The following is a 224,582-nucleotide window of genomic DNA, read 5'->3' on the forward strand; positions in this document are numbered from 1 at the left end:
AAATATATATATATACTTTGTGTTTATTTTAAAAAGTTTGAAATATACAGTCCTGATGACATTTATATTTTGTATATCTTTTACATAGGTTCACAGGTGTAGTATTTAATGTACAAAAACTAAATATGCATTTTTGTGACTCTAATTGCAGCGATAATGCCTTGCACAATATGTATCTGAAGCAGATTAGCTTGACTGATTTGCCAGTCACGCTTCATGGCATCCTCATTCCGTTTCCTAACCCTTATAATACTAGGTCAAAATACCCAAACATATTTTTTCTGAATTAAAATATTATATGATTTGTAATACATTAGCGTTTTTCAACACCAGAGACATTCCTGAAATGTTCTGATCTCTTTAAAAACGTTTAAGTGTGCCATTATATATATAGCATACTGTAAACAGTTCAGCAGTTTCAACTAGTGTAAGATACAATTTATGAAGGGAAAAAAAGGGTCGTATATGCTCAATTCTGTAAAACTTATTTTTCCTTCTAGCGTTATACTTTGAGGTTTGGCAAAGTCAGAGAACAATGGACTTGTTTACTTTCACTCAAGGCAGGAGAACAAGGACTGTTGTTCCCAGTGCTGCAGACACACTCCTTTTTTACTCTTGTCCTAGACTAGAGTGCCTGAGCCGCTTGCTAGCAGCGTACTGCTCCCTGGCTGACTTATGTCAGTCAGTATTGAAGTTTACTTGCATTCTAGCAACATCTGCATCTAGTATGGAAGTACTGCATCGAGATCTCATCAAAGTAGTGCCAGAAATCCTCAACAAATGGCATCGGAAGAGTTATTGCCATCATCTGACTCAGTTTGATGGGCCATCACAATGATGTGTACAGAGCCTGGCTTGTTCTTTCCCACAGTGTGAAAGAAGTGCAGATGCTACCCAGACTCTTTCTGAGAAGACTGTGTCCTTCATCCTGGAATTTTTTGCACCCTTTTCTAGGCTGTTGCTGGATGCGCAGGGTAGTAATGATGATAAATGGTACCTTTAAACAGCATGTCTAGGTTAAAAGGAGTAAAGAGGCTCTTCTACATTAGCCTAATCTCATCTTGCAAATTTTCTTCTTCTTCTGGAGAAACATAGTGTATTCAAAGGAATTTCAAAAATCATCCCAGGATTCATTAATGTACACATCTTCATATGTGAATGTAAAAAGGATTTCAGAGAGAGAGTAGGATTTTGTCCTAGTGAATTGTATGTTTGGCAATGTAGGGAAAATCAGCGGTGCTTAATTTGATAGTGATATGTTGTCTTATGCTTGTCATGCTGAGAACCCACACCTTTTTTCTTCTTTTTAGGGCCTTATTTTTCTTTCCTCTGCACAACTGCTTTTTTGCAGAATGAGAAAACAGACAGCCATGTGTTCTGAGCAATGTGCCCTCTATGGTAGGATCAGTAACTTTTCAGGCATGCCCATGTTGGATTGAGTGAGCGTTAGAGCCATAAATCCAAAACTGTATGCAGAATCGTGGCTGCCTGCATGGCAAAAATGTGCTCAGACTAATTTGTCCCATCTAAAATTCCTGGCACTTTCTGTGTGTGAGTATATATATGAAGGCTTCAAAAACATAAATAATTAATCAAAAACGGTTTGGATTTTATTGCAAAGTTATTACTAGAAAACACAGAAGGACAGAAAACCTTGAAGAAAATTCATACAATTTGGACAGAGGTAAAAATCTGTGTTTGAGTGAAAAATGAAGATTATTATAAATTTTTCTCTTTGCCCTAGTTTAGAGATTGCACTCCATTAAAGTCCATAGAACTAGAAAGATTTACAGTGAATTTGGAACATTATTTAAGATTGTTCTAACTATGAAAACTAGCAAACTGAAATGCCTTGCAAATTGACCTTTTAAATGCCTAAGTAGCCAGGCAACTTTAAATGCCTCTAGCTGAGGAAAGGGTAATATGAGAGAATGGTAAAATTATGGTTCTTTATTTCAGTCAATACTGACTGCAGTCAAACTTATTTCAATTACCTTCATGGTAATGTTATGGAGTTTTGTTCTGAAAAATGGTGGTGTGCTTTTGTTTTGAGAACGTAACACTACAGAACAGCTTCCCTCAATTAGTCAATGGATGTGTTTCTTTTGTTCACTTAAGTTTCTTTGATCACTTTTGACATATATCACGTTGAAAAACAGAGAAAGGATCAATTATCTACAACATTCCCTTATGTATGTAAGTTTAATGAACAGAAGATTTTTGAAATAAACTAATAGGACAAGTTCATTTTGTCAACATTTTCTGTGTTCATCTAATTGAAGACATTGGTTGTGATGCCTGAAAGTATCAAAACTGGTGATTTTTGTCTGTAGGTGGTTTTCTGGATATACTGATTTTAGAAACTTGCCACTAAGGCTGTTCAAATATTCTCTTCAAACATACCCATGATGGGGCCAGTGTACTGTGGTGAGGCTTTTTGTTCCCAGAGCTGTGATTACTGAACCATAACACTGGCTTTATTGTACGTGTTTGCTGTAGGAAGAGCTCTGAGTTCCCCCATACAATCTCTGAAAGGAAAATGCAGTCATCTTGGAAGCTCTCGGGCAAGGGAGGCTCTATATGCCTGCGCACAGGCACAGTCATAAAGGAGCAACAAATGACTGAAGTACAATTGGCCTGGTGTCACCTATGGAAGCTGATAGTTTTCTAAGTTGTTTTTTTTTTTTAATAATCTTTTATTATTCTTCCATATGCCATCTATATGCCATCTGCCCAGTGAGGTGGTGGAGTCACTGTCCCTGGAGGTGTTCAAGAAATGTGTGTATGTGGCACTGAAAGACATGGTTAGTAGGCATGGTGGTGATGGGCTGATGGTTGAACTAAGTGATCTCAGTGATCTTTTCCAACCAACTTTTATGATTCTATGATTCTATGATAAAGTCTTAATGCAGATACAAATTGTTCTTACCTGTGCTCTGAACGAGTCTAGGATATTGTTATGGCACGGTTAGTGACATTAATATTGAAATGCAGCAGGAAATTTTCAAGGTGTAAAAACCTTAAATGAAGTAACAGAGAGGACGCTTAAATCAACACCCTCTCACACACAAAAAGCCAGCTGCCCACTGACATATTTTCAAGCTGTCAGTGCTGGAGGATGTCACTGGGAATCAGCTGGCTGGTGCTTAACTGATGGAAGGGATTGTTCTGTATTGTGCTTGGAGATGGAGCCATTATCTTTCCTTCAAACTCTTAGGGAGAGGCAGAGACACCGAGTCAGTCAGACCATGCCTACAAATACTGCACAGCAGGCTACCCGAGCGTTTGAACACTGGGCTGGATCATGGCTTCTGATAGAGGCAGAAGGAGTAAAGGAAAAAAATGTGCTTTTAAGCTTCTAGACATCATTCCTCAAAGTCAGAGTATATTCTCACTAAATGTTTCATCTTTACAGTATTAGTGATAGACTTTTATGTATCTTTAAGATGTTACTGAGGGATGAATTTTGCATGTTCTCCATCAACAATACAATTATCTTTGACTATAATACATACTGTAAAGGAGTTAGCTGTTATATAGAGAGAAGAATTGGCAATCGGTGTAATGTGATTTTCCAGAACATTCAGAGCACCAGTTTATTTCTCCAGTTGTTTTTTTTTTTTTAAAGAATTTGTTTCTGTAAATAGGGATTTTGTATCCAATGGCTCAACAGCAGCTCAGCAAGCTCTACAGCAGCTCAGCAGGCAGGCCATTTCCCTTGGAGTTTTGTTATCTCTGGACCAAGCCTAAATTTCCTAGCATGCAAGAACTTATGCAATTCTCACACTGTTGCTATGCAAAGAATTCCTTTGGCTTTGAGATCTGTCATATACAGCTCTAGCTGTTACACTGTTGATACTCTCTATTGAACTAATCTGTTGCCATCTCTTTGATTGTTTAAATGCTCTTTAAACTGGAGGGCAGAATGCATTTGCTCTCAGTGCACTAAGTCAGCGCCCCTTTGGCCTTTCCATCCCTCCTTGATCCCAATGAATGTATATTTTTAGGTAGTTTACTGACATTGCTCTTTATGTATACGCCATACCATAAGACTTTCTACTTGTACCGACGTCAAAATATTTTGGAACAGCCTATTCTTAAAAATGCTGGTATTATTATTGCCATTCAAAAACATATTACATCTTAATCTATTGTTTTGCATCACTGAAAATACATTTTTTTCATCAACTGTTAATGGTGTATGTTATATAAAACTTGTTGCTCTTGCTTTCTGAAATGATGATTGATGTGCTTTGCCTCTACCCCTTGCCCACACACCTTTTCTGTTTTGCATAATACTTGTTGTCAGCAGAAGTGTATTCCTGATGTGTGTGGTTAATCCTGTTGTGTGGCTGTGGGAGCTCATACCTATGGGTGCCTTGCTAGCTATATTACTCTAAAATCAGCTGTATCAGATTTTCCCTGGAGTAGAACTTGAACCTTCAATGAGATCAAAGTGAAAGTGTGCAAATAAAAGTCAGAAGGAAAACATCAATTGAATAGGAGAGTGTAACACTTGTTAACGCTGTGGCTAGTTCTTTGCTTCTAATGGAAGGTCCATGTGTACTGCCTACTTCTTATCTCCTGAAACTTCCGGTAATGTGCTCTCTTTTCTCAATCAGCATCTTTGTATGTACCCTTTTCTCATTCTGTGAGCTTGTAGTAGCAAGAGATACTGAAATGTATGTTAGATTAATACCAGTCCTTCCTCTTTCTATATTTGATGGTATGGCGATTACTGAAGTATTTTAAGGTTTCATTTGTTAATCCTTTCAGTGGCAGCAGTTGGTTTTACCAGCAGGTACATGATAATGCTCATAGCACGAACATTCCTGAATGCACAACAGATTGGATCTTCCACCCACACAGGATTCCCAGCACTGAGCAAGGGGACACTGTCATGCTGCTGAAACATGGAGATTCCTGGAACATGAATGTAAACCAACATTTTGCTTGAGTATAACCAGAGCCAGCCTGTACTTCATCTTCACCGGTAGTGCCAGGAAGCCTGATGAGAGTACAAGAAAAATCAGTTCCTCAGAACAGGATATTTTTCACCAAAGTGGTACAAATTTACAGTCTTATGATCTTTTCTGGCTGGATGCCCTTCTCAAAGGACATCCGGGAAACAAACAGAAGTAGCACCTGTTCTAGAACAGGGTATCTCATGAATTTGGATCAGATCCATTTCTTGTGGTCTTACATTCCTTGCTATCTAGGGAAAAGTGGGGAAAAAATTCAACTACTAGTCGCTGTAACAAGTTAGTGTTTATAAGTGCTAGGAAGCACTCCTATCCAGGGACTGCTGCTTTATGCCTTTTTTTCCAGTAACCCCAATCTGTAGGTGTTTCTGTGGGAAGGTCCAGAATCTGATTTTTCCTAGTGATGCCTGTTTGTGTGGCCAAAAAATCATTGTGGCCAAGGTTCACTGAAAAATGACGTTGTAGGGAAAAATCCCTACATCTTACTTTTGAGTCTCAGACACTTGGGCTGTATTGCATGAGATGTTTCCCTTTACTAGGGAGTAGAGGGGATCCCAATACAAAATAGAAGGACGAGAGCAAACACTGCACAGATGCATAATACAGGTAAGAAATCTGTACTGGTTGATACCAATGAGTGAGTTAAAATGCCTTGACCAGTCACCCCAGTAAAGGAAAACATTATTTAATATTTGGTCTCAGTGGACTTCTACTTAGTAGCATGTCCCATCAGATTTCCCTAAAGCAGGTGACAGTAGCTGAAAGAATCTGTAGTTTCACCAAATCATATTCATAACAGAAAGTGACTTTTATTAAAGAAAATTGCTCTCACGTGTGCACTCTGTGAACATGACACTGCCAGTTGGCATAGTGACACAGAAAATTATGCTTAGTTTTACATCTACGTCATGAGATACCTACAGCAGGTCATCTCTTCTGGTACTATATATAGTATAGAGCTGCGTAGGATATTGTTGATGGAAGTGCACCACAGGCAAATATATGTGTGTGTATGGACTGTTTGTTTCTTTGCAGAATCCTTCTTGTTTTCACAAAGATATTCTGACTGTTCTGGAAGTTTGAATTTGATTTTTCAAAATCACCTGGATGCAGATAAACTACCTAAGCTGCTCCTGATAAGAAGTCACACAGAGAATTCTGAAACCAAAATATCTACTCAGAGAAGTAGCCTGCTACCAAAGGAGGTAAGATGTTCACATGCTGATTCTTAACTGTCATATCTCCTGTATATATAAATGCAAAGGCACTGGATCTTCTGGACCAAATGATAACATCCAAAGTGACACATTAGCATTTTTCCCTCAAAGAAGCCCCACAGTGTCCAGTGTAGCTGGTTTTGCTCTAAGATACCATACACTGTGTAGATGGGTACCACAATCAAACATATTGCAAACAAATAAATTGTCTTCAATATTGTGTGTAAACAGACTCTTGCCCCCCAAAATGGTACTGAAATACTATATACATTAAAAACAGCCTGTAGGTTAATGAGACCCAGAAGTTTCTGAAGGCTCATTTTCTTTTAAATAAGTGAATGCAATCAAAGCTTTTACTGACAAAAAATGTACTTATAGATGCCATATTTTCCTTCCAAATATTGTAAGCCTACTGTACAGTTCTGATTCTGATTTTGCCTCTTGATCTGCAGGAAAGAAAAAACAACATGAAAATTAGAGATAGCTAGAAAAATCCTTTGCTTAGGCACTGCAAAATGACGGGTGTTGGTTTCCCTGTGCATGGGTCTACTACTACTTTTGTAGTACTTTGACAGCTTAAGGTTAAACAAACAAAGCCACACTCTTGTCCATGCTGGGAAGCTGAACCTCCATTTCTCCCCTGTGTAGTATTACTCCTTCCCCACCAGTCCTTCCATGAGGAGGTAAAGATTCAACCACCCAAGCTGAAGGGAAATGGGTCCTGGGAAAACAGCTGCCTGGAAGCTTCTCTTCACTTTCCAGCTCCTCTTCTGCAGGCCACCAGAGCTGCAAAGCATGGGAGGTTTCCATGGCCATGCTCTGAGCAGCCAGAGAAAGGTCTGTTTGTGGTTTTCCTGCAACAGGTGCTATTTGGGGGCCAAATAATTTTAGAGGCTTTTTGCTTTTGTTCTGTGCAAAAAGCTTTTGCCTCTTTTGTGCAGGAGAACCCTCATCAATGGATTTTTGCCATTTTAATTCTTCTTGCAGCAAAATTTCACTGCAGCTTGGACAGAAAGTGAAGAATTCCGCATTCACTACTGAAAGGTAGCCAAAAGCTGAACTAGAGGTATAAAGAGCCAAGAAGAATTTAAAACTGTTTAATAATCTCCAGCCAGTGATCTGCCATCAACCCCAAGTTTTTAGAACTGACTGATTTCTTGAAGCTTGGCTCTGGGAAATAAACCAACTTGTTTCTGCAGTCATGAGTGGAAAGTGGTGATGGAAGTAATCTGCAAAATTCAGAAAAACAGTGGTCTGGTCATTTAAACATCACTATGCTGCTTGTACAACCTCCTATGAGCAGTTAAATGTTAGATATTCTGTTTTTCCTAGGAAGTGCCATTCAGCACTACCCATATGTCTTTTGGTCTAGACTGCTGTGTTTCATAGAAGGTATGCATTGATATATGTCTGAGAGAAGCAGGCTGATGTAGTGCTGCAGACACCATCTCGGTGGCTCTGTAACATTTGAGAAAAATCAAAGCTCACTAGTTCAGAGGGCTTGCTTTGCTTTTATGCACACAACACATGAGTATACACACTGATCTATTTTTTACTGCTTCCTTCTTGCTTCCGCTTTTAGTTCACTCTGTGGAAACATCTACAGTGGCGCCCATATACAGAATCAATCTGAGCTAAACTGAAACAAACAGTGGTATTACACTGGCCTTGAATCTCAACCAACATCCTGATGAAAGGAAATGTCAAGCCATTTCGGGGTAGGGAGTTGGACCATGTCATTTATTATTCATTTCAGCTAAAGCAGCCCTACTTCTTTCTTTTGATATTCTGTTCAACCACAATAAGTTTGGTGCTATATCTATAGGGCCAGTTTGAGTATGTTCATTTTTTTTCCCTGCCTACATTCTTTGATGATTTGGAGAAGCACATGCCATAGTAAGAAGACTTGGAATAAAATTGAAGGGGAGAGGAACATAGTCCTCAAATTCAGACCTCTGGTTTAGTCTAATTTGTTCAGATTGCCTTTTTTTATTTTTATTTCCCAGTGTCAAATTTGCTCAGATTAGTCTAATTTGCACAGTCTAGCAATACTAACTTTTCTAGATTATTCTAGCTAGGAAATGTGCAACAGTGGGTAAGTAATTCTGTATTTCTGTATTCACAGCTTGAAGAGTTCCTTTTTAAAAATTGAACATCCACAGAGATTCATCCGTGTACTTATATTTTGGGCCTGACCACTGCACTCTCTGTTAGTTCCCTGTTCTCATTTATCTTAATCCAAAGAACAGAAACAGCAGCAAGATGGAGCCCGGGACTGGGACTGTGTAGACCTCTGCTCAGGTTTTTTGGGAAGCAAGAGACAAATTAGCAAATCTTGCTCAAACCAGTGGGTCAGTTATCAAAGGGATTCATACTTGTTTATGTCTGCAGAAGTGAGTGAAGCACTTGCATAGTTTTGCAGGTCTGGACTTTCATTCCCCTTCTGCAAAATAGTGGTTATAATAATGCTTTCTTTGGCTGACATGTCTGTTTAGATTGTGTGTTAGTCACTGTAGACATAGCAGAGAGACCATGGGAACTCCCTTTCAGGGCAGAAGGTATTGCAACAAATCCAAAATCCACTGAAATCATTCGAAGTCTTTTCTAGCTTGGATCATGCCCCGTGTGTTTAAGATCAATTTTCACATTATATTTTCTATCACTGAATTTGGGAGAACAATGAAGAAGGAGCGTGGAAAAAGGGCCTGAACAGATGTAAAGAGAATTCTTTGACTAACAAATGTCTCCAAATTATCTCTGGCAAAATTTTCTGAGTGTTAGTTCTTGTTCTGGAAAAATGTTGTGGATATGCAAAAGGCCAACTGAACATCTCACAGGCTGTCATCAAAGAATCATAGAATCACAGAATGGCCTGGCTTGAAAAGGACCATAACGATCATCTAGTTTCAATCCCCCTGGGTTTGCAGGGTCACCAACCACTAGACCAGGCTGCCCAGAGCCACGTCCAGCCTGGCCTTGAATGCCTCCAGGGACGGGGCATCCACAACCTCCCTGGGCAACCTGTTCCAGTGCATCACCACCCTCTGTGTGAAAAACTTCCTCCTAATATCTAACTTAAATCTCCCCTGTCTCCGTTTAAAACCATTCCCCCTTGCCCTATTGCTATCCACCCATGTAAACAGTCGTACCCCCTCCTGTTTATACGTTCCCTTCAAGTACTGAAGGCCACAATGAAGTCTCCCCAGAGCCTTCTCTTCTCCAAGCTAAACAAGCCCAGTTCCCTCAACCTTTCTTCACAGGAGAGGTACTCCAGCCCTCCGATCATCTTGGTGGCCCTCCTCTGGACCTGTTCCAAGAGCTCCATATCCTTCTTGTTCTGGGGACCCCAGGCCTCGACACAGTACTCCAGATGGGGCCTCACAAGAGCCAAGTAGAGGGGGACAATCGCCTCCCTCTCCCTGCTGGCCACTCCTCTTTTAATGCAGCCCAGAACACAGTTGGCCTTCCGGGCTGCCAGCACACACTGCTGGCTCATGTCCAGCTTCTTGTCCACCAGGACCCCCAAGTCCTTCTCCTCAGGGCTGCTCTCAAGGAGTTCTTCCCCCAGTCTGAATAAATGCCTGGGATTGCCCCGGCCCAAGTGCAGCACCTTGCATTTGGCCTTGTTGAACCTCATTAGATTCTCAAGGGCCCGCTTCTCCAGCCTGTACAGGTCCCTCTGGATGGCTTCCCTTCCCCTTACTGTATTGACTGCACTGCTCAGCTTGGTGTCATCTGTAAACTTGCTGAGGGTGCACTTGATAAGAAGTGCACTCTTAGTAATTAAGAAAGCTCCAGAAAGAAGCTTTTTATTATCAAGCTAGTGGATAAAGTTATAAAAATATTGCTGAATCTACCATGTAGGGCACATTGGAGTCAAAACTGAGCTGGTCTCTGACTGTCTGCATTAACAGATTCCAGGCAGTAGATTCCAAATCTGCAATTCTTTATTTTCCTGCCTCTGATTAAGTTCTTGGATCCATATGACTCATATTTAGTTGCACTCTTCTCAGTTAAAATCACATATTTTATCAAGCAGTGGCAGCCACAGCTTGCACAATCAGATGTTCTAATGAAAGAAAGAAGTGGTAGGTGCTGCCAGCAGAGATCACAAAGCACGCTGAAAAGGAAGGCAAGATGTTGGCTGGAAAGTTTCTGTCTTTTTCCTTCTCTTTAGTAACCCTTTCCCTCTCCTGCTGACATTTTCTAACTCTGTAGAAGCTGCCAGATTGCAGATGGTTGCAGGGCCTGCGTAAACCAGAATAAAACAAGGAAGCTAATATCTGTAGGAGAGATTGGAACAGTAACAAATAAGACTGACCTGATTATTCAGGCATGGTCAGATATAATGCCAAATTCCATCTTCTGATATTTGCTGAGTGCTTTATAAACCAGTTCTGTGCAGAATGCAGTCAAAAAGCACTGCATCCCCTTTTGTCTCCTCTGCTGGGGCTCCAGTGGCTGGCAGGTGTTTTGGATCTCCTGGCCTTTGATCTTCGCTGTATTAGATACCTCAAACATAGCTTCCTGCGGGCAGCAATACCAAATCTGAAAATGTTTGCACACACAGTCATAAGTATAGATAGCTTGTTACCAAGGTGTTCAATTCCTATGCAGCCTCTATTCTGTTTAGAGGAAGATGTGTTGTTGCATGCGAGACCTGTAGTTTCAGCACTGTAACCTGTGTATGGAACACAAGCAAAGGGTCAGCACAGAGTTGCCAACAGCTGGTTCCAAGATTCATGCTGAGTTCACATTTCTTACCTCTTCTGATGCTTTTTCATTGAAAGTCTGTGCTGGAGAAAAAGTGTGGATATCACTAAACATTTAAAGAACACAGAAAGGGGAGAGGGCTGCTGAGTCACAGGCAGGTCACATCAACCTCTCCTAACTCCATGACACTAAAATAACCCTCCTCCAGGAGCAAGACCACAGCTGCAGTATGAGCCCTGCCTGCCTTGGTGGTTGTCAGTAGTACTGTGCACTTTGGGGCAAGGAGAAAAAAGTGAACAAGCAGAAAACCCACAGAAGTAGGAACTTGAGTTAATTCTGAAGTAACATTTCTAATTATCCTGGTCTCAAGAATATGTATCTATGCACTTCCTAAGCATTGATGGATTGGCCCTTCTGTGTTTTTTGGGTGGAGAGCAATGCCATTGTTCCCACTTTGTAGCTGGAAAGCAGAGGCACAGAGATACCCATGTTTTAAAGGCACTGACGTGTAATTCCAAAGACTTCTCAGGGGAGTTTGGTTTCCAAACCAAGTTTCAGGATCTGGCCCTCTGTTGTCTTTCCTCCCTCCCTGGCCAAACTGAGATTGCAGGGTGGAGAAGGAAACTGAACCCATACCTCTCACATCCACCATTACAGACACATCCAGCCATCCCCATCAACAAAGACTGGGACTTGGAACCTGTGAACTCATATTGTTGCAGCTCTTGAAGTTGTTTTCAAGTTAAGCGCAGCTAACCTGCATTTCTTTCTCAGGGGTGCTTGCTTTAAGGACAACATAGATTGCCTATGCACATGTTGAAAATGTATATATTCCTAGACTATTTTTCTTTCATTCTCTCTGTTGTAAGAGAGAATAAATGTGAATTCCTGATCTACTTCCTTGATCTGGAACATTTCTTGTTCTTCTAGTCTTGTTCCTTTTCAGTCAACTTTTTTTATTCAGTCTGCAAGAACTGCCTTCAACTTTTCTTGCACTCGTTATGGTGAATTCTGCCACGTCTGATTATGCTTTGAGTCGCCTCTAATACCATCCAGTCCTCTCAAAATAAGCAGTACACTTTGGATAAAAAACTCTCCATAGGATATCAAATGATGCAGAGCATATTTCCTACTGTTCTCCATCCTCCTCTTTTTGTATTTTGGTATACGTTATCTATTTTCAGCACTTCTGCAAAGAGGTCAGAGGTCTGCTGTATCTCTCTATGCCAACACCAAGTTATTTCCTAACAGGGGTACCCTGGGGCATGTCCACACAATGGAATGGAGCTGGAGTGAGCACTGACCTGAGAGGCGCTAAGCCACCAAATGTCACTTTGTAGTTGTCTCTGAGAAACTCAGCAGTGCTTAGTTATGGAATTAGCACCTGGGTCACAGCTAATGAGCCCTGCATGTTCACTTGGTGGCTCTGAAAGATGATTCTTCTAGAAGCTCTAGACATTCACAAAGGGACAATTAAATTGCTGTGTCTATTTATTACTCCTGTACACACATAAAGAAGAATCATCTATCCTTTTAGAAACTGGTCATTTTGCTTTGTATAGCAGTGGGCAGCAAATGCTAATGAGAGACCAAAAACCATCACACAGACTAAATGACATGTCTCCATCTGTGGACAAATTTAACTTGCATTGAAGTCCATGGGAGTTTTGCCAATGACCAGTAGAAACACTAGACGTTCCTCAGGAACAGACAAGCAGTAAAACTATATAGGGAAAAGCCCAGCAGAAAGCTGCACTTCAAATATGTAAAAGTGAGTCCTTCTTAAAAGGAATTCACTGTCTGGGCTTGCACAGCTGCTCAAGGGCAGCCCCCAGACTAACCCTAGGGCTGAGCTCTCCCTCCCTAGGACACAGTGCCAGATGATGCTCCTCAGTGTGTGCACTGAGCTACAGCAACTCCCCTGGCCCAGCTTCCTTCTGCATGGAGCATCCCTAGCCCCAGCTCATCTGGTAGTGGCAGATCACAGGTGAAGAGGGGTCAGTCCTTTGTCATGGCAAGGAAAAATGTCCTTAGCTGTTCCTAAAAGAGCTACTTGCCAGGGGGCAAGTGACACTTACAAACCTGAGTTCAAGCTGTCTGCAAGAGTAGGGATGCAAATTCAGCCTGTACAGGTGCAAAGCAGATTAGCCCCTGCTCTGTAACATGCTGCTACAAAGTCTTTGTGATACAACCTCATTCAAAGCTGCTAGTTTACTCTTTAGGTAAAGCAGAACCCTCCCCCCCTTTAAAGCCAAAATACACAAGTGCGGTACACAGAATCCTGCTGCTTAGCAGAGTCCAGTGCTGGGAATCCTGGCTTGATTAAAAAGTGTTTAAGTGCGTAATTTTGTTTTGGTAAAAATGAGCCATTATCTTAGATAACAAGAGATTACTCAGTGTTCAGCCAAATCGAAGATTCAGAAAATTATATTCTTTAAAACAGGGTAGACAAAAGCAAGAGGGTAAACATATGCTGGGAAATTGTTTAGAAACATCAGATTACCAGTAGACATGCATTTAACATGGAAGACACAAATCTAGAGGTGTATGGAGGGAACAGGTCTGGATAGTGCCAGCCACATACAAACACACACTGATCAGAATTTGCGGGCATAAGGAATACTATACAACATTAAATAGAAGAGGCAGGGCAACGGAAGAATTGTCCTTGTGCTGAAAGTTCCCACTGTAGGCAGAATCAGAGGGAAACCGTCTCTGGAAATGTTATAACTAAAATAAGTGTAACTACTGCATCTCCAAATACTCTAGTGTAATTTTCCACACCAAGAGGCATCCTACACTCCGCATTTCTTATAACTGTGGAGACAAATATTAAGAGACACTTCACTGAAAAATGAGATGTCTTCTTTCAAATGATCTCATAGGCTCAGTAAGTTTGAGAGATCAGCCGTGACTCATTTCTGAGTGAGTAGGTCATAGCAGTGGTACTAACTATAGTCTGGTATTGAAAGTATTGTGTGTGACCTCCTCCTAACATTGTGTGTTTACATATTTACCCTGGTGATGTTATATACATAGCTGTGGTCATTCGGTGCCTATGGGCCTCAGTACTGCCTGTGAAACTGGATAGCGTAAGCAGAAATGGAGGAGGAGGAGGATCTCACCCATTGACCATGAGATCCTCGCACACCTGATGCTTATTTGGCATGTTAGAGATCCAGAGCTTTAAGAAGCAGTGATTTGGTAAAGTGAATTCATGTTCTATGTCAGGATAACCATTGGACATCCCTCAGTAGAAGTATGACATGGTATCTGTGCTTGTTGTGGGTACCTGAGTACTACCAGGACTTTCCATAGCGGGGGGAAAATCACTTTGGTCTTCTGAAGAATGGCAGCATCTAAAAGTCCATCCCAGTAATGTCCTGTTTCTCGGGAAATGCCGGGACAGTTACATCCCATAACCTCATTAGTCTAGAGATGTAGACTAATAGTAAGCGAACCACACATATCTCAAAAGCGAAGCTATTTGGTGATCAGACTTTTCTATAATGTGCTGATTGATGTTTTTAGGCCCTGGCTTCCAGCATCAGTAACTCACTGACAGCAGTGAGCTTCCACTCACCAGGTGATAACTATGTCTAAGAGATATATTAATCTGGTTTTATTTTTGACACTATGTGTTTTGGTCTCGACTGGTACCTATTTCTCTCACTCTCACAATCTTTCTTTATTTCTCTCCTTGCCTGGCAGTCGAAAAAAAGCAAAAAAGGCACAAGTGGTGTCTTCCTGTTTGCCTCTTTGAGGAGACATAAAGGAGCTTTACACTATTTGTTGCAACAGGCAACCCCCATATAGATACAAATGCTCTACTGCATTCTGCTTCCCTGCATTTCTACTCCCGACAAGTCATCCTCTTGAGCTGTCAGCAAGTATTAAGTGCTCTGGAGAAACCAGGGATGTAATTGCTGCTATTTAAAATAGATATAGGGAATTACAATAATTGCCATTGTGCTTACCATCGTAATGCAGTATACGATTGAAAGTTTTCCTTAAAGCTTTTAAGTCTGGGCAATTCCTGCTCTCTTCTCACAGAGGTGAACACAGAATGAAAGATAAACCTTACACTTTTCTCACTGTTAATTATTTCCAGCACTTTATTTTTGAAGAGGGGAAATTGCTGAAAGTTGAAATTATGTGCTTGTCATAAGTCCAATTCTCATCGTGTTAACACACAGTATTTGGATTTAATTTACGTTTGTTCTGAACATTTTAAGCCTGCAGGTTGATCACGTTCAGCAAGTTTCCCTGACCTGTCATCTTCATCCCTTTCCGTGTACTTTTTTTTCTCTCCAGTTTACTGTAGTTAAAAAATCACGAAGGGCCATATGCACTTGTGGTCTCTTGACTTCCCCATACAAAGAATTCTTATATTTGTTGAGGTTTGCATGCAGCTAGGTTATGAATCTTTTCATTCAGTGAGCTCAGAGAGTGCTCTTGTGAAGATAGTCGGACATATGGGCAGTACGAGATCAGAGAAGTGCCCTACATATGGACTGCAACAAGACCAGTGAATGGGACGTGGCCTGAGTGCAGGAAACAACAGCCATTAGTCTGGAATATTCCTAATTGAATGTGACTCCTAACAAAATCACTGCTGTGAGTCACCCCAGTGCTGCAGCCTAAGTACTTTTCTCAATCAGACACAATAAAATATAATTGGAGTCAGGCTGTTGTTATTGATTAGAACATAATGCATTAGAGAACATCCTTTTTAATACATTCTATTTATAGTGTCTGCATCATGGAACAGTCATTACAGCTTTTCCATCCCTAGTGCTCACTCATGAGCAAAGCATTAAACATGCATTCCTGATAGCATACTAACTCACGCCTGTCAAGAATGACAGGGACTAAAGCCAACCCAAGAATTTAGCATTTAAGGAGGGAGCACTTGTGTCAGAATCTACCCAAGTGGAGTGAAATCCAGGGGAGGAGGGGAGTGATTTATCAAGGGACATTAATTTTCTCTATTTGGAAAATGCTACATGTTGAAGACAAGGTATGTGTGCTTGCATTATCAAAACATTCACAGGCAGATGGCACTCTGTGAGCCTTCTCTCCCTGCAAAAGAGGCTCCTAGCCCAGCTCCACAGCTTTCCCTTCAGTCACTCCACGGACCTGCAGCCCCAGGAGAAGCCTTTCTCAAATTGGCTTGCAGTGGAAAACAGGGCTTGTGTTCTGCCAGATTCACTTTGCCTTAAATGTAGTGCAAAAGAAAACAGAGGAACAGGTGTCAGTTGAACGAGGGATCTCTTAATGGGCACACGAGCAGGAAAGTACCTTTAGGCTAATGCAATGCAAGTGTGTGCACAATCAGAGAGAAACTCATGTGCTGAGAACATACACTTCCTACCCCTCACTGTGAATGCCACGGAGGGTTCCACTGGGCCACTGCTGTCCCCAGTGCTGTGGGTGCTGGTGGTGACAGCGCAGTGTCACCTGAAACCTCTGATACAGAGACTGCTTTCTGCAGAGGACACATAAAGTTGCCCTGTCAAGAATGAGGTGTACATTGGCCCAGACGGATGGTGAGACAGCACGAAGGGTTCCAGGGGAAAGAGCAATGTGCAGTGCTCCTGAACTAGTCCTTTGGGGCTAATGTGTGGTCACCTCACAGAGTCCCAGGGGTGAGGTCTGCAGGGGCACACTGTCATACAGGTAGCCAGAATCAGGGCCACCATTTTGCAAAGCAGATAAGCACACGATTAACTGCTTGAAGTTGAACGCTCAGTCAAGCATTTCACTAAACTGAAGCTGAAGGTGACAGTGAAGGAATAACTGAAAATCAAAATAAGAAGCATGTTACTGGAAACACTTGTGGCAATTCTTTCAAGTTACTATGTAGAGATCACTTATTTCTCACCTGCTTGCACCCTGCAGTAGCCATGCTGAGCTCAGCTGGACTGATTCACCTCAGAGGGCTCTGCATTTCAGTGGCAATTACTTCAGGAGTGTAATTTATTCTGATTGTTAGTAGTAATTGTCTCCTTTTCTGGCACATAAATTGAGCTGCATTTAAAAGTGAGTAGCAAACAGCAGTGGAACCCTACAACAAACTGTTATTTACTAACCTTGAGCAAATACAGCTTGCTCCAGATTGCACATCCTTCTGCTGCAGCAGACCCCAGACCCCGGAGCAGCATGTAGCAATGTGCACCTGTTATAAATAGTCACCAAGGGCTGTTTGAGAGTGTTCTGTAGGTACCAACAATCTTTTGCAGGATTAGCCCCATCGCCCATGACACAACATGAAATTATATTGGTATGATATATTAAATGGGATATTTTGAGGAGCCTGCCTCTCATTTATAGCAAAATAGGCAGCAAAAGCACCAATGGAGTCGATACAGAGTTTATACTTTCTGGGTTGTATAAAATGCTCACAGTGGCTGTGAACACCAGTCCCCTGCCACCAAAGGTAGCCATGTCCCTCAGCAACATGCAAAATTTCTATCCAGAGGGAAGAAGGCATGTCATTCCCACTGCACGGGTCAAAGTGTGGGAGGTGTGCAGGAGGGGGTAGAGCCCAGCTGGATAATCTCACATCAGAGCCCTGTAGGTCGCAGGAGAATGTGTGGGTCCCACTCCTCACTGGCTATGGTCTGTGAGGTTTTACTGAGCTGTATGCAGATCCACATGAAAGAACAGATCTTCTCTTTTGTGTCACCGGGGAATGGTTTGAAGACAGCAGCATCCTGTGGTCAGTGAAAAGGTAAGTAAGTGCTATCTTTTGGTCCACAAGCTGTGGGGTACTGGTTTTATCTTGAGCACTGTATAGTGTAAAGAGGTGGCTTATAGCCTCATGGGAGAGTGCTAGACAGCGCACCCAAACTGCTGTATAGTGAGGACAGGATCTGCGCAGGTGCACAAACTTTCACACAGCCACAAGCCAAAAGGCATACATCATCTCCAAGGGACGACAAGAGATCTCAGTGTTTTTTATGGGATAGAGCTGGGTTGACTATGGCTGTTAACTGAGGTGAGCCAAACCCAGGAGCTCCTCCTGGCCCACTGCTGGACAGAGAGGACACTGAATGGCCGTAAGTTGCTCCTCTTGAGCTCGCCTGTAGTGCCCAAACTCCCATGGGAATGGCAGATTCTTGCTTGGTGGATTTCTATCCCACTGCTGCTCTGACAGACTGACAGGCATCAGAGCGTGCAGCAGTCAAACGAAAGAGAAGGTCACTACAGAAGGAAGCCAGGAGATCAGGCGCTGCTCCAGGCACTGCTTCTGATATATAAAATATAATCCAATTGGCATGTGAGTCCCTGTATCTGCCAAACATTTCCCAAGAAGAGCTCAGGGTGGTCTCCAGGGCTGGACCGCTGGAAGGAAAAATAGCACTAATGGCAGCAAGATGGGGAAGCCTTGCCAAGTCCAGACAAAAATCATGTGTGTACCACTTTCCATGCCTCTGCAGAAAGCTCTGTTTTGTCTGTGAGAAAGGATCTACACGTGGACTCGGTCACGCACACAACCACTCATGCTCAGCTCAGGCACACGCAGCCCCAGACAGCTCACAGCTGCATCACTTTGCCCCCAGTGGTAGGCAGGACCTGGGGAGATGTCCAGCTGCATGCTGGCTGAGAGAACAACAAATACTGATGTCAGTCTGAGACATTTCCCAATATGTTTTGCCTTGTGTCCCTGCCTTGGCTGGTGGCCATTCAAGGGAGCTTTGTGAATGTGCAGTGGGGCCAGTCGTGTCCCTTTGGATGACAGTGTGAAATTAGATCTGTTTAACTGCACACCAAACGCCAGCCTGGTTCACAGAGGTCAGACCTGGAGGAGAATTCAAAAGTTTGTTTCAAGGAGACCGTTTGTTTATCTGGACTATCCTTTCAGACTAAAATAGAAGTGAGCATTAGCCGTGAAGAATGTTACCCCCTAGGTAAACGGATGAATTTAGGCTGCTTGAGAGACCAATTGCTGGCTGACCCAGTATCCCTGCCCATTTTCCCTCAGATGCCCCTTCCCAGTTATGTCTGTCCTCTTGCTGCAATGGCTCCGGAGTCAGCTGAACCTCATGCAGAGCAGTTCAGCATGTTAAAAACTCAGCAAATTAACCCATCAACAGAAAACAATTTCTCCTCCATCAGGCCAGGGCACTGACATGCCTTTTGTGCCAGATCTGATAGCCATCAGAAAGTGGTGGAGCCAAGTAAGTAAGAGCAGCAACTGTGGCAGTCTGCAGTTAAATCCATGTAGGCTCCCACACTGCGGCAACAGCCCCAGATGACAACAGAGTCACCTTCTGGTCTGGAACGGTGCGTATTCTGACCTGGTTTGTGACAGGTGAAAAGAGTGAGAGAAAAGTTTAATTCTAGCCTTAGATCTTACTGGTGTCCTGTGGTTAGTTTTGATTGAAATAATTTCCACATAAAAATACAATGGATTTGCTTCATTGGCTTTTTGTCCATTGGTGCCCAGCAGGCAGAAGGTGTTGAAATAAGAGACATCTTGTCCAGCTGGAGCAGTCCATTGATGTTCAGGATCACTTCAACCATTAAGAACAACTAATTAACATGAATCAAGTGTCCTTCACTGTAATCTTATTTACTCTACAAATACAACCCTTGATATCCTAAGGGCAATTGGAAGGAATGGGTACTTCCCATACTCAGCACCCGCAGCCTGCCATGCCAATGAGATCTGTACCCATGAAGCCTGGTTTCTGCTTCTCCCCAGAAATCCCACACTGGATTTTCTTTGGTTTTGGCTGTCAATGCATTTAGCACACGTTCTCATCCTGGGCACATGACTTGTTAGATTTCAGCGCCGCAACATGCTGTGCAGCCTGCATTAGTTGCTCCTCTTGTTTTCATGAGGTTTTGCTGACAGCAGCTGGTGGTTGCTCCTATTAAGTTGAGCACACCTCTGGTTTTGCAGTCATGTCCCTCATGCCACTTTTAAAGAACAATCATACTTTAGGACAGACAAAATTGTAAGGAGATGGTCGGGACTAGTGCACTCTACAAGACAGATCTTCAGGAGATGTGCAAAGGAACAGCCCCGAGCAGCCCTGTCTTCCTCTCACACACAGGGTGAACATTCACACTAATGAAACAAACTCATAGTCTACACATGGCTTGGTCCTACAGCGTCACTGTGTGATGCTGAAATGAGTGCCATGTACTTGATTCTGCTCTACAGTGTTTATGTTCTGGTTCCCTCACCTGTTCATGTCTGCTACAATTCTGATCTCTTAAACTACATTTTTTGTTTTCTTGTTTCTTTCCATTATGTTTTTGCCTACCAGGAAAGTGCCTTTTCCAGCTGCCACCTCCCTAAGCCTACATACAGCTCTGCATGCCCCTCTCCCTGTACACCCATTGACTTGCCTCTATGTCAAAGAAGACTGCTTGCCAAGATTCTGGGAGCGCTTTTGAACTGCGACAAAACACTTCGCACTGGCCTGAAATGTCAATATATGTGCGGGCTGAGAATTGCCAGTATTGGACGTTCAGTGGCCAAAAAACCTCCCTGCAACTCACAGGGACAACAATTATTTGGCAAAGAAGTTATACAACAAAATAAAATAAGATTGGATACAAAGCAGCACGCCAGCCCACTGGACTATTTTTCTTGTGAGAATGAAGATGACGAGTGGCACTGGAAACACTATGTCACCACCCCATGTCTGGTCTGGATCCTTGTGTTTGAGGAAAAAAGAACAATATTCGTCCTCACACAGTGTTCTGACAACTCATTCATTACCATTTTTGTCACATTCCAAAACTCTCTGCTGGGACACGGGATTGTGTGGTTACCACAGGAGTGGTTTCAGCGATGAAAGTAGGACTGTTCCAGTGGCTGGACACAACATCGTGCCCTCTGCTGTCGTGCCAGAAACTCAAAAGTTCAAAGGTATTTCACGGGTCATGTTACTTTGGCCACTTCTCCCCATCTAATATTGAAATCCAGTGTGTTTTTTGGAAGAGGCAGCTTCCCCTAATCCAGCAGGATTGTTTTCATTATAAACAAGTCTTGTGGAGCCAGAGCAGCACAGAGCCTGCAGCCACCCGCCCCTGCTCCAGCACTGCCGCAGCCACAGTGCATCCCGAGCCCCAGTGGAGCCAGCGTGGCCACAGCTTGAGCTGGTGTGGGAGCATGGAGGGGTGGGAACATGGCTCAGTTGTGACCAAGTGAGGGAGGGGAGGGCTGGGGTGGAGGGAAGCAGTGGAGTGGGCAGAGGGATGGGGACAGGGCAAGGATGGGCAGCTGGGATGGGGAAGAGATAGTGATCCAGGAAATCGTGAAAAGAAAAACAGAAGAGGGCAAATAAGGAGAGAGGGTGACTTCAGGCTCCTGGCAGGGAAATGAGATGCTGGCAAATTGAAGGAAATGTAGAATGGCAGCAGAGGGACACATGGAGGAGAGCAGAATCAGGGATGGCATGAGAACTGGTGGGAAAGCTATGGGCAGAAGAGGGATGGGACCAGAGAAAGTACGACTGGCAGAAGGTGAAAGGAGGCTGGGTTTGGGGAATAAGAACTGGGAGAATAAAAAGAATAAAAACATGCAAGAGGTTAAAGTAATGGAAAGTAATAAAGAATTTACATGTAGAGGCAAGGAATACTCTGTGACTGTTGGAGAATTCAGTTCATTCAGGCTTGTTCCAGCCAAGTCTCAGGATGGGCTAAGGAACCCATGTTAAACAAACTGCATTTTGAAAATTTACTTCCAATAATAATGAAGCAAGATGCTTGAAAAATGTTATACTTCCTGTAGCATAGAGGAGATATAAGGAAAGAAAAATAATAGACTTGTCCATAGCAAAAGTAATTACAACCATATGCTCACATAGTAGAACTATTTTTAGTGTTCTTTTTTTGTTGTTATTGTTCACTGTCAGATGAACTGCCAGAGATGAAAGAGACCACAGAACAATAAGGAATCGATTAACCTGTCTTTGCAGCACTATCTGCTGCTGAATACTTGTGCTTGTATGCTGTAGGATATATGTCTATACCACGTGTCCTTTGGGAGCAAATAAGGAGCTGAGGTGCAGTTTCACCATGGGCTTTAGCCAGACTGTCACTGCAGCACTGCCTCTGCTGAGCTGCAGGCCTCTGGGCTGCCCAAAAATCTCTTGGGGTGCCTCACCATGGAGCTGACCCCAGCCTCTGCACAACCTCGTGCTCACCAGCTCAAAGCAGGACCACAAAACAGGTGGCCCCACCCACAGCCCATGCAAGTCACACATCACTCATGCTGAGGTCATTTGCTGCTGAGTTGCCTGGAGCTGGGGTAACTTGCCTTGTGCTGAAGCAACTGCAAAGTCTCGCATGACTTCACCTGGCAGCATGCTTGCATCTGTACAACCAGTCACACACTTATGATTCTGCTGCATATGCTGAAGCAGTGAGGAATGGAAAGCCGTAATACTGTTCCATGTCTTGCCACATTTCAGTCATGGGTGCAGTCCAGCCCCATCAAAGCTTCTCTGGCATCAGATGAGGCACTCTCCCCTTGTGCATGCAGCTCATGGGCTTTGGCCAGAGCCTCCACCCTTCTCACGAGGATGAGGAAGGTGGGCTGTGCTGCCAAACCAGGAGGCTGGGGTGGGGAGCAATTCCCCACTTCTGCCTGGGCATCAGCCGGGAGGGAAGGGGGTGCTTTCCAGAGAGATCTCGCTGGCATGGCTCTCTCCATCTCCCAGGATGAGCAAAAGCAAATAAATACATTGCAAAAAAGCAGCCAGCTCTCCACATCCTCCAATAAAGACAAAGTGTCAGAACAGAGGCTTTAATCATGGATAAGCAGTGCCATGAGAGCAAGGCTGGGAATGGAGAGTAATCTTTCCACGAGTTGTCTTGCTTTTGTGAGCTTACAAAGTGCCTACCTGGCACGATGATCTAACTGGACTTGCACGAAGCATTTGACACTGTTCTCCTCAACATCCCCATCTCTAAATTGGAAAGACAAGGATTTGATGGAAGGACCACTCAGTGGAATAGGAATTGGCTGAATGGTTGCACTCAAAGAGTTGCAGTCTCAATGGCTCAATGTCCATGATCTCAATGAATGTCTCAATGTTGTCCTTCAGGGGTTTATATTGGGACCAGTACAATTTAACATATTTGTCAGTCATATGTACAGTGGGACTGAGTGCACCCTCAGCAAGTTCATGGATGACACCAAGCTGAGTGGCGTGGTCAACATGCTGGGGGGAAGGGATGCCGTCCAAAGGGACCTGGATAGGCTTGAGAGGTGTGCCAATGCAAGCATCATGAAATTCAACAAGGGCAAGTGCAAGGCCCAAACCTTGGCCAGAGCAATCCCAAGCACAAATACAGGCTAGGAAATGAATGGATAGGGAGCAGCCCTGCAGAGAAGGACTGTGCAGTTCTGGTACAGAAAAAGCTAGACAAGAGCCAGCCATGTGCCCTTGCAGCCTAGAAGGCCAACTGTATCCTGGGCTGCATCAAAAGAGGGGTTGGCCAGCAGGGAGAGGGAGGTGGTTGTCTCCCTCTGCTCTGTCCTTGTGAGGCCCCATATTGTAAGAGGTAGATTGTGTTTTTGCAGTGGAAGTTTCCAGTATTTTCTGTATGTAGTATAGGCTCTTACTGAACTTATAACCTTCTGGTGAAACAGTTAAGGCTGATGAATAGAGTGAAGCTGAGAATGGGGTGTTCTGACTCAGAAGATAAGAAAGATATGCAGGATGGGAAGACCCTAGTACAGGACAGTATGGGGAGAGCCGAGCACAGGACGGAACGGATGTACCAACTTTGAAATATTGCCTCCCTGTCAAAATGCAAACAAAACAGATATGCTGACTTTGAAATATCTTTTCCTCCTATCAAGGTACAAAGCAGAGCGGATGTGCTAACTCTGAAGTACTGGAGATATTTCAAAGTACAAAGCATACCAAAAGACAACAGTTTGGCAACAGCCCTTATATGGAGATGTATCGTAGCAACAGCATCGGGAAGACTGTGAGCCTGAGACACTTGACCAGTGAGCGCCAGGAGAGTTTTTACCTGTGTCAGGACTAGGGTATATAATGGATGACTTTCACTGACTAGATACGTAATCTCTCCCTTGCCATTAAGGGAGTGTGCGCCCATTACTGCTATAATGAATAAACTTTGCTGCTTTCACTAAGATCTTTGCCTGAACAGAAATCTTTGATTTTGTGTGTTTCTCACAGTCTGAAGGACTGCACTCAGGCCAGGGGCTACGAGATCAAGGAAGACATGCAGTTGTTGGAGTGGGTCCAGAGGAGGGCCACAGAGACTATCAGAAGGCTGGAGCACTTCTCCTATGAAGACAGGTGGAGGGAGTTGAGCTCATTCAGCCTGGAGAAGAGAAGGATCTGGGGAGACATCATTGCAGCCTTCCGGTACTTAAAGGGAGCCTACAGCAAAGCTGGGTAGGGACTCTTTATCAAGGAGTGTAATGACAGGACAAGAGGGCACTGTTTTAAAGTAAAAGAGGGGAAACTTAGACGGTTGGACATTTTTATTTTTTTTTTTACTCAGAGGGTGGTGAGGCAGTGGCACAGATTGCCCAGAGAAGCTGTGGATACTCCATCCCTGGAGGAGTTCAAGGCCAGGTTGGACGGGGTCCTGGGCAGCCTGATGTGGCAGCCCTGCCTATGGCAGGAGGGTTGGGATGAAACGGTCTCTAAAATTCTTTACAAACCAAGCCATTCTGTGATTCTACAATTCAATGCATGTACAGAGAACAGAGGGCAAGCAAGGCTGATGACAGCAACTAAAGCCTTCCCTACTTGGTTCCACTGACTCAATTCAGTGTCATTCTTCCCAGATGTGCCAGTGCCTCTCTCCTAATGGTTCTGAGGATGTCCTCTGCTAACAAAGCAGCTGTGTGCTAGCACTTGGGCTCCAGGTGGTGAGGATGCCCAAGGCCAAGGAGCACAGCTGAAAGCACAAGTGAGTACCATATGCTGCAGCTATCCTGCTCGGGAATTTATCTGTGCTTAAGTGTGTTGAAAGCTTTCAAAAACCAATAGCATATAGAGCAGTTAAGTACTCAACAGCATTTTAAATCTCTTGTTTATCATGTGTTACATCAGAGAGCCACTTTTAATGCCACATTCAAAGAGGTATGTAAGTCAGCATGCACTGAGATAATTGCTGTCCATTAGCACTGCAAACATACTAGAGGTGTGCTGAGAAGCCTGTTTGCAATGCTAAGTGGAGAGGCACTGCCAATAGCAGCAGCTCAATTAAAGAGAACATTAAAACAGAATTCTGTATAAGTCAAACTTGCCTGAGCAGCAAGCTCTTTTAGAAATCCAGCTGGAAGAAAGGGTTTTTGTTCCATGATGGTATAACAAGATCACTTAACAACATAAAAACAGAACATGTATTAGTTTAACTCCACAGAACACAAAAAAACAGTATGAATACCTGGTATTAAGAACAGAAATTCTTCTCTTCCAGGTAACCTGTGTATCTGATTTCAAAATCTCTGCTTACAGTCATACAAACAGCTTTATTTACTTCATAGCTGTCAAGGTCGTAGTGCCTTAACAAAAAACCTCTTGATCTCATTTTATTGGTCTTTCCTCAGGTGTTCTTAGGAAATGGTCTGGCTTATGGCATGGAATCTCATTAGAAACAGAATTCTGTTGACTGAAACAGATTGTAAATAAACCTGAGCACCAGCAGGCTGTTTCTTGTCACAGCCCACAACTTACAGCTGCGCTCATACATGCAGTTGTTGGAGCCTTATTTTGCAGAGATGCTGACACTTGCAGTTCCTGCTCGTGTCAGGAACAATTCTGGGTGCACAAACATTTTAAAAATCAGGTCAAATGGATTTTTCGGTATTGCTGGCCCCATTTCAAGAGCACCATGTTGGAGTGTTATGGCCAAAGAGAACCTGTTCCCTATGCACCTGCTCTGTGCTCCATTACAACAAATTGCTACTTGTTACTGTCATTATACGGATTTATTATTTTTAATTGGGTAGTGAAATGCCATAAAAATTGCCAGGCTTCCAGTATCCCACCAGCCCATTTCTTCCCCTTCTGCATCCTTGCATTTCCAATTAACTTATAAATTTGTTCTGAGCAAGATGTCTCCCAGAGCAGTACCTGTGGCCTACAGTGTGCACGGACTGCTTCTTAAGGGGCTTATGAAGAAAAAGCAAGCCAAGAAATGTGAGAAAAAAAGGTCTGCTTCTCCTCAGGGAAATGTCTGGTTCTCTGAAAACAGAGATGGAAAGCAGTGGGAAATCATAGCTTCTCTTCAGCAAGGCTGCCTGTAAGCTTACAGCCTAATGGCTTTGCCAAAGTGTGCTGTAGGGCTATCACTTCTGTTTCTCATTCACCCTTTTTGTTTGTTTGTTTTTATTTTGTTTTGCTTTATGTTGATTAAATGGCCATATATAGATGTTATGTCTTTTAACTATATTACTTGTAGATTTCCTTTCATTGGCTGATGCAGGACTAACCATTAAGGTAGGAATTCCCAGAGAATTATAGGTATTTCTGAACATAAGCAAACATCACTGGAACCATTAGCATCCGGAATAACCTGAAAAGCTCCCACATGTTTAATAAAAGAAAAGTTATATTTTTGTGATGAAAGGTCTGAAAGAGAGGAAACCTCCACTGATCAGGCTGGTTTAATCCCAGAAAAAGGCAGTTGCTTTCTGGAATAACTCCAAAATATGATGAGAAATAGGGATGAAAGCAACTTCAGGAGGAGTCTTAAATGTCAAGGCAAGATCATCCAGACTTGAAGCCCCTGAGAGAGCTCCGTTCCCATGCTTTGCTATCCCAGACATCAGAATCTTTCTCCAGAAGATAAACAGGACTTACAGTACTGCATTCTTAATTTGAAACTCTTCCTTCTTGTTTTACCCACCACTGTCTCAGGGAATTGGTTTCCCCTTTCTTCTTGCAGTATTTGCTGTCTCCAGATCTTTGTACCAAGGATCCTGCTCCAGGGCAGTGCTGTCTGTGTTACTGCTCCCTCTGCAGCTGAACACTGCCAGAAAGCTGTTGCCAGAAGTCTCCCTGCTGCAGCTTTTGACAAGCTCCCTGCACAAGATTTAGGATGACCTCTGTCCAGGCCTGCATACTGCATCTAAGCCATCAGTCCTATCAGAGCACAAACAGCACCAGATGGATGTAGAAAACTGCACACACCCCTCAATACACTTCAGCTCCTCTACCAAACCAACCCACATTTTTGTTGGCTTTTGGCTTCTTTGCGTAAAAACTGTAAAGTAAGTTTCATGGGCTAGGGAAATGCGGAAAGAAAGCACATAGAACCAGGTACAGTGGAGGCTTATTATCATGGATTATCACAAAACTGTGCTCTCAAGTATTTTAACCATGATAAATGTATCTGAAACAGATGGCAATCGTTTAAAATTTAACTCAGTCTCAGCCAGCTTGCAACACACATATTGTTTCCTATTGTCATATTGTGATTTAGTGCCTTATTTTATTTATGCAAAAGGGCTGAGTATGCATCTTGAATGGATTAACTTCACTTCTTACATAAAGTCACAAAATTGTCCACAGAGCTAACCTATACGAAAATGAAAATTGTTCTCTTGGTAATAACTCTTTCCCATAATTTTTTTTTTAATTCTAAAAATCTATCTTTACACTACATCTGAACTGCACAGATTTGCATTCTTGTTTATCCTTTTAACTACAACTAGGTTTTTGGTACTCAGAAAGAGGTACTGCGCATGAGCTCTCCTTTGCAACATTTGATTAACTGGCCCAGAGCTGTACTGCCATCATAGAAGACAAAATGCTTTATTAACACACAAATTAACAGGCTTCCAAACACCAGGGTCTCTAAAGAGGCCATGGGGGGAGTGAGAGTTTGATCTGTTGAGAGCCCCCCCCATCCACCACCTGAAGCCAATCTAGCATTAATGCGCTCTGCCACCTCCCATGTATTCAACAAACACTAATGGTCTCTGATTTTATCAGCTGTGTGTCCCTGTTTTAACTTCATCCCACACCAGATATCATCTGTTGTCCTGCTGCTCATGAGCAGCTTCAGACTGCCACAGACTGCTGCTGTGGGCTTGGGTTAAATTGGGAAGAATGGGGTTGATTGATCTCACTTGACCTGGTGGGGCAGGCAGTGCGCAGGTGCGCAGCAAATGACTGGAGAACAGGATCATTAAAGAGAGAAGGAGGGGGTAAAAGAGAGATGGGGGGAAAAAGTTAAGCTCTTGGAAATAAGTAAAAGAGAAACAATAATAAACTCCAAATAAAATGATTTGAGAATAATTTGCCCAAACTGGCATGGTAAGGAGAAAAGATAAGGCTTGATATTTCAGTGAAGCTTTCATCCAAAGCACTTCCTAATCATTATGAAAAAGAGGCAGTGCATGAGATGGGTAAATACGTCTCCTCCCACTTTTCAGGCAGAGGGTAATGACTGTGTAGGTGGTGGATTTGCTTGAGATCCTGTAGGAAACCCGTGCCCTCAGTGAATGAACCCACAGCAGCTCAGCTGAATCCCCACAGCAGAGGAAGGCATCGTTGCTGGAGTGAGCACAGTTGAGTCTCGGCTTTTCCTTCTCCCATGTGAGCACAACTTAGAGCAAGGCTTCCCAGTGCTCCTGGGTGCTTTCAGTACCTTCCAGCAGAAGATAAAATAGAGAATGGGGTAGGCCAAGAGAAAAAAGAACCACTGAGTGCAACAGTAAAGTAAAAACAGAAATAGTAGTCCTGAGAGAGGCAAGGCCCTGAATTTGTGCTGTCAGGCTCAGCATGGCCTTCAGCCCAGGAAACCAGGAGAGGGAGGGATGGATGTGCTCTTCCTATGCTGCTTTACTGCATCCTGCTGGGGGAAGATCCCATCTCTTCAACAACATGGACCTGGTGAAGGAGGAGGCAGAACAGTAAGTATTTGTGTGGGGAGAATTCATAAATTCTGCTCCCTTTTCTTTTCTTGAGCTATTATGCAGCAGCAATGGTGAGGCAAAGATCAGAGCTTTCTGATTTTTGTGAATCAGTCGCAGCCAAAATCTGGAAGGTGAATGTAATAGTCTGAAACCCAAAACCCTTCAAACTATTCTGGAGCAGTTCTGGGGTGGGATGCTTGGGAGAGCACCTCCGGCTATCATGAAGGTGTTCATGGCCTTCAAATGGAATTTGCATTTCCTCCTTTAATTCTTCCCTGTTAATGAGATTTTGCAGAGTTGCATCTTGGTACTAACACAGCAGAGGTCAAACGATTTCCTTCTGCTTCTTCTATGTAACAAGACGTTTAGCCATTTTATTTCCTTGGGAATTAGGCATCTAAGTATTTGGGAGCAAATGTTTGAGAAGATAAATCTTTCTTGCATTTACAAAAGTTCTGGTCAGTCCATCCACAGCCATCATCTGCCCTGAATCTTGCTGTTCTCAGCAATACGTCCTGTAGTCCCTTGCTGAGTCTGCAAGCTCAGAATCTCCCCTTTATATGAGAACTGCCAGCTGTGCAGCTTGGTAAGCAATGTGCTAGTGTGTGGGTAGCAGGGCCTTCCCCTGCTGCCATCTGCACAGCAGGGTGGAGAAAGTCAGGGACTCGCAGTCCCAGAGGGTGAAATGTGCTCAGATGTAAGTTAGGTGAAACCACATTTACACAGAAGGCTAAGAAAAGTAATCCCCCAAGCGATCCAATGCACTTGGGTGTAATCATTAGGGTGAGCTCTGTCCATCCTCCAGTCGCTTTTGGCTCTTTCACCACAAGCAGTTGGAAACACAGCTTTTTGGCAAAAGAACGAAATCATAGAATCACAGAATGGCTTGGGTTGGAAGGGACCTTAAGGATCATCCAGTCCCAACTCCCTGCCATGGGCAGGGCTGCTACCCACCAGCTCAGGCTGTCCAGGGCCCCATTCGACCTGGCCTTGAATTCCTCTAGAGATGAAGCATCCACAGCTTCTCTGGGCAGCCTGTGCCACTGCCTCACCACCTTCTGAGTGAAGAATTTTCTCCTAATGTCAAACCTAAATCACACTCCTTTGTTTTAAAACCATTCCTCTTGTCCTATTACTATCAGACTATAAACTTTCAGTACTATATTGTCTGGCTTTAAAACACGTGCTCACTTGCACTGCTTCTGGAGAGTAGGTTTTGGCAGATGGTTTGGCTTTTGTATCGTGTCCTTCTTGAGGACTGAGCTGACAGAGCAGAGGTGAGCTGCTTGTGCTGTGTCTCCCTTCTCCCTGACAGCTCCATACACACCGTAACATTTGCAACCGGCAGCTAACCTGACACAGTCTGAAGAAAATGACCTCAAAAAAAAACAAGCCCCCGCATGTGTGAAGGTGGAAAACAGCTGTGAACTCATGTGTTCTTTGGAGTAAAGTATAAAAATAGGCAGGAGCTATTAAGGTGGAATAGATCAAGAAAACTTTGACAGTTTTACTACATATCTGTGTTTCCTCACACTCCAAATTGCTGTTTTCTCACTTTAACGGCCAGATTAGTTTCTTCACTAGAATTTCTGTTGCAGCCAGCAGTCAGGAAAATGAGGGCACACAGAATCATGTTCTGAATTTGCTCTGTCTCCTGGCTGCTGGCTTCTACTGCCTACCTCTGCACTCCAGCTTCGACCCTGGACTTTCACTGCTCAGTCATTTCCTACCCTGATAAACTCTTCTTTCAAAATCAGATGCACTGCACTGTGTATTATTCCTATTAAGTGAGACCCTAGCCCTCTGCTAACAGAGCTGCAAATCAATACTGAAAAATATTTCCCACTTGCAACGGGTCATGGTACTTGGAGCAAGAGCTCCGTTGAATGGAGGTGAGCTCCCTGATTGCAATAGACATAAATCTTTTTAGGTGCTCCTACTGTGCTATCAATGACATTTTATAGTGCGTAGGTAAATTACCTAGTCCTAACTACTCAATATGCTCACACGGTCTTGAGCAATAGGTTTTTATCTTGGGTTCATGGAGTACTTCTAAAAGGTTTGTGAGAAGAAACAATGGAAAGCAGACCCACTGGCACTAGCAGAAAAGGCCAACTGCCAGTAAGAGGGTGGCAGTTCTCTGAGTTAATCCCTGGCTGGTCACAGAGGAGCCAAATGCCTTTCAACATGTGGCTATGGTGTCCCATATCATGGTGTTCTCAGAGCATAATTTTTTGGGCACCACTGCAACAAGTGCAAAAGATGGGCACTTGTGTTGAGTGTTTTTCTTGGGACTGACTTTTTGAATAATTGTTGCTAAGACTTTTCTTAATAGGGCTGAGATCTATCTTATTGAGTCAGTGATTTACAGGAACCATTAGATCATTCAATCTGTCTTCCTGCAAAACAGCAGACTATTACGCCGCATCCAGCTATTCCTATACTGAGTTCAGTGATTTATTTCTGACCCCAAACTGATGTGCTTAGCTAATGTTTCTGGTAAGAGACTAAAGATAACAGAAATTGAGACTCTGCCATGCCATTCAATATGTTCTGGGCTGTTTGGTTTACATATGTATGAATACAACCTTACACATACACAGGGCAGTATAGGCATATCTCTAACTTCTCACATGTGTTAGTTTGGCTTCATTTTCCAGCCACTGATTTTGTAGCACCATGTCTATTTAGTCATTTAAAACCCTACATATTTCTTCATGAAATGTGTTGTAGCCATGTCACCTTTTTTCATCATTAGACTCTTGAGGTCACTTTGTCTGATAGCTTGTTTCCTAGGATAGTGTCTTTCAGTCTGGCTTGTATCTCTTCTTCCTTCATGGAAAAATCTGCAATTTTGTGTGGAAGCCATTTTCACTGAGTGAGTCCAGTTCACCAACTGAGCAAAATCATTTTGGTTGACAGTTTTAGTTTGATCTTTATCTACTTCTTTTGTCTCAGCCACAAGTTTTAGCAGCAGCGATTTTATATTTATTTCTCGGTCTGCGACAAAAATGGTGGCTATTGGCAAACTTGATCTGAGGTCTGCAGAAGCACCCACGATGATCATCACTATTCAGTGATGATTCCTCACTAAAAAACAATTTTGAAATATGTGGTCACATAGACCTTTCTACAGGAGTGCCAGAGATTTTAAAACCAGAACGTTGCGTTTCAACACTGATTGCGTTACAGAGTTGGATGAAGTTTCAGTTTAAGGTCACATCTGTTATTAGGATTTTCAAAATCATGAAAAGTTACATATGTGCATGCTATTTTTATCTGCTGAACTCCTCAGTGGGTGAAATCAGCATTGTCTTACACTAATCATTTTAGCTGTGGATCCCTTGAATGAACTCTGGGTAGAAGGACATTTCTGCTGTTCCATGTATTACTGCTTTCCCTAAAAGTTTATTCTGTTATCACATGGCTTAAGAGAAGAATATAAACAAAGATTTAAATGTAACTTGTCCCTTGTCTTTTCTTTCCTGTTAACACAGGAAAATTATTTAAACATCTGAGTTATTTTTTCAATATATGTGGATAATTGCTAGTGAGCAATGAACCTGATCTTTAATTGCCTGCAGAGCAGATGGATTTTTTTTTCCAGTGTGTTTTTGGTTAAATTCACTCATGTGCTGGCATTATTAGAGCTCATGAAGGGAGCACAAAAGCCCATCACCCTGATGCTGCCTCTTGCTGTAATTACTCTCACACATTACATGATTGATTCTGATGGCAGGTTAGCTAGCTCTGATTCAAATGAAGGCAGGCTTAAAAATATCACCACAATTTTTTTTATTTATTGTTTTCCTGAGGAAAGCAGTAGTGAGGAACTCCAGAAACTATGAAATCATTTATTTTCCACCTAAACAGGCTTTTTGTGGGATACGTTTCCAACAGGAAAGAGGGTTCTCTCAGATTTATTGCCTGGATGCACAGTTTAAATTCAGTTTCCTCTCCCCCTCATCACACCGGTTTATTTCTGTAGAAATAAGCAATAATCTATGATCACAGCAGAAACTAGGGATCCAGACCCTTAGCATGCCTTCTACCACCAAGACAACAACTCCTGCTTAAAGCAGAGGCAAGGCATGTAGACAGAAGACTTTCTCAAGTGATAAAGAGGAAGCAAGTCTGGACTGGAAGACAGAAGAGACCAAATGCCATATGATTCATCTGTTCTGGTTAGTGAGATACTTCCTTGGGTAGGTAATTCAATGATTTACTAGAGACACTCTAAGGCTAGCTTGGTTTCTGCCAGAAGTTGAGTTGTCTCCAGGATACTTTGGCATGATGTACTGGTAATAGAAAGTGCTCCTTGGCAAGGCAGCAGATGACTTTTGGAACAGAGGCTGAACCTCTAGTCAAAAGAACAGGCAAGTCTCATTCTGCTGATCTTCCAATTGTAGAAGTTGAGGTAAAATCCTCATTTTGAGCAATTATTTTTTACTTTTAATGGGGCATCAGAGAGCCTCTCTGCTAGCTTGTAAACCTATGTCACATACAATCTGACTTCAAGCACTGTCAATGGGGATGAAATCTCTTTTCTGGAATGCTCCTGCAGAAATAAATATTTTATCATTGAAAATAAACCTTCCAGGACAAAGAGAACAGCTGGAGTTCATTGTTTTTTAACTTATGACAAACTCTCCTCATTACATTTTGCAGTATTAGCTTAACTTTCCTTACTTCCTGAGGAGAGAAAACATTACATCTGTCTTCCTGGTCAGGTTGCAACAATTTATTCATTTCCTAGGAATGCTAATTCTGCGCCTTTCTTCTTTCTGTTTTTATAGTGAAACCACTTGTGCAAAAGTTTTGGAACAGCCCAGAATATTTTAAAGCAATTCACACTTCGTATTTCATTATGCTGTCTCATTGCTCGGCTAAGAGCATCCAGATGAAGATGCTATGAAAGCCTGTCTTTATTATGAACATAACAATGCTCATGTGGGTAAATAAATATTTGTAGCAGTTACATCTCATAGGCTGTAAAGCTGATGTGATAATCTGAAGCAGCAGGTTGTTTTGGCCTCTGCTTCTTTTCTGTAAAACTCTATCATCATATGGATGTGCTCTGGTGCTCAGTGTTAGCACAACATGCATCAGATCTGCTTGCTAAGCAAGCAGTGCTACTTTGCAATGAACCTGAAATGTGTCTGGGATTTTCATTTTCCAAATGGATGCTTAGATATTGGCAAATTATGGAACAAACAACTTTTTAAAATGAAAATTTTATCCAGTGAGCCTTTGACTAACTATGCTGCCATGCAGTGCCTCTTTCAACCTTATTAGGTCTGCTTTCTCTGAAATACTATTAACAAACACAGGAATTAGTTGTTGAGCTGGACATGCTGTTAAACTGAGCCCTTATAATCTTTCTTTGAACAGATTAACAACAAATTTAAGCAAAAGCAATTTGTCCGAGAGAAAAGCTATGCCTACTTTTGGAAGAGATTGATTTTTTCATGGGCCAGATTTTTGTCTGTCTACCTGTCCATTTTGCCTCAGTATGATGCAAAACCTGTCAGTTAGCCCAAAGCGGATACAGAACCAGACTCGTTTTAAGAGTATGACTGAGTTTCCTTTGGGTCTTAGAGATTTGTTTGGTTCTACTCTTCCTCCTCATTCCCTCCCTGCCTCACCCAAGCAAGTGTATTTAGAGTGATCTCAGTCTTGCTTGCACAAACTAAATGTTTATAAGCATGCCACCCTATAAAAAATATGACTCTTCCCTCTTGTGCAGTTTCTAGCGAAATCACAAGTTGTGATTTTTTCAGTAAATATTCTGCAAATCCAACAGACACATGGCCAGTTGTTTGCATATTGCTGAGGGGAGAACTGAGCTGTCTGCAGCTGCTGGTAGGTCGAGCAAGGAAAGCAGAGGTCTGAAGCAGTGATTGAAAATGACTCCTGTCACTTTTGGCACGAATTCAGGGTACAGTAGTGCTGCACTTGGGATGTGACATTGCCTGTTTTCTGGGTCTTGAGGTCTTCCATTTCACCTCATGCTGCCTCAGCAATCATGAGTCAGCCACTGTAGCTTGTTTCAGTAGCAATGAGGCACTGCTCAGACTATCTGTTTAACATCCTGTTCTTCTTTGCTCCAATCCCCTGTTATTTGCTTAAAGAGATGCTCTGGAGTTCACTTGGGGTCTTATGGCTTTTGAAACACTGTCGATGAATTGAAGACACGCTTCCTAATAGGAGATTATTCATCCCTCTGACTTTGAATGGTGATGGCAGACGATGCATTATTCATGTACATTACAGAGCACAGAGGAAGGTGAGTGCATTTTGGAGGAACTGTGAGGGAACTTCAGACTGTAATACTATGTCATTAATTTTAGGAAGTTATCAAAGTATAGCTCAGGGGAAGGCTTTTCTTGGCGCTGCTCTTCCTGTAGTGACAGCAGAATGGAATGGAATAGCTGGAAAGGACCTTCAAAGACCATCCAGTCTCACTTCGTGACTACTTCAGTGATAGCCAAAAGGTAAATCTCATTCTTGAGGGCATTGTTCAAGTGCCTCTTGAGCACTGACAGGCATGGGGCATCAATCACCTCTCTAGGAAGCCTGTTTCAGGATTTGACCACCCTCATAGTGAAGAAATGTTTCCTAATGCCAATCTGACCCTCCCCTGTGCAGATTAGTGTTGTTCCTGTCCTGCCATTGGTGACCAAGAGCAGCTCCCTCTGTTTCCCCTCCTCAGATAGTTGCATAAATAAATAAAAACAAACCGGACTCCCCAGTGAAGGGAAGAAGAAATACCCTTGTGCTGTGCCACAGAAATTCCTGTTTGGAGCTCTGTTAGCTATTTCAGCCCCAGCACCTCTTCAAGCCCCGCAGGCAGCACTCAGCCTTTCTTGGTGACCTCCTTGTATTTGTGTGCAGCTGTCAAAGCAACAACCAGGGTTATACATGAAGCACAGCAGTAGCTTAACAGCAGAAAAAACAGTCCTCCCATTGAGGTCTTTGAAACACCTTTACCTGAGGTGGAGCTATGCTTCAGTGAACGACATCAGCACATCTAACTTCTGCCATAGCACTGCAGGCAAGGTAAGAGGTGTATGCCACACTGCAATTTTTCCTGTTTGTAGAATCAGAGCCTTGGTCTGCTTTTGAAGAGAAAAATAAAGACCTATGGGCACATTTTAGTCTGGTTCAGCAGCCAGGCCCAAAGACTCCCTGTAAATTCATTCACTGCAGCAGACCAGCTCTTTTATTTTTCATCCTGATCCCTGAAATAGTAGCAACCTCTTATTTAATTTCCCTGGCAACTGTATGGAAGGGAATAGAGTATTCCCTGCCATAGATATGCAGAGCAGTAACTGAACCTCATAATGAGCAATTTCAAAATATCATCAGTCTTTCCCACTGCAGGATATTTTTTTTATCAGTTCTCCCACAAAACCCTGCCCACAGTCAACTGTTTTTACACTCTCCCATTTGTTCCCACACAGGTTCCCGAACATTTGATTGTCACTCTGGTCAGACCCTTTGGTCTGCTGCAGCTGTTTTGTAACACTGCCAACGCTTTGCGTCCATGAACCTGAAACTTCCTTTATAGCTATGTGCATTAGCAGGAGGCTCAGGCCATTAGCTGAGCCCATCCCTGATATGGCAGCTTGAAAAATCTTCACCAATGATTTTTAGGCTATATCATAATACATGCCCTGCCTGCGCTCACATTATTTAAAATGCTTGTTTTTATCTCCAGGGAGAAATCAGTCTGCTGTAACATACTGCACTCAGTATGGCACTTGATGGTACTTAACACTGATTTATGAGATTAGGACATTTGAACAGACTGGACCATCACATTCCACCCATTTATTCCTACATGGAACACTATTATTGGGGAATTTGATTGGAAAACATTTGAGTAAAAAGCACACAGTTCTTTACTCTTTCTCTTGGCATTTGTTGTTGTGGGGGTAGGGCTCTTCTCCCAGGTAACTAGTGATAGGATGAGAGATAATGGCCTTAAGTTGCACCAGGGGAAGTTCAGGTTGGATGTTAGGAAAAATTTCTTCTCAGAAAGAATTTTAAAGCGTTGGAACAGCCTGCCCGGGAAAGTGATGGAGTCACCAGCCCTGGACGGTTTTCAAGAAAAGGGTAGCACTTGTGGACATTGTTTAGTTGGCATGGTGGTGATGGGAGGATTGTTGCATTAGATGATGCTAGAGGTCTTTTCTGACCTTAATGTTTCTATAATCCTATGATTCCCCACTTTACTCACGTGCTTAAAATGACAGTGTCTATTTTCTCACCTGAGAGCATGAAAGATTTCTCACTTGACTCTGACTCTCAGCCATTGGTTCCTACTGTGATATTTCTACACCAGTATGAAGCATCCCATGGAAGCTAGTGGTTTCTCCTTCTGAGGGAACCCAGTCATGAAATCCCTCACAATGCGTTGAAGACAGCAGTACGTGAGGAGTTGTAGTGTTCTCCTATGAAGAAACTGTAACTCCTGAAGTCTGAAGAAAGACCAAGATGCAAGCCTTTGGTATCTTCTTGAAGTCAAGACTGCCTCGTGAACACCAGCCAAACCAAAATGCATGTTTGTTGCTGCGCTGCCTTCCCCAGTGTTATATTGTTAATATCACCCAGTGTGAGCTGTTGAGTCATTTGTTCCTCTTTCCTGCTGTAGATGTGGGTTTTTCTCACTTGTCTCAGCCTACAGGGAATCTGAATTCACTTATTACTGTAGGAAAAATATATTTCCACTATATTTTGTTAAGATACTGCTCAGTTACTTCAGAAATGTATACCACTCCTCTTACTGGTTAACAATTACAGTTTAATCTGCAAGAAATGCTGAGACACCCAGCAGCTCCTACACTGTTTGCCTTAAAGCACGGCTCTCAGTCGTCCCAGCCCAAAGGCAGCAGCACAGTAGCTCTGGAAGTTCTACCCACTGGGCAATGGATGCAGCAATCCAGGCCCTGGGCTGGGGCAGACAGAGGCTGAAAGCAGGCAGTACTGTGCATGTTGTTGAGAATCACGGTTTTTCTATAGTCTTCAAGTCCCTGGGACTAAACTTAGCCCTTCTGGAAACTCAGTGCAGCCCCTGCTGAAGGATGGGCTGGGACAATAATTCTGTGTCTGCACCTGCATCCACGCTTACCTCAAAAGAGAGGTCTGAGACCAGGGTGGTCCTGCTAGTAAAACTGACATTTTTGTTTTATGCCAAGGCAAGGCTACATAGAACAGATAGCTTAGGATTATCAAACAGCCTGGTGAAGTGAAACCAGACCAATACAATTTGTATACCACACACACACCTATCCATCTGTATGAATAAAGAGTGCTGCCTGGTTTCTTCTCCAGACAGGTCACCACAAAGAAATGTGAGAGAAATTCATACTTTCTCACATATGCCGCAGTAAATGGGTTCTGACCACTGTCATGCACCCACCCAACAGGAAGGCACCTGGGCACTGACATGCCACATGGACATTGCTCACCTATCTGCACAAAATCATCAAAAGGCACAGCCACAGAAAGGACTCCTGCTCCACGTCAAAAGCATTGACCTACCAATACCATCTTTGCAAGTGGGTCTGATTGCCTTCTGTCTTGATGAGACCAAGTCAATTCTCTGCACACAACACTTCACCAGCCTTCTTCCCCGTTTTTTTGTTGCTCTTGACACTTACCTTCTGTCTTCACTGTATAAACCTGCCATTGTTATTAATGTCTCGCTCCTTGTTCCTTCCTGGCTTTACTTTATATGGAAAGAAAAGAGGAGCTGCCCCCTTGAAAAGAAATAAATGTTATTGAAACGAGGGGAAGGAAGCTCTATGGCTCCTGGGCTGCAATCCATGCAGAGGAGCTGCGCTCCCCACATTGCCTTCATGCTTCTTGGAGAGTCAGACAAGGCAGCCAGAGTCCTCAGGCTACCCACACCGCACAAGCTGCAAAACCTGGGAAAGTGTGTCAGGAATCTCCCAATACATAAGGCAGATGACTGCATTACAACAATAAAATCCTACTCTGGGCTCATTCTGCTTGTAGGTGACAGGTACGGATACAGCCCTATGATTTAGTGCATATGTGTCTAAGTGCAGTGCCAGAGAAATGCTCTATACACCAGAAATTGTGCTAATAGCTGGTGTATCTGATTGCCTGTAAAAGAAAAACCAGAGGTTTCCCTGGTTTGGACTGCTGTGAGATACAAGCAGCTCTACGTATTGGATGGACTGAGTCCAGAAAATAATCTCAGAGCACAGGGCAATGAGGACAAAATGTCAAAAAGATATTAACGTATTGGAGAACTGAGAAAGCAGGAAGTTTTATATTTATTCTTTTGAAAAAGCTGTTATGATAGCTCAGATGTATGTCTAGTCTATGTTGCATGATTATAAAAGGCATTACTTTATTGTTGAGACTGAAAATCAGCCAAGAAAGGCTCATTTCTATATACCTTACCAAAGCAGGATATAACAACTGGTGCACACATCATCAGAAATGCTAATCTCTGCTGAAGCAGCCAAAGTTATGGCTCCATGGACCTTTATTCTGATGCAGTGGTTGCTAAAGTGCCCCCTTCTTTCTTTTCACATTGGTGTCTCTCTCCTACACTGCACTTCCCTCCTCTGTTTCATCTGGCACAACTGGTTGTACAGTCACGTGATGGACTAGATCAGAGAGCTTATTTGTCTGAAAGCCAACTTGTGTTTACCTGGCCATGTTCCTTTTCAGCCAAACCAAAACCTTGACTTGCTGCATGATCTGGATACACAAACCTTTGTGCTAGCACGATGGAAGAGGCATTAAGTTGGGAAGGAGCCCGCAGAGGAACGCAGGGTGTTGTGTAAACTTCAACAGCACTGCTCTCAAAAGCAAGGAAACTATCTGTGCAACATTTCTAGTCTCTGAAATCATGACTAATCATAATGCTATCCCAGCCAATGATCATGAGTCTGTAGTTCCATTCAACATGTACTGAGAGATGCTAATGGCCCCCTCTCTGGGGCCTTACTTCTCTTGCTATATTGGTAATTATCTCTGAAGTTATTATGCAATAACTAAGTAATGTATGCTAATTCATGTATGTTCAGAAGGTGATGTAATCTGTCAATTTGTATTCACTTGCTGAAGCATTAAGACCAGCAGCAGCCATCTGGCCAGGTGGAGACTTATGAAAGCATCATTGTTTCCAAATTGAAGCAAAAATAGACAACATCCCCTATAGCAGGAGCCCAGAGAAAAACTGGTGCCATCATCAAATCAAGAAGAGAAAGAATAGAGGTGATGGAAAATAGCATAAAGTAACTAATTATTTCAGATGACCCAGCTCCCTGCAAGGCTTCCCCTTTATTATTATGGACTGCTAAGTCCATCCTTGCTACCAATCTCCTCCTGCAGCACGAGCCACAGTGAGCATTTGTTCCTCTCCCAGGCTGCAGGGGCTGTCAGTAGGAACATCAGCCCAGAGTAAAGCTCTCCCAGTGAAAGCCCTTCAAATGTGGGGAAGAAGGTGCTTGACCACGAAGATTTCCCTGAACCCACAGCACCACAGAAGTATGTAAGCACTCGTGCACTTGCCTACACCTACTCAGTGTCTTGATTTCTAAGGAGTTTTGCCACACGTTGGCCTCTGCTGTAGAAGATATCCTACAGCCTTGTCTTGTTCTTGTCTCAGCTCCCTTTTCCACCTTCATCTCAAAGACCTCCATCAGATGCATTTAGATCAGTACTTTGGCCGCTCTTCTACTCTGTAAGGGTATGTTAGTTGTAGCCCTTTGACAAAATGCTGTTCTGCACCACTTCTGACAATAGAAGAAGAGACAGAAATGCTCTAGGAGAGGTATATGTGACTCTCTGTAAGTAGCCTGCTTCTTATGGGGGTCTGTTCCCACAGGTAATCCAGTGGTTTTGCACCCCTGGTACTTCAGCCCAGCTGTCTATTATGCACCTATCCAAATCAAGTAAAACATGGATGGACAGCACTGCTAGTGAAAACAGCAAAAATTACAAGGTACTCATATCCTTGTGTTATTCAGGTTAGCTGTTATTTTGGGTTTAAATTATCTACCTCTAAAAAGACAGTTAACTGAGATTTTGTATGTTGATTTTCCAGTTGTTATCTGTCAACAGAGAGAAATGGGTCAGCACAGGAAGTGTCAGTGACATAACAGGTCTATTCTGCATCCAGATCTCTCTGCCTCCAGTACTAGGTTTGAATTAACCACAAAAGCAGTAGATTTTAACACCATAAAGAGTGATGGGCTAGAATAATACCAACGTATAGGATTATGCTTTCAAAGGAGAAGAAATGCAGGTGCTGTTTTTCTTTAAAGAATGATGCAGTGATGCTGCGGCCATGGGAGCAGGCAGGCTGCTCTCCCTCAGTCCAGCTGAGAACCTCGTTACCCATCTTTTGAAATATTTCAGCTGCAGAAGCAATATATTTACGTAACACATGTTCCAGACAAATAAAACAACTCTACTTTTAAAGAGAAGTTCTCTGTAGCTCCTGCTGCTGCTTAATCCTCACTCTTACAATTTGTTCTTTACCTATGAAGTGTGAACCATAGAAATATTAAAAGCAAAAAGAATGTTGGCCCTGCGGGGTCTACTCTGGAGGGGGCAGATTTTAGATCAGCCCAGAGCCAAGGGCTTGCCTTCACTCTAGTTTCTGCGTGAGATAAAGTTATGAGATTTGGCTGCTACATGGATAAAGATTTTGTCAGAAATTAGACTATTTGTTATTTTTATTTGTCTCCAGCAATGTGCCTGAATGTGCTTCATGCAACAAACACCACGGCACCTTTGCAGAAGACTGAAACCTTTAAGCAGGTCACAACATGGTTTCTTGTGGATGGATCACCAGCATGGGCATCTAGGCATGATACTGCCAATACCTCCTGTGATTTCACACTGCAGCTAAGATAATTATTATAACTGCTCTTTGGGAATCTCTAATGCACTGCAAGGAAGGAAAGCATGAGGTCTGGCAGGCGGAATGGGCCTGATTCAGCAAAGTGGTTGTGTGTCGCTGACATCAACGGGACTGCTTAGGGTCTTAATTGCCTTGTTGAATCTGAGCCAAAGAGGAAGAAAAGTGAGATGGTAAGCTGCAAGACTATGTAGCCTAAAACATTTGGATCCTTTATTGATAGGACTACTCTCCCCAACAATTCAGGGTGGTTTAGAAAAGCTTCACAGGGAGCATGTGCCTTACCTTCTGGCCCAGTTTAGCACACATTTTGGTGCTTGTGCAACATTATTTGTGTGGACAGTGCCATTTGTTTAGGAACAGAAAGACATGAGTGAAGTGCCACAATGGGCTGTTTGCAGGTCAGGGCTGCATTTCAATATCTACACCATTGCTACTAAGGTTATACAACTGCTAGAGACATCTGGACCTAACATTGAAATATTCTCTACAACCTGTGTACCTGTGAGTGTTTTTGTGCCAGAATACTTATTCTGAACCTCTTTAAAAGAAAGAACAATATGTTCAGCAAGTTATAAAATATTTTTAATAGTAAATAAACATCAGACAAGTAAAAGTTAACTATTCTAATATCAATGTTGAAATAACGTTTTTTTTCTCACTGGTTAGTCAGAACCTATAAAGAACGGCTGCATTTGTCCTAATTAATGGCCCATTTTCAGGAGAGGCTTTTAATTAACAGCTGACATTTATGCAGCACTACAATATGCTGTGCAATTATCACCTGGCCTACTTTGTGTGATTCAAATGCTCTTGGAGAAAAAGGTACAATGCCTACTTTAATGAAAATTTTATAGAACACAGTGGTGAGAGACTACTGAGAAAAAGAGAGGAAATAGAGCTGGATTGTCTGAGGGGCTTAGGGTGGCCTTTCCCAGTACAATTTACCTGGCCCAGTGGACTGGCTGCCTCTCAGAGATGTTCACACATCTCCCAGCTTGCCAGGGACATGTATTTCTAATCCACTCCAACTCCTCAAATTCTCTATGCCATGTCCATCACAGACAGCTGAGCTTGCACCAAGCTCAGCTAATACAGCTGAGGTTGGTGCTGCTAAGGCAGGATAGAATTCTGCCTGAAGTTTCCTCTGTCTGTTCTCCTTGTTGGCATTCCTGAGGCTTGCCAGCCAGCAACCTGGTCTGGTTCAATTCATGAGCCATGGGAACAAAACAAAAATGATTTGTACTAGAGCAGTTTACTGCTCGTGAGTAAGCTCAGCTGGGTGTGCAGCCATCCTCACTCCAAGGAAGAAGGAGAAAGGAGCATGGCACCACCACCGCTCAGCAGCGGCAAGGTGCTCATTTAAGCTGTACTGTAAATCGAGCTATGTTGTGAAATAAGAGCTTGTGTAGGAAGGTAAAACACACATGAACATATTTTTGTATTGTATACACTTTGTGCCAGAAAATGAATGTCCAGCGAAGTGATGGGGCTGGTAGCAGGGAAAGGTGTGACCAGGCCGCAGGGGCCTCCTGGCCCTATGGCAGCAGCCACACCAAGCCCATTCCTGCAGCACTGAGCTGCATTCAGAGGACTCTGGGGAGCAAGAACTTGTTTCATCCTGCCTCTTTAAACTGCTCTATATTGAATGCAAGAACTTCAAGGAGGCATTAAGGTTTAAATACATCAATATTTGCTGGGTCACCGAGAGACTAAGCAAACACTCAGCTGTGGCCATGCTGAACCTCTCCCCTACTCTCTGGCCTGATGAATATTTAATTATGCTACAGCAAGTGAAATAGCTTTTGCATGGATGCCTCGCTAACCCAGAGCACACCGTGGCCTGGTAATCAGAGACACGAGCTTGTTTTCCTGGGCAGAAGAGGGCCTTTGACACTCAATCAACACACAGTGGGATGGTAGGGAGCAATCCAGGAAGAGCTGACCCCTTTGTACACATGTCCAGTTGCAGCATCTTAGGTGGGAAACAACCCCAGCTGTGAGTGCTGACAGCTTTGGTTCATGGCAGGGACAGGCTGACACACAAGTGACTGATAAGGTTACAGTCCTGAGGTATGCACAGTGACTGCGCTGTCCCCAACCAGCCCTGATCCAATGAAATCAAACCAAATTTAACTTGGCATGCAGAGCTGCGTTTAGAAAGCTGCGACAGCTCAGGGTTATTTCAGAGATCTGTGGTGGGGACAGGAGAGACAGCTGGGGTGGCAGTCTCGTTAACCAGCGTGATATAAACTCTCCTTGTGAACTGGGGCTGTTGGGCACCAATGGGATTTGAGAGCCTCCAGGGTTAAGCAGCTGATCAGTGAGGAGAAACCGAGTATCATGATTTCAGATGTAGAAATTTAAATTTGAGAAAGAATTACAAAATACAATGCAGGTACCTCCGTTACTTTTGTGGATCTAGTCTTTTAAGTGTATGCTAGGCCATTGGCCTGTTATTCTTCCAAAAAGAGTCGATGACGTTTTCATAGTAAACATTACAGTTAAGGAACTATTTATGAATTGACCATGAGGTTATGTGTCGGTTAGTATCTAATAATTTCTGAGATGTCATTGGTTTGTTCAATGACTCTGAAAGGAGCTTGTAAAAATAGTTCCATGGAGCTCTGTATATATTGGAATTCAATATTTCAGTCTGGCAGCCTTGAGTCTAAGAGCGAGGCTTTGTTCTTTCAGTCAGCTCACAGCCATCAGCTATAGTGGAGTTGCATCAGGGTCAGCGATGGGAAACAAGAACATACTCAATAATTCAGGTGATGACCTGACTTTCCCATGGCTTAGCAATACAAGGAGAAAGTGTCCCTGAAACTAGTGGGATTCTTTGAGTAAGAATGAGAAACTGTTTGCAGGATTGTGCGTCTTTTTTCCTCTCGCTTTTTTTTGTTCTTACTGTACAACAAAGCATGCAGGAACTAGTGTCACTATCCTGCTGGTGGAATTTTCAACATGTAAGGAATCAAAAGAGGATCCTATTAGTCTTTCTGCAGTCCTCATTCCACAGTTGTAATATATCCTTTTCCAATCATCACAATATACATGGCACAATAGAACAGCAACAAGAGTGAGACAAACTATCAAACTTAAGGTCAGGCTTGTGCTCCTTTCTCAAACCACTGCTAGGTGGCAATATGTTCCCTAGAAAACCACCAGCTTCCTTCCAGGCACCACTCTGCCCTGCTCAGGACAGCCTGGGCATTGCTTCATCGAAGGAGAGAAGGCCTTGGAGCAGGGCTTGCTGAGGGCTGCTTCCTCCCCACAGATGTCTAATTTGGGACTGAGGATTATCAGAAAGAAATGCAGGACTGAATCCTGATGGAAAAATCTCTCCTCTGTGAACCGGAGAGGAAAAAATCTTTACATTGAATGAAGAGGCAAGCTTGCCTGGGGCAGTATTTGTGTACTGGAAATGCCTTAACGAGGGAATTAATGCCTCTATCGTATGAAGATATTGCCACCTGGGACTGGAATATTTCATACTGCTACAGGATTCTCTTAACAATTGAAAATTAAAAGTATCTGTTCAGAGTGCAAAGATTTTGTTTCTTCCAAACGTATGACAAATTGAAAAACTTTGCATGTTTATTAATAATATTTAATCAACCAGACCAACTATAGGACGTTTGTATTGACAGCTGGATTGAAAAACAGCTTTAGGGTGGAGAAGCATTTCCAAGTATATTTTACATCCATGCTTAAGTGAGTCATCTCACACATGTATATTAACAATAAGGGCCGGATAGTATCTGCATATCGCTTTGAACACACCTGATCTGCATTGAAACCCGCATTTACGTTCCTGGGTCTGCGTCCCCTAGAAGGGGAACTCACTGCGCTTTTCTCATTGCGATGGGGCAGGAGCTCCATGGGCTGGCTCCACCGCGATGTTAGCCAGAGGCTGGCGCACAGCGAGCGGCACCGCTCCGCGCCGGCAGCCGCAGCTCTACCTACTGCCCAGTGCTCCTCCGTCGCCATTATTTCCCCTCGGGTCCTGCTCTAACATCCATCGCTGCCCAGCAGGCCCCGGCTCCGTGGTGCGGGCTCTTGGGGCGCGGCGCCGGTTCCCGGTGGGGCCGGTTTCTTCGCAGCACCGCCCGTCCGTCCGGCAGAGGGAGGGGAGCGGCGGGGCCGTGCCGGGCTGACTGCGGGCAAGTCAGTGCCCACCTCTTCTCGGGGAACCCGGCGCGGGCTGGGGACGAGCAGTATCTTCGCGGGGTACCGGGCTCGGGGCCGGCCATGCGGGAGGGGCAGCTCCTAGCGGCACCTCAGTTGAGGCGGCATGTCGGGCGGAAGGAGCCTGGGTGCAGGCCGGGTGCCCTGGTTACTGGGCCGTTCCGCGCTGCTGGCGGCATCTCTGCCCGAAGTCGCGGTTAGGGATGCCGCCGCTTGCTCATCTTCAGCTTGGAGATCTCTGGTGTTATTCTGTGAGGAACTGCCGCCCCCTCCGGCTCTGTTCGGCACGGAGCTGGGGTACAGGGCTTCCTTTCCTTCGCTGTTGGTTTTATAGAAGAAAAACATATCCGTGCCAAAGATCCTTGCTTTGATCAGCTGAAGTGCTGCAGTGGTTTGCAGCTAGAATTAATTCACTTTCGTGCTTTGTATGGTTTAGGGTTTGGTGACTGAAAAGCTGGTTGTGGTCATTTCTGCGCTTGTGAAGTGTTGCATCTGTTCATCTAGTGGTGTCCAGAGCACACCCAGTGAACTTCGAGCTTTGTGTGAACTTGAAACCTGTGTTCTGACAGTGTTACTTGGGGTCCTTTGCTAACAGAGGGTTGCAAATAGAACCTCTTCAGATCAAGGCATTAGAAATAAAGTGTCTGCATGCTTTTTGCAGAAGGTGAGGGGTTCTTGCTCTCGCTCTCTGCTGTAAAATTCAGTCCATGTACTTACCACGTGAACAAACCCAAGTGCTACTGTGTAATAGCATGCATATTTATGGAAGGGCTTCTTTTATCAGCTGTTTTGTATCCTTGAAGGCCGTTATTTTTCACTGGACCTCACATAAGTGTGATTGGTTTACTAAATCTTGAAAGTAATTGAAATCTGATTAAAAGAGAACGTAATTGCACAGGAATCTAGACAGTTGAAGTCTAAACTCTAGCCTGCAGGGACCATTAAAAATATAATACTAAGCAGAGAATCAATAACTTGAAAATCACACAGTTTTGGGGATGACAAGTTGAGCTGTTCAGTAACACAGGAAAAACAAGAGGAAAAAGAAGTAGAAAGAGAAAAGCATAAGAGAATGTGTAAAAGAAAAGAGGCATAAAGGGTAAGCCAGACTAAAACTGAAATCGTTGACAATTTAACTTGCAGTGTTAAAATGCTTTTTCCAAAAAGTATTTTGTGTACACGATTTGAAGCAACTTCAGTTAGTTTGGCCATCTCTCTTGTTCGCTCAGCTTCTGGAAAGGTTAACATTGTTTCTATTGCTGACATGGAGAAATTGGGAGATCCGAATCCATTGTTCTTTTCTCAATGGTAGTATAATGGCTAGAAAACCCCATCTTTTGTAGGTCATTTCTAAAGCCCGATCTTAGAGGAATTACAAAGCTGTTTGAGGATCTTCACACTGAACTGAAGAGATTGTTAATCCTGCCTAATTCGTCTAGCATGTAGGTATCAAAGACAGTATACTAAAAATCTGAACAGGGTTCAGCAAGTTTGAGAGCTACAATGCCTGGAGAAAGGTGTGAGCCTTAGGTAGCTGCTGTTGACCTTAGCAGGAGTTCCCACTTTGTCTAGAAATGCCGTAATAAGGCACTTTTTCTGTTTGGGGGCATAGACTATCCCAAGATTTTTTTCTGTGTTTGTAAGTTATGTTTTGTGGGTAGGTTTTGTGCTACCACACCCATAGTCTGCTTAAGATTTGCCTGCTGCTTTCTTCCTGCAGAATTAAGCCAGCTGGAGAGGCTACTGCCCTCAGCTTGCCCCAGCTGGTAGTTGCTGGAATGGGAAGAACCTATCAGGTAAGGTGCTCATGTAAACCTGACCATTGCTGAACACCGTGTAAACACCAACACTGCTGAAGGAAAGAAGCATGTTGTATGAACAGATGGGGTAGATAGAGGCTCAATAACCTTCAGGTGAGGAGTTGTGACAATAGTTGGCACCAGCAGCCTGTTCAGCCAGTGCTGGGCTTCCACCTCCCAACTTTACCTCTCTTGCATCTGAAGCCAGGGTTCTGTGACTTCTCTTCACTGTCAGGTCCATGCTCTTTGTTTTGATTTTCATCTAGGCTGGCCCTCTTGAATCTTGCAGTTTATGAATTCCATTCCTCTGTTCAACATTGGATGTTTCCCTCCCCTCTTTTTTTCCCCCTTTCGCTCACCAACCGCTATCCTTGATTTCAGTGGTTGATGTTTATGATTATCACTCTTTTCATACAAATGGACTATTGTCATGCTTTCATTATATTCTTCCTTCACTCTCTGCTCTTCTGCCTACTTTCATGCTGTAGAGGCTGTCATGCTGCTCCTCAGCGCTGGGTAACTGCTTGTTTTCATGTGTTAGCCGGTCACTGTGGGAAGCTGGTGAAGCATCCAGCAGTCACGCTCACTGCACTCTGGTACAGATGGGTACCTTCCACACTGACTGGTGATGCATGCGCATGTTGAGCCATGAGTCATCTCACAGTCATCTTCAGTTGACCTCTTCTATCCCTTTTTCCATGCCCTGTCTTCTCAATTCTGTGCTTGTCACTGAAATTACAGCTGTTGGAGGTCTTTGTCAAGTTCTTCTTGAACTGTCAGCTACCCTTTAAGGGTTTGGCAGTGTCACATAAGTGCCTTTATAATGCTCTTTTGTTATACCATTTAAATATTTTCTTTCTCTTTATATTGCTTTTGTGGGTTTTGTACATGATATTCCTTTCTTTTCTGCTGTACTTCATCTTGGGATGCCTTTATCCAAGACCAAAAATTCAGCTGATGTCTTTTTGCAGATGACACATGGGTCTGTATCGGCACTTCATACCTGTCATCTCCTTCCCCAGGGAATGAGCATCTTTATTTCTCTGGTCTCCCACAGGTGCCCAGTAAGCTCTGCATGGTGAAAACACATCCCTGCATCTTTTATCCCCATTTTCTTTTTTCCTAATTTGTGTCAGTAATTCAGGCACTATTTTTGAGTTGGAGTTTCCCCTGCTTGCATATTTTAATTTGGAGATTATTTCTGTGTAACTGCTCTATGATGCATGCAGCTCACATTCGTTTCTGGGTTCCCAACGTCTAGTTCTCTGGTTTGTTTTAGTTCACAGGATCGTATGGGTTGGAAGGGACCTCCGGAAATCATCTGGCCCAACTCTCTTAAAGCAGGTTCCCTACAGCAGGTTACATAGGATACTGTCAGGGTGGTTTTGAATGTCTCCAGAGAATGAGACTCCACAGCCTCTCTGAGTGGCCTTGTGTCAGTGCTCTGTCACCCTCATAGGAAAGTTATTCCTCATATTCTTCCTGTGTTCCAGTGCGTGCCTGTTGCCCCTTGTTCCATCACTGGGCACCACTGAAAATAGCCTGGCCCCATCCACTTGACTTCTCCCCTTTAGATATTTACCAGCATTGATAAGATTGCCCCTCAGTCTTCTACTGTCCAGGCTGAACAGTCCCAGCTCTCTCAGCCATTCCCCATAAAGGAGGTGTTCCAGGCCCCTCATCATCTTTGTGGCCCTCTGCTGGACTCTCTGAAGTTCCCTGTCTTGAACTGGGGAGCCTGGAACTGGACACAGTACTCCAAATGTGGCCTCTCCAGGGCAGAGTAGAGGGGGAAGATCGCCTCCCTCAACCTGCTGACTGTGCTCTTTTTAATGCACTCTGGGCATCCATTGGCTTCTTGGCCACCAGGGCACTCTGCTGGCTCATGGCCAACCTGTTGTCCAGCAGGACACCCAGGTCCTTCTCTGCAGAGCTCTTTGCCAGCAGGCCAGCCCCTAACCTGTGCTGATGTATGTGGTTATTCCTCTCCAGGTGTAGGACTCTGCACTTGCCCTTGTCAAACCTTGTCAGGTTTTTTCCACCCATCTCCTCAGTCTGTCCAGGTCTCGCTGAATGACAGCACAGCCTTCTGGTGTGTCAGCCGCTCCTTCCAGCTTCATATCCTCAGCAAACTTGCTGAGGGTGCATTCTATCTCTTCATCCAGGTCATTGATGAAGATGTTCTCCCCATCTGAGAGTTTGCTAGGTATGTCCCATACCCACTGCTCTGGCCAGCCAAATTCATGCTCTCTGGCCATTGCAGCTGGCAGTGCTGATGGAGGTTGCTACTCAGTGTAGAGTGTTTTAAGAGAAAAACTGGCTAATGCAAGAGAATAATGGTATTTGGCAAGGACAAATATACTTGCTTGAGCATTGGGGTTTAATATTTTCTCAGAGAATCTGCTTGACTAGGGAAAACTTATTGTTTATTTATGGTAATATTTTTTATTAACATCATGAGAGCTGAATTTTAACTAAACAGTTACCGGAGATTTTCAGAAGGCCTCTGATAGATATGTGTAATAAATACATCCACAAAAAATATGAAATGCATGCCTATGTATGAATGTATGTATTTCTTCTGTACATTGTGTATCCTTTCTACTGAGTTGTTGACTTTCAGCATGTGTTTGTATTAATCCATGATCTTCTAGTCTGTGGTAAGTGTATTAAAAAATCATTTAAGGACTGTCTGGGATTTAAACTGTTGCTTTGTGTGACAGGTACAAAAACTGGTTACTGATGTAGCTGAAGATTGTGGAATGTATAACTCTTGATATCCATCCTCATGGCTTGTCTGTTCATTGTTACCGTTGATACGTTAAAGCTCTAGCAGTTTTTACAAACTGAAAATTGGTAATTGTCCAGAGTGTACTGTTGTCAGAAAGTTGACCGTTGTAAAATCATGCATAAATTGTGTGTGCTGCAGATGTTAATGGATATAGCATGTCTGACTTTCTCAAATTGGATGACGACTTCATTTCTGTAAATGTATCTAAATAGGCAATTATATTAAACCAAAAACTTTAGTATAAAAAATATATTTTGGCTTGCCCTGTGGCATTGTGCTGGTTAGTACAATTTACCCTCGCACTCCTTCATTTGCACTACAGAAAGTCCATCTCAGTCACGTTGTGGATTGCAAATGCTCCATACTTGGTGAAATTTTGAATGTTGTTTATTGAAGATCAGCAGAAATTCCTTTCGTTTGAGAGCGCTGAAGCTTAAATATCACGCTTTTCCTGAGTGATTAGCTTTCTCAGACTGAGCTGTTAAAATAATCCTGTATTTATTAGAGAAGTAGTGGGTGCTTCCCAGTGCTGTAAGAGGTAGGTTTAAAAAGAGTAATTTAGTGATAATACCTTGCATGAGTCATGATCAGGATGCAGTGATGTCCAATTTGTTTTTTAATCCGGCACTTGCTGATGCTCTTTATTACCATAGTGATATTATTAAAGAGCTGTTAATGCATATAACCACACAGTTAAAAATGACATTCTTGTTGGTTTTTTTTTGGTAGAATAAAATTTCCATATCTTAAGTCAGCTTTGCTTTGTACTTCCTTTGACAAGGAAAATCCAGGTAGTATAAAAGTGATCAAACAATTGTAAATTGCCAGGGACTTAGGTTAAGAACAGATGTTTTTCACCTTTTTATTTTTTTTCTCTTATTTTTTAATTTCAAGCCAATCATTGTGGTTTCCCAAATAATTAATCTAGTCTTTCCTTTTTTGAGGATTGGGGAAGATTTGTATTCAGTAAAAATTAGAAACTAATTGCTTTGCGTTGAATCAAGCATAGTACAAACTACAGTTTGCAACAGGAGCCTGCACCCATCCATGTTCTTAGTATTTGTTCTTTCTGGTGCAAAAACTAAAGGCTGGGTGCAAGTTTTGTTGCATGAATGCATATGTTGGAGAATGAAGTTTTAGAGCAACACTTTATTTTCAGTGCTTTATCTGGATTGTCGTAAATCAAAGCTGAGTGAATTAACGGTGCTTGTCATGTTATTCCCTTATGTACTTGATTTATTTATTTAGTTTTCTGGCACCTTGCTGTGTGAAATGAGTGCAAACATGGAAGACTGTTTCTATTCTGAGAGCCTGACTATAAAAAGAAGAATTTGGCTAAGAAATTGGCTTTGGTAACCTGTTTTCACTCTTAAGTAAAATTTTTGAAGAAGCGATTTTAGAACCTGATAGTGATGAAGGTGACGGCTGAGGAGTTGCAAATATTGGAATATGCTTAGATACAGAGCAGGAGGTTGATGTTATTTGTGGAATAATTAATCTTATATTCAGTCAGATTTTATCTTTATTACATTTTAATTAGCTTTATTAGCTTACATATGAGTGTGCAGAATTTGATCATGACAAATTAAAACCTTGAATTTCATAAGGAACTTGGATGAGACTTCAGTGTCTTATCAGATGTTAATTAGTGATTCCTTTACCTGCTCCCGTGTATATGATGTTATAATATATGGCTTTGTATAGGCCTTGCCAGCGTCTTTGTGAGATTGCAATGTGGCAGGACCAGTATTAATCTGTTGGCATAGGTGGCTTTCTTTGAAAGTTCCCCATATGACATACATTCTTCTGTATACTGCTATGGGGCTGCAGTGCAGACTCCTGCTCTATTTAGGTGGAGATTTTATCTGCCCCAACAAAAGCATTTTTCCACTTCAGTATTTGATGATACAAGCTAGTTGTGCACCTAACAGGATTGTTCACTTCTTTCATTCTAAAATTCTAAATTAAATGTATGTATTTAATGTGTATTTGCTCATACATTTATATAAAATAATGTTCTCAACAATTTCAGTTTATTATTAAAGCACCTCTGGAGCACCTCTCCTGTGAGGGAACTGGGCTTGTTTAGCTTGGAGAAGAGAAGGCTCCAGGGAGACCTCATAGTGGCCTTCAGTACTTGAAGGAAGCATATAAACAGGAGGGGGAATGATTGTTCACAAGGGTGGATAGTGATAGGACAAGGGGAAATGGTTTTAAGTTGAGACAGGGGAGATGTAGGTTAGATATTAGGAGGAAGTTTTTCACTCAGAGGGTGGTGACGCACTGGAACGTGTTGCCCAAGGAGGTTGTGGATGCCCCATCCCTGGAGGCATTCAAGGCCAGACTGGATGTGGCTCTGGGCAGCCTGGTCTAGTGGTTGGTGACTCTGCACTCAGCAGGGGGATTGAAACTAGATGATTGTTATGGTCCTTTTAAACCCAGGGCATTCTATGATTAGCTCTAGGTGACCTGGGTACAGCATAAAATATATCTGTCATCAAATTCCATCTCTGTTTTTGCTCTGGTTCACCTTAGAATTCACAGGGGCTTCTTGCCAGTTCTGGAAGAATCTTGTTTCTGCCAAATATGACTAACAGTCAGAGATGGTCTTTTCCTAGTTCTCCAAAAATTGAGCAAGCACCATGTTTTGTGAACAGTTGTATGAGTTAAAAAGGGACAAGAGGCAAAGATAGGGCTAGTCTAGCAACACGGCATGCCTTTTTATATGTCCTGTGAGGGTTCTTTTACGTCCCACTCTGACAGGCTTCTAAGACCATGATTTCTTTTTCAGACCAACTCTTCAATTCAGAGTTTACCCAGCTTCTTTCAAATAACTTATAAATCACTTTTTCCATTAGAACGCTTTCCATGTAAATAAAGCAGAGCCAAAGATCAAGAATAATGTTTTATGACTTCCTCTTTATTTCCTGGTGTACGTAGTTACTTTGTAGAGTGCAGACAGTGGAGGAATACGCCATGGGTGGACGTGCAAATAGACTACCAACATTATGTAGCTGTGTAGGAGGCAAGGGCTATGCTCAGTTCATAATACTGTTGTACAGTTCCTTCTTTAGGGTCCTCCTTTGATTCTGGTGCTCTGTGTTGAAATGAGATCAATTTAAAGAGGAACGAGCTACTGCAATGACTGTGAGAAACTTAAGGCTAACTGGGCATGGGCAGTATTACTAGTTGGGTGGAACATGACAAATGCGTTAATGGAATTAGGCTACAGGGAACTGAATTCAAGAAAAGGTTTTCAGTTTTTAATTTTCGTGTTCCTCAAGTATTTCACCCAGGAAAGTATTGCTATAATAGTTGCTTGTAGAAAAACAGGAGATCCACGTTCTGAAAACTAGAGGATTTGGTAGGATTTCTCCTCCAACATAGGTGTGGTTTTTTAATTCTATTTTAGTTAGCTGGCTTGTTTTGGAGGGGGAAGGAGTTGAAACGTTGCTGTAGAGTAAGCTGGTATAATAGAATATACAAGTATTTTACTGCATTTCTTGAGCATCTTCCATATTTCTGCAACAAAATGTGTTTTGGACAATTTTTACAAGAAAAGATTTTAAAGGGTGCTAATTTCTGTCTAAACTGCTGAAATCCCTGCATAAAATTCAACCTGTTAACTTTGTGGGAGTAGACTCCAGCTAAGAATTTCGTGAGTATTGTCTTTGTGTTAATTTTTATTGACCTCAGTGATGACATCACGTTGATATTAGTTTCTGTTGGGCTGCTTCTCCTTCTGTCAGAGGACTGAATTTCATCTCAAAGGAAAACATTTTTTTCTTACTGTTTCTTTTCAGAAATGGTAGTTCTACTGTGGAAAAATTTATTTCACACTACAAAGGGAAGGATACTACAGCAGAGATGGGCATCGCTGTATAATGGTACTCATGACTATGATGAAGAATTGATAAAGAAGAAACTTCAGCAGTTTGCTGGTGGATCCATCGACCTTTCCAAAGAACACTGTGGCATTGGAATACTTACCTTGAACAACTCCCAGCTAATGAATGCCTTCACAGGTATTAATTAGTTGATGAGGATGCTGGTGGTTGTTCCCCCCACCCCCCTCCTTTGCATAAACAAAGTGAAAAGCTGTGCCTTACCATTCCTTAGTTAAAAGAAGAAATGTTTGATTTTTAACCAGAGGTGTAGTGAATGTCCACTGTTCTGCATGATAGTTTTGCCCTGTACATCATAAATATAAGAAGTTCCCAATGACACTAAAAATGTCTGGTAGAACCTCTCTCTTTTTTTTCGGTGGGGATGGTTCTGATGCTATGCTATTCCTTATTTCTCATTTCATTTTGCCTCTACTGCTCTGGAAACATAAGGTATTTGTACAGAGAAGGGAAGATATTATGTAGATGTATTTGTAGGGAAAATAGAAAGGACAAGTTTGTGGTGGTGTTTTTTTTACCTAAAATCTTATCTCTAACTAATGCTTCTGCAGTCTGGTCTTTGTTTGCCTTGCATCTAAAATACCAGTGCCTTCTTAATGAAAGATCAGATGAGTTGCATATTCTCAGCTGTTGAAGATGGGAAGACTTCTTAAGCATATGCTTTTAAACTAGATAATACTTAGCTATCAAAACCATTTGTCGTCTTGTTAATTCTTTTTTTTTTTTTCCTGTTCTGTTTTCTTGCCCAGTTCTCTCTGTTCCTTTGCTGTCAGCAAATAAGTTTGCAACCCACTAGCAAAGCACAGAGCTGTTTACATGGTGAATGTCAATCTGCTCCTTCCAGTGATGATTGTTAGCTGAAAGGAATAAAACCTAGCAGAACAGCAGAATTTCTGGTAATTCAGCTGGATATCTCTGCAGTTACTTGTTTCTTCTTAAAAGCTCTTCTATAAAATCGTTGTCTAACTTGAGAAGATGCAGCTAAAAGACACTAGCATGGAGACTGTCCTGAATAACTCCCTGTCAGCATGCATGTTATTGTACAATCAGAATTACACTGTTTGCTCTTTTTCTACAGATTTTTTATTTTTGACTTGAAATAGATCTGTGCAAGGTACCGATTGTGGGCTGTGTGTTTGTAGCTTACTTGTTGTGGTAGTTGAAAGGGGTGTGAGAAATAAGAGGTAATAAAAAGAGAAAAGACAGAAAAATCCCAGTCTGCTGTGGAGATCAGATGTGATGTAAGCCAGGTTGCTTAGACTAAACTTAACTTAAAGCTGTGTTCCTTGTGTTCTGCATGCTTGACATGAGTCTCAACTGGTTTGTAGAGGTGTTGAGCAGTCACAGCTGCTATTTAGGCCACTGGTAGCTATGATTTGACTATACTGAGTGCTGTATAATGTTCATGTTCTAAAATCATACCGCACATCTAAAACTAGACAGCCAAAATTAGCAAATATTTTGTGGTTCAGTTAGTGTTCTGTAATGTAATGTCTTCTCTCTTCATATAATTGCTATGAAAATAATTAGTATACACCAATAGCTTAAATGTTCTAGTAGCAAACAAGAAGCTATAAAAACCCAGGAGGAAATAAATAGTTGTGTTTTTGTTGTGAACTCAGATTAGAAAATGAGCCTGGGACCAGGCAGTACTGTTTTACCATAGGATGTAGAACCCTGTAGAGAACAGTGCTTCATTTTGCTAGGTAATAGCCACAGAAATTTGCTCTGGGAGATCTTACTCTGGTGGTTCAGGAGATTACTGCTTCTTTCTACTGTGCACCTCTGCCAGATATTTTTGTTGTTGCAGTAGGGAGTGTAGAAGCAAAGTCATGCTGGCCCCTTGGATGCTGCAGATGACGATATGACAAACTAACGTACGCTACTCTTCATTTCATTTTAACGTTACTGTCTGTAAGCTGTAGATACTGAGGAACTAGTAAGCAATTTATCATTTTCCATTTGCTGCATATTGAGTAATACCCTTCAGGAGAAGTATGAAAAGGAATAGGATTTGCAAACCTTAAATTGCCCCAACAAGACCTGCTTGTCTTCATTTGCCAGAGCATGTAAAAGACGCTACCTAAATGAAATTCTGTTGATGCTGTGTCTCAGAGCTTCTTGAAAGTGGCAGATGTGAATTTATGATACACATATGCTTCCTTTAGAAAGCTGCAAAACATCATTAAACTGTTGAAAGAAATCCTGTTTGCTAGGCATTTATTTCACACAGCAGCTTTTTATCTCAAAGGAGAATTATGTTTATTCTAAGCTTGAGCAACACGTAGAACTGAAAATAGAACAAAATTATTGGCAGATTGCTCATGGGTGATGTGGAGGTTGTTACGCCTTTTTTCTCTTCTTAATTGGAATCTGATAGCTACCTGTTTGAAATGGTCTCTTTGGAAACAAGTGTTAATAATGTCAATTCAAGCCTAGTGGAGCCAATTTCAGCAACCCAACCTCTTGCTGAACTGAAGTTGAACTTTAAGGAAGAAAGAAGCCAGCCTGCATGAACTAGATAATAACGGTGATAAAGTCAATTCTAGAAAATAAAGTATTTATTGTTAGATTATAATTAAAATGCAAACAAGTGATGTATTTCAAGTAGATTTAGTGCTTTGTGGAGGATGAACTTACTAGTATCATACACTGAAGGACTAAGACTGGCAGAATGAGGATTTTCTTTAGCATTCTGTCCTTGTCACTGAATCAGATATACTGAGCAGTGTCTGTTGGTGAAATAATAGTTGTTGTCAGTGTACACAGTAATAGAAGAGGTCATTGCCCTGGAGAGGAAACAGGTGCTGGCCTTCTTCTCTTCTCTCCCCTGCTATTACACGCATCTGCCCGATACAGTTCTTTTGTGTATATTCAATTTTTCACTGTTAACTGAAAAAACTAGATGTTTGACTCTGTGGAAGGACTCAGTAGCTTACTGCTCTGATTATTAAGAGCACCATAAACAATGATTGTGCTGTATATTGACTTTGGCAAAGATCTGATGTCAGTCCAAATAACTTTATTATAAGAAAACCTGGGTAATATGCAAGAAGTTAAATCCAGGGGGGTGACATGCACTGATAATGGTCCTCTTAGTTCTTGCCTTCCTCAGGAACATTTTCAAAAAGTACCAAGACTAAGGTGGAGGTCCTTTACGGAGTATTCGTTCCTGACCTGGTGCTAACATGCTTGCTTTGTAAGGAACTGCAAGGAAAACAAGCAGGAAGAAAGAATCTCCCATGTCAGCATGGCTGCTATCAGGCAATTTTAGGACAAGATCAGTGCGTGCAGACCTAGGGTCAAAGGACCCAAGAGTTATAGAAGAAAGGGAAAGATTATTTGAGATGTTAATCCAGGGCATGCTTATATCTGAAAAAGATAGTCCTGCCCACTTACATCCTTGTCTAAGGAGAGTGGCACTCAGAGTATCATCAGCCTGTATGTAGCCTGTTTGTTGAAATTAATTTCTGTAAATATTTTGCCTTAAGAGTGCGTGAGAGTCATAGGTATTCAAAGAGAAAGATCGTGTAGTTAACATTGTGTAAGTTCAGTTGGTGTGGAGGATAGGAAAAGGGGTAATGGTTTTAAACTAAAAGAGGGTGATTTAGATTAAACATTAGGAAGAAATTTTCTAATACGAGGGTGGTGAGGCACTGGAACAGGTTGCCCAGAGAAGCTGTGGATGCCTCATCCCTGGAGGTGTTCAAGGCCAGGTTGGATCAGGCCCTGGGCAGCCTGAGCTGGTGGGGGGCAGCGCTGTCCATGGCAGGGGTCTTTAAGGTCCCTTCCAACCCGAATGATTCTGTGCTTCTATGATTCTAAGATGCTACTGTCTAGGACTAGCGCTAGAAACATAAGTATACAAATCCATGTCAGGAAGGGTTGTGGCCTGTAGTTGAAAACCCTTTTGGGTTCTAGACAGGAAAGCTGGTGAGGAAGTAATACAATAATTAGCTGTGTGGTAGAGATAAGGAAAGTTGTCCTCACTAGTTGGTCAGTCAGCAACAATTGAACAGGTTTTAATGGTATGTTATTGTGAAGCAGATTAAAAACAGATCTGTAACTGGAAGAGAGAGCTTTTCTTGCTGAAGAATGAATTCTTTTGGATGTCAGATATTAATTCACACTTTGGTGTTATGCAGGAAAAGATGAAAAGAATCACAGGCAAGGACTGTTGCAGCAATTGCTCAGATTCTATATATAGTTGTTGAAGACTGCAGGTGTGGTCAAAAGTCTCTAAATAGAGCCTGCCAATGCAAGTTGCTTTGAGTAGTGCATAAAAATTGTTTTCACTGAACAAACTACATTCTACCCTCAGCACCTTATGATGACACCTCTGAATTGTCCAACCTTCTCAATTCCACACTTTAAATGTGAGGTTTAACAAATTGTCTCACAACACTGATAATTTTACACCTTTCATTTTTTTTCCCAGTTTCTTTAGAGCAGAAATTATGTAATCTGAAGAAGTCTGTTTCATAACACTGGAGGTTAGCATAGTTATAACTGTCCGTAGTATGAGAAAGTTCTTTAACATATGAGAGTATTGTGTATAAGCTAGGAGTAAAGAGCTGGCAGTATTCAATCCCTACATTTGAAGCCTAGGGTATAATCTAAAAGAGATTTTTCCTAGGCAGATACCATAGAGGGAATAAAAGAAATTTCAGAAAGATTTTTAGAACTATTCTTTTAAAAGACAAAAGGTGCTTTGCTTCTATTTTCAAATCTTTTTTTATTATTTTTTGAATGGACAGTTGTCATTGACCTTCAGCATAATTTGCTCTTCAGCCTTTTTTTAATATATATATTTTTTAATATTTTCAGCTGAATATGCAGAGTGAAATGGCAGTGATGTTGAAATGACTAGGTGAGCTGATCTGAATAGACGAAAATAAGTTCAGATGTCCTGACTTCATGCAGTTATAAACAAAAATAAAATAAATATATACAAATTAAAAAAATCAATTTGTGTTTACCTCCTTGCACTTCTTTGTTTTGCTTTGATGAGTATAATGCAAATTGCAGAATACTCTTCAGAATTCTAAGTGCATTGCTGAATAAAAAAACATCAGTGCATGTGGGGGAGGGAGGGGAATTTAAGATGATGCTTTCCCTCGTGTTTTTAAGCCTATCATGCATTAATGTTAATTTAATGTAGATATTGAAAAATGTAATGTGAAACGTGCTGGTCATAATCATTTTGTTTTAAAAGTGTTGCTTTTCCCCTGCTGTAACAGGCACTATGATGCTAGAACTCCAGGAGAGAGTAACTGAACTGGAAAACTGGAAGGATGGCAAAGGCCTTATCATCCGTGGTGCAGGAAAGACTTTTTGTTCAGGATCTGATTTGAATGCTGTCAAAGCAATATCCAACTCCAAGGCAAGTAGTGTTAGAAAGACTTTGGAGAAAAATGAGCTTTCTGGTTTTCTGAGATCCCTTTCAAACAGATGTTTCATGGTGGTTATGCTGCAATTGTACATACAAGTCACAGGATGGAGCTTTTCATGGTTGAAGGAAATGCTGGCAGCCCCTTTAATCTACAACTTAACTATTATGGTAATGGATTCGTAACTCTGAATTTCTGTATTACATCTTCTTAGCCTTTTCTTTTTAAAGAGATGTATTTTCAGTTTCTCAGAACATTACATGGTACGCTGACACATAAAATAATGTGTGCTTCAGTAGTTTCACCTTCAAAAGCGGGGAGAAGTAATCATTTCTCATATATTCTCAGGCCCAAAACAAATTTCAGTAGCATGGCTGCTATTACGAGAACATTTCAGTTTTGTCAGCAAAGTGTTTGGACTTGGATAAAAAGTAAGCAGAGATGCAGTTCTTGTCCAGTTGAGCCTTAGCGTTGATTGTATCCAGTTAGAGGAGTTCTGAGTACCTCAGGGGTTGAAGAGATGAGGATTGGATGGCAGGTTTTCACTCATGCCACCTTGTCTGGACAACTTATACGTATGCTGTTGTTCTTTTTACGGGTTAATATATGGCAGTGTTTGACTTCATTAGCTGCAAGGGAAATGGGCCTTTCTGTGGTACTCTCACATCCTGATTTGAAATTGCGGTAACTGATAGGCTGGTGCTTTCTGTGCCTATTTCCAGTTACAGGATTTGACCATACAAATTAGTTTTTATTGAACGGTTTAGTCAAATCCTAATTTACATAGTATTGTCTTTAGAGATTGCTCCTGTTGATGAAATTAAGCATCATAAAAATGCCTGTCTGAAGTATTTCTGGCCTGGTAACGTAAGTAGGATGGTCCAGCTTTCAAAAGGTACAGTAGGCTTTGTTTCATCTGCAGAACATCCTGAGAGGTGTGCTTTTCCTGATATGGGGGGCTCCCTGCTTTATAAATACATTTTTTTTGAGGAATTTTCATTTTCTATGTTTATTAGCATTGGTTGTTTTTAAAATAGAAATATGTCATTGATTTTTTTTTTTATAACTGATCTTTTTTAATCTGAGTTTTTTCAATTTTGTATAGCATTATAGAAACAGAAAAGGAGAGAAAACCAAGCGTGGGCTTTTTTTTTTCTTATCTGCAGTCTAAGCTTTTGAAAACACACTCACTCACACATGCACACACACACACGCGCGTGCGCACACACACACCATAATAGCAGCAAGAAAAGCTTCTTTTTATTCAAAAGTGTAGCACTCCTTTTATGATACTTGTTATGTACTATTGCCATCTAAAGCTTACTCCCTTAATGCTGATTGGATATTTTTGCTGAGGCATGTAGCAGTGAAGCATGAAGCAGTATTTTCCATCTATTGACATATCAAAAGGTAGCTTATCGGATCATCTTAGTTCGCCATTTTTCTTGCGACACGGGTACATTCTTTGGTCGACTAGTCCTTGTTCCTTCGGGGAGGGGCCTTTCTTGTTACATGTCGTATCCTCGCAACCACCTATTACAACAAGCTTTCTTTCAAAGTTCTATGTTTAGTAATTCTCAGTGATTCTGCTTCCACCCTCTTCGATGTTTAATATTCTGTCTATATGTTTATATAAGTTACTTGGAGCTGCTGCAATGGGAGGTAGGTCTCATGTAAAGATTAAGAGCCCTAGCACAGAGATACCAGGCATAAGGAAGTGTTTGGTATCAGTTATAACTGTGTTGAAAACTCTCTGTGAGCACGTAGATCTCACATTAGGACTTAAATAAAAACGTAAGAGTCAACAGAAATAATCCAACAATACTTAAACCTGGTTGCTTTATGTTTCTTTTGGAGAGTTCAAATTATTTATTCAGAAGTGAGAGTTCCTTTACAATAGCTCACTCCTAAACCTTCTGTTGAGATTTAAGTCTTTATTTAATAAACTTTAATAGGATAGAGAATAGCATTTGCTGCTCTTTAGTCTTGGTGAGCTCTGCTTTCTAACTTGCTGCGGATCAGACAGTTTTGTTTGGTTTCAGGCTAAAAGATTAAGTTTTCTATCCACAAGTGTCTCTAGGATGTTTTGGGTTTGGTTGGTTTTTTGTGAGGCTGCTTCAGCCTATGGCTTTTAGCAATAACAGGTGATGCACTTGAGTGAGGGCAATCCCAGGCATGTATACAGTCTGAGAGAGGAACTCCTTGAGAGCAGCCCTGCTGAGAAGGGCTTAGAGGTCCTGGAAGGTGAAAGTCTTAACATGAGCCAGCAGCGTGTGCTTGCAGCCCAGAAGGCCAACAGTATCCTGAGCAGCATCAAAAGAGTAGTGGCTAACAGGGCAAGGGAGGGGATTGTCTGTCTCTACTCAGCCCTTGTGAGGCCCCATCTGGAGTACTGTGTCCAGGCCTGGGACCCCCAGCATGAGAACGATGTGGAGCTTTTGGAGAGGGTCTAGAGAAGGGCTGTGAGGATGACCGGAGGGCTGGAGCACCTCTCCTATGGAGGCAGAGGGAGCTGGTCTTCTTCAGTCTGGAGAAGAGAAGTCTGTGGTGAGACCTCATTGTGGGCTTCCAGTATTTAAAGGGAGATTGTAAACAGGAAAGAAATGAACTTTTTACTTAGGTAGATAGTGATAGGACAAGGGGGAATGGTTTTAAACTAAAGGAGGAGAGATTTAGGTTAGGTGTCGGGGGAATTTTTTCACAGTAACCTTATTATTATTATTTTTTTTTTAACAGTAAGACTTTCAAGTTAAGTTGGCCAAGACTCAACTGATTTCTTTTTTTTCTTTTTCAGGGTGTTTTCTGTTTAGACATTTTTCTATGTAATACACAGTAATCTACTACTTGATTACAGGAAGACCTTTATTTTTCTCAGCTCAGTCATAACTATGTTCATCAAGCTGGCCTGTTCTGGCATTAATCTTTCTTTCTCTATTTATGTACATCTTGAATTTCGGTATTAACTGAAGTGGTCAGCTTGAATGCAAGAACTTAGCTGCAATGAAGTGAAACTGCCTTTGTCTGAGGAGCTTCTTTGCAGCTGCATCCTTGTGTTTATAGTATGGGGAACTGTGCAAGTACATGTTTGAGAACTGATACCCTGAATAATTGTGTGAGTTTTGAACTTCCTGATGAGAAATGTTAAGGCAGCTATCATGGAAGATTTTATTGTTCCTTAATTTGGTGTCAAAATATTGCTGCTGATCTTAATGGATGTAGAAGGTGGCTGCAGTGAATAACAAAAGCCTCTGTTATAAACCAACATACTGAATTTTTCAAGCAGGCCTTTAACATAGCAAAGCTGTCTGCTAGAGATCTGCCCCTAAAAAACATAATGTTGTCTGGCTTTGGGCAGAGTAGGTCTTAGGAATATATTAATAATTAATAAATTAACAATAAATTGGCTGAAATTGGCCTATTCTTTTTGCAAGGCCCTATTCCAAGAGATAACAAAAACTTTCTGCATCTTTTCTTTCCCTGAGGTACGAGTCAGAAAGTTTTAATTAAGGCAGATTCTTTAATTTGACAACTGCTGTCAATGCAGAGATGTTTGTTCTTTTTCTTCCTGCCATTTTTTGAAAGACAAGCTGATACTGTTGCCTACTTTATTTTTTTTTTAGTCTGGATTAAATGATACGAGTGCAGTTCAGTTAATGTATATATACAACTGTGGTCATTCTGCATCACTTGGGTCAGTCATGTGTGTATTCCTGGTCAACACTGTATGCCTGGAAAAGAGCGTAAAGAACAGGGAAGGCAGGTAGATAATGATTTTGATTCAGTATATTTTCTTAGTATCCAGCAATTTATGACTTAACACTGGAGCTAAAGGTGTTCCTTTGTATTTAATAATCTGCAGATTTTCTATTCAGAAGCTGTCTGATTGTTCTTGCAGGTAGGCTTTTAGAGATTACAGTGTTGCATCCTGCTGCAGCCTGCTCCATAGTTTAACTGTACGTTGTAGGAAGAAGTATTTGTTGTGGGTCTGGCAGAAAATGACCTTATTTAAAGCTCCTTACTTCTTGTACTGGAAGAGAAAGGAATAGTTGTTTCCTAAGTCACTATCGTTTGCAAGCTGATGTTTAAAAACAAACAAACAAACAAAAAAAAACATGAGGGGGGAAGTAATGATCTTCTTCCCCCCCCCCCCCCCCTCTATTTAGCTGAAATGCTTTTGATCCAAATAATAAAAAAAAAATAGTTGGTAGGTTTTATCTTGTCTATAATTTTGTGAATTTGAAAAATTATGAAGTTTGCCGCTATCAATGGTCCTATATAGACCTTTAAAGCTCTTTATGGATGTTTACTTGGGAGAAGTGGGAAGAGGAAATTCGGAGGAAAGGCTGTAAAATTTCACATTACAGAAACTTGGTATTGCAATTATTTTAATAGTGTCTTAATTCTAACTGAAATTCTAATAAATGATTGAGAGGGTTTTTGTTTGTTTTTAACTCAGTCAATACTGAGTTTTCCTTTGGTGATTAGTGGGTTTGGGCTGGAATTTGAGCAAGATTAACCAAATAACAAACCCTGCTAGAGTGAATGTAATAAATGCTCATACGTACTCTGTTTAATTGTGTCACATTAGGATTACTTATCATTTTAAAATTTTCTATTCTTTATAGGATGGGATGAATATGTGCATGTTTATGCAAAATACCTTAACCAGACTTATGAGGTAATATATTTTCTTTACCCTTCTTTTTAAGTAATTATAATGATTGAAATTTGTTTTGGCTAGCTCTTTAATGAGATGTCTAAGCATGTAATTTTGAATCCCAGTGCTTGTACTTGCGTATGTTATTCAGGTAAGTATTTGTGGAGTTAAATTAAACATTGACAGTTTGTATTGTTAGTCTTTCCAGAGATTGGAACATAAAAAAAAAAAAACTGTAAGTTTATATGTGGAGGGCCAGGAGATAACTAGAGTTAAGGAAATCACAGTCTTCGAAGTATCTGAAGCTGATTTCTGTAAATCACTAGGAATCAGTTGTTCTTAACAAACAAGCAGAGCCAGCTTATACAGCCTACGCAGGTAACATTTATCTAACGTATTTATTTAATCTTCCCACTTCATAAGAAGAATGTATTCAGTTCTACCATCTGGTACTTCTGTTGTTTTTGTTTTTTTCTTTCCTTTAGATTTAGTTTCTTTTAAGAAATCACATTGCTATTGCGTTAATGTATAGTAGGTTCCATTTTTTGTCTGCTCAGGCCCCTGAAAAGATAATTAGTTTGTGTTTTCAAGTAGTATATATGAGAAAGTGTTGTGAGCTAACTTTGTTCAGTAAAACTGCCCTGGAGACTTATTATTACTAATACTGTATTGTAAGGAATCCTCGGGATCAGAATTAGCATCCATTTCTATAAGTTGGCCTCAGTATAATCAGGATTGATGTGGCAAAGCAAAGAGGAAGAAGACGTATGAAGATTAAGACCTCACCTCAGGGGTCTTGACTTAGAGTGTATTGCACTGTATTCCATTTGTAGTTCAGGTGGAGCACTTAATTGCTGTCTGGCCAAATCTATCTTACAGGGGATCAATCTCCATCAGAGAGAGCTGAGGCTAACTGTGCTCCTGAAGGAGGTGCCTCAAATGGATGAGATGAGTGTGGATGTAGGATACTTGGACCATATCTTCTGGTTCCCCATAGACCATAGGAATAATTAGATTTATTTCTTCTAGTGGGTTCCCTTGTGTGATTTATTATGTAAAGTGTACTGCAGTAAGTGGCCTTGGGCTGTAAGAAATTGTTGGTGCTTCTGTTAAAGTAGAAATAAAACCAAATACGCGACTGTGGTTGGGAAGGCTGACTTCTGAGTGTATTTTTAACACTGTGCAGTGAGTTAAATGTTTCTTCGTAGTAAAAGATGAAACACCTTTACCAGCATGAAAAGTCTAGAACTGACTGGTTATCTTCATTTCTTAGAGTACTTGGCTTATCCGAAGTCAGTCACTGTTTGAGTTTCACAATTAGAGAGGGTTTTCTCCCTATGTACTCTTCCTTACCTCTGTCCTTTAAATTACCTTGAATGTGACTGAATACAGCACCATCAAAGGTAGCAGGTTGTTGCCATCCTCAAAGGACAGTTTTGTCCTGCAAAAGAAGTTCTGCTGGTTGAAATGGTAGCACTGAGGTTTGAAGAAGCTGCTGAAGTTGTTACGCTGAATCTCATTATGTTTAGATAACCCAGCTGGGCAGTTCTTAAGGTCCTTGTCTACTGCTCTATGTACTGTACTGAGTTAGCGTTTAGTCTTCTGTTGCTGTCCTTCTTGCAGGTAATCTTCTCAGGTACAGTCTGTAGCATATATTTTTCCATAACATATTACATGATCTGCTTTGCTGTGATTCTGTTAGCTATTTCTGTCTTGCTGCTTCATCATGAGATCCCGTATAAATTGTGGAATAATCATTTCAGTGTAAGTGGAATTGGTATTGTGCTGATTATCTGCAAAGATATAGTTGTTTGAATAAGATGGAATAGTATGTTTTTCTGAGCTTTTACTATTGGGATAGTTTGTCTGAATCCTTATCATTTCTAGAACTTAACACATGAATTTTGCTCACAAAACTCTTTTGAATAGGTTGCCATTGATCAGCATTGCACTAGTCCAAGGAAAAGCTCTTGGAGGAGGAGCAGAACTTACCACAGCATGTGATTTCAGGTAAGACTAAGTTTGAGTAGTCACCACATTGTGTTGATGATTTAATGACTGTACCTATGAAATATAGGAAGCGTTACATGCTGCTTTTTCTTGGAGTCATGTCCATGAATTCCAAGGCATTAAGAATTTGGCCTGTTTCCTCGGTCAGTAAACTTCAGGAAACTCCATCTTTTGGTGTGATAGTACAGAGGAAAGGTGTTTTAGTGCTGAGTTATACAGTTAAAATGACTGTGTAAAAACAAGAGCAATTGAGCAACTCTCACTGAGCTGTCACTCTCACTATAGCCTCTGTATTGCAGCATTATAAATACTTGGTAAAAGGTGTCTTGTTTGACAACTGTAGTGTTGGCTGGAATGCACCTCAGAATCCTCTACGAGTTTACTGACAGAAAGTGGACCGTGTTATCCGTAAAGAAGAGTTTAAGGAATGTGAGCATAATGAAATGGAATCTTTTGGCTTTCTAAAATATATACTTTTTACTCTTACTCCAGCGATGTTGTTTGACATACTGTATAAATGTAATCATTGTCAAGTAGCTCTTATTTGCATAAGTGAGCAGCTGCAATTCCTCTGATGTGCTGCCATAATTTTCGCTATAACTACAGTTGTTGAATAATTTTCCACTGCTTTCTAACACACTCATCCAGTGCAACTAAATAATAGCAATTCAGAAGCAGCAAATGGGACTTAATTAATAACAGAAACAAGCTAGGGAAACATACTGTATGCTGTTATTGCTCCTGAATTTGAGGATTTCATACTTGGCAGCAAAATCCTGGTTCTTTTGAGGACTGTGAGTAGATACTAGTGGAATAGAAATTCTGTCTTGAATCAGTAGATGCCAAAAGAGGAACCTGAGAACAAACCAGAGAAGTTTGTTTTCTTCCTTGAATAAACTGGTCAGAGAGAATAAGTGAGTTGTGGCTGCTTTTGATTCTAAATTTTCTACTCTACTATTTTTTTTCCACAGTCAAACCACCAAAATGCTTGGTCCTGGCCTGAAAAGCTTTCTTATGTTTATCCATGCCAGTTTGTAATGCAGTAATTATATTGGTGTTGTTGAAGTGATTCACTTGAACCAAAATGGCTTATATGCCTTCTTAGAAATGTGCTCTGGTGGCATGAAATAATCTCTGCTGAAGTAGAAACGTGGACAAATTCAATTTTAAAATAGCTGATGTGGTTTAAGATATTACTGGTGTTAATAGACTGTTCTTCCAGTGGCAGTTCTTGTGGTTGATTGTCTCTTACTCAATTTTCCACTAGCTCTCATTTAAGACCTTTAGGGAGGTCTTGCATGAACTTTGGCACATTTATTGCTGATGTAAGGGCAATGATGAGAAGAGAAAGCATCTTAGGTTATTCCACCTTCTGTCTGGAAGAGGATGTCTTCTCAGGACATCTTCTTCAATCTTAGCTTGCTTATGGATTGTTCCAGCATGTCTCTCCATAAGAAGCAAGATCCTTTTAAGATCATAAACACTCAATTTGTTTTTTAAGTCATTCTCTAGACAAGTGTAAGGTAATTAAAATCTTTTCAGACTTTTTTCTGATATGAAAATTAGGAAGATGAAGCTTCTGCCACTATAATTATCTCACTTGTGTATTTCTGTAAATCTGAGCAATGTAAAACCATGCATGTATCAAACTTGCTTGGGCAGTGAAGCTTTTTAGTAGTTTCAAGAGATCTAGGCTTTTTTCAGTGTGCCACTGCTGTATATTTTCTCTTCTGAATCTGTGAAGGCAGCTGGGGGATTCTGCTGCCAAAACGCCAGTGTATGTTGTAGTTCTGCTAAACACTGCAACCATTTCAGTGAAATACACAAGTGACTGTGATGTTGAAGCTTTCGCCTGATTCAGGGATGCAATTTTACAAAAAAGTGAAACTAATTCTGTATGTGGAAACCTGAAGTAAGTCATGTTTTTGCAGAATGCATGAAGTTAAGGAGTGTGGAGTTTGCAGATTGGTTAAGGAATTTGAGCAAGACTTACAGAGGGGGCAATAAACTAATGATTAGGAATGGGGCAGAAATAGTTTGATAATGAATCCATCTGTACAATTAGTAGAACATGGTAATCTCTGAGCATATTCATATCAACAGTCTAGTGGCCAATAGCCAGAACAACCAATTTTGCATTCTCAATTGTCCTATCTTTGATTTCATACTGATGCCTTTGAGAAATCTCACTGGGAATCTGTCTAGGTCTTTTAGACACTTGTACATCTGTGAAAATCTGGCTGTAACTCTCTTGGCAGATGGACTTCACCGTACCTGAGCGTGTTTGAAAAATACACTTCCCTGGAACCTCCCTTTTTCTTCTCTAGTGCTACTGTAACCAGGATAGACCCATTGCAGTTCCACACGAATCAGATGTGAAAGGGGATATCTTCAGGCAGAGGGCAAAAGTAAAAAGACAAAAAGTCTTGAGGTGGAACGGATGTTGCAGAGTTGAATCACAAAGGGCCAATTTCATTGTTCTTGCTTGTGCTTAGCAGTATTTTACCTTGTAAAAAGCACCAATGATTTAAAGAAGCATTTGCTTTCTGAGCAGTCTCTTGCTGTCTATAGGAATGACAGGATCAAGCTTTTAATAAGGGAAGAAGCTTATACTGGTAGTACTGTGTTGATACCACATTGGCCTTGCTGTATTTAATCAGATGTTTTCTATATTTTTGTGAAACATGTAAGCATGCTTAATATTTTAAGGTGATAGGTGTGTTCCATTAAACACATAAGAAATGCACTGAAATACAGTACTGTTGAATAGCTTTCACTGTTTGTGTTCTTGTAATGATTTGTTTTTGTACTTCTACAAGCATGCATAAAATGGAATTTATACAAAATGACATGAGTAGAAGAGTACAGCCACTATACAAATGTGGGCCCACTTTGACTTCTCAGTTGTAGGCACTCGTCCTTTTATTAGTTTGGAGTTCATTTGTTGCTCCTTTAAAACAAGAAAACAAAAAATAACTCACCAAAACAAAAAAGAGCGCCTCAGTACTGGGCAGAGCATGGTATGAATGTTACAGTGTTATGGGAGGGAATTGACACATTCATGAGTTCTTGCAAAATCCAGGCTGACTTCACCACACGTGGCTCCATAAAAAAACATTGCTGCACATTGTCAGGAACAGAATCAGTAGCTAAATCTAAGAATGTGTTCTCACAACTCTAGGTGCTTGCTGTATGCCACCAAACACTTGTTTAGCTATATTAAAGTTCCCTCTCACATTTATATGTGTGAGTGTGTGTATACATCCACACATAAAACACCCTTCAAATCAGTTGGCAGTTTCAGAATTTCATTGCAGTCATGCATCGCTTCACATTTTTAGAACCCTGGGAGGTTTCTGAGTACAATTTTCTGATGAATTTTCAGAGCAATGGATTATAGAAGCAGGCTATGTGAAACATTTAAAACTAAGAATGCTGTTCTTATTTTTGACCTTGAACATTTCACATCTCGTTAAGTAATCACAGCACTACTAGAAAGGGATTTGAGAACCTGTACATTTATGGTTTTGTATTGCTTTTTCTTTATTACCAATTTTTAATTGGATTTGGAATCTCGTGTGTTTACAGTCTTTCACACAAAGGATTTTTTTATGTACAGTCTACAATTCAAATTGACCACTGATTTTACTGGAAATGTAAGTAACAGCAACTTAACATGAATTTGAGTTGAAGTTTTCTTTTTGAGGTCTTTTTTTTTTTTTGTAGAGATTTACTTCATTCCATTCTTTTTTTTTTTTTTTGGGAGGCCAAACCATCTTATTATGAATGAGTGAGATTTTTGTTTTCAGCATGTACTTGCCTTTAGACCACTAACGCTATGCAGCCCTATGTCCTTTCTGTATACAGCTAATTCTTTACTGTGCAGGAATATTAGAGATAGCCCAGACAGCAAAAAACTAGATAAGACATTTTAGGGAATGCAGAGTTGGATGCATGCTAACTCCTGCTGAGACACCAGGCTGTCATTCCGCTGTAGGGAAGCATTCTAGGTTCAAGAAGAATTAGTTTAGGAAGAGTAGAAATGCATGGAAATCATCCATTATGGTTGCATCTGTTAAATGACTCATCTCCAGTGCAGATAAACAGCCTCCGGGTATTTGACACTCTGCTGCTGGTTTTCACTGTCAAAATAATCTTCTTTTCCTTATTTTTAATATCAGATACCTCCACAAGTTGATTAATGTAAAGTCTGAGAAGCACTTACATATTCAAGTCTGCTGACTATGAGGTGCAGTTATGCTGAGCTGTGATTTCAAAAAAAAAAAAAAAAAAGGGCAAACTGACTGAACAGTTCACCTTGATGGAGGAGGAGGAGGGTGTCCCTGCTGCTCTTCTCAACTCACTGCTTACTCATGTGCCAAGCACCACTGAAAATGCCTGTATGAGTCAATTATCAAACCTAAAAGTAGCAGGCTAGATTTTTTTTTGTTTGTTTGTTTCTGTAGTGAGTTAGTGATTTGCAGAAAGCTAGATATGGCTAGAACCAATGTAAAGGTGGAACGAGGTGTCCAGGAGAGGATGGGAATACAATCTTTTGGCTTTAGGGAGCTGTTAGATTTGCCTCAGTTTTGCCCTGTTGAAAGAATATAAACAGAAGCACTCTTCCTCTTTAACACTCGGGGTAGCAATATAGTTGACATTGTAGATAGATACCTGAAGGATAGTTGTTCATGTCTGAGTTACAGTTCAATGAAGTGACCAAATAGTCCCCAAATGACTCAATCTCCTTGTTTGGTTGTTGTTGTTTTTTTAAATCAAATGTAAGGAGGTATTGCTGAATTAATCTTATTTCTTTGTAAACGTTGCCCTCACAATTTGTAACTTCCAGTCTTCTCCTTTATCCTCTCTTTTTCCCTCTAATCCAAAGCAGCCTGATATTGTAGTGAAGATTTGGAGCACTACTGGCTGGACCTCTGTGTTTCTGTTACTTCCTGACTTATCTAAAATCGTGTAAAACAAGAATGCAGACTCTTTGAACTTGTAAATGTGGGTAGATTCAGCTTCCCCCTTCCTCCTGGATTCTATAGTTTGTAAGAAACGAGTTGTTACTGCTGTAACTCATCAGTTACAGTAAGAGATAAATAAAACTTTAAATTCTTACATTAAATAAATTCCTATTTTCCTTAAATTGTTCTATGTTTTAAGAACCTATGGTTGAACATACCACCAGTTAACGATCTGAAGCTGTCTGCACTTTGCCATCAATATAGCTAATCTTTCATATTAAAAAGCTAAAAGTTGGAGAAGCTAGGCTACTGTTTGTGATGTTGTAGTTTAGTGTTAAAGTCTCCCCTCTTTCTAAGCCTGAGATATGCCCTTGTGACACCGCTCTCCCAACTCCAAAAAAAAAAAAAAAGCTCTGAAATCATACAATAGCTGGAAAGCTTGAAACAGCCACTGTGATCATTTAAAAAAAATTGGGTTCAGATCATTAGTGTGGTATCCTGACAAAACGGCAACAATGTGTTATAATTTAATCACCAGTGATATTAAATGATTTTGTTGCTGTAGTCAGAAATTGCTGCATAGGATGTGCAAATTCAGCATCAGTAGCACTGCACTCAGAGCTGAATTTTACCGTATCTTGTTCCCTTCGATTTTGCAAAAGTTTCTTAGTGTGAAGTCATGACAGTTTTTAAATCCCTCAGTGCTGAGGGTTGCAGAAATGTGATATATCAGACACATCCTAAAGTATTAAAGCAGTTCAGACCTTGTAACTCTTAGGGTTGATGTTAAGAAATGTTGTTACTTTCCAGTCAGCTGAGTTCAGTAGAACAAAGTGAATTTTGCCTGTTTGACATTTCAGATGCCAATCTCTGAGCCAGATTTTTGAAAAGGTCTCCCTCCCCTTTTATATATCAGCAGCAGAGGTGAGTAAAGAACATGCCCCTGAAATGTTCCTGCTTTAAGAAGCTTTTGAGTTTGGTCCAGGAGAATTTTGTTTGGCTTTCATTGGTCTTGATAAACATGTATGACAGAAATAACAGTTTGGGAAACTGAGGTTATTAATATAGGTTATTAATATGCTGAAAAGAAATGTTGCCTATAAATGGCTGTTTCTCATTGAAAAGATCTTGTGAAATATTACTGTGGATCTTTTCTAATAGAATTTTTTTCTCCAGTCAAAAAGGCATATCTGCTGTTGAAAGCCTTTATTTGAATGAAATCCAAACAGCTCTCGATACTTTTTCAGAAGACAAGATTCATGTAACATTTTAGGTTTCTAGCATGAGTAATTCTTGTGAGCCTTGTTTTGGCTTTCACTCGTGTTTTGAGGTTTTGGCAGCCTGTGAAGAATAGCTGAAACCTGCTTCATGAGCAAGACTAAAGGCCTGTGTCAAGATGGAAACTACTCTGGAAATAATTGTGTGATAATGGAGGCTGCAGTGTAAGTGTGGCTAGGACCCTCTGAGCTGACTCCAGGGCAACAGAAGTAAGTCATATCTGGGAATTAGAAGAGGAGGAGAGTCTTAGTAGGAGAGGCATCAGTACTTAAAACAAGGGAGGGAGAATGCAGTGGAACCCACAGTATATACTATACAGCTATAGTACAGCTGCAGGGAGGGAAAAAGCAACCCAAGCACCAATTTTGTATAGTGGGGCTTCAGTCCCACGTTGTGGTTCTGGTGATTTGTGGTAGGTTATCAGAGTTCATACAGCACACTTCAGTGGAGTTACAGCCCCTGGTATAGCTATCTTATAGCTATTTTATATCTATAGCTATTTTATTTTGTCTCTTCCATGTGCTTTTACAACATGCTGTGAGCCTTGCACGCTTTCTTAAAACTTTTCAAAGTCTCCTGCTGCTTTCTTGGTCTTCTGAGCTACCTTGAATGCTCAGGCATGAGAATGAGGATGAGGGGCTAGTTCCACATCTCATAGAACTTTTCCATCACATTGTAACCTGTAACAGGGCCACACAATGTCTGCATGTAGCATGTGGTGGTAGTCAGCATGACCTGCTGCTCTAGAGCTGAGCAGCCTGGCCAGCCCTCTGCTTGTGCCCCAGCACTTCTGGGGTGTGGGAACCACTTCCAAGCCTGGAAAATAGATTGATTCCTTTGAAGTTAGGTCAAATAATTTTCCGTCCTGACAGTTTTTTGAAAAATGACGGGGAAAAAAGAAGAAAAAATCTCTTTTTAGCTTCCTTTCCTGCTGCTTGTGGAGTTTTAATCAGTCATGCTTTTTTGGGTGCCTATTTCTTGTGCTGTGATCTGTCATCTAATTTGATTTTTTGTTCCTGTTACAGAATGAAAGTCTCTGTAATTTCCAATATTCAGCTTCATTTATACCTTTTAGATCAAATATAATTTTTTTATAGCACACTTTTCTCTTTTCTCTGTGAAGCCACAGGCAAGAAAGTGTCAGCCTGAGGTTACGAAAAAAAAAACCACATCTAAAACCCTTAATCCACAACTGCTAGGTGAACCTTCATCCTTAGCTGACTTTTGGGAGACTCTGGTTCAGAAGGTGATTGGAAGAGCCATCAGTATGGATTGCGGCAAGTATTACAATGAGCATCACCTGCAGAAGACTTTTAGGTGGCCCTACCTACCCTTCCTTGATGAGGCTGATTTATTTTTTTCTTCCGTAATCTCTCTCAAATTGACGGTCTTTCTGGCTCTGTTTTACCCACTCACCTCTGATCAGGGAACTGTTTCAGAAATAAAACTTCTTCCGTGTTCCAGTCATTCTTATGCAGTCATGTTCTGGACTGGTTTTAGTCTGGTTTAAATCCTGTTATTCAGTGGATCTTTTCCTAGTAATAGTATTATTTTTGTGCTTCTTCCTTTGAAATTAGTAATGTCTTTAAGTTGGCTTTGTTCTTTTTGGAGCCCACCTTCCATTGAGTGCCTCAAAGTTTGGGCAACAGACGGTGGAATTATCCTTACCTCAAACTCTTTATTCTTGGAAACCATATTCCTCCTGAAATGGCTTCTGCCTATTCAGCATTTTCAACTTCATTGTCTCTGTATTCCATCTCTGCTTGAATTTTTTGTTGCCTCTAGCTCTTCTTTTGATACTGTGCCTTCCTTTTTTTGACCCACAACTCCACTTTTCGGAATTTTATCATATACCAAGTAAATCTCTACATTTAGATGAAAATACAACGTTGTAAGGATAGGCAGCAGCAGATACAGTTGCTTTAAACTCAAGAAGGGTAGTGGTCGCAATCCAGTAATAAAGAAAAAATTGCTTACCCCTTTCTGAGGATCAGGGCTTGCTAACACTCCAAAGGAGGCAATCTCCAGGTAGAAATGCTTCCTTTGCAGCTGCCAGCCCTTAAATGAGGTTAGGGAGGGGTAGACCCATGGTCTGCTCCTTCTGGTCACACAGGTGAATTGCTTGCTCCTTTGCCCCCCGGGCTGGCTGTGCCCCTTCGCCAGGTGCTCAGTCGCTGGTTCAGGCTGTGACCTAATGGTTCCCGTACAGATGTTATTATCTTTTCCACATCTTACTTGACTCTGAGTTGATGTGAGAAAGCATGATAGGGTCATGGTTAGAAATGGTTAAGTTTCCCCATAAACGTGCTTCTCATTGTAAAGTCCATCAGCTCTGGGAAGTGGACTCAGGTTCCCTAGCTGACTCAGAAGTGTTAGCTCTGGCTCAAGATAACACATCTGTAACTAGGAGTCTATTTCTGGGTCCAGGTTTTGACCCTAATTCTTAGGGTTCTGGAAGATGCATTGGAAAAATCTGACTGGAGGACAGCAACAAAGTTAAAGGCAACGCATGCTAGGGAGATATGAGATGTTTTCTCTTGGGCTCCTTTATGTGAACATTGAGCAGGGGAAAGTGGGTACACTAAGAGTGTTACAGAGTAATTCAGGAACTATAAATAACATTCTGTATCATCTGTAAGGCAGTTTGAAAAGAGCTGTAAGAAAAGTGAGCTCTTGTGCTGGTGGGATTTGTTATGCTGGCCTTAAACCTACTCCTTTGACACTGAGTTTTAGAAAATACCTAGCACTGTCTGTACTTGGGAGAATTTTTTTTATTTTGGTTCTTGAATGTAATTTTAATGTATTTAAATCTCAAGTAAAGAAGATGTGTTTGTGGCTTTTTTAATCCCTGAAAGGATTTGAGAGGACTGACTGGATCTATATCTTTCCATTGCATTCCTGTAGTGAAGAGTACAGGTTAATGTTTATGAGCAGGAGAGATGATTCATGTGCACGGTGTCCTGTGACCTTAGTGAAATTTGGGATTGCAGACTAACATTTTGCCATTGTACATGCACAAGGGAAATGATTTCTCCAAACTCTTTCAAACCATTTTCTCTTTATTTTTATGTTCTCTAGCGGTTACCATTTAGGTATCTGTCAAGAGTATATTTATGACAAAAGAATTTTCAGAAAGAGCAAAGATATGAGAGTTTGTTTTCATGATGTCAGTCTGCATGGACTGTCATGGCTAATTCCGTTGTTTTGTCAGTTTTACAGTATTTTCACTTTGGAAGTCTTGCTTCATGTTACCACTGCTCTGAAGCAGCTATTGCTGTGATGCTTTTAATTGTTATATTCTTTCTCTGTGTTGGACAGAAACATGAGAGGCTCTCTGTGAGACAAGATATGGGAGAGGACCAGGGAGAATTAATACTAGTAAGTTGTGCTGGAAGAGCACCGAGCAATTATGGCTGACTGATTGCATTGTTAGTTTGAAAAATCTGCTAAATATAATTAGCAACGAGTCATTCATTAAGTTTATAATGGGGGCCTTTTGATCCCTTGAAAGCCTGTCTGATTAAGTGAAACTGAAGGACAGATGAAATTATGACTAACTATTCTCAGGATGAATCCATTTATTAGTATTTTCAGAGAAGTTGGATGTTTTCTTGGTGATTGTGGGTGTAGCTGAATTTCAGAAAAATCTTTAGCTGTTTTATGTAGATAATCCCTTTACAGAGTACCTGGATAATTGTTTGGGGGTGTAGTGATAAAGAGACCCTGCACTATATAGGCAGAGATGGATTAATTACTCTCGCTCGCTTTTTGGAGGAGATAGTCTTATTCTTGAGGGTTTAATTTTAACAGCATCTGTCAGGAAAGCTGAAATAAGGACAGGAAACTACTCATCATCAGCTTTGCTGGCTACCTAAATTGTTTTAGTATTATACTGCATATTTCTTCTGCAGAACATTCTTCCTGCAGTACCTTGCTACTTCAGGATGCATTTTTGATTGCGAAAATGACTTGTTAATTTGACTGCTGTTTTAGTGTGCATTTCATAGAATCATGGAATAGTTCTGGTTGGAAAAGACCTCTAAGATCATCAAGTCCAACCATTTCTATAATAACCGTGGAAAGCTTATGTGTAAGAATATGGAACAAAGCTAAAACTAGGTGGGTTTTTTCATTAAAAATGAAACTGATAAAAGTATTCCTAGCCTTTCTAATAAGATTTATAGTCCTAAGAATATTTTGAGAGACTAAATACTTATTCAAGACAGGTTGTCACTAATAGAATACAATATTACAATTTAATTGCAGTGTATTAAATTTCCAAGTTAGGTCTCCATTGGCATGAACTGAGCCTTCACTTTAGTAAGTACTGTTATATCAGGCTTTGTGTAGCTTTGCGAAGATGTGAAGGCAGTGGTTCATATTCAAGCCTTATTTTCAAGAGTATACTCAGAAATTGCTTTTGTTGTTAAAAGATTCTGGAGGAGGTAGGCATGAGTTTTATGGCAAACTGCCACAGAACTTTTGTATACAAGGCCTTCAGAATTTGACTTTGTAGTGTCCTAATGCTAAGAACATTCTGCAGTTTCTTGCATGCGTTAACTTCTGTACGTCCATGGTGGGGAGGGCAGAGTTTAGATACGTCAGCTAGGAAGGTATGTGGTATCTGGAATATTGTTCTGACCCTGAGATTTGACATGCAGATATCAGAAGTTGATTGAGCGTGAGATCACTTGCAGGGCCATCCCCCTGCTAAAGAAAATGGGGAGAAGGCACAAACCGCAGTTACGTGCTGCTACGTGAACCATTCAAGGTAGCATGCAGTGGTAGCAGTGGTTGACTGCTTCTGTGGTAGCCTTGCCCAAGTTTCAGGCCAGCTGCACTGATTGTAGGTTTGCTTGGCCCTTTTGTGGCTATAGTAAAAGCTTTGTTCTGTTGTTGGCTGAAGGCCCTTTTGCACACTTGCATCTCCTCAGGCACAGATGGACTCTAGTTCTAATGTGCCAAGATGGACAGTATGGGAGATTCCATCTACTCAGATCCTGTAGTTTGTACTGCACTGTAGGGACCCATGGCAGTGCTTTTTCCTCCTGAAAGAAACATATGGTGGCATCCACCTGCCCGCTTTTACCTCATCTGAAGTTGTGTTTTTCAGTCGTCTACTTCAAAGCTATTTTCTTTGCAAAGCCAGAGAAGTAGTGTGCTGTCTGGAAGATAATACTTGATTTATGTGGTGTGAGGAACCAAGCTGAAGTAAGAGACTTGTGTTCCCAAATCAGGGCTTTTGTTACACAGATAGAGGAACTGGTAGTTTATTTCTTACTCTGATGCTATAAATTCAATAGTCACGGTTCTCCCTTACTTTATTTTTACTTATTGCTCAAAAAAAAAAACCCTTAGTTGGCTAAAAGCACCCTATCTATTGCACATCTTTAGCAGCATTTTGCGCACTAAGAGCAGTGCTCTTTTTTCTTTTTCTTTTTTTTTTTTTTGGTGGGTTTTGCATGCATCTTCAAGAGGAGAAGGGGAAGGAAGTCAGAATATGGATGTTACTGGTCTAAATGTCTGCTGCCTGAGTCACAGACACATGCTGCAAGGACCCACCATCAACACTGGGATCTCCTGTGCCACTTGAGATGATGAAGAAGTGTAAGGAAGGTGGAGTGAGACTATGAGGCACAATGTGCAGGTGAGATGATGGGACAGGGATTATATTTTGAGTGATGGGAAGCTGCAGTAGAATAAGGGAAGAAGTGGCCAATGGACTCAGGGCTTTCAAGCTCACTTATAGCTCAGTGTAGATTTAAGAGCTGCTGCATCTGCTGATGGTCCTGGTGGTACTCACCAAGCAAAGGTACAAAATTGTGAACTAATGACTCATGAGCTTTTATCCCTTGCAGGCAAGGTCCTCAAGTTTTAATGCCCATCTGGCAAAACAGTTTCCATTTGCGTGATTAACACCATCCACAGGCAATGTAATGTCTGACCTCTAACAAATTCTAGAACTTACGCTTCCCAGCAGTGTTTCTTTTAAAAAGCTTCTTTGGCGACCTGTCAGCATTGCACAGTTGTTTCTTAATTTAACAAGAGTTGATTAAGCTGACGGCATATTGATCAACATGTTAGAAAAAATACAGACATCGGGAATGTTGCTGAATTGCGTATCAACTTTGTGCTTCTGTTGTTTGCTGGTTAAAACACAAGTTCAGTGATTGCCTTGATTCCTGTTCAGTGATTCCTTGATTACCTTCTTTCTGTTACAATTTTCCTGATTTTTTTTTTCTTTAATGTCTTTCTGTGCTTAAAATACTTGTGCACGTGGTTTGGATTGTTGTCTGAAAGCTTTTGATGTCAGTACTGCATTCTTGCTGGTTTCACAGAGTACTGAGCATCCTAAGGCCTTTGACTCTGTTTTTAGTCAGTACTTTGTAGAAACAAACAATCACGTTATATATTTACCAAAACTTAGAGAGTTATTACACAGAGTTACCAAAATGTGTGGAAGAAGTTAGCTAGCACATTCGGTCAGAGAACCTATATGACCCAAAGGCCTATTATTTGTGTTGGCTGAAGTTCTGAGAGCAAGTGGTGGGAGGCCAAAGTATTTGTGGGAGAGTTGAAAGTCAGCTCCTGCAGTTCTGGCTGCCTTCTCCAGGACAACTGTAGCTGAGAACCAGGTGCTGCAGCCCTGTGTGATACTGGCTGCCTCCCTCCTTGATGTGTCAGTGTCAGGCCAGATCATAGGAGAGGACTGGAAGTAAGGATCTGTGTCCTTATGTGACACCGAGAATCAAGCAGGGGTGGGAAAGAAATCCAGATTGCTGACAGCATGTTTAACATTTTAGGCATCCTTTTTTTCCATCATGGCATTCAGAAGCATAGTGGCAGAAACTTGTAAAATGCATAGTGTGGTATTTGTCATCAGTGCCTTTGCTTTGTCAGAATGCTGAATTTAATTCAAACCCAAGAAGTTCAGTAAATGAGGAAACGAGGGCCAGCACAGACTGTAAAACAGTCTGTATTCTACCCAAGGAGCTGATTATACCTATTGGAACAGTTCAGTAACAACAGAAGTGCTATAAAAAGCAGATTTGAAAAACTTAGATAATATATTTATGTTTGCATTACACTTTCAGCCTTCATTGTGTATGCTCTAGCTTCAAGTAGCTGGAAGGTGCATTAGTGCAGGAAGCATCACTCTTAGCTCAAAAGGAGTGCTGCCTTTAAGGAAGCAAGCGTGCCTGCTCAAGGATGGGGCTCATTTGGCTGCCTTGGTAGTGGCAAACATGGAGTTCTTCTCACATGCATTCTCAGTGATGCAATGTGACAGTTTGTGGCCACAACAAGATGTCAGTGAAGGAATCCTATCAAGGATGGAGGGTTTGTAACATTTAGTGGATCTGAGAATACTTTAAAATACACAGCAGGAACATTTGTTGCAGCTCATTTGCTTCAGGTGACAAACCCCAAATTGGATGCGGCCCCTGGTAGCTGTGCTCTCTTCCTAGAGGTGCTGTAGTGTTTGTAAAATGGAATTATAATGTTCTTAGGGAAGGTTTATGCTGCTCTTTGGTGCTTCTCTTACCTTAACTTTTCTTTGGTGTTTTAAGATGCAGGGATTTCACTGCTCTGAAGGATGTTTCTCTGCATCTGAAGTCCTTCAGTTACATTGTATACAAATCATGTTTGATAAATGTTTTTTCAGTATTGTCATGCAATAGATTTTCATTTTTCTTAGGACAGGGAAGGCATGTGTCCAGGAGCCTTCGACCTTCCCCTGGGATATAGGAGACCCAGATTTTAATTCTCTTGACCTGGAAGACAAATACAGGCAAACCAAGTCACATCAGAGACTCATTTTGTATTCATCTCCTGTTGTGTTTCAGACAGGGCCAGTAATAGATGAATAAGCTATAAACAGCTCAAGAATAGAATGGTGCTTCTGTCTTCTGTTTTTTGATGTCTGCAGCTTTGTGTTTAGTAGTGTTTGATATACTTTTTGTTACATAAATTCGTCTAACGTTAGATCAGATCTGTCATGTTTCAGAAGATAGACTCAACTCCTTTCATAAAATAAAAAGGGAAATACTTATGCAAGGCTGCAGCTGGTGACGTTTTGAGGCTGGTTCCAGGCTAGCTTAGCAGCAATCTTTGCCTTTTGGAATGTGCAAAATCTGTGTACAAGTCTCCTTTGCTTCCCCGAGCAGGATTGGAATTGTGCAGAGTAACTAAACAGAGTGTGATGGGCGGTTTCTAAAAGTAGTGGCATAGCTTAGGAGAGGATTCATAGTTGAAAAGCCAGAAAAACCACTGACACCCTTCTTAAGTTTGAAGGCAGCCAGAGACTACATTTACACCTTCTGTTGACCACTTAGTGTTCTCTGAGGAGTTTGTTGAAAGGTGCATTATATGGAGAGGTGAATCCCTGTGCGAGTCTGGAACTTGCAGCCGGACAACTCATTTTCCTTTCAACTCGTTTGGTTCCATTTTCTCTGAAGAAGGTGACAACTGAGCAGGGTCACATATTCTTTCCCACGCAATAAATTCTTTTTCTCTTGATGGTACTGAGGGATTGGCTATACTTCTAATGTAAAACTTGACTTTTTGTGTGAACTTCCAACTGTGTTGACAGAACTTACCAGATGAATCCACGCACTTTCCTACAGTGTATTCACTGACATGTCTGTCCCTAAGGCCCGAACCCAAGTGCCTAGACAATCTCAGATTCAACAAACATGGCACCATCTTACTGATCCATTGTGGCTGTGATATGAGGCTGCCTACGGATTGTCTAGCATCATGTGACTCGCTGTGTATGGCCACTTCTTTTTTTTAATGCTTCACATTGCTCGGTGTAGCTAGAACTAAGCCCTTAATAATGTTTTCATTATTGCTTTCCCAGTGGGACATTGGGTGTCAGCAAATTGCAAAGCTGCACCAAGCAAGAAAGGAATTTTAGAATACTTGGAGAATTTGAAGAGGAGAGACCTGAACTCCCTGGGATTTGCTGTATTTGGGAAGCACTTGCTCATGTTAGCTAAAAGCCGTTCTTCCCCTGCAACACTGTTCTCTTCTTTTTGTCATATAACCTTCCTCCACTATCTCCACAAAATGGCTTTCGTGCAATCTGGCATGTCAGCTGTTGCCTTTGTACATTGTATTGGGGGTGGGATAAAGTGTTGTAAGCTCTTCAGCCCTGGTGCTTTGTAATAAATCGTGAATGCTGATAGTGCTCTCATTAAGAAAAAAAAGCAACCAAACAAACTCACAATTAATAATAACTAAGCAGATTTGGGAACAGTGAGTTTCCAGTAGTTGTTCCACTTTTAAAGAAGATTTCCTTTTTTCTTTCCCTTTTTAAAGCTGTTTACCTTGGTATTTTCATTACAGAAAACTGCACTGTTAGGAAACAGACTCATGTGTAGGTCTTATTACATGATTTATCTTCAGAAAGCCAATTAGTGCTTGGATGGAATTTAATCTGCCTCACAGGTATGATTCACAACCCTTGTGTTAAAAGTAGCAGCAAGCAACCATGCCACAGAACCACATCTTAGGAATGAGAAGTACTGGCCTGCTTCTGTACATCTGTCCTTTATGTTTCTATTTTGAGAGGCTTTTTCCACTAACCCAATGTGTCAGTGTGAAGGCCGTGCAGAGAGTACCATCCACTGCAGGAGAGCTCCTCCAGGGAGAGAGCTTAATCAACCCTGGGGTGAATTCTTAAACAGGAAAGGTGACAGACTGTGGAAACAAAGCAAAGATGTGAAGTAGCTGAAAACAGGAATGTGACTCTGTCTCCTGGAGAGGAGCAATTCTATTACACACTGTAAGGCATAAGCAGAATTCTGTTATGCATTGTGAGGCATAAATAGAACATCCATCCTGACCTCCCTTACTGCATTGAGTAGTTAGAAAATCAAACTCAGGTGGACTCCCTACATTAGAAGAACAACAACAACAACAACAAATGTAATGAAGCACCACTGATGTAAAAATTAAGATTTTACAGCTCTGGCTGTAATTAGCAAACTGTCAGACGGCATTATCATTTGGAAGCAGAAGGGAGGAAATAGAAAAGTGAATGCCAGTGAGCTGAAAACTGAAGTCACTGGCCAGACTGACCTCTGAATGTCTGTTTTTCATTGACAGGTTGATGACGCCAGGCAGTGAGATTCGATTTGTCCATAAGCACATGGGCCTGGTGCCAGGCTGGGGAGGAGCTGCCAGGCTGGTGCGAATCGTTGGCAGTAGAGCTGCTCTCCAGCTGCTGAGTGGGGCTGACCAGGTGGACCCTGAAAGAGCGCTGCGCCTCGGGCTGTCAGAGGGGACCTTGTCTTCTTCAGATGAAAGTGGATCACTAGAAGAAGCTCAAGCCTGGCTGAGTCAGTACACAGAGGGTCCAGCTATTGTGATTCGGGCTGTGAAAAAGGTGGTTACAGCTGGAAGAGAGCTGCCACTGGAAGCTGCCTTAAGGACAGAGAGGGATGTTTTTGGAACTGTGTGGGGTGGGCCTGCCAATTTGGAGGCACTGGCTAGAAGGCAAAAGCATAAATGATGGTCAATACATAATAAATATTCTTGATATTTTACACAAGAAGCTTTCACCAAAGCAGACATTAGATTGAATCATTTAATGCCAGTTTAAAGGAACAAGTTCTTAACATTCCAGTCGTTCACGTCTGGCAGACATATTTGGTGTGCAACCACAGAGTAATCCCCAGAAGATTCTTTACTGTTCTAATCACCCACTGAATGGAGATTAGTGAAATACGTATGTAAAGGTAAATACTGTGTTTAGAATAGAATATAATTATTTTGGAATGAGGCTGAAGATTATTTTCTTTGGAGTAATTTTGTTTTTCTAACTGGTATGGAAATGAATTGCGTGAGAGATGAGAGGTTTCTTTATGGAACAGGTGTGCCCAAAGCTATAAAAGCTGAATTCCCTGACATATGGCCAGTGCCCTAAGGCAACTTTGAAGGTATGATAACCGGTGAGAGTATAGTTTTTTCATCTTCAGTCAGTTTGTGGTATAATCGCTCAGAAAGTATACAAGGATGTGTTACTTTTTAGTGGTGATTTTTACAGCAATAGTTCTAACTCACTGAAGAGCTTGTAGCCCTTGTTTGCTGTCATGGATCCGGATCTTTAAGTGCATTTAGGTGTCTGCTCGCAACTTTGGAGACCAGCTACCAAAATATGTCTCTGTGCATTGCCACAGCCTGGGTCTGTGCTGCTGGGCACATGCAAAGCAGCTGACCAGTGAGGTCAGCAGCTTCACTTTGAATTCTTCACTTTGGTGAATGTAATTATTCCCTTAGAATCTACTTGAAATTTTAGAAGACCGTGGTGTATAATTCTCCCAGATAAGATTTTTTTTTTTGACCGGATGGTCTCAATACTTCGTCATTTATGGGAGACTTGTCTGGAAAGACTTGTCTTCCTTTTACTAGTAGTGCATGTTTGGGCTATGAAAGACCAGACCACTTGGAACTCAATCTCCATGTGTATGGGATGTGTATGGGATGACAATGACATAGATGATGGAATCGAGTGTACTCTCAGCAAGTTTGCAGATGACACCAAGCTGAGCGGTGCAGTCGATACATTGGAAGGAAGGGAAGCCATCCAGAGGGACCTGGACAGGCTGGACAAGTGGGCCCATGAGAACCTAATGAGGTTCAACAATGCCAAATGCAAGGTGCTGCACTTGGGCCGGGGCAATCCCAGGCATTTATACAGACTGGGGGAAGAACTGCTTGAGAGCAGCCCTGAGGAGAAGGACTTGGGGGGTCCTGGTGGACAAGAAGCTGGACATGAGCCAGCAGTGTGCGCTGGCAGCCCGGAAGGCCAACTGTGTTCTGGGCTGCATTAAAAGAGGAGTGGTCAGGAGGGAGAGGGAGATGCTGGTCCCCATCTACTCGGCTCTTGTGAGGCCCCATCTGGAGTACTGTGTCCAGGCCTGGGGCCCCCAGCACAAGAAGGACGTGGAGCTCTTGGAACGAGTGCAGAGGAGGGCCACCAAGATGATCAGAGGGCTGGAGCATCTCTCCTATGAGGAAAGGTTGAGGGAACTGGGCTTGTTTAGCTTGGAGAAGAGAAGGCTCCAGGGAGACCTCATTGTGGCCTTCCAATACTTGAAGGGAGCGTATAAACAGGAGGGGGAATGATTGTTTGTGAGGGTAGATAGCGATAGGACAAGGGGGAATGGTTTTAAGTTGAGACAGGGGAGATTTAGGTTAGATATTAGGAGGAAGTTTTTCACACAGAGGGTGGTGACGCACTGGAACAGGTTGCCCAGGGAGGTTGTGGATGCCCCGTCCCTGGAGGCATTCAAGGCCAGGCTGGACGTGGCTCTGGGCAGCCTGGTCTAGTGGTTGGCGGCCCTGCACTTAGCAGGGGGGTTGAGACTTGATGATTTTTGAGGTCCTTTTCAACCCAGGCCATTCTATGATTCTATGGGAACCATTAGGTCATGCCCTGAACTAGTGATTGGGCACCTGCTGAAGGGACATAGCCAGCCCTGGGAGCACAGGTGGAAGCAATTCACCAGTGCAACCAGAAGGAGCGAACCCAGGGTCTACCCCTCCCTAACCTCATTTAAGGGCTGGCAGCCGCAAGGGAAGCATCTCTACTTGGAGATTACCTCCTTTAGGAGTTTCCAGGGAGCCCTGATCTTTGGAAGGGGGTAAGCTATTCCTTCTTCATTACAGGATTGTGACTGTTATCTTTCTTGGGTGATCTGAAACTGGTTAAAGGCAACTATATCAACTGTCTCCTGTTCTTACACCATGCTAGTGACTGTGTGAATAACTAAATTCAGCAGGGAGAGTTTTCCCTTTAGAAACTGAGACAGTCCCTGCTTTGGCCGATGATTCTTCATTTAGAATGCAACATGTGTCACAGCAGAATCACAGAATCATAGAATGGCCTGGGTTGAAAACGACCTCCAAGATCATCTGGTTTCAACCCCCCTGCTGAGTGCAGGGTCACCAACCACTAGACTGGGCTGCCCAGAGCCACATCCAGCCTGGCCTTGGATGCCTCCAGGGAGGAAAGTACAGGCATATCCCTAACTGAGAATTTCCTGTATGGGTGATTAGAAAGCACTTGTCTCTGTCTGGCAATGATGGGAGCTGGGCCTGGGACCCATGTACCCAAGGGGAGCATGTTAAGGAGGAAACTCTGGACTATTTGGCATTGACATGCATTCTTGCTCTGACCAAGTGTAAATAACATGCATAGTCCAAAGTTACTTAAGAAAAGGAAGTGATTCCTTGTATGGAAATCCAGTTATGATTTTCACAGTGTGGCAGGATTACAGTGCTTGAGATGGCAAGGTAACTGCATGTAGATTTGGGGATCCTGGGACAGATCAGTGATGGGAATTAGGCCCAGGTGGCCTGCTAAGATTCTGTAGCTTTTGAGTATATGCTATGTTCTGCTGAGTGTTTTATTATATGGCTTTCACAGTGGGGAGTGTATATAGCCTGAAGTAACCAAAACAAAAGATACGCTGAAGAAAGGGATGTGTTTTGAGCTGGCAGTTTGCAGAAGAGAAGTAACTTTGCCCTGTTTGATCCCTCCTTTCTGCCTTCACACAGTATGCTACTTTCGGAGGAAGATTTCACACCTCTATCCCAAAAATAATGTTTGTAATTTTTACTTCCGAGTTTGAGAAGAGATGGGAACAGGAACGTAGGGAGAGGACACTGTCTATTATGTGCTTCCTCTCCTTCCCTTTTTATCTAGCAGCTTCATGTTTGTTAGCCCTGTGCTGCTGGATGCTTTCGTATACCATAAAGGGTTTCAACCCCATGACTTAGGAAATAAAGATGCTTTAATGTAGTAAGGGAATGCTTGATTGCTTGGTAATGAAGCTGATGTGTTTTCATGAAGGTCCTCAAGTTTCCTGAAGGATTCCAGATTGCCCTTATCTCTGTACCTTCAAAGCATGCTTCAGTCCATGTTCCCCCAAGCCCTACTCAACTTTGTGAAGCAACAGCACTTCACATTGTCAGTCAAAAAAAATATGTGCTTTCTATGGCAAGTAAGTAGGTCTCTGCTAGCAGCAACAATAAATTTGCCATTGCTAATACTGTGATTATGGTTTTCTTTAAATGGCTGTGAATATTACTTAGAACCTAAGAAAGACCATTTGTATTAGCTATCCAGGTGTCAGGCTGTAAGACCCATTAGTATATTCTGTGAGTGGAGTGATAAAAAGGTAGGAAATTGCAGCAGAAATGCTGAATGTTCTATGTATATGGTTTGAACTAGACCTGTGCTGTCAGTAAGTGAAACTCGGTATGTACATCTACAGGAGCCCTCCTTCCAGTTTGATTAGTAGACATGGAGCTTCTCATTTCAGCAAATGCATTCCTCTAGCAATCCTTAGCATTTGTTTCTAAGAACAGGACAAGTAATTAACTAGTGCTAGGAACAGATAAGCCACTTTCAGAAAAGGTTACAGAAACTCATTTTGCTCTCTCTGTTGGAATCACAAATATACCAAACATTACTGTAGGAGATTTTCATAATTATAGGTCTTTGTTTTGATCGAAGATTTTGTGCGCAGCCTAATACTGTATTTTTCTTCTTCATTTAAAGAAAATAAGTACAGCCCTTATGAAAACCAGCCCAACTAAATTACTGTGAGTGCTATCATGAGGGCTCCAGACTGAGATTAAATGGAATCCCATTTTAGCAATTTGAAATCTAAGTGGTCAATTTCAGAGCGCTTGCTTGTCATCCTAAAGTGCCAAATACCTGTAACCAGCAGCTAATAGGCATTTATATTTTCTTTAAATTATTAAAGACTACAAGCTTCTTTTTTTTATTCTCCTTTAGAAATGTTCTAAAACTGAATAAGTGCTAAATGCACAAAATGAATTTGAAACCTATGTTCAGAATGGATCCTCCTGGTCTCCTAATTAAAAGGAGTGCTAGCTTTTGTGTTTTCTAGGGGCTGGTTTGCCAGCTCCCTCCTCAGCAAACAAGGTTTTGTATTCCATTGCAAAATGCCTGTCTTATTTCTTTCCTGTGTATATCGGGACAATCTGAGTACTTAAGGTGTACGGATTCTTAGCCATGTGTTGAAAGCTTGAATACTGTCACAGTGGGGATCACTTCTAGCAATACTAATACTTCCCCATGTTTGCTGCTACCCTGCCTTTGGCAGGAATATACTTACAGAAGAACAGTCCAGGTAAGCTAGGTGTTCTTGGTGAACACCTGCTTCATTAAAGAAAAATATGTTCATTGTGGCTGTAACTTGGCTAAAATAGATACGGAATAAGTTTCCTACTGAAGGCAATGGTTTAAATATAAGGTGGGAATTACTGGTTGCTACTTCTTCCTAGCATGATCTGGGGAGAGCCTTTGCCACTCTGATGATTAGCTGTTAAGCTCCCAGCAGCCTTACTTAAATTTTAGTAATTCACAGCTGCAGTCAACCCTGGGGAGCCAAAAGCAGCATGATGGGTGTTTGGCCTGAACAGAAGTCTGCTTCTGCTTTGGTCAAAAACCCCAGTGGATAATCGCAGATAAAATTCATTGTATATATATTTTTTGTACTGAAACTCCTCACATTAAGCATATAGCAGGTCCTGTACTTTGCGTCTTGCTTTAACAGTGCATAGCCTCACGCTAAGTGAAATGCATGTTGTATGGGAACTGCTGAGTCATAGCCTGAACCTCTGATTGAGCACCTGGAGGAAAGGTTCTGGTCAACCCTGGGAGCGCAGGTGAAAGCAATTCACCTGTGTGACTGTAAGCCTGGCTCATAGGCCCCTGGCCCCTCATAGGCCTCATTTAAGGGCTGACTGCCACTGAGGAAGGCTCTCTTTCTGGAGATCCCTCCTAGGTGGAAGCTTTTCCCTGCGAACCCAGAATCTTCTGATACGGGTGAGTGATCTCCTTCCCTTCCTTAGTAGCACCCTTCTATCATGCCGGTCCTTCCACCTCTTTTGTAACACCTTTTCCATCATGTTGATCTTTCCGATCACTACACATGCAAATACTGGAAGCATTCTTCCTGAGTATTTTACAGCACAAAGTTAGACTTTGATAAGAGCTAGTGTATGCTAACTCAAAACAGAAAGAAAGGTGACAGCTAACAAGTGAAAGAAACAGACTCCAAACTCTTTCCTTCCAAAGGTCACGTTACTTAGTTCATTATGGAACTGGAAGGTGAAAATCTGTGACAAAGAGTACCCCTTCCTAGCTGAGAAAGCAAGAAATATTCTTGCATCTAGCTCAGGCTCCTGTGCAGTTTCCTTTGTTCACTGACTCGTGTCTCACCTGTGGGCAGAGAAATCAGAAACAGGCACAGCTTTGCCCAGGAAAATGCATGTCAGCCTTTGTTACTGTAAGAATGTTTTAGAAATGTAAACCTACCATTCTTAAAAACCAGCCCATTCAATTCTCTTAAAATGACTGTATACCTTCAGCACCTTTTTGTTTGACGGTTGGAAATACTTAAGAATCAGGTATCAGCCCTTTCTATTCAGAGACACGTGCGCTAAGAACTAGGGTTTCATGAGCTTTATTTTAAAGGCTGAGCCCACAGAACAAATATTTCTTGTTTTGAAAAAAATGAGAATGTATTTCAAATACAAGTCCCCAGTTACCTGATCTCTGCAGCTATGAAGCTTTGCTATGAAGAACAGAGAATAGCAATCTAGTCCTTAACGTGTCTTCCATACTTTAAGGTCAAGTATGATTATTTTTGCTCTTTTATTTCAACACTTCTGCTGCTAATAAGAGTGTGTGATACTTTTGCCCACAACAGTGAAGTGAATTGATCAGCCCTTCAGATGAGAAGTGTAAAGCCTGTATAAGCAGTAAGGCTATTACTTCTGATTTTTCATTAGACAGACATACTCCTAGGCAGTATTCTGGTAGAATTACAGTCAGGAACTTAAGAACTTAAAGATGCCACTCAAAAGTGATCCTCACTTTTGGCAAGCAGAGGAAGCTGGTTTAAGATAGTTTTCTTTAAAGTTCCTCCAATTAAGTTCAATTAAATTGGAGACATATCTAAGATGGTTACTGATAAAATGTAGTTTTATTAAATTATAAATTCCGTAACAAAAACGAGACAGATCAAGAAAGACCTCAAAAACAGAACTACAAGGACTAGATGGCAAAGCCAATGAAAATGCCATGAAGGTAAGAATTTGCAACAAAAGTTAACAGCATTTTTACATTTCCATTGAAGGAAGGTAAATGCTTGCTCTTTGTCTAATAAAAACACATTTTAACTCCAAACTCACATCTATTTTTCTCACATTTAAATTAAGCATCCTGCTCACACCCAACATCTTGTCTGCTCCCACATTGCTTTAGTGTTCTTTTCATACATCAATCCATGCAGAAAGTAGTAAGACACTTAATGCAACAATCAGATAATGAAGACAATTCAAGTTGTACAGTAGGTATACATTGGCCAAAAAGGGACAGAATATCTTCAAGGGGAAAATGCTACAAAATAAACACAAGACATTTTCAAGAAAACTGGGTATTGCTAAGCAGCTTTCAACCCGTTAACAGGACAACCCAGTTTCTTACAGTTAGTCTTCCAGCTAAGACATGTTAAAAGACTTAAGTTAGGCCAAATCTGTTTCTTCCCTTCACCCCACCCTCCCACCAAACACACTGCTAGATTTGAGTGCAATGCCAATGTGGACAGAAAATATACAGATAGGAGACTGAGTTTTTAAATCGCAATGCTCCAGATTTAAACTTCAGTGACTGTGCACTGTCCATCTGGCCTCCTCGATCTTACACCTGCCACCCCTCCCCCTGCCACTGGTCTATCCGCTCCAGACTGGTTTGCGTTTGCATTTGAGTGTCTCTGCTGGGCAGAGGATGCGTGTTGCTCGAGGGGAGCAGACACATCCTCGCTATCGCTGCTAGCATCTGAATCGGTCTCCTCCACAGAGGTGTCAGGGGCTGGCACCCTACCAGAAGATGATGATTCGTGGTCCTCCTCTCCCTCTCCCCTATGACTCCTTTCAGCCATACTGTCTCCATTTATTTGTAAGTGGGCAAAAGAGTTCTCCAGGGAAGTGCTTGCATCAGGAGAGGGTGTCGAAGGACTCATGAGCTGACCATCCAGTGAGGGCAGGGGCCTAGCAGAAACAGGCACCAGCGGCTGTACAGCTGCAGCCCCCCCAGTCAGTGTGCTGTCGGCACCATCAGCAGAGCTCTCTCGTGCCAGGTTGACACTGTTAGTGTCACAGTCCAACCTAAGCCCAGCCACTCCCTTCTTTGGTATATCTATTATGTCCCGTTTTATTTTTCTGCGCCGTCCATGCTCATTTCTCCTATACTGAACCATGTTTTCAAGATCTGCTACGTATAAAAACCCAGCAATTAGCATTTCAGTGCTCTTTTTACCCTTGGAAAAGGCATCTTCCAGCTCTCTGCTGGTACGTTCATCATACTGCCACCAACCATTTCTCCCTTCATAGTACCAAGCATATTCTCCATTGCCTCTGCTTGCTGCTTTGAGTTCTTCTGGTGATAAAAGGGTTGGCTTGTCAAGAAAATCCTCCGGGATCTCCTGCCGGCAGAGCGCACAACGTTTCCCAAGCCAAGAAGCTCCCTTGACACATAGGTAGCAGAACACATGTTTACAAGGCAGGCTTACTGGATGGACACATGTCTGCAGACAGATAGCACATTCAGGGACTGTCAGGGAAGGTGCAGCGTTAGCACACGACTCATTTGTCTTCCTATTTGTGGGAAGCATGTTGATCGAATGATCTATTTCACCACAGCCAGCCATCCTGCAGAAGATCAAAGAGAGGTTTAAGTCAGTTTATTGTGTCAGCCTGAACTAGTACCTTTACCTTGCTGTCCGCATAATGAGATGTTTGCTTTAGATTAAGGTATCATTTATGAAGCTCAATTTCTAAAGAAACTGACAGGTTAAGATCCTGTTTCCGCAATCAACAGACTAAGCTGAATTTTGGGAGAATTTCTTTTGCTAATCACTAACCTTTAATTTTCTGCTTCATTTTTAATGAAATACCATGCCAAGCTTTGGAATTTCCTCCGTCCTCTTCTTGAAGCGGTACTGACTGATGAACTTCATGCAGACTAAAGGTACTACAAAACGTCCAGCCAGCCAGTTATTTTGGAGCATCCTCAGAAAATCTAAAGAAGCTATTCTTTTCCCAAGGGGTAGCCTAACCACAGAACCATCTATTTTCACAGTACTGCCGTTCATCAGTTTGATTAGGGGATTAACAGAACAGTACTTCAGACTAGGTTCTCATAGTACATAACGGAGTTGGCAGCAGCACCAGACTGTGTTTCCACCATTTGTTAATCACCATACACCCCAGTGTACCATTCCTCAGACAGGCTTGTAGCAGCCACAGGGCTACAGGAATAACTGGATTTAAAAACTGAAGGGGCTTTTTCAAAAGACATCTTGGCTTTCCTTTTCCTAAAAAGCAGGTGAACTCACTGATGTACCTCAAAAGGAATTGTTCCAGCCCAGCAGAAGGGGTACCATATTACAGGAGATGAAACACACAGCCAGAATCTGATTAGTTTGTGAAGTCATTGCCTCTCCCTTCTCTGGCCACGCCTTACTTCTGTCATTAAAGATGATTTTTCTAACCAACTGTATGAAAAGCGAGAGTAAGACCAAAGAATGCATAACTGTGCTGCTCTGGCATTTTGTAGGATTTCAGTAGGCGAAATACTCTAGCTTTGACATGCAAATACCTGCTCAAAGATGTTTTAGCCATGGCCATCTTTTACAGACCAGTTCGTGGTAATTTTCCCTTTTTATTCTTATTTATTTTCAATCAAAACAAAACACCAAATATCAAATGAGGGAGGAGAATAGGCTTTGGGAGATGGGGCCTGAAAAGGTGCCTTTTCCATTGTAAGTCTCCAAGGAACTTGGCAGAACAGGGCTCATATTCAACAAGACAGCCTTTCAGTAAAAACAACTGAAAATAGTTAATCCAAAATTATCACAGAAAGGTGGGTCGAAAGGAACCATCAGAGGTGATGCAGTCCCATTTTCTGCTCCACATGACCTAACCAACAATACTAGATCTCATCAGTCACGGCTTTGTCCAGATTCGTTTTTTTTTGAAATCTGCAAGGACAGTTGTATCACAGTCTGCCTGGACAGCCCCTTCCAGTGTTAGACATATTTATAGCAAAACACATTACCTCAGGAGAAAATCTCCAGTGTTAACTGTAAAAGCTTCTGCTGCTTCATCCAAATATACACTGGGATATTAAAAAAATTATAGATACAGAAACATATATAAGTGCTATTTACTTAAAATGTGTCTCTGTATTCTGTTTCCTTCTATCACTGTAATTTCCTCTCAGAAGGCCAATCTCTTTCTCTAATCCAATTATTTTAATCAAACCATTTTTAAAAGCTCTACAGCTCAGATTTTTCCTGAAGTAGCACATAATTGTATCCATCTATATTTCAGTTTTGTATCTAAATTTTTCTGAGATTAAACCCTAATCTGTGTACTAGTTCTTCAAGCATCTTACCAGATGCAGACACAAGCATTATCACCTGGTAATTGTCTTTACTGTACAGTACATATCTAAGCGCAAGATCTATGCTGGCAGTGTTGTGAACAAGTTGCTTTCTGGCAGCCTCACACGTTTCAGGTTATATCTGGGAACAGAACTTAACACCAAAATTATTTTTTTATTATGAGAAACTTATTAGAAAAAGGAAGGAAGAAAAGCTATTCAGATTTCAGAGCACCCATGGAAACAATTTGATCAGTATCTCACAACAAAAGAGCAGAAAGAGAAACCCATGTATTGATTAATTTGTGCCAACCACGGCTGAGGAAAAAGGATCTGAATTTTCAAATGTTCCCATAATAACATACTACTGTGGAAAAAAGGCACAGCAGCTTTTTGTTCCCATGCTACAGTTTTACAAAAGGCTTCCTTCCCCTAAATACATTTTACAAGCTGATGATAAAAGAGAAACAACCAATACTATATAACCTGTGTATCACGATTAAGAACTTGCAGACTGCTGGGATTAAAAATTAGTTTATTTTGACAAATCAAATTCTGGCATCATGAGCTAACTCAAGAGTAAACTAAAAGCAGTGAGGGTTCTCACCTGTTCTCTGCAAGCACAAGTCTGTAGCACTCGAACTCTGTTCAACCGGGCACCTATTAATTTGGGGGTTCTTTGATTCCTTAACAGATCAAAACCTTAATGCAACACAGCACATGAACGTAAAGAAAGGATAAATGTCTTATCTTGAAAGTCTTCAGTGATTTTTAATGACTTGAAAGAAAACAATTTGTGTGTAAAATTAATACAGCTGGAAAAATAACCCTTTATCTCTAACCAAGCACTCACTACCCAGCAACATAAACTCTTAATAAAAGATAAGCACAACTGCAGTTGCATGTGCTCAGAATGCAGGACAATTATGCATTTGAAGATTTAGATCAGCTAAGCTGAGACCGTCTCCCTTTTCGTTTCTGAAGAAAGTACCTAATTAATCCTTTACTGTTTAATTTTTTAAGTATCAGACCTAGTTCACAGTTGGCTTATAAGCTAGAGTGATGGCATATATGTAGTTTTCTATCGAACAGGTAGCCCTTTTGGAAGGAGGAAAAACATCTAGGGCTGCTGTTCTGCTAAGTTATGACTATAGAAGCACTTTCATTCCAGCTTTGTGGTATTAATAACTAAACAAAACTGAGTACAGAATATTTTCCCTGAAATTAACAGTAATACTTTAGAACAAGACTTAACCAAAAAAGGCTTCAGATTAAAATGGTTTTCAAATACTAAAATTCTGCTTTTTTGAAGGTTGGGTTAGTTTAATCATTTTGGCTAACAGAGAAAGTTACATTCTTGAATAAATTAAATCAAGCTCAGTGACACTTCCTAAAAATAAAATTATTTGCAGTGCTTTGATAAGCAGTTCAGGTATTTAAAAACAAACAAAAAAAAGCAACAAGCATTTGAACACTACATTTTAACATAAATACAGCCCAAAGCCAACTGGGAAGGAGCTGGTTTACAGTCTTGCCAGATCTCACATTCTCTCCTCTCACCTCTATTATTATTTTAATTTAAATTAATATTTCAACCTACATTTCCCTGGGAAAGCTTAGGGTGCCTTCAGCAACACATAAAATACACTGCTATGGACAAGGTAAAGCATAAGAGCGATATGAAAATTCCCCTGGCCTACTGAGACTCTGTCAGAAGACAAAGGAAATTCCCATAAAACCACCCCAAAACGGAGTAATTTTTCAGACTCCAGGTCAAATTCTAACTGCAACGAAGCAGTCCATCAAGGAGCTGGCACATATAAGCCCATTAACAAAACAACAGCAGCTTACTTTTTCTGAGTAATTCCTACTGGAGCATGTCACAGGACTAAGATGTCCTGATGTCCTCTCTTCAGATGTCTCCAGCTAGGATGGCAGATCCTCCTTCCAAAGGCTGGCTCATTCCTGACTTGTCCTGCCCAATGGTACACTACTGTGTTTCAGCTTCTCTGCACACTACTGGAAAGCAAACAGTATCATCGTTACAACAGTGTTGTACAGAGGTATGAGCAAGCAAAATACAACACCAGGGTCCTGTTACAGAAATGAAATTACTTAACCTTTCATTTACCTGACAAAGGCTATTTTCAGTGTACAGAAATTACCATCGGACTTCGTCTTATTTTTTGCAATTATCAATTTTGGCCCACAGTTTGACATCAATTATTTTGATGTCTTAATTTATGCAAGTTATCTTTTCCTGAGGTATTACAAAAGGCAATTATCTTTAGCTATACTAAGTCAATGCCTCATTTCCATAACGTAACTATGTACACAAAAGGAGAAACGAGATCAAAGTTAGGAGTATGCTACGTTAATGCAAATTTAGCCTCTAGTATATGACTTCTTGTATTCTGAGAATTTAAAGTGTAACAATAGCTCCCTAAATCCACATGCAGAAAAAACACTTCATATCACATTATCCCAAAGGACTATCTATCTAGTCTTGTATCTTGTCTCTCAACAGGCAGATGTTTGAGGAGAAAAACTGTGTGTGAACATGGGACCTTCCCTAGGCCTTCTCCACAATTCAAGCAGTCTGTTGCTTAGGGCTTTCCTTATAACATTTGCTCAAGGAAAGAATCATTTCAGCATAAATACAGTGCATATCAGACTTACGTACAGACTAGAGAAAAAATGGAGGAGCAATAAGTCTCTGAAAGAACATGGAGCACTTTGTATTATTACAGTCGTCTGTGCCACAGTCTATCAAACGATTGAACACTTAGCATTAATAACATCAGAATGAAATGTTCAAATGACTTCTGTCTAAGACACATAACTCAAAGGTTATTTTCTTTACAGCTGAGCTCCACATGGCATTCAATGCAGCTATTTTTAGAGATCGTTCCTAAGGAAAAAAATGCAAAAATTAACGTGCCTATCCATTTGTCCTAGCACCTTTTCAAAAGGGAGATGGATCTCCCCTCATCATTTCTTTACAGATCAATCTGGAGAGCTGCAATCACATTAAAATTCTGGCTCTACTAATCCGCTCAGACAAGATATGGTGTGTGCTATGATCAAAGAGACAGCTGCAACAAGCTCAGTGCTGTGAATGTGGCGTTCAGTCCTTCATCTTAGGGCTGGCTTTCTATGGTACATCTGTGGGCTTCACTCGAAGCCTTTTATCTATTACCTCTTGCAATCCACTATTAGAGGCGGTGCATTGTGAGACCAAATGTTATGTGGAGACGGATGAAGGAGATTGGGTCATTTCTGACAGATTTCTTGGGGGGAAAAAATGCATGCACATACTTAACGTATGTAATTATACCTAGAAGAATCCAATTAGGGCATAATTACAGGATTACGGCACAGCTACTTCATAACTGCTGCACAGCTATTAAAAAGAACTAGTTCAGATACTGACTTCAGGTAACCTCCACGCTTCATTACGTTGTTATTTAATAAGCCAGTCCTGGAAATTTTACTGAACGGGATAAAAGACACTTGTGGTTACACACACACCCCTACCTGGACTCCTGCTCCTTTGAAGTAAAGCGGCTGAGAGCCGTGTTCTATACTTAGCAATTAACTTCCTACGCTAGAAGAGCATCTAGTATGAGGAGTTACGCTATCTGTGGCAGCCTGCGAGCGTCCCTTCCTCCTGCACAGTCACCAAGCCCATAAGTCCTATTGCACACCCACTTGGAAACATTCAGCCCGCAACAGATGAAGGACAATTCCACCGACCAGGAACGGGAATTTGAACTTGGCATCACCAGCCGGACAATAACTGGTCCCACACCACGGCTCAGCCAGCGTTAACTGCTCCTTGTTTCCTTGGAAAGCTGTCAGGACACCTGCTGGGGGACCTTGGGCCAGCTTCTTCCACACCATGTTAGGATGCTGAAGCGGTGGCCCTCCCAGCATACCCGTCATCCAAACATGGTGCAAGATCTTTGATAAAACGTCAAGCTTTTACTGGGCCAAGATGGAATGACGCCATCTCTTGTCAGATCAGTCAGCTGCTGCCCATCAAATTCCCAGCAGCCTATCATAGCCAGGACAATTTTTTCACTTTTCTACTACTTTGGAGATAGGAAAAATAGCAACAATAAACAAATTGCCAGAAGCTTAAATAATTAAGAATCCAAACCCTAAATACAGGTGCAGTGTTTGTTACTTACAGCCCTAGCAAATCTCTGTAAATAAAGTTTAGCTTTTTAGAAAAAAAAAAAAAAACACACCATTGGTAAGTTCAGCTAAAGCCAGCTTCTCACTTGCTGAAGGCTATCACTTAAACCTTGCCTCAAATGAAAGGTGATCTCACAAATTCTGCAACAACCATGCAGACCACTTTACAACAGTTACCACAAATTCATTCTCTGTCTCTCCAGAGGCTGAAAATTGAACAGGTGCAGCACTATGAAAGAAATGATAAAAGGTAAACATTCTTCCGTGATACGATAGTTGACTGTTTCCATCAAGCTCCCTAACGTACACTTCAGTTACTGAGGAGGCAGGATGGGGAAAGGTAGAAAGAAGGGAAAAAGGATCCCAGAACTCTCCCTACAAGACAGAATGAGCCAAATACTGGGAAAGGAAGGAAGGATGGTGGTGATTTTTTGCACTGGTGGTGTTTTGTTTGATAAAAGAGAGAAAAAAATAACAATTAAAAAAAAAAAATCGCTCTCCCATCTGGAGGCCTATTATCATCAGTATAATATCAGCTAAAGGTATAGAACCTAACAGGTGTTTTTTAAACCACCACCAAGCATTGGACAGCAGGTAAATAACCGCACTGTCTCCTCTCTCTCTCTCTCTTAAACTTAGAATACTTTCAGAAATTACTGATGTGATAAGGTTTCAAATCCCCTGTCACTCCTTATACAGCATTACTACGCTTTAACTTAAAAAAGCTCATATATTGGTTTGGAACCCAGTCACAGAAAAATAGTCAAGGGCAGAACAGGCGACCATTTTGGTACTGAACTGCTACATATTTATTCAAAATGAGTTTCTTCTTTCGTGCTATAACTGGGAGCCCGCATCCTGTTTCATTTTATTTAAGTGGGGAAAGCCTCAGTTTCGCACTCAAATGGGAGGACAGTGACAAAATAACTGTGGGAAAACAAAAATGGGTTCATCTGATGCTATCAGTGTTTCTGAGAAAGAAATTAAGCACAGGAACATTGCTGCACATAAAGACTTGATTCACGTGCACAGAAGGAGACAAAAAAAATCAACAATTCCAATAAAGATTTTTCCCCGGCAACTCCAAGAGCTTTCCAAACCTTATTCAACAGCCTCCAAAAGTCCCGCAGCTCCATCTCTCTGGGTAAATGACAATTCCATTACATCTGCATTGATGTTGTGGACTTTGGAGGAAACAAGAAGAACAAAACTTTCGCTCAGCCATTTAAACAATTGGTACTTTGATTCGCTTGGAAAGAAGCCACAAGGTTAACCACACAGGACTACAAAGCAAGTTTTCACAAACATCAAATATTTAAGATTCACTCAAAATGACCAAATCAATATTCAGATTAACCGTGCCTTCGGCACTACCAGAAGCGATCACTTTTGGCGCTGGGCTTTTAGAGGCACTTTAAGGCCTATTTTTAAGCAACCCACTGCCCAGAGGCAGCAGCTAACAACGCGGCAGCGCCGTACCTTCAGCGCTACAAATGTTACAGAACGCTTTAAAGCTCCGCTCCCTATTCTTCCCTGTAATTACCCCCTGTACACTGCACACTGCGCTCCCAGCAACAAGCTCTGCCCTATTTCTACTTCATATCGCAGAAAAGTTGTGCGAAGACGGAAATAAGACACTTTGATTGGGGTTTCTACAGATGCGGAAAGCGGACATCCACAGCGGTTCGCATGAAAGTCTCGCATTTACGGAGCATTTCGCAACAATTTGTCAGCGGTGACAATACACACGGCACCAAGCGCAGGACCTATTTTCCCGTCCCACTTTACCACTCTCGACGGATGCAATTAAAAACCTCGAGCCCGGACCGTCAGCCGCAGGGAAACAAAAGCATCTGACGGCACCGCCGGCTGCTCCTCGCGCGCTTCCTGTTGTGCTCGGCGGCGTCCCCCGCTCCCCTCCGGCTGCGCAGCTCCGACGCCGACACCGGGCGGGCAGCAGCCGAGATCGGCCGCGCCGCCGGGCCCAGGCCGCGGCCCTACGCGATCCCGCACAGCCACCGCCTCCTCCCTCGGCGGCGAACGGCGGCGCCGCGGGACGTGGGCCCTAGCGACCAGCGGGGACCCATAGGCGGCACCCACCGCTCCTCCTCCTCCACCGCCGCAGGGCGCAGGGCCGCGGCAGGCCCGCTCCCCCCGCCGGCCTTTTGTTTGGGGCCGGTGTCTACCGCCCGGACAGGCCTCGGCTCCCGTCCCGGCTCGGCCCCGATCCCGGGCGGCCGCTGTCAGAGCGGCCTCTGGCCGCCTCCCTCCCGGGTACTCACCCGCCGGGCCGGGCCGGCTCGCGCCGCTCCGCCGCCACCTGCCGCCGCCTCCGCGGGACGCGCCGACGTCACGCGCGAAGCAGAGCGGGGGAGGCCGCGCCACCGTGACGCCGCGGAGCGGGAGGAGCCACAACCGGCTCCGCCGCTGGGGGAGCGCGCTCGGCTGACGCCATGGCGCCGCGCCGCCACGCCCCGCCCTCGTGCTGCCGCCATGGCGACGGGGCGGGAGCGGACGCTCCCACCGCCGCTGCTTCTGGGGGTTCGATGTCCCGCGGCCATCGAACGGAGATCACGTGAAAAGAAATAGCCCTGGAAAAGTGTTCTTAATAATAAATAAATCCGCGCCTGTGTTCCAGAGCCTGGCAGTTCAGATCGACTGAGAGAATGCAGTAGTGAACGCACTGTTTCATTTTACGCTCCGTGAAGAGATGGTTAAAGGCAATATCAGGTTGTGCCGAAGCTGGTAACCGAAGGACGGTACCTACACTAACATCAGCCCTCGTTGTCGGCTTCTATCTCAGTCCGAGCTCGTGTTGTGTGCGCATCTTTCTGTGCTAGCTCCTTTGGCACCAGCACATCCCCCGTGGTCCAGCGGTGGCTTCCTTAACGTGTATTAGCTGTACCTGTCTGCTGCAACGGAAAGCACCTCTGCTCCGTCCTTCTGCCTCTGCTTCTCTCACAGTTCTGTGCCCTCCTTTGTTTCTCTTTGTTACCGTTGCCTGCAGCGTCGTCAATCTGATGCTTGCTACTAAATTATTAATGAGCACAGTGGCTTGAAAAGTAAAAATTCACCAGACTAGTCCTGAAAAGACACCACCTCCCCTGGCAAGTGTCTTTCTATTTATAAAGACTTTTCTTCTGCTTCTTTAGATCTGTGTGATACTATGTAAACCTTTGCAGATATACTAGGAGCTCAATCCTTGCTGCACATGACGCAGATGGGGAAAGATGGGAGAAAACAGTCTCCTGCTGTGGTTTGAGTCTGTATCAAAACAGATTTTGGAGAAGCTCCAAGCTTCTCCAGGTCACAGTAGCAGCAAAAGAGTGGGTGATGTGTGAATCACAGGATCACAGAACAGCTTGGGTTGGAAGGGACCTCAAAGCCCACCCAGTTCCACCCCCCTACCATGGGCAGGGCTGACCCCCACTAGATCAGGCTGCCCAGGGCCCCATCCAACCTGGCCTTGAGCGCCTCCAGGGATGGGACATAAATGGGATGATGTATGGAATCGTGTCCCCTTTTACACACACCTACAGCTTCAGCAACCCCTCTGTACAGAACGAGAAGCTGTGAAGCCACCAATGTACCGCTAGAGTGACAGTGTACCCCTGGCTCCTCTGTGCAGGCGGCCAGAGGAGGGTCTGAGAAGTGAGTTCCAAAGTGGAAACGTATTAAAAGCAAAAATCCTGACAGCGTTTTGATGACACATTTGTTCCATGAAACCCTGTTGCTTATATCTCACTGTGTTCCTATCCTCTAAGCTGTTGTAGAGCTCCCCCCACGCGGCTCTAACATTTGCATTAAAGTGATACCTTACTACCATCACCGAGGACTGGCTGAGATATGGAAAATCTCAAAAATTCTTTCTTTTTAAAAGTTATATTTGTTGTTTCTACCGTACTCAACACAACCTTGTCCCTGATGCTATGGGTGTTTGAAGCACCAAGTGGCCTGGCAGCCGGTCCTGTGCTATGCAGCTCGTGTCAGGCCATTCCACTGGTCCCTGTCCCAGTCCCAGTCCCTGTCCCTGTCCCTGTCCCTGGTAGCACTGGCTCTCAGGAGTAGTCAGTGGTGAGTACTGTCACAGCAGTATGATAAACCGGTATGATGACAGTCATTGAGACAAAGGTACCTCTGCATCAGCTTCCTAAAAGTGCAGTTGTTTTGGTGAACTGCACGGCCTGGCTGGCTGTGAGGTGATCAGTGGGCCTCCAAAGCATAGTCTTGGGCTTACAACTTTGTTTTCATTTTGACTAGTTGGAAACTATCGAGGTCTGTCAGTAGTCTCCACTTACCGGACTTGCTGTGCTGTAGCTAAGCTGATTTCTAGTCACTATTTGAAGATTCTTAATAAAGTGCTAAGGCCTGAATTGACATATCAAATTCCAGCTACTGTACCTTGTATAATTTCTGTATTTTGCTTACATAATCTAGACATGTAGTGATGCCTGCCAAATAGACTGTTATTTAACAGTTTTGGAAGGATTGTGCTGTTTAGTCATAGGAACAATCCCATTTTGCTTTAAAAACAAAGAGTTGAATGATGCTGAGTAGGAGGAGTGCAAGAAGAGCTGAGGGTGAGTTCTCATTTCTCCTAACCTGTGACTCTCACTGGATCTGAACCCATCCTGTCTGTGAACTCACAGGGAGAGGTCTGTATTGTTTTGTTTTCATTTGGAGGCAGTAAAAAATTCCTCACGGCATACACACAAACTTATTTTATTGCCCCAATTGGCAGGAAAGGTAAAATGTTCTTCCACCAGTAAGTAAACGTTGACTTTTTCCATAACCTTGTCTGTCAGAATCATATCACAGTGTATGTTGCTGTTGAATTGAAATCATCCATATGGCAATGCAGACAAGCAGGAAAAAAAAAAATGAAAAAAAAAAAAAACAACAGCAAAAAAAGCCCCAACTACTGCCTTATGTACTTAAATCCCTTATTTTCCTTACAGCAGTTTTCCAGGATTAAAACCTACCTCAACATCTTCATCACTGACATGAATGAAGGGACAGAGTGCACCTCAGTAAGTTTCTTGACAATACATAACTGGAGGAGTGGCTGTGTTGCCAATCAGTGAGTCCTGGACAGACTGGAGAGTTGGGCAGAGAGGAAACTGATGAGCTTCAACAAGAGCAAGTGCAGAGTCCTACACCTGGGAGGAATAACCACATACATCAGCACAGGTTAGGGGCTGGCCTGCTGGAAAGGAGCTCTGCAGAGAAAGACCTGGGTGTCCTGCTGGACAGCAGGTTGGCCATGAGCCAGCAGAGTGCCCTTGTGGCCAAGAAGGCCAGTGGTTTCCTGGAGTGCATTAAGAAAAGTGTGGCCAGCAGGTTGAGGGAGGTTATCCTCCCGCTCTGTTCTGCCACATTTGGAGTACTGTGTCTAGTTCTGGGCTCCCCATTTCAAGATAGACAGGGAACTTCTAGAAAGAATCCAGCAGAGGGCTACAAAGATGATGAGGGGCCCGGAACACCTCCATTATGAGGAAAGGCTGAGAGACCTGGGACTGCTTAGCCTGGAGACTAGAAGACTGATGGGGAATCTTATCAATGCTTGTAAGTATCTAGAGGGGAGGAGTCAAGTGTATGGGGCCAAGGTCTTTTTGGTGGTGCCCAGTGACAGAGCAAGGGCACGAACTGGAACGTGAGAAGTTCCATATGAACACAGGGAAAAACTTTCCTGTGAAGGTGACAGAGCACTGGAACAAGCTGCCCAGAGAGGCAGTGAAGTCTCCTTCTCTGGAGATATTCAAAACCCTCCTGGACACTCTCCTCTGCAACCTACTCTAGGGAACTTGCTTTAGCAGGGAGTTGGACTAGATGATCTGCAGAGGACCCTTCCAACCCCTGCAATTCTGTGATTCTTTGTTTCTGTGTTTCTGTGATTTTCCCAGTAGTGAATCTTGTGTCCTAGACTCTAGACCACTAAAATCTCTTTCTCTTTAACTTCCTTCTAATCAAAAGAGAATATAGTATTTTAAAAATATAATCTTCATATTCATGAAGTTCAAAAAAATGAGAAGGTTATGTTCTGGGTTTCTTCTAATTTTGTCCCCTGAGTTTTACATCTTTTTAATGTGTATTTATGTAGCTATAATGCAGACTGTATTTTAACTGCAGACGAAGTTGAGTTTGTTCTATAATAATAAATTTTCAGAAATTACATCTTCTTGCAAACTACCTGGAGTCACAAGATTTTTGATAAAAAACTACTAGAGCTAGCACTATTATGACTACATTTTAATGGAAAGAAATCACAATATCACAAATATGTTGTTATGATCATCATCTTTCATTTAAAGAGTAATGAAACTGAAATTGCAATTTCCTTTTGTATCACTAGATGGTATATGGTAACTGTAGGGAAACTGAGCTCTTCAGAACAGTGTTGGTTGAAGATAGGTATTTCTTTCCCAGTCCAGCTAATGCACTGAGCAGACTCCTGGTTTGCAGAGTAAATGCATGCAAAACTATTCCTGACAAGAACTAAAACTTGTAGTTCTACTGAACAGCGCACTCAGTGGCTGAGTGGTTCTGTGCTCATGTATGCTGGGAAACTGCACACTAGATAGGTCTCTATCTTAGGATTACATTCAAAAAGTCTGTATTGAAATGCTTGAAAACATCTATCTTTTACTGTAAAATTGGCAAAGTCTTCAAACTGCGCGTATTAGGCCCTGTGAGCTTCCTTTTAGTGAGCTCTCAATAGATGTTTAAGTCCTTAAAAATGGAAATAGAGGTTTGTAATTTTAATTATGCCCATATAAAATCCGGTATGATTGCTATGCAAGCAGCTAGTTTTACACTAGAGGGTATGTTATTTTTTTTACAAGGAATATTTTTGAATGCTACAATAGCACAATCAAAACAGCATCTCCTACAGAAATTATAAAAGAAAACAAAAGGAATAAAAACAGTTGGGATATGAAAATAGAGGAAGTAAGGAAATAATAGAACAAACAAGTAGAACTCTATAAAAGTCTTTAAGTCTTTAAGGAATTAATGATGGGCTAAATGTGAATTTTAGCATCCTGAAAAAAATTCTGCATCTGAATCCTTTAAAAGGCTGACATGATTTCAGAAAGCTTCTGTGCCTGAGCTCATTTTAGCCCCCAGTAACCTTAGGGCATAACAGTGTTCCACCAAGTAAGTTAGCTGCTAACAAACACCCTAGTATTTTGATACACAGGTTAAATAATTTTCCTATTATTTTATAAAATAATATTTTTTTACCCTGTTTTGGTGAGCAGTTAAATGCCTTAAGTGCCGCTATTTCCAATTTCCAGTTACAATAATTATATTTTAGCTTGGGAGTTTCTGATTAAAAATTAAAATGTCTCTGGGTGACTCTATCCTCTAACCTTTACATGTCAGAAAACAGCCCCATGGACAAGATTTGTAGATACTATTCCACAGTTAAATCTCACTTCTCTTTCTCCCTTCAGAAGTCAAAATTTTCATAGTGCTTTCTAGGAAAAAAAGCCTAGTTTTCAGAAGCTACTTTTCTTTGTGATCATTTTTGTTTATTTGTTTGTTATTTTTCTTTTTTGTTGTTGTTGTTTTTCTTTGCTAGGTTTTTGTTGTTGTTGTTCTTCATTGTGATGGGCAGTGTCATCTGAACCTTTCATAGAAATCTCTCACAATGTTACCAGTCTCCATAATAGCATTAAACATTTTGGAGAAAGATTAACAATGCCAGGGCTAGAAGCACTCGGTCATGGGGAGAAAGAGTGACAGGAAACAGGTCTCAGGAGGAGAGAGAGTGAGAAGTGGGCTGTGCTGGGTCATGTTTAATCCCCCAGCTGTACCGAGAAGGTGAAAGACTAGAAAAGAGTTGCAGACACCCAGGACCATCTTCCATTACAATCTCTGCAGTGGACTAGGAGACCTCAAAAACATGTTTCAGTTTCCAGCATCAGGGAACAGACCAGTTTTTTGTTGGTTTTTTTTTTGTAGAACATAAAACCTCAAACAAAATATGCTTTCTAAAGTATATATATATATAGACCTACAGTAGAGAAATGAGAGAATAAGTATATATTTCACACAAATAAATGTTCTTCTTGGCTACAACACACAGCTATGTCTTGTCACAGCATCTCTTTGTTTACTGAGGAAACAATAGCAACACAGTACAGAGTATAACGGGGGTAGATGTGCCTATTTGTCTCTCTTTGTACACTCAGATCTCCCAGTGAGATGTATATGATGGCTGATATTTCAGAGACCGTAGGATTAGGTCAAACTTGTAATGTATTTTTTAGCTATGCAATTGAAGTGGTATTGCCATGGAGAAATGCTTCCAATGCTATTTAAGTATTTAAATGTCAGTAATGTAGACTAAATAAATGCCTGTAAGAAGGACTTTCTTTTCATGACTTCTCATGAGTCTTTTCTCCATGATGAAGGAAAAGAAGACAGAGTTGTTGTGACAAAATATGAGAAGGAAAAGAATGTCAATCAGTGCTTAAAATAATGCCACCACCTTAACTGTTGTAAGTGCCATTTTTGTGACTATCCCCTCTCTGGCCCACACAAGGTGGGACTGTTAAAGCAGGGCTGATGTTGCAGATGGAAACTATGAGGTCTCACCAGCTTTCACATTTGTTTTATAAATTGTTCTCAGAGAGTATGGCAGTGTAGCACAGAAAAGTGCGTTTCTTAGTGGCATGAACTCTGAGCTGACAGGATTTCATTGAGGATTTGAGGCATCCTTAGTGCTTACAGGATGATCGGTATAGCTCGCAAATACGCTGTTTGAATATTTAAAAAAAATAAAGTTAAAGGGTCATCATTCTGATACGCACACAGCTCCAGTGAAATACTTACACCAACCTTTTATTTATGCTTGTAAGTAGCCTCATTCAATCCAGCAGGATAGACTGCACAGGTGGATATCTGTATGCTGCTGCCTTGCAATCCCCTTACACCAGTCCAGGCCACATACAAAGGTTTCTACATCGTCTCCTTCCTACAAAAGAGGACAAGAAACAATCTGAAAGCAAGAGAGTGTTTTTAAACCTTGTGTGGAGCTTCCCCAGGGGAGGAGAAGGGTAAACTTATATTCTGGTTGAATTCTCTGACAAACTAGTTTAAAAATATCATGAGCAGGCTCCCCCACTAGCACCATTTATCAGGAAGAGGTACTTCAACAGAAGATAAATGATTTGCAATCTTAACTGAAAGAATGCATTTTCTGCAGCCCAGAGTGCAATGCCCTTTCATGTTGTCTGCTTAGTGCCTTAACGTCGGCCACTTCCTGCTCATCATGTTAGCCCTAGTGGTCCTAATTGTTCTGATTGAGTGTGAGTCAGTTTTGTGGGTTTCAAAGAACGACAAAAATTAGCTGCAACAATGCCATACTGCTCTCTGGACCCAAAGGAAGATGGTAAGCAGAAGAAAGCAGAATGCTGAGAGGAAAAGTTCACAAAAACATTACTGTGCCTTTGGGACCCAGACTTCAGGGGGTACAGCTTTCTTATCTATGGTCTGGCATGAGCTTTCTCAAATGAGAAGTAAATTTAGCTTTCTGTGTGATGGATTTTCATATTTACCTGTCTCATGGGGGCCTCATTAGCATTTGTTAGTTAAAATCCTTTGAAAATGGAAAGGACAAAATGGTAGTATTCTGCTGACATCATCGCCTTCTCCAGGCTCCAAAGCATCATCAGGGAATGCTCTGAGAAAAGCAGTTGTTTCTCAGTTGTGGTTACTTACATTTATATTTTACTATGTATCCTTGAACTTGTAACTGCTTGGATTTCCTTTACAGCATTTTTTTCTCTTCAATTTGGTCGATAGAATCTCAAGAAAAACTTCATTTGTTCGATTTGTGGTAATGCTGCCCTGGAAGTTGCTACACCTGAGAGCTGGAATTTTTGTCCATCAGTTCGTACTTTTTGGTTTCACTGGAAATAAAAGGAGATAAAGGGTCCTATGGGAGAGCTTCCTGATGCATGAATTAGATTTATTGGTGCTTCTGGAATATTAGATTGGAGATTGTTTGTGGTTTTAGGTCTGATTGAATAATCCTGAAAAGCTTTTGATGTTTTCATGCATCATTATTATGGGAGAATACGTATTCTTTCAAAGGGTTCAGGTAAACAGATTAGCTATTTTGTTATTTTAATCCAAGTTCTCACATGAGCTGCATATTAAAAAGTTCTAATTATGTGGAGCATTAAAAACTGGAGTAAAGAGCAATGAAATAAGGTTGTTCCTGTTTCTTGACTTATGGCAATGCCATCGAAGACCACGAGGGGTTCATATTGCTAACAGATGAGGAGCCTCAGTTCACCGCTCCACCTGGTTTAGAATAGGATGTTGCTATGAGCTCAATTCTGGCCCCTGTTCCTCTTGCTAGAACTCTCCTCCGGAATTCTTTTCATAGCTTTTAGTTAATTCTTTCAGATGTATGATGGTCACTTCTGCCACTGCTGTCATTCTCTCTTCAAGGAAGTTGTGATGGGGTTCTTTAAATTCAGGCAAAGGCTACAAGTTTTCCAATAACTCTGAAACAAACTCTGACAAATCTGATTTTGCATGTCTCATTTTTGTGTCACCATTTGGCACTGCTGACTTAGCTGTATATTGAATAATGCCATAGGGACACATTCATAGCTAGCATAGCTGGGTGCAGTTCTGTGGAGTTTAGCAGTCTTTCATGTGCTTACATCAGCAATGCATAGCCTTTAAGCACAGAGCAGGTGAGCAACAAGATGACTTTGGTGCCTCCATCCCTGTATAAATTCCTAGATTTATACCAAGACTAAATTTATAACATCAATTTACTTGAGCACTCAAAGCCATCCTCATAATTCATGTCAAGTAGTATGCTGCAGCTGTTGTTCCACTGAGCATGAACTGAATTCATTGCTGTTGTAAGAACATAACTCCTTGAGCGAATCAACATTGGGTTGTACAAATTGATTCCTATGATTTCATCCAAGACTCAATTAGAGCTAACACAATGGGATGGTGAAAGAAAGTTGAATAGGATTGTAAGGTCATAAGGCTAGAAGAGTTTTATGATATGTATTAGTAAGCTAATTTATTTCTGATTCATATTACAGACTCTGCAAGTCTATAGATTTCAAAGATTAAGCAGTACATTTTTTAGGGAGACATAGTGCTTCGGTTTGATAGAACAGGATTTGCACTTATACTTGCATTTCCATGGCATGAAAGCTGCCCATATATTTTTAAGCAATGTGCACGGTTTAGTGCATCCTCATATATGGAGTCATGAATGCATCTTTCTCTGTGTTCTGTGACAAAATTTCTGTGATGCTCTAGCTCAGCATTCTGACTCTATGTTCTGTGAAGGTTGAGGTAAATTAGCATTGGTGAGTTTGGTTCAGCTTGATTTTACGTTGACTAATTTTGTTGATTGAGCAATTATTTGCATTACCTAGCTTATTATAACTCATTACTCCCATTTCAGATGCTAGCCTCTGTAAAACAGCAGTAGGAGGAATAAACTGCAGAATTCTGCAGGAGAAGAAAGATTTGCCAGTTCTGCAGAGGAATAGTTGGGACTTGGGATATCTGGACAGATGGGGTGGGCAGTTTGGGATTTCTGACTGAGTGTGAAAGCTGGATATTTCTGCTGAAAAGTTTGGCAGAGGTATGATTTCTCATTGCATAGTTTTACTTGATATCATCAGGCCACATCCTTCAGTGCAGGGACTGTTATTTCATCATTCCTCTTCGATTCACTGAAGAGTTATTGAATCTTCTTTAGGAGCCCAGATTCTATGGTGGTATATTTTGAATAATATTGTCACCAGTAATGGGGCAGAAAGCTCTCTAAAATAAGGCTGTGAGAGAGCCAGCTTTATAAAGAGCAAGACATTTATACAGGAGCATTCTTTAACTGATCGCACAGTTAAAATGCAGTAGCAGTCAGGATCTGTCCTGAAAATGTATAAGCTCATATTGGAGAGGAGCCTGGGAAGATGGTTAGACTGAGAAGTGTAGATAGGGTGTGACTTGTATTTTAAATGCATTTAAAATTGTTACCTCACTTTAGACTCATTCATACAGATAGTTCAGTTATGGCAGCTTAAGAGCTGGTGGCCTCAGTTGAGTACCAATGACTGTCTTTGTATAATCTCTTAAACCAGAAGGAAGTAAATCCAAGCTAGGTCACACTGAGTAAAATTCAATCTGAGTCTCAAAAACAAGTCACCCTTTATATGTAGGTTTCTATAGATGTCTAACTAACCACTTAAGTCCGTGGAGATGTAAGTAGTCTTCAGGTTCACATGAACAGGTGTCTTGTGCCTTTTGAGATGCTGTGGAGTTTCTGAGACAGACCTGGGGCTGCCAGACACGACACAGGGCCTTTGGGATACCCACATCCCCGTGCAGTAACTGGACACCAGATGTGCACCCTTGGGCATCTGAAATGGCATTCCATGCTTCAGGCGGCTGCCCTCAGTTCCTAGTCAGAAGAGTCTCTGGGTCAAATCAGCTTACTCTAAGGTGAACACCAAAGATCGGAAGCAGTTTCTGTGAGATTATGTAAGAATTATGCATTGCCACAGGTATGACTGGTCCTTACGGGAGACCCATGCTCTCTCTGGAAGTTGCATTGAGTATGATAAGGAACGTAAATGTCCCTGATCATCTCTATTTGGACAGCTGATTCACTCTTCAGGCTCCACTGGCTGTACTGGCTGTACTCACCTGATAACAGTAACAGGAGTTTAAACAACTAGCCTGTGTAGACACTGAGAAGTGGGCAAGGTCATCTCAGACCAAACCTAATCCATTATCTCAGAACTAGAACAGCCATGGTGAGTGGCTGATGGGCCACAGCCTGGTACGCTCAGGTATGCACCTGAGGCTGGTGTTTCTTAGTGGGAATCATGGTTGCCCGTGCTCATCAGGCATGTGCTGGGAGAACCCAAAGGTCTTCAGGGCAGCTGTGAACAAAAGAGAGGCTGCTGCTAGCAGGGCTGGCAGCTTCCAAACTGTTCAAAGCTGCAAAAGTGTTTTTATCCTGAAGGCAGTTGTTGAAGAATTGCATCAGGTTAGCTTACCCCGTGATCTTTCTCATGTATAATGAGCTATGCATAAAAATTCCTACTGTGCGATGGCAGTGAGGGGACAGTACAACATAAACAAGGAATGCCAAAGTTGTCATCTTTCCACTGTCTGTCTGTGGGTAGTGCTGTGGAATAACACCATAATAGAATTACTACTGTAATATTATTTAACAATGGCACTCTTACTGATAATTGAGCATGTTTAAATTAGGAAATACCATTTCTCACAATGCAGTGAAAGACAGTATTGTTAACAACTGGTAGCCATAACTTAACAGGTAATTGCAGCGATATATGAACCATACTCTTGTTTGATTAAGTTGGTTTACTCAATAATTGAAGGCTTATTGTAATATAATGATAGTTGTAATATACTGTGTTATTTCAGAACAAAAGCAGAATAAAGGCTAAAGGGTATTCAGTGGAACAAACCACCTCCAGCATGCAAATAAATTATCCAGTCGCTGTCGTAAACAAGAAGCATTGTTTTCTGCCAGACTTGTAACAGAGAAATCATTATTTGTCTACCCCTTGCACTGAAGAACAATAATCTATATTTTGAGAATTAAAACCATAATTAAGCTATTATCATGAGCCCACAAAACAAGAATGAGGAAAATGATAGTGTTAGGCCCCTCTGAATCTCAGATCTCCAATTAGCAACCCCTGAATCAATGGTTCATAGTTTTCCCACACAAGGATAGCTTTGCCTGGCTCTCTGTTGGTTATGGAGGCATCACACTGTGAGCCAGCCGAGTCACTGCAATGCCTCTTGTTACTCAACTGCCAAGCAGGACACTGCCAGGTGAGACAAACTCTCATTGGGATGTCCTTCAAACACCTTGGGAGGGAATGGGGGCCCTGTTTGGTACTGGAACCCAGAAAACTGTACAGCAGCACTCTGACTGACAAACAGCAGTCGCAGGCTTTTCTAGAAGCCAATGAAAATAGGCAGAAATCATTCCTAATGACCTTTGGGGCTGCATTTAACTCTCCTTCAAGCGCAGCTGGAAATCCTGCTCTTGATCATTGTGTCTGTGTAGAATCTTGGAAAATAGAGTGACAAAGAGACAAAAGTGATCTTTCAAGGTTTCTGCCACGAAGCGGGCCCTCTAAATTACAATTGAGAATAAATAGATTTGAAATACATATTTGTTCCATATTATTTTTATTGTCAGATCAGGCCAAGATCTTCATAGGTCATATGTTTCTTATGTGTAATTAATATATCATTGAATTTCAAAAGAAAATATTGGTCAGATCATCTCAACACTGCAACAGATAGTAAAAGTTAATATACTAAAAGTCCCTTCATCTGTTATTAATATCTCTCAAGCTTCCATAAAAATAAGGAATGAGGGAGAATAGTGTATCTAAAGCACTTGCTACATTACCCAAGATGACAGAGGGTGCAAAAAGAACTTCAGATTTGGAAATTCAAATCTGCAGTGACTCAGAATATATAGAGAGCAGTCTTAATTTATCATGACTCACTCGCATTCTAGCTCCAAATTTAAGGCTGAAACGAATTGTTGAAAGAGTCTGAAATATACTGGAGGTGTAGGGTCAAAACAAAATCAAGAAGACTATTTTTTTCCTTCATGAAATAGAAACTTTCGGGGAAAAACATGATCCAGAACAGGGAGCAGTTAAGTTCCAGGTAAAGTATGCTTTACTACTATATTGTCCTCACCAAATTTTCTATCTCATCTGTTCTTCATGTACCTTCATTCTTCCTTTATGGTTCTTCCAGATGGAAAGCTGGTAAGTATTGATCTGGGATGCTGGCTCTCTCCTGTGATTCATTTTCTTCAGTCATGATGTAAAGAAATGTCTTTTGGCAGAAGGTGTATTACTGGGAAGTTTGTTATGGTAGAGAGGTTGTAATCTATTCAGTGTGTGAGAAGTCAGCGATTGCTCAGATGCATTAACACATCCATCCCTCAGCTTCATTGCCTCCGACTCACACTGTATATTGCCAACACCTGTCAGCCTTCACTGTGAGCTGTGAGCAGCACAGCCTTGAAGCCAGTAATTAGGCTCTTGTTTTGCTTTCTGTGGCTCCTTTAACCACTGACTTCCCCAGTGCTGCTACTTTACTTGTGCTACTTATGCTGGGTAAGGAAATTATCCTGGCATTGGGAAGTGCTACCTGTGACAGGGGAGGAAGGAGGTGGTCATCTAATTTACGCCTAAGACTTTTGAGAAATGCAAGACAGTCCTCCATTTTCATTAACTGTAGATATAATGTATGTGTGTACCTTAAGATGGCAGAATCAACAGTTCTTAAGATTTCATCTGTCTGCCTAGAGAATGACTAGTGAGTTTGCCTCTACAGTGCCTTATCCTGTCCATCCCTCTGCCAAGTGCTGGACACAGGAGTAGGTTTCCTTAGGAGTCAGTGGGACAGTGATGACTGTGCTCTCTCTGCTGCTTTCTCTTCACACTTGCTGGAACAAGCTGCAGCGCTTGACCTGCTGTGTTGAAATCCGTGCTCGAGAAGATTTGCCTGAGCTGGACTGAGTTGTGATATGTTTGTGGCTGACATGGTCATTAAAAGGATCCTACTAATCTGTCCTGTTGTTATCTGTGGGAATGGCCATATTGGTAGTGTCAGAGAGGGCTCTACTCTTCCAGGTTGCATCTTTCAGGTGCAATGTAAAGCTACAACTTTGGCTGCTAAAAGATATCACTGATCCCATGGGAAATTTTCTGTATGCAGAAAGTGCCAAGGATTTAAGAAAATGTAAACTGGTTGTCTGCACTCTTCCTTCCCTATCTTCATCAAAAGCATGAAGATGAACTACAAATTTTAAGTTTGGAAGGTAAAAGCAATTCTCTCCATGAGCAGCCAAAATAGGGAGGCCTAATTTCCTTTGAATTCAGGTCTTCTGGCCCCAGCCCTTCTCTTCTTCCACCTCTTGCAGACAGCTCTGGAGCTCTGCATGTGTTCACTGACAAGCCAAGACCTCTCTATCAAGAGCATACCTTGAAGAAAACTAATTTTCTAGAATATTTTTCAAGTCAGGATTAAACTGGAAAGTTGCTGGGACAGCTGGCTGACAGGTGGATAGCATGACAGTATAAGTTTTGTTCCCGTTAAGAAAGGAGATTATAGAGTTTATGTTTTGTATTTTTCTTCTGAATTTGGAGGCTTCAGTGTTCATTTGAGTCACTGAGAAACAGGGAGAGTTCAGTTTCATTTGGAAAAGAATAAGAAAAGCTGTGAGTATTTTTGCCTGAATACATGAAAATGGGAGCTAGGAGTGAAAGCACTGCATATTCTGAGAAAAGGTAAAATTATAAACTGGCTACAGATGGGATGGAAGTGATATTTTAGTTTTATCTATCTAGATTTCTCAGAGTATTTGTCATGCGTTGCAGTTTTCTTTCCTCTCTGCCCTCCCTTGGTGCTATTGTTTAGTATTTACAAAAAATAGAGAAGTGAGATTTAGACATGTAAAAGAACTCCATAGCTCTGTTTCCTTCAGCTGTCCTCTGAGTGATTCCCATTCATGGCCACAGCCTCAGAAGCATTGCTGTATATCTGTTATCTGCTTCATAGATACAGTTAGATGCAGGAAATCATAACAAAAGACGGCAAGAGAAAATCCTAGATTAACATAGTCCATCCCTCTCTTCTAATACAGGACTACCATACACCTCTGTTGTTTAATAGCTATTTCTCTAAGTTGTTTTTACTGAGGTTCATTATCAGAGGCTCCACAGTTTCCCTATGGTATTACTTCCACTGACTCCCTCCTTTTGCCATAAAATATTGTTTTTAATGGCTCCTCCAGGTATCCCTTTCTGTAGTTGAAAAGTGTAACATCTCTTTAGCTTGTGCATGCTGAACGACCACTGTTACGTACCTGAAGGATGTAACCCATCCATCTGATCTTCTCTGGCCTAGAAGAATTTCATCTTGCTGCTTCACAAATACCCATGGGAATCTTCTTAGACTTTGCCAAAGGCTTGTCAGATTCCTTCTTGTGCTTCACTGAGCAAAGAAACTGCCTGTGCTTCAGACCAGCTGAACACCAAGAAAGCGTCCCAAGAACTTTTTCTGGCCTGGCAGCAGACCTCATGCAAGGCAGCACAACTTGTGCTGACAGCTTTATATAGATTAGTCATTGTTATTGTTTACATAAAAATAACATGCCATGAAACCTTAACTGCAGATCTGTATCACTGAATTAAAAAAAAATCAAGTTAAAAGCTGTTTAAGAAATTGTTCAGTGCTGTCATTGTATCCTCTAAATAAGCCGCTATTTAGATGCTTGTTGCTTTATAGCTTGCAAAGAACATCCAGTTTTCAAATTAATGTTGAAATTCCTCATGATATTGTCAGCCATTTTTCACACCATGGCAGTTATTGCTTTCCCTCGAAGGGAGATAGCTGAAGGATGATGAGGATGTTTCTGCAGCTCTAGCTCTTAGTAATACACACTACAATGTGTGGCGCTATTAGTGCGATTTTTTAATGAAGTAATATTTCAGCAAAAGCTGGTTACAAAACACACTGAGCAGGATTTATAGGCCTGAAATTATGACTATCCAGCATTCCTGACCAATGACTTACTTATTCTTGTAGACAGAAGACAAAGCTTTCTATATTGAAAAATAGTTGATACCTCTTTAATTACAGCTTAGGTACAATGCAGGCATTGTGCTTTTTAACCACCCACTGACAGTAACTGAACTGCAGTGGACCTCCATTTCCTAGTGTATGAAATTGCTCCTAGGATTCTGCAGGACCCATGAGAAAATTGCAAAGAATTCTTACTTATCCCTGAGCAAGTGTTCCTTGCCTGAACAAAACTTCTAAGTCTTTCTAAAAGCTTATTTCTTAAGATCTTATATTAAGGTGGCCCCCTAATGGTGTATGAGAATCTCAGCTTAAGGTGCCCAGCCGACTTTCAAATACTTTTAATTATGGGGCTTTTCTTTCCCCACGGATTAACTTTGAAAATGCAAGTCTCAGGGTGCATGTGCTTAAGAAATTATCTTATATTGACATTTTTCTCTTGTATAACAAAGCAAAACAAATAAAAACAAGGAAAATGGTCTCTCAAGCAAATTTCTACTGACTTGGGAATACTTGGATGTCTTTCTCCTTCCCTCTAAGGAGCAAGCACAGTATGTCTAGACTTCGGTAATGATTTAGACACTGCAAATGTAAGGTTGTAAGAAATAGAATGCGAAAAAAAACTACAGATGAGAGGTGGTAATGACATCATTTGATGCACTACTGGAGATCAGAAAATGCCAGTAAGGTGAAAGTACCCCTATAGACTAGAATATGTGCTTGTACTTCAGATCATCTGGAGAGCTATCACCAAAAGCTACTCCAAAAAGAATTTGTCTAGATAGAGAACAGAGAGTAGCTCAGTCCTTACTATTCATTAACAATAATGCAAGCCACTTCATTAACATTGAAGAAGAATGTTAGTTACTACAGATCCCCTTAGGAAATGAGTTGAGCATCAGTAGGGAGGAGAATGATACAGAAATAACATGGTATATTACAAACACATAGAAATGAGCCATGCCTGCAGCCCAAGAGATCAGACTGTGCTCTTGGGATTCATTTCAGGGATGACTAGAAGAGATTAATACATGTAAACGCTCCCTCTCAGGATTTAAAGTTGCTTAAACTTGTAATGGCATCTCATCTTTTTTCAGAGGAGTGTGATTGAAAACCCAGTCCTCCCCCAGTCCTTCCATTCCTGACCTTAATGCACATACATGTGCACATGGGTCTTCCAAGTCATTCATGAGTTATCTATCCTACGTATGGTTCATCTACTACGCTGAAAGTGTCTGGGATAGGTGCTGGTGGGTAGAATGTGATTTAGAAAGGTGTAACAAGAATCTTGAAAAACTCAATGCTCATTACGCTCTGGGAACTGTCGAAGTCACACTCCAGTGGAAGAGAGAGGTTGGAAAAGCAGTAATATCTCAGGTACCGTTAATGAACAGTGTAGCAGCAACACTTAAGCATCTGACATAGATATGACAGTGACAAAACTGTGCACATCTGCAGCTGTTCAAGAAATCTGCTTTAAAAGCAGGGTGAGTGAATGCTCCTTGCCCAGGGTTTCTTGCTTGAAAAACCAGATGCTCTTCCACCAGCTAGTAGAATAGTAACAGTGAGGAGAAACAGATGATAGAAGGATGACCACTGTTCTGGACATTGCTTTTCCGATAAGTAGCAGTCGTACAGTGATGTCCATCAGTGTCATGTAGAGGCAATTTACCCATTTTTAGTCCTCTCCAGCTCTACAAGACTATAAAGCCTGTTCCAGTGGGTAGAATTATTAGTAGCTGCGTGACAGATCAGCTGTCATTTATTCACTGGAGGCTTCTTTTATGAGCAAAATGTCACAGTGAAGTAAACCTTCCTTTATCATTGTGAATTACAATTTTGCTGTAAGATGTTTTTCAAAGTTTGCACCATTGTTCAACTTTGACATCAGAATAAAACAATATTAGAGTTCTCAAAAGAAAAGAAATACCCTTGGACAGGTTGTGTTACTCACCTATGAAATTTTGTTCATCTTTTCCTTTTTCCTAGAAGCTTATTTTAGGAAAGTCTAAAGTACATTGATAATATTTACAAGGATCAAACCATCCATGAAAACATGTATTTTGTGCTATAGTATGGGGTAGAAAGAGGAACTGCCTTCCTGTTCTTAGATGCACACACAAAAATAAATCACAAAAGCATTTTTTTCATCTCTTTCTCTGGAAGAATACCTGTCTCACTAGTGCAAGGTGGTGGTTGCTATACTCATTGCTCCAAACATCTGCAGAACTTTATTAACCAGCTCTGCAATAGGTATGCTGGAGTAGGCTATGAATCACTAGAGATTATTTCATGCATATATTAAATAACAATGACAGTATGTTTTACAGCCTCTTACTCATCCTCCTGTTCCCATATCTGCCTTAATTTGTCTTTTCTCGAGTTTCCTCTTATAGGTACATCAAGAATAAAATAAATAGAAACCTGTTAATTTCATTCTGGGATTTTCCCTTGTCCTTTATTCCCATTATACAATGGGGAAAACAAGAAAAAAAAATAGTTAGCTATTGCTGGATGAATATTGCTCACGTTTCTCTTTTAAAGTTAACAGACCCACTGACAGCTCCCTCCCTTTCCTATATTATTGCATCCTATTTTTGTGGTGCCTGCAAATGTTCTTCTGCTTCCACAGTACTTATTACTGAGGAAGTCGTGGTGGAAATTTCTTCCAAGTGAGGATTTTTACCCTACTCCCCTGCCCCCAGACTCAGACTCCTTCATTACGAGGGAGTCTGGTATTGAAACAGTTTGGTTTAGCTTTACTTCCCAGCCTTCAGAAGATGAAACAGCTGAAGTAAAATAAGTATGTGAGAGGTGTGAAGAGAATGAAAAAGGCTGAAGAGTGTCAGAAGACAAATACAAAGAGAACATTGCCATTTGAGCGGCAGATTTGCCAGTGACATTAACCAAGTGAGAAGAAGGAAGGGATTGGTGGTAGTGCAGAAGAACAGGGAAGAAGAAAGGGACACTTAGTAGGACAGTGAAGAGAATACAAGGAAGAGATAAGACTAGAGGTGAATGTGAGACCACTCTGTGTGACTGCAATGACTAGAGCTTCCAAAATTCAGTTGGAGAGAGGGAACCCAGAAGGCGTGTGCATGCAGCTGAAGAAAAGCCAGTCAAAAAGGAGAATGGTTAAAGACCAGGGATATTAAAGACCACCTAGTTCCAACCCCCCTGCTATGGACAGGGTTGACACCCAGTAGATCAGGCTACCCAAGACCCCATCCAACCCGGTTGGTTGATTCCAGAGATGGGGCATCCACAGCTTCCCCTAGCAACTTATTCCAGTGCCTCACCACTTTCTGAGTAAAAAAAATTCATCCTAGCATCAAAGCTAAATCTCCCCTTTTTTAGTTTAAAGCCATTCCCCCTTGTTCTGTCACTGTCAGACTGTGTAAAAAGTTGGTCTCCCTTATAAGCTCCCCTCTAGTACAGGAAGGCCAACATGATGTCTCCCTGGAGCCTTCTCTTTTCCAAGCTGAGCAAGCCCAACTCCTTCAGCCTTTCTGGATAGGAAAGGTGCTCCAGCCCTTTGATCATCTCTGTGGCCCTCCTCTGAACCTGCACCAACAGCTCCACATCTTTCTTGTGCTGGAGGCTGCAGGCCTGGATGCAGTACTCAGATGGGTCCTCATAAGGGCAGAGTAGATGGGGGCAATGACCTCCTTCTCTCTGCTGGCCACCCTTCTTTTGATGCAGCCCAGGATACAGTTGGCACACTGCTGGCTTATGTCCAGCTTTTTGCTCACCAACTCCCTCCTCAGGGTTGCTCTCAATGAGTTCTTCTCCCAGTCTGTACACTTATCTGAGATTTCCCTGACCGAAGTGCAACACCTGGCACTTGGCCTTGTTGAACTTCATTAGGTTCTCATGGGCCCACTTTTTGGGCATGTCCACGTCCCTCTGGATGGCATCCCTTCTTTCTATTGTACCAACTGCACCACTCAGCTTGGTATCATCAGCAGACTTGATGAGGACACACTCAGTCCCACTGTCTATGTCACTGATCAAGATGTTGAAGAGCACCAGTCCCAAGATGGACCCCTGGGGGATACCACTTGTGACCAGCCTCCACCTGGACATAGAGCCATTGACAATAATCTTCTAGCTACAACTACGCAACCAATTCTTTATCCACCTAATAGTCCAGCCTTCAAATCCGTATCTCTCCAATTTAGAGATAACGATGTGTGGGACCATGTCAAAGGCCTTGCACAAGTCCAGGTAGTCTCCTTTGTCCATCAGTGCCATCACTCCATCACAGAAGGTCACCAGATTGGTCAGGAATGATCTCCCCTTAGTGAATCCACACTAGTTGTCTTGGATCACCTCTTCATCTTTCATGTGCCTCAACATCTCTTCCAGGAGAATCTGCTCCATGATCTTCCCAGGCACGGAGGTGAGGCTCACCAGCCTGTCATTCCCTCTGTCTTCCTTTCTCCCTTTCTTGAATATGAGAAGGATATTTTCCTTTTTCCAGTCACCAGAGGCTTCACCTGACAGTCACGACTTTTCAAATAACATGGAGAGCAGCTTGGCAACCACTTCAGTTCCTTCAGAATGGATGCATGTCATCTGGCCCCATAGACTTGTACACATTCAGCCTCATGAGGTGATGCTGGGCTTGCTCCAAGTTTGCAGGGGGAGAGATACTACTCCCCTGACTCCTGCCAAGAGGTTCAGGGATGTGAGAGGCATGTGAAGCCTGACTGCTAGTGAACACTGAAGCAAAGAACTCACTGAACTCAGCCTTCCCTTTATCTGTTGAAGCCAGTTCTCCCTTCTCATTTATCAGAGGGGGTACGTTTGCTGTGTAAGAGCCTGAGATCTTTAATGTATAAGCACTGTGCTAAGACAAGAAAGTAGCAGATCTGAGCTGAAAATATGACACTTCTACCCAAGCCCTTCCTGTTGGACCTAAGTCAGTCTGAAACTACAGCTTTAACAGCTACTTGCAAAATGTTACTGTAAAGAGTGACTCCCATAATCAGCTATTTTGTCATGCTATGCAGATTTATTGCTTGAATTGATGTAACTTCACATAAACCATACAAACCAGTGCTGTCTCTGAAAATAACAATGCATAGCAATTGAGTAAAAGAGTCATTGTACATTCATGCTGCATCATAAAGTTAAGCCTTCAATAAGTTTAAGAGCCTAAAACCACAGAAACAAAAAAAGAAATGACAGTGACTCATGAGGTCAGTAGAGGAATACTTCTGAATTAATAACAATATTCATGTGCTGCTTTCCCATCAGCATTACAACCACAAACATCCAGAGTCAGATGGTAGAGGATATGACACAAGACTTTCATTGTGAGGGGTGGTTGGTGATGGTCCCATCCTGCTGACAGGTTTTTCTGCTGCCGCTTTGCTATCGCACGCAGCAAAACCCAGCTAAGTGGAGGATCACTCATTCAGCACATTGATTAGCCTGACACTCCTGCTGTGGTGGTGGCTCAGAATAAAGCTGTTGCAACAATTTCATCGAAGGGCAGAACAGTACAGAGCTTAAATTGTTTCTCATATCTTACCATTGGACTCCCTTTTTCAGGACTATACTAACATGGAGCCAGGTGAGAGAACTAGGTATATCTTGGTTAGCTCTGGGGCCTGGACCATAAGTGTGGTTTTTTTTTATATATATATATTTTCTGGGTTTTTTTGCTAGTGATCATAATTCCCTGAGTTGCTTTACTGTCAGAATAGTACCTCATTTGTGGTTTTTTTCTGTTTATTGTAACTGATATTTAGTATTTTATTCCAGAACTGTTCTTCAATAATTAGCACACTGTGAATTTGGCCAACAGTTAACACCTGTTTGATTTTGTTCTCATTATGAGAAAGTTGTTTTTAATCTATTCTATTCACAGTCCTACTGCAGGAATTACTTAAATTTGACTCTTAAGATTTTGAAGTATTTTTCAACTTGGAAACAATTATCAGTTTCACACAAATTTAATCACAGCCATTTGCAGTACTTAGTTAGCCCTTCTCCAGCATAGCAACATGACTCCCCATTAGCTCTTACTCAGTTTGGATGTAAGCTCATTGAGTGCTGATTTTATGTACTTATTGTTTGATGGACAATAAGTATCACTGCAATATATTTAGCCTACAAAGATTTGTATTTTTCTTCAGTTCCTTGGGAGTCCCAGCTGAGTAGTTCACCTATAATCAGTGTAGTCTTCATTCAGTGCCAGGACTGGAGAAACTTTTAGTTGCCCAGATGAGTTGGACATAATTTTTAGTGCTTCACCATGGCTACAGGAAATATTATCAAACATTATCCTGTGTGGGAGTGAACAACCTGACAGCAGCTTCCTTGATCATTTCCAGGAAAAGTTGTATCATGTTTTTGCAGGTACTCTTGCCATAAATTATTACAAGCACAAGCCAGATTCCTTTTACACTTTTATCCTTGCTGAAAGGTTATAGTATTCCAAGTCCTGCTCTTGGTAAGACAAACCATCTTTGTCACTACCACTTGCGTAAGAAGGGAGAGACACACCAGAGTTTGTAATAAAGGTTTATATGGCAGTATATGACAAAGCTCACATTTGTGTCCTAACTTCTTTTCCTTTCACTCTCTTTTTCCTTTTATCCATTGCTCTTAATACTGCTTTTCCAGTCTTCCATCTATATTTGCCAGATCAATGGCATTCCTTTGTTGACTCCAAATGATGTAAAAGAGAGTAACTGGAATCAGCAATGTTCTTGGTTTAGCTCCCTTATTCTGCTTTTTCCTCTTTTTAATTCTCCTCTGATTTATTTTTATAGGTTTTGCTCATACATTTATCAGAATGCATTCTTCCATCTGAAGTCCCCATGCCATCTAATTCCCATATTTGATTAAGGCAGGGAAAAGATACCATCCTGCTGAACATTTTTAAGAATTGCAGACAAAGCTCTCTTGGGTTCAAGTTATACATGTGGTCCAACTGGTGGTCTTGTATGATGGATCCAGCTAGGGATAGTTCATCCGGCCATCAGCCTATCTTTGGAAGAAGTAAACTGAGTAGTAAATTCTTCCTGAGCAACTTAATATTCCACCAGCACCCTAGACAGATTGGTTATTGCAGCTGCCAAAGAGGGTTTGAAACAATGAATGCTTTCTGCCGTGACATCAACCCCTCTCAGCACAGAACTGCTGCGTGCAACTCAGCTTTTCGTGGAAATGTCTGGGCCTGGCAGCAGCAAGATTTGCCCTTTCTTCTCTCTGCATCCTTTCAGCATTCTCTGGAGACTCAGTGCTGAGCACAGATCCTGTGCCCTCTAATTCTCTGACACTAACTTCTCCTCAGCTGATGCTACTGAGGTGATGGGAAAATACAAGTGAAGGAAGATTGCTGCTGCCAGGGTCAGCAGTGGGAGATGGAGACTAGCTCACTGTGAAAAAGGATGTACATAAGTTACTTGATGGAGCTGGGAACCTGCAGGTAGCCACCTCCACTCAGGCTTCGCACTGTTAGATGACTCTCACAGGCATTCAGCATGCCCCACTTTTCTCTTATCCTTACAGACATCATTGTACGTGATGAGCATTGCGCACATACAGCGCCCATCTCCATAAGATTCAGACTTTAGTGTTCCATTCTTCTCAGCAGCAAAAATATAGCATATGAAAACAGTCTGGGACCAGTCACACAAAGTTTTGACTAGTTCTCATGAAAGATAAAGCCAAGCTGTGAGAACCTTAAACATCTATGTTATCAGACTATTACATCTATACACATATATTTAAGAGACAAAGTTCTTACACAGCAAAATGTAGGAAACAATACTGAATCACTGGTTGAATTATTAGTATCTTCCTCCAAAAGTCACTGAAAAGTCAATGTTTGATAGGGTCTTTTCTGAAGTCCAGAACAGACTGTCTAGTCAAAATCATTAGAGAAAGAACTGGTGAATAGGGTCAGGAACTGGCAAGGAAGGCTTGCCTGCTGCATTTTCTAGATCCCACGGCACACTAGGCAGACTGTTACTCCTGTGAAAACTACCACTGGGAAAAGTGTGGCAACTAAGCAAATGTGATCAGTTGGTTCCTCAGTGTTTTCCTGTAAAGAATAAATCTATTTCTAAGCAGAGAGGCAACATATAGCATAGCCCATGCCTTGCTTGAGTGTCACCTTAGTAGGAACGTTACCGAGGGGTTTTGTTTGTTGCCTGAGCAACGAACATTTTCATCTCTTCTGTGTCAAATAGAAGAACTGGGAGAACAATTTAAGTAAAATTAGATAAAAGTTGGCAAATTCTATTCATCAATATACTTATTGTTGTGGTTATACTGTGCACATTGTGGCCGAAGTTGTCTTTTTCTCTCTGTGAATCTACTGAATTCTTCCCTCCCCCAGCAGAAAAGGAGACAGCATCACTGTGAGAAACACAGTTACATGGTCTATTTCTCTGTTTTTTATTAACTCAACATTGTCTCCTACAAATACGATTTGTCATTCACCAGAAGATTTGAAATGTAGACTTAAGTTACACATAGGTATAAAAAGCATAAAACAGCACACACTGTACCACTGTTCAGACCAGAAAACATTCTGTTGTCCCACAGATAAGAGCGCTATTCAAGCTCAGCATCGTCACTTTCTGCCTCAGGGATTCAGTCTTCAAAGCTGCAGACATCTCTGCTTCTCTTCCTTCAGCTTTTGAAGCCCTGCAGGCTTTCCCCTGGTGTTTCTCACTCACATCTGGTGCACGGACCAGGGAACCACAGGCAATTCCACTCTGTTCCACCAGAGGTTATAAAATCCTTGGTTCCTCCTGGATCTTCAGAAATGTTTTCCTCCTTCTCGTAATAGTTATGTACAATATATGAAGGGATACGATTTGCGTCTTTGATTTAGACATATCTCTTGCCTCATACTTAAACAATAACTTGAAAAATATTTTACAAAGAAAAAGAACATTGTTCATCTGAATGTCATTCATTATTATATTGCTATATTTTATACCCTATTATTAATATATACAAAATTTCTTAATTGCCTTTTACAGATGCATGGAAGCATATAATATAACAGTTCTAAAGTATCCCATTATTAGACTTTTTCTTGGCTCATCTCAATCTCTTTAATAAACTATGTTTGCTTGGAGAATATAGGAAGTATTTGGAATGTTGTTTAAAGTTTAATAGTAACTGGTAGCATTGTCCATTTGCGGCCTGAATGGTTGGAGCACCTATCAGGGCGATCTGGTAGAGATAGCAGCATCATAAGACTTAAACAATCATGGAAGGCTGTTAATGTGCAGTGTCGACAGGTGCCAGGTTCTGTTCTTTACTGGGGGCTTTTCGTTTCTTCGGCTGCGTTTTGTTGTTGTTTTCCCTCTGTTCTCGGTTTTGCCTTCGGGCTGCTCGCCCTTTGCTTTCCTGTCTTGACTCCTTACTTTCGTCTTTGTTGGACTTTTTTCTTTTTTCCTCCCTACTTTTTTTCCCTGAAATAAAAATGATGACACATTAGAAGATTTGCTCAGGCTGCAATTTCTGACTCCCCTGATTTGCCATAGCCTGTAAAACTTGCCCTGGATTAGCACCTCCCATTAGAAGCTGGACATTAGTACCAGTGGCTGGAAGTGTCCAACTCTTCATCAACCTACTAAATTAGTACACTGGACTAGTACCTCCCATCAGCCTGACTCTAAACAAAGAGCTGAAAGTTCCCTGGGGAGATTCAGTGTTTTAGAGCCAGTATAAACGTATTCCTGTCTCCCCTGGCCAGGGGCACAGCTCCATGTACTCCACCAAAACACAAATGGCCAGGGAACTTCTATGGCCTTTTTTATGGAGAGAGTGGTGAGGTGCTGGAACAGGTTGCCCAGAAAGATTGTGGATGCTCAGTCCCTGGAGGTGTTTAAGCCCAGTTTGGATGGGGTCCTGGGCAATCTTACCTAGTACTTGATCTAGCGGCTGGAAACCTTGACTGAGGCAGGGCGGTTGGAACTTGGTGATCCTTGAGGTTCCTTCCAACCCAAGCCATTCTATGATTCATTCTACCCTTACAAGCCAGGTAGCACTAACTATTGACTGGTCTAACTTTATAAACTTTATAAACTACAGTAGTACTGCAAATAATCTATCATTCTATTCGACAGCAAAAACACTTTTTGCTTTTAAATATCGACAGATATAACTCAGCCTTTCCTACACAGATGTTGGGGGAGTTACACAAACTTGACGATAGCTCTTGTGGTTGAGAATGCTGAATACTCAGAACTCTGCCCCTGCTGAATACTGAGAACTACACCCATTCCAAAATCAGAGCTGGGATTTTTTGGCACTTCAGTGGTCTCTGCAGGAGTAGGACATAGTGGGGTGCAGTACAGTGGCTTCACAGTGAGAACTGATGACCATCCAAGGTCAGATAGAGTTAGAGGCACTCAACCATCTAAGATAGAGTAGATTGGATAAAGGAAGAGAGATTCAGAGGAGGTGAAGAAAAGGCAGAAAGCAAAGAGCAAGACTAAGATGTGAGGATATGCTGTATCCTCTTCTTATTGTGTAACTATATAGCCTAATTTTACAGCTCCTCTATTCCTGACCAACACTGAGATAGGAGAGCAAGGGAAAGTCTAGTTAACGCCTATTGAGTCAAGTACAGACAAACATCTGAATTGCTCATCTGTTGCTTTATATGCAAAATGGATCCTCAGTTTTTTAGTAACTAGTCAGAGATGACCCCACGTACAGGCAGAACCTGTCTCTGAATTTGGCAATGCCACCTAAGATACACAGGGGTGAGCTGGGCAGACCTGCAGAATGTGTGTGCCAAGCTCAGTGAAAGCTAGCCACCCCTAGGAGAGTTCCACTCAGAATGAGCATGCATCATGCCCAGCTGTAATATTGTCTCTTAATAATGGATAAATGACAGTATGGAATTTCGTTCCAGTGGTTTGTAAATACAGTTGGCTCAAGATGAAATGTTTTTTTGAATGGAAACTGTCCAGACATTCAGTATTTGACATTGTTCACTAGGTGATTGGCCAAATCACCTTCAGCTGTGACTTCCTTGCCACAATTTAAGCATGTTGGAAAAATATTTAATGGTTTCCCTTTCTGTCATGCATCAAGTTATATGTATTTTTATATACTTGTGTGAATATATTAATACACATGGCTACATGTCTGCAAGCTTCGAAGGATACCTAACATCAAGCTAGAGACTAATCTAGGCATGATTTTACTGTTTCTGTTTTAATCAGACTGATATTTTATTATATAAGATGAGGAAAATTGATTTATGTAAAGTATTTAAAATTCAGTGCTACTTCTCTTCTGCTCAGAGTCCTCTGTGCATTTTTTTTTTTTTTTTTTGCATGGTTTTGTACCAGCATCTCCATAATGCTGCTGTTTATGAAAGCAACTGTCTTCTAGATCTGTTCTGTTCTGGTAATACAAGAAAAAGCACCAAAGGGTCACCTTTGTCCAGACTGGTTATTTAGTTCCTTTCACTAGTATTTTTAGAAGTGGGAGTTTTCATGTCAGTATAATGTTACTTCATTTTATCCTGCTCAGTTTGGACCCAAAGGAAGATTCTACAAGCAGATGAATTTTGTTATGCCATCTGCCAGCACTGGGGTGTAGCTAGAGACAAATTCCCATGTGCATCTCTCTCCCTGCTCATATAAATGTTCTCTTCCTCTCAGAGATTTGTTCCTGATCCTTCTCTACGGCGCACTGAACTGTACTCCTGGAGCAGTGGAGACTGTTAGGAAATTTGGGCATTTGGTGAAATGAAATGTGCAAAAATGATACCAATTTAAAAGTTTGTCTATGTAATTCTTTGCACTTGGAGATGACAAGGCAAAGGCGGGAATAAAGCTGAAACCCACCAAAGAAGCAAACACAATGCAAGAATATGAACTAGACGAAAATATTCTGGGGAAATGACACAGCCTCCCCACGAAGGGCTGCAGCGTCGGAGGCGGCCGCGAGGGGGCGCTGTGGTGCCGCACATGGCGCCTCCGCCGGCGGGCGCGGTGCCGGGCCGGGCCGGTCCTTCTCACCCTCCGGGTGTCAGGGGAAAGTTAGCAAGCGGTCCTTTCCCTCCCACCTCTTTCATTTGCTATTGGAACGCCTTTTTTTTTTTTTTTTTTTTTTTTTTTTTTTTTTTTGATTTACGTTGTGTATGCGATGCTCTTTTTTTTTTAGTATGCCAGGAAGAGGATATAAAAAAGGCGCTGCGTTGGGATTGTCGTCATTTCCCGTGGGTTACAGAATTCTCTTGTAGTGATGCACTAACACGACATCATTTCTTTCTTCTTATGTATTCAATAAGCCCTTCTGAAATATAATTAAAAAAAAAGAAGAGGACAAGTCTTTTGAAATAGGAGATAGTCAAACATTTCCTAGCAAATGCTTTGCTCGTGAAAAAAGCGGATTCATGAGAGTCAAATAGCTGCGTGAAACAATTGTCATCAAAATAGCTTTTCTTCCAAATGGAAACTTTGCACAGCCAACTGTGCTGGAGTAATTAGTCTGTTCTGTCAATTTTCTTGTAGATAGGAGATGCTTTGCTACTTCTAATAGTGACAGCTTTGTATATTGAAGTAAGCCTACAGACATGCCGTAATGCTGAGAAGTGCAGTAGTTCAAATTAAATGCAGATGGTGAAGTTAATTCAGAGAACGATATAATTACATGTCAAATCAGTTTAAAGGTGCTGACTTCTTGTTAATCTAATTTATAGCCTACAGTCTCAGAAATCCCCCCCATCTGCATTTATATAATCCATGCTGGAATACATCTTCAAACGTGCAAATAGGCTGTTTCAGAGAAGTCTTTGCACACCAGATGTGGAGTTTCCACTAGATCTATAGCTGTATCTTATGATGTAAAAAGAACAAGAGTTGATCATGGCTTAGGAAAACTTGGGATTTAGAAGCTACTAAATCATTGCTGATGTGAAATAACCACTGCAGGTTCCAGATTTTGTCTTCTTTAGTCTTACTCTTAGTCTTACCCTATTACATTTGGTTGCAATTACCACAGGGAACTCAGAGCAGTGTTTGTTCACTTCTCCTTTCCGTGGGCAGACATACCCCGAACCACCATAGGAAGGTGTGGAAGCTGACTGTGCAAATTGCATTGCTCCAGTGAGGATTGTCACAGGAGAGATATCATGGAAATCCCAGAGGGGTGAGGATATTATCCATTGGGAATGATTGTATTTCTTTGGGAGAGATCACTCCTATGAAGAAATTTACCCTGGGAGAGCAGAATGGGCAAGACAAGTCACAGAACTGTGTCTGCTGGGATTGCAGGCACCTACGTAATAAGCCCCTATGTGGAAGGGTCCTGGCACTTCCACTGTGCATGTCACCACGGACCACAAATCCTCCCCACTACACTGTAATCAGCTGAAGAGCTATAATAAGCGTCCAGAAGCCACAGCTGCAATGTGCCACAATGTTCTTTCACACTCCTCACAGCCTCAGGTGACCCTTCAGTGCTCTCACGTGGAGATAGAATCTGAGGGCTAAGTGCCCCCACTCCATGACCACGCTCCTTCCCATCTATCCTCACCTTTCTCAGAGACATTTGTTAGCCTTGTTAGGAATGTCACCCTTTTCTTACTACTCTACCCAAAAAGCTACTTGACAACCTGGAAGAAGCTGTGCCAAGTGAAGATACCAGTAAGAGGAGCATTCACCAGGGTCTTACATCACTTAGTACACCTCTGTCTGTAATCCAGTCATGTCATATTGTGCAAATGGACAGCTCACTCTCATTTCCATGAAAAGCAACACATTTTTTTCTGGAACACGAACTGTAGCATGTACTCACACTATTGGTTGAGATAACAAGCCTCCAAAGCCACAACTGCCCAGTGAGGCAGAGGACATTGTCCTTTCATTCACAAGCCATTAGTGACTGATTCATCTGGTAAGACTTTTGAAGTTTAAACAGCATAACTTTCTTATCAGTGATCATTTCTTTTCTAGTTATGTTGGCCCTATTTTATTGTCATCAAATCTGCAGGTAACCAAAATAGCAAGGGTCACCTATTTCAGAATTACCTAGGTACTACCAGGCTCAGTGCATTTTGTCTCCTTAGTTCTTCCTCTTGAAGATGTCACAACTGCTGAATCAAATCTGGGTAAATATGTTATAGGAGCTAAGGTCCGAAGGCATTTAAGAAGCAATTAATTTGGCCAGATACAAATCCTACTGCTGAGATGTATAAGAACAGCCTATCTGGCCTTCACATACCAGTCCAGATGGGTACAGATCTTCAGATATCCACTTTTCTGTGTGGCAATCTTAGATACATCAAGATATCTCAAATGATATAGACATATGGATGAACAGCTGCACAAGTGGGCTTGTGGCTAACTTATTTGCCTGTCTCCTCTAGAAAATGGAAATACTTCTCCAGTTGCAGAGGGAAGGTGACATTGGAGCCTGAGACTTACAGTAGTCTTTCAGGAGATTCAGGGTCCTTGATCTTCACCTACATCTGAAAATAACAGGATCTGCACTACTAAACTGCATTCACTTGAAAAATATTCTTACTAATCTCATGTGTACTTGCCTGTCCTTGCAAGGAAAGGACAACATCGAGTCAGGCACAGCAGTAGGAATGAGAACATTGTGACTAAATACAGGAATAGGTCAGGCCTGCTCAATACCATTTGTATAAAGCAGGCAGACAGTAAAGAAAGTAGGCTGAGCACATGAATGATGCCGAGGCAGAAAATATAAGAATTTGCTGCTGTAACAGTTGAATAGTGGGCTGTAACCCATTTAGGTATATGGGAAGTAGGAATGGATTTCTTTCACGGATTGCTTAAGAAATGACACTGCTACACTCACAAGCTCGTAAGCAAGGATTATAGAAAGTCCGTGGCATAACTGGCTCCTGACAACCTCTTAGCAATAGAAATGGGTTGGAGCTCTTTTCTTGTGCCATAGAAAAGATGTTGCCAGTGCCTGAAAATCCAAGAATATCCTCCAGTAAAAGAAGCAACCAGAGGAGGATTTCTTTAATGAGTTCTGTTTGCTGTTTATGGAGGCATTTTATTGCTGTCTGTTCAAAACAGAGCCTGTGGGCATCTATTTCCTTTGCACTTGCCTGCTGGGACTCAGGGAATTTGTTAGCAGCCTTGTTTTAATCAATGCTAATGTTGTGCTAACAATGGCAATTTTATAATTACATAACAGTTTTCATCTTATAAGATCCCACAGCTTATAAAAGCTCAACGCCTTTTCCAAAGAATGGAAACTTGTGGCTATTTAGCTGAGCAAAAAACACTCCAGTTGTTTAGGATGAGAAGTGACCGACACCATGCTGGTATTTAGGAAAGCAGTGTTTTCGCTCTGACCTTCATGCTGAGCTGGCATTGAGATTTTTAAGAGTTACTTCTGAATGGGACTTGATTTTTACTGCTCTCTTAAAATGTACAAAATAATGGTAGATGACTGTCCAAATCCTCTGTATAACTCTCTCTTACGACTAATGCAATCAGATGACAGTGGAAAGGCTGGAGATAGTTGTGACTGGTACCAGAAAACTCTATCCTGTTATAGCTGTAGGTTATTGAAAGAAATCTATAATAGCTTGTTTTCCTTAAAGACACCAATAATCCATGCCCTCCCACTAGCCCACATTGAGGTAATAAATATAGTCCTTTTCAGAGACTTACTTCAGCTGGTGTAGGCTTTTGAGCAAACCAGAAATAAAAACGTGATGCTGCATTATGTCAGAGTCGCATGTTTAGTCTGCCTCTCTAGAAATAATCAAGAAAAGTTATACATGATAAGAGACAGATGCTTATGCCTCAGCAGACATTTGAACTCTTTCTAGTACAATAGTAAAAAGGAGAAAAATACCCAAAGAAATCTTTTTCTTCAGTATTCAAATTTCTACTTGGAGTTTTTTGAAGAGAGGGATAAACAAGTGAGCCCTTTTTCTTTTGCTTTCCTTAAACCACTTGCATTAATGTAACCTGTCAATTCATCAGACAGTCATACAATCCAAATATTTGGATGCATCCATACACAGATAGTGCAGAATGCTTTTTTCCCTACGTGAACACAGTTTGATACTGGGTTGTGCTGGTGATCCCAAAGCGGATTTGCTAATACTGATTCTAACACCAGGACCTGCCTCACTCAGTACTGGACCTTCATTTGGTGTCATCATTGTGTGCATGCGTGCGAACACAAACGTGTGTGAGCAATACGTGTCTTTAGAGATATAAAAATATAACACTGCTGCTTTGAAGCTTGTGTAAAGCACAACAGTGCCAGGTGGGTAGACCTCAAAGGGCAGTTTTCTTCTCAGGGCTGGTGGATTTCCATCACTTGTCCTGTGTCAGGTGTTGTTTTGGAGCAGTATCTGAGTGCAGCTCTTTAAATTTTCTGATGTCCCAGGAAGGTGAAAGAAGATGGAGAGTCAACAGGATGTAACACTGGCCCTGCTTTGCATGGTTCACTTGTCCCATCTCCTCCCTGCTCCATTTGTTTGCTTTCCCACCTGTGGTGATGCCTGTGCTGACAGGTAGATGGGAACCTGTGCGTACTTCGCAGTAATCCTGGCCAGCCTGACTGATTGATCAGCCAGTCAGCAGTGGCTCACATACGCATGGGAGGCAGCTCCTGATGGATCCACTCAGCACAGTCATCAGCCCAGAGCCAGGATGCCATTACTTGAATATGCCAGAGGCTTGGTTCTGCCCTCTGTTGTACTTGCTTAAACACACTGAGGTCACCAAGGTTGTTTTCTGGTATAAATGAAGGAATAATTTGCTTTCAAGGTTACTTTTCACAAGCAAGGTGCTGAAAAATGACCATTTCTTTCTGTTTCATGTCTCCAGTATCTGTATACTATTTCTGTTGGCCAAAACATTGATCTTCCCCTCTCTAGGAAGTGCCAGTATTTCCAAACACATTTTCATCCTGATTAAAATGACAGGTTGGGTTTCTAAATTTCACACTGATTAGTGAATCCAAAAGTTCTCTTTCAACAACAGTGACATGACATTTCACTTTGGCCATTTCCATTTGGTTCTATGAGGTTTTCTTACCTGCTTGGGAGAATGCCTGGCACTTCAACAAGCAAAAAGCAGCTTGAGGAGAAGGGGACTGGGAACACCAAGACTCCTGAGCTGCCTCTGAAAAAGGTTCAGGAAATCTATTTTGGCAAAGGGAATCAAAGTTGAGGCCTATGAAGCTTGAAGAGCTCAGATGACCAAGATACTCTCAAAGGGATCTCAAGTTTTCACGCTCTTGAGTCCTTGTCAGCTTGCCAGGTGGACTGCCAAGGGCCAGCCCAGCAGACAAGCTGGGAGAATACTAGGCAGAAACCTAACACAAAGGCAAAGTTGTTTCAAAACCTGCCTGCTTTCTCCTGGGTCCTCACTGAAATCAGTATTTTTCTGGGAAATATGATGAGTTCGATAATTTGGTATTTTCCATTCCTTTGGAAAATTCAAACGTATAAAAAACAAACCCCAAAGATTTCTAAGGGGGTCATGGAGGACATGCATGAAAAAAAAAATTAAATGCGGTTATTTTACTATTTCCCGTAAATCCTCAGTTTGAAACATGTCACAGATAGAAATTGTCCGTGTAAATTTTATCCAGGCTCTCTAGTCTTTTCTTGTTTTTTCCAAGAATGTGATAAGTTTATTCTTTTTAAATCCTTCTGAGAATGAACGCTGGATCTAAAGCTGTTTCTAGTAACACAGGCTTTGCACACTGAAGTTAGCAGCCGGTTTTATGAGTAGCTTCAAGTGGAATGTGAAGAATGAGTACTGCATGTGATGATGCATCACTGGACTTCACTTTATTTAGTATACTTTATAAACTGACCACCATGCCATTTAGTTGGGGAACAAGTGAGGTTAGATGGCCCAAAGATTAGATGAGACGAAGCCCCCAGTGGGAAGAGAAAGCAGCCTCTTATGGCACAGAGTACCAGGCTGTGCTAAGGAATGTCTGCAACCCCTTGGAGACCTCCCCAGGAGATCTGCCCCAAGTTTCTGCCAGCAGTGTATAATGGCAGCCCAGCCGAACTTGCTGCAAGCACGTGTTATTTTTTCTCCTTTGTGCTCAGGGGATGACTTAGGAGTGCTACAGCAGCACTGGTGAAATTGTAATAATCTTAGGCATTGCACTTGTAAGTGTGCCTGTGGGGTGCATGCAGCCTGTAAACAGGGCCAGTCACAAAAGCCATATTGCAGGGCTGCAAAAAGGCTCTAGGGAACCAGAAGAGAAAGTAGCACAAGTGACATATCCTCTAGTATGATGTATGGCAAGAAATCAGGACCTTCTCTGGACTCTGAAAACAGGGACTGTGGGGACCAGCAAAGGTCTCTCCTTCTAACCACCTCCTGCCTCCATCTAAGGAAGATCCTATACACAAATCAACTGTTATGTTCATGCCTGTCTCTAAAACCAATTAATTGAACTCTTTCCTGCCTCCTTTAAGAGTTTTCAGATTAGTCAAAAATGAAACAATTCACTGTTTGTACAAATCTGACTGTCTCCTGCTTTTGCTAGAAACTCCTTCAGCACTCTTCTATAACATCGGACACCAGCCCTATAGCCATTAAAAGCAAAATATTTTGCAAGGTTCTGATATGGCATACTCTGAAACACTTTATAGATTGTGATACAGATGTGTAAAAATCTCAGGGCCAAGAAAACAGTAAACAGTTGGTGCCCACATGCTGTACAGTAAGATAGCAATGAAGTGGGACACACTGCACAAAGAATCCAGAGCTCCCACTCCAACCTCAACCATAAATTTTCAGAAATTACTTACAGCTTTTCATGTTCTTTTGAAAATGTTACCCAAGATTCTTGTATGTCTCAGGAAGTTATTTTCTGTACTCTGAAAGAGTGCATTGCTTTCAGTTGGAAAACTGAAGTTCCATCAACTTTAAACCTGAATAACCCCTACAGTATTCAGAGGGATTCACAGAGATTCTTCCATCTCCATATTGCATCTTCCACTATGTCAGATTTAAACTTCAGTAATTTATCCATCATAGCTTTAGTTTGCTTTAAAAGCACTGGGGAAAAAAAGTCTAACAAATAAAATAGACAGTAGCTGGGATTGTGATCCTTCATCTGGGTGGTGGACTTTTTTTCTATATAATGCAGGCTTTATGACATCCTCATGTTCCACAACTATAAAACAGAGATAACGGTTCCATAATTGTGGTTAATGCTTTGACAGCTACAGATGAAAACCATTACTAGTGCAAGTTAAAGCCACTGAAATGGATGAAAAGTCTCGTCCTTACATCAGTTAACATTTTGAGGAACTGAACATCATGCTTCAATCAAACAGATAGCTCAGGTCCTTAATGGAGTATTATTTCCTTGCTCATGCTTAAAGGTAGCAGGGACCAGATCACCTACTGGCATTCTCTCCCACCACCCACATCCATACAAGAAGTAAAGTCAGTTTCTCTGGATTTAAACAAAATCCTTCTGGTTTAGCAATGCACATTTCTACTTAAGCAGTAAACATCTGTCATCTGCCATTCATTAATATTAATTATAAATGGTCACTAGCTCATGGGATCCAAGTCCACCAGCTGAGATTTTTCCAACTGTGACCTTGCTAGGGTTTGTATAAAAAGTGTTCAGAAGGGTCCTTCCAAGCCTGAAGCCAACAATAAGTGCAATTTGCAGAGTATAGCATTTAGATCATGCACTTAGAACAAGAGCAGTCGGAAAGGGATATGGAGAGTGGGGGAGGGAGGAAAGGAGAGAATACAGGGGCTGAAACAGGGCTCCTTTAAACACGTGAGTGTTTTAGACCTTTCTGTAGGCTAATGACAGGGAGAGGCATCGTTCACAATGAGACTGGGCCATCCACTAAACATTACTGTAAATGAAAGGTTGTGTGAATTAAAGGTTGTTCATCTCATGTTTCAGGAATGTAGTTGTGTTTCATGTCTGAAGCCTGTTTTCCTTTTAAACGGAGTTCTTCAGATGACAAATGAGAGAGGGAATTTCAGAAAGCAAATGGGCAGAAGTAAATACATGCTTAAGAACAAAGCAGAGACAGAACGGTAGTTGTAAATCTTTATGCTAGGGCTACTGTTTGCTGTAGATATTGGGGAGGATTAGATTAGATTCAAAAAATTTCATTGTTGGGTCATTTTGCTTGTAAACCCCAGAAAAATCCCCAGAGTTAATCGTCAAATACTAACCTGCAGATGTTTCACTTGTGGACCACTGGTCAATTCTTTTTACAGCCATTTCTTGTTTCAAGGGACTAAACACTGAAAATTTTGGAAATGGTTTTCTGAATTTTTCATAAAAGCATGGCCACCAAATTTTTAAATGTCAAATATCTTTTTTTCTTCTCTTTAATTTCTTGCCACTTAAAAATTACTTTAACAAGCACTTTTGAAAAATATTTGTTTGCCTCTGCCCTTAAAATTAACTTTTTTTTTTTAAACCTAAACATACAGCAACATTCCCCTGAAGGGCTGCATCTTTGTCTGCTGTTAAATTTTACATAGCTTCACTGGCAGAGTGGTGGTAGCTTTCATCTCTGGTGAATTAGTGTGACAAGTCCACTGAGTCATCTACACTGGTATATGACTGCAAAGAGGAGCATGGCAGATATACCACCAAGACAGGATACCTAAACTAAACAAAGTGGAAGAAAGTTGGTTTCAAGGCCCTCATTCAGGTCCAAATGAAAATCTGAGCTTGGTAAAGACAGCAGGAGACTTTATATTGAATGCGTCAATAGACAGTGATACTTGAAATAGGGCTGTGTAAATGTGCAGTATGCTGTCTGTCTGTGGAAGTCTTTCAGAGAGCAATAGGCACGAAAGAATTTTATGGAAATGTTGTGGTCATTTTAGAAATGTAGGGAAGCTTATCAAAGCATTATCTAGTTCTTTACTGGACTCTGTGGCTGGACTGCTATACTTAGACTGCTTCTGATGGATGTTTGTCTAACCTCCTTAAAAATCTTCCATGATGGAGATTCCCACAACCTCTTTCCTGATCTTTACAGTCTCTGATAACAACACTGGATGTCATCATCTCATTGGAAGCAATAAAAAGCTCCTTTGGCTCTTCATAATGAAAAGCTATGGCAGCAAATGTTTTCTTTATCAGAGTTATGGGGCTGGAAGAGAGCTGGGAAGTGGCAGCCTAAACAGACCAAAGGCTACAACAGGTGTCAGAGCTGGCAGGGGAGAGTGTGCTGAGAGAGGCAAGGAGGCTGGAGATGCAGAGACCTGGGTAGGGAAAAGCAAATAGAGCTGCTTGGGTGGGGAAGAATAGACAAATATCCAGTAAGATGAGGAGAAACGGCAGCCAGAAAGTGCTTGTTTTCACGTTGTTACAAAGGAATGTTGAAAAATCTTTTCTTTACAGCTAGATCCAAAGTACTCTGAAGTCAATGTGATTTTGGTGGGTCTTGGACAATGCCCTTTAAAAGAAGTAGGCAGCTAATACAGTAGTGAATGAGTGCCATTGGTTTCCACAATTTGCTGTGCTATAACAGCATTGCTATACATGGAAGTGTTCCACAGTTCAGGATTTAGCTGATTAAACAGTGCTCTATGTGTCACCATTAAAACTTGAAACACCCACTGCCAGATTTACTCTGTAGCTCACATACACCAAATATTTTGCATTCTTGGACTAAATTTGATGGATGTACTACCAAACTGCTTTCTTGCGTTTGTTCTTCTTTCCAGGTCATACAGGCCAAAATAGAGTTTTAGATCTCCAGAAGACAAGGGCCAGTGGCTGTCAGTAGCCACTTCCCTTCATCTTTATTTCTTTGGTAATATTGCCCAAAGACAAAAAAACAGCTTGCTCTGGTCTTCTGGGGAGTAGAGAGAAGAAAGTTATCAAGAAATTTGTCCATGGCACACAGCCTACGAGAGCCTGATTTTCTCTACCAGCTGTGACAAAGAAGTCCCACTGAAAGAGCTCCTTACAATGCTAGAAGTTAGGGCAAGGACTTCGGAAGTACTGGCTGCAAGAAGTGGAGAGAAAGGATAAATAAGGACATGCAGGCAGACCAAGGAAACAATGTGGGGGAAGAGAAAACGGTCTTCTGCTCTTTTGCATGTGATCTCTGCGTGGTAGCTGGGAGAAGACAGTAGCCACAGTTTCCTATTTTCCTCTCCTTGAAATACAGTAATGTGATGCCACCAAATACAAAGGTGCTGTGGATTAGTACAGTACAGCTGTGCAATGAAGGAAGGCCCATTTGTGTCTGCACAGAATAACTGCTAGTTTGGTTTCAGACTCTGTATGACCTACACTGTTATCTTTCTCCCCATGAACCAAACCAGAAGAATAGCCCCAGATAGTCCAGATGCAAACCAAAAGATGCTCCTTGGCCTTGTGGTCAAGGAGTGCATCTTTACATGCTTTTCCTTAGCAGTGTATAAAATAGCTGTGGATTTCACCTTCTAAAGTTGGAACTATTTCTCTCAGTCCCAAACATTTCTATTCAAGAGTGAAGATACTAGAAAGGTGTTGGAAATTTGGTGCTGAATGGATGGGCACTTTGGAAGGGTGGAAGAAGAGAAATTGGTGATGTCCTGTTTTTCCTACAGAACTCAGACATATAAAAGATGTTTGCAAGGCACTTCTGGAGCACAGTGAACATCCTGAAGGGAAAACTGTAAAGAGAAAAAGAGCTGATTTCTACCCCTTCTTTGCTTTAGTGATCTAGGGAGAAGTGCTCTCGTGTCATCCACATTTTAATAGAAGAATGCAGTCAGCTTTTTTTTTTTGGATTCAGTTCCTGTACAGGAGGAGTGGACCACTCACTTCTTTCTCTGCTTTGAGATGACTGCCACACTGTATAGCACTGTATGTGCAGAGAATTGCAGCAGGTTTGTGTTTCCTGCTTGCACAGTGTGTATGTCTGTCAGAACTGGGAGGTACGGTGAGAATTTAATGTTCACCCTAAAACAAATTAAGCACACCTGTAGCAAAATGCTACATTACTATTAATTAGTTTGGATTTTAAGGTCCTAGTTTGCAGCTAGTTACATAATATGGCATTCAAAAATGCCTAACTACAGTTAAATTTTGAAAGTGCTTTGACTAAAATTTAAAACTGGGTTTTCCCTGCCTTTCCAGCCCTTGAATTCTTGAGATTTACATCCTTGCTTATTAGCTATTTTGGATTCACAAATCTCTCTGACCCATACTGATCCTCTTTTTTCCTTCTTAACCTTTATCCCCCAAGATCTCTTTTCTAAATGGTGACCATTTATGCAGGCCAGCGGTGGTGGGCAGCCTTGTGCTGCCTGTGTCCTGCCTTGCTCAAGGTATTTCCAGAAAGCCATTTCCCTTGATGTTGCAACTAAGGAATTCCCAGTCTCAACAGCCCTGCTGTTGGGGGCTGGAAATGTGTTAAAGTTAAAGAGTCAAAACCCCTGCGAGGAAAGGAAATGAGAGGTCCTCTTGGCAGAAACAAACAGAAAATAAACAACCAAACTCAATTCCTCAATTATAGTAACTCAGGCTCGCAAAGGCCAGAGTTATGACCCATTGGCGTATGCAGAATGTAAACACAGGGATGCAGTAATTAGCTTTGTGTTCATCTTGAAGCTTCAGAAGTCCTGTGACCCACCATGGAGTAAGGTCATTAACCACAACCACACAAGTGACCTTCACACAGGACACCCCATCTCTCACAGTTAGTCTAGAGAACAGTGCACTGTGATGGCTATCTGGCTCACATGCTCCAATCCTTTTGTTTTAAATGCCACCAAGCAATACATAAGGGAGAGGATCTGACTTTCTGAGCTGATTGAAATACCTTATTTTCCCATGTAGTTATGCTTAAGAAGTTAGCGGGCAAAATCCACATCACTCATACTAGGCTGTCCTTAGCAGTCATTGGGAAAAAGGGGCTCTTTCTGGAGAAAAAAATCATTTTGCCCTTAGAATCCATCTAACAGTGCATGAATCCCCCTCCTCAAGAGCAGTATCCCATCTTTAATATGATAAATCAAGGACCTTCTTAGACATAAACTACTAATTTTTTAGCAGAGGCTCAGAGACGACTCCCATCTTGTCATGCCTTTTCTGAATTCTCAGAAGGCAAAACCCTTGCTGTAAAAATCAAGTGCACATCAAATTCAAATTGTCCATTGTGAAAAAAAAGTTCCACAAAATGAGTAAGCAACTACTCTAGAGTCCAGAATTTTCAGGAAAAAGTGGCTATTACTACAGGAATAAACACATTGTTGTGACACATATTTATGCAAGTGGCTACAGAGGGGTTTCTTTGTGTTGTGGAGATCACAAAACCTTGATTTTATGGGCCATGGTTCAAAACTTGTGCAACGTGTGAAACTCTACTGATTTCAAATGGTTTCCTTCCCTATTTACTTCCACGAACACCTTTAAATTGAAATACAACTTACACATCTTCCCTTATTTTAATAGAGCCTCTCTTTCTCTGTGCTGCCTGAAACAGCTTATCTGGCCATTAATGAAATTGATGCACCTTAAAAGGACATTAAATGAAGATTTTGTTGCCATTGTTAGATATACTAAAGGAACCTTCTGTGCTCCTTTGTTACATGAATCCATATGGCATCAGAGTGTATACATTAGAGTGGGTAACTCAGTGAGTTTAAGTTAAGTGAATGCAAGCCATTTATTGTGTAATAACAGGGTTGCTCCAAAAGTAATGCCTCCTATGTTGTTATGTTGGTCCATGACATCAGAAGCAGAAGTTGGTGCTATAGTAGTAGAAGCTGAACCTTCCCACCAACATTCTGTTATCTTTTGTTGCCGTGTGACAGATGGCAGCAGAGGGACAGTCTGACAGAATGGTGTCTGACATGGAAATGTGTATGAAGCAAAGGTGTGGAATTGAATTCCTCCATGCAGAAAAAATGGCACACACTGACATTCACTGATGCTTGCTGCATGTTTCTGGAGACCAAACAGTGGATATGAAGGCAGTGAGGCACTGGGTGGTGTGTTTCAGCAGTGGCAACAGTGACATGAAAGACAAGCCGTGTTCTGGATGGTCATGCACAGTTGCCAGACCATTAAATGAAGAATGTCTTTATCCACAAATTGTTGGTTTACAATAGGGAACTGCATACAGAGCAAGTCTGTATTGGAAATGATGGTGGTAATGCTGGAATATTGCAAAATATTCATGGGACAAGATGGGTCCCATGAATGCTTGCACAGGGACAGAAAGAACAACATATGCAAATTTGTCAGGATCTATTGAACCAATACGAGGCTGATGCAGTTTCTTGAATCACATCATTACCATTCGTGAGACATGGTATAACCACCATAAGCTGAAGTCAAAATGGCAGTGCATGAAGCAACATGTGAATTCCCCATCGAAGAAAAAGCTCTAGATGCAGACCTCAATGAGTAAAGTGATGAGCACTGACTTTTAGGATAGAAAGTAGTGATCCTTCCAGATTTCTTAGAAACTGGACAAACCATCAACACTGGCCACTGCATCACAACATTGACTAAGCAGAAGGCTTGAACTTTGAGTCAGACCAGAGAAGAAGACAACTTTCCTCTCGCAATATGATAATGCCAGGTCCATGCCAGTTTGCCATGGAGCTCACTGTCAATCTCAGTTGGACTGTCCTATCATGCCCGCAGTATAGTCCAGATTTGGTGCCTTCTGACTTCCATCTTCTTGGGCCAATGAAAGATGGACTGTGTGGGCAGCATTTTCCTCGCAATGACACCATCATAGCAGCTGTGAAACAGCAGGTCACTTCCACTGGTGCAGAATTTTACAAGTGCAGCATGCAGGCTCTTTTTCATCACTGCAAAAATGCAAAGCTAATGGTTGTGACTATGCTGAAAATTAGTGTTTTGGAGCTGAGAATTTATTCTATCAAGCAGTGTTATTGTGCTCTTTGTATCTGTTGTAGTTATCATGGAAATTAATAGGAAGCATTACTTTCATTGTGACCTATGTATTTTAACCTTGTTAGTGTTAAGTTACATTGTTTTCAGCTGAAGTAATATCTTGACAAATGGCTTGGGGTTTTTAGCTGGCAGATAGTTTTGCATATTTAGTGGATGCCTGATAGGATTCCTTCTTCATACCATAGTCACCTGAAGACATTTTCAGACGTGATCTGGTCTGATCAATATGATTGAAACATTACATGGACGCACACCAGTAAGGGGTAGAGGAGCTAGCTAAAAGAAACAACAGAGATGACCTGAGTATCAGCCTTCTTATCTATTCAAATCAAACCTTACATTTTTATACTCATATGTACACAGTGCAAGATATAAGACTTTTTTTTAACATGTAGCTTTAATATTTCCCCCATACATATATGCTTTCCTCATTAAAACTGCTCAACACCAAATCCTGTTCCCTTACTTCCCTGCTTCCTGCCAGTCTTCATCTAGAATTCAGCTCCTTGTCTCAAAAGCACTGCTTTCTGTCTTATTCCTACCATGCACTGATAAAGAAACCAGCATGAAACATCTGCATTCTCCCTAGAGCACAAATCATTGACCAACAAGCTACCTTGCTTTCAAGGGGCTGCAGTCTTGTAAAAAACATCCTGCCTTCACACTGTATGGAATGACAATTCCTATGCTCTACACTGAAAAAGAAATATTCTATTCTACATTCATCCCACCATATTTTTTTTCACATCTGGTATTTGAATTTTTGCCTTTTAGAAATAGAAATATTATTTGGTCTGTGCCTGCACAGAATGGACACAGCATTTGCTCTCTCATTTGAACATTAAATGCCACCAACATAAATATTCATCGGTATTTGAACAAGAAACAATTGAATATATTATTTGTTTAGAAAAATGCAATGGTGCAACCACTGTAGCCTCTTAGCCTGCATAGTACCTAGCTTTCTAAAACATTTTTCCTGCTCATACATACCCACTTGTCTTTTGGCGTGTGTTTTCAGTCTCTTCAAATTGATCAGAAAATGTTATCTGAAAGCATTTAAAACTGACGACTCTGGGGGTTAGCTGGGACTGAACAGAAAGTTATGTGGTGAATGTTCTCTTTCATTTGGATGTGAGATCTTGGCAGAATTACTTGTGCAAGTCCACCAGTACTTCTGTATGCAATTCTGGCATTTGTCTTTTGGCTAGTACAAGTCAATTTCATACCAATTTGCAGACAAAGGTACTTGTGTTCAGCCAGACCACGCTTATTAAGGCAAACAAATAGTATAGATAGATAATTTGCAATGTTTACCACGCTCAGAAAGTTAAGGTTTTTTCCAGTACATCCAGAAATACATTTACCATTTATGGACATGGCTACAGGAAACCCTTGACTACCAAAGTATATGTATCAGTGAAAAAGCCAAGAAGATGTTAAGTGTGAAAAGTAAAAGTAGCAGTGCGTTGTACACTGAAAGTATGATGGAGAGAATGGAATAAGAAACTGGAACTTGAAATCATATAGTCTTGTAAGCTAAAAAGAGCTTTCTGTCATGGTTTTAGAAGAGGGCAAATATGAAATAAATTGAAGAGAGGTTTGGATGGAACTGTATAATAAAAGGAGCCTTTACGTGAAACACAGGGAAACTGGTAGATCAAAACACTCTAGGATCAACTGGTTTAGTGGGGAAAAAAAAAAAAAGAGTAAGAAAAACCTCTTGGGCTAGTAGGGCTATTTATAATTGAATTATTCCCATTTGTTTACATTCATTCTGAAAAAAAAACACCCCAAACCCTAGCACCTTCTCCCAGTAAAACTCAATTTACTAGCGAGTGAGAGGGGAAAAAAATCAGTTATACAGGATCTCACCAGCTTTAATGGCATACTAGCAGATGGAAACAAAAAGCCATCTTTGTTTGTCTTATCTTGTTCTGTGTAACTGTTCCAGAAACATGTACTTGCCTCTCTGAGATAGCAGCAACTTAACTGACTAACATCCTGTCTCTGATCTCAACTTCTTGAGCAAAGTCACTGAGGCATCTGTGACGAGCATACCCCGTCATGGTGTGGTCTTTGCCCTTACTCCCTCGGCCACAGACATATAGTCAACATGGAAATGGCAAAGGCTGACTGAACTAACTTTGTCTTCGTGGTTGCAGATGAAAGATCGCAGCACTGTTGATAATTGCTAGGTCTGCCACTAGACTTAGTTGATGCTGTGGAGGCTAGTCTCCAAAGCAATCTCCAAGTGGCAATGTGGAGTTGTACAACGCAAAATAGCATTTTCAATATTTCTTAACAGTAAGTCCGAATGTATTTACTTTCACTTTTCTGTTCAAAAGAGTTTTTGTTGTTAACTCCCTCTCTCCTCACTGACTGGACTAGCTAGCCATAAGAACAAAGCTTGCTTTGGCTTTTTGTACAAGCACTCTCTTGTTTGAAGGGGAATAGAAATTCCTCTTGGAGTAATAAGGGACAGTGGAAGTACGGAAGATAAGCTGTCTGGAGATTAAGTTGGAAAGCCTCATTTCCCTATCCCAGTAGGAACATAAGGAAAACTTTGAGCTTAATCCATCCCTTCAAGCTATTCTAACCTAGTGTTTCTTGTGTGAATTTCCTCAGTTTTATTAAGGATTATCTTTTATTTTATTTTAAATAAACTCATCTCTCTTTGAAGGTGTACAAAAATGAATGGGACAGACATTTGTGGATAATATCACAGAGGATTGCACGGTGCTATCTTTCAGAACATTAAAAAAAATACTCTCAGCCACAAACATGCAAATCCCAAAGGCGTAAGGAGTGTTGGAACATAGTTGTTGGAACATAGGTTACATCTGGCTGCATTAATTTCAAAGGAATTGTCTACTGAGTGTGAAACAGACTAGAATATAGTCTGCGACTCACTCAAAAGAAAAGAATAATGGTTTTATGCATATTGCAGGAAAAAATGAAGATTCATGATTTTAAAGAAATTCTTGTGGTATGCAGTATTTTTCAAATACAGCTTGGTTCAGATCCTGTAAAATAAGGATTGACAGTAAAATAGGTGAGGAGTTTCTTTTAAAGTACTTACTACATATGAACAACAGACACTTCTCAAAGAGAAAAAATCCAATCTGAGAATGCTACTGAATTACCATAAAAAAATACACGACATCATTCTCACCTCAAAGAAAACCAACAGTTTTTAGTCTCAAAATTAAAGTTCAGAACTATATTTTCAGCTCTGACCAAAGTATTGTAGAAAAAAATACTCTTTTCTCTTACACAGGACTGACAGGTTTGTGCTTCAAGCTGTGCCACTGTGCAGGAGCAGAAGTGATAATATTCATGGACATAATTAATATATAGTCTAAGCAGGAAGAAATCTGTAAATAGCTTGTCTTGGCTGCTCCCCTGAGGCAGCCACACTGCTCTGCCTCTCCAGAAAATCAAATATCTTTTTATATTTTTACAAGTAATCTGCAACAATCCTAGTGATAATTTAACAACAAACACTGGGTATCTACTTGGTACCAGCAGCTCATGCTGGCTCACACACATTCAGATGCTCTACCCCTTCCACTCATCCTCAAAAAAGAAGAAAACCTGCTTTTGAGTTTGGGAGGTTTGAGGAAAACGGAAGAGTTGGGGAAACAGAAAGAATGGTGAAAATAGGAGAAATGGGGAAAAAGAAACATTCCATTGGCATTCCTGTGCCAGGCAGTGTAACTGCACTGGGGACAGAGGAAGTAACTTCCCTGCTATAAGAAGGGGAGAAAAGAGAACAACAAACTCTATCGCATGGAATTTGTATGAGATCTAATTTCATATACTTCTGAAGCGCCTCTCATTCTTGGACATTCTTGGACAAGATCCGTGTTGAAGAATAAGCCCAACATGCTGGCTTGCATGGAGGGGTGGTTCTGTTGTCATTCTTGCTTACTGGGCAAAACCAAGTGGAGTTTTCCTTGCTTGCCACACAGTGTTGAGGTCTTTCTCCTATGCTGCAACTCTGCAAGCCGTACATCGATGGCAAGATCATGCCACATTTTTCAGCCAGAGCTAGTACAAAGAGTTCAGGGTGTGAGAGAGGTCACAGTGCTGCAATAGCAGGAGTTACAGGCTTACCTCTATGGGAGCATGACATAAGAACTACTTTGGAGGAATCTTACGGTCGAAGCATGAAATTTGACTGTCTGTACTCAACAAACAACTCTCACCATGACAGCTTTTATAATGGACCTTTTTGCTCCACGTGCAACACCTCATCCTGGCAGTTCTTTCAGCAGAACCTACAGAGAGTTCATCTTCCCATCCAACCCACCCTGTGCCCTCCGGATCACACAAAGTGCATTTTTTCAGCAGCATTAGGACTTTATTTACACCAGGGAAGGACACAGCTCCCTCCATCCCAAAGAATGTCACATCAGTGGGAGCTCTGGGGAAGCCAGCAATTGAGGCTTAAGAATTCAGATGCGAATATTTAAAAAAGTACAATACAAAACTCAAATTATGATGATGATAACGTGGTACCTTTTCCTTCCTTCTGACATCTCTTTCTTTGTACCATACATTTTCTGCTCTCGCTTGTAGCTGGGCAAGGATTGCCCCTTGCTGACGGATGTTGTACGATCTCTCTGACCCTTACTTCATTTCCTCTTTTGAAACCACATGTTTTTCCTTTCTTTGTGCAAGGGCTCCATGGACTCCACTCACTAGCTTCACAGTGCACTGCAACAAACATAGGACAAGCTGAGCCTGGCCAATATCTTTTTGTATACATTATGCATCTGGTACATTCATCTTATTCTGCATCAGCCAAAAGCTAGCAAACACAAATGAAATGAATCAGGATTTAAAACAGTGAATTGAGTGAATTTGGACTACTGAAGGTATATTGCATAAAATAATGTCAAATAATTATGTCAGATGCTATTTTGTACATGCTGTTCTGTAATTCTGTTCCTGAAACAGGGCAGCAACAACACAATTAGTCTCCACGAGATCAGTTACTGGGGTCTTATGTTGCTTTGATTTTGTAGAGATAGAGCTCCTTTTTGCCTTAGTGGAATTAAACAGCAGATAGGAGAAGGAAATCATTGTGTCAAGCTGCTGCAGCTGGTCTTAGAGGTATTAAATTTGGAAATCAATAGTTATAATGAAATAATTGTTATAAAAAAATTACATTAGGAATCAAGCATCTTTGGTTATCTCTTGTTTGGCATTCAACTTAAATAGTGATACATCTGTAACATATATAAGGTGTATGTAAGCAAAGCAGAGGAAATTTGGTGGTAATGAGGGATGTAATCTTTTAGAAAAGTACAAGTTGCAGTTTCTAAACGACAGTGAACTAAATGCACATTCCATATTATTGGAAACGCAAAGGTGTGCAACTGGACACTTGCCCAAAAAGTATAGACAAAAATGTGGGCAACTTGGAGCTTCAAAAACGTGGTCTTAATACCTGTGCTACTTCTTTGCCACCTCCTCAGTATCCTTCTCTTAATAAAAGGTAGTAAATGTTTACTTTCTCAAATGTTACTTAAGAATCTAAACCTCCACTAAAGAAGGAAAAACTTCTTGCCTCTCTATAAGGAGAATTTCATAAGTCAACATTTTTCCAGCTCCAGAATTTACTTCAAAATTTTTCAAAACTTAAAAATATAACTGATGTCAGGCAATTTCTGATCCACTCTCCAGTGAACTGTCATGTGAGTAATTTTGTTTTTAACATTACACTGGAGCTTTCCTGTTAAAATAATTGGCCTTCACGTGCACAAAAAGGTTCTGTTTTTCCTCCATAACTTTAAATGGCTTTTCCGAGTTAAGACTGACTCATTGTTCAAGCAGCTAAGTCTACAGCACTTGGATACAGCCACCAAGGAACAAAAATTATCCCTTGAATTGCTTCCAAAGATGAAAGTCTTTGCTAGAAAATAAAGCCGTAAATACCGTCACTACCACCTGAACTAATAACAACTTGAGAAAGAAAACACTGCACATTATTTTTACTCCTGTGTTGCTTGCCCTGCCAAAAGGGCTATGCCAGGGAGAGTTATGTGCATGATGCTGTGGAGGAGGAGATTTCCAGCATGGCTAGGCTCTGCCTAAGTGTTCCCTGGTTGCTGGTGGCTGAAGAAGTTACTGCTCCCACCACAGCTTGCAGTCCATAGCCACTGCGGTTCACAGCCAGTGCACCAGAATAATCTGAGCCCTGCTGCAGCCTCAGCATGTCCATGGCAGGGGACATGAATGGCAGCAGCTCACAGGCAAATATATCACTCTTCCTGCTTTCAGCTGCAGGAGTGGCAGAGGGATGGAGCAGACAGCTAGGTGTGGTGACCTCCAAAATCACCCTGGCCTGAAGAATTGGAGCTTGTGAGTCAGAGACTGAAGAGATATAACAGCAACTCTCGTTTCTGCAGCCATGAGTCACCAGAGCAGTGCTGCCAATCTCACTTCTTCATAGAGAGCACCATGCTGATTTTCTAGAGTCAGGTGGTTATATACAAATACCAGTTTAATTTCTAGCCCTCATCTCTAGGAAGGCAAGCTTCAAAATGCTGATGCACACACACTGTGAAGGCACAGACAGCACAAAGGACTGAAACCAGAGCAGTTAGTATTTTAAAATTCAAGCTAAGTGTAGGGCCTGGATTGAGATTTGTATACCTTTGACAGTAGTGGTGCAGCCAACACTGTAACAGTTCAAGTTAGAGGAGGATGTTGTTCTAGCTCAGGGCAGGCCAAACCAGCAAGATGAAATGGGCCTTTTTTCCTGATGCAGAACTGCCCTTAGCATTGGAACTGCATTTTGGCGCACAACCAAGCTTGCTTTGTATGAAGCGTCCTAAGTTTGTTGTGCTGGGGAATGCACCTTGTGATGCAGAACATTTCCTGTGTGGATTTGAGCTGCCCTTTCCCAATGCTGTAACTGATCTTGCAGCTTGTGCCCTTCACAGATCCCCCATCCCCATGAGGAAACCAGGCAGGGCTGGGCCTTTATGTGGGGCTGGACTTACCAATACTAGCGCACTCCATTGTGTGGTTGTTGGCTTCCAGCCCATCTGGGCACTTTTCAAGGCACTTTCCACTGTATAAGTAAAACTCACTTTTACACTTTGTGCAGAAGTTTCTGGTGAAGCAGGTATCACAATCAGCTTTACATTCTGAAATGCAGAGAGGACACAACACTGATGCTCTTTGTCGTGAAACACCATAGACTCACATACAATAGAATTCAAGATAAAATCACTTCACAAGGCTCTAGCAATATAAAAATCAGATCTGCAAATACATGCTTCATGTATTCTTGCAGACCTACGCAAACTGAAGACAGAGAACAGCTCATCAGAATAACAACACAGTAGTTATAGTGTATATAAATACAGGTCCTGGGCCCAGTTCCACACTATCTATCTCCATCCATCCAGGAGAAATAAAATATGTCAAAATTTAGAATTTGCTTAAAATCAGCATAAACAATATATTTCCCAGTTCTCAGCTGTTTTTAAAATAAGAGAGCAAAAAATTAGTGTATGACACAGCTCATGTCTGATATGCAAGGCCACACACTGCTAAAAAGTGAGCAAATACTTTACAGTGTCATGTTACTCTGTAAGATTTTGCTCTAGGTTTGTTCATTAAATAACTTTTAGTACCAGGTAAAATCTGGAAGAGTGTCTTGGCTGTCACACTTATGTTTTTATATCACCTGTGAGGTTAAAAAGTGAACTCAACAACAAAAATCACAGTAGGGAGGGAAAGAAAGGGAATGGTAAGGATATTGCAAAACCAGTTCATTTATGGTTCAAAATACATAATGGGGTCAAAATGCTGCCAAAATGGTAAATAAGAGAATTCTTTAGAATAGAATAGTTGTCTGCTTCCCAGCCTGAAGGCAACACAAATTGGGTAACATCCCCAAACCAGGCTGAGACCTTGCCATCTGGTACAGGCATTTACAGGACTACATTGCATGTGAGATGAGCTATAAGGAGGCCAGAACAAAACACATCTCCACAGAGAGCCACCAGCCACTGTTTCACTGTGTCTCATGGTGAAGGCCAATGAGCTAAACTTCCCCAGGCTCCGGGGCTCATTGGCCCTCAGCTTTCTCTCAGCCCTGCTGCCACTCCAACATGCTGAGCAGGCCTCAGGAGTGCCTGTGGCCTGCTGGTGCTTGACTTCTGTGTGAGGGTGCAGAGGAGGCCAGCTCTCAACACCCAGGCAGGTCATTCATGCAGAGCTGGAAGCCCTGAGCTTTAGGTAGTTTTGTAGGTTCTCACCTTAACTCCTTGCTCAGGTTAATATTTGTTGCACTACTGTAAAAGAACTGAACAAATAAAGACACAGCCTGTCCATCTGCTTCTCTGTTGATTTGTCTCCTAAGGAGATACAGCATTCAAAAAGCAACAAACAAAGCTGTGTTCTTCCCCTTATCCAGCACTTACTTGCACACTTGTTAATGTCAGGATACCGTGTCCCATAGTATCCGCTTGGACACGAGGAAAGACATACTCCAATCTGTTTCATGCCGATCCTTTCCAGAAAAAAAAAGAGTCTGGGCTTACATGACAGGCATCCATTGTAGTCCGAACATGTAGCACACCCTCCTTGGCAACCCTGGCTCACGTTAGGATGCACTGAAGAGACAAGCATTAAAAAACAGGGAAGGGAGGGAAGAGAATAATAAGTTAGACAATTTCTTTCAAAATAACCATGGTATAATGGTTCCTCTGTGTTTGGAAGGGTTGGACCATCCTCCTCTCTGACAGCTCTTAGAGATTGCTTCATTTTTAACTGTGTCTTTTATGACCTAACTGTTCATTTCAGTGATTATTTCATCTCCATAAAACTGAGAACCACAGCTGATGTGCTCACATCTTGCAAAAATAACTGAGAACAAATTATATTTGAAATGGATGTTATGGAACAGTAGCATCCTAGAGAACTTTTATTTTTCAAGTTATTTTCAGAGGCTTTTCTGCTGCTTCTTCATCTAACCTTTTATTCATACAGCTCAGCACATAAGTACATGTTCATTTGTGTTTGATTTTACTAGCTGAACAACTTAGTTTATCATTTCCCTCACTGACTAAGTGACATTTGATTGAGTTCCGCTGTGCAGGAATATGCCCCTGTTAGATTTGATGCTAATTTGTGTTAATAAAAAGACACAGGAGGGCCATCCTTCTCACCCAAATTCTTTCCCTGGAATGTTCTCTCCAGAATCTCTAACAATCACAACCTGATGTTCAGACATAACTGTGGCATTTACCCTGCTCCAAACCCAGTATGGAACATAGGTAGGATTACATTTTTCTTTCAATTGGATTGCTCTAATTCTTCAGACACTGAAAGGAAAACTTATTACCCTCACTGCTTAAGACTTTTCTGTTCTTATTTGAGGGCTTAGAAGTAGCAGAGAAGAGAGAAATATTGCAGACTGTCTTTTCAGTAGCAGACATTAATCAGTGAATTACTTCTCAGTCATACAGAATAATGTTTTGAGTCTTTCAGTACTGTAGAAATTCTTACCTACTTCTAATTACTTCATGATTGCATTCTTAAATAAGAGTTTGATAATTAAGCATCAGGTAGCTCCAAATCTGTGCACTTTTTTACCTCTTCTTGTATGAAAAACCCAGACACTTTTCTGAGTATAAGCTTTCATCTTTCAACTTGAGACATCTGGTTATATGCATATTTCATGTGTAAGAGAAATCCAGACCTCATTTACATTTGTAAATCTTATGCACAAATACTGTTGTCTTCTTGTTCTGCCTTGTCCTCAGGCCTGTAATACTTTTATAAATATATATGTGCCGTACTTTCATCACCTATTTCAGTGTTTTGAATTTATTTTTATCAGCAGACACTGATAAATAATTCACATAAACGATGAGCTTGCTTTTGTTGGCTCCCTTCTGTGGATCCCTTGGAGGCGGACCAGAAGCCCATATGAATCCATGGCTTACAGGCTGAAAACCACCACTCTAACTGCTAGCTTAGGGGAGTTTGCCTGATGGCAGGGAAGTTTGGAAATACCTCTATGCTTTGTTCAGTTTTGGCAAAAAGACATGGCCCAGGAACGGGAAAAGCACTCCTCTACGCTCTGAGATTTCAGTGACCAGTCCTACAATCTGAGAAATGAGAGTTCAAATTTACCTTCTCTCTTCCATTAATAGAATACAGAATGAGGGTTATTTCTCTCAACAGAGCTGAACAGGTAGGAAAATAACAAACTTTGGGCCGGCTGGAGGCAAACAATTTCAATAAGAATGTAAGAACCTAATTCTCTCTGCTTCTGAGTCAGTCACTTTGTAGAACAACCTTGAGAGAAGTGTCCTTACTACCGGGACACACTAACTATGCTCACTATGTATGGAACGTTTTTTCCAAGAAGATTCCAAAGGTACTCAGTATATTGATTTTGAAATTAAGAGCCTAAAAAACCTGACTTTTTGAAGTTAACTACGTGGAAATGTATTTGTCTCTCTTGCTCTTGTGTTGTGGTTCTTGCAGAAGGCTACTTTCAAAGGCAGACACGGTAATGTGATATAAGAACAATGTGACATTATTTAAAAACTACCATGATTTTCCTTCATTATGTCTGGCAGTGGGAAGAGAAAGCAGCTGAAGTACAAAATATTTGCCATCAAATCTGCTATATAAAATATGGATGATCACTTTTGACAGGAAATATATAATTTGTGGGCACCTGTGACAGATCATTATGCATCAATTTGCTTGATAGAGAAGACAATACATGCAACTGCTCAGAGGTCAAGATTTGTGTGTGAGCCCTTGAGACAGACTGTACTTTATTGCCAAAAGAAGAAAATTCTCTATAGCTAAGATCCATTATATAGACAATTTCCATCTCCAATTTACTTCCAGCAGCATTAAGTATAAAATAAAATGTACTCATTATCATTTTCATACTTTCTCCCTTCTTCTGTTCATTGCAGATAGGCCTCATACAAATCGTACAGCACAAATGAAAGCACACAGTTCTAAACAGAGACTCATGTAACCATAGCATTGTTTGAGTTGGAAGGGACCCTTAAGGGTCATCTAGTCCAACTCCCCTGAAGTGAACAGAGACACCTACAGCTAGATCATGTTGCTCAGGGCCCAGTCCAGCCTGTATCTGAATGTCTCCAGGGACATGCACCACAACTCTGGGCAACCTGTTCCATTGCTTCACCACCCTTAATGTAAAAAACTTCTTCCTTATATCCAGCCTAAATCTCCACTCTTTTAGTTTGAAACCATTTCCCCTTGTCCTATCCCTAGACCCTGCTAAAGATTCTGCGCTCTTCTTTCTTATAGCCCCCTTTAGATACTGAAAGGCTGCTCTCTGGTTTCCCCAAAGCCTTCTCTTCTCCATGCCAAACAGCCCCAGCTCTCCCAGCCTGTCCTCATAGGGGAGCTGTTCTATTCCTTGGACCACTGAATCATATTGTTAGTGTTACGGAAGATGGAATAGGTTAAAATGTGTAAGTCAAGCTCCATTTAAAGGCTGATTTCATGCCATGATATAACTCAATGTGTGAAACAAAATAAGCTTCTGTTCTTGGAAATGCAGAGAGAAAAATTCTCATGCCAGAATTGACATTTTAAATTAAGATTGTTTTTTTTTATTGTAAAAGCTATTTAAAAGACCTTTTTGTTATTGTCTCCTGTTGTGCCTGACATTTTTTTTGAGCCCAGTATCTGTGTAATGAAACTGTTTCATTACGCGTCCTTGGAATGCAAGGTAGGCTGCTGTACTGGCTCAGGCAAGAAGAAAAGCAGGGGCCGTGAAGTGCCCAGAAATTGGTACTGTATGAAAACCCAGCACAGGGCTTTGTCATTGAACTTGGGAAAAATAAATGGTGGAGGGAAAACATTTGTGTCTAGAAAATGAAGGAGTATGTTGGACAAAAGGCATCTCCAAGCTCTTGCTGAGAACCTTGTTCTCGTCACCTCTCAGCCTTCTCCTTTTCTGGCTTCGAGCCAGGCATGCACCTGAGCTCTGCAACACAGACCAGTGACTGCCAGGGCTGCTCTCTCCGCACCTGAAAAAGCCAAGTCAAATGGATTTGAGATGGAAATGAAGAAAACTGAAACACCTTTCTGCCACAGGTAGAGAACTTACTGCTGCACAGTACAGAACTCTCCTGAAGCAGCACGCTGCTGGTGCCTGCAGATCTCAAGCACTACAGCAGTCACACACTGTAACCATGAGGAAGCAACTACAAGTGGTGAAATCTGACCATGTTACACCTGGTGCAAGCATTGTTTCAAATTTCTATACTTATCATAGAATCATAGAATGGCTTAGGTGGGAGGGAACCTTAAAGTTCCAATCTCTCTGCCAAGGACAGAGTTGTCATCCACAAGATCAAACTGCCCAGGATCTGATCCAACCTGGCCGTGAATGTGTCCAGAGATAGGGCATCCACAGTCTCTCTGGGCAACCTATTCCAGTGCCTTGCCACTCTCTGAGTAAAAAATTTCTTCCTATCAGCTAACTTAAATCTCTACTCTTTTAGTTTAAAGCCATTCCCCCTTGTCCTGTCACTGTCAGACCATGTAGAAAGTCAGTCCCCCTCCTGCTTGCAAGCTCCCTTCAAGTACTGGAAGGCCAAAATTAGGTCTCTCTGGAGCCTTCCCCAAGCTAAACAAGCCCAACTCCCTCAACCTGTCTTCACAGGAGAGGTGTTTCAGCCCTTTGATAATTTTTATGGCTCTCCTCTGGACCTGCTCCATCAGCTCCACAACCCTCCTGCACTGAGGGAGTTGGACAGAGTACTCCAGTTAGGGCCTCACAAGGACAGAGTATAGAGGGACAATCACCTCTCTTGCCCTGCTTGCTACCCTCCTGTTGATGCAGCCCAGGATACTGTTGGCCTTCTGGGCTGCACAGCGCACTGCTGGCTCGTTTCTAGCTTTTTGTCCATCAGGACCCCCCAGCACCTTGCACTTGGCCTCATTAAACTGCATTAGATTCTTGTGTGCCCACTTTCCAAGCACATCCAGGTCTCTCTGGATGGAGTCCCTCCATTCTATTGTGTCAGCTGCACCACTCGGCTTGGTATCATCAGCAAACTTGCTGAGGATACACTCAGTCCCACTGTCTATGTCACTGATCAAGATGTTGAAGAGCACCAGTCCCAAGACGGACTCACTCCTGGGGGACACCACTTGTGATCAGCCTCCACCTGGATATAGAGCCATTGACAACAACCCTCTGCCTACGGCCATCCGATCTATTCTTTATCCACCCAATAGTCCAGCATTCAAATTCTTATCTCTCCAATTTAGAGATAAAGATGTGGTGTGGGACCATGTTAAAGGCCTTGCACAGGTCCAAGTAGATGACATCAGTTGCCCTTCCTTTGTCCACCAATGCCACAACTCCATCAGAGAAGGCCATCAGATTGGTCAGGAATTATCTACCCTCGGCGAAGCCATGCTGGATGTCTCGGATCACCTCTTCATCTTGCATGTGCCTCAACATCTCTTCCAGGAGGATCCACTCCATGACCTTCCCTGGCACAGAGGTGAGGCTCACCAGCCTGTCATTCCCTGGGTCTTCCTTTCTTGCTTTCTTGAATATGAGAGGGATGTTTTCCTTTTTCCAGTCACCAGAAGCTTCTCCTGACAGCCACAATTTTTCAAATATGATAGAGAGCAGGTTGGCAACCTCATCAGCCAACTCTTTCAGAACCCTGGGATGCATATCATCTGGCCCAAAGACTTCTACACATTTAGCCTCATGAGGTGGTCTTGAATTTGCTGCACTCTTACACTGGGAGGAATTTTGCTCCCCCAGCCCCTGCTTAAAATTTCAGGAACACAAGAGGTGTGAGAAGCCTGACTGGGGGTGAAGACGGAGGCAACAAACTCATGGAGTACCTCAGCCTTTTCCATGTCTGAGGAAGCCAGCTCTCTCTTTTCATTTATCTGAGAGGGTACACTAACCTTTGCCTGACTCTTCTGCCCAATGTAGCTAAAGACACCCTTCTTCTTGTTTTTCACATCTCTCACGAAGTTCAATTCCATCTGCACCCTGGCTTTTCTGATCCCATCCCTGCACATCCAGACAGCATCCCTATATTCTTCTCCAGCCACTCATTCACCCATCCATGCTTCCACTGGTTATACATTTTCTTTCTTTCTTTTTTTTTTTTCTTTTTAATGCATATCCACCCTATGGACTGCTTTGAAGTCTACAGATGAAAAATTGCTTGGAGAGCACAGACCACTCCTGTTAGCCACAACTTTTAGATGTGGTAGCCAGGCAGAGAGATATCTATTGCCTTGGCAGAGCAGGAAGCACTGTGGCTGCATGGGCTAGGCACTGGCTGCAGAACAAGGTCAGGGTTCTGGGACTGCAAAAAGGTCCAAGGAACACTCTCACTTGAAACCATTTGGCCTTTGGTGCAAACTACTTCATTATAAAGACAAAATAAAACAAAATGCAATATAAAAATTCCTGCACAACCTTCAGGACTCATTTTTCTAAGCTAGACTGAAGATACTCTGTGAGTGAGCTGCTAAGAGCAATGTCAGTGCCCAGAGGTGGCCCTACCAGCAGTGAAGCAATCAGTTCTCTTGTATTCAAACACTCCTTGAGCATCATGAAATCCTACACTCTCAAAGATGGAAAATACAGCACAGCATTTGTCACAGTACATGGTGGAAGCACAGAGACCCACATGGAAGTTCTTACCCACCTTTTATACAAGCATCAGCCAGAGCTGCGGACTCTCAACAAATTCAAAAGTTTGTAAGTGCAGTCTTGTGTCTGGTTTTAAGTTCAGAATCCATTTCTCAGTTTTTCTTTCTATAAAATCTAACTACTAGAGATGAGAGAAGATACTAAAGTAATCTTGAAATATTCTCTTCCCCTGCCTGGCTTTAAGGCTTTTTTTTTTGGTTGTTTTTTTTTTTTTTTTTAAACTGTTTGTCCAGATTATTAGTTTTCAGCCTCATTAGCAAATGAAATCATTGGGGATTTTCCTTTCTCAAAATATTTTCCAAAGCTTTACTCTAGCCTGCTCTGGAAACAATGAATTGTGACTTCCAAGTTAAAAATAGAAAGTTATGGACAAGAACCTGAATTTGAAACCAAACTTTCAATAGTGGGATGATAGGTGATTTTGTCAGCATGCAGCAAAGAAATTCTAAAACCCTTGGCAATGAAATTTTGCACTCAGTTTTTCTTTACGTATATACTGAAATTAATGGGATCAAAAAAAAAAAAAAAGAAAAGAAAAGAAAAAAATACATGAGGAATTCAGGCAGGAGTATAGTCTGACAGCCAGGGGACAAACTTGATGTAAAGGAATATTTTTTTTCCCACTTGCTTCAGCTGAGGTGCACCGACTCACCGTTAATCTTCAACTATCAGATTTCAATATATAGGCTCATTCTTGAAATGACTGTTCTAGACATATAAAATCCATCCCTGCTAAAGAGCTGTTGTTACTCCTGGTTTCTCAGGGTTGTGAGTGCTCACAGGAAATATTTTCATAGCAGTTACCCTGGAATTCAGCCTCTCCTGCAAGACCTGAGTCCTGCCCCAGGTTCACCTACCAAATGGGACACCCATATGTATCTGCTCTGGTGATGGGAGGATTTGGGATAGAATATCCCTTGAGTTCTCATGTCATTTTATCACTCCATGAGTTCATTGGCATTTGTTTTTCTCTCTCTTGCTTAGTGTGAAGCAGCTGCCTGTGGCAGCGTCCTGAAAACACTATTTCGTCTAAAGCAGAATTACTTTTAATCACGTGGACTGTTCTTTAGGCAAAAGCAAACTGCATTTGGCAGTGAGCTCTTCTAATGAGAAAGTCATTAAGGAATTCAGTTTGCAAACCACAGCGTATTTCCTCATACCCTTTCTTGGACAGCATTCCTCTGTGTGGCAATGCATTAGAAATGGAACAGACAATTGTGGGGTAAAAACCCTGAACCAATGTGTAGGTAACGTACAGTGCAGAACATAGGAAAAGTCCAAGAGTGGTGGAATAGCACTGGGAGAGTAAGTGCACATGGGTTTGATTCATTTGTATTATCACTTCTAAAGAGATTGCCAGCCTGGTCTAGATGAAACCTGAGCTCAATCTTACAGGCTAAGCCTTGTTTGATGGCTTGGCCTTAAATCACCCACGAGGAGGCAAAGGACTTGACGTGTTGTGATGGGGCAGCAGCCGGGCTCGGCAGGGGAGGTAGACCCATGCACAGTAATTGCTATGTCTGGCTGGCCATAAGTTTACTGAGACGCAACAGGACCAGTGGTGACGCCTGAGGAATGCGGACTCTCCATCTTCCCTCCTCTGCACTTACAGTAGTCTAAGGAAGCCTTGAAAGGAGAGGCAGCCACAGAAAGAGCAAACAGGAAAACCAGTCTGAAAGTCAACTATTAAAGTCTTAACATCTTCTCTTCTCCTTTGTGATTTGTGTCAAAACCACCTTAAGATTACTTTCTAAGAGGATGGTATCTCTTCCAGAGATCTGGCTGACTTCAGTTTTACTTCAGAGTATTACTGTCTTCTAGGATACAAAACAGGCAACAAAGAAGATCCTCAAGTGTCCATCTGTGTTTTGAAAGAAAAAGATCTCATAAGGACTAAAAAAAAAATCCTCAAACATCTGCCTGTCCTGACAGAATGTTTACTTCCTCAAGAGGCACTTCCTTGCTGAGGGAAAGGAAACCAACCTCATTTGTTCACGAAGTGTCAAGAGTTCTAACGGGCCACAGATACATGAATATGGGACTATTCCACAATCTAAGGTTGTATCTGTAACCATTTTGTATTGGTTTCTACAAGCAAGGAGAATCTCATTAAATACGGCAAAGATCTTACTGAGAGATGCCTCATCATTATTAAACACACATCTGGCAGTGATCTTGAAGATTAAGTCCACTAGCTACCAGAACACATTTCCCTCGAATTTAGTTAGAAAGAGCATCAATTGGCTGAAAAATCTCACCAGGGGTACAGAGTTTTGTGCAGTCTCCTAGCATCTTCAGCTCAAGAGAAATCAGCCACAGCAACCACAAATGGCTCCTTCTCATTCCAGAGAGTTTTGTAAATAAACTGAAAAATTCTTTTCATGAAGAGAGAAGGGAAATTGACTTTTTTTCCCACGTACTATGGATCACCACCAAAATTCAGGAATCCAGGGAGATTAATCAGTATAGGAACCCAACAGGCTTCCTGAGGCAAGTTGCTTTAAGTAGCCTTGTGATTAAGGAAATGGTAGGACTAGGTCATGCAATACCTTCTGACATCGAGTTCTAAATCCTATAAGCAACTACAGATTTTACTAGTAGAGTCAGTTGTAGTTGTTTCCAAATAACAAACCTTCAAGATTGTATTATGAATAAAATCTAAGAATGTGAAACTGAATTACATTACCACATTCTTACTGTCTAGATAAAGCATCTATAAAGTGTATGTCCATGGAAACTACAACAGATGCAAAGACCACAATAAGACTACTTGACAGAGTAAATTCTCAGCTACAAAACAATAATTTTCAACATAGACACCACCATTAGCTCTGCTTTTTCACCAGCGATGAACAAGAGCCTGCATGCCATGCTTGTAACAATCTGCCCCAGCAGAGGTCACCTGCTGTCACTGTTGCCGGTACTGAAATGCACCACCCACTCCACCTCTGTGCTTGCAGCCAGTTTGGTCTCCAGAAACACTCAGCGTCTGTGAATGTCAATGGGTGCCATTTTTCTACATGGTGGAATTCAATTCCACATCTTCGCTCCATAGGCACTTCCATGTCAGATGACATTTTGGCCTCTCTGCTGCCATCTTTCACACAGTAACAAACAGTAACAGAATATTGATGGGAAGATTCAACCTCTACTGCCATACCACCAACATTTGCTTCTGATGTTGTGGGCCAACACAATAACATAGGAGGCATTACTTTCAGGGCAGCCCTCATAGTAAGAATCACCTAATAGTTGTATCAGCAATATGTCACGATGCTTGCTAGACTCAGCTATATACACGGAAGGCATCTGTGTTAAGGTGAAAAAAAGAGACATGAATTCTGGAAAGTGATTTTACTTGGTGTCTAAATACTTTAGACAGTATTTTAACAATCTACTCCTGCAAGATGATATCATGAAGATCACCAGTTGATTTTATATTGTTTGTAGGTGAACAGAACACTAAAAGCAAAGTTAAATGCCACTGTGGCTCTTGTGACTCTCAGATCCCTTCCCTACAAGAGGCACAGTCTTTTATCAGGTAAAAAATCATACCCTTATATTGTACATGCTCATTCTTTGAAAAACGCAAGCACATTTTGTGCTCAGTACTAGCCTTCTGCCTATCATTCGTGTGTTTCTAACAAATCTTGCTGATGGTCAAGTTGTCCTGGCAGAAGCAGAGCCTGTCCCCCAGCTTATTTTGCTTATTTTTCTGCTTTAGCATCCTGGAGACTTTTACTGTTGTGTATTACACAGATACTTGTGTACTTCAAAGCTGTTTAAGGATCACTCAGCTCACATGTCAACATTACACAACTACAGTAGCATTTGCAAGTCTCCCGTTTCCCACAGGGTCTTTTGAGACCAGAGTTTTTCTCTCAAAATTTTGTTTCAGAAACCACGGAAAGAACAGCAGGATGTAACCAATTTTACTTTCCATGCTAGGAACTAGGGAGAAGGATTTAGACAGCAAAAGCCTGTAATCCCATGTCAAAGTCATGATTTTTCTACTACCATGTTTACAGTGCTAAAAAATTAGTAAGCCAGACAGAAAGCCAGCCCACTATCTTGGCATTGCTCAGATGTGTCTTTGGTCAATTACTTAATATCCTCTCAATTTTGTATATTTTCCTACGTGGTATTGATCAAAATTTTGTACTGAATGAACTAATTTTTTTTTTCTGAATGACGATTAAATTTATACCATACTGAAACTAAGTGGAAGCCCCAGATTTTGTTGTTTACAGTGGAACTACTCTGGATCGACGCCTGCAACCATTGAAGCAGAACCTGTCTCTTTAAATTCAAGCCTCACATCAAGAATTGGATCTAGAATATAGATACTAAGAAATACCACACTGATGGAAGGTCTCTAAAAATTGGTTTCTACAATTTATGACAAGGAGAATCACCAATCTCAAATTTTCCTAGAGGAAAAAAAAAGGGTAAATTCTCCAGGCTGACCCATCTATCCATCTGGCTTCTGTGGCACAAGATACTGCCTAAAATTCAAGTTTAATGTAATGGTAAAAATACTTGGCCTAGTGACTGCTTCTCTGCTGTAGCACTGGGTAGTGATGCGTATGCTATCAACACCCAGCAAATTATCCAACTCTCTTCACCTTTCTCTTGTGCCACCAGGGACTCTGACAGTTTAAAAAAATGCCAAAGGTTTCTGAATGCAAAGCATGGACGGTACAATGTGAAATCAAATTCTGCTCTGATAGAAAACAGACAAAAGACTTCACCATCAGCCAGCTCAGGCTCTCTGCCTGCAGTCCTGGCCCACCAAAGTCAACAGCAGAACTCCTAAAGAGAAGGACTGAGGATCTCACTCATTAGTCAAGAACTTTAGGGTAGCTCGTGGTTTGGAGCACCATTATCTGATTTTTAAAGGTCAGTGTGATTAGATTGCCTGTTTTGAGTGGGATTAAGTTAGAGGTTGTGTGAAATTTATGTAGGTGTCTGACTCCTGACAAACTGACCCAGTTCAACAGCTCCGTGCACCTGGCCTTCCTTGTGAAGTAAATATGAGTAGCATGTAGCTAAAGCTTGTTTCATCACCCTGCGTGCCTTCTACCCTCCCTTTGAAGTTGGTGCCTCCCCCTCCCTACCAGCTTTGCTGCCTCACACACTGGCCCACATGAAAGAAATTTTGCACTCACACCAAGCATCCTTCTCTCCCTTAAAACTGTAACACATCTACCCTTGCTGCACCAACACGCAGCAGGCAGCCCACCACCGGGCTACAACCATGCTGGGAACTGTTTCAGCTGAATTATTGGGGCGCTAGTGGTGAAAGCATGGCTATTACCTAGTTTGTTTCTAAACAAGGACACAATGCATTTGTCACGTGGTGGTGTCCCATCACCTCTCAAGTCTTTGCATAACCATCTGCTTGCTTGAGCACAAGAGAAAACGAATCTAAACTGTTCTTTTTATTATTTAAATGTAACATCTGCAGAAATATGTTCTTCATCCTAAAACCAATTAACAGTAAAATGCTGACACATCAAACTTTCCAGACAGTTAAATTAATCAAAAGCTTATGCAAAGGCTGCATTCAAAAAGAAAAAGGGCAAATGGCAGCAGTCACTGGTGGCAGCAGCAGCCTGACCTGGCATAGGGCAGCCACAGGTCCATCACGACCTCAGCACAAGCCAATCAGTCATCACCTTCCCTTGCAGCTAACTTGCATGTAGCAATCCTGATGGGTGCTATGGTGGCAGAAGGAGATTCAGGCAAAGGCCAAGGCACCAGCTTGCCAGTGCTGGAGGCTCCTGCTGGGTGAGGATGGCCTGCTGAGGACAGCCAGCACTGGGAACTTGGCCCAGCTGGCCAAAGCACATGCACTTCTTGCTCAGAAGTCTGCCCCTATGGACTGAAGGTTGGGAAAGCTGATCCTCAAGGATTTTTGAAAGTGGGATTCATGCAAAATTGACGTAAGAAGATAAGATTATGAAATATTCAATTTTAAAAAGGCTCTATTTTAATTTGTTGGAAATATTGGGTTTCAGTTTAACTTTTCAGGGCCTTCATATTCCATCAAATAAATCAAAATGAAGCAGTCAAGATGAAAAAATAATTCAGAATTAAATCTTAAAACAAAATCACTTCCGGAAGATGAGATTTATTTATTTACTTTTCAGTACAATGCAAAATCCTTTTTTTTTTTAATCCTGGAACAAGATTTTGTCAAAACTTTTTTACACAATATATCTATGCTTACAGAGTGGCATGTAGCATGTTTTATTGGAATGTTTTGCTGTAAATGATTATCCAAGTGACTTTCATTCAAAATAGTGATAATAACTTAAATGTGATATGGAATGGTAAAATATATGGTAAATTTAACAGAAAATGAAAATTCTAAAGAAAAAAATAATTAAACTGAGGCCACTTACTGACAAGGGTAGATAAAGAAAACCAAACCAGAACAAATATATATATAAAATATAAAACCTATAATTAAACATCTAGAAAGCTTAGGATCACTGTTACAAGTTTTATTAAGTACTTTAAAGTAAGAATTATAAAGTATACTTTTTGAAACTGTTTCAGCGTCTCTTTTTTTGATCTTTAAAAATTTTTTTGATCTTAAAAATTTTATCTTCAGTTTAACACAAACTGAAGAGAAAAACATTTGAAAAGATTAATAGTCTAGGAATTATAACTTTCATGGGTAGCTAGTTTTTATTTGTCTGATATATTTAATATTGCTGATGAACAACAAATGTATTCTCCAACGCTTTTTATATATAGTTGAACAAACGGTCTTAAAAATACAGTTTTGCTAAAGAATTTCACTGATAGCACTAGTATGTGTCACATAATTCAGGCTGAATCACAGCAGCATCCAGAGGGCACATGTTAACCTTACACTGCACAGGTAAGTACAAATTAGTGAAGCAGCTCTCCCTACGCAACTTGCTTCATAATTAAATGATCTGTTTTCCGAAATGGCCGGTTTTTCAGGTGTCAGATGCCTTAGCCAGCTTGCAAAATATTCTTGGCTCTTTGCAGCAGTGCTCTGTTGAAGAACATTTTTCTAATAACTACAGTAATGAGCAAGAAAGGACTGTTCTGTTTTGTCATACTGTAAAATAATTAAGATGATGCAGAATAAATGCTAGAAACCATTGCTGCAAATAGAATTGTCTAATATAAGTTATACCAACAATTAGTTAGGCTTCAGTGAAAACCAAACATCCCCCAGATATTAGAAAAACATGAAATCACAGCAGTTATTTTTAAAGCATCCAATACGATGAATGTTTGGCAGCTCGACTGGTGGCTAGTGGCTTGCGGCATCACGTCGGGCTGCCATGAGACAGGCCTCGGATATGAAATGACCGCAACAACACCACTCCAAATGCTGGGCTGCTGCAGCAAAATTGTGATAAAAAAATGACACATGTAGATGCCAAAAAGGAAGAAGTAAAAGGAAAGGTTGAACTGTGCCCTATTATGAAAACATCCATCTTAACTAACTCTGTGACTTCATGGAGTGGCATGAAGCAAGTCAAGCAGTTTGCTGTCAAAAATGAGATATCAGCTCCCCACAAGCACACACTGCTGGTGACTGAATTCATAACAAGCAAAACTGTGTATAGGAGCACTGTCCTGGGGCAGAGTGATGGATCAAGGTATCAACTTGTATTCTGTAGACCAACAGAGGTCTTCATCATTTTAGAAACTGGAGAAAAATTATTGCAGCTAAATGAGGTCCCAGTGCCAAAGCAAACTTACATACATTCCAGTACAGAAAAAAAATGAAGCAAATGTGGTGGAAGAAAATAAAAGCAATAGGTAAACTTTCAACATCTTGATACTTTGTATTTGCCTGTATCTGAAGATCCTCTAACAGCACCACAGTTCTGTGCTTTTTGAAGAAAGCTAGCCGTTTGAGGGCTGATGAAGCTGCTTGCATACAGCTCCTTTCCGAAATATTTTCTATCTTCTAGCATTGTGAAGCTGAAAGTAATAACATCAACATTTTTAAATCTAGGGCCTCAAGTTAGATAATTAATCCCCTGCATCATTCCCAAATACATGACCTGAATTTCAGCATGCCAGTGGAAGATGTAAATGGTCAGCTGTCTGAAAATGCAGCTGTTTATGTAGGAGTCTAATCAAAGAGTAGTTGCTTCACTCCTAGAGCCAAACGTAAAAGTTTTGGCCCTGTGGGCCAAACTACGGGCTTCAGTTTCTTCAGCTGCAAAGGAGAAATGATACCTATCTCTAAGGAGTGTTGAGGTGCTTAATTCATGGATGTTTACAATGAGTTTTCAAGTTTGGCTGAAATTTCTGGCTTCTTACTTTGCACATGCAAGCTTTCACGTGTAACTGTTCTTGGCACTACGTTCAGCCTTACTTTATATGGGATTCTCTCATATACATCAGATTATTACGAAAACAGCTACTGAGTCATGGGCGCAAGTGTGGTAACCATTTATTCTAGTCAATCATGTGACATTTCCAAGTACAGATTTCAAAGGCAGAACGAGGCAAGTTGGGAAGTCAGTTCTTCTAACTTTCTGATTTCTGTTCTGTGGCTGAAGAGATTAGATTATTGGAAAACATGCTATTAGTGGTGGCTCGCAGCCAAACAGTCTGCTTTGCATTCTGCAAGGGGTGCAGTACTTGCTGTAAATGAAAGAAAAGAGCTGGTTAAGTTACTCCAGCAAGGAATGTTCCCTTTGGGAATTGTCCACAGCAAACTAGAACTGTGGTTGGTGAGGAAAGAGCAGCAGGGAGAAGAAAAATAACAAAAAAGGTCAGAAATTTCAGGGAAATAAAAGGCCCTTTTTCTTCTCTATACTGAACACCAAGTTAACAAGGTTTAATGTTTGTTGATCCATTCTATGCTACTTTCTGCATATCCAGACCCAACTGAATGAAAACCCAAACAATTACTGTGTAAGCCCATGCTCAACCTCCCCATTCCAAAAAGCACATCAGCATATGGTTACCTTCACACATGTGACACAGACCCCTTGACTTTAACTATTAGACTTAAATATCTGATTAAAATTAAGGACACATCCTTGAGTAGAGGCTCTTATGCTTGTAGCCAACACATATCATCCTGAAGTAGACAAAAGCATGAGTCCTAGCACACTAACCCAAACTTTGAAAATAATGCCTTGAACTTCTCATTCCTTAAATAATTCAAAGACTAAATTATTTTTCTTTTTTTTCAGTATTTTCAGGTTTCATAGTAAAGAAAAAAAAAGCTTCAAATGTTTGCAACAAGAATATGTTTTCAATGTGCTTCAGAGGAACAAAAACATTAGTCTTTTTTCCTTTCTTTAGAAGACTTTTTTTAAGAAAATCTCCTTCTAATTCTACAAGGAAAAGCATGCCTGTGTGAATTTAAGATGCTCATGAGAAGAGTTTGGTATTATTTTATTAACTCTTTAAAATTAATGTTTTTGCTTTTTAAATCACTGTCACAATACGTGAGAGTAAGATTCCTCCAGTGCTTAGAGTTAGCAGCCCCATTTCTTCGCTGCAGGAGACTCAATAAAGATGATAATTTTGGAGCTTTTTTAACATAAAGGTTTTCAAATTTGAGATTACCTATTGATTTTATCAAGAAACTCCTCAACTATATTCTGGTAGGAATAAAATCAGATTTTTTTGATTTCAGTAAGAATCAAACTGGTGTTCTGGAAAGAGAGACTCAAAGCCTGTTCCTTAATCTCTAAAGTATCCTTTTCAGCTTGAATCCACTGTTTACTCTGTAGTATTTTCCATATCAACATCATATGTAGCACTCCATATGGAAACAGGACAGTACAACAAAGGGATTCTTGCAGAAAATTGGAAAGAGGTGTTCGAAGGAAAACCAAGGGAAAATAAGGCCAAATGATCGGGGAAAATGATTACAGTGTTTTTCACTGATGTGAAAAAGAGAAAAATATAATTATCGCAAACCATGCTGTGATTTCAACCATCCTTTAAAAACCCTGGGATCGTGATATAATCTAATCTCAACAGTAGCAGTAGCAATAACGCTCCGAATATATGTGCAAGACTGCAGGACTTGTTATCCTGAGGTCCTCAAGGCAATCGAGTAACATTCAGCTCCATGCTGTGAGAGCATTTAGGGATAATATTACCTTTCCCTTACTTCACTGAGGCAGCTCTTTAGCAGCACGTGTTTGGAAAAGAAAGGGAATGCACTGCCTGTCTGGTAAGTAACATAATCAGTCATAACTGATAAATTTGAGGAATTTCTAGAGCTGCTGGGCTCTTACCAAAACCCAACATGGTTGCTGTTGGCCTCATTCTGCTTTATATTACACAGGAGAGATGTGGCCATCCCAATGCCCATGAAGCAAGAGTTCAGTACTGGGCATTCAGAAGATCTCTAAGCTTTGAAGTATATTGATGGTACATAATGTCTGAGAGCTGCCGAAAGCAGGGTACAGCCATTAGGCAATTTGAACTGGGATATCTGCTTTCAGCCCACAGCTTTGTGGTATTCACTTACATCAGGAACACAGTTGTTCGGTCTGAACACAGGAAAAATGTTTTGGTAAACCCAATGCTTCTCCAATTCTTTCTTCTATTATGACTTTATGAGCAAGGAACAGCTCTCTGAAAGTTTAATACCGAAAGAGTTATACTGGCATAAAACAGGCATGAGAACAGATACATTAAAGCTTCAGTCAGGCCTGCTTTAGAAATAAAAAAAAGTACAATAAAATCTGTATCTAGATCAGTGGAGTGTTTTCTACAAAACCAGCCTCACCTGAAGCGATCTCTCAAATAGCACATCTTTCTCTAGGTGGAAAAAGCAATCAGTCTGTAATTAGGAGCTGCCTCTAAAGTATCTGATGCTACAAAACCATTTGCTATTAGAGGTAAGATACAGCAGTGGTTGGAAATAGGAATCACAGAATCACAGAATTGCAGGGGTTGGAAAGGACCTCTAGAGATTACCGAGTCCAACCCCCCTGCAGAGGAGGCTCCCTGCAGCAGACAGCACAGGTAGGCGTCCAGGCAGGTCTTGAATATCTCCAGAGAAGGAGAATCCACAACTTCCCTGGGCACCCTGTTCCAGTGCTCCATCACCTTCGCTGTGAAGAAGTTCCTTCGCATATTGGTGTGGAACTTCCTATGCTCAAGTTTATCGCTGTTTCCCCTTATCCTGTCCCCACAGACCACTGAAAAGAGGTTGGCCATGTCTCTTTGACTCCTACATTTAAGATATTTATAACTATTAATCAGATCACATCTGAGTCTTCTTTTCTCATGGCTGAACAGACCCAGGTTACTCAGCCTTTCTGCACAGAGGAGATGCTCCAGGCCCTTTATCATCTTTGTGGCCCTCTGCTGGACTCGGTTTCCAAGAGATCCCTGTCTTTTTTGTACCAGGGAGCCCAGAACTGCATACAGTACTCCAGGTGAACACAGTAAGGTGGAGGATCACCTCCCTTGACCTACTGGCCACTCTCTTTTTAATGCACCCCAGGATCCCACTGGCCTTCTTGGCCACCCAGGCACACTGCTGGCTCATGGCCAACCTGTCATCCACCAGGACCCCCAGGTCCTTCTCCGCAGAGCTCCACTCCAGCAGGTCATGTCCCAGTCTGTACTGATACTCACGGTTATTCCTTCCCAGGTGAAAGGCTTTACACTTGCTTTTGTTAAACCTCATCTGGTTTCTTGCTGCCCAGCTCTCCAGTCCATCCAGATCTTGCTGAATGGCAGCACAGAATCGGTGAGTCTTGATCATATAATCCAAGCCAAGTTTAGAACACCTTCATAGTTAATAACTGCAGTGGCCTCAGGGGAAGCCATATGATCTCGGTCACATGTGTGCTTCAAATAAGAGGCCAGACATCTTTCTGAAAGTATGCTACAGCTCAAGCATAAATTATTTTGCCTGAGAAAGGAACCACTGACCAGGTCCTAGTGGTTTTGCTAGGCAGGCGGTCATGTTACCCCTTCCCAGCAGGCCCTCTAATCCTAAAATGCCCAGCATCTCTTAGGTAACACAGACTGCAAGGCACTGCAGACTGTGCAAGCGACAGAATCGCAGTGGTGCTCTCAGGTGTGTACTTCTGCCCATCTGAGGAGCACTTTTGGGCAGTCAGAGCCCTGGCTGGGGGCTGCATGCTCTGAGGGCTCAGTGGTGTATTTGCATTTTGTCTTCAGATAGTATCAGCAATACCATCATTTTCTTACTCACAGTGAGTTATATTATGCTCATCAATCTGATTTTGATGACATAGAAAAAAGAGAGTGAAATAATTGTGGATAAAAGCAAATAAAAATGCCATATTTTTAATATAGAGTGATGATCCAATATTTTCTTTGTGACTTGAGAACTACTTGCTTCACAGGAGTTTTCAGAAATAAAATAAACTTCAGTTTCCTTAAAACAAACTCCGCATTGTTGCCTTATGAACAAAATTGGATTTTTATGTCTCATAAGGTTTCAATGTAGCATATCTGCTGGATGAAGCATCAGTGTAAGCAAACAGATGGTAGGAGACTTGTTGATTTTACCACAACATATTTGTGCAGGACAGAGAAGGGGAGAAATCAAGAAAGTATCCTTTTAATTTCACATAATCTTAGCCACTTGTCTAATGTAGTTTAACATTCATATGAAATTACTGACAAAACAAAAGAAAATTAACAGTGCCTTTTCATTTTTCAAAACCTAAACATTTATTTAAAATTCTTCAACAGTATGGTCTCTTCCTCAGTTTGTTTATTCTTTGTATCTGAGAGATTTAAGAAAGCACTGATAAATTAGTATTTTAAAGGGGATATAAAAATGGAATGTTGTTTCATGTGTAAATGGAATGAAATGATGAAATACTCCTCCTTGTTGAAAAAGCAGAAGGAGTAACAAGCTAAGTTATTCACTGCTCCTGTCTTGTCTGAACTACAGCATGCATTTCACTTGGCTTCTTCAAACTAGCATCTCTGAGATGTGTTTAAGGTGCTGTCTTATATACGACTCAGAGAAACAGCTGCCTTAAACAGCATGTCCACTCAGTGAGCATGGCTCTTAGCAAAAAGAGAAAAATTAACTTTACTGTTATAGTCTCTCTTTTTGCACTTCTTTTTCATCCCCAGCAAACTGGGCTCCTGCTCTGGAAATACAAAGCTGGACACCTCAGCTCTTACTGGTCACAGAGTAGTCGATCACATTTGGGCTGTCTGTAATGCACTCCTATCCTCAGTCATGTGTTTCACACTCATACTGCATGTGCTTATGATGTGACCAACCATATAGTAATGTGCAGCAAATTTTGAGAATCACTTTCATCATGGTCATAACATTGTAAGATAAGCAGTAATGGCCCTCCACATCACAGGCAAAAGGGAAATGATATGCCAACAATTCCCCTGAAGTGATGGAGAATTAAAATGTCTGCTGCACTTGAACATTCAAGCATGACATTCAAGCGTTCTACATAGTAGAAACTAGGAGTTCTGGAGGTTCAGTTCTCTTTCAACTTTTTTTTACCATTTCTGCAGGGTTTCTACCCAATTTTCAAAATCAAAGTGTCTGCACTTAGTGACCTATATAGGGATTCACTTCCCCTTTTTGCATGCAATCAGTATTCCAGTCTCCTCAAGAGTCTTTCTGGGTCTTGTTGGGTTTAACACTTCTGTAGATGGAGAGTGGGATGTCCCCTGGGCTTGGGCACCAGGCTTTGTAGTCACTGGAGGCAACAGACATTTCTAGACCTCACTCCATCTGAATTATCTTAAACCTTTACCTAGGGATTAAACTGTGCAGGAACTGCCATTTTATGTCCAATGATTAGTTTGGTTGTTGGTATTTATGCTTTCAATGCCTGCAGCCAAAGGAATTGATCAAATTCTTTATTTATTTAGGTCAAATATAAACATCAACAAAGACCTGCCAAATTATCCAATGGAAGATTTGTTCCTTGATTACCATAACAAACAAAAGAGGAATGACCTTCTGGACTTCAGCAAGAATTGTAAGTGATCTGTGTGTCTTAAAATGAGATCATTACTTTTGACTAGACTTAGAAAATAATTTCTCTGCCTCCTTTATGCTTTTCATAAACTGATGGCAATGGTCTACCGAAAAACTTTCAAGAGGATAAATATGAAAAATGGACTGATATTTGTGTGGGTTTTGAAAGGTGCATTCTTACTGCTGCTTCTTAATGCTATTATTGTAAGGAGAATGTTAACAGAATTGCTGGCAGTAGTGAAGATGTTTGTGTTACTAAGCTCAACTCTTAAATTAATTTGACTATCCTACTAAAAATCTTGCTGTCTGCAATTGTAAAAAAGTTTCTGGACCATCTTGATTCTGCAGTATCAACATGTGTCAGAAAATAAGCTATTTCTCCAGACAGAAATTCAAAAATTGGCCCCAATTTCAGATCCACAGTTGCTTAGGGGAGTTTTGCATAGAACAACTCCATTTGCTTTCAGCTATCCAAGCCCACTAGCTTAGAAACACTCCTTATTCATGTACCTCTTCCTTGAAGAGACCATCTAGTCTGCCCTTCCAGAGCTTTTCCAGAGCATAAGCTGTTATTTTGACTGATGTCCTGAAGCTCCATATGCACACATGGAAGTATAGAAGTTGTTTCCCCTTACCTCCTACCTGACATTCATCATCCTTGCCACTGTCTAGAAATTCAAAACGATACCCTTGTTCTCTCCTTCTAACGGCTTTAGGGAAGGAAGTGTCAGCACCTGGAAGCGTATACACAAGACCAGATAGACCAAGGACCAAACATGGCTTTTTGTCTCCTGCTTTTAGACATGAATGGTGTCCAGTGATAGTGAAAGGGCAGAGCACCCTCCAAGACCTACTCTGTAGCAGTCATTCTCTGATAAATGGCTACTGATTTCAGCCAAATGTCAGAGATGGCATTGCATCAGCAGCACTTGGAAAAATGCACTGCATCCACTGGAGTCAGGCACATCTCCACCTGTGCTTCAAGTGCATCTTATGCTTGTGAACCTATACTAACAACATATTGCTTAATTTGTGATGGGCACTAGTCAATCATGCATGGGAAAAGCTGGAGCAAACATCACCTTCATCTGTCTAGACACCAGTCCAATATCTGAACCAGTGAGGAGGGTGTTAATTACTTCTTTCAAGGCATCCCTTTCTATTTAACTTGCTGAGGCTTACTTCAGATCAACACAAGCATTGTACCTTCTCCTTTTCACTCTATAGCCAACCTGCAGGATCAGTCTTTACCTTAATGAGTTTCACTCTTCCTCCCTGCAGTGATGTTGAAGCCTGTGACTCCATAAGCCACAGCAATAAGTGACGGGAACATCCAATGAGCCAGCATGCTCTTGCTCAGCAGCTCTCACCTAACTCTCCCAGTTACCCAGCTTGCTTTTACCTGTCTCTTCAGTAAGGTTCTAAAATTGCATACTGAAAATGATGACTCAAAGACTGAAAATTCAGATGTGACTATGAAACGTAAGATGAAATGATGAATAACACGAATAACTCCTAGGGAATATCTAGATATTTGCCTTAAGATAGGGAGAGAGGAAACTGAAAGGAGGCTCCTACCTTCAAAAATTAGATATAATGCCAAGAGGGCTATCTTACATGCCAGATATTTCTGATTATCAGATATTAGCACCCTAGGAAAGCATCACAAGTGGCCTGGATGAGCTGCAGGCCTTTTTGCTTGCAGGACTCAATAAGGAGGAAACCGGAGTCAAACCTTATAATCCATTTTTGTCCCTTCTGTCTCGGAACCAGCTCACACTTCTCACTGCAACCTGCTTATATATATATGTGTGTGTATAATATAATTAAAATAAGGAAAAAAAAACAGTAACACTAACCTTTCTTAGAACACAAAATCTTGCAGTGTTATGCACATCATAGAAATATACCTGCTGTGTTCCTAGCATATCATGTATTTTTTTCAGCAGAAAAATTGGCTAGACTCTAAATGCACCAATGTGTCTTCATTCATCTCAGTGTGCTGTAAATGCGGTCCTTTTAATTCTCAAATTTGAGTCCACTGGAAAGTGACTTCTGTCAGCATTACTTCTTAAGTATCTTGTTATCAGCCCAGGAACACCGTTACCTGCTGCCAATATCACACTGCACAGTGAACACTTCAGACATCAGGGGAATTTTATAATATGATGAAAGTTACACATTCCACCAGAACAGTGCTCATCTTTTCCCCTTTATCACATGATAATAGTGCAAAGATTGTTCTTGATGAAAGTAGGCTTGGGAGAGGGCTTGGATTTGTATATTTTTGTCAGTGGCGGTGGTGGGGTGGGGTGTTTGTTGTGTATTTTTTTGTTTGTTTTGAGGGAGCAGAAAACAGAAAGGCAAAAAAGTCCAAATTAGGACTTTCAGTACTTTTGCAGCCTGATACAGATCAGTTAAAATACATCAGTTAGGACACTTCCTTAGCATACTTTGCCCATTGCTGTCCTGAAGATTTGTGAGCATGGTGCACACATTACAGAATGTTGTCTTTGCGCTGATTATTTATAATGATAACACACTGACACTCAAATTACACTGTGTTCTGCCTGCTGCCTTCTATCTTGTCCTTCCCTACAAGTAACTCAGAGGTAGGATGTTCATGAGTTTGTAAAGCGCCTATTGCTGCAAACAATAATAAGAGCTATCAATTAGGAGCAGTTACTTACACTTTGTTTAATCTCTGACGGATTCTTATAAATATTTACACTAGAAGAGTTGTCAGACCGAATGCTGGAAATTACTGGCATCTTCCCAGAAGCCAGAAAGGAAAGAGAAAAGAAAAGAAACCCACTCACTGCATTCTTCCATGGAGTTTTAGCAGTCAGGATCTGCATTCTGTAACATGGTGGCACCGAGCACACGTGCCTCCACCTCCACCGTGTGGGAGGCACACAGGGGTCTCAAGAACCACAGCTGTGCATGTGAAGGAGGTGTGAAGGAGGGACAAGAGTGCAGGGCAGCAGCGAGAGGGGGTGGACCCAGAGAGGGACCAATGTACCAGACAAGTGCTCAGTGCATGAGGCCCTGGCAGCAGGAGGAGGGGATGGTGGCTGCACTGTGGCCATGCTGCTGGTAAAGGGAGACTTGAGGCGAGAGGCATTTGTGCAGTTCTTTATCTCTCAGCGCCACACAGCAGGTCACAGAAAGACTCAGAGGGTTGTTGTCTTACTTTGGAAAAAATTCCACTGATTTTAAAATTAGAGCTTTGCCTGAATAAGGATCTGTGAATTTGTCCAGATGTAGAAGTTTTCTGTAGTATTTGCCATTGTAAGGCCCTGCCCTGATTTTGAGACGTGCGTGTGTGTATGTGAATGTGTGTGTGTGTATGAATGCAAGTGCGAGAGGGAGAGAAATCTCACTGCCTAAAACTGTTCTGCCAAAATAAACTTTGGAGCATTTTATAAATTAACTCTGCTCTGTGTGTTTATTTTTCTTGTGGAGATTCTAAAAGGAGACTGTTCAACTCATCTTATTAGGGGCAGCATTTTTTTTTTTTTAAGAGAAAAATAAGTTCCTACTCTGCACTGGAAAGTATTTGCTATTTTCAGCTAAAAGTATTCTTTCCTTCTGACCTGGCATATTAGATAAGATTTATATTTCTGACCTGACATTAGGTAGTTAAGATTTATTCTTTTATATTAACTTTACTGAGCTTGCAAGCTATTCATTTACAGCATGGGGAATATATTTATAGCAGAAGCAAAGAAAGTTCACTACAAAGTAGTAAAATATGTTATTAGGAGTGTCCCATAGACTGATGAAAATTGTGAGTACCCTTGCAGCTGGCTCCCTTCTGGCCCTTTTTTCCTTCTTTGTTATTTCAACTTTAAAATTTGAATTTGAAGTCAGTTTCAATGGCGAATAACTTAAAAGAGTCCAGATGATTCTAATATATCCACGTATATATATGTATGCATATGCTGTGATTGAGAGGTGCAGGGAAAGGGATAACAAGTGACTTGAATTCTCTCCGTGTTCTGCTGGCAATGACCCAGGCATAAGGAACACTGGACCCTGCTCTCCTGCCAGTATAAATCAGGAGTAACTCTACTGAGTTATGAAATTGGTGTGTGAGTGAGAGCTGAATCAGATCTATAGCTCTCCTATATCCAAAGGTGTGGGCCCAGGCAATCTGTTAATTTCCAATTCACTTAAAGAGGAGAACTGCAGACTCTGATGGAAATCTGGAAGCACTTCAAGCCTCTGTAGACAGAATACTGGAAAGCTAAAGGCCTCCTATTGAAAAGAACAGTGATAAAACCTCCCATTAACTTCAATAAGAGCAGAATCAGGCCTAAAAATGGCTGGAAGCCAAAGAACTGGATGGCTCATGAAGTAGGTAATAGGAGATTATGACTTTCACCAATAAATCACCAATGCAAACCTGGCTGCACTTGGTTTAGACTCAAAATTGCTTTCATCTGATGTTTGTTTGAAACTGTCCATGTTGTAAAGCCTTCAAGAAGAACTGGCAGTCATGATAGCTGTCTCAGCAAGAGGCCGACGGCTGGATGGGGTGTGGTATCTCTTCCATTCCCACGTCATCAGAGGGAGTCCATCTTAACAAGAAGCAAGAAGCACTGGCCTGCCCATAGAGAGAGCAGTGCTTGGGTTCTGTCATTAACCAGAGGTTTTCTATTTCAGAAACTGTCAGACTAACTCTGTAAATTCACTTAGACTGAGTGTAGTGGGGGAGGGGGTTACTGCTCTATAGCAAGCCAAGAGGAGGAGATATTTTCATTTGTAGATATTATTCAACTGCTGTCACAAGAGAGAATAGAGATATGCAGAGCTTTGAGGAATTCTATGTGTCAGAGAAAGGGCTTGGCATACAGAAAGTTAGGACGATTGGGCATTACGAAAGCTGGGAATTGCTTATAGAGTGCAACACATAGCAGTTTGGCTGTTAAACTCTACTGCCAATCCATTCTACAGCTGAGAAGGAGAATTTTATAAGAGTCCTGCTGAACTGAGATCAGTTATTCTGGTATCTGAGCATTTAGTAGAACTCTGACAAAGTTTTGGGGAAACATTATGGGGAGCCTTATGGGGAGGACTTTCCCCTTCCCCCAAGTATTTTTGCAATTGGTGAACATTTTCTGCTGGTCTCCGAATGGTCGTGCCCTGCTTCTTGGAGAGCAGTAGACAAACTGGGTGAATGTTTTGGTACTCGTGCTTGGTCAAACACTCCCAGCTATGTTTGATGTCAGCTTGTACATTCACCACTTCCCAAACAGGAACTTTCATGCTCTTGCATTTGATAGCCCTCAGGGCTATGTATTTCATTACAACACACAAACTTTTCCAGCTCACTTCTTACTTTTCTACCAGGCCATGTTTGACAATTGCTCCAAAGATTCACATCTTTGTGTACATGCAGAGATTCATAGCTTATTTTTACAGTGTGGCTTTGTAAATCAAAGGAGTCATTCACGACTACTTTTTTTTTTTTCCTCACCCAGAAATCCACTGCTAGAATCAAGTCATCACACTATGGCTCAGTGGCATTTGTTCCCTTTTCACTATTTTTCCTCAAGACCCTGGGCTCAGAACCACAAGTTGCAATAAACTGTGGCTTGGCATCAAAAGGGAGTGGTGAGGGGGGAACTTGCTTAAAGCTACTAAAAGCGAGTGTGGGCATGCAAACACTAAGAGAGTGCTCCCATTCTTAGCTATCCACTGTCCATGCTGGCCGGGCCTCGTGGATGTTTCCATTCTGCGAATTACTTCAGTCACTACTTTGAGAAATAGAAATGAAGTTCATAAATATAGAAAGAGGAGGAAGGAGGAAGGTTGTTAATTGTAGCTGAGGAGATAACAGAGCAGGAGAAAGCTCAAGAGCGTTGGATAAAGTGAAAAAGTACAGCATGGATAAAACAGTGAAAGGATCCCTCCCACACTTCTAAATGGCAAATCGCAGCTGTACTTTGACAAAAGAGGGTGGAGTAGCCTCATGACCTTTACCAGCACCTCACGAAGAAAAGTGCAGATTGCATTGCTGCTCCTTTCCTCACTGAGTGAGAACAAAAATCCCCCACCAACCATCATGGTTTTTTTTTTTTGTTTTGCTTTTTTTTAATAGCCTGTATAAACATCTAGGCTGGAGTCTGACAATATGCAAATTTTATGTTGGCAGTGCTCTTTGAGCTATTTGCTGCTTGACAATAGTTGCAACTAGAAACAGAATGAATCCCTTAATCTTTATGAGATGTTTATTCTGCTTAAACCAGCTCCCAATAAAAACAAGGCCAAGACTCTAACTGAAAACCCTATGTTAACCTGCCATGTACCTTATGATCATGGCACTTCTCTAATAAAGGACACAAAAATTACTACTCCCTGATGTTCCCTCAGCACATACACAGACACATATACACATGGACATCCCCAAATAACGTTAGCAGCAGTGCTGCTCAGTTGCTATGGAGAACATGAAGACCCTTCTCCAGCACCATCGATCTCCCCTGCCCAGAGTCCGTCTCAAGAAACATTGTTTTTCTCCTCACTGACTAAAATTCCCAACCCAGTCATAGATGCCTTATGAGAAGCCAGAAAGCTTTTGCCTGCGTACAGCCCAAAAAGAAAGGGTCCATTTAAATATCTGGTATAGTTTTAAGCACACCAGGCTAAACAAAAGAAGAAGAGGCTCCCCTACCAAGCTTCCAGTGCAATTATTTTTAATTGAGAGTTTGATTTAAATGATTTTGTTTTCTGTGACAAAACAGACCATAAAAAGAGTAGAAGATGAGTTTTCAGACAGACCAAAAGGATTTCAAAACTTTTTCGTACCTGGGATAACTGACTCCTTTTACTTACATTTTAAAATAATTTCAAAGTGAAAATACTTTAAGAATATGTCAAGACCTTTAATCCTTGCTTATGTCTATGTGAGTTTGTTTGCATATATTTATGTAAAATGTGTATGTAGATAAAAAATATGAATGTGTAGCAGAGAAGGGAAAAAGAGTTGGCTAAACATATGAGCATGTATAAATACATTTTCAATCAAAATTATGAATTTTGCAAAGAGTTTTAAACACTATCCTGCTTTTTTGGTAGGTATGTAGTTGTTTTTTTTTTTTGACATTTCTGTCAAGTGCTATGTATGCTAATGGTTGAAAAGATCTTTTTAGCAGATCATAGGCAAATGCTGTGTTAAGGGTTTTTCCAGCTCAAGGATGACAGCCTGTGTGATTCTAGGGAATAAAATACATAAAACAGAGAACAGGGAGCCAGTGAGCATGAGACAGAAGATTATTCTGAATAAGCTCTCTTATATGTGATACTGTAATTTCTGTGGCTGACCTCTTTTGGATGTGTCCAAGCTCTCTGCATTCCCCAGATGAAAATCGCAGGCCCTATTTGATGCTTACAACAGTAACCACAGGCAGCTGGAGAACCAGGACAAAAGGTTCGACCAGGAAGTTCCACAGATGAATAACCTGACTTTTCAGCAAGTTATGAAAGGCTTCAGAAAGGATTATGGATCGACTTTTGTAATGCTCAGTGGTCTTTTAGTGGTAGTAATGGTTTGTATCCTACTTTTTCTTTCATAATCAATGAAGCCGGGAAATGCAAGAGAAGACAATTCATTTGATTAATCTATTTTATCAGCTGTAATTTACAATGAGGAAGAAATGGACTTTCCTGCTAGCTGTGAAATTGTGTCACTTCAGAAAGAGGTGAATAGCAGCCTGTTCTCATCTTGGAGGGGTACAATTCTCATTTCCTTCTGTGGAGAGCCAGATCCCAGCAAACAGGAATAAGACCCACACCCCGTGCTTCTAACGTCTGTAAATCTGGGGAAGACTTGTGTTCATTAGTATCCAACCACAGCACATAGATAAATTGCAAAGGAAAGCCTATGTGAAATCTCCCCCATAATTTTCATGTTCATTAAGAGATCGGGCCCACTTGGACCTTCGAGAGAACTCATAACTATAACATACTTCACCATTTGCTACATTTCTTCTCAAAATATATTTAATTTAGAGCTAGGAATGTAACAGCTTACTTGTTCTAAGGCATACATTTGAAAGAAGATGTTTCTTTAAAGCATGATTAACATCTAAGTGAGTTACTGAGAAGAAAGCACGTGGTATCCATTTGTGGAAGAAAATTAGCATTCTCAAATCATATGAATTTTGTAGGTTGTTGGCAGAAATTAATGATACCAACAGAGAAAGGAAAATATTTTTGTCCACGATCTGTCCAGGGGAATTTGTTTTTATATTTGTTACTCAGAATAACTTTGGTCTTTTCTTAGAAAATAATATGTGACCTCAGCAGCCATGTGGATGCCCCCTTGCTGATATTAACTTACACCTGAATCCTACTGATAAACTCTTACACTGCTGAAGCTTTCCCTCAATTGATATGTTAAATAGCACATTTAAGATGTTTTAGCCCTAAAAGCCGGGCTTAAAAATGCCTGTCCAGGATGCAGCCCAAGTTACAAAATTCTACACTCTCATACAGAATTCCAAGGTCAGTTTTAATATGCACTCAACTCCGAAACTCATTAACCATTCAATTCTTCATAAAGCAGAAACCTAAACCACAAATGTGTTATCTTGTTTTGGACCACAAAACTGAACATAATTCTTTGCAAAATATCAAATCATGTAATTTATTTACCTTTCCTGCTTTTACAAGCCTGTCTATTATATTTTATGACATCTGTGGATGCTATACCCAGTGCAAGAAGGTCTTATCTTAGTTGATTAATTTTAATTCTGTGTTTTACTAAAACTTTCTGCAATCTTCGTCCATCTCCATGGATTTACTAAATATATGCACTTAACATCCTCTGACTTCCATGTTAAATAAATATCTCTTGGTCCCACTTGGTTCTCTTTTGAGGGAGTAATTCTTCATTCAGCAGTGTAACATAAAGCAAAATAAAAACAGCAACCTCTTATTCAGTGGCAAAGAAAAAGTGTGGTGAAATTGATTATGAACATTCTAGGAAACAAGGTTATGAAACGCTTGCCGACACTGGTATTCGTAATCTTCAGGAATAAGTGATCCAATAATGCAGGGCAAGTGTGTGTGGGAGGCAAGCTCTGAAGAAACTGGCCGTTTTCCTCTCTCTGACCAGTTGAGCTGTTATGAATAAAAAATGTTGTTCCTAAAGGAACCTGTAATAAATCCTGTTGGGAGTATTACATGTGCTGATAACATCCATAAACTTTGTAAACATATTAAAGCGTCAGGTTTTAGTAGCTCTGGTTCATGTGGATGTTTGTAAATGTTAGCAAGAAATGCAGTGGAAATCTTGTTCCACCAGCTGGTTGCTCCTGCATTTCTAGTTCACAGGAGAGTCTTCTCCCCTTCCCTCCTCCAAGGAATATTGTTCCTTGCTTCACAGGAGGTCAGGGAAAGACATTAAAAGCCTACTTCTGCTGTAACTTCCCACCAAACCACTGTCACCAGGGAAGCTGATCCCTTGTGAGTTATTTGGAGAGAAGCAGGGCAGACGAGCTGGTGATCAGTAAGGGATTTATGCTGTTCTGAATATCACTCCTTTGCACAGCGATGCTCTCAGTCGATGCTTTGGTGTCAGTAGTGCTAGCAGACCGGAGAGAGGCATCCGAGTTACCTTTTAGTGCATGGAAAGCATAGGGGGCCTCCAAAAGAGGGTAACAGGAAATGCTACTCTGAGCAAGGAGTTCTTAGCTGGGGCCAGAAACTGTCTCAGATCTTGGCTATCTGTGGTGTTTGGCACTGGTACCTAGCCCTGCAAGCCTACACGTTCTTTAACAGTGTGAAGGAGGCCGCACGCTTTTCTTTGAAACACAGGAAGGAGCAGCCTTTTTACCCTTAATGTATCCAAAACCTTAGCAGCAAAAATATTCACCTGGAGTTGGAAAACGACGTTATCTCACATGCTCAAGTTGATCTTCCCAAATAAACTGACACTTATTTATGTGTCATCTCAGACAGTCTGGCTGCAGCCAGCAGCACAGGAGAGAAAAGGATCGGTGAGCTGTTACAGGGACGTATATGTGCATGACCATATTCTCACATCTCGAAGCAATCCCCGGCAGGATGGCAAGACCCGTGTTATCTTTGGAAGAAATTTGTTTCGTTATTTTTATTATTCAGCATTATTTATTTACTGCCTTTTTTACCTGGGGTTTCTTTAAGAGAAAATGTCAGAAGAGCACTGAGCTCAGAAGTCTCCCATGCCAGGTGAACGCTCAGTGTGGGCAAGCTGACATCTCACATAGAAACAAAGAACCACCTGAGAACTGCCCGCTTCAAGGGTGAGGTGGCAAGTCAGCTGGGCTTTGAAAGCAAGGGACTCAGGTGTTCAGATCCTGCCCCAGACACACCTTTGGCATCTATGTCCCGCTCTTGGATCTGAGCCTTGCTGTTTCTCCCCTAGCACTTTACAGGAAGCCACAGAAATCACACATCATTGCCATTCCAACACCCATCAATGAGCTCCTGTTTTATTTTACAGTGCCCCAAAATCTGCTTTACCCTGCAGGAAACATCCAGCACCTGAAATCCCACATCTCGAACCTTTCAAGTTTCAACGCAAAATGTGTCACGACACAAAGCCAACACACAACAAGAAGCCTGAAAGAATGACATCTGTAGCAGCATGCTACTATAGCTCCATGTAGACCTGTGGTTCAGGGTTTTACTTTCATTTAAGAGTATCACCATAAGCATCCCATTAAGTTCTTCCTTGTAATGACTCTGCTGTGGGGAGCAAAAGCACTGCGCAATGCGGGAAGCGTGGTGCCACCCCAGGCAGAGGTCAGGGCCCCCTGCCTGCCTCTCACCCCCCTGCTCCAACCCCTGCAGCTCAGTCCCCGTGCGGATAAGTTTTGCAGCTCCTTTTCTTGAATGGGGGCCATTTTTAATCACGCGAGTAAATAACAATTTAAAGTGCATGATCTAGAATTCATAAGCTAGAAATCAAAGCACAAAGATGTTTATTCATCAACTATTCTATAGCCATAGCACAATTGTTCTTTTTGTTCTTTAAGTAGAGTTCCTCATCTCACTGCTAACAACAAAAATATGGCTAAAGCAACTGCTAATAAATCCCATTGGATTTCATTATGACAAAGTGTCCAGTAAGTAATTGTTTTGCCATTGTCAGAAGCCCAGTTACTCAATTATTTATTAAAAAAAAAGTTGTAGATCTTTTTTTGAGAGCCAGAGCATGTTTTGCATGAACAAATACTGCAGTATTGTTTGTGGTAATAGCAGACAGATTTGTGTTTAAAAACTTGTATGGTTTCAGCTGCCTCTTCTCATCTGATAAGATTGCTTTGTTCTGAATTATTTTGGTAAAAAAACTGGCAAAGCATTTTTGAATTGTTCAGAATCCAAAATTAGAAATGAGACAAAAATATTATTTTTTATTAGTTTTACATCTCTTTCACCAGACTTTCGCAACTTTTAATTTAATTTCAAGAGCAAAAGGGACAATTTATTATGGGGAAATAAGGTTCTCAGGAACCCCCATGGTTTTAACGGATAAGTTTTCCCGTTAGTCACTGCCTATAAATGATTGAATATGAAGCGATAGGCAGCTTATTAGTGTTAGTGGGTAAGAGCCATAGTCCAGCCAGCATGCTTGTTTTATTAACTGGACGGGAAAATGAACGGGCTAAGCAACAGATAATGACTAAGTCCCATTTTTAAGTCCCAGCTCAATTTCTGTTATTAGAATTTCCATTGTCTTCAGAAAAAAAAAAAAAAAGAAAAAACTGAAAACAAAAAAACTGTACAACAAGAAGGAATGTACCAGGGATTTGCAAAAGCTGGATACACTGAAAACAGGCTTAAAAGAACAAATTCATCTCAGCATTAGCTGCACTGGCTTCAGTTGGCTCAATAAGTGAAAGTAGTAAAGTAGCTGTCATTTCCATATGCTTAAGAAAGAGGTTGCCTCCCAAGCAGATGATATGTCAGAGTTGTGAAAGGTACAGAGCATTGTTTTTTCCTACGTAGGTATCGTACACATTTGGATAATGGCATTTTGCAAGTATTCTGGCACAGGAATCCTTCAAAACTCAAAATCTTTCCTGAGGTCCTGCAGAAAAAGAGCTCTCTGCAGCTCAAGGAAGTCCACAGGACTTTCTCCACTGAAAACTGTGGAGGCAGGTTCAAGCTCTGAAGTCGTCACATTACTAATAGCAATATTTTGTTCTGTCTGCAAAGAGAAATATGACTTTTCATATATCTGCTGATACACCATCAATGGCTTTAAGAAGTTGCGATGTTACGTGTATTTACAGTTTTGCGGAACTTTTAAATAGACTAAGAAATGCCTTCAGCAGCTGGAAGGAAAACAAATGAAAGTTATCACCATTTCAGATGTCAGGTATGAAATGGGAACTGGTCTGTAGCGTTCTTTACTCTCGCGTGCCGACGCTCTTAGGAGACATGCCGCTCCACCAGCAGCTGGTATGCTTCAAGCACGGGTCTACATGCACACAGTTATAAAAAAAACAACCCAAGCAAGCTACCCTATAATTCTTCTAATGCTTTCAGCAAGGGGTAGGGCTTTTTCACTATTTAATTATTTGAGAGATCACTGCTATGCAATCTGTTCGCAGTTTATGAAAGTATGATGAAACTGTTCTACGGCTGCTTTTGCTTCTGATGACTGTCATAGGAATTTTACAGTATTTCAAAACACACAGGGGCTCATCCACAGACGAGAAATATAGTTTCATGGCAAAACAAAGATGCACTTGTCACCAGCAAAGTATTTACTCTGACAATTCAAAGATGCAGCCATCACCAAAAAATAAAATGGATCAGTGGCACATAAATATTCTGAAAGAGAGCTAACAGTGAACAGTTTAATCTTGCCCCGGGACAGACTCAGTTCACTTGATGGCTACTGCGCAGCCAACATCTGCCCTCAGATATTAAGTGATTTCTTTAAAAAAAAAAATCAGTAATAATGTCTATATTATGTTTAGAATATACTGTATCACCCTCTGTGCCATGCCGACCCCAAGCATACATATTGGTGCTAGAAATTGATAGTGAACTGCTAAAAAAGTTGTTCCCAAAGCACAATATTATTTTAATTACTAATGTAATTTCTCCTTTCTTTCTTGGGACAAAGGCAGGAGGCAATGCCAACACTGGGCACCATGGACCACCAGCAGTGCACATCATGGCAGCTCTGCTCCCAAACTGCAGCTCCGTAAGTCACGCCGATAGCTGTACTCTCAGATGTAGGACCGTGATATGAGCGCAGGACTTTCTATCTGTCTGCTGTCACTTTGCTTACTTTGGTGATTCCCAAATTTAGGCTGTGGCTCGTTCGCTGTCCGTGGGGTCACAGCAAACGCTCTGGAGGTCACTGGCAGAACCACATCAAACACTGCTCCATTTCCGGCAGTTAAAAGGTCAATGAGAAAGGTGCACAACTGTCGGTGTTGAGCGTGGAGGGCCGGTGGTGGTCTGCAGAGCCAAAACACTTTGGAACTATTGACTTAATCCTACTTCTTTCCTAAGAAAACTACTCACTGGCAGATACACAGAATTTCCCATTTGTTGGTATGCTAGTCTCTACTTGTTGCATATTAATCTCTCTTGTAGGACCCCAACAAGCAACTCAATTTGTTAATCTTAAGTGCTCTTATCAGAACGAACACAGACATCTCTTGGCTAATGGCATGTTTGCTTTTGAACTTTTATTGATTACGTCCGCTACGTCTATTTATGGACGCAACCCCCGTTCGCACCCCACTGTTGACTTCAGACGAGTTCCACCTCTACTTCTGCTCCACCAGCAGCACATTTACAATTTGTAGTGGGACAGAAATTGTGGATACTCCAACTTGTAACTTCAGTGGGAGTTTGGGGGAGAATGCCCAGATTTTTCCCCAGTAAAGATTACTCTGCCCATAGGTACAAAATAAGTAATGCACCAGGCCCTTCCGATGGGGGAAATTAAGAAAGAAATTTCAATTTACATGAGCTGAGAGTTTGGTGCAGCATATTCCAAATTAGTCAGCTCGAGCTTTGTTATTCTTTTCTCTTAAAATGTGGTAGTATACAAAATAACACATAGGATAGGGCCTCGGATATTTAACAAAGTGAAGTAACAGAAGCTCACTGGTTCATGGCTTGATGAAAATAGTTTGAACTGCATTTGAAATACATAGGTGGGATGGAAAATTGGAAGCACTTCCCAAGCAGTGGGTCTGGGACTTATGTTTAAAGGAGACTGATCGGGAAAAAGAGACAGAAATCCAGAGAAAGTCTTCATGTAACAGATGAATCAGACAGGTGTCTTTTCTACCACACACTGTCACTTTTTCAAGTGGCAGCATCCACTAAGAAAGATCCACAGATTTTTATAGCTGAAATAATCAGTGCAAATAGTGTCCTTAGCCTCTTCTGTAAGAATTTCCATAAACACTTATGCTCTAATTCTCGCTTCACACCCAATAAACAGTAGTGACACCTCAGTGTGTTTTACAGCTATTCCGATCCGAGGACATCAGCCAGACTTCAACCACGTCCCACGTGAGGTGTTCCGATGGGTATGTCCCTTCACTTACAGAGCCACGGGCCAGCTTTCCATCCTGCCTATCTCTAGCCGCAATTCCTTCTGCCAATTGCTCAGCAGTGAGTTTAGCTTTACTCTCGTCTTTTAAACAGAAAACTCTGAGCAAGTTCTCGGTACCTTCCCCACGTTGCACCATCCAGGTGTTTTGTTTTCTTTCTTTTTTTTTTTTTTGGCAGCAAACATCTCCAGCTCTAGCTCCCGAAAATCACGCAGCTCAACGAGTAGGGCTAACACCCAGGTACGACCGCATGAGCCGTGCGGAGCCGAGCACCTGCCGCCGGCTGCCCGCCGCGGCTCAGGACAGCAGAGGTCGCCGCTGGCTCGGCTCTGGGCCCGGCACGGCGCGGCTCGCACAAGGTGCTGCCGGGGCTGTCCCCGCTGCGCGGCCCCGACGGCGGAGAACGGTGCGTGGAACGACCGCGGGGGCGGCCGACTCCCGCCCCCCTGCGGGTGCTACGTCCCTCGGCCGAGCTCCGACGGGGAGCCCCTCGAGTGGGGGGTGGGGGGGGCCACGGCTGCCCGGGCTTAAGGAAGCGAGCGGTTAGCGCGGAAGACCGCGGAGCCGTCCCGTGCCAAGGGCGATATCCGAGCCCCGAGCGCTCGCTCGTTGTGCTGCCGCGGGGATGGGGTGCTGCGGCGCCGGCCCCGCTCCGCTTCGGGGCACGCCGGGTGAATCGGACCCTGCATGCAGAGCGGACAAAAGAGCCTTTCAAGCGCTACTCATGCAGAGGAGAGGAGCAAAAAATAATAACATCAACCCCCGCGTCCCCTCCCTGAGGAAGTAATTCGATGTATTCCTCGCTGACTAAATGCAGGTTACCGCGCTTTATGGCATTTCCCCGCTGTCCGCAGCTGTCAGGGGAAGGGAACGTAAGAGCAGTAGGTGCGCAAAAAGCGCCTATCCCGCGCGATCGGCTGCGGCCGCTCCCCTCGGGAGCCCGGAGCGGAGCACGGCAGGGGCACATGCGCGGCGGCGCTCGGAGCCCTCCGTGGGGCGACCTGTGCCGGGGCTTCGCTCCGTTCCCTTCAGCTCCGTCCCGGAGCAGCCGCCCGAGTCCCCCACCTCCGGGAGCTGCAGCCGCACAGCTCGAGGGCTGCTCCCACAGCCCGGCTCCCTCCCGGCTGCCCGCGGCGTGCATCGGGGCAGCCGGGTCGAGGTGGATGGCTGCGTTCAGCCTACTCGGAATCACTCGGAGAATGAGGCAGCGCTGCTGCCCCGGGGGCTGCCCGGACGGCGACACCGCGGGGGACTCCGCTCGCTGTGAGGCGGGGATCCGTCCCGGCGGATCCTGGCGCTGCCCTCTGCGGCCTCCCCCGATCACCGCAATGTGACCGAGGGGGGACGAAGGTTGTCGGGACATCGCGGCAAAAAGTTACCTGCGCCGTATTCTCCCTTTGGGAAGCGTTAAGAAAACAAGGTTCCGCTTTAGCAGACACTGGCACAGAGAGGAGCACCCTCAGCTCATCCCGGAGCCGGCGCTGCTCATCCCGGTGAGGAGACGGGGAAAAGAGGAAAGAACCGAACCTCGCTCCGTCCCTCCGAACTCCGCGAAACGCGCGCAGGTCCGCTCGGCGCGGGGCTCGGGAACACCGCGGCAGCTCCCGTGCAGGTGGGCGGCATGGCGCGGGGAGCGGGGACAGCAAAGCAGAGAGCCCTTCGCACTTACTTCTTCCCTGTCGCCGTACCCTGGAGGCGTGCTGGCTGCCAATGTATTCCATAAAGTTCAAAGCGATAAAAAACCAAGAAATCAGTCGCAATTGCATAGTAACCCTTTGAGAGTTCCACTTCTCCTTTCCGTTCGTTTTTTTCCTTTCCTTTCGAAAAAAAAACCGAGGCGGCGTGGGATGAGCACAGCGGCACAGATACCTGCGCCGATGTCCAAAGCCAGGCTTGGCTGGGCTGGTGGCCTTTTTTTTTTTTTTTTTTTTTTTTTTTTTTTTTTTGCTTTTGCTTTTTGCGCTTTTTTTTCCCTTTTCTTTCCGTTTTCTTTTTTTTTTTCCTCCTCTTTTTTTTATTTATTTATTTTCCTCGCCCTTCTGCTCTTCCTATACCACTTCAGCGCCGCCCGCCCCGCTGCTACCTGCGGCGGACCTCAGAGGGCACTCAGCAGCCGAGAGGAGCCGTGCAGCCGCCGCCGGGGTCCATGCCGGCAGCATGGTGGGGGGGTGCCGGTGGGCGTGCGGCAGAACGGCCGTGCGTGCGGCGGGCGGGCGAGGTGCCGACAAGGCCGGGCGGGCCGACGGCGGTGCGAGAGGAGTGTGCGAGGGCGGGAGCGCCGGGGGGGCAGGAGGAGGACCCAGCCCCGCCGCCGCCGCTCCGGAGCAACCGCCGGGCGCAGGTGGGCCGGGCCCCCCCCCGCCCGCCGACGGGCAGCCCCCGCCGGGCCGCGTGCGGAAGCCGCTCCGGAGCGGGACCCCGGGGGAGCGGCCCCAGGGCGAGGCGGGACGAGGCGAGCCCGCGGCGCCCGGCACGGCGTGGGGAGCTCCCTCGGGGCGTCCTCCTCCGGCGGGGGGGCCGGGCGGGGGGCGCGGAGGCCGCAGTCGCACTGCCCCCCGCGGCGGGGCGGGCCGGAGCAGGGCTCTTCTCGCCTCCCCTCCGCCGCCGGCTTTCCCGGGATCCCGTGCCCTCCGAGTTGCCCCCCTGGCTGGGGCCGGGTCGATGTGCTGTGCCCTTTTGCAGAGTGGACGGCACGGTGCGGCTTCCCTTTGGCAAACGTGCTCCCGCATCCCTGCTCTAAATGGAGATGGGGAGGCGGGAGTGGGGTCTACAGCCTGACCGGTGCGAGGACTTCAGCCTAGATGCTCCTCTGCCTTCTGCCCCTGAGCGGGGCAGTCCGGGACAAGCCCCTCCGGCGGGAGACGGGGCGCGGCAAAGCAGCGGTCCCGCCGGGGCCGGTGGTGGGGGCGCGGGGCCGGGCCGAGCCGCTGTGCCCTGGGGCGCCCGCAGCCGCCGCCGGGAGCCCGTCAGAGAGCACAGCGGGGACACAGCCGCTGCTGAACGGAGGGGTATCGCGTTTCCTCTCTGCGGCGGGAACCGCTGTTTTGGGGGAAGGGGGGGACTGCAATGGGGAGCGTGAGGCTGATGCAGGGGGAAAGCGGTGACTTCGCCCTTTCTCTCTCCGCTCCTTATCTCCGCGGCTATCGCCGGGAGTAGAGAGAACGGCAGATAAAGCGGTGCTGTTGGCATCGGGACCCCGAGAGCTGCTAGCAGCGGCTGCTGCGTAACCCCGTTCCTCGGTCTCTCCCATCGCTGCCCCGCTCGGAGCTGTGAAATATCCGTACCATAAAATGTAGGGGATTTAAAGGGCGGTGGGAATGTCTCTTTGAAAAGGGCTCTGGGAAAAGTCTTTCTAATCCAGGATACTTGAGCCGGATGGGATGGGATTGCCGGAGAGGCATAACATAAAAGTAACGCGGCGGGCGAGTTGCGGGGCTGCGCGGGCACGGGGAGAGCGCGTTCCCCTCGGGTCGAGTTCGGGTTCGGGTTTGTTGGGGATGGAGCCTTCCCGCGTGCCGGTGCGCATGGGGACAGTTCCGATATTACTGAAATGTGTGGAAGGAGCTCGTTCCAGAGCAAGGCTCTGGCGTGCAGTGCCGTGTTTATGTCGCTCATCCCGAGGAGATATCGGTGGCAAAATTCAGGCCGACATCAGCCCGGCCGAGCGGGGCCGCGCAGCTGCGGGGCGGTGGGAGCGGGAGCGGGGCCGGGAGGGCCGCAGCGCCGGAACTGGGAGCGGTGGGCCGGAACGGCTCCTGGGGGGCTCCGTGCGCCCCTCCGAGGTCTTGAGTCTGTGGAATGGATAGGGAGGCAAACGGTCCTCATCGGCTCTGGAAACCTGAGATTACTCAGCCCTCCATTTGACCAAACTGCATTTAGTTCAGTAGATCTGGGACTGTAAGATCAGCCCGGAGCTGTTTTTAAACCGAAGCTAATAAATAAATAAATAAATAAATAAATAAAAAGAGCCTGTTCATCAAAGACGAATGGTGTGTGGCATTTCACTGCTGCAGCTCCTGCCCAGGGGTTTCTCTGTGCAACTTCCTGTAGACAGAAAATTTTCACTCTCAGAATAGTAAATAAATTGGGGAAGGGGGAGGTAAACTCATGCTGCTCTCTCTATATCCGAACTAAGACTTTAAGGTAATATTATTTAATAAAGAGCTGATAAGATGCTTACAGTGGCACTCTGGTCACACAAGTAGCCACTCTGGTCACACAAGTAGCCGTGTGAACAGGACAGCTGAATGCTACCCCCTTTGTTGTTCTTCTCTAGACTGGAAATAGTTTGTGTAAGTGAACAAAAGGGTCATTACTTTGCCTTCCCAACTTGGGAAGCCTAGTAGAGATATACAGGCCGTGGCCGACTTCTGATACATAATTTGGAAATGAAACATAGTGTCAAACATGAGATCCTTATTTTTCAGGTGCTCCTCAGGGGATGGATCACACAGATGAGACTTCTGCTGCTGAGGCATCTGTGGCAGCCAGTGAGGAGGGCCGGAGGGCTGCAGCACTCACCCTGCGCAGACCTTGCACAATCCTACACATTACTGTTTGGTAATCACCAACAATATACTTGGCACTGCACAGGACCCCAAATCATGACAGTCTTTGCCCCAGATTTTTTTTCTGTATGAACTAAGAGGCAAGCATGCAGTAGGCAAGACGCGCAGAGGCACACGTATAGAAGCAATAACCCAAATCACACATATGCACATATATATGTGTGTGTAAGTACGTGTGTGTGTCCATGTTACTGCTCTTTTCCACACTTCCAAATCTGACAGTTGTTCCATTTCTGTGTAATGTTTCCTAACATAACCCATTTGTTCTTCAGTCAAATTCAGTTTGGGAGGTTAATCTTCTGTAAAATCGCAAGCATTCTCAAAAGCTGCTAATATCACAAACAGAGGATTATAATTGTGTAGTCTAAATAAACCAAAAGAAGGGAGTGATGAGAAATATTTTACTCATGGTAGGTTAAAACTATGAGAAAGTGCGTGCTTTTTAAAAGTAAACTAGCTCCTAAAGCTCCAATCCCGATATTTTTAATAATGTCTTTATGCTTTAAATATTTAAAAGACGTAATGGCATAACATTAATAAAATGCACAATAGGGAACAATCCTACATTGGCAGAGAACCGACTGGATGACCTAATTGATTTTTCCCATCTCTGACTTGTGCAATGACTTCTGTCATTGTAATGAAATCTCAGTGTAATCAAAGCCTGCAGGATTGAGCCCTAAATTAGCATGTCGGTCTGGACTATCCCTCCTCCCGGGCCAGCTCCAAAGCCCGCTGCTGTCAGCTTGACCCCTCATCAGTCCAAGAGAAGTTTGGATCTGGTCTTCAGGATAGCTCTGGAAGGGAGCTGAATTGTTGTTTTATTATACATAGGAAAAAAAGAGTATTTATGGGAAAAATGCATGGATGGATTCCACAGTACAAACCTTCCAGATGCAGTTCAGTTAAGAAAGTCCAACAGGAAGGCATCAAAATGAAACGGAGGATTTCTTGGCACAGATAAAGCTATAGCAGTTAATGCGGGGATGATCAAAACGTTGCTAAATCATTGTTTCTCTCAGTTCATCTCTCAGATGGCCATCTCTTTGACTTGCCATCAGATTGTAAAGCCTTCGGGATGGAGACCAACTTTTTGTTCTGTCTCTGCAGAATCTATGCCTAGAGCAACAGCGATCTACTAGTAAAAAGCTCAGCATTGCCATGGAAGTCTCGGTGTAGTTTGGATGTAAATAGCCTGGAATTGAGGTGATTAACACAAATACTTTCGTGATCTATGCTAAGTTTAAAAGAATGCTTTTTGGTCTAGACGGGGTAGCACCAGAATCACTGCACTGGTCTAAACTGATGCATCGCTTTACACAAGTGTACTTTTCGTGTGGTGACAGCCTATGAGGTAAAGCTGTGACTGAGTAAAACTGGAGGATGTGAGTAACCAACAACGAAGGTTTCACAGAGCTTTCTCACACATTCGTTTGTCTGGTTGTTGACTTCTCTGTGATCCCGGTATTTGGGAGGACGACTCACAGCACCCAAGTCAGAAGCCTGAGTGTTTTCTCACTGTGGCTGTGCTCCCAGTGAATTTGTTTGGTGGTTATGTCCCCCTAAACAAATCCCACTGACTTGCTGGAATGATTTGCTCATTCCCACTTCCTGGGTGGTGCTGACCCAACAATTAGCAGTAGCACACTGAATTGGGGAAATAGCTGCCTGAAAAAAAAAAACAAAATCCTGGGGGGAAAAAAGTTTTGCTTCAGCACATTTGGTTCCCTAATCTAGTACAGCATGAGGAGCAAGGAATAAAGAGCTTGACATGTAAAGCAGACAGTAAGGGAAGGAAGGTCTCAAAACAGTTGATGAAGCAATGACACTATTGGTGAAAATATAGATGTAGCATTCTTCAGGAATGCAGGGAGTAGGGAAATCTGAGCAGGACTAGGGAAGTAATCCTGCCCCTGTACTTGGCATTGGTGAGGCCTCACCTCGGGTACTGTGTTCAGTTTTGGGTGCCCCAGTACAGAAAGGACATGGAGGTGCTGGAGCAGGTCCAAAGAAGGGCAACAAGGCTTGTGAAGGGCTTGGAGAATATGCCCTACAAGAGGCGACTAAAGGAATCCCCAGACTAAACAGCCTCAGCAATGAGGGGAGACCTCATTGCTCTCTTCAAATACCTGAGAGGTGATTGCAGTGAGAGCGGGGCTGGTCTCTCCTCACTGGTGACAGGTGACAGGAGAAGGGGAAATGGCCTTGAGTTGCACCAGGAGAGGTTTAGGTTGGATATCAGGAAAAACTTCATTACAGAAGGGGTTGTTAAGCACTGGAACAGGCTCCCCAGGGAGGTGGTTGAGTCAGCTTCCCTGAATGTGTTTAAAAACCGTTTGGATGTGGTGCTCAGGCACATGATTTAGCAGTGGGTTGTTAGAGCAGTATGGTTAGGTTGCGGTTGGACTTGATGATCTTGAAGGTCCTTTCCAACCTGAGCAATTCTACGATTCATGTGTGTGCTCTCATGCTAGCGTGGGTGATGCGCATATTGCCCTGCATGCACATAGACCAACAGGCAGGCATGAGGAGGGATGATGGTGCATGGCATGGAGTTTCTGTGCTGCTGTCTCAGCAGCCGCCTCCACCTGCTAGGAAGTCTTGATGCAGTTCAGCTCCGGTGACCTGAAGGATCTTCCTCTGAGCTTCTAAGATTGCATATGCCCAGGCACAGCTCCTTTCTGCCTGCCTCAGGCCCAGGCATGGACACTTCCTTGTCCCAGTTCCTTCACAAGGAAAGCTTAGAAACACATCAGTAAAACTACTCCATCTGCAAAACATCATCTCCTTTTCCTTTAAAAAACAGAGTATTCACCTAGGAGGAAGGGCATAGGCTCTGTAGCTGTGGGGTTCTCAAATCTAAGATTTATTAGACCAGAGAGAACACAAGAGTTCAGGCTCCACTCTTGTTCTTCAAATAGGATGAGCGGATCAAAACTCTCATCATTGGTTACCTGTTGTCACGATATTGACAGTGTTACAATCCTTTCTTGTTTGGAAGAATAAAGCCTGCTTATTTCTTGGAATGGAAGACCACCTGAGCTTTCTTTAGTCAATTCATGTGAAGTTATGTGTGGTGGATTGGTTGCACTTTGACATCTCCTACAACGTAGCAATGCCTAAGGGGTTGCAGGATGGTTGTAGGCGGCTTCCAGTGGCTTCAGGCTTGGAGGTGTACAGCAGTTTTATATTAAAGATTTGGCCCCAGCTTTGGTCAGATGTTGTTGGCACTGCCTTTGTACCAGTACCAGCACTTTTGCACCTTGCATGAAGCTGGTCTGGAGAGCTAAATTAGAAGAATGCTAGACTGCAAGAGAAGCACGGGGCAGGGTGGAGAGGAACAGGAGCATCCACAACATCTCTGAGCACCCTTTTCCAGCACCTCACCACCCTCTCAGTGAAAAATTTCCCCCGACATCTAAGCTAAACCTCCCCTCTCTTAGTTTAAAACAGTTCCCCCTTACTAACTTACAAAGAACTTACTGCACACTGCTTGTTCAGGGGCCAGACTGGTGGCTGGGTCTGGCTCCTCAGAGCATTTATGCTTTGCTCTGCTTGGGTTTGGCCCTCAAGCTGCTCTCGCAGGAGCCATGCCCGGCTTGGTTCCGGGTCTTCACAGGGCTGAACCCTGAGGAGCATTCACCCCAAAGAGGGAAGGATGTGGATTTAATGGCATGTTTCCAGGCTCAGCTGCCGCTGCTGATTCTTAGATCACAGCTTTCCACACAGGCACCAAAGTTCCTGTTTGGATCTGGCTTCTCGTACCAACCTGCTTTAATGTGCTTGCAGTTACATATAGTAATAACATCTAGCACATAGCAGGGAAGTTTATCTGTTCCTTACATGATAGCACCCCAATAACCTGTCTTCTAAAAGCGAAATAAAATCTCCAACTGCTCAGTTTGTTAGTTACTTGTCTTTAATAATTAACTATTTGAGAGTATTTTGGTATCCACAGATGCATTAAATAGCATCTGGAGTTGAGTTTTATACCAGGACTTTAATTTTTTAATTTTTATTTTTTAAAGAAATCATGCCTTTCTGGCCTAAACGTCATATGTAATGTAGGGATCTGAGTGGTTTTTCTTTTTTGTTTTTGCTCTTTATCGACACCAGTAGCTTCTACAAGTGTGACTGCTGGGCTGTTTAACTTTGGGTACGGATATAAAGAACACGTGTATAAGGATTTCGAGAACTAGAAAGCTAATTTTGTAAGAGGGAGTCAAGCAGGGCATATGGTAGATAACAGTCCCCTTTCACATTCTAACACAGGATTGAGATTTCTTAACAAAAGCAATAGAGTTGCAAAACAGCATGACTTTGTTGCAGTTAGTAATTAATGAGGTGCTAAAGGTGCCTAAACAGAGGATCCCAGACAGAGAATGCATGACTCAAGAGGATAAAAAACCCCCATCCTTTCAAACAACAGTGTCATTTAAATAAACAAGAGACGAGTCCCCCGGTCCGGTGGAGTGGGAAGGATGCGGCCATCACAGAGCCCTCCGCAGCAGGCAGATTGCCTGCCCCCAGGAACAGGGTGTGCTCTCCTCCGAGTGAAGGCAGTGCCTTCAGGTGCGAAACATTTGTTTAATCCGCTATTGGGGGTGGGAGGAAATAAATCACAGGCTCATCGCTGCTGCTATTCCGGTGGGATGTTAGTCAACTCGATTTATAATCAAACAACAGTGGTTGCCCTTAAGGCCGTTACCAGCTAAATACCAAGCAGGATGTAGTCTACCTGGCAGGCCATTTTTCTCCTCATAAAATAAGTCATTTCTGTGTTTGCAGATGTGGTATAAACCATTTGGTTTATGCTTTTTGATTTTTTCTTTCTTGCATTTTAATAAGCTTGTGAGATTTTGTGTTGTTCTGTACAGCAGTCCAGGATTATTATTTTAAACAAAACCAATTCCAGTTTGAGTATTATATGAAAATAGCTAAAGTTTATAAAGTGTTTGTCCTATAATGTTTACTTTCGTTCCAGCCAAACATTTATAAATAGATTGAGAGAAATGTGGCAAAGCACCAAAGCCATCCACTAAAATATTTCATAAGAAACTATAATGTGAAAGGGGAATAAAGAAGCACTTTTGGAAGTGATGTTTGTTAGTGAATTCCTTTCCGTGTAGGGGGATATGATGCAATATGTCATGTTGACCCTTTGGAGTCTATGGCATACTGATCCAAATTTATTCCTGAAGGGACTGCAGTGCAGTAAATGAGCTGTAGTCAGATTGAGTTTAATCTGCACATTTCCACAGCTAAAAAGGTGCTGGTTGCTTTTTTTGTTTGTTTTCTTTTGTGTATTTGCAAAAACTAGCAACTGAGAATTCATCATGAGCTGAGAAGTTAGTGAGAAATATATTTTTCCGTCTTTTCAGATCAGGCAGCTGCTGTATATCTAAGCATTTTTTTTTCTCCAGGTAGCTTTGCATCTTAGTGCCTGGCAAAGAGAGAATAAAAATCATTAATGCCCTTTATTCTCTCTTCTTTGTTATGTATGAAACTCACGGAATGTGTTGGGTGTCCTCCTTTCATTAGGCACATAAATGCTTTGGAAAGACTGTATGTGGTTTCCTGAAAATTGAGTGTTTTATTTTATGTGCTACCTTTTCTTCTTTTGAATATCTGACTACTACTTAATCCTTTGCAGCTCCCTCAGAGTGAGCAGCAGTGGGATCGGCAGAGGATACAAGCGCATGGCCAAACACTGTTGGTTCTCGTGTCATGGACAGCGGAGCTGAGGGAGTTCAACTGAAGTGGTTGTGAAGACCTCAGTAGCTACAATGATACTGTTAATTTTGAATGAGGTGACTGATATTCCTTCTAGGAAAAATAGACCTTTGGGATCAGCAGATGTTGTAGTACTGCACTGAGTTTGTTTGAAACTCCAGCTCAGGAGATTCTTGACCCCAAGGGTCAAAGTGAATGAAGATCTTGTCCTACTACAGTTCCCTGTAGACATGCATCCACTACAGTCTAACTCAGCAGGACAGACCAAGGGTTGACAAAAATGGACGGGATTGGATCTCCTGTCCTGAAAATGTTGACATGCACTACTTACAGCTGTTTCAGCTTTTATTAAAAATGAAGGTCTTTCTTGGTTTTCTGGCCTCAATGATGTACGCTGCTATGAGCTGTGCAGGGCCTGGTCTCAGTTGGCACTGGGACAATGCTCTGCTGAAGAGAGGCACAAAGGGATTGTGCTTAGAAAGGAACACATTTCTGCAGGACTGCCGGTAGGGCGTTTCTGCAACAAGAAAAGAAAACTCCTCTATCAAGCTTTTCCTTAAAATTACTCTAGAGGGAGTCAAATCTAAAAGTTTATTTATCTTTAAAGTATTTCAAATACAGTTCCTTCTTTTAAGATGTTCAGTTTGCTTCCTGTGTATTTATTTTAGGCCTGACACTTAATACAGCATTTTTGTTTGAATGTGTTTGTACCTTTTCAGATCAGATATGTGCTAATAGTACTTAAGAGGCATTACTCGGAGTGATGTGTCACTGTCACAGCAATAAATAGCCCTTGAAACCAGCAAATACCAGTTTCACTTTGAAGGAAACTGAGCCCTAGGAAACAAAAGGAAAAAAAAAAAAAGAAAGTAAAATAGTTTCACATCCCAAAGAAATGGAGATATTGCTTGTATTGAAGATCATTTTCTACAGTGCTTTGTATGACCTCAGTATCTGGTGACACGCTCTGTCTCTTCCATGACAACTCTGCATTTGAAAGGTACCTTTGAATTGGATGTAGCATCCCATCAGCTACACACTACTAACTTATTTATTATTTGAATATCCTACCTACTATCCTTGCATTGCAAGGATCACTAGACTCTTTTAAACATATACTGAGATAGACAAGAGGGAATACTCTTGAGGGAGTACTACCTCAAAAATTACTCAGAGAGATGGTCCCTCCTGGGGCAGAGCTACCTCTCTTTAACCTCACTTTGCATACGTAACCAGTGCGGCAGCAGACTGGAAACTTTTCTACTCTTATTAAACTTCCACTGGTTACAGCTGCTAAATGTCTACTGACTGTCTGACATCAGCAGAAAATAAGCATTTGTCAGACAACCTATGAATTCAGAAGAGACAGAGACTCATGAGGTTCCCATCTAGGGATCCCTCCACAGTCATTGAAGGAATTACACCCACTGCCTCACGGAAAAGACTATCTGGTATCTGGCAACACAGAAACTCCACAAATTCCCTGAGATCTAAACACCAAGCAGAGATAACAAGTGGGAGGCCAGAGCTAGAAGTTGAATTTCAACCTGGTTTCACTCATCAGTGAACACATCCTGATGTGATTGCAGGCAGAGCCCTGTTTGTGCTGAGCCTTGTGCTTTGTGCGTATCTGCATTTTTTGATGGGGGAATTGGGGAGGATGTGGGGGCAGTAGTTAGCAGTGGACAGAACTGATCTGACCACATATCTTCATATGAACTTGTCACCTAGACTGCCTTTGTAGTCAACAGAAAGACAGGGATTTCTATAACTGATTCATTTGTCTTAGGACAGGTGTCTAAAAGAGCTGAGATGAGCCCTAAGACATGTTGGTGTCTGCAGTTAGCTGAAATAGTTTCCCTTCTGCACTGCTGCGTATAAAGGAAAGCAAGGAGGAGAGCTCAGGCCACTGGTAGAGCATGGGAAATAGCATCTTAGCTGACTGATATTTCTGATTTCCAAAATGATTCTTTTTACCTTTGTTTCACACAGGCCTGAGACATTTTGAAGAAGCCCCTGGAAGGCACTATTCCCTCTCCCTCCTCTGCCTGAGCTTGCTGGGTGATCGGTGCACATCTGTTCTGTGGGGAGACTGTGCTTGCATCCCTCTTTGTCATCACATTTGCTACTGACCTGGCAGAGAGAAATTGAATAGGACATCTTACCTGATAAGCTCACCCACGTTGGTGCAGGATTTTGCAGCTGATCCCTTTGCATTTTACCATCAATTCTCTCCCAGGTGCTGAGCTCCAGAGCAGCTCTGTGGCTCACAGCCAGCTCAAGTCACTCTTCCTGTCTCTGATCAGCCCCAGGGACAGATAACCAGCAAGCATATTACTGTAGGCTGGGAGATTTCTCTTCCTCTGTGACTATCTCCTTTCTGGAAAAGTTCCAGTTGATTGGGAAAGAGGAAGCCATTGATCAGAAATTTCTGGCTATGGTAGGGGAGAGTCACCTTTGTATTCTTTTTTCAAGCCAGGTGGGACACTGGTTTGACTTCCAGCTCTCTGTACCCTCAGAAAGTGCCCTGGTCTAGCCTAACTCAACTCAACCCAATGCAGTCCAACGGTTTCTGTCTGCACCTGGCTGGAATTTTGCAATCTTTTCTGATAGTATAAAGTAAACTAAATTAACTAACTAAAATAAATAGATAAATAAATGAGATTTCAACGAGAAACTTCAGCTTCAGCGCATATCCTTTTCTTACAAAGATTCTAGATTGAAAGAAAATAGGTTCAAATTTCTGAGCAACATTTTTCCTTTTGCTCTTTCTAACCGTAACAATGAATTTCCCTGAGGAAAAAAATGCAGGCCATAGGGCCGATGGATCATCAATAGCTGTGTTTTTCAAAGAAATCAGCTGGATGAAGAGGAAACCGGGGTTAATATGAAACATTGCCCTACACCTTACTCTGGCTCAAAGAATGTATTTTCCTTCTCTGTCTCTCTCTTGCTTTTTTTCTTTCTCCCGTTCCTTATTTTTCTTTTTGTTATTTCGGGAGATGGATCAGATTTTCCAAAGTTCATAAAGAGGAAGTTCATCTCTCAGTGTCATGTCTATGTACAGCAATTGACTGCCCTCTCTCACAGTCAAGGCCCAGCATCTATGGAACTTTGTAAAACTACACTTTACTTAAATTAGAAGGAAGGCTACTATGTTTGCTGTATATAGTCTTTTATAACTGGATAGAATATTACAAATTCTTCATCTTCAAAGAACTTTATATGCATTTGTTTGTTAGTCTTCATGGTAACCTTGAGAAACAATATTACTGTTATCACTGTGTTTGTGAAGAAAGCTGAGATATAGTTGATCTGTTCACAATTTTCCTTACAAGCTGCCCACCAGCAAAATTTGCATTGTACTACTGATGCTGGGAGATCTGGGTGGGCAAGCCAACAGCAACCACCAGCAAGGACTGCCAGCTTGGCAGTCTGCCCTGGGCTGCAATTAGACAATATTATCATTGAATTAGCAGTGGTCACTTGCATCAGTGCTACAGTTGTTCCTACCTACCGGTGGAACTGCAGCAGTGGGAACGTTCTTTGGATCGAAGTCAGTAGAGATGTAGCAAAAACAGACTTGTCCACAACCAAGCCTATTAGCTATTGCAACATAATTCTTGTGTAAATGGTATCATTAAGTTTAGCTGGAATTATGGACTCTTAACTCAGGATGTTCTGCACATCATAGCTAGGTTGTGGAGAGGTGAAAACAGTAGGGCCAATAATTCAGTTCAAAGAGGTTTTCCTGGTTGTTTTTATTTTATCTTTTCTTCCCAAAGAGATTGTTGATCTTGAAAGCAGATGCATCCCTCCTGGAGAAGAGTGTTGCAAGCATTTTTACAGGGCAATGAAGCCTGTCTCCCCCAGTGCCTCTGAGGGGGAAAAGAGCAGAGGGCACGTGACAAAAACTGAGGATGTTGGTCAGTTTCTGAAGGACGCTGAGTAGCGTTAGCCCCACAAGGTGGTAACTAACCATAGGAATGCATTGCTGTCATCAGAAGTACTGTGGCCCAGATTTGTGCTCTCAGGTGATGCAGTCTGCAGAGCCTTTCCAGTTGTCTGCCTCAGGACAAAAATATCCACAGATATGTAAAACTATTTAGAGATAGCTAATTAACTTTAAGTTTATAACTGCTCTTCATCCGGATTATTTTGCAATCATCATCAGTCTTCAACATTTTGGCTTCACCTAATTTAGTTAAATAGGTGAAGACATACCCATCCAATTCCCTATACAAATATTTTGATTTCATTTCTTAAAACTAGCTCACTTCAGCTCACTTAGTAGCTCTTCTTGATAATTAAAAAGGCTTTTGAAAAGAGATGGAACTACCTCATCATTCAGAATTTGTGCCATCTATTAAAACCATGGAGAATGCTGCACTGGGGCAGATTGTGTTGAATCTGGTCTCCTGGGGATTTTTATTCCTGCTTCTGCAATGCCTTTTCCAAATTATTGCCAAAGACAAGCACTGAAATATTTGCACATTCAAGATGGTTATGCCTCTGCTGCACCAGAAATCTCTGGTACAGCTAAACCACTTACACATACAAGAAGTGCCTCTTTCATGCCCAAGCTCAAGAAGAAAAGTTCTTTTTTTTTTTTTTTGTCCTTGCTTTTCTAACTAATCACTGAAAACACTGCTGAACACTGTTTTAGTCCTTTGCAAAACCACGCATGAGCACTATGCCCTCTATCAGCCAGTGCCTGCTGTGTGAAAGGGAGAAACACATGGGCACAGAACTGAACTAGTCTCATTTTTTTGGAAGAGGATTAGAAGGGAAAAAAAAGCATATACAAACTGAGATTTTTTTTGCAAACTCTCTTCTTACATGTGGCATTGATTTCTCACGGTGCATTTTGGTAGAACTGAGTCCTGAATGACCATAAGATGGGTAGTAGATGTGGTTCTGCAATCTCAGGTGGAGTTAGTGTTAGTATCTGTTCACTTATGTCATTACTATGCAGTTTGTCTTGTTAGCAGAGTAGCAGTGCCATGGATAAATGTACACAAGAGCAAGCACCACACAGAAGATTTACAACTCAGAGGTCATATCAAGAGAATAGGGCTTTATTGCCTCTAGTGCCTGCTGGAATCCAGAAGCAAAGAAGCTGCTTTACTGAGCATGAACACCAAGCGAGGAGCCCTGCAGGCCTGGGCTGGAGCTATGTGGAGCCAAATGGGAGAGCCTTGCACTGTCTCAGAGTGCCGGAGGATGTGGTGCCACAGGGATATGGTCACACAAGCACAGATGCTCAGCTGAAGTGTAAAAGCCTTTGTCTATTCTTGTCACCCATGTACACTATGACTCCATTTCAGAATGGCTGCTGTGGCCCTGCAGGACCTGGGCCAGCTCAGTGCCCCACGTCCTCCCCCACCTCAACTTCCCCCATTTCTTCAGCTTCACTTGGGGCCTCGTGTCCCTACTCGCCATGGCCCTGGCTCCCTATGCCAGACCATATTGGGTTAACCAGGTCTGTTGGAGTGATAGAGCCTACATCTGGGTTTTTTCATGCCAAAAAACAGCTGTAAAAAGGCTTTGGTGGCTATCAGTTCTGATATGAAAAGAGATGTCTATTGGAAAATAAAAAGTGCCTCCCTAAGATGAAAATACCAAAAAAGATGAGAAAATGAGCAAAATCTCTGCTTTGCTGTGCTCAAGACAGTCTAGGTGGCAGTGAGCACAGCAGGTTAATGGAGTCACCTCTCACCTCTGGAAACTAGTTTAAATCTTGCCTTAGGGTAACAAAGGAAAATTGCATCTGATGGTGTCAAATTAGTCCCTTAGCGGACTTTTCTCCACATCACAAATTCACTGCAGATTTTGCACAATTTGTCATGATTGGCAGGATCTGCTGAGAAGAAGCTGGAGATGGGAATAGCTGTGGTTTGTAGGCCAGAAGTCAGGGGCTGTTTGCAGAGGGCTTCTGCACTATCGGTACTTCACTGTCAGAACAAAGCCTCAGGTTCATTCCTGCTCATCAAAGCAGGGGAAACAAACAGAGAAGCACTATCTCACGACAGAGCTAAACTGCTATTCACCTCCACAGCCAAGGAGGTTGGCCAGAGCAAGATCCCACCCACAGGTATGCACCAACAGCCCACTGAGTAGAATTATTTAGGGTTTATGAGAGCAAAAAATACAGTCACATACTTATTGGAGTTTAAAATATTCAGATATATTAAAAAAAAAAACAGTGCTCTTAACATAAAGAAAACAGAACATTCTGGTGAAATTGGGCCATTTCATGTTGACCATGATGTCTGAAATACCAACTTGAGAAAGTGTTCCTCTCTGAGTAAGCAGATGTACCTCTGCTTCACACACGGGCACACATCTGTGTCTCACACTTGTGCTGTCAACAAAGAATTTGAGTACAAATGACTAAAAGAGCATTTCTTGTGCATTAGAGACGATGGGATATCAGGTTCTATCTCCTTTTCGTTTTGGTACCTCAGCAAAACCGGCTTAGGTGGAGTTGGGAGCTTGCTAAGAGACAGGCTGGAGAACTAACCCAAGGTTACTTTGTTCAGTGGTGTCATTTGAGAAATAGTGGATACTGTCAGCATAAGGCAGTGTACCATAATTCTGATGCTGGCCCATTTGGGTATTGGTCAGCTTGTGCAAGCTGGTGTTATTGTACACTGTCTGTGAAAGCACCTCCACCCCTTTCTGTGTTGTTGTTCGATGTCCTTGCTTCAGGTCGGAGGACTATGTCAGATGGCTGTTTTCCAGATTTATTGACTTCATTCATATCCTGTTGAAAATTCTTAATAATGGTGCTGAGTTGGATATAAACATGAGTTTAATATTTTTGACAGTGAAACCTGAGTACTTTGCAAAGATTAGCTGAAATAAGTGGCAATAGCATGTGCACTTTCTTTCAAACAACAGGCACCAACGCTGCACCTATTTTTGCTGAATAGGCTCTTAGAATGGAAACAGAGAATCACAGAATCATCCACCACATCTCTGGGCAACCTGTTCCAATGCCTCACCACCCTTATTGTAAAAAATTTCTTCCTTATATCCAATCTAATTCTCCCTTCTTGTGTTTTGAAACCATTTCCCCCTGTCCTATCACAACAGCCTCTTCTAAAGAGTCTGTTCCAAAACCTCAGGCTATTTCATCCTGCTGTTCGTTGTTGCTGCTCCCTGCAGATCTCTCTCTGTGCTGATCAAGGAGGCAGATGACAGCATGCCTGCAAGCCTAATGCTTCCCTGTGCCTCTTTCAGGGCTCACTGGGGCCACTGGATCCAGGAGTGGAGGCAGAGGAGAGTGAGTTTCATTGCATCCTTGGGAAAGGCTTAAAGCCTGTAAGTGGAAGAAGGCTAAAAGCTGTACTCTGGAAGCTAGGGCCAGCTCAGGCCTGGCGCTGCCTGTCCTGGGTCTGTAGAGACCTCTTGCCTGCCACAGGGGCAGCCACTCCATAGTGCATGTGGAGGGCATGGCAAGCAACCGAAATTAGAACTGTCTTTTCAATGTAAGTATGTTTTCTACATAGCTAAGTATTTTAAAAAAGCAAATTCAGATAAAGCTCAGAAGTTCTGGCTGAACAGTAAAGTTCTTACATCTATTTCCCACCTGTTAGCACACTTAGCAGCTCCCTTTGAGTGATTCATAGCACACCCTTGCATTTATTTAACAGTCTGCTGTATCGCAGATCCCTGTCTGGCTCTCTAATATGAACAAGTGCTAACATTTAAAGAAAAATAAATCTATTTTCTGGTGGAAGCAGGCAATGACAAGAAGGAGCAATTAGAAGTGAGCTTTTGTATCTCTAAAGGCCAACTACAGAGTTGAGATAATGCATCAAGGTGAAAGATACAGACTCAAGCTCTCCCTCAGCATGGGAAAGGTGAAGAATGGAGAAAGGATTTGGAACTGAAATAGATTTAAATTGTTTGTAAAAAAAAAAGCCCTTTTTCTAAAGTTCTGTTTCATTTCCTGTTTTTCTAAAAAAAATAATCATCTCCAGAGTGCACCACATTAACCCCTAGATCGTTTGTCCCTAGTTAGGAGTAAAGATGACTTGAAATTCAACTTCATATTCCAAATTATACTTTCATGTTCCATATAAGTGAAAGAGCACTCTCAATAACTCCCAGTGCATAAGCAGATGAATACAGACATGTCCACCCTCCCAGCACATAGCCTCCTCCATCCTAATCTGTGCAAATAATGCTTTCATTAAGAAAAAGAAAAAAAAAAAAGACAGATCAAAACAAGAAAAAGGCCATGGAATATGATGTGCAATGGGTAGCTGAGGATAAACAGAGACCATGTCACAGGCAAAGTCTGACAGTGGAGGAAGGATACTGATCTATACCTATATTAGTCATGGTTTCTGTACAAATCTGTAGAATATTTTTCCTTCAAGAAAATACAGCCCTGAACTATTTTAATCTAAACCAGCGCTGTTAGCTGGTAAAAACAGTGAGGTCTCATCTTTTTGCTGGCTACTCACTAACAGCATAAATTAGACTTAGAAAATTCCTTCTGTCATGGATGTCTGATGCATAAATAACACCATATGCTCAGCAGCAGTTTAAATAAAATATCATTCTTACCTTGACAATGACAGTCTAATTTAGGAGCTTTGTCTGTAATCAAAATTCAAACACTGAAGTGTTTTGCTTAATCTTTGTAAAATACCACGTTACTTCTGTGCTGCCTTTAAACCGTAGAAAGTGTGGCATTATATGTGAGGAGAAATAAATCCCTATCATCTTCTAGCTTTGTGCTGCCAATATATACCCATCAGAAAATCTAAATGTCATCAGGAATGACCCATAGAGTGAAGAATTTGTTCCTAGGAGCATACGGACCCCCCTGGCCTCAGGAAATATTTGAAGAGTATACACACATTTCGTCAACATTTTTGAAGTCCCAGGGGGAAAGGAAGGAATAAAAACATGACAGAGTAATTTAAAATGGCAGGTATTGCACTTTTCTTGCTCAGCACTGGAAATCAGATACCTAATATTAACAGCAGCCATTATTTTTATTACTCCTATTAAAGAGGCTAGCACCTGCCATCTCCCAGATTTCAGAGACTGATTTAATTATCCCTTTCCCTCTGAGGTAGTGATTATGCGTAGGTCACTCTGAAAGTAACGTCTCCTATTTATTTCCATAAGACAGCTACAAAGAGCACCATAACATCATATGATAGAGCAAATTCTCAGCTACAAACCACTGTTTTTCAGCATAGTCACTACCATTAGCTGACTCCAGTAGATGAGCTATTGAGATGCTCTTCATTTCATGGTGTGGCAGCTGTGCATGGCTGCCTCGAGCAGTCTGTGCTGAACACAGGGAGAAACAAACCTTTGCTGCAGGCAGCAGCTGCAGGTCCCAGGAGGGCTAAGCACCTGGGGGGTGCTTCCCTGGGGAAGGATGAGGCCCTGTGCCCTGCCCTAGAGACAAGCTACTGGGCTGCTGTTCTGCTGCTGGATGGAGGTGGCAGAGAGACATCCCAGCACTGTGCTGTGGGGACCTGCTTCCTTTCTGCTCTCCTGCTGCCCTGTAGTTCATTGAGGCCAGGCATTCACTTGCATCCTGTGTGTCCCTCCACTCTTTGTGGGGGCTATTCAGATGGCAAGGTATGAGTTCCTTTTCTTATTTGGGGTTGAGCAGAGAATTTTAACAGTTTGGGATTATTTTAATTCATACCAATGAATAAAAATGGAAAACAGCTTACAACTGATGACAGCTAGCTGAATGCCTCCTTTTCCTGAGAACATCATGCTGCCTGCTCCAGTCTCTGCTCATCAGTCCTTCTCAGGGCCCCGATGCAGAAGAATTTGCTTTACAGATGCTGGTTTGAGACGAGTTCTTCAGCAACCTCAGAGCTTGCTTTTCTCTCATCTTAGGAATTTGAATAGGACTTTTCCAAAGTCCTGGAATAACACTTTTAAACATTTCAGCCCTGCAATTACAGTATCCTTCTTTCCAAGGCTAGATATAATCATCTCTCCCTCTCTCTTTTATAAAGATAGACTTTATTAACATAGATAAACTTTGTAGCCTTCTGACTGTACACAGAGGTGATGTGGGAAGTCTGACACCAGCCCTGACACCAGGCAGTGTTTGCTGTGGCTGCTGCCACAGCAGTCTCTCAGCACAGGCAGGTAGCCACAGAGAACATTGGTGAGAAATGTTCCACCAACCCTCAACCGCAAGATTTTCAAAGGCATTGCACATATTTTTCAGGCTGCTGCATGAAGCATTCCCTTGAGAGCACAGTGGGCTGGATTTACTGCTGCTGGCACAGGGTGTGCGTTGCACTCATCTAGTGAGAGTTTTCCCCATAAATCACACACAAGTTACCTACTTTTGCCTTAGCAGTAAAGGCTGCCCCTGGTGATGGATGGCTTAATGGTACATGCTTTCTAGGAGTGTGTAGCTGAAGCACTGTGATGTTGGAACATTTTACAGAGATGAATTTGCTCCGTGGCATTCAGTGCCTCAACACACTGCCTCTGCTTCTGAATTTCTCAGGGGTTTTCACAGCTCATTTGCCCTCAGGTTCAAAAACACGAGTCATGCTACCATCAACAGCAGAAAGCAAGTTCTGGTGATAGGATCCATATGAGGACTGCTGCTTCATCTGTGTTCTCGTGTGACCAAACTGTGTTGCAAACACCATGACTAAATGCAGGTGACTATATACCTTCCTGAGAAGATCTGGCCGGCACATGCTGGGGGAAGGATGAAGGGGTGAAGAAGAAATATGATGGAAATGGTAACAGACAAAAATCCCTGTGTGCAACAGGCTCTGGGTTACGAGAAAGAAGTTAAACTTCAGCCCTTCTGTGAAGGCCTATGGTTAACCCTCCCTAGTTTTTGGTGGACTTGTAAGTAGTAAAGGGAATTAGAAAAGTGGACTGATAATTACCACTCATAAATTTTGCAGTTAACGCAAGTCTGTGTGAGCAGATATGGTGCCAGACTTCTGGGCTGGCACTAGCTGAGGTTGCTGCAGGAACAAAAGCGGTGTTACCACATTGGTATGGCAAGGGACCCAAGCAAATGAGCTGTGCTGTGGGAAGCTGCTCAGCGCCATGCTGTGTAGCTCTGGCTTCCTTTTCTCTGGTTCCATCACCCATCCTTTGCATGGTGCCATGATATGCCATGTAGTGTGAGGCAATGTAGGGACAGAAGGTCTCACTGGAAGCATCCATTCCTAGGTAGAACTGTAGAGGAAGCAACCTTCATTGCTGCTGGTGCAAAATCAGCGGGTGACTCCAAAAAACCTTTGCTATACTCCCTGTTATTATTCAAGCCCAAATCTCTGTTTAGCAAGTTTTGTTTTTCAACACTGTACTAACACAGAGGAATGCCCAGAGAGAGGTATGCTGGCAGAATCTGGCCTATAGGCTTGATCTTGCCTCCCAGAAGAGATAAGACCAGGCCAACGCAGCATGTACCGCAGTGGTCCCTTCCTTTTTCTTCCTTTTTCTCAGGGAAGATGCATGCCTGGAGAGGAAGTGTGTGCTACCTGGTTGTCTTTCGTCTCTCAGCCTCCTCTCTCACATGCCAAAAGCAATGCGCTGCATGCTGCAAATCTTTGTGTTAGCAGTACAGGGGCTGAGGAGAGGGGGGATGAAATGCCAGGAAAATGATGAATAGGAAGGTAGAGATATTTGATGTTTGAACCATGAACTTCTGACCTCGTCAACGTTTATCTATAGATGGTTTAGGTAGATCATTAGTTAGCTAATCCATTGGTCCAGAAGCCCCAGAGCAGACCTTTTGTATCACTAATTGCAATCCAGCAGGATTTATTAAACAAGGCTTGGCAAAATGCAGGTCCAGTTATAATACCTTCACTCCAACCACTGTCACTTTCCAGTGTGCCCAGGCTAACAAACACTGACAAGTTTCTTCTGATCCCATGCAGATGCAAAATTAAGGTCTCCAGTTCACCTGTCAGAACAAGCGTCGCATGTCCACATTTTTATCCAGATCAAACACTTACATCTGGATCACCCAGGAGAACTCAGCTCTCGTGTTATCATTGTGGTCCACTGGCTGGATGCAGAGAAAGCTTGGAGGGGAATGGACAAGTTCAATGTAAGAGCAGGAGCCAGCAACATTTTCCAGCAGACTCTGGTCAGCGCCTGCCCATCTCACTCAGGCAGAGCTTTTACATTAGTTGGGGAAATCTCAGCCTCACAGTCACCCTATGACATTCCTCGTGAAAAAAATAAAAATAGAATATGCTAAAGAATCATAAAAATAGCTGCTTCAGTTTTGATAGTTCTCCCATAGTCAAAACCCTTGCCCAGATGTTGGATTCCCAACAGAACTGTAATAGCCCTCAGTAGCTGAGAAGTGGTTATGAAGGTGGGAAGGAGACTCCAGAGATATAAAGGTATTTATATCAAAGAAGGCTTCTTGCTTGCTCCGAAATCTGATCCAAAAACTTCCAAAGTTTTTGACTATTTCTTCTGCACATTCTGAGAAAGCTTGTTGAATGAGGATGGTTTACACTCTTTCCACAGCTGTAGCATGCATAAATTCTGCTTTATGATAGCACAGTAGAACTGGTCTGTATGAACATGATTTTAGGATGTGGGTGGCAAGAATGTCCAACACACATGCACTGCTTGTGCTGGTGTGATAAAATACTCTGGTGATGACAGCACTGGATTTTCTTTCTCCTGACTTAAAATTTATTTCACATATGGTTTGCTTTCTTTTGTAACTAGACGATGATTTCATTGATTTGATGACTATCTTATGAACCTTATATTGTCTTATATCACCATGACTGTCTACAGTGAAACATCTCTCCCACATGATAAAAAGAATGCTAAGTCAATTTGTGTGCATGCTGGTGATAGCGATATGTGCAGAAGAGAAGAAAGCAGTGTGAGCAGGATAACAAATCTTAAAGAGACTTTGTAGGGCCAGGCAACAACATTCCAGAAGAGTTATAGCTTATCCTGCTCAGTAGAGTTTATGAACATGACTCTAAACAGAATCTGGTCTAGATGTTGTGCCTAAGAAAAGCTAAAATCTGTTGAGATAAGACCTTTATATTATATTTGTGCCAGCAAACTAACGATGCTCTTTTCTATTTGGGAGTTTTGTATTTAATTTATTGTGAAGCTTTCTGCAACTTCTGATTCCTGTGTGATTTTAAACCAGATCTTTCTAAGCTCCATAAAAGTAAATGCATGTATTCCAGTTGAGCCTTCACTATACAGAACTCTCCATCTAGTAAAATATCACTGACAATGGTACTATTACATCTGTTTACCCAAGAGCTGAGATTTACTTTTGTTCTTCAGGGGAGAGATGTCAGCCTATAGATCTAGAATCTGAGTTTGAAGCTCCCTGTGGTGATTTGCTCATCTCACTAAGCTATGTGTCAGGAGAACAGGTATGTCTTTTGCCTTCATGGCCAATTACTATTAGTGCCTGCAGGAAAACTCAGATGACTGGAGCTATTCCCCAGGGCACTATATCTCCCTTTCAACTGGCTAAGGTAATGCAGGGGGTTCTTTCCTTATTAGCTTACTCTTGCTGAAACAGGCATACACCAGAGAAAGATCACAAAGACGATGGGGATTAATATTTTGGCAGGCACCACACTTGATAATAGCTCTGGAAATAGTACCTTCCAAAATTAGCATATGTAGGGCTAAATTCTGCCTCTTGTTTAGCATAGACATCAGTATTAAATCTGACGGGAAACAACTGTGCTCCCAGAAGAAATCCCTGAAGAAGCCCCATTGTTTCTTTTGCCTGGATGAAGCAAGCAAGGCAGACACAAGCAACGGAATTCACAGGAAACAGCTTTTGCTGGAAAATGCCAATTTACACTGTGAGACACCTAACTGGTTTTCAGAAAACAGAGGCCATACTCTTTTCAGTGGTGCCCAATGACAGAACAAGAGGCAATGAGCACAAACTGGAACACAGGAAGTTACATATGAACATGAGGAAAAAATTCTTTGAGGTTTACAGAGCACTGGCACAGGCTGCCCAGAGAGGCTGTGGAGTCTCCTTCTCTGGAGGTATTCCAAACCCGCCTACATGCTTTCTTGTGCAACCTGCTCTAGGGAACCTTCTTTAGCAGGGGGCTGCACTAGGTGATCCCCAGAGGTCCCTTCCAACCCCTATTATTCTGTGATTCTGTGATCCTCTCTCTGACTGCAGTTTCTGATCTACATTTTGCCCTTTCCTGTGACTGTCAGACAGCATGGCTTTATATTTCTGAAGCTGCAAGAAAGGAGTGGATTTGGCCATGACTACAGCCCACGTTGATTTTTTCAGTGTCTGTGAGCAATGGGTACAACACACACCACACATGCAAGATCATTTGTATAAATCTAATTTGATGCTGAAAGTGATGGTCTCATCTTGTCCTCTGGGCTCACTCCTTCACTCTCACAAGCCATCCCTCATGCTGTCACTAGCACTTATGTGGCCCTGTGGTGAGCTGGATCAAAGAGGGCATCCCACAGCAAAACCAGCTGTCACCCACTCCTTTGACCATGAGAGGCTTTGTATCGACACGAACAAGTGCTACCTCGGAAATGCTCTGTCTGCCTCTTCTAGGAGTTTGCCTCCTAAAAATGGCTCAGGAAAGGAAAGGCAGGAGTTAAAGTAGCAGGGAACAACTTGTTGCTGTCCAGCTTTCCTGGCTTTTGTGTTAGACTTTTTTCTAGGCTTTCCCCAAATGCCAAGATGGGATAAGACAGATCAAACCCAACATGGAATAACTCAAATCACTTGTGAATTCACAACATCTCTGAGCAAAGGCCATTAAAGTTGCACCTGCTTAGACCATGCTGCATTATTTTATTTCATCTTGTACTTCAGTGTTCCCTGCTACTTGAGAAAACTACACTTAAAGTGCCAGGAAACCTGATTGAAAATATGTTCCACAAACTCCCTAGGGCAGTTTGTGAAAAAGACGGTGTAGTTCAAGTAGCATCACACATGTTTGAAATTGCAACAGACACTTTGAAACTATGTGTTGTGTAATGATCAGGGTGCTAAATTTTGTCAGAGCTGAGGGATCTGGTTTCTCTGAAAAGTGCTAATGTTTTCTGATTCTGAGTAGAAGCTGTGTTTAAAAGAAATGACCAGAAAGCACAAGCCATTTTATAAGAGCATTAGTGCTTCAGATGTGGTTTATCTACTTAGCAGCAAACACAGCCTGCAGCAAACATTTCGTACATAGGAAATACACCATCCTATCTGCACACAAACCTCACACAATGGTTTGCTCTGATAGTAAAAGTAACCAGTGATTAAAGTATTGGTAAAAAGTGATGTGTCAGAGAGAATGCATTATTTAATGGTAGGCAACTTTCTGTTGAAATTGAAGGCTCAATTCTGCCTCTTGGCCAAATCTGAAACATATTAGTAATTCCAATGATTTGAATCTCATCCAAGACTTTCTCAGAGCTGTTCCTAATAATCTGTCTGCACTGTCTTGCACTTGGAGTTGCCCCAGCACAGTACTGCAAATCTGTTGCATCTGACATTCTTGGTGTTAGTAAGTGCAGTCAATGCCTTTGTCTGCTGACTCACTGTTCAGCAGAACCTGTCCATACTATGATGGACCGGAACAATTACTTACAGTTTCTCTAAGAAGAAAGACCATTTCCATTTTGAAAAATGGGATCTCATCTAGGAGAAGAAAGACAAGAAGAGCTGGGGCAATCACTGGCAGTTTGGGACCAGAGCAGCAGTTTTCAGTCCCAGTAACCCCAAACTGTCATTCTTTGATCTCCATATAGAGAATAAGGAAGCTTTTTTTGAAATCTCAATGTGTAACTTCAATCTTCTGGCTGACTTGAGTTTAAAATCCAAGAAGCTGCAAAAGTGCACAGATCCCAGAGCAGGATGCAATAGTCAGGGCTCTTGCAATTTCACTTAGCATCCTCTTCCTGTTAGCACTGATTTCAATCCGTCTGTACAGTGGTACAGGGCAACTTCCTTTGTAGAAGAAATACCATGGCAGATTGTCGGAGAATGAACTGCTAGCATTCTCTCAGTCTTCATTGTGCTCTGTCACCAAATCTCAGGAGAGCTCCACAAACAAGGTAGATATGCTTCTGCCAGAGTCCTTCCTACTCCATAGCAATTCCAGTTCCACCTCATCCTCAAAATATGCCAGCACTGTAGGCTAGTATGGGATTCCTTGTCTCTTACTTCACAAAGTCCAGCTCAATGAACTAGAAGAAAGCCCTGATATTTTATTTGTTTCAATATTTCAGGAATTTTAGAAGTCTTCAACAGTACCTCTACCACAGCAGTAGCTTACCTGAAAAATATCTTTCGTTACAACCACTATAAATTGTCATCATTAAGCTGTTGTGAAACACAAACCTTTAGCCATTTAAAGGCCATTTATGCTATGTTTAGTAACAACAAATTTCTAGCATGATAGGGTCTTTCTGACTTGTGTGTCCTTATCTGGGTGGGAATATGTCCCTTTTACAGTTTTCTAAAGGTTTGTTTTTTACCAGAAAGCACAGCGATATTGGTACTCTATTCCAATATTGACCATCAGCACAAGGAAATTCTGTAGTTACTAAAGCCTGCTGTATCCACTTGCAATCTGTGTGATCTTCTTAACAAGGCCAAGATGCCTTCTTCAGATGCCAGGTTGCTCTACTACATGTACCTCACATCATGAAATCTGCTCTGGGGCTATGGAATGAAAGCTGGATAAATGTCAGCAGCTAGAACAGGTCTGCTCCCTCTCTAGAGTCTATGTCTTGCCACTGCTTAGAGTAAGAATCCTAGGCAGAAACATGGAGCATAAGAAATAGGACAGAAATGTTGCTGGGCTGGTGGGCGGTGAGTGCTTCAGTGTAGGCATCTGGAAATGAATGGGATCTCTCCTAACAGGTAATGAAAACAATTCAGAGTAGTGCCACTTCACGCAGTACCATGAGTCACAGGATATGTCCTTACGAGTCCTAGGACCTCATATGAGAGGTGTGCACATTTGGAGGCAGTGATTAGAGGTTGGTTTCTGCTGTAGCTGTTCACATCCAGACGCAGCTAACCCAGATGCTAGGGAGCATCCAAATGACATTCACAGGAGTGGCATATTCTGAAGGACTCACTGAGACTATTAAGATTTACTCTCCACACTTGGTAAACATATCACACGACCTTTGCTTCAGCAATAGGATAGACATGGTGCAAGTCAGCATTTAGGGTGAAGATTCAGGGACCAAACAAAGGCAGTAGCTAGAAGATAAGCTGAAGGTCGGGGGAAGGGTGAGTAATAACGGGCTTCAGTTGTCAGCCAGCCCAGGAGCAACTGCAAGTTCTGCCTGCTCACACCAGTCAGTCACACAGGGTTACTTCAGCATGACCCAAAGCAGTTGCTTATTCAGTCATTCCTGCCAGGCCTCACTGGCAGGGAGGTCTGGTCCAAACCTAGGACCCAGAAACAAGCACTTGGTTTTTATTTGAGAAAATAAACAGAGCTAGAATTTCAAACTGTGGGTATTAAACACACATGAAGAACTTGCACGGTACAGGTCATTCTCTCTCCTTGGCTTGAAAGATTCCACATGAAAATCTGGCAGACCATATCTAAGCAACAAATACATTTGTCCCACTGTGGGATCTATTTTGAGACAATTCTTGACCAAAGAAAGGCTCAGCCTGAAGAAAACATTTTCCCCAGTCACTAGTAACTTGCAGAAGCAATTTTCAAATGTGCTTAAAGTTGGACAGTCTGTTATTAAAGTCTGAATTCATGAACATCAACAGAAGCCAGTTAGTGCCAGACAGAAAACACTTCTGACAGTTTCTCCACATAATTCCTGGTGTTGGGAGCACTGTAGGAAGATTAATATCCAATTAAACTAGTACAAAGAAATAAAGAAAGTGATCACCCTTTCAGCTTCTTGCATTTATGTAACACTCCTCTTGCAAATGGTAATCCTGTCAAATGTCACAGCTATTTTGTAATTTCGTTTTTTAATTGACAGGATCCTTGAATGGCCATTACTAATATATCCCAGTATGCAAAGCATAGCTATGATACAATGCAGGAAAACTTTACTATTCAGAGAGCAAAGTGATTAAATGTTTCAAAAATCTTTTCTTCTCGTGTACAGATTTTTAGAAAGAGGTTTTTAGAAGTGAGTGATAGACTGCAGAGAATATTCTTATGTTCCACAGAACTGAAAACTGAGTGATATCAACTGCATCACAGAGCAACTTTTTTGGAAGCTAAAGTAATTTGATTGATTTTAACTGGAATAAGTCCAGCTTTGGGTTAATGTGTCTGAGAGCACAGCTCAGTATTTATCTTTCCAGTAAAATAGCTTTCACCCTGATAGGAAGACTCACTGAAGCTGATGATGTATCTATTTGTCTTGGGTTGGACAGCTGATTTACTGGGGTTACGCAAATTACAGCTGCCACTGAGCTTTGTCACGTGTTGCCTAAAAGCAAGTTTTAGTAAAGACTGAATAAGTGGAGGAATTTTGCCACACTGACAAAGTAAGTGTCACATCATTTTAGAAAAGCTGCATTTCATATGAAATTAAAAATGTATTTGTTGCTATTCTAAATTGAAGCAAGTAATAGAAGTCCTACATTTCATATAAAGCAAAACCTCCAAATTTATTTTGAATTTATTTCCTAGAGGGAGAATAGGAATAATTTAGAATAGCAAATTTCAAGTTTTCTGAACTTTGTGGATTTTCTTGAAGTTCTGGAAATCCCCCAAGTACTGGAAATAAAAATTACAATGCAAGCAACAGCCTCTTTAGAAAATTTGTATGGATCTCTGAAGTGAATACTTAGAGCTTGAGGTTTCCTCAGGACAGTTACACGAAGAACAGCTTTGATGGCAAATCCAGTGTACCTACGTTGGGATTGAGATAGAAACATATGATGAGAAAAATTTTTTACCGTTTAAGCTTCTGGCTCCTTTGCTGCAGAAGATGACAATTTTGTATTGACCAAGGTGGGAAATTGCAGGGAAGGGACAATCTCACAGCAGAGGAAGATAAATGCCCTCCCGGACAACCTCGATCTCATTATAGCACAATTTCTTGCACAGAAATTTACAAAGTTTATCCAGATCATAATTCATTGCATACGAAGATGGTGCGTTAGCTTGTAATCTGTACAGTCTTTGAGGCTTCTTATGTGTATGGAGTTTGAACAGCAATTTACGGAAGAGGGAAATTAGAGTCTTTCATATATATCTTTCTGTACTTTTTCTTTTGAGGGATTGAGGGAGGGGGGAGTATAACAAGATCTTATTTCCTTAAAGCTTTTTTCCATGTCTATAGTTTAGAACTATTCAGAAAGACACAATTGAGCTGACAAATACACAATATATTTCCAAGGTATTTTCTGCTGTTTAGCTACTAAAATTACCATAGTAGCTTTAATTCTGCTTAATAACATGAACCAGTTGTGTCTAGCAAATATGGTTCCAGAAAGCATAGACAGGCATTTTTGACTTGTTCTGATGATTTTCTATGCAATCTGCTAAAGCACTGCAAATTGGTAGCAATGGAGAATTTCTCACTTATTAAGTGCCAGTACTTTATTTTAACATATGAATATAAACACAGGATTTAGTTCCACTCTGTGAGAATGCAACTTAATTTATTATAAAGTTTAATTTTTTTTTTACTTATTTACAAATACTATCATTCTTCAATTATTTCTTGTTGCCAGAAACCAGTTTGTTAGATGGCAAAAAAAGCTTCCTTGGTACTTCTACTTTCTGTTACATACAAGTATCATTTTTGTTCTTTTCTTGCTGATTTTTCTAGTCAAAAATAGGTCTTTTTTCTCATGCTGTTTTACTGTCAGGAATCTCAAAGATACTCTACCACAATACTCAGTCTGTAAGTAGTTGTGCAAAGAGCCATTTGTTTCCATAATTTTTTTTCTTTGCTGTTTTAAACATAAGCAGTTAATTGCTTATTCTTAGAATATGGATAGAGCTGACGCCAAGGAATTTCCCAGAGCAAGGAGTTTTTGGTTGTTTGGCCAAACTTGCAGCAAAAAGTTGATACAAATTCATTCAAGAAAATGACATATTCCTAATTTATATGGTGATAATCTAAACCATTTTTGCTGAATTCATATGTGGAAGGTTGGTGTGCACGTATCACTTTGATCAATCCATATATATCACATTAATCAGAAACCAGGAATAAATTTAGAGATGTCAAAATCCATAGTCATGTTAGTTTATCTTGGGAATGAAGATAGAAGGATGGTTGCCACACAAGATTCTTTTCTGTATAGCAGTGCTTCTCCTACTTCAACAGGTGTCTGCTTTGCTTTATGGTTGCCTTGATGTTTGAAAAAAAACAGGAGATAATGGTAATTTTATACAAAGTGGAAAAGTTAAGAAAAATGCTCCCAATCTTTGGTAGAAAGTACTAATGTTATTCATATAATCTGTTATTCATACTGCTGTGCACATGGTTGTGATCAAACCCATTTTTTTCTCACCATTTTACACATCAGATGAAAAAAATGTCATATTAAATTGCCATTTGCAGGACAAAACAATTGTCATCAGGATGTTCTGGAGGCATCTTTGTTCTTTTCATAATCCTTTTCTGGTTTTGTTGGTAGAGAAAGAAACTCCAACAAATTTGAACACAGTTTTGCAGTCTATCTGCTGTGGACCACTCCAGTGTGTAGAGCTGTATGCTTCATTTAGGAAGCACGGATTTTCTAAAAGCAATTATAAGCATGTGGGAAAATTTGAGGCAGTCAAGGAAGAGAAAGCACTATAAATGAAAGAACCTGGAGACGCGTCTTGCAAAGAAGCAATGCCAAGTGCCATTAGTATTTCATATGAACAAAACTATGCAGATAGTGTCCAAACTGCCACGTAGGGAAGGTGTGGTAAGTAACACTGACTGCCATACAGATGATGTGCAAAGAAGCCCAGCCAAATTAATGTTCCTGGATAAAGCCAAAAATAACAACCACGTTAGGCTGGACTGTGACAGCCTCTCATCTTCATTTTATTGACATTGTTAGCTCTCTTTGATTACAAAGTAGAATGACTCAGAACACCTAAGCTTTGGATTCACTTTGGGCTTTCGGTTCTTCCTGGAGGCTGAGACCCACCACAGTCTCAGGCTGCCCAGGTGGCAAGGGGAAAGCAGAAGCATGTAAGGGAACAAAGGCCTGCCCTTCTGTTTTGACTGGCATTGATCCACCGAAGAGTCACCCAGGACTCACTGATCCAACCAGGATTCAAAGCTGAAGCATTTCCAGCATGGGAGGGTGGGCTGGAAATACTGCAGAGCCTGATGCCATCAAGGAAAGGGAAACACCATGAGAAGGACACTCCTTCCCATCATCCAGGGAGAGGCAGTAAATCACAGAGGTGCCTTCATGCTGCTTTCCTCTTACCGTGGTTATGAATTTAAACAGCCATGGTTAAAGTGAAGAGGTTTGTTGCATTCTCCTCACTATCTCCACTCCTCAGAAATGAAACATGGTGTGACCCCTCCTCAAGCAAGGAAGGAGACCATACCCAAAAGGTTACTTGTGGAGCGTTCATGCCGAGGAGAGAGTCTAGCACAGAGAGAGAAAAATCATTTAAATGCTTCCACATTTTGTATTAGTTGCAATGGGTAGATCTAGCAAGAAACAAGCTGGCATCTCCATGTTCCCTTCAGATCTCCCTTATTCTCTCCTATCTGTAGACCCATGAAGCCTGAGCGCTTCACTTCAGGCTGTCAGCTGTGACTAGTAGGAGGTGAGCATAAAAAGAAGCAGATGGACTGCATATAGGCCATGGAGACTTGTAGGGCCAAACTTGTTCTTACCAAGATTTACTTCCCATCTGTAAATTAACATCTTTACCTCTCAGACTGATTAGTGGAAACATCTCTTGTAAAAGACAATGAGAAACAGGAAGGGAGATTTATAATTACAATAATACTTCTATTTGTACAGATCACTTTTCAAGTGGAATTGCTCTTGCAGTACTAGGAAGACAACAATGGCTTTAATGACAATGGGGAAATTCCTCGAATAGCACTTAGGACTTTTAGAATTAGCAAAGGATCTCCTTAACCACTACAGATAAAAGCCTGGCTCCTGGAATTCAGTGGGAGTTTAATCCTTAGTTTCAGTGGAGTCTGGATTTCAACACACAAGCATGAAGTCATAGAAATTAGAGATGGAAAAAGCTGCTTAATCATTTAGACCAGAGGCTCCCAGCCCCTTTTTATTTTAATTTTAATTTCTCCCCTAAGGACTTCTTCAGCATCTGAGAACATTTCAAAGGCGTTTTTGTTCTGAGATGCTCTTTTCCTTCCTTCCTAAGAATCTCAGATCCCTTATTTAGCTGAGGAGCTGGGGAGTAGGGCAGCAGCTTGGAGTTCCTGATGGTCCCAAGCCATGGGTCCATCTGCCTTCTCCCTCCCATTATTCTCCAGCAATACTCTCTCATGCTTCCAGAAGGGTGTGAAGGAGCTTCTGTCCCCAAGAGGGATGCCAAGAAGGAGGCTTCCCAGAGTGAGTGCAAGCACAGGAGGTGGTGGTGGCTCCTACAGGGCCCCATGGCTCCATTACAGAGCTGCTGAGATGCTGCTACCCTCTGGTGTGCTTCCTCAGTCAGAGATGGGGTCATCCATCAGTCTGCAGGAATGCTCAGTCTTATTGCCAGTTAGCTGATACAGACAAAGCTGGGCAGTCCCAGCATGTCAGGAAACCTTCCTCTTCTTTGCTGGTATTTGTGTAGCTGAAGAACATGAAGGAGGATTTTTGTCTCGGCTTAACCAGGCTGCGTTCATATGCCAGTGTTTTCTGTATTTCCTCATAGGTAATCCATCCTGCTTCCAGTTCTAAAATGTGGTTGTATTTTATTCACCCAGTGGGTTAGTACTTAAGATATGTATGATGTCCACAACATAGATCTCTACATAGGGGCTAATTCCCTAGCTTCTCTTTATTGTCAGTGTCAAAAAGGACATTTTTTAAAGATGCAGCTGTAAGATTTACTCTAGAAATCTACTTTAGGAAGAGAAGTGCCTTATAAGGTGTCACTTTCTCTAACTGTCTAAAAGAAGAGCTTAGATGACCACTTCAGATGTAGACATTTATATCGCTGACACATACATGAAGTAAGCTGAAGGCCAACTAGGTACCTATTAGGATATCTATATGTCTAAATGACATTTTAATTGGGAGGTGCCGAAATTAACTCTTACAAACCTAAAATAAGTTAAAAGACATAAATTTGGACCTTTGGAGGTTGCAGTGAAGAAATGTATTCATCTTTTCACCACCTTTTATTTAGTCTAAAATGAAGTCCTATCATTCTATCCCTGTAGGGTTACGTCCTATATCTATAGAGCAAAGCTTAAGGATCTGGTGATCTACACAGCTGTGAATTCTCAGATAGGATCTAGAGTATGCAAACCATATGTTTGTTATGTCCATCAAATCCTGGAATTAGATTCATCTGTAGATTATTTTATCCACTGCCATTTGGGAGTACAGATCCACTGCCATCTGTTGTACGGATAATAGATGAAGATAGAGGTCTAAACAGAGGTGCCTAGGAAGAATACCTGGTAAAATCAGTTTGTATTGGAGAAGGAACATTTTAGTGAACATATTGCTTTCTCTTTATAGTGGATATGTTAATTACATTTTACTTGCACTTATCTAAGGGTCTGACCTCCAGGCCTCAGTTTTTCTATCTTCTTATGAAGAGCTGAGTTCTGCAGAGAATTATAGTTTAATGTGTGATTGTTTGGGAGGCAGAAGATCACATTCTTCAAAGTTTTGTACACATGAAAAAATATGATAGCATTTAATTTTAAAAACTACTTGTCAAGAACTGTGTAGCAAATCACACATGAACTCTCCCCTCTTCCAAGAAAAATCCTTCCTTTAAGAAACGTGGTAATAAGCAGAGTCACATGGGATGTTTGGCAGCCTACCTGAAAATCCCTGTGCACAATGAATAATGATTACACTGCAGAGCATCTGCCATCCAGAAATAGACTGTGTTGGCTCTTGAACCCATGTCTTTGGACAGAACGTGGTGGAGGTGAAAGGATGTTCTTCTCCTGGATGCAGTGATGACAAGTTTTATTTATTTATTTAAATTAGAATTGTAATTAAACAAGTTCAAACAATACAAAATTGTAGAAAAATAATAAAATACATCATACATTCTGCTTGAGATTTCTCCCTACAAATCCTAACTATTTAGTCACTTGTTATTTAAACTTAGATCAGTTGTAATAGAAAGCTGTTTTCCGGTAGTCTCCTACTAAAAATTTCAACTGATTGAGATAAATAGCTGACATCCCAAAATAAGTGTATCAGACAACATACTGAACAGAGAGCTGTCAGGTCAGGTCAAGCCATTGAAACCACTCCTTCTCCACCCGCAATAGGGAATTTATTTTCATTCTCACCAGAGACTCAACTGATCAATCAAAAGTCAATCCCACTTCTTTCTTTACAGGTAGAGGCATCCAGAGAAAACATGGATTGGGTTGAAAGAGCAGGCCATAAATAGCTAGAACAGTTATGAACTGGAGAGACTGAAGAGATTTTGCTTTCCTGTTTGTTTTTTTGATGTTGTTTTTTTTTGTTGTTGTTTGTTTGTTTTTCTCTGAGGCACAGTGCATCTCTGTTAGAAATTAATGGGTGCTCTACTGCTATTGATATTAGTATCACTGTTCCAACAAACCAGACACACTTGCATCAGTGGCACTTTTTAAATTCTCTGAGTAGAATTCTACTTTGACTTGAGTAGAATTCACAGGGATTTATTTTGATTGCGGAGCAGGGAAAATAGTAATTATTCTTAACTCTTAGGATTTTGAAAAGAATAAGACATTAACAACAGTTTAGGAGGATTATTAACAGGCTCTTCCAATCGTTGCTTAGGTTTGGCAACCAAGAGAATTTAAAAAGCAAAAGATTACATGTGAGGCATTTGTCCGTAGTAGAGTAGCATTAACAGAAATGCCAGCTCAACTCTCCCATATGCTTCTAAGGGGGTCTATTTAATATTCGTGGGTTTAGGATGTAAAACATTACATAGCACATTAAAAAAAAATCTATACTATGAAAAGATTTCAGATACTTGAGAATCAGTGGATTCAGTTTTTCTCCAGAATTCTCAAAGATACCAAATAATTATATATATATAAGCAAGACTTTGTTTTGTTTGCTTTCTGATGACTTAGAAATTAAGTTAATTTTAGCCAAATTATTCCAACTTGAAAAGACGTATGAAGGTGGAAATAATTATCTCTGCTGTGCTGTGATACTGACTGCATGTTCAGAGTTACAAGCTTAGGAATTGAATCTGCAACTGCTTATGAATTAGCTGCATAATCTTTGTCATTGGTTGCATAGAGTTCAATATATGTAAAATTATGCATAACTGGATCAAAGTCACAGACGAAGTAACCAGACTGCTTGGGAGTCATGGATCCCAAACCATACTTGGATAGTTTATATATATATTATCTTCTTCTTTTTCTTCTCTTTTGTAAAAATCTGTGAAGAAAGCTGTGTATTTCTTTATTTGTTATAAATATCAAATAAGGTAAAATGATAGCATGATTTTGAGAAACTGAGAACAATTAATTTCCATGGAAATTACTGCTTAAATGATAGAGCATTTCAAATGTACAACCTATAGTTTCCTGATTCTTTACCTTATAAGGGAAGTTACTTATTGCAATTGTTTCCTCTGAACATCATTCTCTTATTTTATATCAACCTTGGTTCAAGCATCTTGATACTACTGTCACACGTCAAACCAAATATTACTTGGCAACAGGGAAGGGCAAACAGATAGGCTTACAGTTTGCTCTTATTATTAGCTACTGTGTCAGTGTGAAAGCTAGGAAAAAGCCTTAGGATATGTGGCCAAAGTACACGATCACAAAGTGCTGTGCAAGTCTACGTACTCGACTCATTTGAAGCATTGACTAATGTGAACAAATCAGCATGCAGCAATGTGAAATCTTTGGCAGAGCAAGGACAGTTTGAATGATTGAAGTGTCATATTATTGAAGAGGCATTTTGAAATTCAAGTGGAGGTGGACTATAGCAGGTCATCAAAGCAACCTAGAATCATTCAATGTAATTTCAGGACCTTGATAGTTGTACTTCAGTTAGGGGCAGAGCTGCTAAATTTCTTGTCATTGGAGAGAGAGAGGAATACTGCCTGTGGTAGGGAAACTTCAGAGTTTATGGTGTACAAGAAAATAAATTCCTTAAAGTACTTATAGAATCCATAGAATCATACCATAGAATCACTGAGATTGGAAAAGACCATGAAGATCATCTAGTCCAACAGTCAACCCATCATCACCATTTGTAGACTGAAAATAATACTATAGTGCATTCTTTGTACATTATAAAAAGGTGAAAAGAAATGTCTGGGCATAGAGAGAAGATGCACAGATATGACAGTGCTCAGTGCTGTGGTGGTGGGTTCATCAGTGGCATGGTTGCAACCCTAGGGAAGTCCTCTCAGGGTGCTGGTGCAAGAGGGATATTAAAACCACCTTAATTCCCCATCAGTCCTCTTCTCACCACTAATCAATGTATTTTCTTACATGGTGTGAAGCTATATTGCAATGTTTATATTCGGTTTGATAAAGAGAAGCGTTATATTGAGTTAGTTGACTGTGTTGTCTTCTTATGCCTTGCAGCAGTTTAGGAAATCATGCAAACTCTGTATGCGTAGATGAGTTTGTACATCTACATACACATAAAATCTGTTTTCTAAGCTTGATATATTTATGTGGATAGAAATTAACTGTTAAGTGCAACTGCTCTCATGTGAAGGGGGTTTTGTACTTACTTTCTTGGGCTATGTAGTTGCTACAACTGGGCATGCAAGAAAACCAGGACCACACTGTCCATCTTTTTTTCTAGAAAAGCAAGTAAGTTAGTTTAGAATTTTGGATATACTTCAAGAAAGCAATTACAGAGATGCCTGACTCCGAACACACATTTCAATACGCTTGAATAGTTGTCTTTGTCAGAATCATATTTATCTTCCTGCCTTTGTTCTTTACTGTGAATACATCCTGCCAACATTTTCCTGATGGCAGAAAGTTCTCTGTGTGATGTGTGTATTTGTTTTCCTGAAAATATAACGAATTTGGGAAACTTTCAGCAAAACAAAAGCATGTTCTGCAAATTCTCTTTATTCTTGACAGCTCTGCTCCAAGGGCAGGATCAGTGGGTCCCCAGCCTTGGGCAATCAGTCTTGTTAGAGAACAGTGAAGCATCAGAAGCTTCTGTTACTGCTCAGGAAAAGTGTTGATTTCTCCAAAGAATTGCAAGATAGAGGAAGAAATGATTTGGGCTTAACCATTAATTTTGATCCAGTATGGACCAAACACCAAAGGAATTCTTGTCCCCATCCCCTCATCACAGGTAGTAAATCTGTTCCCTTGCTGACTCTTTTTGCAGACATATTCTGGAACAACTTCAGACTAGCAGTTTAAAGTTTCAGAAGATTTGGTCACTCATATTTATCCACAACTTCATGGAGGTGAGGGTTCAGGAGCATAAATGCCTTAGTGATAACAAGAGGGGTGCATAGTATCCAGATCCATTTAACTGAGTGCAACAGAAAACACAGCACTTTCCTGGAGCCCAGAGAAGATCTATAAATATTTTGCTAACATGTCAAAATAGACACCTCTGCATTGCCACTTGATTCAAGTTACTCAGATGTTTCTCAAACCAGACACTTGTTGTATGTAACTTTCCTTTCTCTGCTCCTAAGCAGCTATAACTTGCAAGTGTGGATATACTGCAGATGGGAAAGGAGAGAGCTTTAGCTCCCTGAGCTGTCAGCCAGGCCAACACATGCTCCTGTATTACATGATAGCTGTGGCCATTAGATGTGCACCCCTCCAGCTAGATCACTGCTTAAGCTGCCACTGTTCTCAGCCCTTGGTACATCCTTGTTCTATAAGCAGTGTCCCCTGAGAGCCTTGTTGCCAGCTATCTCAGTTGGTAAGATACATTTAATTGAATAAAGGCAATTGCCAGCTAGTTTTTATACACTCTCCTACACCTCTCTGCTGAGGAGTATGGTCATAAAGTGTCTTATAAACAAACTCCACTGTAAATATTCTTTTCTCTCCCAAGTGACTACAAACAAAAACAAGGACAAGCAGTTAATGGGTAGATATCTATGATCAAATGACTTTGGAGTTCCATGACACTAAGAAACTTCTAATGACACTACTGGTAATGTAATGTGAGTTGACTAAATATAGAAGCACTGGCCCAGGCATCAATGGTTTTATCCTTAATCTGTATCAGAGGGGGAAATGACATAATTTCAATTTATGTTTGGAGAACCAAGGGTATGAAAGGATGAACTCTTACTTAACTAGCCAGACTAGCTTGTCATTTGCCTGCTCTGTCAGTTTGTTGCCACTAGCCCACCAGAGCTTGCCACATCCTTTGCTGGGAGGACAGGACTACCCATATGAGTTCTCTAGGTTTGCCTCAGCCTGCTCAGTGCTGTCAGCTTAGACTTTCTTTGTAGTGTTCTAAACACTGACTGCATCTTTTAAATAGCAAAACCAGAAGGGTTCCGCCCATGTAATGCCAGGAGGAGGACAATGTGATGAAAGAGAGAAGGGCACCAGTCTCTGTTATCCCCATCTCAGCTCATGTGGTGAGCTCCAGGCTACACAAGTGGGCCACTTAAGAGTCCCAGGGTAACTCCAGGTCTCTTGAGCTTTAGTTTGACAGCTTAAACCTGGATCACTCAAAGAAAAATAAAGGAAAAAACCCAACAGATTTGTAGGGGAGTTCATTGGTAAAAGATTTTGTTGGATGCTAAAAAGTACATTACCAGCAAGGAAAGAGTATTAAACAGACTGCCTAGAAAAAGATTTAGTCTAGGATATACACTGAATGTAATCTCTGCTATGCCTGGGATAAAATTATCATCCAGTATTCATTTTCCTCTAACTAATTTCACTGTATTCATTACATAAATGATAAAGAAGCAGAAATGTGTCAAAATAAGGAGGGATTTTACAAGGTAAGATGCTGCCTTCTATGTTACTTGAACAGGATTAATCTAAATTGCCTCTTTTAGTGTGTGACAGTAATGGGCTTTTCTAAACTGACTAGAATTATTTATGATATTTAATTTCCTGTATTTTGCCAAAATTAATAAAAGCATCAAAATTCGATGTTGCATAAAATGGCAAATAGATACAGTAGAAGAGGAACATTAAAAAAATAGATATAAATGCTGAACAAAGTAATTGAAATTCTTAAGAAGAGATGTTACTTAAAATTCACAAGCACAGATCAACATTTCAGAGAATAAGGAACTCTACCCTTGAAGGACTGAGCTGGAATTCAGGAGTCAAACAAGAGCAAGAAAAAGAGATGCTCTTTTAGGATTTGGTGAGGCTATATGCCTGGATTCATAGATAGCAATTCCAATATACCCATTAAATGTTCTTTAAAAAGTTGCAGACTGTATAGGACATCCAAACTCATTTTCTGTGGTCATGGGCAAACAGCACAACTAGTTTGCTGGCATTTCAGATTTTCTGCATCTTGTTTTAAATTCTTTAGATTCACTGTACTATATAAAAATGTGATAGTTTGCATATACGGAGTTGTGGTTTTGCTCAGATCTGTGGTTTTTGCATCCTGGAAGTCTTGTTTTGAGAGCAAATCTGGTCATTCCAAATTGATTACACAAAAGCTACACAGTAGGTTATAATTTCCATGCTGTGTGTAATGTGTGGTGTAGCTGATTGGGCCCTCAGAAATTGTGGTAGACCCTCCAGCTTGCTAATTTCCTAACTCAGCAGATCACAAGCCTTTAGATATATATATGTCTCATAACAAGGATGGTGATGTTATTACTGTAGGTCTAATTAGATATCCTTTAATGTTGCCTTCACTCTAAAATCCTGTAGATGCATTTCATCTGGATTTGGTTCTTTTCCACAGTGTTCAGAAAAAGAAAGGGAAGGAAAGGGAAGGAAAGGGAAGGAAAGGGAAGGAAAGGGAAGGAAAGG

At 41.8% G+C, this 224,582-nt stretch overlaps 4 protein-coding genes and 3 long non-coding RNA genes across 32 annotated transcripts; 4 read left to right on the plus strand and 3 right to left on the minus strand.

Annotated features, from left to right (window-relative positions):
* Window positions 24,246–27,473, plus strand: LOC110396977. Its single transcript, XR_002437425.1, has 3 exons — window positions 24,246–24,282; window positions 24,711–24,835; window positions 26,819–27,473. It is a non-coding gene; the product is annotated as an uncharacterized LOC110396977 (long non-coding RNA).
* Window positions 45,362–83,477, plus strand: ECHDC1 (ethylmalonyl-CoA decarboxylase 1). Of its 15 annotated transcripts, XM_021390852.1 has the most exons (9): window positions 45,880–46,191; window positions 54,288–54,509; window positions 59,630–59,772; window positions 64,405–64,457; window positions 66,366–66,446; window positions 72,274–72,337; window positions 76,010–76,069; window positions 78,167–78,338; window positions 82,802–82,937. In XM_021390852.1, exons 1-8 carry the CDS (start codon window positions 46,098–46,100, stop codon window positions 78,287–78,289), a joined length of 840 nt encoding a protein of 279 aa, XP_021246527.1. In that variant the 5' UTR covers window positions 45,880–46,097; the 3' UTR covers window positions 78,290–78,338; window positions 82,802–82,937. The 15 variants fall into 15 exon arrangements, with proteins under 15 accessions (XP_021246522.1, XP_021246524.1, XP_021246523.1 ...); XM_021390847.1 differs by lacking the exons at window positions 45,880–46,191; window positions 72,274–72,337; window positions 76,010–76,069; window positions 78,167–78,338 and adding exons at window positions 45,362–45,873; window positions 47,238–47,336; window positions 47,615–47,690 and having other exon boundaries at window positions 82,802–83,207; XM_021390853.1 differs by lacking the exon at window positions 76,010–76,069.
* Window positions 89,695–100,266, minus strand: RNF146 (ring finger protein 146). 9 transcript variants are annotated; one of them, XM_021391063.1, is made up of 4 exons: window positions 99,665–99,819; window positions 95,034–95,201; window positions 93,790–93,884; window positions 89,695–91,447 (listed from the first exon to the last, which is right to left on the minus strand). In XM_021391063.1, exon 4 carries the CDS (start codon window positions 91,444–91,446, stop codon window positions 90,394–90,396), a length of 1,053 nt encoding a protein of 350 aa, XP_021246738.1. In that variant the 5' UTR covers window position 91,447; window positions 93,790–93,884; window positions 95,034–95,201; window positions 99,665–99,819; the 3' UTR covers window positions 89,695–90,393. The 9 variants fall into 9 exon arrangements, with proteins under 9 accessions (XP_021246738.1, XP_021246733.1, XP_021246735.1 ...); XM_021391058.1 differs by lacking the exons at window positions 93,790–93,884; window positions 99,665–99,819 and adding exons at window positions 98,483–98,566; window positions 99,171–99,443; XM_021391060.1 differs by lacking the exons at window positions 93,790–93,884; window positions 99,665–99,819 and adding an exon at window positions 100,150–100,266.
* Window positions 102,300–114,618, minus strand: LOC110397058. The gene is made up of 3 exons (XR_002437508.1): window positions 114,316–114,618; window positions 106,227–106,362; window positions 102,300–102,541 (listed from the first exon to the last, which is right to left on the minus strand). It is a non-coding gene; the product is annotated as an uncharacterized LOC110397058 (long non-coding RNA).
* RSPO3 (R-spondin 3) lies at window positions 120,029–186,520 on the minus strand. Of its 4 annotated transcripts, XR_002436751.1 has the most exons (7): window positions 185,885–186,520; window positions 149,372–149,563; window positions 147,941–148,087; window positions 145,449–145,646; window positions 132,071–132,157; window positions 130,688–130,771; window positions 124,348–124,480 (listed from the first exon to the last, which is right to left on the minus strand). XR_002436751.1 is itself a non-coding variant. In XM_021391274.1 (6 exons), the coding sequence occupies exons 1-6, from the start codon at window positions 185,979–185,981 to the stop codon at window positions 130,740–130,742; spliced, it is 753 nt and encodes a 250-aa protein (XP_021246949.1). In that variant the 5' UTR covers window positions 185,982–186,520; the 3' UTR covers window positions 130,687–130,739. The 4 variants fall into 4 exon arrangements, 2 of the variants coding, with proteins under 2 accessions (XP_021246947.1, XP_021246949.1); XR_002436752.1 differs by lacking the exon at window positions 132,071–132,157 and having other exon boundaries at window positions 185,885–186,518; XM_021391274.1 differs by lacking the exon at window positions 124,348–124,480 and having other exon boundaries at window positions 130,687–130,771.
* LOC110396028 lies at window positions 168,236–184,768 on the plus strand. Its single transcript, XM_021391275.1, has 4 exons — window positions 168,236–169,634; window positions 182,763–182,843; window positions 184,130–184,276; window positions 184,394–184,768. Exons 1-4 carry the CDS (start codon window positions 169,472–169,474, stop codon window positions 184,744–184,746), a joined length of 744 nt encoding a protein of 247 aa, XP_021246950.1. The 5' UTR covers window positions 168,236–169,471; the 3' UTR covers window positions 184,747–184,768.
* On the plus strand, window positions 186,730–195,127 carry LOC110397056. The gene is made up of 3 exons (XR_002437506.1): window positions 186,730–188,775; window positions 189,894–189,989; window positions 194,437–195,127. It is a non-coding gene; the product is annotated as an uncharacterized LOC110397056 (long non-coding RNA).

This window comes from Numida meleagris, chromosome 3, assembly GCF_002078875.1.
Source record: "Numida meleagris isolate 19003 breed g44 Domestic line chromosome 3, NumMel1.0, whole genome shotgun sequence".
Lineage (NCBI taxonomy): Eukaryota > Metazoa > Chordata > Aves > Galliformes > Numididae > Numida > Numida meleagris.

Coding starts and splice junctions, on each gene's coding strand:
- RSPO3 (XM_021391272.1), bottom strand. CDS start 185,981: ATGCAATTGCGACTGATTTCTTGGTTTTTTATCGCTTTGAACTTTATG. Junction 148,088..149,371: donor TGACATTAACAAGTGTGCAA/GTAAGTGCTGGA, acceptor TCTGCATTTCAG/AATGTAAAGCTGATTGTGAT. Junction 145,647..147,940: donor AATGGAGTGCGCTAGTATTG/GTAAGTCCAGCC, acceptor TGTTTGTTGCAG/TGCACTGTGAAGCTAGTGAG.
- RNF146 (XM_021391060.1), bottom strand. CDS start 91,446: ATGGCTGGCTGTGGTGAAATAGATCATTCGATCAACATGCTTCCCACA.
- LOC110396028 (XM_021391275.1), top strand. CDS start 169,472: ATGCTTTCAATGCCTGCAGCCAAAGGAATTGATCAAATTCTTTATTTA. Junction 169,635..182,762: donor TCTGGACTTCAGCAAGAATT/GTAAGTGATCTG, acceptor CTTGGGACAAAG/GCAGGAGGCAATGCCAACAC. Junction 184,277..184,393: donor CTTCTGCCAATTGCTCAGCA/GTGAGTTTAGCT, acceptor TTTTTTTGGCAG/CAAACATCTCCAGCTCTAGC.
- ECHDC1 (XM_021390847.1), top strand. CDS start 54,290: ATGGTAGTTCTACTGTGGAAAAATTTATTTCACACTACAAAGGGAAGG. Junction 59,773..64,404: donor AAGCAATATCCAACTCCAAG/GCAAGTAGTGTT, acceptor TATTCTTTATAG/GATGGGATGAATATGTGCAT. Junction 66,447..82,801: donor ACCACAGCATGTGATTTCAG/GTAAGACTAAGT, acceptor TTTCATTGACAG/GTTGATGACGCCAGGCAGTG.